Raw genomic sequence first — 288,358 nt, 5'->3', positions numbered from 1 at the left:
TTCTTCAAGTGGGGAGCCCAGAACTGGACACAGTACTCCAGATGAGGCCTCACTAGGGCAGAGTAGAGCGGAAGGAGAACCTCCCTCGACCTACTGGCCACACTCTTCTTAATGCATCCCAGGATCTCATTGGCCTTCTTGGCAACCAGGGCACACTGCTGGCTCATGGTCAACTTGTCATCCACCAGCATGTCTGAGTCCCTACCACATCATTTAGATGGGAAAATAACACGTCTTAACCAACTATGTTAACAGGCAAGTTAAGAAACCGATAGGCAACATTGCAACGAATGCGTTACGCACTTTTTTGTGTGGAAAAAAGAGTGAGAAAGCAGCAACTGCCTGCTTACTTGGAGCAGGGATGCTGCCAGGGGACGTTCCTGCTGTGCAGTGAAGATTCTCCGTGGCTGAAAACTCAATCAGCTTTTAGCACCAGTTCTGCAAACAGCTGTGACACCTCAAAGTGTTTTAACCCTCTTGAGCTAAACTCCAGGCTTCAGAGAATCGTCCTTATCAACAGTCTAGCTGTGCCTGGTCACAAAAACCCTTCAAGAAATTACAGTATTTCATTCAACAAAGGCTTTCTAAAATTGTTTGTGCTCCGGATTTAAAGCAGACGGCGAGGCTGTGGTTCATTTACTTCCTTAGGGCACAGTGGCATCTAGTGGTCCTACACGGAGTGGATGGGGAAGATAAAAAGTACATAAAAATCGGCTTTGTGTGACCATAACTTGATAAAAAATTACTTTTACACAGTTATGCATACATTAAGGTAGAATTTTCAAATCCACGCAAGGCTTGCTTTCAATGAAGAACTTTCAGTGGCGATTAGATACACAAACACCTTTCTGAACCTGGCCTGAGAGACTTGAATTGTACATGTAAGTGAAAATACACCCTGAGATACACTGGGCACTCTGCTCTGTGCTATATTCCTTGCTGTGTGTAAACTCTTTTTTTTTCTTAAACATAATTCTTGCATGGTTTGTGAATACATCTGCAGTCTATTCAAATGCTTTCTTCACTAGTTGTCTGGCTAAGTGCTGCAGGAAAGGAGAGGAATTTGAGCACTTACACTGTTCAGTGACTTCATTTCAACTCCATTAAAATCATGCATTTTTAAGTTGACTAGGAAGGGACTATTATAGCTACACAGATTACTGAGTTTTGCGTTTAGCTAATGCTGGCAACTTCAGTGACTGGAAGTTTAAGTAGTCATATGTTTGAGAAATTTGGCACTTAAACTATATATATTTATTAAAATATCTTCATCTTGTTAAAATTTCACACACCAAAACCTTTCCCATTCTCTTTCCAGTGATTTTTGCCAGCATTTCTCATGATGGTGAGTGATAAAAAGCATTTCTGCTGTTGGAGCTAAGAAAGGGTGGACCAAGGAGGTATTTTGAGATTATTGTTGCACAGATGTTCAGCTAGAGAAATGGTCTGTGACTAAATGTATCTAACCCTCTGAGAAGGAACTATACTCCAAAGCTATCCATTTTGTCTTAATGAGGTGATGCAATGTATCTTTACATAGGTGTTTTTATGCAGCTCACATTAGAGTCTGATCTAACTGAAAAGCAAAACACTTCAGTTGGATTTTGAAGTCAGTGGTTGGTCTGTTCGCTAATTAACATCTTGTTTCTTTTCATTATTATGGTTAACAGCTAGGTGATGTCCATGAGCATCTTTCTGGTTCTGACAGTTTGTTTGATGATGCGTGACAGAAAAATGAAAACAACTGAGATAATGAGATTCACACTGCACACCTGGCAGCTTTAAAATAAACGTTATTGGGAGCCATTAAGAGATCTATTTTCTTCTTGAAGTGTGGATGCAATTCCCATCAGCATTAACAGGAGTTAACTGAGCACAGCCATGAGACAAATCACCTACTAGATTCTACTGTTTACCGCTTTAAACAAAAAAATCAGATAGGAAATAACAAGAAAGCAGTAACAGTGCTTTCATGGCTGTTGGAAGCAATACTGTGGGTCTCATCAGCTTCAGCCACTTTTTCAGTTGGTATATTTATGTTTCTGTATATTAGGCTACTAGTGGATGGGCAAAGAAAAAAAAAAAATCACTACTGTAGGAAATACAACTGATACGGTGCATCCCAGATTTGGAGCCTGCCTTGTAGAACTGTATGATGACTTTAGCTGTCTTATTAAGGTATTTTTTAAAAAAACCCACTGAAACAAGCTAGCAGATTTAGAATAAGGACCTGACAGTGAGCTGAATGCTGTAGGATCTAATGCACTTCCTGAGACAAAATAGAAGCTGGAGAAGGAAGTACACTTAGAGTAGTGAGGAAGAAATTACTATACTTTGAATCTTCTTTCTTTCTCTGAATTACATAGATCTTGAATGCAAGCTAGAGCTGCTTGACAGTAAACACCTATGTCCACAACAAATACTGCTGAAGTTGTGCATTTTCCATGAGTTAAAGACAATCACAAAGTTTTTTTCTTGATCTCTTGCTAGAGACACGAAGTTGTTCAGCTGTGATATGAGCACGTTTGTGGTGCGCTGGGTGAACTGGCTGGAGGGCAAAGCTCAAAGGATTGTAGTGAATGGGGCTACATCTGGCTGGTGACTTGTCACCAGTGGTGTTCCTCAGGGCTCAGTCTTAGGGCCACTTCTGTTCAAAACATTCATCAACTATCTGGATGCAGGAGTTGAATGCACCATTAACAAGTTTGTTGATGACACAAAACTGGAGGTGATGTTCACTCTCTTGATGGACAAGAGGCCTTGCAGAGGAATCTAGATAGATTGGAGCACTGGGCAATGATTAATGGGATGAAATCTAACAAGTCCAAATGCCGGATTCTGCACCTGAGATGGAGTAATGCCAGGCATAGGTGTAAATTGGGAGAGGATTGGGTGGAGAGCAGCCCTGCACAAAGGGATCTGGAGGTGCTGGTGGGAAGCAGGGTCAACAGAAGCCAGCAGCCTGCTCTGGCAGCAAGGAGGGCAAACTCCACCCTGGGGTGCACCAAACAAGGCATGACCAGCTGGGCAAGAGAGGGGATTGTCCCACTATGTTCAGTGTTAGTGTGGCCTCACCTTCAATACTGTGGGTAGTTCTGGGCCTGCTGACAAACATTGTCTTACCCAACACTCAGCTTTATTCCAGCTGTAGGCATTTGCTGAAATAAACCATCCTCACCTTCAACTAGAATTATTGAAAATGTACATAGGTTTGGACACTTTTAGTGAAAAAAAGCCTGGTTTTAAAGTAAACTAGATATGAAGTAAATGAAATCAATAAAACCCACTTCAGCAGAGAGATTTTGGAGAAGAACAGAAAGATGATTATAAGTTACACATAGTATTTTATTCTGACAGCGTATATTTGAGGAAGAAACTGGGATTCTTCTGAAAATAAAATACATATTGCTATACACTATTCCTATCAGGGTATGCACTTGAGTGAAAGACTCAAGAAATCAACCTTTAAGTCCACTGACAAAACTTCCATGAAAATGGTTGTTCAGCTCTAAACAAGAGAGCCGAGTGGCAGTCTGAAAACTTCAATCTTGAGACACCTGCCCAGGCTTTCACAGCCATTTCCAATCCCATGTATATAGCGACAGAACTAAGCAGATGACAGTGTGTCAACCTTCAGCAGTTCTCATGAATACCTAAAAATACAGTAAATATACAGATGAGAAATCATATTTGGTAACAGATTTTGGTAAAGAATTATATGGTAAATGAAACAAAAGAAACAAACTCTTTCCACTCTGTCCTATGGCCATGAGCATTTAACAGTTCTCCAAGCTTTCATTAGGTTGCTCCAACCTCACAGAAAAACACATTACTCATTTGGCAGCCTACTCATGTGGAGGAGGCATGTGAAGATCTAATCAAAATAAATAAGGCTTTCCAAGTTCCCTATCATGTCTAGCTGAAATAAGTAAAAACGGTGTATGACGTTCAGAAACATGATGAAATGAGAGCCAGGGCAGAGAGATTTTTGGATTCCTGCGGGATCCCACACTGGATAGCCCATCTCCCAGCCTTGAAGGAAACCTCTCTGTGTTCACGTAAAGTTCCATCTGAGTTCCAGCTCAAGAAAAACATGACTCATTATCCTTTCTGCTCTCCTAGTGTCTGTGGTACCTGATGGCAACTTGATGACTGCAGTCATCAAATCAATCTCCATGATCTATTAGGCATGTGGAAACGTGATGGGACCAAGAAGTCCAAGTCATAGCTGAAAAGAAGACATTTAATTCTAGTATCTAACAGGGTGTTTTGGAACCAAGCTTCCTCAATCCCTTCATATGCCTCGCATATATATGCATACATACATGTATATGTATAAAAACTATATATGAAGCCCCAGACTGTAGTATACAAATCCTTCATGTGTATTTGTCTTTCCTGGATTCATATGCTGAGCTAACGGTCAGTGAGACTATAAACTGGATTCAGAAAGGCTGTATATTCACTTACAAGCTGGACTGTATTGCAACTCCTGTTCTGCTAATCATCTAGAGAAGTCAGCCATTTGAAAAATTTTATACCTTTTTCTTGGCTTTTCCTCCCATGCAGATGGTGACAAGTTGTGTCCAGGTCTTCTCCCAAGGATAGGATGAACAACAATCAGGATGGCTCGAGCAACAGTTTTCTCTTTCCTAAGTGGTAATAAATCTGGATTTGGTTACCTGTAAGGTATTCTCAAATGCATGTCAATAAAGATACTGCAGAAGATACTTCAGTAAGCTTTCCGGTTAACCTTTTTCTCTTCTTCCTGTAAAGATTTTTTCAAAGATGTTCCCTGTCAAAAAGCAGACATATGTATTCAGAGCAAACTCAGATTAAGGCATGTCACCTCCAAACCTGTTTCTAGACAAAATTTATAAAAAATTAGAGAAAAAAAAGGAAAAATACCCTCTAATATTATGATTACATCACAGGTTTTATAAGTTCCAAGAACCTGCAAAATCTTCAGTTCTTCTACACTTCTTTGTTGATCTTTAACCTTTAGGCAGAACTGGGAACCAAAAACATCCAGTCAATTAGTTAAAGAAAGTTATACAAACATGTGCCTAAACCATTTACACTAAGAATGGTTTTTCCCCAAGAGCAGCAGTGAATCCCCTGCTTTCCCAAACATGAACTCATCCACTTTTAAGAAGAAGCAAAGAAAGAAACAGAAAACATAAACGGATTATATGTTTATGAGGTCTCCAACCTGGCAGGAAAAAAACATCATGTGGGAAACCAGCTCAGACTCCACAGTACCCATTGTGACCGGTACCTCCTACTCCTGACCTCGGTAATGTGGTTGGCATAATTATCTCCATTTTATGAGGCAAGCAGCCATCCTCTGTGACCGAGCGGGTCACTTATCCATTCCCTTCCCCTCATTATCAGGCCCTGAAGGTTCTGTGCACCAAGCAGACAAACCATACACACTTCTTCTTCCCCTCCTTCAAGGTTCCTGGGTGCCAGGCTGGTTACTCCCCTCCTCACCGGCCTTGGAGGTCCCAGGCACCCAGCCATTCCAGTGGTGGTGATGGCCCCGGCACCAGAGAGGGAAGAGTAACGGTACAGAGCACCATGAAATCAGTTTTATTATAAACTCTGTGTTATGCTACTTCTAAGTTTAGCGACATTGATTCTACTTGTAGAAGTCCTGTGCCATTCTAATTTCTGTGCTATACTAATGAAAATATTCTGTTAAGAAAATACAGCTTTAATTATGACTACAATTTCATGACATCATCATTCTTCCAATGATCCCTACAAGAACCTGTCTGTCCTCTCAGCGTCGGGTGACACTCCCATATGGTACAACATTTAGCAGAATGTTTTAAGTAACGATGGATGGATAATTTAGAATTCCTCGCTGCAGTAGATGAGTAATTTCAGGTGAAAATTAAGCTCCTATGTAAATAATTGCTTTCCAGGTATTCTCTCCAGAGCAGGTCTCTGCTGTCCTTCTGTGACCATGAGTTCTCCTCACTCCACAATTACCAGTCACAACAGGCACTTGCGTCAGAGAAATTGGACTAGACCACACCTGGGATCAGGCTTGCTCACAGCAACAAGTGTGCTTCTCCAGCAGCTGGCAAGCACCACACTGAAGGCTGAAGAGTTTATCATTCTTTTTAATCTACTGTCTTGCCCTTCTTCCCAAACTCCACACTCTGCCAAAGTACATTATGGTTTCCTTTGGATAGGAGCTAATTTTCAGAGTAGATCTTTTGCCTAATTTAAGGTTATTCCTTGCAGAGGTACAAAATGCAGCATTTTATGTTTTCCAATGACAAATATATGATATTAAAAAAAGGGGGAAAAGAGAAAAAAACTATGTTATATGATCATTAGCACTCTATACAACAGTAATGTACTGGGAATTTATGAAGACAGAAGAGTTATGTATCTACTAGCAGAAATCAAAATTTTGTGTGGCGGATAATCTACATCTCAGTAGCCGAGCTCTTAACTGAATTATGGCATATCGTATTTTTCCTCGCCGGTAAACAACTATATTTTCAAAAATTGTCAGTGTTACTGAGTATAATTAAAAAACAAAACAGAAAATTAATTAATATTTAGAGCATTCTCGAGAAGAGATCTGAAGATGTGCTCCATAAAATCCGTTATCTTCCAGGATATTTTATTAATGAGATTAATTATTAATCTCTCAGTATCATGTTAAAATAATGTAGCTCATTAATCTGCAAAAAACATTGACTACATGAGCAGTCATCTCTACTCTGTCATGACATGTTAAGTCTCTATGATTGCCAGTACTTGACTGTAATTGATGGTCTTGCTGGACTTGTCAAATGCAAGACAAAAGACAAACTCGGATTGAGGTGTCAAGAGCCCAAGAGATAACCAAGGAAGTAATTAACTGGTGCTTATCAGACAAAAGTAAGGGGGGATTAGCCCATCACTGTAAACTCAGTGACCTGTGGGGTGCCTCGGAGGCTGCACAGCCAGAGATTGCTTCAGAGATTGCTTTGGATAAAGCACAGATGGCCCCCGAATACACATACCAAGATGCTCCCTCCAAAGGCGTGTCACACTGCTGAGTCCCGCTTCTGACGACACGACATTCCATGCCAAGAGCCAATCGATACACCGCAATTGACTTAGTCCCGCCTCACAAAAAGATTTCCAAACATATAAAAATTGGCACTTGAAAACTCTCTTTGGGAGGAGGAGCCAAGCGAGAACTTCACCTGACGGACGGGTCGACGGGCCTGAACCTCTCTTCCCCCCCCAAGAAGGAACACCTTTTTGGGAAGAGTCGCGCCTCTGACTTTGTCAGACGTATCCCCGGGAACACATTGTTAACTAAAGTGCTAAACTATTACTTTGAGCTTGTCCTGGGTTTGGCCAGAACAGGGTTAATTTTCACCGGAATCCAGGAAGGGGCACAGCCGGGGGGTGGGGGCTGACCCCACCTGGCCAAACAGAGCCCGGTATTCCATACCATGTGACGTCACGCTGGGTTCCGGTGGGGGGGGGGCGGCGCGGCGGGAAGGCTCTCACAGCTTGGGGGGGCCCACGTTGGTCCTGTTTCGGGAGAGCGGCTGTCTGTACGGTTCGTGGTTGTGTTTTCTCCCTATTTGTATCGTTGTTGTTCCTGTTTTCCCTCTGTTTGCTGTTCTGTTAAACTGCCCTTATCCCGACCCACCAGTTTCTGCCTCTTTCTTTCCATTCTCCTCCGCACGCCGGCGGGGGGAGGGGCGGCCGCGTGGCGCTTTTGTTGCCGGCGGCAGCCGAAACCAAAACATTAATTGGCGCCCAGACGTGGGGCAGAGATAACGGCAGGGCTGAGCAGCGGGTGTTAAAACTGTTTTCTTAGATTTGCTTAAATTTTGTTATACGCATTTTTCTGTGTTAAGTAGTCGCCGGTAAAAAAGAAAAAAAAATGTTTCTGACTTTGATCAAGTGGCTCTGCTATGTAAATCCGTACTTGCACTATGTGTTCATCGCCATGCTGTTCATCATGGCTGGGAAAAGGATTAAGATGATGATTTTGCTGTACTGTACGATATCGACTTATGATATGATAACATCACTGTGCATGAAATTAGTCTTGTATTTGCATGCGGCACTGCGGTCATTTCCGTACCTCGGATCCTATGTCTTAGATTTTGTTAATAATCAAACCCAGTCTGTGGGGAAAGCCGAAGGGGATACCTTCCCCCACTCTTTCGCCCCCCCTCTCTTCCTCAGGCTGGTCCTAACTGCTTTTGAGAATTTCGAGTACCCGTGGGATGCTCAGGGCAGCACTCTCCTTTTGTTCTGCCTGCTGAACGGTTTCTGGGTTTTGTTTAGGGTTAAGCAAGTCGTTAAGAACATCCTGCAGAGACCTGCCCCGGGGCTGGATAGCTGTGAGTGGCTGGGTGTGTGGGACAGCATGGGCAGATGTCTAGAGCAGTGGGCACCACCGGTGTGTTTTAAACTCACCCCTGAACAAATACAGAATCCGGACAATCTGGTAAAATATCTGAAAAAAGTGTGCTGCCACCCTGGGAACTCCAGAGAGACACAGATCACCACAATGTGCTGGGGTCTGGCCCATGCCTACCGAGCCATGTTCAACACTGTTCAGTGCCTTAAAGGGGAAAGGGGGGGAAGCGAAGCGGCAGGCGCTGCAACTGGCGCTGCCCCCCCAGCCGGCCCTGCAGCCCCTCCAGCCCAGCAGGCAGTCACAGCCCCCCTGACCGGCACCACGGCTGCTGCAGCCATAGCTGCAGGGTCTGCCTCGGTTTCCCCAGCAGCCACAGCAGCTGCTCCAGCCCCAGCTCCAGCTGCAGGCAGCGCGGCTGAGCCCAATGACCAACCTGTGCCAGTAGCAGTTGCCCCCGTAAAACTAAAGAAAGATGCCAAGAGAGCGGATCGCTCCGGAGGGATGATGATGAGCCAGGGTCATCACGGGAGATAGAGACAGAGATCATCACCCGGTCCCTGTCCCTGGGCGAGCTGCGAGACATGCGGAAAGATTTCAGCTGCCACCCAGGCGAGCACATTGCCACCTGGCTGCTGCGGTGCTGGGATAACGGGGCCAGCAGCTTGGAATTAGAGGGCAAGGAAGCCAAGCAGCTGGGATCCCTGGCCAGGGATGGGGGCATTGACAAGGCCATTGGGAAAAAGGAACAAATCCTCAGCCTCTGGAGGAGACTTCTGTCAGGCGTGAGGGAGAGATACCCCTTCAGTGACGATTTTGTATGCTATCCTGGCAAGTGGACCAATATGGAAAGGGGTATTCAGTACTTGAGGGAATTAGCTGTGCGGGAGCTGGTTTACTGTGACACAGACGATGAGCAGGTACCCACAGACCCAGATGAACTCCAGTGCTCACAATCCATGTGGAGGAAGTTTGTGCGGAGCGCACCCTCCTCACATGCCAACTCACTGGCAGTTGTAAACTGGAAAGGTAAAGATGCACCAACAGTGGATGAGGTGGCTGTCAGACTCCGCCAATATGAGGAAAGTCTCTCTTCCTCCCTTGTCTCAGCTGTGGAGAAACTGGTCAAGCGACTAGACAGGAATATGTCCTACTCCCCACCTGTACGGGCCAGTGTCTCAGCTATTAGGGGCAGGCGTTTCTCTGCTCAGGAGAGGGAATACAGAGGCTATACACCCCGGGGCACCCTGTGGTTCTACCTGCGTGACCACGGAGAGGACATGAGGAAGTGGGATGGAAAACCCACCTCAAGTCTAGAGGCACGAGTACGTGAGTTGCGAGGTAAAACAATCACCAAAGGGGATTCTGTTAGGAAAAGTGCTGCTCCAGTTTCCAGAAGCCAGCTCTCCAGACCAGGTAGACAGTTTGACCTTGATTCCGATCCTCTGGAGGGGACCTCCAAGTCATTCTTACAGCAAGTGAGCAGCAAATTCTCTGACGAGGATTAGAGGGGCCCTGCCTCCAGCCAGGTGGAGGAAAGGGACAACCGTGTTTATTGGACGGTGTGGATTCGGTGGCCTGGCACGTCAGATCCACAAGAGTATAAAGCTCTAGTGGACACTGGTGCACAGTGTACTTTAATGCCATCAGAGTTCAAAGGGTCAGAGTCCATTTGCATTTCGGGAGTGACAGGGGGGTCCCAAGAGCTGAGTCTACTGGAGGCTGAAGTGAGCCTCACTGGGCAGGACTGGCAGAAGCACCCCATTGTAACTGGCCCCGAGGCTCCGTGCATCCTTGGGATAGACTATCTTAGGAGAGGCTATTTCAAGGACCCAAGGGGGTATCGGTGGGCTTTTGGCATAGCTGCTGTGGAGACGGAAGAAATTAAACAGCTGTCCATTTTGCCTGGTCTCTCAGAGGATCCTTCCGTTGTGGGGTTGCTGAGGGTTGAAGAACAACAGGTGCCAATCGCGACCACAACGGTGCACCGGCGACAGTATCGTACCAACCAAGACTCCCTTCTCCCCATTCATCAGCTGATCCGCCAGCTGGAGAGTCAAGGAGTGATCAGCAAAACTCGCTCACCCTTTAATAGTCCCATATGGCCAGTGAGAAAATCTACTGGAGAGTGGAGACTGACAATAGACTACCGTGGCCTGAATGAAGTCACACCACCGCTGAGTGCTGCTGTGCCAGACATGCTAGAACTTCAATATCAGCTGGAGTCAAAGGCAGCCAAGTGGTACGCTACAATTGACATCGCTAATGCATTCTTCTCCATCCCTTTGGCAGCAGAGTGCAGGCCACAGTTTGCTTTCACCTGGAGGGGCATCCAGTACACCTGGAATCGACTGCCCCAGGGGTGGAAACACAGTCCCACCATTTGCCATGGACTAATCCAGACTGCACTGGAAAAGGGTGAAGCCCCAGAACATCTGCAGTACATCGACGACATCATTATATGGGGCGACACAGCGGAGGAGGTTTTCGAGAAAGGGGAGAAAATAGTTCAGATCCTTCTGAAAGCCGGTTTCGCCATTAAGCGAAGTAAAGTAAAGGGACCTGCGCAAGAGATCCAGTTTTTGGGAATAAAATGGCAGGATGGGCGCCGTCAAATCCCAATGGATGTCATCAACAAAATAGCAGCTATGTCTCCACCAACCAGCAAAAAGGAAGCACAAGCCTTCCTGGGTGTTGTGGGTTTTTGGAGGATGCACATCCCAAATTACAGCCAAATTGTGAGTCCTCTGTACCACGTGACCCGGAAGAAGAATGATTTTGAATGGGGCCCTGAGCAACGACAGGCATTTGAACAGATTAAACGGGAGATAGTTCATGCCGTAGCCCTTGGTCCAGTCCGGTCAGGGCAAGATGTTAAAAACGTGCTCTACACCGCAGCTGGGGAGAATGGCCCAACCTGGAGTCTCTGGCAGAAAGCACCAGGGGAGACTCGAGGTCGACCCCTGGGGTTCTGGAGCCGGGAATACAAAGGATCCGAGGCCCGCTATACTCCCACTGAAAAAGAGATTCTGGCAGCATATGAAGGCGTTCGAGCTGCTTCAGAAGTGGTCGGCACTGAAGCACAGCTCCTCCTAGCTCCACGATTGCCGGTCCTGGGCTGGATGTTCAAAGAGAGGGTCCCCTCTACGCATCATGCCACCGATGCTACGTGGAGTAAGTGGGTCGCGCTGATCACCCAGCGCGCCCGAATGGGAAACCCCAGTCGCCCAGGAATTCTGGAGGTAATAATGGACTGGCCAGAAGGCAAAGATTTTGGAGCATCGCCAGAGGAGGAGGTGACACGTGCTGAAGAGGCCCCACTGTATAACCAGCTGCCAGAAGATAAGAAACAGTATGCCCTGTTCACGGATGGGTCCTGTCGCATTGTGGGGAAGCAGCGGAGGTGGAAGGCTGCTGTATGGAGCCCTACACGACAAGTCGCGGAAACTGCCGAGGGAGAAGGTGAGTCCAGCCAGTTTGCAGAGGTGAAAGCCATCCAGCTGGCTTTAGACATTGCCAGTCGAGAGAAGTGGCCAGTGCTCTATCTTTACACCGATTCTTGGATGGTGGCCAATGCCTTGTGGGGGTGGCTGCAGCAATGGAAGAAGAACAACTGGCAGCGCAGAGGCAAACCTATCTGGGCTGCCCCATTGTGGCAAGATATTGCTGCCCGGCTAGAGCAGTTGGCTGTAAAAGTCCGTCACATGGACGCCCACGTCCCTAAGAGTCGGGCCACTGAAGAACATCAAAACAACCACCAGGTAGATCAGGCTGCTAAGATTGAAGTGGCTCAGGTGGATCTGGACTGGCAACGTAAGGGTGAACTGTTTATAGCTCGGTGGGCCCATGACACCTCGGGCCACCAAGGAAGAGACGCGACATACAGATGGGCTCGTGACCGAGGGGTGGACTTGACCATGGACACCATCCCACAGGTTATCCATGAATGTGAGACATGCGCTGCAATAAAGCAAGCCAAGCAGGTAAAGCCTCAGTGGTATGGAGGACGATGGCTAAAATATAAATATGGGGAGGCTTGGCAGATTGACTATATCACACTGCCACAAACCCGCCAAGGCAAGCGCTATGTACTCACAATGGTGGAGGCCACCACCGGATGGCTGGAAACCTACCCTGTGCCCCATGCCACTGCCCGGAATACCATCCTGGGCCTGGAAAAACAAGTCCTGTGGCGACATGGCACTCCCGAAAGAATCGAGTCGGACAACGGGACTCACTTTCGCAGCAGCCTCATAGACACCTGGGCCAAAGAACACGGTATTGAGTGGGTGTATCACATCCCCTACCATGCACCAGCCTCTGGAACGATCGAACGTTACAATGGGCTGCTAAAAACCACTTTGAGGGCAATGGGGGGTGGGACTTTCAAAAATTGGGATACCCATTTAGCAAAGGCCACCTGGTTGGTTAACACCAGAGGGTCCACCAACCGGGCTGGTCCTGCCCAGTCAAAACCTCAGCGCCCCGTAGAAGGGGATAAAGTCCCTGTAGTGCACATGCGGAACATGTTAGGGAAGACGGTTTGGGTTAGTCCTGCCTCGGGCAAAGGCAAGCCCGTCCGCGGGATTGCCTTTGCTCAAGGACCTGGGTGTACCTGGTGGGTAATGCGGAAGGATGGGGAAGTCCGATGTGTACCTCATGGGGATTTAATTTTGGGCGAGAATAGTCCATAAATAAATTGTATAAAGTTAGTTGTTAAATAACCCTGTCACTGTCTGTTATCACTGTTATAATTGTTATATTTTGTACCAGTAGTAGCATAGTAAGAATCGTCCAGATTAAAGAAGGATGGACTTTTTCGATGAAAACCTAGCAGAGCACAGCGATGATGGAACTGGACCTGGTTTTCAACAACTGGCATCCAGCAACTTCATCAAGATCAACATCTCCTGCAGACTGTGGGCACGGGCCGCACCAGATACATCAGCCGTGAGCTCCGGATGCAGCAAGTGACCGCCCATCACCACACATCACCTCCCCGCCACGGAAGACCATGACGACAGATGGAGCCTGAAGTCATGGATTAAATGAACTCAATGGACACTTTTAGAGTGATGATCCATAGACTAAAGGAATGATATCTGGAGACAGGAGAAGTGGTGGTGATCAACTGGACAATGGGGGACCTGGGCATGACGTAGATGGTATGGAATAAGGGGTGGATAATGTCCTGGGTTTGGCCAGAACAGGGTTAATTTTCACCGGAATCCAGGAAGGGGCACAGCCGGGGGGTGGGGGCTGACCCCACCTGGCCAAACAGAGCCCGGTATTCCATACCATGTGACATCACGCTGGGTTCCGGTGGGGGAGGGGGGTGCGGCGGGAAGGCTCTCACGGCTTGGGGGGGCGCACGTTGGTCCTGTTTCGGGAGAGCGGCTGTCTGTACGGTTCGTGGTTGTGTTTTCTCCCTATTTGTATCGTTGTTGTTCCTGTTTTCCCTCTGTTTGCTGTTCTGTTAAACTGCCCTTATCCCGACCCACCAGTTTCTGCCTCTTTCTTTCCATTCTCCTCCGCACGCCGGCGGGGGGAGGGGCGGCCGCGTGGCGCTTTTGTTGCCGGCGGCAGCCGAAACCAAAACAGAGCTCAACTTTTGTAGACAGTGAATTTATCAACGGCAATTCCGAATCTGTGATAACTGCTGCTTGAATAAGTTACCCATTGTTTCAACTTTGCAAAACTTTTCAGTGAAAGTCCTTGGAAGGGCTCTGGCAGGCAAGTTGAATATCAGACTCCACTTACCCCCGCCTTTAACGCGACACTTGAGGAGCAGTGCTTAATGTAAGAAAAGCTGAAACAGACCCATCTCCTTCCTGTGTTGTCCATCACCTTTTAGAGTAAAGAGTGAGGCCAATAGCCATTTATCCCTTTCCATACCTCAGCCTGCACACTACATAAAGCTGACAACATCTGAAGTCCTTGGCTTCGGAAATAAACTTCACAGATTTCAAATGATATATTCAGTATAGGTGTGTTTAAGTAAAGTAGGCTGGAAATTGCTTGAGTAAGGTATCTTCTGGTAACACTTTTCCAACTGGTTTCCAACCCAGAAGCACTGAGTAGGACACAAGGACATTTCTGTTACAAGTTGGACTAGAAAGATGTGCCAAACATCTTGAGAGCACACTTTAAACAGGAACAGCATTTGCATTTTCTACGCATGTCATCCAATGGCTCTGCCTATGTCCTACACATCTTTTGTAAAGACCTCAGCCATGCTTTTACTGCCCGAACAGTATGGGTGTTACATGAAGTCAGCTCAATCCTTACGGAGACAAGGCACGGCAGATTGATATTGAAGAAGCCAGTCATGATTGAACTAAATTATTTCAGTTACACGGAAAAAAAATCTGCTGTGCGCCATGAAATTTACACTAGGATAGCCAGTTCCACATAAACCTACCTTTCACTTGAGGCTTTAGCATTCCTGTCATCACTTCCTTGCTGAAACACAGAAAAACAGAAGTGTCCATTCATCTACCTGAGTCAATGCTGACCAATGGCTAAACTCTTGAAAACCTCGAGATTCCCAAGTTATATGCCCTGGAATGTAATGTGTTTCCCTGCCAAACCTTTACTCCTTCAAGTAATCTACAATTTTTGTTTTTCCTACACATAGCTTATGTTTTGCTTGTTGAACTTCAACCTTCTAGGCCTTTTGACATGAGAAATAATTGGCAAAAAAAATATTACCTTCCTCTCTCCTGATGTCTTGTATCTAGTGAACACTACTAAATGTTGTTCTTCCTACAGCCTTCTCTTTTCTAGACTCATGAATCCATTTTTTCCAATATTTTCTTGGTAGGAAAAGGAAATCAGCCAGTTAAACTAACTGAACAATTATATTTTGTTTCCTTATACAATGCATTTTGCATTTTCAGGTATGCAAATTTGATTAAATAATTAATGTGTGTGAATTAGAAATAAAATATGACTTTCCTTTGAAATTGAGAATTACATTTTCTGCTCTTCACAGTTTCAGTTTAGAGTTTCAGTTAAAGTTACATAGGTCTGGAATATTCTATACAGAGGTTTTCAAAAGGTGCTTTAAATATGAGTTGCTTGTCCTGGCTATGAAGACATATATCCTGTTATGAGAGTCACTGAAAAATAATCATAAATCCATCAATCCCATACAGCTTGAAATAGAAGGAGTGCTAAAATGGGATTAGAGTTCATCTGAGAGGGCTTTTCCCTTTTTGATTTAGTATCTCCTTTGCACTAATCTACACTAGATTAGCAGGATAGCCTGACATAACAAAAAAAAAAAAAGAAGATATTTTTTGTGGGGGTCAAAGGCCAAAGAAGATCAAGCTTTTTGTTCTGAGAACCCATTTAAGTACTGATTTTGCTACCTCTGTAGCTGCCACGGTATCCAAGAACACAATTGCCTTTGGGTTGAGCAACAATAAAATATTAATTTATGAGGCTATATGCAGAGAGGGTAACATAAATAGCTTACAACTGGAGTGCATCAAAACCCACTCTTTTCATTAACATTGCAGTTTCAGTTTCTGCCGAATCATGGAGTATTACAGACAAAATATGTTTATGCCCATTCTGCAATTGCATGATGACTATATTTTCAATCAGTGACCAGAATACAAATTCTGATAAGCAGATAGAACTTCCTTGAAAGCAACAAACAGTTTTCTTCTATGGCATTGTTAAATCATGCAGCATGTTCATAAAAACTTCTCTGCTGAAGAAGGTCCATGGCATGAGATAACATTGCTATTTAGAACAATAAGATGCTGCTGCCATCTTGGGAAATGTAAAACACAAAAAAAATAAAGATTTAATTTCTTATACAACAGAGAGAATCTGAATGAACAGACAGTAAAAAGGATAATCTAATTATGAACACTGTAAAACGTAAGTACTCAACATGGTATTTAGCTCTCCTCTAATAAAAGCACAGCGTCCCTTCTAACAGAGGAAATGAAAGGCGTCTATATTAGAAAACATAAGAAATAAAACTGTTCCTCTGAATTGGAAAGCAGGGAAGTGAAGAAGATAGGTGGTTGATATTGATGGTGAAATAGGAAACAATGTTAAAAAGAAACATGAAGACAACTGGAAGAACCAGTGAAATCTCATGTGCTTTCCTTTGGTCCTACTTTGGATCAGATTTATGGTACTTCACTGTTACAGAGGTACCAAATATGGTGGAAACAGATATTTTCAGGGTCGGGCTTTTTTCTGACCAAGTGTTTGCATCTGCTTAAATATTTCTCTTTTTTTCTGTATAAATACATAGTTATGTGTGTGTGTGCGTGTGTCTCTGTGTGTGTGTGTATACACACACACACAAAATACAGACATTTACTATGCTAAATAACAATTTAGGAGTATTCAGGTTTCATTTGCATTTCTCCATTTTTTCATTCATTGTTTTCAAATATACAAAGAACCATTAGAAGAATAGAAAAATTGTTTATTTTTGAAGACAAACAGAATGTTCATAACTGTTTCAAAGATCACCCACTGCTAAAATGCATGCTGATGACTCTCACTGTCATCAGAAGAGAGTGTATTGCAGCCAGCCTACAAGACTGGACACATTCCAGCCTGATATATCCTAAACATAGTAATTCAGCTTTACTTTTATGCCTTCTGCAGCATCTTCATTATAGCCGGTTTTCAAAACTGTACATTATATTTCCTGCTGAGCACTTACACTTCTGTCCTATTACATACTTAATTGGTTTATATGCCAAGTATACTTGACTGTCTGTGTGTGTGCAAGTGTGTATAAATGCATTAAAAGTCATCCTCTGATGAGCTCTTTATTGATTTCCACTTCTATTTCAAATTGCTTTAAGGGCTGAAAAGTGCTTTAGATTGTGCGTGAGGACCTTACAATGATGATACTGATAATGGATATGACTCACCAGCTACAGAATACCATATACAACAAATACTGAATTTTCTATTGGTAGTACACAACAAAAACATATTGAAAACACAATACAGTGACAAAGCTGATGCTGTAACTAGGGTAACAATTCACTGCTGTCTAAGAATCCGTATGTTATAGCAATACATGGTCTGGACTATGGCAAAATCTCTCTGAAAAATGTGAAATAAACAATGGGCTATTGATAATGTTTACAATTCAAGTTCAATAGGGTTTTATAGGCACTTAAACTATAACAATGCTCGTGTTGCCATAGATACAGTCTCATACTGCATATTTCTAGGTAAGTTTTAAAAAGACAGGCACTTTCAAGCAGGAGACAAGGATGAGTTTTATTAGCACGTGTCTTTAGCTTAGATGTATGGCAATCGATTTATTGACCCAGGGCAGACTCCACTGAGATACAGCCTTAGCAATCAGGCTAAACTGTTCAATAAGGTTGGACAGTCATTACCAAAGAGAATAATACGTTAAATAAATTGCACAGTCCACAGTGGTACATGTAGTTAATCCACTGTATTTTAAATCCCAGTGCAAAACATCATCTGGAAAATCAATTACTTTATATTTTCTGAAGCGGTCTCTTTAATTCTAAATTATATTATTTTGTTCAAATATATATATTTGAAAATATTCAGAAAATCATTGTTCTGTGACCAGCCTCTGGTTTTAAATTTACTTCTAGAATTTTCCAGAAGTAGGTATTAAAATTTCTACTTCCACAATATAATAGTTGCAACTGGAAACAAAGTTGAGCATCAGTTTAAAAGGTTACCTTCCAAAACAAGGACCTTATTTATTTAAAATATTTGGAAGAGGAAAGCAAGTAATAACCATTAAGAGAATGTCAGTTTTACTGTCATGGCAGTGTTGCATAGATGACGTGGGTTTATTCACCAGCAGAAGAGTTATGTAGTGCATTTAGGTTATTCCTGTGCATCAAAACAACATGACTACTTAGCTGTCATAGAACATCAATAGATGGCGCTCAAGAATATATAACAACCCAGGTGTCTTCTCCAGCCCAAATAAAATTTTCTGCTGTGTGACCCAAGACACGTGTAGACACGCGTGCTTTATGACCACTCTTCACATCCATTCTCTACACCAGTCTCCCTGTAGCCAGACCCAACCATCTGTGCATACTGGTTGGGCTACTTCTGAGCCCATTACACATACACAGTGACACTGTTGTTCTCCATGGCCTTACCTCCAACATCTCCAGGGGTGACCAAGGCAAGGGTCTGAACCAATTTTGGTGGCATACGTACTTAAAAATGACACAGTTTTTTCCAGTATAACTGTGGTGGGTTCATCTTGGTTGGTGAACTACTGCCCACCCAGCTGCTTTCACTACCCCTCCTCAACAGGACAGGGAGAAAAGAAGGTTACAGATAAAGACAGGGAAATAACTTGCCAATTTTTATCATTGACAAAACAGCCTTGACTTGGGGAAAATTAATTTAATTTACTGCCAATTAAAGTATGTTTGGATAGTGAGAAACAAAGACAAAAACTAAAATACTTCCCCCCATACCGCTCTCTTTCCCAGAGTCAACTTCACTCCTTCATTCCCAGCTCCTCTAACTCCTCAGCACCCAAGTGGCGGTCTGGCAATGGGGAATGGAAGTTGTGGTCAGTTCATAACAGTTCGTAACTTCTGCTCCTTGCTGCTCCACACTTTTCCCCTGCTCCACTGTGGGCCCTTTCCATAAGCTGCAGTCTTTCAAGAAATTGCTCTACCATCAGTTCTCTATGGGTTGTAGTCCTTTAGGATAAACCTGACAATCATCAGCTTGTCTGACAGGCTCAGCTGTAACCTGCAGTGGGTCCATAACAGAGCCAGATGGACCTGGCTCAGTCCAATGTGGGGGCAGCCCATGGCCTCTTCTTACAGAGGTCACACCAGGAAAGACTTAAAAACAAAAGAATGAAAAAGCCGTGCAAAGAAGAGGCTCATTTCCTACACAGAACTTTGAAGACCAAATAATATTATCCTGGATTCAGCCAGGACAGGGTTAATTTTCACCAGAATCCAGGAAGGAACATAGCCGGGCTGGCTGACCCAACCTGGCCAAACAGAACAGGGTATTCCATACCATATGCCGTCATGCTGGGTTCCAGCTGGGGGGAGCTGAGTGGTGGGAGGTCAGTCGCAGCTCGGGAACGCGCAGCAGTGGCGGGAAGTGAGAGCAGCTCTCTCTGTGTTCTGCTGTTTTGTTTTGTTTTATTTTGTGTATTCTCCTTATCTGTATCGTTGTTGTTCCTGTTCCCTTTGTTTGCTGTTCTGTGAAACTGCCCTTGTCCCGATCTACCGGTTTTTGCCTGTTTCTTTCTATTGTCCTCTGCACCCCAGTGGGGGGAGGGGCGGCCACTTGGCCCTTTTGTTGCCAGCCACAGCCAAACCATAACATTAAATTTGGCGCCCAACGTGGGGGGGGGATAATGGCAGGGCTGAGCAGCGTGTGTTATAACAACTTTCTTAGATTTTGTTATACGCATTTACTGTGTTAGTTAAACCCTGTGCCCCATGCCACCACCCGGAATACTATTCTGGGCCTTGAAAAACAAGTCCTGTGGCGACATGGATGGTGAGGGGACTGGAGCATCTCCACTACGAGGAGAGGTTGAGGGAACTGGGCTTGTTCAGCCTGAAGAAGAGAAGGCTGCGAGGGGACCTTATAAATGCCTACAAATATCTGAAGGGTGGGTGTCAGGAGGTGTCAGGAGGATGGAGCCAAGCTCTTTTCAGTGGTGCCCAGTGACAGGACAAGGGGCAATGGGCACAAACTGAGGCACAGGAAGTTCCGTCTGAACATGAGGAGAAACTTCTTCCCTCTGAGGGTGACGGAGCACTGGAACAGGCTGCCCAGGGAGGTTGTGGAGTCTCCTTCTCTGGAGATATTCAAGACCCGCCTGGACAAGATCCTGTGCAGCCTACTGTAGGTGACCCTGCTTCGGCAGGGGGGTTGGACTAGATGACCCACAGAGGTCCCTTCCAACCCCTACTATTCTGTGATTCTGTGATATGGCACTCCCGAAAGAATTGAGTCAGACAATGGGACTCACTTTCGCAACAGCCTCCTAGACACCTGGGCCAAAGAACACGGTATCGAGTGGGTGTATCACATCCCCTACCATGCGCCAGCCTCTGGAAAGATCGAACGGCACAATGGGCTTCCAAAAACCACCTTGAGAGCAATGGAGGGTGGGACTTTCAAAAATTGGGACACTCATTTAGCAAAGGCCACCTGGTTGGTTAACACTAGAGGATCCACCAACCGGGCTGGTCCTGCCCAGTCAAAACCTCAGCGCCCCGTAGAAGGAGATAAAGTCCCTGTAGTGCACATGCGGAACATGTTAGGGAAGACAGTTTGGGTTAGTCCTACCTCGGGCAAAGGCAAGCCTGTCCATGGGATTGCTTTTGCTCAAGGACCTGGGTGCACCTGGTGGGTAACGCGAAAAGATGAGGAAGTCCGATGTGTACCTGATGGGGATTTGATTTTGGGTGAGAATAGTCAATGAATAAATTGTATAAAGTTAATTGTTAAATAACCCTGTCACTGTCTGTTATCACTGTTATAATTGTTATATGTTATACCAGTAGTAGCATAGTAAGAATCGTCCAGACTAAAGAAAGATGGACTTTTTGATGAAGCCTAGCAGAGCACAGCAATGATGGGACTGGACTTGGTTTTCAACAACTGGCACCCAGCAACTTCAAGATCAACATCTGCAACCTGCAGACTGTGGGCACAGGCAGCACCAGGCACATCAGCCATGAGCTCCGGATGCAGCAAGCGACCACCCACCACCACACATCACCTCTCCTGACATGGAAGACCATTACAACAGATGGAGCCCGAAGTCATGGATTAAATGAAGTCAACGGACACTTTAGAGTGATGATCCATAGACTAAGGGAATGATATCTGGAGACAGGAGAAGTGGTGGTGATCAGCTGGAAAATGGGGGACCTAGGCATGATGTACATGGTATAGAATAAGTGGTGGATAATGTCCTGGGTTTGGCCAGGACAGGGTCAATTTTCACCAGAATCCAGGAGGGGACACAGCCGGGCTGGCTGACCCCACCTGGCCAAACAGAGCAGGGTATTCCATACCATGTGCCGTCATGCTGGGTTCTGGCTGTGGGGGGAGCTGGGCAGCGGGAACTCACTCGCGGCTCAGGAGCGCGCGGCAGCAGTGGCCAGTGAGAGCGGCTCTGTGGGTTCTGCTGTTTTGTTTTGTGTATTCTCCTTATCTGTAGCGTTGTTGTTCCTGTTCCCTTTGTTTGCTGTTCTGTTAAACTGCCCTTATCCCGACCCACCGGTTTCTGCCTCTTTCTTTCCATTCTCCTCCGCACCCCTGCGAGGGGAGGGGCAGCCATGTGGCCCTTTTGTTGCTGGCCGCAGCCAAACTATAACAGTGATACTTCTCCAGACAGGGAATTCTCATGTCTACTGCACGTGACGAGGTAGATATGAAGCCTTCCGTTGCCGGAGTGGTCCCTCCTCTCATTCAGGTGGACATTGCTTTTGAAACAGAAATGCTTACACTGTGATCCATGGTGGCCTGCGGAGTCCTGGTTGCCTGCTAAAACATGGCAGCAGACTTCTGAATCGGTCAGCATTGTCTGGCAAATGGCTTGTCAAAACTGTTCTTAGGAGAGGCGCAAGTTAAAAAAGAATTGAAGGATTTGTTTAATTGTGGGATAACTGAGGTTGATATTCCATCAAAAAGATGTTAATTCATACATTAACTTTCAGGGTTTCTTTTGGGTGGAGGCGATATTGTGTAGAAGTAAAAGAATTTAGCCAGGTACTAGTCCAAACTAGTATTTTAAAATCTCGGAGCCTGTTTCGACACAAAAGCTGTGTCCTACCCATAATCGCTGCTCCTACATTTCCTCCTGCCTGCCAGCTAACAGTCTAAAGAATAAATTTAAAAGTGCAGCTACCCCAATTATAATGTGTTATTATGAATGGAGGCTCTTCTACAACATAATGAGTGTACAGGCTTAATTAGACTGTTGATAAAAAACCTACCTGAAGCCTGATCAGTTCCTGAAATTTTTACTCCTGCTGACCTCAGTGGACTTTGAAAAAACTCTGACATGGTATCTGGGGTAAAAAAATCACTGTTTGGCATATCTGGCTTCTGTGATAGCTGACTGATGGAGGGCGGGGACAATCAGCTCTTTTTGGGTGAGCCTTTCCTTGAGGAGATAGAGGGCTACAAAATGTTGTGTCAGATATGCGTAATCAGCTTGCAGCTGTAGCCTCCCTCCTTGCACCCAGACAGCCTATCAGAAAATCTAGCCAGCAGATATCTGAGGTCTACTATACATTTTTTTCATGCGTCAAGTTAAAGTGTGTTACTGTGATTTTGTATGACAGGCTGCTGGATGTCAAACATCATGATTTTGCCAATTCACTTTGCAACAGCTGTGAGGACTATATGAACTCTGTTATAGTCCTTGTACTGTCTGGCCGAACGACTAAGCCAGGGTGATTCATGTTATGTATATTTATTAAGGTGTTTACATAATAACCAGCCAAAGACTACTAATAAGGAGAAAATGGATTTCATCCATATGGCATTTACTCTGCTCCAGTTACCTAATGTGGAAGCATTAACAGGAACTTCAGCAAATAGAATTGCAAACCTTTCTTAAATCTAAAGCCTTGATGAACATAAATTAAGGAATTTTTAGCCTTTGAAAAATGGTAAATTGATAGGCCCAGTGAAAAAAAAAAAATGTACCCTCAAAAAAACATGCTAATGTAAATAGCAGGTCTGGAAAGAATGCCAATCCCAGCTGCATCATGATTTTATTAAAATACCGTTCTTAAGGTGACAGACTAATATTATTTGACCTCTGGGTTCATTGAACTATGGTCTTCTGATGGAACTTCCTATTAAAATTTCAAAGAGCAAGTGAAAAAGTGGGGGAAGACCTAAAGAGCTCTGCATGGCACAAATAAGTGCTTTGGAGTTATAAGATTTAAAGCATAGAGTTTTCAGGGAGAATTTTTATAAAAGCGGAATGCTATGGCAAGAAGTACGGTGAAAATTATATCTTAATACGATGGATTTTCCAAATTTTAAGCTGTTTTTTTTCTTTCTGAGCATTGGTGAAGGGTGCATGCAGTGACAGTTTTATCATCAGATAAAGTGCCGCGTTAAGCATTAAGGTATGTGGGCAAGTGGCTACACTGCGGCCTGAGCATTTCCCTGGTAACTGGGTGAGGGGCTGTGGGGCTGGACATGGACCAGTTTAGAGCCCATGCTGAGGTTTGGAGGATGTGTGAATATGAGTATTGGGTGGGATACATCAATATTCAATACAAGGATCCGTAAGGAAAGAGAAATCTTGTTAAATTTTGAAATTACTGATGTTATTGCAGCTCTTTAAGGGGTCAAAAGGGCAGAGAGGAAAGAAAGACCCATTCACAAACTGCATTAATGAATCAGAGGAGTGCATGCCAGTGGTGGCTATGAAATACAGGCTCGATGCCACCTGCTCTGTGCAGGGCCTGGTTCTCCATAATCCTTTGCTCTGGATTGCCACTTCAACGATAGGAAGACTGTGAGGAGGAGTCTTGGATACTGCCATTCCCAGTCTTGACAACAGGAATGTAACAAGAATGTGAGCTGGAAAAAACACAAATCTCACTGACAAATAATGGCAATTATTTGACCAGATAAAATTAATAAGCAGCAAAGTCTTTTGTACTCATCTTCTGTTTAACAACTTTTAAAAATATGTTTTAACTGGTGATAATCTCAGTTTTGAAGGGGAGGGTTTTTTTCAGACAAACTGGATGCCCAGATTGTCAGAGTCAAAGACTTTCCAAGTTTCTGTTCACAGTGATGCAGAAGCAACTTAAGCAGTACCAGGACACATGAAAGTACTGTTGCGGCAAGCTTGACATTTCTTTGAGTCTTGTAGGAGGCAGAGCAGGTGCTTCAGGCAAGAAATTTTGTTCAAGGAGCCATTCAGTTTCTACAGTGAAAATCCAAAACACCTTTTCTTTTCACTTTTTAACTCAAGCTTTTCATTGTCAAGTCCCTTGCGAAGAACATTTGGCAGGTTTTGATATGAGGGGTGTTTTTTTGAGGGTTCTTACTAACAGTAAAATACATTCTGGGTGAAATGCATTTTCTAGCGCTGCCAGCACTGACTTGAATGTGAATGGACTCTGATCTGAATGAGAGCAGCTGGCAAGGGGGAGTAGCAAACCTCCACCAGTGGCCATACCCAGAGAAGGACACTTCCCCTCCAAGGACAGCAGTTTCCTCTGTGGCCAGAAGGGCCAGCACCATGGCAAACCTCTGTGTGCCAAATCTCAACACAAGGGAATGGTCTTGAAATGTATCTGACAGATAAAACGGAAGGGAATTTGTTGTCAGGCTTGTCTTTCCTTTGAAACTTTCCTTTAAGGATCACAGAACTGTTGGGTTTCTGACAGCAAAGGACGGAGTCCTCCGTGAAATGGATAAGGGAGATAGGAATGCACCTGTCTGCTGCCACCAGTTTGAGAAGGTTTGGCTTCTGTGTGGTGCCAGACCCACCCCACAGCTTCTCTGATCAATAACATCTGTCAAAGGAGATCCAGTGTCGTCCTGCACTGCATCTGGATTCTGTGTTCCCTGTGTTTCTTTTAATGCCTATATCTAGTGAAGTAGTGATCCTTGCATTGTGGTCTGGAAATATACAGTACTGCTGATTTAAAATGGTCCATGAAAGCAAAGAAACGAGACACAAATCTCATAAGGCCACGCAGGCTGTTAAAATCGAACAAGAGTTGCAGCTTCCAGGTACGTCTTTTCTGATCGTTTGGCATCCAAGAGAGAACAGTTCGATTGCAGGTAAATGCTTATTTGAAAAAGGCTTATACCAACGCTTCTGTAATAAACTCACTTGCATATTTCCTTCCCACTGGCCAGAAAGGAGAAAAAAAACCAAACCACCACCAAAGATTCTGGCAGTAGGGTTTGGAATAAGGAGGGATATAATTTTCAGACACCGAGGTTTCAGGTAAGCCTTAACATTCTCATTCATATTCAATCTGTCCTAAAGTCCTGTGTTTAAAGACCACTCTGAATTTGGTTTGGTCATTTTTTACATTACAGTTAGATCAGAAGCTTTTTTAGTTCTGAAAAGTCCAACATCGTTTCCTCACGGATCTTCTGAAGTCTTGCCAGCCATTGCACCAGCTTATCCTGTACGATCCAAGCATACCATCTTTCAGAAAAAAAAAAAAAGTGACAATATTTCTCCCTCAGCATCATTTCTCACGCACTTGAAATAATGAGGTGTCAAAGTTGTCCTGCTGATTTCCTGCAGTTTAGGATTTGACCTTAAGAGTAAGGATGAGGTGCAGCAAGTGAAGCTGTTATAAAAAGAACCAAATAAAATCTGGAGTCATAAGAGCTGGAAAAGTGACTTTGAGCAGTACAGGAAAGGGACTGAGGTGAAATTAGGAGAGAGATGCTTAAAATAGGACTTGCAGAGCAGAAGAAACTCTCACAATGTCTCCCCAGCTTTCTTCTATTTTGAAGTACTACTTAAGACTTCTATCACAAATAAAAAATCATGTTAAAACATGTAATTTACCTTCTCTTTCCTCTCTCTTAATTTTTCATTGTTAATGATTCATGTTTCATAGCTTCTGATATCACCTAGCAATGGGCTATAGCATCTCCAAGCGATAGACTGGGAACAGGTGCCCCTCGCTGCTTATATACGGGAGCTGAACCCCACCCAGCTGACTTGTGCCTGCACTGCAGCTGAGTGTGTTTGTGAGGTCTGGAGTGTTGAGTGAGGGCTTTAGTGCTAGTGGTGTGCTCAGGGGATTGTTTGCTGCAGCTCTCTATGCTCGACCCGAGAGCCATTGAAGGATTTTCCCCTGCCCTGCTAGCTTCAGGCAGCCGGGACACCCAGGAGCCGTGCTCGCAGCAGCAGAGATGAGCTGGGGGGAAACCTCACCCTGGGCAGCTGGGAGGGTTTCCTTCTTGAGGGACCTGGCCACTTCTTCCACCCGTCCCTGGGCCGGCCAGTGACCGTGGTGATGCTGTGAAAATTATATTAATTATAATCACTCTAGTAAGAGGAAATTTTACATTTACAGGTATCAGATCCCTCCTTTTCTTTGGAGGATTCATAGCTAGAAAGCTATGAATCCTCACTATTGTATTTTATAGGTATATTTTCAAATTTCTTCAGTCTTTCATTCCAAGAGTCTGGGAAAAGTGTTTTCCAGTTTCTATTTGGTGCCTAACCTTGTTCCTTTTCCAGTCATTGTATGTCTCAGCTGAATCCTGACAACACCAAAGGAAACATTTGATATGCAAATAAGTGTTTCTAAAGCCATCAGGGTGATTAATCCCATCAATAATTGTTTTAACCATCCTGAATTAGAGAGCCAAGAGGTTACTGTATCCCATAAATCTCGAAACCCCAAGGAAGTATCATCCAAAGCTACTCCATGGAACACTCGTGTTTTCTCCCAGAGCATATTCAGATCTGCTTCTATCTGTCTGTCTTTATTGATATATGCACAGCAACTGGTATTAATGAATATACATACTTCTCTTTTTTTGGCAGTCGATAAATCTAATGCTATTCGATTCTGTAGAACAACTTTACTGAGGGAAGATACTTCTCTCTGTAAATTTTCATAGTACTTATTGTTAGATTTTCAATTTTTTCTAAAACTGTGGAAATATTTATTATGGCTTTCTCTAGTTCACTTACTTCTAGCCAGGGTAAGAATAATCTGACAAAGCTATGAAATTTTGTTCCCCTACTTGTAAGTGGGTTGTCTTCCTGTTCGGCTCCTCTCCATGATGTTCTCAGTAAGCCTTTAGGTATTTGGGACTGGTTATATATTCGGTCCTGGCTGACTAGGTGACCTATGGTACACATTCCCTTCCCACCTGCAGGGAGTTGCTTTCTGCTAATGCCATCGCCGTACAGCCACCCGTCCCCATCGGGTAATTTACAGGGTCTGTCAGTGGCTGTGAGATTAGCTCTGTAAAATGTTACGCGTTTTACACAGCCGACGGACACATTCCTAAAATAATCCCAGTTCGAGGGGCTACAGGTTTCTAATTGGGTTCTGTTACAAAAATCAATATATACCACAATTGTCCCTTTCAAATCCTAAGTTCCCACTTCTGTAGTTTTGTTGATTCAATAATCATTCCACCCATCCCTGCAAGTACAATTTTTGTGTGTGTAGAAGGGGGGTCGGCATGAACAAGTGTTGGATCTTATTTTCCATAGGCAATTATTATTGATGACCAATATCTGGGTGTTGTTATCTAATATTTGTAGGTCAAATCTTGGCCCAGTCATGTAGGTCGAGTTGTCATAATCACAGCATCCTCTATCCTGTCTTTTCCAAAACTTGGGCTAAGTATTATTGTCACAATTCTAGTGACTATTCCAATTCCAATTTTACCCCGTATAAAGGGAGTCTTATGTTACCTTATGGCAAGGCAGTACAAATCCAACAATCTTTAGCTCCTGTGGTGTTCGCTGTCATTTGAATTGCATTGTAATAGAAGTTCTCACTCCAAGTGTTCACTAATAAACCTAGGTTTAACAAAGTTACCGCCATAATCGCAGTTTCAAACCGCCAGCCTTTTCGACCATCCATCCTGGTTTTGGAGCCTTCTTCACTCGAAAATAATGGATCCAGGCTGGTTGTTCTCAAATCTTGATTGTGGTGGAAGTGATCATCAATACCTGATAAGGTCCATTCCACTTGTCTCTCAGTAGGTCACCTGAAAAATTCTTAACATAAACCCAATCTCCAGGACTAAAGGGATCGACTGAGTGATCTAATCCTTTAGCCCTGGTACCCAAGACGTTTTTACTAATCTTTTCTAATTGTTTTCCTAAGGATATAACATATTTCTGTAGACACTGATTTCCCAACTGGTTCAAATCTTCCCCTTGATATTTAGCCTGATGTGGTCTCCCATATAGTATCTCAAAAGGGCTCAGATTTTCTGTGGTCCTAGGTTTTACACATATCCAAAGTAGTGCAATAGCAATGCTTGGTACCACTATAGATTCTCTTCTTGGCATATTTTTGCTATTTGTTGTTTTATCATGTAGTTCATCTTTTCTACTTGCCCACTGGCTTGTGGTCTGTAGGGTGTATGTAACTGCCAATCGATTCCTAACATTCTGATGATCTGTTGCAATACTTCTGCACAGAAATGTATCCCCTTATCTGAGGAGATAATTGTTGGTACTCCAAACTGAGGTATTATTTTGTTTAATAATACCTTAGTTACTCCTCTTGCTTTGTTTCTTCTACAAGGCAATGTTTCTGGCCAACCTGAAAAGGTATCCATAAGTACTGGTAAGTACCTGTACCCTCTTTTTCTTGGAAGTTCAGAGAAATCAATTTGCCAATGGTCTCCCGGTACACTTCCCTTCCCAATACTTCCTAATTGTACCCATTTACCTCTGTTGGGGTTGTTTTTTAAACATATTTTACGCTGTTGGGTTACTTGTCGGACTGTAGTATATTTTCTTGGTCAACTAGTCAATTGGGTTTTTACTTCTATTACCTGGAACTAAGGCTAAAATGTCTTGCATTCTCTCTGCTGCCTGTTTAGCTTCAAAGTCAGCCAACCTGTTGCCTCTTTCCTGGTCAGTGTTACCCTTCATGTGTCCTCGGCAGTGCACGATGGCAACTTCTGTTGGCAGTTGAACAGCTTCTAATAAGCAAAGGATTTCCTCAGCATATTTAATCTGCTTCCCCTGTGCAGTTAGTAGCCCTCGCTCCGTCCAAATTGCCCCATAAGTGTGGACAACTCCAAAAACATATTTGGAATCTGTCCATATATTTATCTTTTTTCCTTTTGCTAACTCCAGAGCCCCAGTTAGGGTGATAATTTCAGCCTTTTGAGCTGATGTTCCAGCAGGTAGTGATTGAGACTCAACTACTTCATCTGTTGCTGTCACTGCGTACCCTGCCTTTCAAATACCTTGTCAGACAAAGCTGCTTCCATTTGTGAACCAGGAGTCCTGTGCATCTTCCAGGGGTTCATCTTTCAAATCTGGTCTGCTGGAGTACACAGTCTCTATAGTTTCTAAGCAATCACATACCAATGGTTCAGAGACTGACCCACTGAGAAAAGAAGCTGGGTTCAAAACATTAGTTACTACAATATTAATATCATCTGATTCAATCAGAATGGCCTGGTGTTGTAGGAATCGGGACGGGGAAAGCCGGTGGTTCCCTTTTTGTTCCAATACAGCTGATACTGTGTGTGAGACCAGTACTGTGATCTTTTGGCCCAAGGTAAATTTTCAGGCTTCTTTAATATTCAAGACTACCACTGCCACAGCTCACAGACATCTTGGCCATCTTTTGCTTACTTTATCTAGCTGTTTAGAAAAATAGGCCACAGTTCTTTTGTAGGGTCTCAGCCATTTAGCTAGGAGCCCCAGAGCTATGCTTTGTGTCTCACAAGAAGTTCTCTGCGGTGCGGTGCAATGACGCAACGCAATGAAATCCTCTGCAACGCGGCATGGTGCAACGACACGAAGAAACCCTCTCCGTCACAACGATGTGACGTAAAGAAATCCTCTGTGGTGTAATGACAGGACGACATCCTCAGCGGCGCAACGACGCGACAAGACGACATCCTCAGAGGCGCAACGATGCGACGCGAAGACATCCTCTGCAGCACAACGATGGGACGCAATGCAATCCTCTGTGGAGCAATGACGTGACACGACGCAAGGAAGTAATTAACTGATGCTTATCAGACAAAAGTGAGAGGGGATAGCCCATCACTGTAAACCCAGTGATCTGTGGGGCGCTGTGGAGGCTGCACAGCCAGAGATTGCTTCAGGGATTGCTTTGGATAAAGCACAGATGGCCCCCGAATGCACATACCAAGATGCCCGCTCCGAACGCGTGTCACACTGCTGAGTCCCGCTTCTGACGACACAACATTCCATGCCAAGAGCCAATCGATACACCGCAATTGACTTAGTCCCGCCTCACAAAAAGATTTCCAAACATATAAAAATTGGCACTTGAAAACTCTCTTTGGGAGGAGGAGCCAAGCGAGAACTTCACCTGACGGACGGGTCGACGGGCCTGAACCTCTCTTCCCCCCCCAAGAAGGGACGCCTTTTTGGTAAGAGTCGCGTCTCTGACTTTGTCAGACGTATCCCCAGGAACACATTGTTAACTAAAGCGCTAAACTATTACTTTGAGCTCAACTTTTGTAGACAGTGAATTTATCAACGGCAATTCCGAATCTGTGATAACTGCCGCTTGAATAAATTACCCATTGCTTCATCTTTGCGAAACTGTTTCAGTGAAAGTCCTTGGGAGGGCTCTGGCAGGCAAGTTGAATCTAAGAAGTGGCTACACACTTAACCCTTTAGACATAAACCGTTGACCAAGTCTGGGACTAGGAGTTCATCCAGCCGCACTCAGACTCTCCTCTGACAGTGAGTTTAGAAAGCAAGGGGGTCTTCTCCAAACCTCGTGACTCAATGGGAGGGCTCTCCTTTTGCCACCTCTCAGACTCCCCTTACCCTTCTTTAACGCGACAGAAGGGCAGCTGAGGAAATGGCTGCACTGCAGTGGCAGCACCATCCTCACTTGTGTGCCCTCCAGGTGCCAAAGATCTTCAGCTGTATCCATGAAAACCTGCAAAGCATCATCATGGAACCAGCCCACACAGCCTCGAATCTCTCATTCTTCTGATGGCTGACAAGACCCCTGAGGAGGTAGTCAGGATGCTGTTGAAAATCGCTCCACGAGAAGACAGGTACTGGTCCTGACAGCCTTGAGGCCTTGCTCCTGCAAATACCGCAGGACCCCCCCGAGGAGTAGGGCACTCCATCTCACTATACTTCCCAGCCCGGGTGGGTCGGCCAGGCCCACAGCAGCCAGAGCTGGCCAAGCCACCCAGAGCCTCGTTACCACGGTCCTCCAGCCCCACGAGGACACCACCTCAGCCCTCTCCTGCTGCCCAGGGCATCCCACCCGAGGGACCAGGTCTGTGTCCTGTGGGGCTGACCCAAGCTGTGCTGCTGTGGCCCAGGCAGCCCTGCTGACAGAGTGCTCTGGCTTGCAGTACTGCCCTGGCCACATGGGAGGTGATGTTCTCTGCACCCCAGACTTTGGAGAATGTCTTGAAGGAGCTGTTCATCCAACTCCAGGACTGGGAGAACAGGCTCTTTCACACATACACGGAGGACACCTGCATCCGTCGCCTGGTTGTGAGTTACCAGAAAAAGCCGCGGTGCCCTTGTACTGCACTGCCCGTGGGAACCATGTTTTTGTGCACTGTGGGGAGCCCCGCCAGCTCTGCCGGTTGCACACTGCTGGGTTTCTTTCAGCTGCTGGCCTCCAGTGATTTGGAAGATGAGAAGTTTGCTCCCATGTACCAAGTCTGGAGGTTTCTGAGGATTCCAAGCGTGGCGATGCTCTCACTGGTGCTCACAGGCCTGATCATGCTGTCGCAGAGAGGCGAGATGGTGAGCAGGGTGCAGTCAAGGGGAGCCATGTTAGCAGCCACAGGCTGGGGCAGTGGGTAAGGTGGCGGCTTGGCCTTGGCTGGAAGTCGGGAGATGGGGTGACTGCTCCAAATGCCCTCCCTGCCATGGTGGGGCCCAGTGGCTGCCTGGGGAGCTTTCCAGGCACGGACCTTTTCATAAAAACGAAGTTCTCTTTTGCATACAGGCAAGAAAAAAGTAAGTCTTCCTGCCAGACCTGATGGAGCTCCTTTCAGAATGACGATGAAGACATCAAGACAAAGGCCCTGACAGTCATCCTTAAACTAATGGGTCACTTGGAGAAGATGGAGGCCAGCCCCATCGCTGTGCAGCTGGCAGAGAAGCTCCTGCCCCTCTTTGACTAGGTGAGGCTGATGGGGGAGCCCGAGCCCTGCAGATGGGCACTGGGCAACGACAGCTTCCCTTCAGCCCAGCCCTGCAAGCAGTGCTTGGAACATGGTCTTCTCCTCTCCTTTCTGCCCCAGGCTCCTGTGGGATGGCTTCCGGGTTCTGCAGCCCAGCCCAGCTTCTCCCTGGCAGCTGCTCCCAGAGCCCTGAGGGCTGCCCAGCAGCACTGCAGGGCAGGAGCAGATGTTCTCCCCAGACCCCGGGGCCAGGGGCTGAGGCTGAGCCAGTGGGACAGGGCCCAGAGGCGTTGCCAAGGAGCAGCCCCCAGTCTGCTCCTCAGCCCACCCATAGGGAGCCCTTCCTCAGCATGGCTGGTGCCGCTGGTGGGGAGTGCTGGGTGGCTGGGAGAGCACTTGGAGGCATGGGCACTGCCTGGAGGAGATCTCTGGAGTGGTCTTTCACAAGCCTGGGGCCATTCAGCCATGGCTGCAGATCTGGCCCACAGCTCCCGTGTGCAGAACCCAACCCTTGAGTATCTGCCCTCCCATCATCCATGCTAATGCTTCTGCTCACTGTGGGAAGAGAGCTGCCATTGCTCAGGTCCTGTTGTGCTTCTCCCTACCAGCAACTCAGCTAGCTGAGACAGGTCTCCATCAGCCTCTTCAGAGACCTGGTGAACACTGTGGTGGGGAACAGCAAGAGGCAGATGAAGAAGAACGTGCAAATGGGCCTGCTCCCGCTGCTCTTTCATATGAGTGACCAAACACAGATCATGGCCAAGGTACAGCTGTCAAAGCTAAGCAGTGGTGCAGGGAAGAGAGCCCCAGATGTGTGGGCCAGGGCACATCCCAGTTGCCTAAGGGTGGGATCACCCCAGGAACAAAGCCAATACGAGGGGGACGCCAAGTCTCCTTCCCCAGGCCATGGTGCCATGTCCCAGCTTCTCCTGTTCTGCAGACCTCTGGGGAAGCCCTCCTGGCTGTGGCAGAGCTCCTCAGGTGGAAACAGTGCAGACATCTGGTGTGGACCCAGCAAACATGGAGGATTGGCAAGTGTTTGGTGAGGACAACCCCCAAGGCCCGGGCCCAGACTGGGTGAGGGCTGTCCCCCGGATCTCAGCAATGGGGGGTGCTGGAGGAGGGCCTGCTCTGGCTGGGGAGGCTCTGCAATGTGCCCATACCCTTGTGCTCTCTGCAGCTGACGCAGGACAGGAGTAGGACTGAAGAACACTTGGATCAGAGCCTGCCGTACCTGCAGGATGTTCAGCCCAGCTTGCAAGACGCGGCCATCAGGTTCATCAGTGAGCCACAGCCCCCGGTCCCTCTTTTGGCAGCCTGGCCCCAGGGCACTGTTCTTCCCAGGGGTCACCCTGCTGGGGGGGGGAGGGTGTGCAGCCAAGCGGGCAGGGCTGGGGGCCGTGCTGCTGGGAGCGTGCTGGGGAGTGCAGGCTCTGACGAGAGCTTTGTGCCCAGGGCTTGCCGTGCGGCACCTGAGGGACCAACATGAGGAGAACTTGTGTGAAGTCTGCGATGGTGAGTAGGGGCAGCACTGGTGGAACTGAGAACAGACTGGGGACGGGTGCTGCCATGCCTTGCCCTGCTCCAGGGAAATGTTTCGGGGACAGCGGAACATCTCTGGGGTGTTTGGAGCAGCAGCTTCCAGCTGATCCTGTGTCCCACCTGCTGCTCCTGGCCAGGGAAAGGGAAGGGTGGGCCTGGTGGTCTCTGCAGACAGTGGGCTTTCATCTCATCTCTTTCCTTCTGTCACAGCCTTCAAGCATTTGGAGAAAGACACCGACCCCTCAGTCCGTTGCCTCCCCTCTCAGTCCATCCACATCCTGCGATCTGCAAGGGAGCAGCCAACATGGCAATGGACCCTGCGAGTGCTGTGCTGCTGGCCCTGCAAAGCCAGGCAGAGGCGAGGCTCTCCTGGGAGAAAAGACAGATCCATGAGCCCTGTCTCCTGGCGTCCTTCACATGGGGAGCACCCTGAGTGTGCTGAGCAGACAAGGCTGCTCCTGGCCTCTCCCACTGCCTGCAGGACATCTCAACCCTCAGCACACCCTGGCCGTCATCTTGTTTGACAAGTTTACCCCTCGGCTAGGCTTTTCCCCAAAAGCAGCTGCGCTTGTTTTCCCCCGGGGAAGTCTCTTCTTTAGCGGGCCAGGCGGCAGAGGGGAAATGGCAGCCCCTGGAGGAAGCAGGGTTGCCCGGAGAGCATCTCGATGCCATCCCTTCCCAGCAGCCCACGGCAGCACAGTACACACTGACCCCGGGTGTCCTTGCAGCAAAGCCCCACCTGACCTGCTAGACAACAAAAACCTGGAGGGGAGGAGGAGAAGAGAAGCTTTAGGCAGCCTGCTCCCTCCTCAGACATCCCCGGGCACAGAAAGGCACCCGCACCCTGCCAAGCTGGTGAGTCTTCACTCGTGCTGCGGTGCAGAGGTGGCCACCTCCTGCGTGCTCTGGGCTGGCACAGCCTTGCCCTGAGCCAGGGGAAGTTTCCCTGTCCCTCAGTCCAGAGTCCTGACCTGGAAAGCCTCATTTTCAGGGCTGAAATCCTCATTTTTGGGGTCCAAACCTGTATTTTATGACCCACAGCCTTGTATTTCCCTGTCCCATCCTGTGGAATTATTAGTAAAATTACGGTTTTACATCTGAAAATTAATGTTTATATGAAAAATGTAGCAATGTTCACCCATTGAGGAAAAGCATAAAATCAAAAGGAGCTCTGAGGATGGGACACAGCTGCAGCAGGCATGCGAGGAATACACTAACACAGCAACTCCCTGCAACATACCATAGAGGATGGAGCAGAGTGGAGACTCTGTGGCCCTGCTCCGTGATGATAAAGCGGGAAGAGATGGTCCTCTAGAACTGATAAGCAGCTCATCTCGCCCCCTGAGCCAACAGGTTTTCAAAACCTTGCCAAAGTGCTATCCTCTCGTGAACTTTGCTCGTTTTAATATCATTTTAATACCAAAACACACCTCCATCCCAAAGGCTACTGGCCTCCAAGGTGCGACCACCCCTCTTCAAGTCTGCGCTCTCGATTTTTCGTAAACTAGACCTTTAAACGTGAAGATAGAGAATTTTACACCAATCATGATAAAAGGTATGTATGACTACAGTCACTCAAACTCCACCTTAAATGCCGAAAGGATATAAAAATAGCCAGGGAAAGAGGGGATTTTTGGAGAAGAAGATAACACCGTGGACTTTCGGAGGAGAAGAAGATAACACCATGAGCAAGTCAAGGGAAACTCCACCTCAGACTGCCTCCGACAACCGGGACTGGCCAATGGGCTGAGCCTTGCTTCTCCCCGCCTTGGGACGCCTGGGGTGACACTTAAACTAAGCGCTTTTCTCGAGAATCTTAAAAATCTCTCTAGAGAGTTACTCCCTAATGTTTATAGCCAGGCTGTATTATTTATAACTTTTTCACGTGTTTTATATTTGCACGTGCTTTCTTGCAGACAGTCGCTATCACCGGCAATTCAAAAAAACCCATATGCCTGTTGCACAAATAAAACTGCACTGTTTAAGTAGCCAGTTGTCACAGTTTCTCACTGAACACGACCAAATGTGGCCATGCTAGTTCACAAGCGCAACTGGACTGAAGGTGCAGACTGCTATTAGTGTATCCAGAATCGTGGCAGTTTAATATACGTATTAAACGCGACTGGACTGGTAGTGGCAAATTGGATATTACCCAGAATTTAAACCTAGCTGCACTTAGCCTCTCACTCCGGTGAGGAGAGTTAGAATGCAAGGAGGTTTATTTTCTGCCAAATTAATGCGACACTCTTCACCTGTCCCTGCTACTCTGCAGGAAGACGTGGCTTTGCCTGTTCCCCCTTTTATCCCGCTAAGGTAAATCAGCACTTTTGTTTCCTCTCAATTTAGACCAGGCTGCGGCCGAAATTCGGTACTTCTGCTTCCATTTATGCGGTGGTTTAAAGCCAAAATCTGTCCTTTTTTTCTTTTTACTCTAAAACCGCAAAGTAATCATGAGGTAACAATTATATTCTAGAGTTCTCCTGTGAAAAGGATGAAGCCTATCCATCGAGGTACTGAGGTGTCTGTATTTTAATTTGCTGTATGGGACTAGTTTTCAAGTATAGTTTATCAAGCATCATGCTCTTTCCTTGACCCTACTCTTCCTGATTCTATTTAGGCCCATGTTTGGTGAGATACCACCTACATTCAAATCTGTTTTACTTGATGGAAGTGGAAAGTGCACAGCCCCCTCACATGATTAAACGTGTGGACATTAAGAATTATGGGCACTCAGGGAGTGATCCTGCTTACATTGAATCTAACAGAGGATGCAAACTGGCTAAAGGAAGCAGAACTGGACTGTAACGTACAACAACTGCTGTTGTCTTGCAGTGAAAGAAATCACACTGTTAATGGAAAATTTCACTTCAGGTTGGGCTTATGCCAAGTACATAATGTCCACCGCATTTGCAGTGGAACAACAATAATCTCATCTGAAAATTAGGAAATATATAATAATGAAGTACCTTTCCCATTGGAATACTTCGATGCAGTTGGTTCTTTTTCCCGAGGTAGTGCCTCGCATCTTTTCTCTTCAACGAGTGTGTTCCTCTGTGCCACAGAACAGTCACCTCCTGTAGAAAAGGAGTCTCACAAAATTATCTGCACTCAAGAGCACCCTGAGAAATGGGAGCAATGCAAAGAATCTGCTCTTTTTCTAATTATGTTACCTTTATTACTGAAATGACTTAAAAAAGGATACAACAGAACCAAGCAGATGATTCGTGGAAGCCCACAAAGGATTAGAGAAACTGTCCATTTCAAAAGCTATAAATTCATATAGGTATGAGCAGAGACTTATTACAGACTTTTTTCTCAGCCATAACTGTTTATTACTGAGGGTAAAGAACATCTAACAGAAGATACATTTTGTACATAAAGGTCATAGGAAAAGAAGTAGCATGAGATCCATTTGTACTGTGCGACCCAGTTCTGGAGCTACAAGATGTGCACCGCTTTGCTCAAAGCTAGAGCAAGCATCCCTAGCGTGGCACTGCATTATTTCTTGTTGACACACTAAGGGCAAAGAGCAACACAAGAGCTACAGCAATTATTATTCATATTTTTACCACTGATAAATATTGATGAAGAAAAAGGAGGAAATACCACCAAGTAGTAAGTAAAATCATGGAGAACAGGGAATTCTTCAACCTCAGTGTTATGATTTTGTACCCAATGGGCCAAAACACTGTGTCTCCATTAAGATCAACTGAGTTAGTGCAGAGGGATCAGCTCCCATTACACAAGAAGCAGGCTTGCACCTTTAATATTTCTCCGTAAGAGGGCTTAAAAATACAAAGCCTGTTCATCTTCTCTAGTGATAAACAGCAGTTTTGATTCCTAAATATAATGGTGCAGCATGAGAAAGACTCTTTCGCACGTCAAGCACAAACAGTAGCTCAAATGCAAAGTGATGGAATTTAATGCATGCATCTTCAGTTATTTGATTTACCACAAGAGGTTTAGCAAGGAAAAGCTGATGCCAAAATATATTACCTCCATTTTCAAAGGAGCTACGGTCTGTTCTGGGAATACTCTCTGTTGGTCCGCTCTTTCTGCAACTCTCTCCTCTTTCTGTACTCTTCAATTTTGTAGAGATTGTACTACCATCACCTGGAAAGGCAACAGTAAGAACGTTTGAGCTGCTTGTGGGTAAGCGCAGTGAATGGCACTGCCATTCTCTTCCTTCCACCTCTCTGAGTGGGTGAGTAGTTGAGTACAATTTCCTTTCACCTCTCACTTTATATTTTCCTTTCCCTTTTGTTAGTTCTTTGGATCCTGCCTAGTGTTAACCAATGTCTAATTCTCATGCTCTCTAAGAAAATACCATAATACACAGGCTCAGGACGACTGTGGCTCCAAAGTGAAGAACCAGCTACAAATTACCTGCTCGTTCTTTAGGTTCTCACTTTCATGAATGACATTTATGAATGTCATTGATTGAATGTTATTGATTGAATTTATCATATTCTCCTGATGCATGTCATCATAGTATCTAATGGCTCAGAGAGCTCTAAAAAGTAATTTAACAACTGTAATTTCCAGTGTAGAAATGAGAAGAAAATAGCTTAGCCCAATTCTGTGGAACAATTTACGCTGGCAATAAAGGTCAGTCAAAAAACCATGACTTTACAGCTCTCTGTTATTCAAAATGGAGGTAATTTTTCCATTCCCATTTTTTTCTTAACATATCATCCTCCTCAAATGTGTTTTACATAAAACAGTATTATCAAGATTTTATCCCTGAAATTTACACAACATAAAAAATAATACCCTTTTTTATCAAATGTACTGATCTGCTGATTACTCTGGTGTCTTCTACTAGAAGAACCTAACTCTCTCTCCTAAAATGGAATTATACAACTACTTATTCAGTAAAATGACTTGCCATGTGGTCAAGGACGAAGGAGAAACATAATAAGGGAGGTAAATATTTATTAGTTATTATTTCTTTGACCTTAATTATGTTGGATAAAGTCCAACATTCAAAACAAAATGGAACACTTTTGTTAATGTCTTTTACTGGACACTGAAAGGGCGTATTTACTTCATCTATGTTTAGTTCTAGAAAAGATTGATGTATTGCTACATCTCATCATCTAGACAGGCGAGACAGCCAGCAGAGAGCACGGAGCTCCTCTGGGAAAGGGATTCATCTCCCCTTTCTTAGGCACTATCTTATGATGCCATAAATAGCCCCGCAAGAGTGCCTGTCTCTCTCCATTTCCTACAGAAAGTCTGGATGAGAAATTCAAACTAGATTCCTAACCTTAGGACAGTTAAAATTAGACTACATATAGGTCTTGATGTCAAAGAAAAATTACATGAAAGACATATGTTGTGTATCTCCAGAGGGTACACATAGGCTTAATAGCCCATTTCTTTCTTTTCCATCTACAATTGATGCAGGTAGTCCCCACCTGTGTGACACCATATATACATTTATGGGGAAAAAAATGAAGAATTTTTATGCCATTTGTAATATGCTACCTTTCATTGTCCTGGAATTAAAAAAGTGGGAAGGAAGAGCAAACTGTGTAATTCTTTCTCCCTGAAACAGTACTTTTAAAAGTGGTAAACATAGTCCAAGAAGAAAAGTACTTGCCTTTCTGCAAGTCTTGCTCGGTAGCTCCCAAGGATACTAGCTCATTTGCCCGCGGTGAAGACACAGCTTTTGTTGATTGCTGGTTGTGAGGGTGCTGAATCCCATAATACTCTCCTAAACATACCCCAAGCGGGGAAAAAAAAAACCCAAAGTTTACTATATTGGCAACACTGGTGTTCAGGAAAGACTGACTAACACCATAGTTACCAGATTTATAGCATACTTCCTTTATTGCTCTTAACTCTTCAATATCTGCAGCAGACCGAGGCACCCAAGCAGAAACATCTGCAGGAAATAGTTTTAAAAGATTACTAGACAGCTACACAAAGACCTTCAACAATTCTCAATAATCAAATACCACAATGAATTTCCTTTTGGTCACGATTTGTTTATTTCTGACTGCACTCCCTCTTTGAGTGAATGTGGCTTACTCAGACTGAAACCAAGGTAGGGAGCACGAACAGGCAGCCCTGCCAGCCAACCTGCAGGGCAGGGAGAAACTGAAAAGCAGCTTGGGGCTGCCTGAGAGCAGTGCAAGCTGCTGCAATCTGATGTTATCTATACAGGGGGGTCTCATCCATACACCGTGCCGTGCTCTATCAACGCATACGGCTACAAGTGGCTCTGCCAGCCTCCTCCCCCCACCACACATGCTACTTTTCATCTCTCTTAAATGATTTCCTGCCTACTAACCATTTTCACTACGAGACAGAGTTAATCTAGCAAACACTCAAGTAAAGCAACATTTTTAATCCCATGGAGTTTAGTAACCCAAGCTGCCCTTTGTGACGGCATCTTTCATGGCACTCCTGGTTAGGAAGATGCATAACATGACAGCTAAAAAAACACATCTGGCAACCCTCTTCAAATGCCAACACAATTCCTTTCTTCGCCTTGGACTTGCTGGGATAGCAGATCATCCCTGACTGGTTTGCCATGCTACCTCTCCTAACCTTCATATACATTACATAAGCACTGGGACTAAGCACTGGAAGGACATTTTTGTGTATTTACTGACTTGAATGAAGCAATCGTTCAGAAAATAGTTTTACTCAGTGTTACTATGAGGCAAAAAGAGTCCGTTAATATTGCAAGGCTTGCTACAATGGAAGGCACAACTGATCCTCAGGCAGCCTGAGCGTTGTGTTTTCCACAAACAGGGGATGTGGCTGTACTTCTGCTGCAGGAGAAAACAGTTCTCAGGTAGTGTAAAGGTAAGAATAAAAATGGACTAAATGGGTTAGGAAACGCTCTACCGCTGTGAACATATGACTAAGATTTCGTGGGACTACATTCTGATATTTTAGAACATATAAAGGTGTCACAGAATCACAGAATGGTAGGGGTTGGAAGGGTCATCTAGTCCAACCCCCCTGCCGAAGCAGGGTCGCCTACCGCAGGCTGCACAGGACTGCATCCAGGCAGGTCTTGAATATCTCCAGAGAAGGAGAATCCACAACCTCCCTGGGCAGCCTGTTCCAGTGCTCTGTCAACCTCAGAGCGAAGAAGTTCTTCCTCATGTTCAGACGGAACTTCCTATACTTCAGTTTGTGCCCGTTGCCCCTTGTCCTGTCGCTGGGCACCACTGAAAAGAGTTTGGCCCCGTCCTCCTGACACCCACCCTTCAGATATTTATAAGCATTTATAAGGTCCCCTCTCAACCTTCTCTTCTTCAGGCTAAACAAGCCCAGCTCGCTCAGTCTTTAAGACAACTTAAAGCCTTTGTCTTTAAAGTTGTCTTAAGCTCCAGATGCCTCTACAGATATTCTGAGTTAGGTCAGGGGAGCTTTCAAGATGTCAAACTGCAGGCATGCTGGGGTCTGGAGCGAAATCCCAACTCCCAGGCATTAACGCCTAAATCACCAGTGCCGGAATGGGTGCAATAACCAAGAGCCCTCCAGCCACCCTTGGATTTTCACCAAGTGCAATCTAAACATTTCTTGGAAGGACAAACCCATTTGGAAGGGATTTGTTCTAAATAACTGATTTCACAAAAATTCAGGTAGTCCCTAGCAGCAGAAATGATAAACATGGTCTATCTATTCTGAATCAATATAATCTTGATTCAATAGGAAACTGATGAGTGATCTTGATGTGCGATTTTAACTCATGTGTTGCTTCAGTATCTGAGCCCAGTTCACAGGAGAAACTGTCCATAGTTTACATGACCGTTAGCTCTCCTCATCTCTTCTGAAAGTCAGATATGAGATCTACAGATGCAGTCATGACCCAGGCAAAGTCACATATCAACTAACTCTACACATTAAACCTCCCTTTCAACACGGATATCTCAAGAGAAGCAAGGATACCGACCACTCTAAAGTCTACAGCACTTACCTGTGCGTAGGGGGAAGGAGAATGGAAATAGCAGTGCTTCCCAACTGCAGCCATTTTCACCCTCTTGGACTTCTCTGCCACTCTTTCAGTACCGGCAGAACAGACGCAAAAACATTAAAGGTATCAACTTTCAGGAAAATGGTAGTCTTCTCCTGAAAGTGGTCATTTTCTTCCAAAATCTGGACCTTCAGAACCCTAGCTCTGCTGCTTTCTTGAAATCAAACCCCAACTGGCAGTCAAATACCCTTAAACCAAGGAAGCGCTACCTGCTCCAGCCCTGTTGCACCGACAAAGGCAGTTGCTAGGCGGTATAGAATGTCACGTTTCCAAAGTTCTCAACCGCTCCTGCAGCTGCTGGCATCAGCATGTTGGTGCTGTGCATTCTGCCCAGCTTGAGCATCTTCCTTTCTCTCCACTGCTTCAAAGTGAATTACGGAAAATTGGACCATTTGGAAGAGTTTCCCATGCCGGTGTTTCTTTAATGTAAAATGGAACAAACCCTTATATAATCCCCAACTTCTTGCCACAGGAACCGCGGTCTTTGAAACAAATCTTTGATATCGCATCTGACTACTTTTTTAAACAAAATCCTTGTGCCCAAGGTGTTTCTTTCTCATGGTACCTGTCTCTCTGGATGGAGAAACTGGCTGCTTCCTGTCAGTACGTCGTTATCTGTTAACTGCTGCTGGGGCTCCCTTGAGGAGCCTGTCAGTCTGTTTGTAACCGAAGGATCAGCAACCGGCTGGGGCACGCAGGGGAAAGAAAGTTCAGGAAAGCAGACGAGGGCCATGAATAACGAACTGTCAGTGGGCAGGAGCAGGCAGAGGAAGAAAATGTGAACTCTGCCCAGAGGTACCCGAACAGGGGCTCTGTGTAGCTGTGTAGTTGTGCCTGAATGTGGCACAGAAGAAGGAAAGGTCAGGAAGAGTTAATTCTGCCTTGGGCTGGCATGGCAAGGTTTTGGTAGCGGTGGGGCTACAGCGGTGGCTTCCGTGAGAACCTGCTAGAACCTTCCACCATGTCCAACAGAGCCAATGCCAGCCGGCTCCAAGACAGACCCGCTGCTGGCCAAGGCTGAGCCCCTCAGCGACGGTGGTAGCACCTCTGTGACAACGTGTTTAAGAAGAAGAAAAAAACTGCTGGGCAACCGCAGCGGGGAGAGGGGAGTGAGAGTATGTGAGAGGGTTGTCCGAAAAGGGACTTTTTCTACCCGGTGTCCAAGAAGCCAATCCTCACACACTCAGCACAGATCTTGTTTTATTTGGCCTGGGTACTTGGTGGACTTTCCACAAATCAAGTGCACCCAAGGCTGGCCTCTTCATTACATTTACACATTAAATTCATGCATATTCTAGCTGTCTAATACATACTCATTCTGAACTGCATGAGCTGTGCAACTCTGTGGCATCATTCTTCCTGCTCCTTTTCAGACCCTTCTTTCTCATGGTACCTCTCTCTTTAGATGGAGAAACTCGCTGCTTCCTGCCAGTACACTGTTAGCTGTTAACTGCTGCCATTGTGTGGGTCCATTGCTTTTTCTTGCTGCCATGATGTCCACTGCCACAGTGAAAGCAGAAAGAACAGTGTACATTGCTGTCCCTAATCAACACTGCTCTTCCATTTCAGGTCCTAGGCTGCCTCTAAATAGAAAAACATATCCGGAGGGGAAATGAAGCTTCAGTCCTCCAAAATGGTAAAGCATACAGTTATCCCCAGGACAGGGGGGTCACATTTACAACATGGAGCAACATCAGTGACTTGGAGATGAACACTTCAGAGCACTGGTAGATCAAAACCTGGGAACTTCGGAGGAACTCATAAAGGGAAGCGCAGAAAGGAAAAGGAGCCGCAACCTCAAAAGAGAAGGATGCCATTGCTTGAAGAGTAAGAAGGATACAGATGAAGCCAAAGAGAAGGGAAGGAGATACAAGGCAGAATTCAAGAAAGAGGACTAGTGGTTTGTAGCACCACCAGAAGCACATGTGACTGGTGGTTACTTGGGAAAAAGAACCACCACCACCACCACTGGACTGGACGGACTCATCACCAGAGCACACCAGTACCGCTTGCCGTTGGTCTGCCAGTGGGAAGGGTGACAGATGTGTACGTGAAAAGCAGGTGCCAGTGGCTCCATGGGCACAAGTGGCACAAGGCTGGCTCCGCGTTGGTTACGCCCGAGCTGGGGAAGAAGTATGAAGACATTGAAATGACTGGAAGTCTTCTTATCTCTCTAGGAGCTGATAAATTTTTTTGTAATTCCAGTACCAGCAGATGGCTGAACACTAACTGCAAAGGGAAACACCGCATGCCTGACCACTGGGACTTTGTCACTGGAAGAAAGTGATTTCTGCGGGAGTGACTTCACCCAAGTACGGAATGAAACTGCTCCTTGGGATCAAGGTGGGCAGTACTGGCAAGAGCTGTGAACAGAGAAGCATTAAGAAAGGGCTCCCACAGTTCCTTGAGTCCTGCAACTGACTGGGGCACACAGGGGAAAGAAAATTCAGGAAAGCTGACAACAACTGTGGATAATCTCAGAGTCATGGAATGCTTTGGGTTGGAAGGGACCTTAAAGCTCATCTGGTTCCAACCCCCCTGCCGTGGGCAGGGACATCTCCCACTAGACCAGGTTGCTCAGAGCTCCATCCAACCTGGCCTTGAACACTGCCAGGGAGGTGGCAGTCACAGCTCCTCTGGGCAACCTGTTCCAATGTTTCACCACCCTCGGAGTGAAGAACTTCTTCTTAATATCTAATCTGAATCTACCCTCTCTCAGTTTAAAGCCATTACCCCTTGTCCTATTGCTACATGCCCTTGTAAAATGTCCCCCTGCAGCTTTCTTGTAGGCCCCTTCGGGTACTGGCAGGCTGCTCTAAGGCCTCCCCAGAGCCTTCTGTTCTCCAGGCTGAATAGCCCCAACTCGCTCAGCCTTTCACAGATTCCCATGCAGCCGGTGGAGAAGACCATGGCGAGGCAGGCTGTGCCCCTGCAGCCCATGAACGTCCGTGGTGGAGCAGATCGCCACCCGCAGCCCGTGGAGGACCCAACACCGGAGCAGGAGGATGTGCCCAAAAGGGGCTGTGACCCTGTGGAGAGCGCACGCTGGAGCAGGCTCCTGGCTGGAGCTGTGGGCCCGTAGAGAGAGATGAGCCCACACCGGAGCAGCTTTGCTGGCAGGGCTGGTGGCCCCCGACCCTGGAGCAGCCCCTTCCTGAAGGACTGCAGCCTGTGGGCGGGACTCACGCTGGGGGACGGGAGAAGTGTGAGGAGGAAGGAGCGGCAGAGACAGCATGGGGTGAGTTGACCGCAGCCCCCACTCCCCTGTGCAGCTCGGGGGGAGGAGGCAGAGGAAGATCAGGAGCGAACTTGAGCCCGGGAGGAAGGCAGGCGTGCGAGGAAGGTGCGTTGGCATTTCTGTTTCCTTTCTCCTCACCCCGGTCGGATTTCACTGGTAATAAACCAATTTCCCCAGGCCCCGTCCGTGCTGCCCGAGAGAGTGAGGGGTGCCTGCTCCCCCCCCAATCTGGGCCCAGGGCCCTGTCGCTGCCGGTTCTCTCCCCTGCCCAGCTGAGGAGCAGAGCGCTCGGGCGGCTCGGGCGGGCACCGGGCCTGCAGCTGGGTGCAGCCCAGCCCCGGTTCCGCGGCCGGACCCCGAGGCGGGGAGCCCGGGCCCCGAGCAGGCAGCTGTCCTGACGGAGGCAGGGCCGGCCGGGCGGGGGCGCGCTGCAGGCGGGCGAGCACCGCCGGGCTCCGTTTCCCGCCGCGCAGGGCGCGGGCGGGGCGGCGCAGGCGCAGTGCCGGCGGGGCGAGGGAGGGGGCAGCGGGGCGAGGGAGGGGGCGGCGGGGCCGTGAGGCGACGGGAGGTGCCCGGGCCGTTCGTGACCGAGGGGAAGGAGGAGCTGGCGGCCCGGCGGGAGCGGCAGGTGGCCGGGGCGGGGGGGGCCAGGCGGGGCCGCAGTCCCAGGGACTGGGAACGGGGGTTCGCTAGGCCTGGGGTGTCAGCGCCGCCCGGCCGGGCGGGAGGGGCCCGGCAGCAGCACGGAGGGCGTCAGCCCCGGGGTTTTCTCCCTTGAGCCCTTCGGCTCCTCTGCCCCGTCCCGGCGGGGGGAGGGAGCGAGAGGCCGTGTGGGGCCGAGCTGCCGGCAGGGGCCGAGCCACGACACTCCCTGAGGTGCAGGGAAAGCCGGCGGAGAGTTGGGTCTGGAGCTGGGATGTGCTGTGTTTTTGTTTTCCAGAGTGCGGGCCGGGGTAGTAGAAGGGGTTCTGAGTGCTGGGGAGGTGGGGGGTGGGGTGGGACAACCAGCGGGTGTGCGTTCTCACTGCCCTGAAAATTTCCTTTTCTGTGTGATCTTCATAAAACCTTCACACACGCTGTACGTTGTGGTTGTGCTGTGCAGAGGTGATTGCTAAAATATAAAAACACCATGTAATGTCAGGAAAGCGTGTCGGAGGTTCTCATCTTATGAGTTACGAACTCTTTTTGAGACTTTTGCAAGACAAGGACTGGCTTTGTGTGTTCTAGCAGAAAGGGACAGTGACCAGCTCACAGGTCCAAACTGGCTATGGAGAGAGGAGGGAGGGATGATGATTATACAGGAAAGTCCTTGAATCCAAACACAATTGATTGCATGTTTGCAGTGAAGCTGTTACAGAGCCCTAGCTATAGAAGTCCACCTAGAAATTGGGACTAGTTGTTGCTGGCTATCTGTGCCAGACCCCCAGATCACTGATTTCTTTGCTCTTTTTGAGCAGAAAAGTGTCTAGCTGACAGCGCTGGTTCTGGGTATTTAACACCAGGATGCTCTTGCCACCTTGCGTTCTGCTGGTCTGTGTAGCCCTGACACGGTGCTATTGACTTTCAGCTCCAAACTGTGAGCTCAGAGCAGCTAGTCGTGAATTTCTACTGCCATCATAGTACAGGAAGGCGCACCTCAAACTTTAGCAGCATGGGGCTGGAACCCTTCCCATGTCCCTGTCATTCTTGGACAAGTTGAGAAGGATGGTCTGTGTCCTGCAGCTTTGCAGAAGGGGCTAACTACTTCCTTCCTCTGTTTTTCAATTACCAGAGCTACAAACTCTGCCTACTCATTACTGCCATGGACTTTGTACTGTCTGACCAGCTAGTTTGGAATTTGGTTTCCTTTGGTAGAAGATCAGGTGTTGTGTTCTTGTAATTAAGATTACCACCTTTGAAGTAGCAGGTACCTGTGCCAAACAGAGTAAAGATGAAGGAGAAACTCTCAGTTTTCAAGTGCGTGCTGGTTTTAGTAGTCAGATTTTTATAGATTGCCTTGTAGCTGTTGTATACTTCCTTGAGATGGCACTGAGTGTATGTGATTAGGAGGAAATCCCGGACTGCTCAGTTGGAGTTGAGTAACAGCTTCATTTCAGAAAAGCTGTCTGTTCCTCTTTTTAATACAATGTGTTCAATGCTCTGCTAATTATCCTATGTCCTTCCAACACCTTTTCGGGTAGGTGTTGATGAATGCAGCAGCATCCAGGAGCTTGTGAAGGCAGCGAATGCTCCAACAGAGTGGGAAGTTATTTCTGCGTCTGCATGCGGAGTTATGTCACATCCGCAGATGGCTCCCGCTGTATTGGCAGGTATTCCACCCTGCAGGCTTTTAGAACTCTCAAGGCTACTAGGGCAATTTATACACAGCAGCAGCAGAACTTCTGTCCCAACCATCTAGCTGTCCCTGCCCCATTGCAGGACCTCACTATGTGCTAAGTCACTCGTGTTCCATAACATCCTCCTCCGATGATGATTGCCAGTGCAGCCATCTTTGTGGAGAGAGGGGATCCCTCTGTGTCAACTGCATTGTAGCCTGAGAACTCCTGCCTGAGATCTGGACCTTGTTAGGAATAAAGCAATTAATACTACCCTGTTGTCTAGGCAAACATGGGAAGTGCGAAGTATATTTGTTTCTCTAACCCGCATCTGATGAAACCAAAAGCTAAGCTCTCTGTGGTTCTAAAGGAGCAAACATTTATCCTTACTTGGTATTTTGAGTTCCATCTCACATAGGTTAATTTGTGCTTTGGAGACCAATGTAAGGCACATATGCAAACTGCGAAGGCACCGAGTAGTGTATGCTGAGGTGCCGCTAGTTTGGCTGGAGCAGATAATAAACCAAACCAAATATTAGATTTCAGTAGATTGCAGCTTTTACAGGACAATTTATTTCAAGCTTGTTTCTATATTATAAAAAGAGATGTATGCTCATTTTCACATGTGGTAATTTCTTTTGTGCAGCGGCACATGCAAAATATATGGCATAAACTATTCTGAGGAATTAAGTAAAAAAACCTGCATACCATGTGTAAAAAACATTGACAGTTGCTAAGAATAGTGTCTTTTCTAGATTTCCTGTGGTGGTTCTTATTTCAGACATCTCGAAGCACTGGGTTGTCATGTTGGGAAGGGGATGGGAATTCTAAAGAGATGTCAGAATTACAGATTGATGATGTAAGCCAGTAGCACCACAAGACCTACAGGTGATTTCACATGGATAATTTTTTGCAGAACGTAGCCAGCTTTTGTTACCCAGGTTCACTGAGGAGTGCCAAACCTGAAATGTGTTGTGGCTATCCTCAGGAGTACTGAGAACCTATCATCTCCAACAGGATCAAAATTTCTATGGATTTTGGGTGTGTTTTAGAGTCTGGTTTCTAAAGTCAGGTCCCCAAACCAATTGCGCACAAATCACATGCCCTAGTTTGCCAAGGCAGGCCCTTATGCCACAGAGTGTCCTTCCTTGAAATGAAGATGTGTCTGAAAGTTCTTGTGCTCTGAGACATTCCTAGTATTGGAGTATAATTTCTGTACTCTGGCAGTATCATGTCTCCTTTACTAGGAAGAAGAGTGAAGAATGTAAACCTTGTATGAATACAAGTTACGTTACTTTTCACAGTTTAAGATAAATATTTGCTTTTAACCAAAATATCAGGATGTGCATAGTCCCATGTCTTTCCAAATTCATTGAGCTGTTCTCCTAGTCAGCTTTCAGGAGTGTGATGATAAAAGATCTAGAATGTGTCCTTGAAGGAACTAGAATGTAATGAACACTGACATATTTATGTAGAGTAGTTTTCATATGGCACTACTAACAATATTGTTGTACATTCAGTCTACCGAGCAGAGCAGGCTGCACAGCATTTCTTCAGTCAGATACATCTACACCAAGGAAGAAACAATTAAATGAATTTACTGATGTTGCAGCTGTTACATGAAATGTCTCAGGTTTTGCGGTAGTAGGCTATTGATAGATTTGTATTTCGTTTCTATTGACATTGCTTTGTATCATCCGTATTTCTTTCCTGTTAGCTTGAGCAGACTTTAAGATTTGGATTGATGCAAGGCTGGTGTCACTGCAAATATGTGATCCTGCAGTAAACCAAATGCAGAATGCGTGGGTGCTGGTCACCTCAGAGAATTAGTGGATGTGTTTTGGGATATTTTGGGGTTTGTTTAGGGGTTTTTTTTACTACAACTTCTTAAACATTTTAGTCGTTACATGAGTTGAACAGGGGAAAGCAATTTTGAGAGTTCGTGTTACTTTTTTTTGTTTTCTTTTTCAATTAACTTCCAGATCAGGTCTGCCTGAGATTAGGAGTGGGAGAGGGAACACATAACATCAAAGAAACGAGGAGCTGGTGTTGTGGGTTTTGTGGCAGACAAAGATCTGTATCTGCCTTACAAGCGGACTCTGAAGGGTTGATTTACATTATGCTTCTCTGTGTGTTCCTGTGTAATAGAAGAACACCACCGACTTTGTGTGGTTGGCACTGCTGCCGGAGGTTGTTCCAGAGGTGGTGGGACAGGAGGAAACGAGTTCCTTCCTGGTGGCAATGGCCATGGCCCAGGAGGAGCAGAATTCATTCCCATCCCTGGAAGCAACAGTTTCTCTCCAGGCATAGGCAGAGCAGGGCTAGGGGCAGGTGGTCAAAGTCCCACTGGAAATGGCCCAGTAATTACAGGGCTAAGTAAGTATTTGCATTGTTGTGAGTTGTTTCTCTCTTTTTGTGTTCCTTTTGTTTTGTCCTTTTTTTCTGCTTAGTTTTTAGTCTGGAAATGATATGGTGTTCCTAACACATAAAAATGGCTGTGTAGTGAAGCACATTTAAGAGAGCTCAGCTGAAACGTTAGGAAGTTCAGGAGCTTTTTTTCTAAGAAGAGTTCAGCTGTAGAGATTTTTTTTTTCCTCCCTTTGGTTACAGAGTCCTTGAGCCTGTGCTATCCCTGCTGACCTGTCTTGGTCAGCACTAATAAAACTCCAAATTTCTAAGTGTTCTCAAAAAACCATCAGGGCTTAAAATAAACTCTTCTCTTTCCTTGTTCCAAATGTACAGCTTTGCTGTTGTGCAGGAACACTGGCTTGACTGAAAGCCCGAGATGAATAATATTCAGAGGGAAGTCTCATGCGTGTAACGTTGCTTGTAACATGTGTAAGCATGTTTCTAGGATCAGAACCATAAAGTTAATAAAATGCAAGGGCTGTTGTTAAGACGGGTACACTGAAATTAGCATATAGGAACAGACTGCTTCGACTTTCACCCAAATTGTGGTTTGTTCATGAGGCCACTGACAATCTCATCAGGCTATACACATAAACGGTACATCATAATTAAGAGTATTTGTCTAATGTGTTTTTTGTTTCTGAGAGCTGCTTGTTTCTGTTAGTGTACTGTCACGTCAACTGATAGTGCTTGGAAAAAATATTTGGTTTGATGGCTATATTTATGCACCTGATAACATACTTTCTGAAGCCAAGTATAATCTTCATATTTACTTCTATTTGAAGATGTGACTATTTGTCTCATGTTCTATATTTTTTTTATTAGCAATACTCAGTCAGACCATAGGCATCTGTAAGCACCATCCCAGCCTTTGTTTAGGTGGATGTTGTCTGCTAACCCTTTCTAGTTACGCGAGTGCGACATGGCGGATGCAGAATTGGTAAGTGCACATTTCTAAAATGCATTAGTCACTTTTAAAATGCTAATATTTTTCCACTTTAAATCTGGGTGTGGTTTTTTTTTGAAGAAAATCACATTCTTTTTCCCCCACAGACTTATGAATTTTGATGATACCGCTTCTGAGAGAGAGTGCAAAGACCGTGATATTACTTACACTAGAATAATTGAAAATCTTCATGAGAGTTATCTGTTTCCTTAAAATAAAAGAAGAAATCTTTATTTGCAAATATTGGTATTGAGTATTCCTGTACGGATGGATATTGTACATTTTTGTCTTCACATTGAATAAAGTTAAGTTCTGTTTTATGTTCCCTATTGCGATGCTCACATAGCTCCATTTTTGCTACGGGACTTAATGTCGAGTTACGTTGAAGATAACGAAAGGTAGAATTTATGTTTTACTTACATGTCAGAATGAATGACAGCTTGAAAGTTGTGAAATCATTAACAAAATGCATGAATTAACTTCTGGTTGTATTTCAGTTTCCTATGAAAACATTGAATGCTAACTTTTTATAACAAGAGCCCAATCTGGGATTCTGCACTTGTATTTAGTTACTGTGGACTTCACTCGTGCGGTGTCAAAGGCTTATCAGGTATTTCAGGGAAAAAACGAATGAAACTACAAAAGAAACACCTTGTGTTTCACTTCATGTGGCTCCCTCATTGACTTTCTGGCCTTCTTAGAATGTTGTTATTTACTGGCCAAGAGCACCAACAGAAGAACTCATGGCTGTTGAGTTCTCCTCAACTAGGACTTGGAAACGCTTGCTAATTTTTCTTTGGCACATGTACAAGCGTGCAAGAAGCACTACAGCTTGAACCAGTAAACTTAGCTCTGGGGAAAGTCTAAATGGCAAAGTTTATAAACTGAACCGATAGACACATAGGCATAAACTTAGGCAAAAATGAGTAAAAGGAATGATGACATAAGACTAGGCTCAGCCCTAGTTTTCTTTTAGGCAAGATCAGAGGTAAAGTCAATAAATAACAGGCTGGTTATAGCATTCTTGTATTACTTCTGTTGCCAAGTGTAGCCATGGTGTGTAAGTGAGAACTCACAGTACAAAAGACTAAAGCAGGCTTCATGAAAGAGTTTTGGTCTTCGGAGTTGTTTCAGGATTAATTTAGGTTCGCCCTTTTCACACTTGAATGTGAAACTTTTTGATTTTCTATTTTGACTAGTGTCCAGTATTCGGTCAGATCCTTTCTGCCTCTGTGTGTCACTCAGAGGAAGGCTGCATGGGTGACGGGAGTGTGTTCACTTTATCCGAGCAGATGTTCTGTTGAGGCTCCGCTCGCGCAGTGTTTCACGGGTGACTGCATGCCTAGACATACAGCTAAAGACTCCTTTCTAAAGGTCTCCTGGGTGTCCCAGGTTTCCTGCTCTGCAGTTCCTCAGCTTCACTGCTCTCTTCTAGCATGTGAGTGAAAGGGAGTCGGATATTGTATCCCGGAACACAGGGTGTTTGCTGACTGTACTGAGAGTTAATTGTTAAAAGAGAAAGAAGTCAGTTACGCTCTGCTAGTTTATATGCCTAAAAGGACCATAAGCAGGAAGACATAGAGTTATACTGAACAGACGGACTAATCTGTTGAAACGACTGTTTCAGTGTAATCGAAGGAGCTCAGTGATGTTTCTGTATACTCCTAAATACAATGCATTCAGTATACAGCAACCATTTCCATAGCATTTATCTCACATTGTCATATATTCTCTGCAGCAGGTACAAAAGCCTTATTAGTCTGATTAACACATTTTTTAAGCGTAGTCATATAATCCTCAGGGGACATTCTTGTTATAGAATGTAAATGCTGGAAAAGGACACTATATGTCACTGGCTGCCTAAGTGGTTGAAGAAATAGGGAAGATTACATGAATACAGGAAGGCAGATACACTGTTGGCTAATAATTTCGATCATATGGACCAAGCCTTTTCCTTCTGACACTCAAAAATGCAAGCTGAACAGCTTTTGGAAACGGTTGCTAAAGACACATGGGTTGGCTGCGTTCCTGTTTCTGTACTTTTTATTTTTTTGTAAGAAATATGTTGTATTTTTGTATGAATGTTTTCTGAAGCATAAATATGGTGTTCAGTTTGTAGTAGTATCTGTAGGGCATTCCTTTTCTCCATACAATTTATTCTTTTGGATAACTAATATCCGACATTATTTAATTAGATTAGATTATTTAAGCTTACAGACTTTGTTCTGTTCACATACTGATTTTTTAATTTTATTTACTCATTTGGAAGATGTAAGCCTGGGCCGGTTGTATGGTGCACTTGCACTTTATGGAAGGATTGGTCTGTGGTCCTGACTGGAGGAAAAGATTGGAGATGCTGTAAAGGAGAGAACATGACTATGGAGTAGGTTGTCTGAAACCACGAATGTGGTCCCTTGGCTCTTCCCCCGTTGGAGATGGTAGAGAAATGAATTGCTTTTGACTATCTTCGAAACTTTTGCAGCAAAAATATCCTACTGAAATATTGCTGGAGTATAGTTTAAAATTACTGACAGCTTGTGGTAAATGTTATGTTAAATATAATGAAAGCTATAACGTACAAGTTGATTTCTCAAGTGAAAAATATATTTTTCCTCAAACTTCTTCGAGTTCGTGGTGAGGAAGAGAACTTAAACTTGTTGGAGCTGAAGAGCAGTGCCTTAAGCTGAATGTTAGAATGACAGAACACTGATGATAAATTCAATATAAACCGTGGCATGGTCACACAGGCCTCTGGAGCCCTGCTACCTGTCGTGTGTACTGGCAGCATGTGCATCTCTTTCTCCGACCGAAAACTTTCCCACATTCCATTAAGCTGTTGGCTGCGGCTTTACGGCGGAACAGGGGCAATAGTGGTGGCCATACCACGTCTGGGAATATGAAGACACAGAGAGCTTCCAGCTGTGCTGGCATCACCGATGATTATGCTGAGACATCTGTCTTTCAGCTGGGACTGTTTGGGTAGGTGCCGTTTTTAAGTACTCCTGTTGTGTTGTTTGCCTAGCTCTGCTACATATGTTTTCGTAGCTTACTGTTCAGATTTTTGTCAAAAGTGAGCAGAAGCTAAAGAAAAAGGCTTGCAGACCTATTCAGCCACTGCATGATTAGAGGGAGGGTCATTTTTTTTGCCAAAGGATTGCCAAGCAATCAGTTTTTAGTGCCGCTTTGTTTTATGAGACTTTTTTCGCATAGCATGATTGTACTTTGAACAAAAAGTAATGAAATGGTGTTTCAGAGATGTTCTTTATGAGGCCGATGTTAATTGGTGCTTTCTTTTTCAGCTAATCTGCCTGTACCTGCTGTTGTTGCAATAGGTGGCAATGCATTAGGTGGTGGCCCAGAACTTGCGTTAGCCTGTGGTAGGAGAGTAGCAGGTAGGTCTGAATCCTGTTCACAGAATGTATGATTGTTAGTGTTGCAGGCAGCTTGCCTAATCCTTGTTTGGGCAACAATCTTACCAGACTTATTTTGTATTTGATGTTGTTTACAAGCAGTTGTTTTAAAGGGATTTAGCAGAAACCTGTCTAGGTACTGGCTAGTGCTTCATTTCGGAGAACTGAGCACTGACAGCTGGATTGTTGTTGTTACATGTTTTATTTTATTGTTATGACCTTCATTTTATCAATATTGCCAGACAGTTTAGCAAGCAAAGTGACAACAGCGCTTAAAAAGAGGAACCTTGACCTGTCCAGCTGTCAGAACTGTAAAGCCATTTGATGGAAAGTAAGTGGAAACTAGGTCCTGAACGGTTGCCAGTAACATATGGTGTATAAAGCTGTTTGACCCTTAGAGGATATTCTGTCAGCTAGAGAATTCATAATAATCAGATACAGAATTCTGATTATTAGAATTCTACCCCGTTTTAAAATGTTAAATAATAACAGTCTTTTTCTGTTAGTATTTCACATTTTTCAAAGAAGTCTCTGTAATTGCTTACTTGGTACAGAGTTGCCTTGATGGGAGTAGTGGGATCTTTTACTAAAGGCAGATCAGTCAAATCTATTTAAAGATTTTCATAAACAAATGTTTTTTAAGTGATTTATTCTTTATAAAGGAAGTGTAATAAATGAACAGTCATGATTATGTATTTTGCAAAGTTTCTTTCTTATAGATTATAGTAAGGACTCGTTTACATTCTGGTTTTTAGCCTCTTTGCTAAAACGGGCCTAGCCGAAAGAAAGTTGGCAGTCGCTCCAGGTGCAGGTATGAATGTTTTGCTTTTGTTACCATGGTTACTTAAATAACATGTGCTCTTGATATTTGATTTTGGCTTCTTGTTTATGAATTTCTGCTTATTTTTACAATTTCTATTAAGGATCGTGGCATGTTTTAAAGCTTATTGCTCATATTACTTACAAAAGTTCATAGAAATGTGTATTTCTCCTTTTTAGGAAGTGGCACTTGTGTATTATGTTTTTAATCAAAGTCTTCATTAACTATGTCAGTATTGAGTGATGCTGTAAACGGCATTTGATATCTTGACCTGAAGGCTGAATAATGTTGCTAAGGATCAGACTAGGAAAAAAGAGAAAGTTAACTATCACTGTACAAAAATGGTAATTTAAATAATGATCCACTTTTACAGAACATGTGGTACTTTCGGATTCAAATTCTGTTGTTGACTGGCTTGTCCTGGTTCGAGGTGAATGAAAGTCATATAATGACTAATGTTGAAGGAGGTCTTTGTGTTATGAAACTTTTTTTTTTTAATTTTATGGATAAATCATCATCACTTGAATTAAGATATCTTTTGTTTTTATTTTATGGATAAATCATCATCACTTGAATTAAGAAATCTGCCTTTTTGGGGAAAAAGCAGTGACTGGAAAGCAAGTGCATACCTCTGACCCCCACCTAGCTTTGGCCTTCATATCTGGAAGTTCTGGGGAACTTTCTACCCTTTCTGACATTTTGGACCGTATTCTATGTTACGTTGTATTCTATTGTCATGTTTTAGCCTGGCTGGAGACCAGGTGCCCACCAAAGCCGCTTTATCACTCTCCCTCCTCAACTGCAGAGGGGAGAGAAAATACAACGAAGGGCTCATGGGCTGAGGTAGGGACAGGGAGAGATCACTCACCAACTACCATCATGGGCAAAACAGAGTCGACTTGGGGAAATTAGTTTAATTTATTACCAATCAAGTCAGAGCAGGGTAATGAGAAATAAAAAACAAATCTTAAAAACACCTTCCCCCCACCCCTCCCTTCTTCCCGGGCTCAGCTTCACTCCTGAATTCTCTCCCTCCCCCCCCTGAGCAGCACAGGGGGATGGGGAATGGGGTTGCGGTCAGTTCATCACACGCTGTCTCTGCCGCTCCTTCCTCCTCAGGGAAGGACTTCTCCCAGTCTGCCCCTGCTCCAGCATGGGGTCCCTCTCATGGGAGACAGTCCTCCACAAGCTTCTCCAACAGGAGTCCTTCCCACAGACCGCAGTTCTTCCCAAACTGCCCCAGCGTGGGTCCTTTGCAGGGGGTGCAGTCCTTCAGGAACAGGCTGCTCCAGCGTGGGTCCCCCACGGGGTCACAAGCCCTGCCAGCAAACCTGCTCCAGCATGGGCTCCTCTCTCTGCATGGGGCCAGAGCTCCTGCCAGGACCCTGCTCCAGCACGGGCTCTCCACATGGTCACAGCCCCCTTTGGGCACATTCACCTGCTCTGGTGTGGGCTGCAGGTGGAGATCTGCTCCACCGTAGACCTCCATGGGCTGCAGGGGGACAGTCTGCCTCACGATGGTTTTCATCACGGGCTGCAGGTGAAAACTCTCTTCTCCAGTGCCTGGAGCAGCTGCTCGCCCTGCATCTTCACTGACCTTGGTGTCTGCAGAGTTGTTGCTCTCACATCATCTCACTCCTCTCTCCTGCTGCATGTTTTGTTTTCCCCCATCTTAAATACATTGTCACAGAGGCGCTAGCACCATCACTGATGTGCTTGGCCTTGGCCAGCAGCAAGTCTGTCATGGAATCTTCCAGTAAGATACAACAAGATGTAATTCGGCGAACTATTTAAGCTCATAGGGCAGTTTGTAAATATCTTTGTTTAAAGAGGAGGTGTTTTTCTTAGGCAACATGAAGTAAAGATGTACAAAAGAGACGGCAGTGATAAGATTAAGATTGTGCTTGGTGTGCTGAGCTGTCAAAATCTTCCATTCCTACAGCTTCAGCCTCTTCAGTCCCTCAGCTCTTCCCCTGCTGGGGATGGATGGTAGAGGAATGCCTCGTGGTACAAGTGTGACCAGGAAGGCCCTCAGCATTTTCCGAAACTGTCCATCCAGTTCAGACATCCTGGTACAGACTCAGCAACTACTGAGAAGAGAGAGACCTGTGCCACACTTCCCACACTGGGGTGGCTCTCAGGAGCTGGAGTAGCAGCTGCTGCGTACAGAGCAGCTGAAAATGCAGCTGTGCTGTTTGAACACCCCGGCGACTTGACAGGCAAAAATCATAGCGTAATGGTTCTGAGTCTTTCCTAGCAGTCCTAGATTTCAGTCCATTGACTTCGTAGCAGAAACTGCACCTGTGCCATCTGTCCTGGTGTGTGTGCTGAGGATGGCTAATAAGTGCCAGCAGAGCAGAATTGTACTACTTTCTTTCTTTCAGGTGGAAAAGAAAGGTCGATGGAATGTGGAAAGAGGGACAGGCCACTTGAGAAGAGTACAGGAATGTGGTCAGAGCATGCAGGGATGCGACAAGGAAGGCCAAAGCCCACCTGGAATTGAAGCTGGCAAGGGATGTCAAAAACAACAAGAAGGGCTTCTTCAACTACATCAGCAGCAAAAAGAAGGCTAGGGACAATGTGGGGCCGCCGCTGAATGAGGCGGGTGTCCTGGTGACGGAGGATGCGGAGAAGGCAGATCTACTGAATGCCTTCTTTGCTTCAGTCTTCAGTGCTAAGACTGGCCCTCAGGAATCCCAGGCCCCGGAGGTAAGAGAAGAAGCCTACAAAGAGGACGACTTTCCTTTGGTCGAGGAGGACTGTGTGAGGGATCGCTTAAGCAATCTGGACGTCCACAAATCCATGGGCCCCGATGGAATGCACCCACGAGTGCTGAGGGAGCTGGCGGATGTCATTGCTGAGCCACTCTCTATCATCTTTGAGAGCTCCTGGAGGACAGGAGAGGTGCCCAAGGACTGGAGAAAGGCCAGTGTCACTCCAATCTTCAAAAAGGGCAAGAAGGAGGACCCAGGGAACTACAGGCCGGTCAGCGTCACCTCCATCCTGGGAAAGGTGGTGGAGCAGCTTATCCTGGAGGTCATCAACAAGCAAGTGGAAGAAAAGAAGGTTATCAGGAGCAGTCAGCATGGATTCACCAAGGGGAAATCATGCCTGACCAATCTGATAGCTTTCTACGAAGGCATGACTGGCTCGGTAGACGAAGGGAGAGCAGTGGATGTTGTCTATCTCAACTTCAGCAAGGCTTTCGACACAGTCTCCCATAATATCCTCCTAGGGAAGCTCAGGAAGTGTGGGCTGGATGAGTGGTCGGTGGGGTGGATTAAGAACTGGCTGCATGGCAGAACTCAGAGGGTTGTCGTCAGCGGCGCTGAGTCTAGTTGGAGGCTGGTAACTAGTGGTGTCCCCCAGGGGTCAGTACTGGGCCCAGTCTTGTTTAACTTCTTCATCAACAACCTGGATGAAGAGTTAGAATGTACCCTCAGCAAGTTTGCTGATGACACCAAACTGGGAGGTGTGGTAGATACACCAGAAGGCTGTGCTGCCATTCAGCGTGACCTCGTCAGGCTGGAGAGTTGGGCAGAGAGGAACCTGATGAGGTGCAACAAGGGCAAGTGCAGGGTCCTGCACCTGGGGAGGAACAACCCCATGCACCAGTACAGGCTTGGGGTGGGCCTGCTGGAGAGCAGCTGTGTGGAGAGGGACCTGGGTGTCCTGGTGGACGACAGGTTAACCATGAGCCAGCAGTGTGCCTTGGCTGCCAAGAAATCTAATGGGATCCTGGGGTGCATTAGGAGGAGTGTGGCCAGCAGGTTGAGGGAGGTTCTCCTTCCTCTCTGCGCTGCCCTAGTGAGGCCTCATCTAGTCTGTCCAGTTCTGGGCTCCCCACTTCAAGAAAGATGGAGAGCTACTGGAGAGAGTCCAGCAGAGGGCTATGAGGATGGTGAGGGGACTGGAACATCTTTCCTATGAGGAGAGCTGAGGGAGCTGGGCTTGTTCGGCCTGAAGAAGAGAAGGCTGCGAGGGGACCTAATAAATTCTTACAAAGATCGAAGGGTGGGTGTCAGGAGGATGGGGCCAGACTCTTTTCAGTGGTGCCCAGTGACAGGACAAGGGGCAATGGGCACAAACTGAAGCAGAGGAAGTTCCGTCTGAACATGAGGAAGAACTTCTTCCCTCTGAGGGTGATGGAGCACTGGAACAGGCTGCCCAGGGAGGTGGTGGAGTCTCCTTCTCTGGAGATATTCAAGACCCGCCTGGACAAGATCCTGTTCAGCCTGCTGTAGGTGACCCTGCTCTGGCAGGAGGGTTGGACTAGATGACCAACAGAGGTCCCTTCCAACCCCTACCATTCTGTGATTCTGTGATTCTTTAATGCAGGGAAAGAAAATGAAGTTATCAGAATGGATTCTATACACAGCTCAAGTACTTTCACAGAGAGTCCCAGGAAGGTTGAGGTTGGAAGGAACCTCGGGATGTCATCCTGTCAGGGCCGCCTGCTGCAGCGAGAGACAGCTAGAGCCGCTGCTGCAGGATCATTTCCAGACTGCTCGTCAGTATCCCTTGTCTTGTCACTGGGCACCACCGGAGAGAGCTTGGCTGCGTCTACTCTGCAGCCTCCCTTCAGGCCTTTTCTTTGTGTTGATGAGATTCCCTCTGAGCCTCCTTGTCCCCAGGCTAAACAGTCCCAGCTCACTCAGCCTTTCCTCAGAGGAGAGATGCTCCAGTGCCCTAATGATCTTAACAGCCATTTGCTGGGCTCTCTCCAGTACGTGCATGTCTCTCCTACTGGGGAACCCAGAAGCGGGCGCAGTGCTCCAGCTGTGGCATCACCAGTGCCAAGTGGAGGGGAAGGCTCACCTTCCTCACCTCACTCCTCCTGATGCAGCCCAGGACAGGGTTAGTGTTCCTTGTGGCAAGGGCACGTTGTTGGCTCCCGGTCAGCTTGGTGCCCACCAGGACCTGTAGGGCTTCTTCTGCCAAGCTCCTTTCAAGCCAGGCAGCCCGCCGCCTGTGCTGGAGCCTGGCATTGTCCCTCCCCAAGTGCAGGACTTTGCACTTCCACTGGCTGAACTTGCTGGGGCTCCTGCCTCGGCAGGGTAGGAGCCTGGGGTGATGCCGAGAGCAGCCCCAAGCCGTGACTCCGTGCAGGAGGAGGGATTTGGGCGCCGCCGTCGTGAGGCTGCAGCCGGCAGCGCAGGCTGGTAGGATAGTAGAGCCCCGGGCCGTGGGGGCAGAGGGTGCGGTGGGGAGGAGAACAGGGTTGGGGAGATGAGCGGTGGGGCACGGGCTGGCCCTGGAGACCCCTTGGCTGGTGACGTGTGCCTGGATCTAGACTAGGAAGAGCCTAGTGATGGACTTGCGGGCCGGCACATGCCCGAGCTGCTGGCCTGGCCCTGGTTTTGACAACCCCTGGGCCTGGCTCTAGTGCTGCCAGTGCGGTGGCCTCTTGGGGGGCCGGGAGGGGTCCTAGGAGCTGCTGGCCCTCCTCTTCGGGGCTTGCTGTGGCCCTGCAGGGCAGCAGTCCCTGCCCCGGCTGGGAGAGGAGGGCCCTGCCACGGCCTCCCCCGGCCCCTCGTGTGGCCCCTCCTTCTCCCCGTGGGTGGGAACGGAGGCATTCGGGGGGCTGCTGGGACCCCCGCGAAGAGCAGCATTGGAGGTGCTGGGGTGCTCCTCTTCGTGGGCTGCTGCTAGGCTGTCAGAGGGGGCCGGGCCGGGGGCAAGAGACCCCCTTCGGGAGGCAGCAGGACAAGGGGCCCGCCATGGGGCTGCCCTCCCGCCCCTCAGCAGTGGGGCCGTCCTCCAGGCCCAGCAGACGATGGGCCTCCCGGCTGCAGTGCTGCATGGCGACATCGATGAGGTGTTGCACGAATGCCACTGCGTGATGCTGCAGGCTGACCTCCAGCAGCCGGACCAGGACCTCTGCATCCAGCCCGAAGAGGCCCAGGACGGACACGATGAGGTCCTCCAGCATGGCTGCTGTTGAAGGCTCCTCCACGAAGATCTGCCCCAGCTGCTGTTGCAGCCAGGGCGGAAAGCGCTGGAGGAGAGCCAGGTGCTCATCGAAGAGGTCCGCCCAGGTGCCAGGCTGGAGGCCGTCCACTGCAGCCCTGGGCACCAACTCCACCGCTGCTGTCTGGGGTCTGACAGGGCGAGGGGGACTCTGGGTGTCTGGGTCCCACGGCGCTCCTCCTGCCTACCGGGTGCCAGCTGATGCCAGTCCAGATGGTCTGACAACGACCTCTTCAAAGTCGTCATCCGCCCGCACCAAATGTAAGATGGACTGGATCCCCCTCTTGCAGAGGGGGCACTCGGGCTTGCTCTCTGCCCACCGCAGGATGCATTGGTAACAGAAGCGGTGGAGGCACAGCATCACATAGGCAGCATCATCCCAGCTGTCCAGACACACTGGGCAGCGGTCCCTCACCTCTGTGGCCATGCTGTCCACCCGCTGCGGTGGGCTGGGGGAGCTGGAGATGACAATGCTCCCTCCCGTGGGCACCGGGCAATGCAGCAGCTGGTGTCATGCTGGAAAAGGAAAAGAGGTCACGGTCACTGGCTGGCCCAGGGAGGGGTGGAAGAAGTGGCCAGGTCCCTCAAGAAGGAAACCCTCCCAGCTGCCCAGGGTGAGGTTTCCCCCTCAGCTCACCTCTGCTGCTGCGAGCGCAGCTCCTGGGTGCCCCAGCTGCCTGAGGCTGGCAGGACGGGAGTAATCTTTGAGGGGTTCTGGTGTCAGGCACGGAAAGCAGAGCTGCCCGAGCAGGACACCAGCACCAAAGCGGTGCTCAACACTCCAGCCTTGTGAACTGCTCGGCTGGAGTGCAGGCACGAGCCAGCCAGGTGGGGCTCGGTGCCGGGGTATAGGCAGCAAGGGGCTCCTGGTCACAATCCATCACTAGGTGACATTGCAGCCCATCCATCGTTGACAACAGAACCCATCCTTCAGGGACCCGGTGATATCGGAACCCGTCACTCAAGGACATCCGAATAGGCCATCGCCACCCCCGACGCGTGTGCTGGGGCCACAGTGATGCCACGGCCCACTCCGTCCTCTCACCTCTTGTCCTGGGCTTGGCATTGGTGTTTCCCGCCAGGCACCGAGGCTTTGGCCATGTCTTCCCGTCAGGTCGCTCTGCCCGGGGCAGATGTCTCCAGGCACATATGGCCAGAGGGTTCACTGGGTAACACCTCATGCCTCCCTGGGGGGCTGCAGGACAAAGTCCCACGGGTCTCCCCACACCCCAGCACTGCTGGCCAGCCCTCGGGGCTCCCCTGCTTCCTCCTGTGGGGCATCAAAGGCAGTGCTTGGCTCACTCTGGCAGGTCTTCTCCCATCTCTCTCCCCTAATCAGAGGTCACAAGGGTGATCCCCTCTGCTCAGCACCCACCAGGCCTCCTCTGGGCACTAGGACCCATTTGGGGTCCTGCAGACAGGCTGACAAACCAGAGGGCTCAGGGGAGGCAAGGAGGCTCTGTGGGGATGGGGCTGGTTCAGCACAGAGCAGAGGAGGGGTCAGGGCACCTCACAGCACAGCCCAGTGCCTGGGGGGGAGGTGTTAAGGGGATGGGGACAGGCTCTTGCCAGCACTGCCTGGAGGGAGGGTGACAGACGGTGGCACCTCCTGAAACGAGAGAAGTTCAGGCTGGAGATAAGGAGTCAAAACCAAAATCCGTGGGAGGATCATGAGGCACTGGAGAGGGTTGCCCAAAGAGGAGGTGGGATCCCTCAGCATGAGGTCAGCCTTCAAGAGCTGAGTGGCCACAGCCCTGAGCAGCCAGGTCTATGTTCACTGTTGACCCTGCCCTGAGCCAGTGGTTGCACAAGAGTCCTCATCCTTCCAGACCTTCTTCTAGTTGGAATGGTTTTGTGGTTCGGTGAGTGGTATGACCAAGCATGAAGGGAAACATCTGAGCATGGAAGACTCGGGACTGGCAGAAAAAGGGCCATGAGAATGGCAGGGGTCGATGGCACCCACAGTGGCGCCTCATCCAGATCGCATTGATGTGCAGCTTCTCAGGACACCCAGGCAGGGACAATCCAGGAGATGTGAAACAGCCTCCAAAGGTTCTGTGTCGTGTCTTCTGTCTCACTTCAGGTTAATTCTCTCCAGACTGGGTGGAAATACACATTTAACTGACTTGCTGATGACTGTGATATCGGGCAGAAAAATTTATATCATAATAATGCTTAGGTCATAGTGACATTGTTTAATTTAGGCCTGACTACTTTGTATAAACAATGCGTGCCTTCCTAACGATTACGGCTTTGAAGAGGAGCTATGGGACGACAGAAGAGGAACATCCATTCCAGAGGGCGCCGAAAGCTGGATGACTGCCGATGAAGCACAAAGTTCACAAAAATCTAGGGTAACTGGAGAAAGGTAAAGGCGGCAGAGGGAGGTCGCGACCACCAACTCCATTCAGAACCAAAAAGGCTGCACCCCCCCAGCGTGTGAGCACGCGCAGTTAAGGAAGGAAGGAGCAAACCTCTAAGATAAGCTGTAAGGTGATGAACCAACGGGAATGTAACAAGCAATTCCGTGGGGGTTTTTTTGTAAGAGCATGTAGTCCTTGTGCCTCTGCTAAGCGGTATGCTGGCTCTGTGGAATGACCACCCAGCACCCAGACCTGCGCCAATGCTCAATAAGGCAAAGCCTCGGCTCGGTGTGTATGCTGGCGTACCGCACAGCAGGTAAACGATCCCGCTTTTGGGACAACAACAGGATTGATGTCAATGGGTGGAATCCATTTTATTTTGAAATAAACATCTCCCTCCCCTCCTTGCTTTGCACCTCCCAACGTTCTTGAGATTTGTTGATACAGTTCACAACTTGATACAGTTCACAACTTGTTGATAGGGTTCTCAACAAAGGGTCTGGGCTGGAATGCCCAGGAGGCCCCCGGAGACCCTCACCAGCTCTGCGTAGAGACCAATGTTGCAACATGATCGAAACAACTGAAGGATAAGATTCTTTATCGTATTTCATGGCCCTTCTCCTCGTTCACGTGGATTTGGGCGGGGGCAGATTGCTGTTCAGGGTTAAAGTCATTCCAGTTACAAGTGAGCACAGTGTGCTGCAGGGAGGCTGAAACAAGAGCGTGGCCTCTAATCATCTGTATGTCCCCAGCTGCTTTATTTTCATCGGATATTCAATATAAGTTGTCTCGTGTCATCAACAACCAGAGAAAAAAGACCCTTGAGTGCATCAGATTATCAGAAACTTCCTCTAATTTGATCATTTAACTTCTTGTGCAACATGGCCACAAAGCAACCAACACAGACAAGAACAAGCAAACAGAGGGGAGGCCAAAGCAGCCCCACGTAACACCAGTGACCGCTCTTTGTCCCCTCCCTGGTACCCAGCAATCTCAGCAAAGCACCCGACAAGGAACGCGTTCCTGCCAACATCACAGGAATGCCTGGGACGGCGGGAGAGAGGAGCAGCTCGGGAAAGGCGGCGATGCCCAGGAGGGGAGATATGAGGGCGCGGTGGCTGCGGGTGCCCTGTGAGCTCACAGGAAAAGGAACTCCGGCCTCTAGGTTTTTCCTTTCTCCGCAATCCACCCAGACTGCCTGGAAGCAGCGCTGTCGCTGGAGCTGGGCTCACACCTTGTTCCCGGCAGAGCCAGGGTCTCCTTTCCCGCTCCTTCGCGACCCTTCAGCTCCACCTTCTCCTTCCTTCGCTCCCTGCCCAGCCCCCCCATTCTCCCCGTCCGTCTGCCGTCCCTCTGCGGCCACCCCATCGCCCTGCCGTGCCCTGCCGTCCCTCTGCCCCTCTCTCCTCCTGTTCCTCCTCCCCGCTCCCCCGGGGCGCCGGGGTCGGGGCCGGGGCAGCCGCGGGGAGGTGGCCATGGATCTGCGGGGGGCGGGGCCGGGCTGGGGACGGTGTCCGGGCAGGGTCAGACAGCAGGAAGGGGCCCCCAGGGCATGCTGGGAGATGTAGGCCTGGGGCCCGGGGCAGTGTGGTGGCCGTATTGGTTCCCGGGGCATGCCGGGAGCTGTAGGCCTGGGGCCCGGGGCTGTGGGGTGGCCATATTTGTTCCCGGGGCATGCTGGGAGCTGTAGGCCCGGGGCTGCCGGGCGGCCATGTTGGTATGTGGAGGTTTTTGTGGTATCTTAACTATTTGCATCTGCTTCAGAGTGTTTTTATCGCAAGGAGTTCTGTAAGTTCAGGGATGACCTGGCCCTAGGATTTACAAGAGCATGATATACATTAATTCGTTCTGGTAGGTTCTAGCTCTTCAGGCGTCACCAAGTTTGCTACTGGTTACCAGATAAAACACAGATAACTGCAGCTGGTCACTTCAGTATTACAGTCCTAGGCAAACTGGGTATTCATGTTTTAATCACATGATTCTTTATTTTAAAGGAAGTTACTAACTGTTCATCTAGGTAAACACTGAGAAAAGACATGGCAGTTTATATTAGTTTATGTTCAGACTCAGTAATCTGCGGTTAGGTTACATTCAGATGCAAAGAAAAGTTATCGTTATCGCTGTTGTAATTTCATTTGGACTGATCGTTAGTAGAGGTAAAACAGAGATGCATGGGAGATGCTTTCTCCCTCGCCCCGTCACGCTCCTGGCTTGCAAGTTCTCTGCATGACTGACCTACTCTGGCACCTTGCAGTCCTCTTCCTTTCCAACAATGACATCCGAGTAGAATATATTTTCAAAAGATGCTTTTAAGAGAAATGCTGTCTTTTCAGAACAGTCAAGTAGTCTGTCTGTATGTCAGCTTTTTTTTAAGAAACTCGACAGTCCCAGGACATGGGTTGGATCACTCTCTTTAGTATCTTCTCTAGAAGTTGTCAGTTGATTTCAGTGAATGTTCCTGATAAGACATCTATTTTTTTACAGATAGAAGTGTTTAGTTCTTAGTCCCTAATTTCTGCCTAGAAAAGTAAGGCTTGCAACTTGTTGGAGGCAGGAATCTGGAAATTACATGCAATTTCAATGTTTTCCAGATTTTTTTTTTTGGAGGGGAGAAACCTCGCCTGTAACTGTTGCATAGCTTTCCAATTTACTCTGCATGTAGCTTCCTGTTTGTTTCGATCAATATGTTTATTCAGGAAATGCTGATGACAGTCTCTTTCTCCTGTTCACCTCAGTGGTTATACCATGATCATATACTCGTCTTCATAGGCTAATCACAATTGAAAAGATACTTTCTATTTTCCACTTTTGAGAATTTGAGAATTTAAGAATTAAAAGAAGAGAGTTTAGATACTTTGTCTGTTAATGCTGTGAAAAAGACTTGATCCTCCTTCAGCAATACAGCTGACAAAATCCTGACCACAGAAACCAACATTTTGTGGGTGGGTTCCTGTAGTACACAGAGTTTGTGATCAGTGTTGGAAGACTTCCTCCATGACAGCTTCTAAAAGTACGTGAAATGTAGCTTGCTCTTTCTGAAGAAATGTCCTAGGTGATTTAACCTCAGCTATGGCAAATGTCTGCTAAGGTACCAGAAATTAAAATCTTGAAATTTTAATACTTCCTGTGAAAAAAACCCTCCTTTAATGTCCATAAATAAGGTCTATAAAACAGTGATATTCAAAAAGAATTCAGGGTAAATTATTTAGGAGATAAATACCATTGGAGTGTCTCACTTATCAGCAAGTATTCAGTAAAAAAAGCCAAATCTGGCTGAAGTGATTGCGAAAGTTGAGAGAAGTCCATCTCCTGGTATACTTCTCATGGAAGAAAAGTGGTTTAATGTAAAGGTGGGAATCTGCTTGTGGGATCTTGCACTAAAGCTGTATTAATTGCTGTTATATTTTGTAATCCAGGTGGCAGGTTTACACAGTGAATTCTTTTTTGGAACCCTAAACAAAAATAGCTACTATCTTTTTCTCATTTTGATAAAATTGCAATTAATAACTGTGAATCTTATGAGCATCTCTTGCTGTAACACTCAATAGAATTGAAGAGGTTAATGAGAAACAATGTACCCAGCTGGCATTTCACTTTTGAAGTGTTGTTTAGTGGCCCAGTAATTTTAAGAAAATGAACTCCAATGAAGATAGTCTTACAAGACTTTTCAAGGAAAGCAGTAATTCCTTAAATCAGGCCCTAATAATGTTTAATTCACTTTTTGTGTCTTCAAAAATGCTTTTCTTAAGATTATAAATGAAGCTGGGGAATATCTAATATTTTATTAATTATTTGTGCTTTCAGTACAAGGAAGACCTTTTGAAGTTAAAGAGATGTTTTTGGAGGATGTTATACGAAGCACGGGATATACAAACAAAGAGATGGTAAAGTACAAAAAAGAGAAGCAGCGAGGTTTGTGGACTTGTTAACTATTAGGATTGGCAGTGGATCTCATTGAGTGAACAGCTAAATATGATGATTCTGTTAGATTTTCAAAGTCAGAATATTAAATGAGACATGATTAGATGACAGCGAGTGTCTTGTAGCTCTCAGTGTTTACATTATTCAAGTAGCTTGTGTAACTTTAAAAAAATATTTTTTCACTTTCTTTCAATGTTTGCATGCTTTTTGCTTATGGCTGATAAATGTTATGTTTTTCCTGATTATTATGGAGTAGAATTGAATGTGACTGGGGGCTTTGCAGAACATACTATGTTGTCCTGGTTTCAGCTGGGATAGAGCTGACTTTTGGGTGCAAATTAAAGTGCAGCCATTAAAGAGGGAGGGATTTTGCACATCTTGCATGGAAGTGGTTCCTATTAGTAACATTTTTGCCAACATTCCATTACTTTGGTCCAATTTGTGACTCATTCTCCAGTTTGCCAAACTGCTTCAACTAATTGTTGAACAGCAGTTTGAGATGCTTGAAGTCCTTCTGTGGTAGTTACATCCCAGCCTGGATTTTGCTCAGGCCATGGATTAAGTCCATTTCCCCTCTGAGCAATTTCCCTATCTTTTTGTAAAAATTTTTCTCTTTCCTCTAGTTGGAATAATTCTCGGAGGAGAGTTCTTACATCACTCCAATTAGGAAAATAATCAGTTATGATGCCAGATATGAACTGAGCACATTTTTCTGCATCATCTCATAGTCTCAGCATTTTTGCTTGCCAAGCTACTAAATCTCCTGGTTTCCAAGGTTCATGTCTTACCACGGCTTGGGTTGCAGGGACCTCTGGCGGGGATCCTGGTCCAGCCCTAGGGTTTGGAATGTAATCCAATTTCATGGGATACATTCCAATCCCTTTTGAGGTAGAATTATCATCGTCTGCCTCCGGAGCAGAGGGAGCAAAGGGAGCAGAGGGTGACAATTGACCTGTTATTATGATTACCTGCAGGTTTCCTTCTTTGTTGGGCCCAATTATACCAAATATACCAATAACCAATGTCTTGAGTTCCTGCATCTTCTAGAATTATTCACAAAAAATTTAACTTATGTATCTTAAAAGTTCCCTTAGGGAGCCACACATCCATAGGTCCCCCTCCTCTAGTTCTGGTGAGAAATGGCCATTCCTCTTGACATAATAATATCAATTTCATTTTCTGCAAAGTCTGAGACAATGGAATCTTACTCCAATTTTTTAAACCTCAGCAAGGGGCGTCCCCCTTTCAATGCTGGGTGTAGTTCTCGTATCAAATAATTCAAGCAAAATTTAAACACTAGAGAAAATCTCAGTAATCAGTCTGAACACACTCAAGACCAAAAGCTCTTGGACTCACCTAGACCTTTTGTTTTGTGCCGGCACTTTGAGCGTTGGTCTCGGGTGTTCCCAGAAAAGATCCTGAGTATCCGTCTCCTGTGTCCTAATGCCCCACCTGGGTCGCCAAATTCTGTTAAAGATTTTATTCTCACACGAGTGTGTAACACTAGGTATTGCTTTATTCACAACTCAGAGTTGGGCCGTCACCTCAGTGAGTGGCAAAGCTTAACTCGCTAGACCAGTTTATATATATTTATTAAACCGATTACATCAAGTCTAGAATCTTCATAAGTTTCTAAGCAACCGTTCCATTCCTTTAAGTACGTCATTTATTAAGTTCTTTCTATTCTTCTGTCTTCATAGAATTCTCCCTCGCTGGTTTCAGGGTCATCTCGGAGTCATTGTCTGTCCTTCATCTTCTTCTGTGATTTCTGTTTGGTACATTCCGTACAGTTGGTTTCTATCCCAACTGCAACAAACCGATTGTATGGTTCCTTAGCACAGCTGTGTTCACACAATTGAATCTATGTTCTAGTTCTACGATTTTATTCTATTCTATAATTGATCTTCTTTATAATCAATCTCTAATAAAAAAAAGCCCAGAACGTACCAGTACAATGCAGCAGTGGCTGAAAATGGAAGACAAAAGTGCCTGTGAAAACTGTTTCATTGAAGCAGGGCGTGCTGATGTCCCTTTAAGTACACACACAGCTATGAAAACCAGAGCTGAATCTGCAGCGTCCTCTGCAAGTCCCAGCACTGCTGTGGGGCAGGACAGAAAAGTCAGTTGTGCTGTTTGCCGGGCTGAGGGTTTGGAGTCTGAAATAAATGAACACCTGGACTCTGGTCTTGCATAAAACCCCTGGGAAGGCTGTCTCGTAAAGATAAACCAGGGCTGAGCACACTGCTTGTAGACGGCTTTGCTCAGGGTGCGCTGAGCTGTGGTTCCCTCCCTGTGTGCCTGCTCTGAACTGGGATTTCAGCTGCTGTCGGCGTGCTGAACGACAAGGTGCGTGGCGCCGCACGTCGGCGCTGACGACGGAGCGAGCTGTGGCTCGTGTTCCGAGGTGTCGAACGCTGCTCTGTCAGCGGGCGGGTGTTCGTGCCAGGGCCTCGTTGCGGAGGCTGGGCGGATGCTTGCCGAGCGGCGTGTTCTCACGGCAGTTTTTAAAATTCAGACATTTTTAATGCTGCGAATTTATCTTTGTTCTTAAGACACCTTTGTGCTGGGTTTTTTTTTTAAGTGTTTTTGGCCATTCTTACAGAGATTCTCCTGTTCCCTGCCGTGTCACTAACTGGCCGGTGTTTTCAGAACAGTAAAAACGTGGCATAAGCCGGCTCCCCAATGCGGGGAGAGGGCGGGGCCGGAGGCGGGGCCGTGAGTTTTGGGTGGGCGGGGCTTGTTCCGGGGCGGGGCCGGGTCGGACACAGTTCTGGGAGGGGTGGGGGCGGGTGCAGAGCTGGGAGGCGCGGGGCCGGGGCGGGGCGTGAGCAGTGCTGGGAGAGGGGCGGGGCCGGGGGCGGGGCCGGGGGCGGGGTACCCGCGGGTCGGAGAATTCTCCGCTGCTTGAGGCAGAGCCCGGCCGGGCCCGCGGCGGGGGACGTGTCAGTGGCTGCGCTGCTCTGCGGGGCCCCTTCTGCTGCCGGCTGCGGGGAACCTCCAGGGAGAGACAGAGATCCAGCCGCGACGGTCCGGGCTCCTCTCTCGCACTCCGGGAAGGGACGATGTGACGAGACAGGGCTGCCTTGTTCTCCTCCAGAATGCCCCTGGTGCTCGCTTGGCTTCGCGTGGCCGCAGTGTGGGGAAACACGGCCAGGCGGAGGACGTTCTCGCAAACAGGCACTTCTGTGTGAGCTGCCAAAAAGGCCCCAAACCCCCCCCCCCCAAAAAAAAAAAGGGCAAAATAATCAAGACCAAACCCCACTGGTTCCTCCCCAAGAGAGCATTCTGACGTCAGAACTCCGGGCTGGCCAGCCGTGCCCTGTGAGCGCCGCGCACCGGCAGCAGACAGCTGCTCTCTCCGGAGCAGAACGAAACGGGGACGCTTCCCCTCCCCGGCGAGGCGGGACCGCGGCTCCCAGCAGAACGGCAGCGCCGCCAGGAGGCCGCTGGGCGCCGCCGGGGAGACGAGAGCCGTGCCCCCCCGCCTCGGCCCGCCCGCTGCCCCCGGCCCCGCCCCGCCCCGCTCACCCACCGCGGCCCCGCCCGGCGAGGGACGGAGGGGCCCAGGGCCGTGGCCAAGGCGCCGAACCGCGGTGGCCGCAGCCGCACCGCCCCCGGCACCCAGCTCTGCTCCCGCCCCGCCCCCGGCCCTGCTCCGCCCCCGGCATCGCGCCCGTCCCGGGCACAGCCCCCGCCCCCGGAACCGCCCCCGGAACCGCCCTCTCCCAGCACTGCCCCTGCCTTGGCCCCGCCCCCGCATCACACCGCCCACGAAACCGCCACCGCCCCTCCCAGCTCTGGCCCGCCCCGCCCCAGGCTCCGCCCCCGCCACGCCCGGTACTGTGCCCGCCCCGCCCCCGACAGCGCCCCGCCCCTGACACCGCCCCCAGTCCCAATCACTGCACCTGCCCCGCCCCCGCCCCTCCTAGGCACCGCCCTCTCCCAGCACTGCCCCCGCCCCGGCCTCAGCCCCGCCCCCGCGCCTGCATCGCCCCTGCCCCGCCCAGCTCCGCCCCCGGCCCCGCCCGCCCGTGCCCGCGGAGCCCCGCAGCCTCTGCCCACCACCGACCGGCCGCCGGCCTGCGCCCGCCGGGGAAGGGCCGTCCCGCCGAGCGCCTTTTGTCTGAGGCAGCCCGGAACTCCCCGCGCCCGGCAGACGCCTCCCGCCGCCGGCAGAAGGGACCCCCTAGAGGGGGCAGCCGGCCCGGCTCAGGCCCGCGTGCAGCTCCCGGCACCCTCGGCCTCCAGCCTCGACGGCCGCCGGGCCCCCGCGGGGCACCCGGGGAGCGGCGGAGCGAGCTCTCCTCTCGCCGCCCGCAGAGCCCCCCGTGGGTGAGCGGGACGCGGTGTGCCGAGCGGGGGGGAGAACGAGCCCGAGGGGCTGCGGAGGCCGCGGCGGCCCTCCCGCCCCGTCACCTCGGTCAGGGGCAAAGCTCCGCTCGCCACCCCAGTCCGTGGACACCCCAAAACCTACTGCATCGAGCCTGGAACCTGCATCACCTTCTGAGCAACCGCTCCGTTTCTGTGAGGACGTCATTTACTGAGCGCTCTCTGCTCCTCTGTCTCCGCAGAGCTCTCCCTCAGTGGTTTCAGGCCCCGCTTGGTTTCGGGGGTGGCTCGGGGTCATCGTCTGTCCTTCATCTTCTTCCGTGACTTCTGTTTAGTACAGTCCTGAGAAGGGCTTTGAGACACTTCAAGAAGTTGTGTTAAACTTACTCCTCTTTCTGAAACTTCACCTACTGACCTATGGCATGGATCGTGCTACACCTTCTCATTCTGATCTTACGCTGGGTCAGCTGGTGTTTAACCCAGCCATGGCAAGGCCTACACAGGGCACAGCTGAGAGCAGCAGTCCAGCACCCTGTGGTTTCCTAACACACCTGTATTCGCACGGTTGAGGCCATGTTCTAGTTCTATGATTTTACTCTCCTCTATAGTCATAATCAATCTTCTCTGTAATCACTCTCTCGCACCCTGCCTTCTGCACTCCCTTCCCAACACCGACACCGGCCGTCAGGGCAGGCGCACCCTTGGCCTCTGCTTCCAGAGGGACACGGGCTCTGCCAAGGGCTGTGCTCCACACAGGAACGCAGGCCCCAGCCTCAGGCTGGGAACAGGGAAACGCTCTCCCTCGGCAAGGGAGTGCACCTAACAGACGCCATTCCAGGGTTCTGGACTTCCCCCAGCCCCTCTCCCACCAGGCCGGACCTTGAGGCACGCCAGGGACGAGACCCGGCTGAGCAACGCTGCCTGGCCGAGGCCAACAGATGGGTCTGGCTGGGTATTTCCACCGCCCGGCGCACCCCCTCCCCGACAGCCACACCAGACTCGGGCTGCAGCGTCGTGCAGAGCTCTGCCCGTCAGCGCGGCCACAGCAACTTTTCACGAGAGCTTTCCTGCTGCTCACCTGGCTCTACAACTCAGCTCAGCGGTGACTGCAGCACACGGGAGACTCCTCCTGTGAAGAAAGCGCAAGGGTTTCCTTTTGGTCTCCAGCCTGGCCAGAGCCACACTCCCTACTTGACTTCTACAGGGCCGCTGCCACGGGGACTGGTCGTGATCCCTCTGCGTGGCCAGAGCCTGCTCCCACCACATCAGATTCTGCTCCCACCTGTCTGGAAGCAGGCACCCTATGCTGGTCAGGGAGAGAAAATCCACACGTGTCTGGCAGCAGCCGACCCCTGTAACACCTCTTCAGCCTCCTCTGCTCACATTACACCTGCGTGTTGGGTGGGAGAAAGGGTCACAGAAACCGGCCACCAGACAAGGAGCAAAGGGGCCTCTGGACATCACAACAAGGAGATGTGTGCTCAGAGCCTGTTAATTGCACCAGACAACACTGGGGGCAAAAAGCACTTGGAGTAGACTATGGAAGAGAAAGAGCAAGAGGAAACAGTTCCTGACCCAGCAGTGCCGAATGTGTATGTGTGTGGGGACACTGGGGCAAGCAGGGCGGTACCGGAGCGAACGAGCGTTTGCGAAGGCAAAGGGGTGCCAGAAGAGAGACAAAATATGAAAGCGTGTGTCCGCAGGGGGATGTGGGAGAGGGAAGGAAACAAGCAGAGGACTCCAAAGCGCTGTCTGTGGAACTGTGCTGTGCTCCAGGGGACCGCGAGGCTGTGCGGAGGAAGCAAAAGCCTGGTTCACCTGCTCAAGAGTCCTCCAGAGCTCAACACTGAGTTGCTTCAGCTCCATCTTTTCATCTTCCAGCCTTGCAACTGCTTGCTGCAGACCTTCCAGCCACTGCAACAGGAGCCCCTTCTCCAAGAGCCACAACAGCCGCTCCCCTTCTGCAAGAGCCTGCTCGGTAGACAGAGAGGAGATTAGGTGAGCTGGTGCCACATAAAGGCGAGAAGGGCCATAACCAACACATCAGGGACAGTGACCCGACTCGGGAACGGACAGCGCCAAGTCTGTTCTTCTCCTCCTGGTCCACAGGCCAAAACAACACTCTCCCTTTTAGGGTCCCTCCTCCAGATCACCTTGGAGAAATCCACACAAATTTGCCTTCGTGCTTTTTGGACTGTGGCACAAGGACATCCCAAATGCCCAACAAAGCCTTTAACCTGATCTGGCAATGGTACCAATTCCGTTATTTTTAACACACTGGAGAAGCTGTACTTCACAAACCTACACCTCTGAGAGCATCCTCTAAGCACCATCAGTGTAGCTGCTGTTCAGCCACCGTTATACAATTCTGCTAAGTTTAGCACATTGGTTCGGTCAGCTGTGCCCTTTCCCTCCCATGCCAAATCCCAACCACGCCATGGTGGCTAAGCTTACCTAGGTAGGAGAGAACCAATGACCCACCCCCGCTTTTTGGACTTGATTTCAACAGCAAGCTCCGTAGTTCTTTCTGTAGTTCTGGGCCTGGCAGAAAACATTCCAGCAGGTGGATGGTCTCTGGCCGGAGCACACAGACAGGCAAGCCTGCTGGCGGCAGTCACAGCTTTAGGGCCAAGCAGGTCAACTATTTGTGGGAAAATACATTCCCATCTCTTGACGGGAACATCACCAGACTCCTTTATAGACCTTTTCGTTGGCTGACGGTCAGTCACGCTGCCTACCTGACACCAGTCCGTGTCCCTCACTGAAACCATACTCTGTGGGATGGCTGTTTCTTCCCTCCGAGTCCCGTGGGCCATTTCACTCTTGGCAAGGGCAAGAGCCAGTGCTTGTGCCTTCTCTCTCCATTTGACTTCTCTGCTTTCAGTCTCCCTCAAAACAACAATCATCACAAGCTCCAATTCTTTCCCCTTTGCTTTGCGCTCATCTTCCAGTTCTTGGGTTAGCTCCTTCTGCCTTTGCAAGGAACGGTCTCTCTCCTGGAAAACTCTCCTCTTCTCTGCTTCCTCTTCCTCCCAGTTCTGGAGTCTCCGGATTTGTTTCTGTAGGGTCTCCTCTCCATCTCTCCATCGCAAAGCTGATGCTAACCGTTTCAGGAGCCCACTCTGCCTCCTCAGCTCTTGTTCTCTCCCTGTCAGTCTCCTCTAAATACCTGACTCTCTCTCTCTGGTACTTGATCTCTTCATTCTTCTTGGTCGGAGTCTGATGGACATGCTGGAGGTCTTCCCAAAGAGTCCTGATTTCCTCTTCTAGCTCTTTTTGCTCACCTTGAGCTTTGGTCTCTCGTTCCCTCTCATCAAGGGCTTCTTCCAGGAGCTTCTCTTGCTCTCTGTGGTGTCTAACCCCCTCTCTCTTCTCGGCTAGCCTAAGCTGGAGATTCTGCAAGGTCTTCAGTTCTGCTTCTTGCGGCTGGAGTTTTTGCATAAGAGTTCTGTTGTCTTTGTCTCTCTTCCGCACCTCTTCCTCAAACAGATTCACTTGCTTCTGGCATGACGTTAGGGCAACTCTCATGCTTTCACCACGAAGCCGGAACACGTTCATTTGCTCTGGCTGCTTGAGCAACTCCAAACGGTTCTCCTTTGCTATTTGGCTCGCTTTGTCTGGATCCTGCTCTAGTCTCTTGGCCTGCTTGCCTTCTAACTCCTTCTGCTCTCAAAGGTTCTGAACATGCTCTTGAAAAGATGCTATCTCTTGATCTCTAGCTTCTAGAGAAGATTCAGTGTATTCAAGCTGTTGCAGTATAGCTTTAGTCTGCATCGCTGCCGCCTCCTTTTGCTGTTGAAGCTTAGAGATAGCCTTCTCCAGAACCCCTATCTTCTTCTGTCTTTCCTTCAGAGTCTGTTTTGTGCTTGGAGATTTCTTTGCTCCGCTTCATGCTTTTCCTCCTTTTCCTTGCCTGCCTCACAGTGCTTTCTGAGGGATAAAATTTCTTGCTCTTTTTCCTTTAGCGCCTTAGATGTTGCAGAATTTTCTTCTGCTGTTCAGAGTCTCGGTCTTGTTTTTGGAAGCTCTCAATCACTTCCTTCTGAGATTCAATCATGAAGTCCTTTTCTTTCAGTATTGCCATAGAGTATTCCAGGTCTTTCTGTAAGACATTCCTCTGTTCTTCTGTTTTCTCCTCATAGCTCCTTGCCTGTTGCTTTTGGAGGTCTATGAGTCTGTCCTTTTCTTTTAAGGTTTCTAGGGTCTGCTCGGGTTGGTGACAGACAGTCCTCACCTGCATTTGCATGACTTCATCAGCTTCCTGGATTTGCTTTTGTTGTGACTCAAGCTCTTGATCTTTTTCAGACAAAGAAAGGGTCATCTTTTCTACTTTACCCTGAAGCTCTTGCAGGTCCCCCTCTTGCTCTTCCTTGTGCTGCTGCAAGAGTCTTAACTGCTCCCTTTGAGAACCACACTCTCGCTCTCTGTCCTTAAGAACTGCCAGCAGGTGTTCAAGGCTTGTGTGCAGAGATTTCACCTGTTCTGTCTCGATTTCCAGTTCTCTTTTCAGATGATCAAGATCCACCCGCAGATTTCTCACCTGTGATGCACTATGTTGTTCTAGCATTATTATTTTCCCCTCATGGAATTTGATCTCCTGGTCTCTCTCCTCCAGCACTTTGCTCATCTTGCTGACAGCAGTCCTATCCATTTCTCGCTGCTGCTCCAGGGCTCGGATCTGTTCTTGCTGGGATCTGATCTCCTGGTCTCTGTCCTCCAGCACTGTGCTCATTTTGCTTACAGCAATCCTTTGTTCTTCTTGCTGCTTCTCCAGGTCCCGGATCTGTTCTTGCTGGGATTCCATCTTCTGTTTTTTCTCTGCTATGTCCTTAATAGCCTAGTTGAGAGTAGATTGATGCATTTCTTTCTGCTTTTCCAGCATTCTCATCTGGTCCTGGTACAACTTCCTCTGTCCCTCCCACTCCGACAGGACGGCATTCAGACGAGGGAGAGTCTCCTGCAGATCTTTTGCCTGTGCTGCCTTTTTCTGGAGCATCTGGATTTTCTCCCACTGCATTTCCACTTCCAAATTTTTAATTTTTATGATAGACACCGTTGTCTGAAGTTCTTGTTCCAGGCAGTGATTCATCTCTTTTGCTGTATTTGCTCAGGTTTCGGAGGCTGTGACCGATTCCTGGAGAAGGTTTATCTCCCATACCAGTTTTTCTTTCACTGCTTCCAGTCTGTCCTGTTCATGCTGCAAAACAGCAAGAAAAAGATTCAGTCATTCCATCTCAACAGGTTTGCTTTTTGTACTAGATTTGACCTCCTGCTTCAGTGCCAGTCAAGGGCTGCCCCTTCTCTCCCTCCCTCTCGGGATGTTGTGGATCTCTCCTGTGCCACTCTTTAGGCTGTGTCTTCCCAGCTTCCTCAGCCCATCCCATCTTCCTTGTTGCCCTTCTCTGAACCTCTTCGAGCTCTGGTGAATTCTTTTGGGGAGCATCCACCAGAACTGCAGCCAGGATTTAAAGTCCAGACTGAGCATGATATAGGCAGTGGCGCGATCATGTTCTCTCCGTTAGCAAGGAAGGCAGGAGAGAACAACCCCAACATTTGATTTCCTGGTTTGGGGTGGGTTTTTTGGACCTCTACTGTGTAGAGTTTTCATGGTACCATCCTCTAGAACCCCACTTGTCCCCTCTTGAGGGAGTAAGGGTCAGACCGTGGTCTGTCATCCTGTCTTCCACTAGTTTCCCCCCTGCAGGCGTACCTATTTATCTGAGTCAGTGCTTTTGTTTCCCAAATTTCTCTATTTTTTCGCCACTGTCTGTGCTCAGATGGGCAATGTTGAACAGCTTTCTATTATCAGCGGACTTTGTCTTCTCAGCCCTTTTTCCACATCCAGACCTTACCTGCCCATGCTCTCGCTGCTCTGCCACCTCCCGCCTGAGCTGCTTTAGCTGCTGGCAGACTTCTGTTACCTCTCCCCGAGTCTGGAGTAGCATCTCTAATAAAGCATTCTTCTCACGCTCCTTTTCTAGCAGGACCTGCACAGGAATAAAGAGAAGACGCATTTAGACTTCCCATACAGCCAATCTGACTTCCCATACAACCAATCTTGGTAAGACTCAAGGACTGACGGGCTCACACGTCCTCCAAGCACTACGCTGATGCTGCTCTCCTAGGGCAGGATCTGCCCACTTGGAGGCACAGTCTCCTAAGTGAGACTGGCAGTATAAACATGATACACCCGTGAGTGAAGCTTCAACAAACTCCTAGTCATCTAACAGGAAAACGTGTGGCATCTCTCAAGGGCCTCGCCTTGCTGGTGAGGGTATCCCATTTCTCCTGCTGTGGCCTGTTTGTCTTTTGATAGTGACTTTAGCACCTGCTGAGCATCCCAGGACCCAGCCTTCTCCCACAGCTCTGTCCTTGCTGTGCAGGTGGCTTCCTTTGTCAGCTCGCTCACCAGGAGACACAGCAATGGTGCTCACGTTCTCTTCAGGCCTGCCACGCGCCTCCTGCCCTTCTTCAGCCTACGCTCTGGCAGCCTCTCGCATTAGCACCCCTGTCCCTCACGGCACAAAGCTCTCCGGGTTGCTAAGGCACTGCTCCTGTTTGCAGAGGGGCATCTGAGAGACACTTCTACCCAGATGGACAGTGTCCAGAGAAGCACTGCCGAGGTGGAGCCCAGAAGAGGAAAGGCACCACACCAGCTCTCCTTTCACAGTCTTTACCTCCTGCTTGGCATTTTCTACTCGAGTTCGTTCCTCTTCTTGCTGAGCTTGCACGGCAGCAACTTCCTGCTTCATCTCAAACAGCTGCTTCTCATGCTCCCTTTCTGCCTCTGCCTTCTCCTTCTCCCATTGCTCCAGCAGCTGCTGCAGCTCTGAACGGTGCCCTTCCCACTCACTTGCCTGAGGAGGGGAGGAAGAGACTTCACGATGGAGTCCCAGCAAGGCTGCTCAAAAAAATGTGAAGCTTCATCCCTTCTGGAAACCCCCATCTCAGCAGTGCCCAGTGGTGCCTTTGTGCCCTCCGTAAGTCAGGTCCTACCAAGGAACTTATAATGAGAGTCAGCAGGTGGAAGAAAAGGAGATGTCATCTTCCCCTGTCTGATGGCTGCCTGTTTCCTAGCACCCCTCGCCTCAGGATTTCTCTGAGTCTCTGCCTGCAAAGCTCAGCTCCATCCTCATCAATTAAAAAATGCAGATGGACTGCAGGGTGAGAAAGAGCCCAGTGCCCTGATGCCCCAGTCACAAGACAGGCCACGAACTGAAGTCCCAGGAACAAGGGGCCTGTTCCATACGCCTCAAGCCCAAAGATAACACCTCTGTCAACCCTGAAAGGACAGAGAGAAAGGAACAAAGTTCCCCTGACTGCAGCTGGCAGGAATGCGAGGAGTCTGCTTCACGGCAGACGGGAGTCTGCTGGGATCCTACCCCTTTGCTGCTGTGCTTTGGGTGGGGACCACCCAACCTCCTGTTGAACTCGTCTTAGGCCCACACCAAATCTGTGGCTGTATTTACTGTCCCAGCACAGCCCATGGGTCTTCATGGCCTGCAAGTACGAGCCGCTGGCTCTGCTGCCTGGCCTGGCAACGTGTGGCCTCTGGCGGGTGACTGCTGTCATTTCACCCGCTCAGGCTGTTCTTCTTCTAAAGCCAGCCCACAAAGCTTGCTTGAAGAATTCAAAAGCACATTGTTTCCTACCAGGTCTTGCAGGAGCATGTTTATTGCCGCTTGATGATTGGTTTTCTGAAGGCTGAGGGCACTGTCATACTGCTGTCTTGTCCGCAAGAGCTGTTGTGCCGTGTCCTCCCGTTCCTGCCTCACAAGAGATCTCTCTGCTTCCAGCTCACACCGAAGGTGCTTCACTTCCCCTGCAAACACGACCAATGCCAACATTCAGAGTCTACACAGACAGTGGTTCCGACTTTACTGACCTCAAGCCATTTTGAATTTCGGTGTAGGAGGGATCTGTCTCCAGCCCCTTCACTCCTCAGAAGCACTGCGGACAGAGAGCTGGTTTTATGCCACCTTGCCTAGGCAGGGGATCACCAGAAACAACGCACATGATGCTCTCACCTTGTATGGCCACCTTGGCCTGCGTGACTGTGCCAAGCTGGATTTCAAGCTGACTCCTGGCCATCTCCAGCTGAGACAGGTGCTGCTGAGCCTCAAACCGGCTGGATTCCAGGGTCTCCTTCACTGAGCTGCAAGTTGCAAATGTGGAGAGAAATAAGTTTCTTGCCTCTCAGACCCACAGGGCGTTATTCCAGTAAGCAGTGGCTCAAGAGCCCTACCCCTGAATACAGAAAATGGTTTGCATGGGAACTCGTATATTCAGAAAGCGCATTTCTGCCACTTCGAATAGCAATGCAGGCCCCTTCGAGGCAATGCCCAGGCTTTCCTTCTCACCTAGCATAACACAGAAAGCCCAGGCAAATTTTACCTCAAGAGCTAATCCTAAATTGCTGTTGTCTGATCTACAACACATGGGTAGCTGTGCCCACAAAGTCTGTGCCAGCAAGCAAATGACCAGCCTCTGCTCACAGCCCTTATCGCATCAGCATTTCCAAGTTGCTCTGCAGGGGGACAGAATAAGAGCATTTCCCTGGCTGACTCGTGACTTTTAAATGCTGCTCATATAGGTAGGGAATTTTCCAGACTCCTGTATTTCAAAGGGACTAAAGAAATGCATCAGATGATATAGTAAAGTCTCATGCTTGTAGCAGCGTCCGTAAGAAATCTGAACTCGACTTCAGCTGAACAAGGACTACCTGAAAACAGAGACAGGCATCCTTCAGTTTAAACTGTTGGAAGTTCAAGAGGAAAAACTTGCTACTTTTCTTCAAGCGTTGGTAACTAAGTAGGCAGTAGCCCAAATGGCTTGTCGCTTCTTAGAATGGAAGCTGTAGTCCTGCAGGGGCAAACTGTTACATCCACAGACATCAAGCAACTGCTGCGTATGTCACATGGGATTTTGGTACCAGGAGCTGCAGTTATCTCCCTACCTCACACAGTGTCTGTGCGCCAGGTTCCTACAGCACACAACACTGCCTCACTGGTACAGGGATGCCGTCAGGACAATGTTCTTCAGGGTAAAGGGGCACCCGAGTGGAACAGCAATCAAACACACAACGGCAGGATTTCACAACCTGGATGGGCAATGGAGGATGTATCTTCAAGAAGGAGATCAAGCACCTATTTCTGATTATGCCGGCCTCTGGCAGGCCAAAGTAAATATGCTCCATTTTAAGGATAAGTCAAAGTCAGGCTCTAAAACCAAACAGAAAAGACAGAGTTCCAAAGTGTGACAACAAAAGGCTTTTGAGAACAATATCCTGCAAGAAGAGTTGCTACAGCCCAGTAAGCGACAAAACATAAATCAGCAAGATTAAATAAGAGAAGCTGGAGCTCAGAAGAAGCAGCAGCTCTCAAGAGACAGAGTCAAAACAGTGGTAAAGCACAGAAGTCAAGAGCACAACAAACAGTCTCTAAAACACCGCTTTTACAGGTCCGCAAGTTCAGGAGTCTTCTAAAAACACATCTAAGAGGAGGACAAATATCTCGACAAGTTAAGTTGTTTCTTGGGGCTTTTTGGAAAAGCAGAACTTGTCGCATTTGATCTTAGAAACCTGATACAGCAGGAGGACAGAATCTTGTTCTTTCACCGTCTAACATCACCACAACATCTGTCTCTAAAGAGCATGTGGTAAGCAGTACAGGACCCCAACACCAGTGATGGGCAAGAAGTCCCAAAGACTGGCGAGAAGTCACAAGACACTTCCCTGCGGCTGGGGTAACCAACTCTAGGTCCAGCACCACAGCTAACAAGAGTTAGCTTAGAAACAGAAGGCCCTCAAGATTTTCAGCAGGAGCCTCAATCTTCACGCAAAATGCCAGTGTCCTACTCACAGTGTCCATATGCGACAGCCTTGAATTCTGAAGATCTCGTGTCAAACTACTTGATAAGGCAAGATCTATGTTCAAATGCACAGAACAAGAAGTGAAAGCCAGAGAGAAGCTTCAGGTTTCAGTACATGTCTGCACGGTTTAGTTATTCCTCAATGCACAGCCAAGGTACCAGATACTGAGGAATTATATTGGCTAGCTCTGGACTTCCAACGGGAATGTGCAAGTGAGCTTAAAGACAAGCCCAAGGCTCAGGAGAGCTCTGATAGCTTTAGCTGTCAGAAAAGTAACAGTATACCAAATCACAGTATACTGGGGGTTTTTTGCTCAAGACTCTTCCATTTTCTCTCCATGGAAGGTACAAACATCTGAAAAGCACTCAGGATGCCATAAATCCTCGTGTAACGATTACCACCTTATCATTACAGACATTAAATCACGTCCTGCCTGGGGTCTCCTCCCTGCCTTTACCTGGCTTCTGCCAGCTGCTCGGAAAGGCCTTGCCTGTCCCGCTCCATGGCTGCCAGTCGCAGCTCTAGGGCAGCCTTCTCCTGCACCAGCATCTCCTTCTCTTTGGACACCTTGGCCAGTGCATGCCCTTGGCGAGAGGACTCCTGGCACAGCTGCTCCCAAGCACTGCCAGCTGACCCTTGTTGGTGGTAAACCTGAAAGCGGGACAAAATGCAATTAGAGCCCTTTCTCTGGAACTCTGGGCAGAGCCACCCAGTGCCGCTTCTCAGTCAGCTGGAAGAGAAAGAGCTCCTGGACTCTGTACAGTAGGTCATGGCAACAATACCGTTTACTTGTCTGGCACAAGGAAGTTGTCTAATATATCTCGCTGGCATTCAAGTTTGAAGATTAACTGTGATTTTTCAGTTTTTTTCTTCAGTGTAACACCTCTGCTGGGTATTTGCTAAACATACCACGTACTCCAAAACTAAGACTGTCGAACAGACCACAGACCATCAGACACAAACGCTTCTCCTCTCAAAGCTATCCCATAATACCCAAGATAGTACATTATGAAACTGACAGTGCAGTGATGGCAAACTCCCTTGTCTCCTCCAGTGATGCGATTCTCCCAAGCTCTTTCTCCACTGTACCAAAATCAGCTAGTCCAGAGGAAACAGTCTTGTGGGATCAGCTATTGCTCATCCTCTTCCTCAAGGCCTAAAGAGGCTCTAGCAAGTCAAAGCTGCTGCGTGTAAGTCTTAAAATACAACTTCAACAATTGCAAGGTGTCATTCCCATTCTTAGCAGTACAAGACAGCAGACTTTGACTTGGAACTTTGTCCCGCTCTCTAGTCTCGAACAAATGGAGTTTTGAAAGTTGCAAGCTTCACCACAAAAAAGCGTAAATAGAAACATGCATCCCCGTTTGTTTTTGTCTCGGAAAAAGGGTGAAGACCTATGCTATTTGCTTCTTTAGCCACATGTCAGAGTAGGACACCAACGTTGTCCCTGCCTTCTGCTGCCAGAAACGGCGTCTGTAGTGGTCCTGCCCTCACGGCTCCCTCTCCCACAAGTGCTGCCTAGGAAGGAGGTGACCATACCTTTTCCAGTGCTGGGGCAAGCTGATGTTTCTCTTGCTTCAGCAGATCGCTCTGGAGGTGCGATCCCTCCAGTGTCTCCCTTGTGACTACCAGCTCAGTCTGGAAGGAGTAATGTTTTCTTTCAAGTGCAGCTAAGTCCTTCAGTCTGTGAGAAGGGGAAAGACAAACAAGGTTTTCATGTAAAAACATTCTCATTTGCAAAACCAAGAGTAGAGAATCATAGACCCCTGAGGTTGAAAAAGACCTTTAGGATCACCGAGTCCAACTGTAAACCTAACACTGCCAAGTCCACCACTCACTCATGTCCCTGAGCACCATGTCTATACGTCTTTTAAACACCTCCAGGCATGGTGCCTCAACCACTTCCCTGGGCAGCCTGTTCCAACACTTGATAACCCTTTTGGGGAAGAAATTTTTCCTAACATCCAACCTAAACCTCCCCTGGCACAACTCAAGGCCATCTCCTCTCATCCTATCACTTGTTACTTGGGAAAAGAGGCCGACACGCACCTTGCTGCAACCTCCCTTCAGGTAGCTAACAGCTTCCTGCCCGTTAGTTCTCTCTCTCCTCTTTCGTGCGCTGGATACAACACTGTCCAAAAGTTCTTCTTTGGCTAAGACAGGCTTTTAAAGTCCACACTGCGATTCCCACAATTTCTTTGGCCTGCAGCAGAGAAACGATGCAAGAGCTTGCAATCTGTTTGGGAGGGAGATGTGTATCAATTTCCAATCCAATAATCATAGGATCACAGGACAATTCAGGTTACTACGAGTGGTGATGTTGCCCCAGAGGCCTTCTGCGCTCACTCTTGCAAGGAAACATCAGCACAGGGGTGCTACTTTGCTTATGATGGTCCTGTGCAAATTTCTCCCAGCTCCTTTAGCACAGCCCTGGGGCTACACAAGAGACAGATCTCTCTTTGTGCTGGTCTCAAGTTCTCACCAAGAATCAGATAACCACAAAAACTCTGTAATATGCAATCTCTTTTCCAGTCTTGTCTTACTCAGAAGAGCTTCTGCCAGTCAGATGGTTCTTTCTACTCATTCTGTTGAAGGCAATAGTTTGACTAGGGACAGAAACAAGGCTGTGGAGAACGGGTGTGTTTTACATGTGGACACAGCTGATCTAGGAATCCAAGAAGCACCCACAAAAGAGAATGTTGGTAATAGCAAAATCTAAAGCACATTTACCTGTGCAGAAACTCTGTCTTCTCCAGGTCCCCCATGACTTGTAAGCACATCATTTCCCAAGTCTTCGGGCTTATGTCCTGCTCCACTTGTGGCTGTGCCTCATCATTCGAGACAGGTCTACGTGCAGTGACGGACTCCCAGAGCTGTATGCCAGAGTTTAGGCGGGAGTAGCTTACAAGCAGAGATCCAGAAAGCCTCATTTGCTCTGCCTTCGGCTCGGACAAATCTCTGCAGAATAATAAAGAACGCGCTAATGTTCACATCATCATCTTTATCAGCTGATTCACTTTTGAAGCACGTAATTGTGCAATGGTAAAAGCTGGCAGGAAAGGTGACATCTTCACTGGGGATGACCATTCGTCTGACACTTTGGGATCGGGACACATCGCGATAGCTGAGCAGTGGGTCTCTTTGATGGCTGAGGAATGAGTCTATGTTCTCCTCTGAGACGAGAAGAATTGTATGCAACAGCCAGAAGGCTTCAAGAATTAACCAGGAGGTCAGGCACACTCTACACATTTAGGAATGCTCAGAATCAAAGAAGGCAAATGGTTGACAGTAACCCAGAGTTTGAAGTTGACACTAGAAGAAGGTACTTTTATGGCCACACTCTTTTTCATTGTATAGAAGGCAGCTGTGAGAAAGGAACCTCAGAGAGCCCAAGAACAAGAAAACAATCACAAAAAGGAGGTATCAAACTAAGCAAGATACATTGGATAAATGCAGCAACAGGGTAGAGAAGCTATTCTTTCTCTCAGCCATGTTGGTAGGGGAATAAGCAGATGCAAACTGACCAGAATAAATGTAAGCTGGAAATGAGAAGGGAAAAAAAATATATACATATACATATATATATAGTCCTGGCTTCAGCTGGGATAGAGTTAGTTTTCACAAGGAGCTGGCTGGACTGACCCAAACAGCCAACCAAATGGGGTATTCTATACAATGCGATGTCATGCGCAGTATTTAAGTGGGGAGCTGGCTCAAGGAGGGGCTTTTGCTACTCAGGAGTGAGCTGAGCACTGGGTGGTGAGAACACTGCATGTCGTACATGCTTTTTATCAGTATTGTTGATTGCTGTTTTCTCCTCCATTTGCCATTCTGTTAAACCGTTCTCATTCCAACCCAACCCAAATTTTTTCCCATCCCACCAGGGAGGGAGGAGAAGTGAGAGAGTAACTGTGTAGGTTCTTTACTGCAAATTGAGGCAAACCCACAACATATATGTATATTCATGAATGATATTTCCATCAAGAGCTGTGGGGAGAGAAACCCAGTGACATTTGAGGCAGATCTTAATCACTCTACAAAAGGGCCCGCTCCACACACAGCATGCATAGCCTTAGTGAGTCTCTTCCAATGTGTGCACGTACGCCTGTGTCTGTGTTAATGTGCCCAAAGATCACCATAGTCAAGTTCATCTGTTCAGGGCCTCTGCACCGCTCACAGACTGAGCCCCTCAGGTTTATGTGAAACCAGCATCAAACAAAAGGATTCTGAAAATAGCCTAAAGCATGCTTAATGGCATTGCTTCAGACTACCGAAGGAGAAATTGGATTTTTAGCCACAACGACCATAACACCAAGGCTCAAAAAGCGGGTGGGAAGGGAAGCTACATTTTTTTCTGCAAGAGATCCAGCCTTCACTTCTACTCACCGGTCAGTGGCAGTCTTCATTTCCAGGCAATGACAGCGCAAGGCTAGCACCTGATGCCAGAGGCTGAGCAAACAGTTATGTTCACCCCTGACGTAGCTGTCATGAAGCTAAACATGCAAAGACAAAAAAAAATGCCAATTTAGCCTTTGCTGTCGCTGTACAAGATAGGAAAGAGCGCAACCACCATCACCAGGTCTCCTTCAACAACTGCCCAGGGGCACCAAGGACAGAACAGGCCCCACAGAAGCACCGTCTGCAGACCTGCCACCTGACTTCAAAGCAGGGGACATCCACGCTTCTCCTGCAGGAGTGGCTATCATCAAAGCAAACTGATCCTGATCCACCATCTCGCCTAGCAGAGGTGTCCTGCACTCTCGGTGGAGGAAGACAAAAAGCAAGCCCCTCCAAGATCAGCGTCAGATTTCCTTGCAACAGGCTGTTGGTGAGGGAGGCCTGTCTTGTTCTCCTGTTGGCTACTCTGAATAGGAAAACACACAGACCTCTCTGGTCTCCACTGCTGTGGAAACAGATTTAGCAGCACTTAAAAAGACAAGCGTTCATGTGTGACTGCCCTGCAGTGCCCAGCAACAGCAAGCACTCGCCTTTAACACTGAGCAGCACGGTCACAGCAGGTAGGCATCTTCCCTCACCACGATTTGCTGACACTCCTCCATCTCACACCCCTCTCTGCTGCTACTCAACACCGACACATCCTCAACAGAGCCACAACTCGCACACGGCAAGCCCTCTATGCCAGAAATACAATGCATTCCCACTCCACTCTAGCATCACGTCTGACGCTGCCGTAGCCTGTCCTTACCTCACGGTCAGTGTGCCATTCACTTTTCTTCAGTTCCAGCTCCTCCTGGGCCCTCATCCAATCTGACACCAGATTCCCAACATCTTCTTGGAGGGCTGAGTTGACCACACTCGCTTGATGGAGGTGCTCCTGCAGAAGAGTGTTCGCTTCTGCCAGATCCTCACACCTTGGAACGGGAGAAGCAGCAAGGAGGTCGCTCAACAACTGCTGCCCACAAGCAGCATCCCTGTGATTTTCCAACTCCTTCAATGCTGACTTGCTTGTCAAACTGAGAGGCAGTAAAAGTGCTTTCTAGGATTAAGCAAGACCACTCTGTCACAGCAAACCCATCTGCTTCTCCTTGCTTTGAGCCTTCCATCTGCATCTACAGTTTTGGTTCCCCCCTCATTTTGAGCTCTGGGGATGCCCACAGCAAATGTCCTGCCTCCCCTTCATGCTGCCTGATCACTGGATGCACCACTTTTCTCTGTCCTTGTCCTGGCCACCCCTCTTCCTCCACTCTCCTCTCTACGTTTCCAGGGCCTTTTCCCTTGCAATGCTGTACCTACCACAGCCCTCACGTTCTTGTTAAGCCTCGCCCTGTCCTTGTCCTACACCCTGTGTAAGACCTGTAGCAAAGACCCCACCTTGCTGATCCAGTAAACCACACTCCACAAAGACAGCCCCATATATGCAGGGGAAACAGCTCTATACGTAACTTTCAGCTGAAAGCTGAACCGTCAAGCACTGTGGGTTAACAGCTTTGGGGCCACAGACTAACATCCCATCCAGGAAACATTTCATCAGCAACATTTCAAGAACTGCTGCCCTGGGAACAAGCACACACCGCAAGTTCCTGGATCAGAACAGGAGTTGTGCTTCTCCCACCTCAGCTTTCAACATATGCAACACAGCACACAGACGCCTTTCACACCACAGGCAACTTCTCTCTCAGGCAGAGGAGAAAAGAGCAGCAGAGCAAGAAAGGTGGCAGAAGGTGCCTGTGGTGCCAAGTGCTCTGCTGGGAGATTCTGACCCAAGCACAGGAGATGTTGTTCAGGTAAAAACAAAGAGCAAAGCGCCTGCGCTGTGTTCGGGATGTCAGGGCTTGATTCTCAACCCAAACTGGGGCTCTGCTGAGTAGCTCACCTACTGAATCGCAGAAGAATTTAGGATGGAAAGGGACCTTTTCAGGTCACTGATTTTAATATGAAATGGGGATAGGTTATGCTTATGTGTAGGCATATTGGTAAATCTAACGCATATGTAATACTTGATTGTATAAGTTGAAGAGCCAAGTTGCTGCTCGGCGCACACGACTTTGGTGGGACTACCCCCCGTGCCACCCGGCGCCGAATAAACATACCTACTTTACAATCTTACAGATTGTGGAGTCTGTTTTCTGCACATCAGCTTTGGCGAGCCAGCCAGGAATTCTCTGCTGGACTGTGGGAGCGACTGCGGAGCAGATGCTCCTAGGCGCGCCCCGGGCACTTTCCTCGGAGGAGCCTCGGCTGCCAGCCGCTCACCCGGGGAGCAGACAACAACCTCCTGAAGCCGTGGATATGAACAGTATGTTTTGTAGGGAAGGGCCTGTAAGTCGTACGCTTGGCCAGGACTGCTGGTAAATCGCACTGAGACATCTGGCGTGCAGCATATTCCGCGTGGGGAAAGGGTGCCCTGGTAAGGAAGGGGGGTTTGCTGACCGATAGAGCGGCCGCTAGCGATCTTGAAGGTAGATCGAGCAAACCCGAGGTTACCGCTGTATCCCAGTGTCAGGAGCCAGGATGGACCTGCTAATGTTTGGTATAGAAGAAGCAGGAGAAGGGTAAGCGGACCTCCGTGAAATTGCGTTCGGATGGTTTTTGTACAAATGGTAACTGTAACTGCGTTCGGGTGGTTTTTGTATGAATGTTAACTGAAGTGATAATGTTATAATTTGAATGCCCGGGGATTTTATGCTAGAAGTTTTGTCTTTGTGCGTGTCTATGTGTGGTTGAGATACAGCATTGCTGTGAAGTGAGTGGGAGTCCTGATCTGCGGTTCCGTAACTCCGCGAGGAGCACGGCCAGAGACGGACAAAGCACCTGGAATGATTATAAAGCTTGTAAATCTTTTAACATGCAAATTGGGCTGCCATCGTGCCTAACCCCTCTCCTAAGTGACAGGGAACAGGAACTGGCTAATTATTAAACTGGCAGAGCAAAGGAGATCACTCCTTAGGTGGTTTGGGCTCGAACCTTGGGAGTATTTAAATGAAGGCGAGGATTGGATACAAAGGGGAGAAGAAAGATTTTATTTGAAAAGGGCGTATGTGACTCCCGCAGGGTGGAAGGTGGCCTTAGATTGGGAACAACCTCCAGAAATCCTTATAAATCCTGGGGTTCGTGGGCAAGCAGAAATAATTCCCTGCTTCACACATAGGCTAGCTCCTAGATTATATAAGAACTGGCCCCAAACTTCGGTCCTGTTGAAGTGTAAATCTTGTGATAAAAAGTGGTGCTGTGTATCTAGTAGGTGAGGAGCCTAGTGTCCTAAGTGCCTTCCCCGTACCCCAAGGTTTTATAGTTGGGAAAGAACTCACCAAGAAATTGAGGTAGTGAAGCTGATGTGCGGAAGGGAAAATTTGATTCTGGAAATTTGGGATGTGTGGGAGAAAGATTGGGAGGAAACTGTAACGAATTGTAAGAAACAATTCGCGTGGAAACTTATTAAAAGAATAGCAAAAGGCGAGTTAAAGGGGCAATAAGTCACGAAATGAGTAACACTCAGAGAGGAATTTTGAAAAAGAGTCCTTTAGGCTGTGTACTTGCTCACAGACATTGTTGGGACTGGAGGCATAGAGAGTAAAAGGACCCTTATCAAATATTGCAATCAATGGTGGCCTCTATATAAATTGGAAGATGGGGCCAAGTGGCCATTAAACGGGTCAATAGACTATAATACCCTTTTGCAGCTAATGCTGTTTTTGAGGAGAGAAGGAAAATGGGATGAGGTCCATATGCAGATATGTTCTTCACCCTCTGAAACCATCCGGAGTGGCAAAGGGACTGCGGAATGATACCACCACAGGACTCCATGGTACTCGCACTTGAGTGAGAAAATAATAAAGAACTCAGAGTAAACTGAAGCGGTGTTGTTCGGCATGTAGCATTGGGCAAAGATGTACTAAAGCTAACAAAATTCACCAGGCGCCAGAACAAGATCTAACTGACTTGTGTAAGCCTCCCCCTCAACCACAGGAACAGGATGTGAGCTCGGATGAAATCCCTACTCCTCCAGACAGCCCTGCATCTTCCCAGACTAGGAAGAAATCCACTACAACGGCCTTACAAGCACCTCTCTGAGAGATGGTACGACCTGATGGTGGAACTATGCTAATCAAAATGCCTTTTTCCACTACCGATTTAGATGCTTGGAAAAAGGTAGCCTGGGAATATCGGGTTGACCCAGTAGGTGTCGCTAAACACTTGAAATTCATAATGAGACAACATAATCCAGATTGGAATGATATACAACTACTATTAGAATATGTAACCGAAACTGAGAAACAGTTAATTCTAAAAACTGCAGGTGATTTGGCTGAAGATCACTATAAGACTGCGGAGGGTGATGTTAAGGATGGATTGAGAACTGGCTGAATGGCAGAACTCAGAGAGTTGTCATCAGCGGCTCCGAGTCTCGTTGGAGGCTGGTAACTAGTGGTGTCCCCCAGGGGTCAGTACTGGGCCCAGTCTTGTTCAACTTCTTCATCAATGACCTGGATGAAGAGTTAGAATGTACCCTCAGCAAGTTTGCTGATGACACCAAACTGGGAGGAGTGGTAGATACACCAGAAGGCTGTGCTGCCATTCAGCATGACCTGGACAGGCTGGAAAGTTGGGCAGAGAGGAACCTGATGAGGTTCAACCAAGGCAAATGCAGGGTCCTGCACCTGGGGAGGAACAACCCCATGCATCAGTACAGGCTTGGGGCGGACCTGCTGGAGAGCAGCTCTGTGGAGAGGGACCTGGGTGTCCTGGTGGACGACAGGTTAACCATGAGCCAGCAGTGTGCCCTGGCTTCCAAGAAGGCCAATGGGATCCTGGGGTGCATTAGGAAGAGTGTGGTCAGTAGGTCGAGGGAGGTTCTCCTTCCCCTTTACACTGCCCTGGGGAGGCCTCATCTAGAGTAGTCTGTCCAGTTCTGGGATCTCCAGTTCAAGAAAGATGAAGAGCTACTGGGGAGAGTCCAGCGGAGGGCTACAAGGATGGTGAGGGCACTGGAACATCTCTCCTACGAGGAGAGGCTGAGGGAGCTGGGCTTGTTCAGCCCGAAGAAGAGAAGGCTGCGAGGGGACCTTATAAATGCTTACAAATATCTGAAGGGTGGGTGTCAGGAGGATGGGGCCAGACTCTTTTCAGTAGTGCCCAGCAACAGGACAAGGGGCAATGGGCACAAACTGAAGCATGGGAAGTTCCGTCTGAACATGAGGAAGAACTTCTTCCCTCTGAGGGTGATGGAGCCCTGGAATGGGCTGCCCAGGGAGGTTGTGGAGTCTCCTTCTCTGGAGATCTTCAAGACCCGCCTGGACAAGGTCCTCTGCGGCCTACTGTAGGTGACCCTGCTTCGGCAGGGGCGTTGGACTAGATGACCCACAGAGGTCCCTTCCAACCCCTACTATTCTGTGATTCTGTGAGAGAAGAGGAAAAGAGAGCAGAGAAGCTTTAGCCCAAGCAGCCCCTGCTGAGACGTTGCACGGCAAGAAAAGGCGCCCGCTCTATGCCAAGCTTGCAGGTTATTGTTCGTCCTGATGTTGAGAGGTGCTGCCTCCAGCATTCTCTGGGCTCGCACATCCTTGTGCATGAGCCAGGGCAGAAGTTCTCCTTTCCTTGAGTCCCAGAGTGCTTCCGCACACATGGCACCTGGGGCTGCAGGGACACTGCTTTGAATGACAGCCTCGGGAAGGCCTTGGGTCGCAGCCACGACTCCTGGCCCTGCAGCGATCCTTCCCCACTCCCACAGCTCAGCCTAGACCCAGGAGAAGAAGCTGGGATGTGCCATAGGGGCCTGCCGTCCCCTCCATGATGCAGTGAGAACAGGGCACAGGAAGGGTGGTCCCAGCTCCAGCCACCCCGCTGGTCTCCAGGCATCCCAGTGAGGCCCCAGCGTCTGCTGTTGCTGCACAGCCACTTCCCCACACTGTGACAGGCTCCGGAGGGTTTCGAAGCAGAGCACAGAGGTGCTAAGGGGGCTGGAGGGCAACCACCAGGCTCCTAGAGGGATGAGAGGACAATCGGAGTGCCTCAGTCACCAGGAATGCCTCCCAGGGGGTCCACAGGGGCCTGGCGCGCTCCTAAGAAGGCTGGACAAGCACCAGAAGGCTCTGGGGCATCACAAACATCTGTGGAGGCATGCTGAGGGGACTGATGCGGTACCACAGAGAGTAGGGGGACGACCACCTGGTGCAGTGGGGTGTCTTAGGGTGCTGAAGTCCTGCAGAAGGGGCTGGGGTGCAATGAAGGCCTGAGGAGGGGTCCTGAGGGGACTAGAGCCATGCTGAGAGAGCCACAGGGCACATGGCGCAGTCCTGGGGTTGGACTGTGCCCAACAGCCCTCCACTGCCCCGCTGAAGGCCAAGGGTGGGCTCTGGTGCACAACGAGAACCAAGGGAGGGGCCCACAGGAGGGCACAAGGAGGGTAAGAGAGGGGTGCATTGGGGACCAGAGGCAAACTCAGGCGCCTGGAGCCCGTCAGAAGGCACACTTGGGGTGCTGAGAGGTTCCGAGGGGGAAAGCGTCTCAGGCTGAGGCAAGCCCAGGGACACAAAGGGGTTCAGAGGCAGCTGGTGGGTATGAGGAGGCCTGAGGGGACTGGAAGGGAAAACGAACAAGTCTGGAGGGGGTCCGATGGCAAAAAGGCAAGAGATCTGCCACAGTAAGCTTTCATACCACATGGTAGAACTTCTGTGTATATGTTCAAATACTCCCTCTCTCCTTCCCCTTGAGCTATGGTCCGTTCAGTGGGAGACTGGCCTCTAAATAATGGAGACCTTGACCGTGAAGGGTATCTTCTGTATGGGGGTGACCTTGGCCTCGAACGCTCATAACTGTGTGACCTTGACCGAGAATCATAGTTCCCTTGGCCTCTTCTTGGATACGGCGGCAATCGCCAGGAGGAACGAGACTGAGAACGACCACATGATCGAGAGCAGGAGCAAGAGCGGGCAGAACCTGATCTCAGCTTGGGGTAGGTCTGTGAACTTCTAGAGTAAGCTGAAGCATTACAGGGACACTTGCACCTTAGAAAAAGCACACAAAAACTCAATGAAGTTCATTCAAAACAGTCACTTTCCCCAATTTTTTTCCTCCCAAATATGGTTTGGGTTTCTTTTCCAACCTATATGCTCATGTCCAAGATTCTTTCGGTTGCTGACATAATGCTACTGCAAACTGAAGTACTTGGTGACATGTGCAAGGTTCCGCTCAGAAGGCAGAACAGCTGCTGCTTCGTTAGTGTAAAAACATGCAAGAAGGGTCAGTCTACTTCCACTCCCTTCTAGCACATGAACTACCACAGCTATTGATTGATTTAGGTGGTGTATACTGTCCCTACTGGTACATGAACACGCACATTTTTGACTACTCCACCACTACTCTCAGTGCAAATCATTTTCGTTGCAGGGAGATGCAAAAAGAGCAAGTCTGAATGGCTACAGTGCAGTATCAAATATCAGGAAAACACCATTTAACCGGGAGACAGTAAAGGTCCGTTTTAAAACGCCAGCTTAGTCTGTTGAACTTCACTACTTCTTTGGCAGCTTGGGCAGGATGCCAAGTACTTGTACTGCAATCTTACAGACAGGCTGTTTAATGAGCACTGCTAGCCAGATGTGCTAGCAAATTGTGGCACTCACCTCTAGCTCTAACCAAGGATAGTGACTACATTTCGAGAAAAATCCTATCAAAAAGCTTCTAAATTCAGCCTTTCGTACCAGGCCTCAATGCCACTGCTCTAGCAAAGAGACTGACAGCATTACTAATAGAGAGCTAGGCAGACTCCTGCCCAAGTGATTTTTGGGGCAAGAAAACATCAGCTATTCTGAGTTTTTTCTTCACAAGGTTTTCTTTGACGATTTTTAAAGAACCCTTTCCCATTATTCTGCATACGTTCTTCAGCATCATTCCTCCTGTCAAACCTCTCCATGTATCCAGATGAGATAAAGAAAAGAAAAAATGAAGACAATTTCTCTCACAGATCTCACCCTGAGTGCTTTGAGGTAACGGTTTCAATCAGCACAGGGAGACGCAGACAGTCCAGCAACTACATCAATTCAGTTGCTACCCTCCTCACAGTGGTCAGGAGGTGAAGGACGTCATTACAGAGAAGCTTGAGGAAGAGAGACTCCTGCTCCTTAACCACTGCTGCCTCGTTATAACTATCTGTCAACTGTAATCGCTGCCGTATTTGAGCTGGTAGCCTGCACAGGAAACTCCCATCACTTCCAATCCCTTGGATCACCCAATCCCTCTAACGATAGAGAGCGGGAGGGGAACTCCTCCTGATTCTCCTAGACAGCCTGCTTCTCCATGACAGACATGCAAAGCACTCACCTGGAAAACCAATGCCTACGCTCCTTTTGAATCCTTCTCTATTCCATCAATTCCTTAGCAAAATCACCTGTAAACTCATCAAGCATGGACTTTTTCTTCTGCCTGTTAAAATAGCTTTGACCTTTACTACAATTACAGTTTGACCTTTATTACAAAAAGACACCACAAAACCAAACATGGCCAATATGAGAAAATGTACACTGCATGCAAATGCAAAAGGTGAACACCCTATTTGAGCAAAAGCATTTTACAATTCCTACAAGTTTTAGGGAAAGTTTTAGAATTACATGTGACTTGTTCTGTCATTTCTGTTTATGTCAGATGCACTGTAGTGTAACTGCCGTCAGCTGTCGAAATACAAAAATGAAAACCAACCCAACTCCATTGAGCCAACACTTTCTCCTGTTTAAGTCTCCCTTGTTCTCGATAAAACTCCTGCCTAGATAAAGGAGGTGCGCATGTCATGTGTTACAGCCTCATTTCACAGCTTACCAGGAGTAATCTAATGAATTTCTGTCGAATACTTCCCGTTCCCACCCTGGTCTGGCGACTGCTGGGCAAATTGCACTTGCTCTCATGGGACAACATTTGGGAGGGGGGAGAAGAAACAGAAAAAAATCCTACTCACTTTATCTGAAGATCATTTTTCAAAAGAAATTCAAAAGTTCTACTGACTTACCAGTGGCGAGGATTGATTGTCTTTGGGGGCCTAGGAGACTCAGTATTGCTGGTTGTCTTAGGACAGGAACCTGACAGCCCTTATGAATAAATGCACCAGGTGGAAAACAAGCTCCACTGCAATACAGGAATCCCTGCGCCTGTGGAAATAAAACTTACCTCCTCTTCCAACAAATGGCTGACTGACAGAGAAGAAGATTCAGAAAGTTCAGCAGCAGTCACCAGAGCAGCAGGAGGTAGAACGATATTGGCATCACTACAACAAACCCAAATTTTCCTTATTCACACAGGTTTTGAAGTGCTACTTGAAGTATAAAGTCCAAAGTGAGAAAAGCCTGACTACTGTAAATGGAATAAAAAAAATCAAAGATCTTTACCAGAATTACAAATGTGAAGCTGGCCAATTCCAAACGAAGCCCTGATGAGAAGTCTAGTTGGACTACTGGCACTGAAAGAGAAAACTCACAGGAAAAGTATTTAATTAAGCCAGGTGCACATGAGAGCATTAGAGTATGTACAACCCCCATGCTGCATCTCAGTTTTGGAAGGTGCCATAATGGGAGTTATCTTCAGAAATGTTTCTGTGCTTGTTCAGAGGCTGCCCTACAGCTTCTTTTGAATTCTAATCCTTTGTATTCCACAGTACAGCTCAGCCTGACAGTCTTTGGGCAGAGCGGCATTTGCATTCCAGGCATTGAGTGGAAAGGATAGAAGACGTAAACAACAGCACAGATGGTTAAAGTATTTAATGTATGACTTCACAGGGTTGCAAACTTAGACTTCCAAGTTTGTAAATACTTCCCATTTACAGTGTTTCAATGTTTATTATCCAAAGGGCTATGAGGATGGTGAGGGGACTGGAGCATCTCTCCTATGAGGAGAGGCTGAGGGAGCTGGGCTTGTTTAGCCTGAAGAAGAGAAGGCTGCGAGGGGACCTAATAAATGCTTACAAATATCTGAAGGGTAGGTGTCAGGAGGATGGGGCCAGACTCTTTTCAGTGGTGCCCAGCGACAGGACAAGGGGCAACAGGCACAAACTGAAGCGCAGGGAGTTCCGTCTGAACATGAGGAAGAACTTCTTCCCTCTGAGGGTGATGGAGCCCTGGAATGGGCTGCCCAGGGAGGTTGTGGAGTCTCCTTCTCTGGACATACTCAAGACCCACCTGGACAAGGTCCTGTGCAGCCTGCTGTAGGTGACCCTCCTTCGGCAGGGGGATTGGACTAGATGACCCACAGAGGTCCCTTCCAACCCCGAACATTCTGTGATTCTATGATTCTGTGATTCTGTATGCATCAGTGGCTACACTGTTTGTTGGTGAGGTTGACTCTGATTTATCATAATATTAATGATAGAAATACTGTAGAAAAAAGTCATGTGAAAACACCAGGTCAGTTTGACCTAGAATTGTGCTTTTACACTTCTCATTAAAATACTATTTCCTCAGTGCTAAAGACAAATGAATGCCCTCAGCGACGTTTGACATAATGAAATGGTTACTTCAGGAACTGCTGGCAACTTAAAATCAAAGGGCTCCTGGGGAAAACAAGTTCCTCTTTCAGGGTAAACCTGTACTGAATGACTGACAAGGGAACCAAACAAGAAATACCACTGAGAAAAAGTTCTTGCATGAGGCACACTTCCAACTAAAGTGTTCTCGTTCAAAGTAGAAACAAAAATCAGAACTTCGAATATTGTCTGGAACTGTCACTAATGATAGAGAATCTGCTAGTGGGGAAGCTCAAGAAGGAGAAGAATCGAACTTCAGCATTTTGGGGTCTTTTATATTCAGGTTGATCTACAGATTTACTTACCAGACAGGTCCAGGAGGTGTAACAGGTGTGAGTGGTGGTGGCAGCTGCTGCTGCTGTTACTGCTTAATATTCTTAGGGAGCCTTTTGGTGTAGTCAGTTCCATTTCTGAAGTTGTTCACAGCCTAGAGGCAGAAGAACATTTACAACAATGTAATAGCAAACTTCAGTAGACATATGAGCAAAAGCCTCCACAGAGCAAAATTACTTGTGTATTCCTGTAAATGCTGTCAATTCTCAAATAAATCAACATACAAGCCTGGTGTCATAGGCAAAACTTGGGGTTCTTTGATCATGGGTCAGTTTACATGGCACCAGGCCTGCTGGCAACACATGGGGTACACCTGTCGCAAAAGGGGAAGAGGATCCTAGCTCAGGAGTTAGCAGGGCTCATTGATAGGGCTTTAAACTAGGTTGGAAGGGGGAAGGGGATAAAACCAGGCTAGCTAGTGAAAAGCCTGGGGGTGGCAACTCAGCTGCTAGTGGACAGTGTGCTAGCGAGGACCTTCGCTCTGCTGAGTCAGTGAGGGTACGGAACAGGGAGCTGTGCGGCAGCAACGGTGCAGATTCACTGGGGGCTCAGCTCAAATGCCTTTATGCAAATGCACGTAGCATGGGGAATAAACAAGAGAAGCTAGAGTTGTGCACATATCTGTGGGGCTATGATGTCATCGGCATCACAGAGATGTGGTGGGACAACTTCTATGACTGGAGTATTGGGATGGAAGGATACAGGCTCTTTAGGAAAGACAGGCAGGGGAGACGAGGTGGAGGTGTTGCCCTCTATGTCAAAGACCAGCTGGAGTGCATGGAGCTCCGCCTGGGAATGGATGAGGAGCCTACGGAGAACTTGTGGGTCAAGATTAAAGGCAGGGCAGGGGCTAGTGACACTACAGTGGGAGTCTGCTACAGGCCACCTGACCAGGATCAGCAAGTGGATGAGGCCCTCTATAGGCAGATAGGAGAAGCCTCACGTTCAAAAGCCCTGGTCCACACGAGGGACTTCAACCACCCCGACATCTGTTGGAGGGACAACACAGCAGGGCACAGGCAAGCCAGGATGTTCCTGGAATGCGTTGAGGACAACTTCCTCCTCCAAGCGATAGAGGAGCCCACGAGGAGAGGTGCAATGTTGAACCTTGTTCTCACCAACAAGGAGGGGTTGGTGGGGAATGTGAAGCTCAAGGGCAGCCTCGGCTGCAGTGACCACGAGATGGTGGAGTTTAAGATCCCTAGGGCAGCGAGGCGGGTACGCAGCAAGCTCGCTACCCTGGACTTCAGGAGAGCAGACTTTGGCCTCCGCAGGGATCTGCTTGGTAGAATACCACGGGATAAAACCCTAGAGGGAAGAGGGGCCCAAGAAAGCTGGTCAGTGTTCAAGGATCACCTCCTCCAATCTCAGGAGCGGTGCATCCCGACCAAGAGGAGATCAGGCAGAAACGCCAGGAGGTCTACGTGGATGAACAAAGAGCTCCTGGCCAAACTCTGGCAGAAAAAGGAGGCCTACAGAGGATGGAATCAAGGACAGGTAGCTTGGGAGGAACACAGAGAAATCGTCTGAGTAGCCAGGGAGCAAGTTAGGAAAGCTAAAGCCCTGATAGAATTAAATCTGGCCAGGGATGTCAAAGGGAACAAGAAAGCCTTTTACAGGTATGTCAGTGACAGAAGGAAGACTAGAGAAAATGTGGGCCCTTTGCGGAAGGAAGCTGGAGACCTGGTTACAAGGGATGTGGAGAAAGATGAAGTGCTGAACGACTTTTTTGCCTCAGTCTTCAACAGAAAATGCTCTAGTCACACCGCCCAAGTTGCAGAAGGCAAAGGCGGGGACTGGGAGAATGAAGAACCACTCACTGTAGGAGAAGACGAGGTTCAAGACTGCTTAAGGAACCTGAAGGTGCACAACTCCATGGAGCTTGATGAGATGCATCTGCGGGTCCTGAAGGAACTGGCGGATGAAGTTGCCAAACCACTCTCCATCGTATTGGAGAGGTTGTGGCGGTCTGGAGAGGTCCCCACTGACTGGAGAAGGGGCAACATCCACCCCCATTTTTAAAAAGGGAAAAAAGAAGACCCAGGGAACTACAGGCCAGTCAGCCTCACCTCTGTGCCTGGCAAGATGACGGAGCAGATCCTCCTCGAAACCACGCTAAGGCACAAGGATAACAATGAGGTGATTGGGGACAGCCAACATGGCTTCACCAAGGGCAAATTGTGCCTGACCAGCTTGGTATCCTTCTATTGGATTACAGCGTTGGTGGACAAAGGGCAGGCAACTGACATCGTCTACCTGGACTTGTGCAAGGCATTCAACACTGTCCCGCATGATGTCCTTGTCTCTAAATTGGAAGGACATGGATTTGACAGATGGACCACTCGCTGGATAAGGAACTGGCTCAATGGATGCACACAAAGAGTTGCAGTCAATGGCTTGATGTCCAGGTGGAGACCAGTGATGAGTGGTGTGCCTCAGGGGTCGGTACTGGGGCCAATGCTGCTCAGTATCTTTGTCGGCAACATGGACAGTGGGACTGAGTGCACCCTCAGCAAGTCTGCCGGTGACACCAAGCTGTGTGGTGTGGTTCACACGCTGGAGGGAAGGGATGCCATTCACAGGGACTTTGACAGGCTGGAAAGGTAGACCTGCGTGAACCGCATGAAGTTCAACAAGGCCAAGTGCAAGGTCCTGCACGTGGGTCAGGGTAATCCGAAACACAAGTTTCTGGGTGGAGAGGGGCTCGAGAGCAGCCCTGAGGAGAAGGACTTGGGGGTACTGGTGCATGAGAAGTTCAACATGAGCTGGCAATGTACGCTTGCAGCCCAGAAAGCCAATTGTATCCTGGGCTGCATCAAGAGAAGTGTGGCCAGCAGGTCGAGGGAGGTGATTCTGCCCCTTTGCTCTCCTGAGACCCCACCTGGAGTCCTGCGCCCAGCTCTGGAGCCCCCAACATAAGAAGGACATGGATGTTTTGGAGCGGGTCCAGACGAGGGTCACGAAGATGATCAGAGGACTGGAGTACCTCTCCTACAATGACAGGCTGAGTGAGTTGGGGCTGTTTAGCCTGGAGAAGAGAAGGCTCCAGGGTGACTTTCTAGCAGCCTTCCAGTACCTAAAGGGGGCCTGCAGGAAGGATGGAGAGGGGCTTTTCACAAAGGTGTGTAGTGATAGGACAAGAGGGGAACGGCTGTAAATTAAAAGAGGGCAGATTTAGATTAGATATTAGGAAGAAATTCTTCACCATGAGGGTGGTGAAACACTGGAACAGGTTGCCCAGAGAAGCTGTGGCTGCCCCCTCCCTGGAAGTGTTCAAGGCCAGGTTGAATGGAACTCTGAGCAACCTGGTCTAATGGGAGATGTCCCTGCTCACAGCAGGGGTGGTGTTGGAACTAGATGATCTTTGAGGTCCCTTCCAACCCTTACCATTCTATGATTCTATGATTCTATGATTTTTTGTCTTCTCCATTCTCTTCCCATTATACATCAGAATTCAGACCTGTGCTCTACTGACATTGATATTAATTATTGCTTAATCACTCATATGGGGGGAAAAAAAGACTATTTCATGCAAGTATCTAACCTGTTCCCATGTGAGTATTTGTATTCACAGTCTCTAAGTGAGATCAAGGCCTCACTTAATTAGCAGTGTGCATGAATTAAAATACACATAGCTATATTAATGCATATACACATTTTAAAATACATATATATATATCACACACATATTTTAATGATATGACATCTGTCCTTTGAGTCTAAATAGTGAAGAGAAATAAAGGTGAGGAGAAAGAAAATATTTTTCCTGAATGAAAACAGGCAGAGAAAGCGTAACTGATTTTGGAAGTATAAATCACACTGAGGAGACAGGATGGTAGTAGTATTCAGCAGGTTCCTGACCCATCATTGAGAGTGTTATTTCATGTCAGCATGTTCTTTCCCTGCTAAAATATTAAGAAACTAAGGATATTTCTTTTTCTTTTAAATTCTCATTGCACTTCCTGTAGAATATTTGAGGGAGAGCGAATATTTAATCTACAATATACATAACATTCTAATACCCAGCTGAAATAAAAAGAAAGTGGCAAAAAAAAAAAGACAATGAAGTCATAAAGCAGAAAATGAAAGTGGTAAGTGTCAAAAGCGTACACAAGGGGAAAACCTTAAAAACCAAAAAATGATGACAGAAAACTTCTCCTACAGAATAATTAAATTTCAAGATTTTGAAGAGACAGGAGCCTATGAATGACCTTCAAAGCATCCCAGCCTGTCTCTCAGAATTTATACACAGGAAAGGAGGAACATAAGAGCTTATCCTTATCATGAACGCTTTTGGCTTGATACAAATTGGCCTCATACTGGTCTGCACCACCACCATCTCCAGTCTTCAGTGTAATCACCTTCCTTTACAGCAAAGAAAAATGATCAAGAACAGCCTGCAACTTTTGGACAAAATGGGCAAAAAGTTTCCTCAACACTGCCTAAGAGAGAAAATGTCCTTCAGATTTCCTGAGCAGGTTCTAAAGCCCAGACAGAAAGACACTGTCAAAGTAGCTGTTGAAGAGATTTTCCAACACATCTTCTATATCTTCAGCAAAAATCTGACTCTAGCTGCTTGGGATGGGAGAGCTTTAGAACAATTCCAAAATGGACTTTATCAGCAAATTGAGCAGTTGGAGGTGTGTGTAATCAAGAAGAAGACTCACTACTTTCAGAGCAAAGAAGTCAACAGGCTGAAACTGAAAAAGTACTTCCAAAAAATAGACTGTTTTCTTAAAGACAAACAACACAATCTGTGCTCCTGGGAGATCAGTCGTGCAGAAATGAGGAGATGTCTTCAATTGATCGATAAAGTCATAAGGAAGCTTAACAACTAAGGTACAAAGATTTTGACCTGGCATAACTTAGCTTTAAAAATATGCATATTTATTATTTGTTCTATGATCGTATCTTGTGGCAATGCTTCTAGTTAATGTTAATTGTATTTAAATAATTATATTGCTGAAATTTATTTTTGCAAATGTAATGCAATATTCAATGTAAGTAAATTTTTCCATTGGTAAGTTGTCTACACTAGCTATAAATTAATCTATATGACTTTCAGTGAGGGTTACTCCATAGGAAGGGATTGTAATCTTACAACAAATAGTGTCATCCTGTGGTGTTTTCTGCTGAGAACATGTGCTGCTACTCTCCATCTCTATTTTACCTACACACACAGAATCATATATCTGTGAATGGACTACACATCCCTCACCTTACAGGAATTGCTAGATGTGTACTCATTCAAACTGCTTAAAAAAGTACTATATTGTTTATTTAAGTGGTCCTGGCTTAGGCTGAGGGGATTCATTATTCTTTCAAAGTTTGTATGCTTTTTTCCAGGAATGTATTTTTTTTTAACATGCGAGTCATTTTAACATTTGCTTTGTTCAAAGATGTAAAGTAATTCTAGAAGGATTTGTCTGCACAGGAGGATATTGTTTGCAGTAGCTATGGTTTCTGAAATTACTTCTCAGTTGGACATTGTTACTTTTAATTGAAGCGTCTTTGGCTTCTCTATCTATCTGGGGGAATTTTTCATTCCTGCTGTGTTTCCAATTCACTTTAACTTCTTTCCCAAGTTTGTTGGAAATATCTTCTCTACATAAAAGTACCCTAAAGTCACATCTGCCTGTGGTACATCCTGCTTTCTCCTGGACGTATTCATCCTGGGTACTGCAACCTCAAACACCACCATTCAGTGCTGCGTTTTGTTGCTGCATGGAATTTTCTGCCTCTTTCCCTTTGCTCACAAAGTGACCCACAGAAACCTCCAGCCCTTGGTATTCCAATGAATTTCCTCTCCAAACCACATAGCCTTGAGTAATAATTGCAATATGATCAAATTCTTTAAAACAACTTGCAACAAACTGTGCAAAAATCTACTGATTTCTGTGAGGTCAAGCCCGGATTTTACCCTTTGGAAATTGTCCCTGGTAACTCCATTCAAATGGTCGTGTCTTCCCTAGTCATCTACTGTATGTTAGTAAGCGGGAAAACAGAGTAATATCCAGGTTCTGTTACCTAATGAATATTGGTAAAAATTTGGTGAAAACCCCAACAACTTCAAAAAAAAAAAAGCTATTTCATGTGTCCAAGGCTGATGTACATTCAGCACAGCCTTCTGGGTCTGGCATAAAGAAGCAGAGGAGAGAGAGCATGGCTGTGGCTCCAAGAGAGGGTGGTGTTAGTCCCAGAGGGCTGAAATTGCTAGGGGTTGGTTTAGACATCAGGTGAGGAGCCAATTTAAAGCTTTCCCTGGTTTCCAGCCATTCAGAAGTGTATCATGCAAAGGGTGATAATAAAAAGGTATATCTAACCAAAGAATTGACTCATAAGAACAACAGCAATGGTACACCACATTTAAAGTACCATATCTATGACACAGGTCTCTTTTGCAGGGTGTACGTACTCTCCTCTCTACCACTCATAGATGCAAGCTAAAGAAGTGATGAGAGTCGTGGGTATGGGGTCTGAAGATGAAATACCAGAAATAAAACCAGCTAACAGCATCACCATGATCCAGAACAACAGCAAAGCCCAAAGAAACAGAGCAAAGTATCAGAGCTATTTTTCCAGCTGGTGACATCCTGCTACAAATGTTACAGCAAAATGTGTATTTCTTGGGCTTTCTAATTAACAACACTTGAAATGGCCCCACTGCAAGACTGTTTCAAATCTTATTTCTGCTGCTTGTTTGGTTTTTGTGCTGCTTCAAGCCTGTACAATAAAACAACATTCGGCCTACTTACCTTTCTGTTTCTGATATCCTAGGTGGCTTCTGCAATGCAGTAAACTGTTATTAAAATGGCCTGATTTTTACTGAAACTTGGAAATAGCATGAAATATTTTCAGCTGCCCTGTCATGAAGGATCCCAGGTTTTATTGCCTCACTTGCCTTCAGTGGGAACATGTTAATTCATGGTCCACTAATTGTCCAGGAGCTTTCTTTTTAGTTCATAACTATCCTTAAAAATCTCATCACCAAATAAAAACAAGTTTTGACGTATTTCAGTCAACAGGCTACTTTGCAGTGCAGGAAAAAAACCAGAATGAGCACTAGAGGGCAAAGTAAGCTTATACACGTGTAAGAATTGTGGGTGAATGTACATGTATTTTGGCAAGACAGTATTTCAGCTCTTTATGAGCATGCTGCTTATCAATAAACTGCTGTTGGGTGCACAGAAGGGAATTGAAAGAGAAATGAACTATTCTTGAAAGAAAGATCTCAGAGATAACGGACAGGAGCTTATAAACCAGCATTTGATTTCAATTACTTTTTAGCCAAGAGTGATGTAATTGAATTTATTTGTACTGTGACACTGTCTAGAAGACCCACTTAAAGATGGGGATGCTGGAACAGACATTTGCTGAACAAATACAAAGGAAAAATAAAATAGCAAACCAACATATCTTGGTTTATTCTTGCTTTTTAAAGAAAGGTAAAGATTCTTTAAGGGAAAGGAAGAAAGTTGAAGAGTCAGAAGATCCTCTCTCTTCTCCTTGCCATTGTAATTTTTTTGAGCAATCTGTGTTTTATCACCATCATGTTACCAGGTCAGGTGTATATTATGGCCCTGGCTATCCAAAATCCTCTGGTATTTCTTCCAATTAGCATTTTTCTAGAAGTTAAACAAATGTAGCAAAATACAGTTTTTAGCATACATTATTGTCAAATGGAAATGAGTGAAACAGTGAATGTGAAATCTCCAATCCAGATCAAAAACTGAACATAGATGAAACAACATCATTCCCAGGTGGGACTGCTTGTAGGCCAAAAAGTTTCATAAATTTTCTTACAAGACTCCTGCACCAGTGCTGTGCAGCACAGGTCCAAGTCACAGTTATGGCTGTTCTCGTGGCTAGTCTCACAGCACCTTGTTCACATGTGCTATGCTGCACTTCATGGGAATCTGCACTAAAAGTCATAGGGTTTCACCTATGCTGAGTCCGTGTTCTGGAGTGGATTCCTGGGACTGGAGTCAAACACCTCGTATCCCACATGAAACTTCAGAATAAATACAGCAGAACTGAAGAATGCTTATTCCAGACTTTACTCTGGAAAAAATTATTCACAAGTCACAGTCAACTACAGCTGTCCAGAGCAATTTTTCCATGGGTTTGGCCTGTTCTTGTCAGCTCTGGCTTTACTTCATTTTTAAATTGGGGGTGGGGGGAGGGGAAGCATACACCAGATGGAGAAAAATCCCAAAGTGAAACAGGACCAAAGCCTATGGAGATAACTCTCCAATTAATCATCCAGCATCAGCCCTTGTTGCTGGGAAGGACAGCGGTGAACTCCTTCAGAACAGCCACAGCGTAGCTGCAGCGGTGGCTGCGGTGGAGCAGGCAGCTCAACGCCAAGGCTGAGGGGAGGGGTGTGGGCTGGAGAAGGGCTCAGCAACTGCTGATGGGGAAACAGTACCCATGGACCCAGCCTGCCCCTTGGCTGGGGCAGCCCTAAACTGTTTTCTCCCTCCTCGTTGTGGAGAAACGCTGGGTCCTTCCAGGGAGTGACCAGAAGGGGGACCAAAAAAATGAGGGTGACAAAGATACAGAATAAATGTTAAAAGAGTCAGTCCTCAGTTTTGACTGGCAGAATGAATTAACTTTGCTTTAGAAATGTAATGCAAAGCAAAAAAAAAGGTGAACAGATCAAGTAAGATTGCATTTGATACTTCCAATAAGTTGACTGTGCTTTTTAATATCCAAAAATCTTCCTGCTAATCATAGAATCATAGAATCATAATAGCAGTGTCAGTAGAGCACAGGTCTGAATTCTGATCTATAATGGGAAGAGAACGGAGAAGACAAAAAATCATAGAAACATAGAATGGTAAGGGTTGGAAGGGACCTTAAAGATCATCTGGTTCCAACTCCCCTACCATGAGCACGAACATCTTCCACCAGACCAGGTTGCTCAGAGCTCCATTCAACCTGGCCTTGAACACTTCCAGGGAGGGGGCAGCCACAGCTTCTCTGGGCAACCTGTTCCAGTGTTTCACCACCCTCATGGTGAAGAATTTCTTCCTAATACCTAATCTAAATCTGCCCTCTCTTAGTTTAGAGCCATCCCCCCTTGTCCTATCAGTACACACCTTTGTGAAAAATCCCTCTCCATCCTTCCTGTAGGCCCCTTCAGGTACTAGAAGGCTGCTCGAAGGTCACCCCAGACCCTTCCCTTCTCCACGCTGAACAGCCCCAACTCACTCAGCCTGTCCTTGTAGGAGAGGTACTCCAGTCCTCTGATCATCTTCATGGCCCTCCTCTGGAGACCTGCTCCAACACATCCATGTCCTTCTTATGTTGGGGGCTCCAGAGCTGGGCGCAGGACTCCAGGTGGGGTCTCAGGAGAGCAAAGGGGCAGAATCACCTCCCTCGACCTGCTGGCCACACTTCTCTTGATGCAGCCCAGGATACAATTGGCTTTCTGGGCTGCAAGCGTACATTGCCAGCTCATGTTGAACTTCTCATGCACCAGTACCCCCAAGTCCTTCTCCTCAGGGCTGCTCTCGAGCCCCTCTCCACCCAGAAACTTGTGTTTCGGATTACCCTGACCCACGTGCAGGACCTTGCACTTGGCCTTGTTGAACTTCATGCGGTTCACGCAGGTCCACCTTTCCAGCCTGTCAAAGTCCCTGTGAATGGCATCCCTTCCCTCCAGCGTGTGAACCACACCACACAGCTTGGTGTCACCGGCAGACTTGCTGAGGGTGCACTCAGTCCCACTGTCCATGTTGCCGACAAAGATACTGAGCAGCATTGGCCCCAGTACCGACCCCTGAGGCACACCACTCATCACTGGTCTCCACCTGGACATCAAGCCATTGACTGCAACTCTTTGTGTGCATCCATTGAGCCAGTTCCTTATCCAGCGAGTGGTCCGTCTGTCAAATCCATGTCCTTCCAATTTAGAGACAAGGACATCATGCGGGACAGTGTCAAATGCCTTGCACAATTAACCCTCATATAGGTGAGAATGAGTGCTTTACATCAGTGTTCTCTAGGCTTCTACTGATACTCAGAAATCCTGGTAAGGTGCAAGGGCTTTTTCAGTGCTGAGGTTTCCTGGAGGAGCAAACTCTGACGAGAAAATGAGGACAATCTTCCTTCTCAGCCAGTGGCTATGCCAGTACCACAGCCTGTTCTGCAAGCTGGAGGGCAGCTGCAGTCCAGCAACACACCGCCAAGTCCACTTTGCTTCCAAACACGGTTCAGGCTCTTCATTAGTCATATCCTGGCTGAATTAGTTTTCTCTCTGTACAACATTAAAATTGAAATCCCCAGCTCATGTGAACTGGCAGTCCTCTGTTTGAATTCCAGGAGGGTTGAGGGTGAAGCAATGGTAAGTGATGAGCAGACGAGCACAGAGAAATTCATGTTCTGCCTCAGTTCTCTCCACAAGAGGCTGCAAGGCGGATTCATTTTCTAAGACCAACCTTGAGTCCAAGTGCTTGGAATTTGCAATGAAGAATTCAAGCTTCTATGCAAATAATACAATCTGCCTTTGGACATGTGGAAGTAAACATAGTTAACACTCACCTCTACAAAATAACTGTTAAAACATGATAATGCATTTGCAAAGTCAAAATGCATTTAAAGAGATTAAATACTGGGATTTCAAGTAGCGTATCTGTCCCCCACACACCAGTTACTACCATGTCTACTCACTGTAACTCTTACTGTCGGCTGTATTCCTCAAGTTCGTTATCTCAGTAGGCCAGAACCTACACAACTTCCTCTGGACTTAGCTGGAGTGCTATGTGTTACAGTCTTTTTTCCCAGAAAGGAAATATCTTGACAAGCATTTTTATATAAAACAGAAAGGTTTTCTTCTACAAAAAAAGGCGTGCCTGTTTGACTTCAAATATTTTTTTGAAAGTTGTTCTCTCTTTCAGCAATTAATATACGTCCCCTTCAGGTCTCTTTGGCTTCAAGATAGATTCAGTTTTGGCCTTCACTTTTTGGGAAAAGCTCATATTGGCTTTAACAATTTTTTAACAGTTAAAAATAAGCTCCTGCTGCTTGTAGTTGAACACACGTTGTTGTCCTCGGGACAAGTGTTAAATCCTGTTGCAGCTACTCACATGCATTTGAAAAGGATTTGTGCTGAATGTGATTACTGGTTACTAGAAGTATTCAAGATACTAAACCCTTCATTTTCTCTCTGTTGTATTTTTTTTTTTTAAGAAATATATCTCCCTCTCCTTCTCAGTTCCCCATAGCAGGGTAACGCTCACAATTCATGCAAACTAACTCCTAGAAAATGTCAGAAGGTATTATTGCAACTTCTGTTATGAGTGACTTGATCATGGCTAAGGCTTAAAAAACCAGGAAATGCCCCAGCCCATCAAGCAGTAATTCCTGCTTATTGTTGTAGTGGCATACTTGATGGGCCCGTGGGTCTTATCCAGCAATGAAACTGAGTGCAGTGAACTGGGAGGCATAGAGACTCTAGGCACATGACTCATTTTAGAACTGGGTACGTCTCTGATACTTAATTAATCCTTTCACTGCCTGCTTAGAAAAACCAGTGTATTTCCCACTCAGATGAAAACAGGCTGGCTGGGAATGAGAAGGAAGGACAGGAACCTCTAGTAAAGGATAAAGGATATTTTTTAAAAAACGTAAAAATGAATGATGCTATTTACAACACTTGTAAGAAAATTAAATTGTAAAAAAATGTTACCCTAAAAAAATAGATTATATTGTCCCTGAATATGCAGATTCAGGTTCTTTAAGAACAGTAGAAAGAGGTTATAATAATCAGCCTAAAAAGATCATGCTTTGCATCATAAAAATAAGTTGCTTCCTTGTAGAAACTGTTTTATGAAAAATGAGATTAAGGTGTATTACAGAAACATAATGGTTTGCATTTTTATCCTGTGCTGAGAGCATAACAAGTGGCTTTGTATTGATGACCTCCGCCTGGGGATTCATCATAGAATCATCATAGAATAGTTTGGGTTGGAAGGGACTTTTAGAGGTCACCTAGCCCAACCCCCGTGCAGCGAGCAGGGACATCGTCAACTAGACCAGGTTGCTCAGAGCCCCGTCCAGCCTGGCCTTGAATGTTTCCACGGATGGGGCCTCCACTACCTCTCTGGGCAGCCCCTTCCAGTGTTTCACTGCTTGCATGGTAAAAAATTTCTTCCTTTTATCTAGTCTAGATCGACCCTCCCTTCGTTTAAAGTCATTACTGGCTTTTGAGATAGTGTCTTGTAGTCTGGGAGATCAATGCTTGAAAATAATGAATCCCCCAAATCAACCTATTTCTACAGAGCTGTAGTGCTGGCTGCGAGTACAAAGCTCTATCTAGAGGCCAGAGGACTGCTCCCTCACAGACTCACAGGAGCTGACAAGCGGGAGGGGGGGTAAGGCTGTCACATTTCCTCCAGGTGACATTCGGGTAGGTCAGGACAGGATGTGCCAGGAGGCTCTTGTCTGGCTTCCCTCATCCTTCCTCGTTCTGCTCCAGCTGCAGGGCAGTGGCAATGAAATGGAACCAGTCTGCTTCTTCTGAAATATCCCTGCCCAAATTGGAGCTGAACTGTCCTGAAAGATGGTAAATACAAAAGGTCACTCACAGATGGCCCAAGCCAAACAGACTGGCTGGGTTTGTTTTTTTTCCCTCCAAAGACATTTCCAAACTTCATCCATTTTTCACCTAATGAAATTGTGAAGCCAAAACTTGGTGGACCCTCGTGGCACAATGCTTGCTCACCCAGTACACCTTTCCTCACCCTACAGCTGCCAGGAGATTTGTCTGGTGTGACCTACTGTGTAAGATGACACCAGCAAGGCAGTTCCAGTGAGGCAGGACCTGTTTGCAAGCCATGGTCTCTGCTGAATTTACAGTTGCCAGGGTGCGACAGGCATGAAGCTGGCGTTGCTGCCGCTTCCTCTGTTGCCCAGTTTGAGAGTGAAGACAAAAACACTGACGCTTTTCCCCACTGCTTGCTTGCAGTGCAGAGATGACTTGGGTTCCTCTGCTGCCTCTGCACCGCCTTCCTTTTCTCACTGGCAGTCTTGGTCACACAACATAAATACCAACCAGCACTGTGCAAATACTCTACCTGCTAGTGAGAAATACGAGTGTCCAGTACTGGACCACATCAGCCCCACGGCCCCTGGAGAGCCCAGGATTTACTCTTTAACGAAGTCCGTAGTGCCGGAGTGTGTGCTTCCAATTGAGCACGTGTTTAAGAGCTGTGATTTACTAGTGCTTACACTAGTGTAATCCATTGGCCAAAACATATACTTGAATTCAGGTAGCCAAAAAGGAGACATAAATTCAACAGTTAGGAACATTGAAAATTAATTTTAAGACATCAGGTTTCTTTTCTTTAAACACATCTGCATATCGCTTTTATAGCAACTATTTGCAAACAAAAGTCATGCATAAAAGGAGCAGATGTTTTATCCTGGTGATGTTTCCTATTTGAAGAGAATGAGATTCTTTGCATGTCACATGAAACATTTCAGGGCTGCTGTTCACTTTACGCATAAAGCACCCCCTTGCAATGGTTCCTGACACAAGGACCGTGTCCAGACAGGACATGTTTTTCCAACCTCATGACACAGGGAAACCAAACGCAGTTACAATCTGTTTAGATTCTGAGAAATCCAGCAGGCTCAAGCTTAACATGTGCTGAACAGTCATGAAGTTTGTTTTAAGAGATGCCAGCAGTTACAAGTAATTTCCTCATGCTGGTTAAGTAGTTTCTAGACAGAAGTTTGTCTGGAAGAGAAGCAGCTGAAGTGGAGAAAAAAGTTTATTTTCCAAAAATAAAAGGTAGATTTTTTCCAGGACTTAGTCTAGTCTTCCCATATCCAGCTAACATGTATTCCAATACTGTCATTTAATATTTGCTTTCACCTGAATGTCTGCAGCTTACAGAATTTTTAAATGTTTTAAGCACAAAAGGCTTTCTCCAAACCCTGTGTGCCTGGAAGCGTTCCCACTTCCATCTAGCCTAATAAAAGCTGTTACCTCTTTGTTACTGATCTTCCCTTCTCATACCTTTAGGCCATCACACTAGAAAAACACCACTGCAAATTGCACAGCAAAAGAGACCTTGTATGCATTTTCAGCTGCAAGCTGTGCACAGAAAAACCCTTGTATTTCAGAGAAGGATTTTTCTTGTGAAAAACAGATCCTAAGGGCTAGCATCAGGTCTGTTTGATTGGCCAAATCTGCTGCAACCCACTGGCTGAATCGTATTCTACATCTCCCAAAGAAGAATTTGCATATCCATGTAATAGTGGATTTATGAGCCCTGCACCCTGGCTCCACTGCTGCAGCACATTGCCACTCAAATGGGTGTATTGATAATAGCATTATAGTTTAGGTCAGAAGTACACGTCTCAAGAAAATTTTCTAGTCGTTGCCCCTTCCAATGCCTTGTTCCTCATCACAGGGCAGGCTTGGAGCGCACCAGCATCACTCTTTTCACATGCCATCACACCAGATTTTTTTTTCCCAGCAAGCAATGGGCATGCACTCCATAGGGCCAAGCTGCTGCCAAATGAAAGCCCTCAAAATGCTCTGGCAGTGGGCACCACCTCCTCAGCACCAGTCGGTTTGCTCTGAAGCCCTGCCTGGGGCAGGGTGTCACTGGCTGGGGCAGGGGCCAGCACCAGCCCAGCTGCCCCCCTGCCTCCTGCCAGGCTGTGCCACGGGGGTGGCCGGCACCCAGAAGGGAATTGGTGTCCAGCTCATGAGCTCCCACAGGTTCCCTTGTCATCTGTGGCAGCTTTAACTTGGCGGCTGCCGACAAGAGGGATTTTGCACATCACAAATCTAGGTGAGCTTTTGTTGCTTGTTTGTATTTGTCTGACAATTGAAAAGAGCTGTTCTTCCTGCTGCTGGATCTTGTTACAGTCGTGAGCTCAGCTCCTGGCAGCATTAGTCACATGAGTTGTCCTTCCAGAGGCACGCAGTGTGGGAGCTGTTTTGCAACAGCTATGGGCTGAGCCTTTCAATAGCCTTTTTTAAAATTGTTTAACTCTTTAATTAACGCTGATTTACTATTTCCTCCTGAGAAAGAAATATATTTTTTTAGCCTAGAAAAAGATGTTGATTCTTGAGCAGTAAAGTGAGCTGCCACACAAGCAGAAAAGCCAGGCACAAATGCATGACCCTTCTGCTAAGGTCCTAGATGGGAGACATGACCAGGAAAAACACGGTGTCCCATCATGTTTGCCAGGACATCAGTCGCTTGCCAGGGAGGCATTTCTCACCTCTCCAGGACACCACAGGGAGTGGAGAAGGTCTTGCCAACAGCTCAGTGCCACTCACAGTAAGGATGGACACAGTAAGGTACATTCCCCAGACTTTTTGTATTTACACATAACTTGGTGTCCTTGGTGACTTCTTCAGTCATAACATTAAATTTCAAATCTCACTGTAGGGTGGGATGTGCTTTCAATATGAGTGCCAGTGGGAAAATCTATTTATTGGCAGAAGGGTGTTTATAAACATGTTATGACATTCTTCTTCATCTGATTTATGCTGAGATATCCCAGACACTTAAGGGCAGAAGTGAACTGGGATGCACACATACGTGGCTTCTGCCAGTAGTGCCTGTATTTCAAAGGGGCATGAATAAATAGACATTCCTAGATAAGAAGTGGAAAATTCTCTCCTCTGTCTGAAATAATTTAAAGTGGTCCTTTTATGCTATGCTCCCAGCCTTCCTTGTCATTTGATAGCACTGTTTGCATTGTTGTAGTGCTGATGATTTAAACGGAAAACAAATTTAAAATTGGGCATTTCTTCTCTCCAATAATCCTTCAAAATACTGCTGTGGGTTAAGAGGCAAAGTTAGTGGGCTTTACAAACTAGCTTGCTGGTACAACAGCAAGAAACCGATTTAGGTTAGGTTAGGCTAGGTTAAGCTAGGCTAAGCTGGGTGAGGATCAGGGCAAACGGAGTAGAGATATTTGGGTTTAGAAACTCCTTTCTCGCTAAGGGCAGTGTTGTTCCTGCTTAGTGCTACACACAGTGACGTCACAGGGTGGGGGAAGAGGAAAGAGGAGGGGTGATCTCCTAACAAACAGCTGTTGCAGCTGTAGAGAGGAAAAAGGCGAAGGATCAGGAGCGGCAGCAGCAAACTGACCCCTGTAACAGGTAATACCTCTTGAGCACAGGTGACCTAGGCTGCTCAAATGCAAAAAAGAAGGGGAAGGAAAAAAAAGTGGGGTGGGATGTGCACATGAGAGAAAAGTACATCTTTTGTACTGGTTCTCAGCAGCTTTCTTCTTCCTGAGCTATAGTGCTTGCAGCTTGTCAGAGGGATGGGAGGGAGATAAGGTGGAAGTTCAGAGTGGTATGACCTAAAAGGAAACCATGTCAACAGAGGGGTTTTTCTAGCAGACCCTTCCTGCAGAAAAAAAAAAAAAAAAAAGAAAAAGACAAAAAACAGGAACATGGCTCTCTGGTTTCAGCGCGAGGGTTGCTTCCTCATGTGTGGCCAGCCAGTATGGGCGTACGGGAAGGCAGCAGAGTGCAGTAGCTCTGAAGGCAAGGAATTGCTCAGTTCGTGCATGCCTGGGTGGGATTCCCCCTGAGAGGGGCCTTCATCCTGGCACCTTGCAAGGGACACCTGGCCAGGCCAAGGGCTGCCCCGAGCTGGGTGCTGCTGCTGCAGTGTCACCTTAGCTCAGGGGACACATGGTCCTGACTGCCCTTCAGGCACTGAGGCCACCTACCTCTGCACTTACCTCAGATGATGGCTACCACAGAGACACACTGAAGACCGTAATGCTAAAAATAATAAAACGCCGTAATTATACTTCTGTGATTTTTCTGCCTTTGGAAATATGTCAGGCTTTGCACGCTTGAACTGTGTCACTTCTAAAATCTCTGCTGGTGAATAAAAGAGAAAAGAGGATGTTTAGGACCATACTGCTCTGTGTGCTAGTTCTGAGTGGTCTGATGTTTCATCTAGTTTCCTAGTTTTGAGCCCAGAGAGAAAGCAGATAATGTTTTCCACTAAGCAACATTGGTACTAAATATGATAAACACATACCTAGCATTTCAATGTATTTAGTATAAAATCAGCCACAGTAAGTAACGTAGAACTGACAACTAAAACAACAGACAGCAAGTCCATCCTTCTGGGTCCCTCTGCTGCAAGATCCATGTCTGTTTCTTTCTCCTGTCATCAGTGCAGGCAGAGTACTGAAGTGTGCTGTGCTCCCCCAATGCCTTCAAGTGAAAGCGACGTGAAAGCATTAAAGCACAATACACTACAAGGAATAAATGAAGCAGCAGGTCCATTGTACGAATCAGGCACCAGGGAAGCTAAGTGAGGTTTGTAAGGTCAGCCAGCAAGTCTGGGGCAGGGTCAGGAACTGAGTAGCTACCTGGTGGATTGCTAGTCAGTGTTTTTGTCTTCAAGGGTGCTGCAGAAGCAGGCTTTGTGAGGTAAACACGGAATGATGCCTGCTGTGAACCAGGAGGAGCGGGAAATCTAATTAAAGCCCATCTCTTCTGCTAGTGACCTTTCAGATAGAAGCAATGGCTGAATTTTGTGGTATGACACAAAACTGTTAGGACAGTGAAATAGGTTATCCTCAGTCTGCTTCTGGTTTTCTAGGTAAAGAGATCAGCCTTTGGACGACAGCAACCTTAGAGAACAGTTAGATTTCAGTTTCCTTTGATTGCACTGAAATCACCTTTCATTCTCTGCAGATTTCTTCACTTCTGTCAAAGGCTTCTGTTAGGTCTTAGGTACCTTTTGTGCGGGGATTATCACAGTAGGATCAAAGCCCACTTGGAGATCAGGGCTGTTGCTTCACACAATAGAGAGCACTACCAAGTGACAGCTGTGCTGCTTGCAGCTCTGGGGCTGGGATCTGTCCTCCAGGCAATACTGGCATGCTGCCTGCCAGCGCATCTCTACACTTCATTGGGAATGTGCGGCACTCTATAAATGGCAACAGCGTGTATGCATTTAAGTAGTCACCAGTACACTTTAAATATGTTGATTTCTAACATGCAATGTCTGCCATATGGCCAAAACACTAGTGTGAGGCTGCATTTGCAAATGTCCTCTTGCTTACACCCCATTTAGCCAACATTAAGCAGATTAACAATTGTAAAGACAACATTTTACTGGCCAGCCAGTGGTGGAAGAGTTCGAAAATAAGCCCAAATCACTGAAAGATAAGTTCTTAGGATGAGAATCAGATGAAGCAAACTAAACTTCAGAAGAAGAGAGAAACCGTAAGCTCAGCTTGCATCCCATGCAAGAGAGGGACCTGGGTGTCCTGGTGGATGACAGGTTAACCATGAGCCAGCAGTGTGCCCTGGCTGCCAAGAAGGCCAATGGCATCCTGGGGTGCATCAAGAAGAGTGTGGCCAGCAGGACGAGGGAGGTTCTCCTTCCCCTCTACACTGCCCTAGTGAGGCCTCATCTGGAGTACTCTGTCCAGTTCTGGGCTCCCCAGTTCGAGAAAGATGAGGAGCTACTGGAGAGAGTCCAGCAGAGGGCTACGAGGATGGTGAGGGGACTGGAACATCTCTCCTATGAGGAGAGGCTGAGGGAACTGGGCTTGTTCAGCCTGAAGAAGAGAAGGCTGCGAGGGGACCTAATATATACTTACTCTGAAGGGTGGGTGTCAGGAGGATGGGGCCAAGCTCTTTTCAGTAGTGCCCAGCAACAGGACAAGGGGCAACAGGCACAAACTGAAGCACAGGAAGTTCCGTCTGAACATGAGGAAGAACTTCTTCCCTCTGAGGGTGATGGAGCACTGGAACAGGCTGCCCAGGGAGGTGGTGGAGTCTCCTTCTCTGGAGATCTTCAAGACCCGCCTGGACAAGGTCCTCTACAGCCTACTGTAGGTGACCCTGCTTCGGCAGGGGGGTTGGACTAGATGACCCACAGAGGTCCCTTCCAAACCCTACCATTCTGTGATTCTGTGATTCTGTAATATCAGGCCAAAGTGACTGGTGGAGGTGCTGACTGGAAAGCCTCAATATTTTTATCATTGTTCCTGTAACTTTCATACCCATTACAGTAATTCCTATCCATCCAGTAATAAGGGCATTTCTTAAATCAGAACTATGTTCTTAATTTTTTGCTTTTTTGTAATGTACAGTGTCACATCTTTTTTTTCCTACCACAAGAGAGAACAAAGTGTCATTCAGTGATAAAGCAGATGGGATTTTTCGTCATTATTTATAGAGCTCACTGGACTTTAGTCCAAGTTGGTTGTATCATACTTTTCCCAAATAGGAGTGTTTATGGAATACATTCCTTTGTCTGGGCCCTCATACGTCTTATTTTCATAGTATCAAAGGGCACTGATGTGTCATGGAGGTGAATTATGCCAACAAATCTTTCTGTGCTTATAGAAGTGATGGTATGAATAGCAACCAACCTGCAGGACAGAAAGGGAGTAAGAAAGGCATTTTCTATGACCTTCCTAGGATATACTTGCATTAAAAACTTAAAAGATCAGTTTATCTAGATCAATTTACAGAGGTGTATATTGTTATTTATGGTCTTGGTCCAATGCTGGGAATGAAGGATATGCATTTATCATATTTACATACTTCAAAACACAGAAATTCACAGTGTTTGTTAATGTACAGATACAAATGAAATAAAGTTTGGTGGCAGAGACATACCACATGAACACAATGGATCAAGGGGCAACTTAAAGAGATCTTGCTACTTATTGGGACAGGAAGTTAATTGCTCAAACACAGGAGATAATTTCTCATACAAAATTAACAAATCCATTTCCCAAAAAGGGAAACAGTTCTTTTCATAGCTGGAAGACAGATAAGCCTCCCTCTGGAATAATACATTTATGGGAAAGAGAAATTAAGTATCTCTAGCGCCTATAAAGTTTTGCAAAAAGTCAGATTATCTATGAAAATTAGGTTAGAATAGCTACAAAAGTTAGCCTGCTCCAGCAGGAGAAGATTCACTTTATTAAATGCAACTTGAAACAAGCTATGCAGACAGAAGAAGACCCTAAATTGTTGTATATTGGGAAAACCTGTAGAGCAAGTTGGTTAAAAAATGGCAAGACAGATGTCCTTCAGACTTCATCAAATAAAAGCAGATTGAAATGTGTCTTTCTTTTCCGTTTCTTCACCTACATTTTTGTAAATACTTACAACTATGCTGTCTGCTGGAGGCACTGCAAATTATTTGTTTTGTACTTTAAGCTATCTTGAGCACATGTGAGAGGAAACACACTTCTGGGAAACACAGGATAAACCTCACCCAGACGCAAAAATCCCAAGGCTGGTGCCTGTGGGAGTCCAAGGCCCTCAGCGGTGCTGCGGTGGGTGCGACCCCAGCAGCCCTTCGTGTCTGGCCTCGTCATCAAGGCAGAGCCAAGCCAAGCGACTCAAGCTTGACTCCAGCACTCAACGGAGCATCTGTGTTTGGTTGCTTTTTCCTCTGGAGGCACAAATTTCACCGTATGGCCACAGATGACCCCTGTCACTGGTGGAAACTCAGAAAGTTTTGCTGGGCATATCCCAGGTGTAGCAACAAAGGGAGCCTTTGAGCCATTAGGGAAAGTATTGTTCTGTGACCACTGACAGACACAGACAGTTTTCACTGATCTGTTTACATTTCAGCTGTTCTTTTTTGATTTCCTAACATGGCCAAAGAGGGTGCAATTTCTACAGGTCAAAAAGCTTGAATGTTGTATTAAGTCACACAGTTTGCTTTATCATTTTCACCTCCAGAGCTTTACCATGAACACCTACCTCTTTGTGTATGACTTCATGCAATTCTGTGGACATTCCTGGATATTTACAAATATGATCATCAGGTTCATGTCATTTGGAAAAGGTAGGATTTCTTCTATATTTTCCTTAAACATTTTAAGAAAGTGACACACAGAAACATCACATTAAAGTTAGGATTATGTATAGGTGTACGTCCAATACCAGGCACTGTAATTTCAATGAAAAAAATGTTGTTTCCTCTATTAAAAAGGACGAACAAATTACTGGTACCTATTTTCTGCATGTATCACATTGGGAATGAAGCTCTTGAGTTGCTAATGAGCTTTAATATTCAGCAGCATGCCAGTAACATTTGACTTTGGCATAGACCTAAGTATGACTAGTTCCATTCATTATAGTGAATATTAATCTTATTGAAGCCACTAGGAGGGAATAACTTTGTGGTTATTGCACATGACTCTCTATCTCCAAAAACATTACAACATATTTATCTTTCCATTGCCTGGGGTTAAGGCACAAAAACAGAAATTTATTTATAATGGTGGGCAGTTGTAGGCACATAAAATACCTGCGTTGTGGACTACTTGTTTTAGGAAGTGCCATGAGTACAGATACAGCTGGGAACTCAACATCTCCTCATGTTTAGATGTTTCCCACACATTTCCTCAACACTTCCTCATGTTCAGAAATATCCTAAAGCATTATCTCCAAACCAGCACATCCTGCACAGTGTTTCCAGTGCATCAAGTGTAGGCAATCCCATTCTTTTTCTCATCTTCATGCCTCTGTGTCAGAGCCACACACACAGAGTGCACTGCCTCCTCCCCTCCATGAAACTTTGCTTCTGCTGCCCAAGTCTGGTGCTGGGTGAACTTTATTTCTTGTTGTCCCTGGTGGTGACAGGGCAAGAGCAAACACAGTAGTTGGTCCAGACTTTTGCTATATAATCACCCTCTAATTTTCCTCTTTGCTTTCTCTGTAGATTCGTTGGCTGATACATTTTACTCCATAGGACTTGTAATGCGCCTTTGCCAGTTGTTATCTATATTGGAGATCCTACACATCCTCATTGGCATTGATAAAAGTCGTCTCTTCCCCAGGTTTTTGCAGGTAAGTCTATTAGTCAGGACCCTCCCTCCACGATCTACACACTTCAGCTGTGGCTGTCCCTGGGGACAAGCCCAGGCTGAACTACCCTGAGTGGTCCACCTGCACCCTTCCTCAGGGAGCTTAGTCTCTAGTGGTTTGCTAACTGCCAGAATTGAGCCCTGAGATCTGGGTTGGGAAAGAGCTGCTCTCTCAACTCTTTTCTTTTTGGGTGAAGTTGAACAGTGAACGCCCCATGCCCAGCCCACAACAGCAGGGACCTGGAAGATGTCCAGAGGAGTGGCCAGCTGCAGAAATGGGACAACCTCCACTTCTAGGGTGCCATAGGTGGCTGAGGATACTACCTCCCCAGTCAACTTGTTTACAGACAGAATACAACATTTCAGAGCCTAAGTTTCAGTAGCTAATTGTTTTCCATGCCATTTTCTCACTGACAAGTACATACTTATTTTGCAGACAAGCATAAGACAAGACTTTGTGGGGTAGCAAAGGGATGGCAGTGAGAAAACCACCAGCACCTCAAGCCTCCTGAAATGAGGTTTGCTGGTGGTCATGGAGTGTGGAAAGAAAGTAATTGATTAAGAAAGAGAAATTAAGGGACTGAAGAAGAGTTAATGCTGGGAAGGGAAAGAAAGGAGAATTGTCATATTCTTGCTGTGACGGTCTCTGTCCTCTCAAACCCAGACATGGGCAAACTGTGGCAGCATTCAGAGGTTCTGATGCTGCTAAGGGGTTTACAGGGCACACGTGTTCAGCTGTAGGCAGAAAACCAGCCAAAAGATCACGCTATAGCAGAAAGTAAGATGAATCTGACATTTTCCTTACCACACTCTTGTTCTCGGTTGGGAGTTAATCTCAGGTTTTGGTATTTTTCTTAATGCATTGGAAAAACTAAAAATGTTGACTTGGGTTTACCTTCAAACCTTCCCAATCCTTAGTATTTGAATAATGGTGAAACTGGTATTGCTCGCAGCAGTCAGAAGGTAGAAGACTAAGACTAATTAGTTATGTTTTTAGTTTTCTGGATAGCCCATTTTTATCAAATGACATACTGCATGGGTAAAGATGTTCCTCTTTTTAAATCTCCATTGGAAATTGATTGACTAATACAGATCTCTGCTCTTTATGCTGCTTACTAAGTATGGTAGCAAACTCATCAAAATGCAGTTAGCTGCTTTTCCCTGCCTAAATCTACATGCCTTTACACTAATCTAGGGGGAGAAAAAAGTATCCTATCTAATGTGTCCTGTAACAAATCTCACATCATCTCTTGGAGAGAAGATCAGCCTGCTAAAGCTACTAGTCATTAAAGCAAGGCTTGTCCTGGCAGAGTTTACACATTCCTCAGCCCTGACATAGTCCATTCCTTTCCTACCCAGCCCTACAGAAGGAAGCCTGCACGAACACTGATCTGTGTCGCCACAGAAGACACTAGGTGTGAAATGGATATTCTGAGCAACAAAACTGTGACCTTTCTTGGGCAGTGCAATCACTGCAGTGCTCTCCAGGGCAGCATGGAGACAGTGGCCAGGAAATGCTACGGCACTGTGACTGCAAACACTTGCCTCACAACAAAGTTAGCTTTGGATCCTTACTTGGTTCTTTCCCCAAGTATTCTCTCACCCAAACACAACTCCCTTGCCTTGACATTAGCAGTAGTCTCATGCTGTCCAAGCAAGGGGTACAAGCTCTTTGGTGTAGACTCTGTTTTCACTTGGGTTGCCCTGCTTTTGCTGTGAGAGTGCAGGTTAAGCAGTTGTGTGCCAACAGCACTCCCTTGTGCTTTGCCTCACTTTCCTCCCTGCCTCTTAGGAAAAAAATAAAAAGATATATTTTCCACAATAAACTGGGGAAGGACAGTTAGAGATGCTTACCTTACTGCAGCCTAATGGACTCCTGCACATAGGGCACTGGTAAAGCTGCAATAATTTGATAGTAGCTGCCCTGTTCTGCATTCCCACCACCAGTTCTAACTGTAAACTTAAAACATACCCCTGCATGCATCCCTGAGGCCAAGCACACACGCATATCCACAGTGAAGTTCATCTCAGGTGGTCTCTAGGATAAGAGAACAGGTGGCTGTGGCAATGTCAGGGAAGAACATAGTTGGAGGTAATGCCACCTTGAATGAAACAAGCTGTGAAAGCACCCCAGTGGTGGCTGGTTGTTTTGTAGGCATTATAGAAGAGACAAGATTTAAGCAGAGTTTGAATGAAGGATTTCTGCCTAGCATCCCTTTTATCGTGATTTAGTAGCATTTACAAGGAACACTTTGAGATACACACTACAGATCGTAGAAAAGGAAACGCAAGAGATGTTTTCTGGAAAAACCTATTCAGCATGGCCTCATTGAGGGACAAAGTCTCAGGCCACCAGGCACCTGAGAAGGTTTAGGTAGGCCAAGGCCAAGTCACACCATGAAAGAAGGATGAGTGCAGTGTGATAGATACGCTGGAGGAAGGGAACACAAGGGAGGGTCACAAAGTTGGCGCAAAGTGATGTCTCTCAGGGCATGTGAAGATTGAACGATTGAGAGGAAGACATGGGAACGTGTCCATGTCATTGCAGTTGCCTAAACAGAGCATAATGAAATTTAGTAGTTTGGCCAGGGAATAAAGGCTAATGGGGCTGGTACTTTAGCAAGGGAGAGAGTAGGAAAGATGTAAGGAAAGACTGGCATTTTTGTGAACAAAACTCCAGTTTTGTTCACAAACTCCACAAACTCCACAAACTCCAGTTTTGTGAACAAAACTTCTTCATCCTGTGCAAACAGAATTGGATTTACCAGACCAAAAGCAATGTATTTTGTTTTTAATTTAATCTAAGTATTTAGTAGTGCTTCTCTTTTTTTTTTAAAACATTCATCAAATCAAAGAGCTACGTAAAGGTTTCAGATACCAAGTACGATACTGCACAGTCATGGTTATTGAAAAATGGAAGTGAATGTGCTGCCTACTCCTGCTCTAACCTCAGCTAGTCTAATTTGCTCTGTTTCACTTACTTGCTTCACATGTCCAGGCTGCCTTGTGGAAATTTATGCCATTCTGCAGAACTTGCTGTATCCTGTGAGAGACCAGTGCTGGGAGAGGAAGGAAATTCCAGTTTGATTTTAACACAAAGAACAAGAAGGAATGAAAAATGAAACCATTGTATTTGTGCTTTGTGAGGTGTCAGCACATACTTCCTTTTTATGAACATGAAAACACAGAACTTCCAGTTTTGCTTTTTTTTTTTTTAAGCAAGAGAATAGCAACAGAGAATACCATATTTTCATTTATGTAAGGACAGATGATCCATACAAGAAATTAGCTGTGGCTGAGCAGCAGCACATGCTTTTTATATATATGTGTGTGTATGTGTGTATACACACATATACACATGCATACATGTATGTGTGTATATTTATATATGTACATGATTCCATATACATATGTATGCAGATGTATGTGTATAGGGGCACAATATCAACTGACATTTACTGGAATCTCTTCTTCTTCAAGTAGCAGCCTGCCTTGTCGCTTGCTGAAAAGGTCCCCAGCCTCTTGACTAACCCCGGCATCTACCTTCAATTTGTGCGGGTGACCCACAGGTATGAGTGCTATGAAAGAGTACAGTATCTTGAAGGGGAATAAGGCAAGCAGGCAGGCAGGCAAGCTCTTGATTTACCTCGAAAAGAGGTAGGATGCCACTGGCTATCCTCATGAGGACATCACAGTTGCCATGAGCAGCCAGGCCCGTGTCGTGCCCTGCAGATGTGCTCCAGAGCAAGGCCACAGATGGCTGAACTGCGGGTCTCCACAGGCACTCTGTCTCCTTGGCCAGTGCTCACCCTTTAGAAACTGGGGATGGTAGCTACCTGTCTACTGCTTATCCTCTTATCTCACTGAAATGAGATTAGCTCCTGATCACCTGACCCATGCTGCTTTCTAGCTCTTTTCCACCCAGCCACATCTTGACGAGCAAGTGACTGTTTGGAAAATCTGCCAGCTCTCACAGCTAAACACATGTCCACCTTTTCATTATCATGATAAAGCTCTGGCCTCTAGGTGAGACAATTCCCTGTAATATCTCTCATATTAACAATACTGCAGAACTCTCTCTCCACATGCCAGTCTGATTTTAGGGTCTGTAACAAAATGCCCACACCACCAATGCTCCCCTCCTTTAACCACCCTTCACTAAAATGATTTTAACTCAGGTTCTCTTTTATTTATTCTCTCCAGCACACAATCCCCTTCAATTCTCACACTGCTTTTACCTGTTTTGATTTCCTCCTTGTCATGGCTGTCCCACCATGCTTCTCCTATCTCTGTTGTATCTGGTTTCAAATCCTGCATCAATACTTCCAGTTCCCCCATTTTCTTGCCAGGTTCCTCAGCATCAGGGTACAAACACAGGACTTACTACCTCTCACTCTCTGTTTCCTGGCCCGTCTATACAGAAGTCTGTCAACATCTGACCTTCTTAGAAGTCAATTCCTCTGCTAGGGACCAATGGGATCAGCAGCAAAAGATGACAGTCGGGGCAGGGTGAGAGGCAGCAAAACCATCTTTATCTGTTGTGGCCCCTGAGTGCTTTTCAAGATGAGGAACCAGATCCCTAGGGGATGAATGTGCTCTCTTTCTGTATGAAAAACTGGTCTCACGTAATTTTGCTGAATAGTGAAGTGATGGCTGCTTTATCTGACAGATGTGGTTTGCAACAAAAGTCTGTAGCCAGAATGTTCCACACAGGAACCGGTAAACACTATGTAGCAAAACTACCACACAGACTTGCTGAGAGGCCAATTTCTTATTTCATTTAAGGCAGGAGTAAGGGGAGAGAGGCAGCTGGTGAAGAATAACTGTGCTTATAAAAACCACCTTGTTAATCCATTTTCATTTCACGACTTTTCACTGAGTAGACATCTCAAACCTTAAAATCATTAAACTTAAGGTACCTTAGGGAAGAGATCGCAGTGGGTATAAAAAAACCCAATGAAGCGATACTGATCCATACCAACTGAATAGATGCAAGTTTTCTTCATCAATAGTTTCAAATAGAGTATAAATCAGAGTGAACCAGTACCGTTCTGGGAGAGTTCCACAAGCAACTGTTGGCAGTACTGAATACTACAGATACACTTATTTTACAGGGCAGGGCATGGATATTGATACAAAACTTGTCCAAGAAAGCTGAAAAAAGACACACTTGTTTTTAATTACTTGAGCTTTAATGTTGCCAAAGTATTTTTCTAAGCTGGAGGCACTGCTATTTGATCCACTTCTGTATCTTTTCATTTGTAAAGGCATACCTTGTGGGTCAGATAAGGTTCAGCTTCAGCCACTAGAAGAATGTTATGACATAAATACTATGGCAATAATTCACATAAATGACAAGCTTAAACCCACTTCTCCTAGCCACAAATAAGAAGGAAAGAAAAATAAGGAATTCTACTTTTCCTCCTACTTTCTGCAAACCTCACAGAATCACAGAATCACAGAATGGTAGGGGTTGCAAGGGACCTCTGTGGGTCATCTAGTCCAACCCCCCTGCCGAAGCAGGGTCACCTACAGTAGGCTGTAGAGGACCTTGTCCAGGCGGGTCTTGAAGATCTCCAGAGAAGGAGACTCCACCACCTCCCTGGGCAGCCTGCTCCAGTGCTCCGTCACCCTCAGAGGGAAGAAGTTCTTCCTCATGTCCAGACGGAACTTCCTGTGCCTCAGTCTGTGCCTGTTGCCCCTTGTCCTGTCACTGGGCACCACTGAACAGAGCTTGGCCCCATCCTCCTGACACCCACCCTTCAGATATTTGTAAGAATTTATTAGGTCCCCTCGCAGCCTTCTCTTCTTCAGGCTGAACAAGCCCAGCTCCCTCAGCCTCTCCTTGTAGGAGAGATGTTCCAGTCCCCTCACCATCCTCGTAGCCCTCTGCTGGACTCTCTCCAGTAGCTCTTCATCTTTCTTGAACTGGGGAGCCCAGAACTGGACAGAGTACTCCAGACGGGGCCTCACTAGGGCAGTGTAGAGGGGAAGGAGAACCTCCCTCGACCTGCTGGCCACTCTTCTTGATGCACCCCAGGATGCCATTGGCCTTCTTGGCAGCCAGGGCACACTGCTGGCTCACGGTTAACCTGTCGTCCACCAGGACACCCAGGTCCCTCTCCACAGAGCTGCTCTCCAGCAGGTCCACCCCAAGCCTGTACTGATGCATGGGGTTATTCCTCCCCAGGTGCAGGACCCTGCATTTGCCTTTGTTAAACCTCATCAGGTTCCCCTCTGCCCAACTCTCCAGCCTATCCAGGTCACGCTGAATGGCAGCACAGCCTTCCAGTGTGTCTACCACACCTCCCAGTTTGGTGTCATCTCACGTGAGAGAGATCCCTTGGGACGCAGATCTCCCAGCTATGGAGAGCGGAGCTGGGACTGTGGGATTAGCACTGTCTGGCACCCTGTCACCCGAGGGCCCTCTGCATCGCACAGCTTCCATGCGGCCGACAAGCAAAGAAGCTCAGCCCTGCCAGCCCTCCAGGCACCGGGGCGCAGTTGGAGAAGCCTTTGCTCCCACGGCCTCACCTAGCTCATCCACAGGTTTCCTGGGCTACAAGCCCAAGCCATCCCCATCGGCAAGCAAACCACTGCCCTTACCGTAGCAGATCTGTGAAGCTGCAGCCAACAGTTTCCAGTTCCCGGAGCTGGGGGCCAATGGGGACTTAAACAAAAGCAGGCCAAGAAGCAAAATGGCCACTGGAGCATTTGTGCAAAGCAAACTAGATTCACCTGTGGCTTCCTATTTTGCCAAAATGGCACAGAAATGAGAGCTATAGGAGGTGCTACTTGAACTCACAACAATTCTTTTTTTCTTTTCAGATCACTGAGAGAATCATTGTTTTATTTGTCGTGATCAACAGTCAGGAAGAAGTTCAAGGGAAATATGTCGTGTGTGTTTTATTTTTCCTTTGGAATTTATTAGATGTGGTCAGGTAAGCAGTCAATGGTGAAACCACAGGGGGAAAATGGGTCATTCTTACGAGCAGAAACCCACCCCCACTGTGCTGCAGGCTTATTTCTCTATTTCAAAATTGGTAGAAAAGCGTATTATCCATTTTAAATAAAAGCTTGGACCTTGCAAGCTACGTACTGATTTCTACAAAAATCTGCATAGTTCAGAGGCAGAGTGACTTATAGAAGTAAATCGTTGCATTAACATTTGTAGTTCAAAAGATTTGACCGTTTTAACAAAAATTTAGAAGGAAATCACAGCTACCTCCCAGGGAACAGCAATTTCCCTGGGAAACTGACTTACAATGCTATTGCTTTATTTTTTATTTTAAAAAACACCTCACTTCGATCCAAGACTGACAGCACAGTAAGGCAGCACTGGCAGAACTTCTTACTAAGACAGAAAGACTATTCGGGGTTAATTGCATTGTGCTTTCCAAAAGACCAGAAGCTCCTGCTGCACAGACTGAGAATTTTGGTGTAGTACGGCATATATCACACCGCAGGGACAACGTGCATCAGGCAAAATGGATAGGAATACAAATCGGGATTTTTATCCCCAAAATTTTCTGTGGTGGAAGGTTATCAGTACCTCCCTGTGGTAAAAGTTTAATGGTGAAAATTCCACATTAATGACTTTTGCATCAGTAACATGAGTAACATTTCTCAAATTTCACTTAAGCCTCTATGGACCTCAGTTTGTAGACTTACATCATGGGAGACGTACAGAATTAAGAAGCATTTTAACAATACATAGCCTTATGGCAACCTCTGTATGGGAGCAAAATTTTTTTCTTTATCTTTTTTCTTTCTGCTATTTTAACTACATTGCTTTGGGCAATGTACAAGCAACTACAGTTGCTTTGGGCACTGACTGGGGAATATGGATTTAGGCAACAAAGAGAATGTATGTTATAAAAGAGATCTGAAAAACCTAAGTGTCATGTAGGATTGATAAGAAAGATCCTAAGTCAGCTTCAGAGTATTTGTACTACATCAAAAGCAGCGTGGCCAGCAGGTTGAGGGAGGTGATTCTGCCCCTCTGCTCTGCTGTGGTGAGACCTCACCTGGAGTCCTACGTCCAGATCTGGAGCCCTCAGCACAGGAAAGACATGGAGCTGTTGGAGCCGGTTCAGGAGGCCACAAAGATGATACGAGGGATGGAGCACCTCTCCTGTGAGGAAAGGCTGAGAGAGTTGGGGTTGTTCAGCCTGGAGAAGAGGAGGCTCTGGGGAGATGTTATTGCGGCCTATCAGTACTTAAAGGGGGCTTATAAGAAGGATGGGACAGACTTTTAGCAGGGTCTATAGACAGAGGACAAGGGGTAATGGTTTTAAACTAAAACAGGGTAGGTTTAGGCTGGATACAAGAAAGAAATTTTTTACAATGAGGGTGTTGAGGCACTAGAACAGGTTGCCCAGGGAAGCTGTGGATGCACCATCCTTGGAAACAGTCAAGCCCAGGTTGGATGGGGATCTCGGCAACCTGGTCTAGCGGGAGGTGCCGCTGCTTATTGCAAGGGTATTGGACTAGATGACCTCTAAAGGTCCCTTCCAACCCAAACTATTCTATAATTCTATGTGTTAATAAACTGCTACTTGTATTAATTATGTGGATTATTGCTCCATCCCATTTCTTTTTGAAGTTTGTAAAGCTAAAATAGCAGAAAATTTCAAATGAAAGGGTTCTGTGCAGCTGGAGAGGCACCAAAAGTGTGAACAATATTGGCTGTAAAGTCCTGTCAGTGCATAATAGCCTATCAACACACTGTTATTTTCTGTCACTGCTAAAGAACACAGTCATAGCAATAACGATGGCCGTTTAATAGGCAAGATACTGTGGTCTACAGCAGCAAATGACCAATTCAAATAATAGCACATAGTACAACTCATACAGATTTAGAATTCTTACCTGTTTTATTTTATAGCATCTGTGCCATGTGCTAGCATCTCAAAGAAGCAGTCATGTCTAAAAGTGCACAAGAATCTATCCCATCCCTTAGCCACCTAGTCTTGAAGTATTAGACGTTCTTTCACATAGTTCTTCAGGGACATAAATATGCTGTGCATTATGGCTAATGATATACTGAGAGCAAATTGTGCAGGTTTTCTATATCTGATCTTTCCTGCTTATACCATAAGCAGCCCAAGAAGGTGTATAGCGAGGGAGTAGATGTTTCCTTTTTGTATTGGGTTGAGATGATGCGTTAAAAGCAGTAATAATAAAAAATTGAGACAATCCTGAGGTTGCAGACAGCAAACATGAGAGAAGATGGTACATTTAGAGCCTATCAAACTCTTCTGCAGTCCAGGAATGATGCAAAATTAGTCTAATGAATTAATAAGAAGGGAATGCAGAAAGTTTATTTAATGCTGGTTCCATCTGTCAAGAGTCCTGGATAACAGTGGCTTAAAAATCCTTATTTTCATATCTCTAGCAAGACCACAGGGCAAAATGCCTTTCAGCCGACCAAAAATGCAATCAGACCTGTTTCTTCTGTGAGTGGAAAGCTGCTGTACCACTTTTAGATCAAACTAGCTAGGATTAGCTCACCTCTGGAGGCTGAAGTCCTAGGCATTTTGGTCTCCCAGTGAGAAACAGTAACAGCCACAGTAAGAATAAAATGCTGCAACACATTGGAGTGCAACCACTTTTTTGTACCTACTACCCCTTCTGAGGTCCAAGGGAGGGGCAGCCATACTACAGATTAAGTACTTGCAATTACCTTGCTGTTTAGCCTCCTCCAGCAGTGGTTTAGCTAGTTCAGCAGTCAGAAATCAGCATTTTCACAATCCCAAGCAACAGCCATATTCTGCCTGCCCATCTCAGTTGTAACATCCCTGTCTGAAATCCATTTTCTGATGGATTAATATGAAATCATGCTGGTTTTTGACAGCCCTCAGGCTGGAGGGCCGTATTGCTGTCTGCCTGCTCTAGAGCAGCCCCACAGACAACCCTTGCAGAACAACGAACCATCTACTTCCAGACATCAGCTAGAGTCTGAGCATAACTGTTGCAGTATCGCTCTGAATAGTATGGCTGCTGATAGGCAGCTCCAAGCTCTTCTGCAGTTCCCTTGGATATCTTTATTTTAAAGACATGATCATTCCCTCTGAGCTTATCTGCTGTTCCTCTTACTGCAGGTACACTTACAACATGTTAGCAAGGACGGGAATATACTACCTGCCACTGACATGGCTCAACTTCTCACTGTGCATCCCTCTCTATCCCCTTTCAGTTCTGGCTAAAGGTAATGAGATGGGAAACGTACCAACGACTTGCTTCCTTAATCTTCTTTACAAAAATTTGACCAGTTCAATTGTCAGTTGTGTTTAAGATATTTCTTTTTGTGTTGCCAAAGCAGCCATAAACGTTTGTGTACTGTCATATTAACTGTATGTCACCTATGTTTTCTTTCCTTTTTCCTTAATAGAGGTTATCTGGGGTTTGTGTGTCTGGTTTTTATTTTAACAGTATGGGAAAATGTACATTTTTCTGGGTAAAGCAGGAAAATACCCCCACAAAAGACACACAAATTCCCCCATTCCCGACTGACCTCATTAGACAGCAAGTCCTAAAGCTGCCTTCTCCCCAGAAGAGGCTGACCTTACTTACTCAGGCCATACTTGGCAGTTTGTCATACTTACACGAGGAAATGTGCCCATTGAGATTATATCGAAAGCAGAGCAACTACAGGAGTGACAGAACTTGTTATTGAATAGGAAATACTTGCTAATGCTAGTATTAAGAGCAATTAGCACCTCAGACCTACAAAACCGAACTCAAGGAGCAAATGTGCATATGCATACAAATAACGTGCTAAATTCAGCATATAATATAGCTATCTGTGCCTGAAAGGTAACTGACTTTGCATGAAGCTTTCTGATGATTTTCCACCTCCTTTTAACTAAAGATTTACCATGTCATTTTACAGCATTTGCAATTTGTGTATCACTGCCTTATTTTGAATCCTTTGGCACATACTCCATCAAGCTACCATTTCCATTCGCCTTCTCAATCTACTTCCCCTACATTCTGAAAATGTACCTGCTAGTGCTGTTCATAGGTAAGTATCTCATCTTCCAGAAAGCTGGGTCTCAACACAATTGGGATGCCTATGGCAAGAAAAAATCAAGTCAGTATAGCTCCTTTCACAAACTTTAACTGTCTCTGCCACATCTCCAGCAGACCACTACAGGAAGCTCATCACCAACTGGTTTCATTTCTAATGTCTTTCAAATACAAATAATTGAATTTGGAAGAGACAGTGTGTGCGAGGCATAAAAATACAAAACAAAAATATAAATTTCTTCAATGATCCTGGCTTTACAGCCACTTAACAGTTTGCTTTCTTCTTTTTTTTTTTAGATCAGTTCCCATTTGATCATACTCTCATTCTGTGCAACCCCTCCTCACTCGATCCTCCTAGCCAGTATGAGAGGTTATATTTGAATTAAGACTCTTACAGCTTGATAATCCTAGGGATAAACAAAAGAGCCCACCCTAAAAACTGCATGTAAATACACTCTCCTTCTCAACAAAATACTTTTGAAAAATTTCATCTGAATTTGGCTGCATTACAGCCATTTTTTCATACTGTCATTAGCTTTAATGCTAATTTGAAGGATACCATCTTTGTGATGCAGTGTTCTGTTCCTAAGTTCATGGAAGGAACTGTGCAAGGCTGCCAGGTGAAGGCTCATACTGTTCCTTCTAAATGAACTGAAGAACACTTTGGACTCTACTCTCTTGTTCTTACACCATTTTGTGTTTTGATTCAGGTATGTGCTTTATCATCCAGAACCTCTTCTCCGAAAGGAAGACACACCTAGGGACGGGCAACATCAAAAAGAAAAGAAGCTAAGTTGGTATTTTGCTTGGAAATAAGAAATATATTTCCAGTGGATTGCTCCATATCATAGCTTAAAAAGAAATTAGACAAATATTTTCAATGCAAAACTCCTGTCTGCATGTACGTTATCTGGCTGCATAGAATATCAGAAAAGGCAGGTCTCCTTAAGGCACCTCAAAAATGGAGCAGCTCAAAATAACTAGTTAATTTTGAAAGTTTTGACTTCAAAGAGCAGGAGTTCTAAAAGTGAATGTATTTTTTCTAACATACAACAGAGAACTCTGAAAAAAAATTGCAGAGTGCTTCCACTCACAATCACAGTAACAACCCTTATTTTGGTGTTAATTCTTGCCTCATTAGCAACAGATATTCTGTAATGACAATATCATTTAATCCATAAGATTATTTTATATTAGGCCAACATGTATGTGCCTCATATACATCAAAATACTAAACTGGAACTGCTATCTCTCAAGGAGCAGAAGCTGGAAACTTTGCAACCTGCAAGATTCACATGCTGATTAGCCACCAGCATTCACAAAGGATCTCTCGCATTCTGGCCCCATCTTCACTTCTCCAAACAAGACTGCGGAAAATTCAGTTAAACCACAAAGGCAAGTGATCAGGACTCACCTACTACATATTCAAGGGGATATTTTAGGTTCAGAAGTAAAAACTTATGTGTCTGGCAGATATTAAGAATCTTTTTCCCCACAATGATTTTCTTCCATGCTGAACAGCAGACAGACAGGCAAAAGAAGTGTGAGGTGGTCAGCCCCAAATATATCTTTTAAGGGAAGTGAATGACTATCAAGAGCCATGTGCAAAATTCTAACCATTTTACTCCAGTGCGTTGCTTCTCATACTTCTGTAGGACTATCTGTGAGAATGCAGCTAGAACATAGTCTCTTCAAAGGCTGGGAATGAAGAATACGGACAGCAACCCAGTGGACTGTACAGGCAAAAATGGACAAGTAACTGCTTAGAGGCTGGCAGGGGCTTTTCTGCTGTTTCATCCATATTGATTATCACTTACATTTGAATTCAAGCTGGTGCAGGAGAAAAGTGAGGCTATTTTTGTGAGCTTGACTGAACACCGGTGGGAGGCAAGAAAGATAACAGAAGAAAGATAACATTTAAAGGGAAAATGAACACTATCACAATATGAAGAGGCTTTTGCCTGTATGACTTTCTAAACTATGCAGCCTAAGAAGCTATATAAGGAAGGAGTGAAGCTGGCCTGTTGTTATGAAAGGTCACCTACTATTATTTTTATTTATTTAATGTATGTGGCAGACAATGCCTGCAGACTATTACCACCACTAGAGTATTTACAAACCATAAGCAACATGGTCATGCATGCAATAGTGTAGGGTCAACCCTGGATTTTTTTTTATTTTTGGAAGCAATGCAAGAGTGATAGAAATTTGGAACTTATTAGAGAAACAGAAGTACTTCCACTTTTGACTTCTGTCTGACCCAAACTGATTCAAGTGTGGACAACATGAAGAAACATATAGAGCAGCCGAACAGGATGACAGCTTTGAAGAAGAGCGGCAGAGTAAGGACACTTCACATCAAACCACTGTATAATGCACTAAAGGTGAAACATGGACATTTTTCCCTGGAAAATTCAATCTAATGTGTTTGTCATCGAACTGCCTGGAGTTAACATACCCTGCAGGAGGAAACATGACATATGATATTGTATTGGGTCTACATGGCAAGGTTTGGCAGTGGGGAAGCTGCAGGGATGGCCTCCAGGAGAAGAAGCCAGGGCCAGACAGAGATGGTTCCAATCAGCTCTGAAACAGAGCCACTATGGGACACTGCTGAGCCAAACAGCAAAACTGATGATGCCTCTGTGAAAACATATTAAAGAAAAGGTAAAAAATGCCATGCAGCAGCTGTGAGAAAGAACAAGAAAAATGTGAGAGAAACACCTCTGCAGACACCAAGGTCAGTGGGGAAGAGAGGAGGAGGTGCTCCAGGCACTGCAGCAGATTCCCGTGTGGCCCATGGAGAAGACCATGGTGGAGCAGGTTGTCCCTCTGCAGCACACGAAGGACCACGCCAGACAAGATATCAACACTGTAGTCTGTGGAGGACTTCACACTGCAGCAGGTGGATGTGCCCTGAAGGAAACTGCAGCCCGTGGAGAGCCCACACAGGAGCAAGTTCTTGGCAGGAACAGCGGCCCTTGAGGACGCACTCTGGAGCAGTCTTCTCCAGATCAACTGTACCCCATGGAAAGGACCCATACTACAGCAGTTCTTGAAGAGCTGCAGTCTGTGAGGAGGAACCATGTTGGAACAGTTCATGAAGGACTGTATCCCATGGGAGGGACCCCAACAGAGATGGTTTATGAACTGACTACAATTCCCATTCCCTACCCACCCTGAACCACTTGGCAGGGGAAGGCACAGAAGAGTCAGGAACAAAGGAGTGAAGCTGAGCCTAGAAGGGAGGGATGGGGGAAGGTGGCTTTAGTTTTGTCATTGTTTCTTACCATCCTACTCTATTCTTAATTAGCAATAAATTACTGTTCCCCAAGTTGAGTCTATTTTTGTGACTGCAGATTATAAATGATCTCCTTGTCTTTATCCCGTGATCTTTCTCCTGTTTTCCCCCTGTCCTGTTGAGGAGGTGGAGTGAGAGGGGCAGCCGAATGGGCATTTGGCAGCCAGCCAAGGTCAAACCTACTGCAGATACACCTATTAGGCCATGTTTATTAGTTTATGTTAAAAAAAAAAATAATCAGGATGTGATGGTCTCCCTTTGTAGTGATTCTTACAGCTGGCTAAAAGGCTGGAATAGGAGAAGGATTCTTTAAAAGTCACCGTGGGGAAGACCCCCAAACCTAAACTGCAAGAAAAAGGCATGAAGGTAATCACAGAAGACCTCCCCACATCTTTCTGGTGCAGAGGTAACCTGAGGCAGGCAATTTGGAGATCCAGTGAATCAGCCTTCCATGTGTGACCACAGCAGGCCACTGTGCTGGGCCCTGGATTGTCAGCATTCAGGATCCCTGGATGATAGGCATGGGGCATATATGCAGAAGGTCCCTTGTAAGCCCACAATAGGTGCTCACAGCAGCCCAGTGCTTCATCAGGGCCAGATGAGGAGGACCAGGGAACATCCCAACAACACTAGCAGGTGCCTTGTCCACAGCACCATGTGCTACTCCCATCCTCGTTTCCTTGCAGTACGCGCAGTGCCTGCACACTCGCAAGTCCAGATGAGTAGGCCAGGCAAAAAGGTGCTTAAAAAGTTGCCGGAGTCTTTACACCTCTGGTAACTTAAATCTTTGTTCAAAGTATCAGTCTCCATTTAGATCATGTGATCTACGCATGTTATCTTGTCACAGAAGGCTATCAGATTAGTTAGACAGGATTTTCCCTTTGTGAACCCATGTTGACTGTGCCTGATGATTGCGTTGCCCTATAAATGCCCTTCAATAGAACCCAGTATGACCTTCTCAATAATTTTTCCCAGGTAATGACGTTAGACGAACAGGTCTGTAGTTCCTTGGGTCCCCCCTCATGCCATTCTGGTAAACTGGGGTAATGTTGGCTAGCTCCCAGTCAGCATGGACCTCCCCAGTCTCCCAAGACCTTTGGTAGATGATTAAGAGGAGTCCTGCTGTAATGTCCGCTAGCTCCTCCAGCACTTTGGGATGAATCCCATCTGGCCCCATGGACTTGGAAAGATTCAGCTAACATAACCAGTGATTTACAATTTCAGTGTCCACAAATGGAAAGTCACTGCTCCCACATGTCCTCCAACTCAGAGGACCAGGCAGCCCAAGGTCTATCAGTACTACTGAAGTCTGAGTCAAAAAAATAGAGCATTAAATGCCTCTGCCTCTTCTTCATCCTTATTTGCCAGATGACAATCTTCATCAAGTATTGGTCCAATATTTTCCTTAGCTCTCCTCTTGCTTTTAACCTACTCAGAAAAGAATTTTTTGTTATCTGACCCAATACTGGTAAGTTTCCTCTCTAGCTGACCTTTGTCCTTTCGTGTTCTCTCCCTACACGTAAGCCACAGCTCTGTAATCTTCCTGCGAAGCCTGACCTCACTTCCAGAGGCCATATAATTTCTTTTCCTCCCGAGTTCCAGGATCAGTTCCCTGTACACCCAAGCTGGTCTTCTGCCCTGCTTGTTTGACTTACAGCACAATGAGATTGCCACCTGCTTTGCTTCTAAAAGGCGGTTCTTAAAAACCTACCAGCTTTTATGGATCTCTAAGACCTCAAAAGCAGTCTTCCAGGCGACACTGCTAACTAGCTCCCTGAGTAGCTTAAAGTTTGCTCTCTTGAAATCCAGCGTAGCAATGCTGCTTTTTCTCATTACATCAAAGAATTTAAAGATCAGGCAGAAGAGAAAGGTCCATGGAACGTGGAAAGAGGGACAGGCCACTTGGGAAGAGTACAGAAACGTGGTGAGAGCATGCAGGGATGCGACGAGGAAGGCCAAGGCTCACCTGGAATTGAAGCTGGCAAGGGATGTCAAAAACAACAAGAAGGGCTTCTTCAACTACATCAGCAGCAAAAGGAAGGCTAGGGACAATGTGGGGCCGCTGCTGAATGAGGCGGGTGTCCTGGTGACGGAGGATGCGGAGAAGGCAGAGCTACTGAATGCTTTCTTTGCTTCAGTCTTCAGTGCTAAGACTGGCCCTCAGGAATCCCAGGCCCCGGAGGTAAGAGAAGAAGCCTACAAAGAGGACGACTTTCCTTTGGTCGAGGAGGACTGTGTGAGGGATCGCTTAAGCGATCTGGATGTCCACAAATCCATGGGCCCCGATGGAATGCACCCACGAGTGCTGAGGGAGCTGACGGATGTCATTGCTGAGCCACTCTCCCATCATCTTTGAGAGGTCCTGGAGGACAGGAGAGGTGCCCGAGGACTGGAGAAAGGCCAATGTCACTCCAATCTTCCAAAAGGGCAAGAAGGAGGACCCAGGGAACTAAAGGCCGGTCAGCCTCACCTCCATCCCGGGAAAGGTGATGGAGCAGCTTATCCTGGAGGCCATCATCAAGCAAGTGGAAGAAAAGAAGGTTATGAGGAGTAGTCAGCATGGATTCACCAAGGGGAAATCATGCCTGACCAATCTAATAGCTTTCTACGATGACATGACTGGCTGGGTAGACGAAGGGAGAGCCGTGGATGTTGTCTACCTTGACTTCAGCAAGGCTTTCGACACAGTCTCCCATGATATCCTCCTAGGGAAGCTGAGGAAGTGTGGGCTGGATGAGTGGTCGGTGAAGTGGATTGAGAACTGGCTGAATGGCAGAACTCAGAGGGTTGTCATCAGCAGCGCTGAGTCTAGTTGGAGGCTGGTAACAAGTGGTGTCCCCCAGGGGTCAGTACTGGGCCCAGTCTTGTTTAACTTCTTCATCGACAACCTGGATGAAGAGTTAGAATGTATCCTCAGCAAGTTTGCTGACGACACCAAACTGGGAGGTGTGGTGGATACACCAGAAGGCTGTGCTGCCATTCAGCGTGACCTGGACAGGCTGGAAAGTTGGGCAGAGAGGAACCTGATGAGGTTCAACAAAGGCAAATGCAGGGTCCTGCACCTGGGGAGGAACAACCCCATGCACCAGTACAGGCTTGGGGTGGACCTGCTGGAGTGCAGCTCTGCAGAGAGGGACCTGGGTGTCCTGGTGGAAAACAGGTTAACCATGAGCCAGCAGTGTGCCCTGGCTGCCAAGAAAGCCAATGGCATCCTGGGGTGCATCAAGAAGAGTGTGGCCAGCAGGACGAGGGAGGTTCTCCTTCCCCTCTACACTGCCCTGGTGAGGCCTCATCTGGAGTACTCTGTCCAGTTCTGGGCTCCCCAGTTCAAGAAAGATGAAGAGCTACTGGAGAGAGTCCAGCGGAGGGCTACGAGGATGGTGAGGGGACTGGAGCATCTCCCCTACGAGGAAAGGTTGAGGGAACTGGGCTTGTTCAGCCTGAAGAAGAGAAGGCTGCGAGGGGACCTTATAAATGCGTACAAATATCTGAAGGGTGGGTGTCAGGAGGATGGGGCCAAGCTCTTTTCAGTAGTGCCCAGTGACAGGACAAGGGGCAATGGGCACAAACTGAGGCACAGGAAGTTCCGTCTGAACATGAGGAAGAACTTCTTCCCTCTGAGGGTGACGGAGCACTGGAACAGTCTGCCCAGGGAGGTTGTGGAGTCTCCTTCTCTGGAGATATTCAAGACCCGCCTGGACAAGGTCCTGTGCAGCCTACTGTAGGTGACCCTGCTTCGGTAGGGGGGTTGGACTAGATGACCCACAGAGGTCCCTTCCAACCCCTACTATTCTGTGATTCTGTGATTCTGTGAAATTTAAACATTTCATGATCACTGTGGCCAAGACGGCCACCTACCATCGCATGTCCCAGTCCTTCTCTATTCACAAACCAGTCTAGGAGGACATCTTTTCTAGTTGGCTCACTGAGTACCTTTGACAAGAAATTATCTTCAACGCACTTCTAGAATTTCCCAGACCTGCTTGTCACAGAAGTATGGTATTCCAGTTGATGTCTGGAAAGTTGAAATCTCCCACAGGGACTAGGGCTTCCAAACCAGAGATTTCTCCTAATTGCCTATGGAATAAATGATCAGTGCTATCATCCAGGCTGAGTGAACAATAGCAGACGCCCACGACGACACCTCCTTTTTTTTCCCATCCCCCTAATCCTCACCCAAAGGCTCTCAACCACATCATCCCTAACTGTAAGGGCTGTACAGTCAAGCCTCTCTGTCCTGGGTTCAGCTGGGATAGGGTAAATTTTCACCAGAAGCCAGGAGGGGACATGGCCTAGCCGGCTGACCGAACTTGGCCAGACAAGTCGGGTATTCCATACCCTTTGAAGTCATGCTCAGGACTTAAGTGGGGGAGTGGGCTGGGGGAGACGAATCGCTGCTGTAGAAGGAGGTGGGCATCAGGCAGTGAGAAAATTGCCCTGTGTATTTTCTTGCTTTATGTATTCTTATCATCAGGGTTGTTGTTGTTATTGTTCTTTTCCTTTGCTGTTCTGTTAAACTATCTTTATCTCAACCCATGAGTTTCGCCTTTTTTTCTTCCCGTTCTCATCCCCTCCCCACTGCACAGGAGGAGCAACAGAGCAACTGCATGGTCCCCTGCTGCCAGCTGGGGCTGAGCCACAACACTTTCCCTTACACGAAGTGCATCTCCTCCACCTTGCCTGCCCTGCCTATCCCTGCTGAACAGCCTGTAGCCCTGCATCCCAACACTCCGGCCATGGGACTCACTCCACCCAGTCTCACCCACACAGACGACATCATAGCTCTGGGAACTGACCAACGCTTCCAGTTCATCCTGTTTGTTTCTCACACTGTGTGTGCTGGCGTACAAGCATTTCAGATATGCTCCTAAATCCTCAGTGCTCCCTGGAGCTGTGTTAGCATTGCCACGCTCAGGCAGTGCTAGGACATCCCCGGCTTACCTTTCCTGCTGTATATCAATATAGTTTGATTCAGATGTTTATATACTGCTCCACTATGCAAACTAAAACACAGCATGTGGGCATTATCCAGAGATTCCCTTTAAAAAGAGGCAAACTTTTCATCTGAATCAAAATGCTAATACACATGCAAACTCAGATGAGTACAGGTGTAAGTTAGTTTGCAACAGTACACTAGAAATGGCACCATTACAACGTGACATATTTGGCTTTGTTAGAAGTTACTCTGAAGTGCGCACAAACAGAAATGTCATGCACTCAGATATTGACTGGGTAACAACTGCTTTCAGCGAGTTCTGTACGTTCACCTTTCAACTGTCTTATCAATACACAGCTGCATACAGGGCAGGAAATTACCATTATTATACACTATTTTGGAAATACAAATGAATATTGCATTAATCCTCCACATACCTAATCAGTGAAGAAATGTCTAATCACTGTGGGAAGCTCACTGCCTCCTCACAGCAACCTTGTTAGGTAAGAAAAGCCCCTAAAGAAGTCAAAGGATGTTGTGGTTTACCCCAGCAGCTGGCAACTAAGCACTAGACAGCCACTTGTTCACCCCTTCCCTTTGTCCCCACAGTGGAATGGGGATGAGAAATGGACAACATGTAAAACTCATGGGTTGAGATAACGACAGTTTAATAAGAAAACAAAGGAACTACTCATACTACGACTACTACTGACAACAATGAACACGCAAAACAAACTATATACTATACAATCTTCTCACCAACCGATGACTAATTCGCACCCAGCCTCTAAGCAGCAATCGCGGAATCCAGAACTCGCCAATTTTGTAAATTTTGCAAAACTTCTGAAAAAGACTGAACTCCTGGGCAAAAGAGGATTCAAACTCACGGAAACAAGGCCAGTTGGCAGACAATCCAGCCCCCCCAGCCAACCCCCATTCACAAAATGAGCATGACACCCGCGGTATGGAATATTTCCACTGGCTAGCCTGGCTGTCTGTCTGTCTGTGCTCCCTCCCTGCTCCTGCATGCCTGCTCCTTAGCCGAATATGAGAAACTGGGAAAAGTCCTTGATTTCATAGCAACAGCTGAAAACATCAGTGTTATCAACATTCTTCTCGTACTAAATCCAAAACATGGCAGCTACTGGGAAGAAAATCAACTCTATCCCAGCTGAAACCAGGACAGAGAGGAATTTATCCCACAGAGGAAATGTCATCTGTCCTGAAATTAAGAGACTTCCTGCAATGGGGTGTAGCTTCTAGATGTAGGTCGATAACATTTCATGCAAGCTTGTCAAAATCAACAATGCTCTCACTAGTACTCCTTTGGAAGACATTAAGGACCAGTGCCCAAGCAATTACATTCAGTTAATTTTTGTCTAGTGAGGAGGACTGCTAAATACAAAACCCCTTTTAAGGTCTGTCTTAGCAAGACTGCAAAGTGGAAAAGTTCTCCATTCCTTCAGAAAGAGAAGAGTATTAAATAAGCAAAATGACAGGGGCTGATCTATTTAAGATGGCAAAGGTGGAAAAGAGTTGCTGCATTATCGCTTTTGCCTAGAGGCAGAGAAAAACTTGCTTATGTGCAAAGGAGGGTAAAGGAGACAAGACTAGTTATAAGTAGGAAGAAAACTGCAGCCGTCCTGGAGCGGGGGATGATCACTGACTTATTTCAGTGATCTTTATAAAGCCGTTGCAATACTGACAAGCATGCTACCCCCTTTCAGAAACCATGCTCACACTATATACCTTCGATGTGTTGTCACTTCTGCGCAAAAGCATCCTGTTATTACTAAACAAGGGTTATCAGTGAAAAAATAATGCTCATTCAGAAGTCTGTTAGAAGTCTATTTACTTTAGTAAATAGGCTGCAACCAAGCGAATTGTACAGTTTGGTGGGTTTTTTTCACCCATTCCTACAAAGCTTCTATGAGTCAAAGGAATATTCCACTCCAGCTTTTGAGGCTTCCAGGTGTCACTGCAACAACTCAATTGAAACAACTGAATGCACGTTTCTTGTTTAGATTCAGCACAGCTCAAACCATGCTAGGTAGTTTGTAAAAGAACAACACCCCATCAGTGAAAAACAAAATACTGTTTATCATCTTCTGAGTCTTTGGGAGGAGGTAAAAGAATGGAAAAAAAAAAATACCCAAAACCTTCTAACAGGAAACCTCTGTGAAATTTGTCTTCTTGGTGCCTGAATACTATTATTACTCTTTCAAGTATGAACAGTTTTCTTCACTGGGTAAGGTGTGACATGCAACTACCACCCGTAAGCTTTAGTCCACACTGCTTTCTTCTTGAACTCTGCAAGGCTTCTCAAGGCCAGAAGCGTAACTGTGAAGACAAGGACAAATGACATTAATTTGTGCAGTCCAGACTGGAAAGGATGCAAAATTTTTCTTCCTTGTCATTTTACTAACATAGGTATAGACTCCATTCTCCTGTTAATGGCTCTGTTCATGACTTTTTCACTGCCGAGCCTGACAGTTTCTGATGCTGCTTCCACAGTTCACAAGATACCCTAGTCTCCACACCCCTCTGAAATGCAGTGATGTACTAGGGCTCTCATCTGCTTTATGGCGTGTCTTCTACTGAAATCGTATCACATCATCTGCTAATTAGACCATCACTTGGAAGTAGCACATAGATCAACCAACCCTGCAAAAAGTTTGAATTCTATGAGCAGTGATGCAAAAGGGGAGAGAGGAGGCACTGAAGCACAACGTACAGTGTCTTAAGTCCTCTGTACAATTCACTGGTTCCTCTATTCAATTTGAAAGGATTGTGCGTTTAGGCAAAATCCAGTAACCAAACCAGTCACATTCTAGTCATCCAGAAGGGAGCTTTGTGCTCTAGTACTTAAAAGCAAAAAAACAAAATACAAAGCTCAAGGGAAACAATGACTTATGTCAGTCAGGGCATACTGACAATATACTGTGTATATAAGAATCCTCTGATGTATAGAGGAGATTCTCCAACAACCCTTAGCATTGTTTCTGGTGGAGATTAGCAGACACAACATGGGAATTTTGAAATTTATCAGAGTGACTAAAGATTGCAGACCCTCAAAACAAGGCTAATGATCCTTGTAATGCAAACAACTTAGAAGCCATGTTTAGGTCCAACAAATCAGGTGATTCAAAGGAGGTGCCGTGTGTTAATGGAAAGCACCACAAGCACACTTACTTCACTTGAGTATTTGTGGTGTCCTCTTAAAACAACTTGCACAGATTGAATTCACAATCCTGCATCTCTAGGTGAGCAATGGGGTGCATGCTAGGGCCACAGGCCGTTACTGTAATTCAAAATATCATGTACATCTTTCTTTTCATATATCTTTTCAGCCACCCTCATTCCTCTATCCTTTCTTCTCAGACCACACTACTAGGCTGTCATTGACTGTCCCCTATCCATTCGCCACAGTTCAGTCTTCAGTTGCACCTGAATAAATTGTTATGTAATTTCTATTCTAGTGCTGGAGGGTTTCCAAAGAGTATGCTGCATTTTATTTTTAAGAGTAACTTCAACAACAATTGACACATCTATCACTGACACACACTTGTAGGACCAGATGTACCTTTAAGTCCTTTGGATCTTCAGTGGTACATCGTAAGAGTCAGCAGATGAGACAGCAAATATAAGAAGGTGTTACAGACAGGAATGTTAACTTACCTGTGAAGGTTTCCTTAAAGACAAAGTTTTTCCCTACATGTGCTAACAGTATACATTCACCTCACTCCTCTTAACAACTGGATTTTAATCTGTACTGATAGTTATGGAAAAATAAGGACCCAATTACAAATATCCTACCTTTCAGCAGGTCCATGGAAGATTTTGATAATGCTTCCTTAGGACTTTCCATCATACTGATCAGCCAGTCAATAAACTAAAGATTGAAATATAAAGGAAAATCTGAATTAAAAGCCCCTGTATCAGAACACCACAAATTCTTTTCAGTTTGACGGGCAATATGTGATTGCTGCTGAACTCACCACTATCTAATCAGAGGCAGCGGCCAATCAAGCTTCTGCCCAAACTATCCAAACACCCTAGAGTACATCTCACTGTCAGTGCAGTTTCTCTCACAGCTAGATCCGAAACTCCCTTTGTTCCTTCTCATTACCTCAGCAATAACTCTTTGAAACAAAGAAGGCACGCTAGTTTCCTTCCATCTTGCCTGTTCATGCCTTTTACCTAGTAATGTGATCCTTTCTCACTGGTCTCTTGTCCAAATGTTTTACTGCAAATCCTTCAGAACTCTTACTATCTTTGTCTCTCTTTTGACCTCTTTCATTTTTCATTGCTTTCCTGGCAGCGCAGGGTGCCTGGAGGACAATGTGGTATTTCAAACTTATCAGGATGATTTTCAGGGCATAGTCTCAAATCCTTCCCTAAAGCCTAATTAGGCACTTGCATATTAACAGCCCACTCCTGCATTCCTCCCACATTCTGAATTCCGACTTCAGTGGTAACTTTGAGAAGAGGAGTGTACAGGAGCCAGTCATTAACCGATTCTGGTTTCCACAAAATAGCTAGCTATTAATCTACAGGTTTATAACAGTATTTCCACGTATCACGTCTACAAGCGATCTATAGTAGGCTTGTCAAATCAGGCACAATTTTCCACACTTATTTTCAACTTCTACTTGAAAATAAATGACAGGCACTACAAACTGCACAGAAGATCTCCAATTGCCCTAAATTACCACTGTGGTGACGTCCTGCAGCAGAGGATCTGTCTTTCAGTGTTTAAAAGACTGACTTGCTACCAGCAGCTGCTAGTTCTCCTCTCCCAGCTTTACCCTCTTAATTAAGAGTTTGCCTCCCAACATTGCAGTGTATTTTGTTCTTTGCAACTCTCAAATTCTATTTGAGAAACTACACTCAATCTTTTGAGACAAGTCATATCTGATTGCAAATAAAGAAAAACAAGATCACAAATCAGATGCAATAGATAGAGAGGAAATAACTGGTCCACCTAAGACTTGAGCTGACTACTAAAAGTAGGGTGCTCTCTGACTCTTGGAAAATGCTTACCACTACATGCAATTTTACCTTCTGTGTTTGTTCTTTCCAAGGCTCTTTAGCCAGCAAAAGGGAAATGCTGCTTGGAAGGAGAGTGAGAGTCTCTTGCACAGCAAGCTTGTCAGTGGGGTGCTTGCCAATGCGATCCTCAGATAATTCCAGTAATATCGTTTGGTGCTTCCACAGTGACCAGTTAGCACTGAGGCCAAGCAGTAGTGGTGCATCATGGTCCGCCCAGGCCACCACAGAAGCTGCAAACAGCCACAGGAGGAAATCTACGCACTAAACAGGAAAAAGGCAAAAATTCTCTTTATTAAATGAATAATACAGAAGTGGGGGAAAAAAACCCCTAATATAAAAAAAAACAAACAACAAACCAAAAATCCGGATGGTGGCTTGCTCTTCAAAACAATCATCTGAAAATTCAGCTAACATTCAAAATGCAAGAACTAGAAAGTTCTTAATATTCTCTTATGCTTTGAAGTGCCATAAGCCTTTTTTTAAACTCTAAATCAAACTAAAATATCTACAGAAAGAAAAACCAAACCACACTCTTCTAAAATCATCCTTTAGATTAAGGCTGATCCATGTTTCATTTAAAATATGAAAATAACTTCTTTACAGCAAGCTGCTGAGGAAATTTAGAGATGGTCACCGTTGCAGTGCTACAAATAGTTGGGAAATATTGCAGCAATGTAATGAACGCCTTTCTGATCTAAGCAGCAGCTTATTTTATGTCCTCAACCAGAAGACTGAAAACAGCTGAACAGATGTAACAGTGAACAATACCAGTTCCCTAAAACTGTCCAAGTCCTCTGAGAAACTGCAGCTGCACAGTTTTGACTTGTGTAGACAGTTCTTCTGGTGAATTAAAATTTTTCCTTAATTGTTCTAAATACAGTAAATTTGAAGCAATTATTATCTTTAGTTGCCTTTAGCTTCTACCATAATTTAAATGTCATGGCTGTTTTAAAGTAAGAGTTTTAAATACACATACATTCACAAAAATTGATAAGAATTTCTCTGTGAAGGTAAGATGACAATCTTCTAAAACATAAAAGCATGAGGAATAATACTTATTGCTGAGGAAGAATGTGAAATACATTAAAGCCTCCTTTTTTTTTGAAAGCTGCAAATTATTTTCATAGCATGTACCTCTTTAAGATCGACATTTTGTAAGGATGTTGACTTGTGTGCTAAATTTCTGATGTAGCCCATCAGGTCTAGCAACCAGTCCATTCGTTTCAGCACTCCTAGAAGAAGAACAAGAACACTGTCTCCATAAATGCTAGAATGCACCATTCTTCATTAAAAAGCAAGCATAGGGAGTCACTACAGCAACAAAGCACTGACTGTGGAAGAACAATAATCACTAATACCACTATGACGATTTACGTTTGCCACTGACAGAAGGCATACGAGCACTTAAAACAGTACAAAAACTTTGCTAATACCGCAGGCAACACACTGAACACACATACAGAATGCTGAGCGAGAATTATTTCACATAATGGCACCCTGCAGGTCCCATTCTGCATATATGACTGCTACAGAATCCTGAAACATCCCTGAAGATTTTGCCCCAGTACTGCATCTAAGTCTAGCACTGATGTCACTCTACACTCGGCAACAATGCGGGGAGTGGTGTGAAAATCCCCCTACAGTGCAGAGAGGATCAGTTAAATACAGTCAAGGCATGCAAATAAAATCAGCCCTCAACCCAAGGATGGAACATATTTCATTGATTCAAATTATGCTGTCCAAAATCCGTTCTACCTCCTACAAACTAATAACCATCTTCACCTTTGAGACTATGTCACTTCATACGCTACTATTTCCTTGTAATTTTACATATGCCCTCTTTCATGTTGCTTCCTTTTTTACCCAAAGAAGCCTCACACTCATTCAAAACTCACTACTGTTTGAAGTTCTTCAACCACAGCTGGCAGCTAAGGCATCTAGCAATGTAATGCCTTGAAGCTGTTCTGTGAACACATGCAGCCAAAGATCCCTCTGCCATGAAAATGAGACCTCATTCTTGCCTCCCTCTGTTCTTGTTTCTTCCTCCTTTATCCTCCTCTGTGATTCTGCGACTTCTCCTGCATCAAATCCAATGCTTTACCAGACCCTTAGCTGAACCAGCCCAACTCCTATGAGGAAAGGCTGAGAGCTGGGGCTGTTCAGCCTGGAGAAGGGAAGGCTCTGTGGAGACCTTCTAGCAGCCCTCCAGTACCTGAAGGAGCCTACAGGAAAGCTGGAGAGAGACTTTTTACAAGGGTACGGAGTGATAGAATCACAGAATGGTAGGGATTGGAAGGGACCTCTGTGGGTCATCTAGTCCAGCACCCCTGCCGAAGCAGGGTCACCTACAGCAGGCTGCACAGGACCTTGTCCAGGTGGGTCTTGAAGATCTCCAGAGAAGGAGACTCCACAACCTCCCTGGGCAACCTGTTCCAGGGCTCCATCACTCTCAGAGGGAAGAAGTTCTTCCTCATGTTCAGACGGAACTTCCTATGCTTCAGTTTGTGCCCGTTGCCCCTTGTCCTGTCGCTGGGCACCACTGAAAAGAGTCTGGCCCCATCCTCCTGACACCCACCCTTGAGATATTTATAAGCATTTATTAGGTCTCCTCTCGGCGATGGCTTTAAACTAACAGAGGTTAGATTTAGATGAGACATAAGAAAGAAATTCTTTACTATGAAGGTGGTGAGGTGCTGGAACAGGTTGCTTGGAGAAGTTGTGGATGCCCTCTCCCTGGAAGTGTTCAAGGCCAGGCTGGCTGGGGCTTTGAAGCAACCTGGTCTAGTGGGAGGTGTCCCTGCCCATGGTAGGGGGGTTTGGAACTAGATGATCTATAAGGTCCCTTCCAAACGAAGCCATTCTATGATTCTATGATTAACCCACCAGATAACTATGTGGTATGGTTACGAAGAGGAGAAGGGTAATTTGTTTCCTGTGTTAACAACAATGCAAGGAGTTCAGAAAAGCAAGATATCTCCTTGGTTCAACCAGGCTGACGGGAACGATCTCCCACCTACTGTGTCACACACAGGTAAGTCCAATATTAGATCTGAAGGTAAGCAAAGTTGCACTGTTACTGGTCTCTGATGCACTATGTATGTTTCTAACACTACCCTTACACTGAAAGTCTGAAAAGACTAGGAGACACAGATCTCGTCAAAACTCTGGTCTGCAAACCACCTGGCTGAGATAAATGACATAGATGATCCACAGAAATATAAAGAATTGGAGAAAAACATACAAGTAATGTTTCATACAAGTATTTGAAGAGCAGAAACACTCTGATGATTGAGTAGTTTTTAATATGGACAAATTTGGAAATCCCTGGGTTGAATCACCTTAAAATTATTTTAAAAGAATCAGTTTAGATCCATCAATATCTGTTGATTTTGTTGTTGATTATTCTTTAAGCCTGACCTTACCTGTGTTTTCATGGCTTACAATACGAGTGTGATAGAAACTATGCAAGAGCATCCATAAAATATTTTCTTTCTGATCATATCCTGCCACAGTATCAATCACAGCACTCAAGTTCATCAGAGGCAGTCTGCCTTGAGAAATTAAATACATTTTCGTGAATGTGGCCTTCTCTATATTGTTCTGCAAATACAATCAAAAAACATGTTAAATTAAAATATACCTTTCTTGTGGGAACAGTAGATGCTGCCTTGCTTTTCACAATAAAAGGGGAGAAATTCTTGATTATCTAGCAGGGTCATTTTTCTTCAAGACAAATTATGAAACAGCAGACTGTACATAATATTGCAATTTTCCACGCTTCTAAACAGTCCAGAAAACTGTAAATCAGTACAGTTTGACTGTTTTCGTACTGCTTTAAATTTCACATTCCTCTTTAAATTGAAATGAGCCAGCTTGACAGTTCTGGAAACTCAAGTCTTCTTGCAAGACAGATTCACTGCAGTAACAAAAAAGGTTTTCTTAAATGGCGTTTTCCAGTGTGGCAGTAAGAACTCAAAGATACAGGGAAATGACAGCTCAGCTTCCCTAACCTATTTAAATGCTTGATTCTCTAGTGAATCTGCCAGTAAACAGAACAACATAGTTTTATGTCACGGATGTTTGTTTATAACAATCTGATCTGAAACCATCAAGTCCTTCCACATAGGTTATTTCCTTAGCGTTTCAGCTGCTAAGAATTTCATTGCTAACTGACACCACTGGTGAGCTAGAAGCAGAAAGCGTTGTCTGTTCCATTGTCATTCTTAGCCATCTCATCCACCAGGAAACACTCTGAGTGTAAATGCAAATATAGCACATTAAGTCAAGAGTGAAAGCTTGTTCAGTCAAAGTATTTCACATTGTTAACAGAAGCCAGAATCCACCAGTTCAAGCACAGCTAGTCACCAGAATGCATTTACAGTCTGTTTCCAGTAGGTAGTTATGTTAACCAAAGAGGACTATGGTCTGCTGTTTCCAGCATTGGTCTGGGATTCAGAAGATCTAACACCATTCCTTTTCTGCTGACAGAGCCCTGCCTGAACCTGACCAAGTTGCTTAGACTCTCCAGTTCAAAGCTCCTAGGTAAAATCAGTAGTATTTCAGTTGCCTTGAGAAAGTTTTGGATATGGGCACTTACCACTTTTGCTTCTCTCTGCTGCCAGCAAATTAGAGCCAGAACACTCTTACTTGCATGGCAGATAAAACAATCAACGCTCCCAAGGAGCTAAAACACTCTGGTGACAAGAAAAATGGTAAGGCATGCTTGTTTCACATGATTTGGTAATAAAAGACCAGGAGTAAAACATCATTACCTTAGAGATCTGGACAATGCGATCAATCTCTGAATCAGCCATTTCTGAGATACATTTTGCTACATCGATATACATCTCCAGATTGCCTCTCTGGAAACAGAAAAGTACATGAATCTTTAGATGTATATTTCCAGATTTCTTCATCATGGAAACTGATGAGTCCAGGAACTTTGTTAATGATCATGATGAATATTTAATCTAGTCTCTAGGCTGGTTTTATTATTCTGTTTTAGAAATTCTGTATTTGCTGGGGACTTCAATGTATCTAATTATTAAGGAATAATGGTACATGAAAACTTTCAAATCGTTTGTTGTTTTGTTTTTTTTATTAACAGAAAAGTGCCCCTTCTTGGAGATATTTTCTGTAGCTAGATAGTTTCTTTAAATCACTGTGAGAAGTTAAATCCTCTGTGGGTGAAACCCTCCCCCTTCTGACTGTTCTCTGCTTTTGTTTCAATAACATTTATTTCAGTACTAATACTGTTTTTTCCATTATCAAATCATTTATGAGGGAAAAGTGTACATGAAATTGGTTTCACAGCTTAGTCATACTCTAAAGAATATCTGAAAGTAACTTACATCTTAATTACTATCACTAAAAATTTTACATCTACTTCATGTTTCAAAACTGGTGGGTCAGTGCAAAAACATGGGACTTGCCGTCAGTAAAAATATCCAGTTATAATGTTCATACACCTCATACTTATTCCTTACCTGAACCTCATTTGGTAGAAGCTCAAATATTTTCTCCACAGCCTGGCACAGAAATCTCCAGCAGTACTGGGGCGGGTTTGGAAGTTTCACTGCCTGCATGAGCCCCTGTAAAACAGACTGGCAGATTTCTGGGTTTTTTGTGGGGTTCTTCACTTCAAACTGTTGCATCAGAAACACCTCTGTAAAAGACTGCAGTTTGTCTTCTGCAACATGTTTCATCCACAGGGGCAGGGACATGAAAAGGTATTTCTGGGTTTTCATCTGAAAAGCAAAAACTTTTCCTCAGTTTCAGATTCTAGCTCTTCACTGACCTTCCACTACTATTACAAAGGATGAAATTATAAAAAAGTGGCTCAAACACCACTTAAAAAAGCACTCAAAGTCATAAACACTTCTCAATTATTCTTCCCTCTTTTGATGAACTGCTTGAATTAAAAGGTGTTCACACATGTCAATATTTTGCATGCCTTAAAAACTGAGGATCTTTCTTTCAGTGAACCCTGGATATCATGTCTCTGTACTGGCAGGACAACTGTGATTTCCTTATATGGTGCCCACTGCATTACTACGTAAAACATACAGACTGACTAGACAGCCAAGGACAGAAGCATGGTACTCCTAGCACCATTAATATTGCTAGCTAGAGAGGAAGAACGAATAATTACCTTGCAGGAATCCAAAGCTTACACACTCAGTGGCTGAGCTCATTTTATGCTTGCAAATCCCCACTGCAGTGAGAAACTGGTGCTCCAAAATAAAATCTTTTTTTGGTACCTTACCAATTGTGTATCTGAAAATTGCCAAGTGTTTAATATATCTGTGAAGACTAATGACTTAAATATTACAAGACAAAAATACCCCTTGAAGAACTGGAAAAGATCACAGAAACCCACAATGGATTTTCTGAGCATTGCCATGAACCTGCTCCTTAACTTGTATAAACTGACAGAACTGCACAGTCAAGTGCACTGTGGGATTCAGGGAGTTTTACATACAGTGTCACGGAGTCCATGTCGTAGCCTGCACTGTAGCAGAGGCTAAGTCCAAATTTGATTATACTATAGGTTAGTCTGTTGAGTATCTATAGAATTACGGCAAGGTTTTCAAGAATTAACATGTTTTACTAGATCAAGAGACTTTGCTGGAAGAAGCAGGCAAGCTTTTGGACAGATAGGTGGCACTTTTTTCTACGACTATCAGCTGGTATAATAAAGGATAACTTTTTCTCCCTACATGTCATGTCTTTTTACATCTCTAGGTTATCAGACCTACAGCATGAAATGAGAGAGAGTAAAAACATCTTTAGCAGTTTAAGTAAAACCAGTGTACCAGATCTTAAGTCTGCCTTGAATTTCAAGGCCCCAGAATAGCCTTTCTCTCATTATTATTATTATCAAGTATTTGCTAAACAGTATTTCTGCAGAATTCTGAACCCAGTAATCTGTTTCTGGTGAGACATCCTGAACGCCATCACTGAAGCATCTTACAGGAAAGAGGTGCTGAGGTCCTATAAATTTTCTGACATACGTACACTGAGACTGTAGACAAGGGGGGGTGCCACCCACATCCCCAAAAGCATCACTGCATTTTGAGATGACTGGGCCTGTGTCACTGCCAGCTGAAGGCAGAGATGTTTTACCTCCTCACCTAAAGCAGAAGAAAAACAACCAGAAGTTAAGAAGAAATTATTTTTACTTTAAATTTGTTCTGAACTCACAAAACAAAGTAGGGTTATTGTTCACATAATATGTCACAGAACAGAGGTTAGTCACTGTTACTGCTATGGGTGCTTGGTTGCAGCATCCTCCAGGTTAACATGCAGGAAGACTTACTGTGCACAGAGATTATGCTGGTTATGGTTATGGTTATATCCTTGTTTCCCTTTAAAGTCCCCTTAATGACTGGTTCAGCCTGTTTTTTAATAGAATAACTAGTCATTGATACGTTGAAGAGCTACTTTGAGCAATGGCATGGCTTCCCTGTAGTTCATGATTGCTACAGCAACATAAGTACAAACAATTTAAGTATTACACTAGCATTTGACCCATTAGACAGAAGGTACATTACTGTTAAATGTCAGCATAAAACTTAAACATGTGCTTTGTAAGTTAAAATGTTCTTTTGGTAATGAAAGTGGCAATCTATATGGCATGACTATATAGCATGATTATATAGCAAGGATTTAAGAGTCTAGTAAAATACCTTACATGAGAAGTTAAGTCATTTGCAGAACTCAGAAGGGGTGAAATTATAAGAGATACTTTGGTAACCAAACAAAAAATTCTCTCTCACTAGCTTGGACAGCTAAGACACAGATTATAATTTGCCTATGACTGCTCACCTCAGAGCACTACTGAATAACAAACAGGTACTACTTCAATCACGCTATATGGTTTCTGCTCAGCAACAACTGCCATAAACTTTGTAAGATGGGAAAACAATCTGTTGTCTTCAGTATGTTCACAGATGAAAAAATCTTCACAGTAGAATTTGTGAAACATTTAAGGTTCACAAAAAGTCATGAATTCTCAAGCATGAATAACAGTGACCTAGAGAACTGAGGATATAGTCTAATTTTCATAAAAATATTCATGATATAGCTGTTCCAGCAAAAGTGTGTTGGAGCGCCACACTTCTAGGTAGACTGTTAGGTCATAATACAATTGTTCTGCATTACGCTTTATAGCACAACATGAATATTGGTCATCAGCACACAGCAAGACCTATTTCTGCATGGATATATAATCTACAGAAGGATGTCCAACTTCCACAATACAACAGAGGTACAGTCAAGAGAAATTATGTATAAAAATGTAGACTATGATGCTGTCTGAAGTCAATAAAAACACAGCCACAAAACCTATGCACTGTCTCCTCTGGAATTCCCCTGATTTACAAAAGTAAGACTTCTAAGTGAAAAATAGGAATAAGAAAATTCCCCATACATTTAACAAGTTTCAGCTATTCATACGGTTGCACACAAATTTGCATCAGCTTATACTGCAGAGGACAGTGTAGGAAATTCTTTCAATTCTTCGTACACAAACCTTTATAAGCAACTGCAAGAATACCAACTAAAACAGAAGTTGCAACTGAAGTATAACCAAAAATGATTAATATGTAGCCAAATTTTTCTGTATCCAGCAAGGAGTTATGCCTCATAGGACAGTTAAATGATTTCTAGTGCTTATACAAGCACTCTGTATAAGTAAAATAAACACCAGAAAGAAGTAAGAACAACCTTCCACATTCTGGGCTCTATGGCACATCAACTTAAACACAACAGCACTTGTCCAAACCAGCTGTAAAACAATACGAAAGGCCAGTAATAAGAGTTACCTAAACCAGGAGAAACAAAACTCAGTGGAATCAAACAAAGGAATACGGAACTTTGCACAGCAGTTTGCTGGGTGTTTTTTAAGGAAATGAGTTTGAAACTCAGACACTTCCATCAATCCAAACAGGCACTGACAGATATCCTGAGTAGAAAAATATCATACAAGCTGTCCAACACAATGCTCCAAGTTCAAAGCTACTCTCCAGCATGAAGAAAAAATGCTCTTAGAAGCACTGACAAAATCAGGATCATGATGGAAAAAGGGATATGATTTCCTCTGTCGCCCAGTGGATTTACTAGAAAGTATATTTCAGACTAGTAATAGCTAGATGAACTACAGAGCAGTTCAAACTTGTGATAAAGCTGCCTGCAGCCTCTGACATAGGCACCAGACCAGCATTTACAGGTACTGAAAATAAGATACAATTAGTTGAGTGTCATGATGGGCTCTTCTTGCTGTAAATACTTCAAATGAAAAATTCGGTCCAATATCACCAGAGTTTTAGGGAACTTCCAATACTGCTCCAAACTTCTCAGCTCCGATCTTTCTAGTCTTTTCTTGAGTTAAACCAAATTCTGTCCACACAGTGACGATAAATATATGCTTGAAAACATTAAAAAGTTGGTCTTTTAATAAACACTTCAATCCTTGCAATAACTTCAAGCCGTGAATTGGGCTCTAAAGTTTGTAAAAGCTGTGTTAGTAAAGAAGTCTGGTGACAAGTACAAAAGACTTAATACAAAACTATTACTCTCACCAAAGTTTAGCCTCATCAAAGGAGAAAGAATGGATGCCCAGTTTACAGGTGGATACTGATGTCTTTCTCCAATTAATGCGATGGGTGCCAGTGCTACTTTCACCAGCTCAGTTGGGACAGATTCAGGGCCTACAAAAGAAGATTCATTCACAGTCTGAATTTCACACACACACACTTGGCTAAACAGCCGAGAAGAAAACATGTGAACACCGCACTGAAGACCGATCTGTAGTGAAGAACTGAAGAGCATTATAAATTTACTGTTATTTCTTTTTGTATCTGACAATTAGCTATCTCTTGTTTGTAATCAACAGTTGTATTTCTAACATTCATGTCCTATCAAAAAACGCTTTTTGTTACTGATAAATAGAAACTTTCTGGTTCCTCCCCCTTGAACCAATTTATGAGTTATTTGCAGATATTCCTCATCTATTAGGGTAGTAATTTTGCATTTTTTACTAGGAGAACAGCAAAATTTTCTGACACTGCTCTCCTTCCTCATCCTGTAGGTGCAGGCCACAAAAACTGTCAGACAGGCGCTAACCTTTGCTACATAATGTTTACTCAGACAGAGGGAGTAACTCTGTGAAAGTCCTCCTGGAGGCAAGGCACGGGCAGTTTTTACCTCCATTGAAAGCACAACCTGCTTCATAGGACAGCAGTGAGCTCACTTAGCTCCACTTAGGAATAATGTCCACTGCTTTGTCTCCCTTAAGGCTGTACTCCAAGTCATCTCTCTCTTACTAGCGCTCCTCATATAAAAGCATACTTTTTTCAGGTTCACAGAATCACAGAATGGTAGGAGTTGGAAGGGACCTCTGTGGGTCATCTAGCCCAACCCCCCTGCCAAAGGAGTCACCCAGAGCAGGCTGCACAGGACCGTGTCCAGGCAGGTTTTAAATATCTCCAGAGAAGGAGACTCCACAACCCCTGTGGGCAGCCCATTCCAGTGCTCCGTCACCCTCACAGTAAAGAAGTATTTCCTCGTGTTCAGATGGAACTTCCTGTGCTTCAGTTTGTGCCCGTTGCCCCTTGTTCTGTCGCTGGGCACCACTGAAAAGCGTTCTGGCCCCATTTGCATTTACCATGCATAGCAGTAACCATTTGAATACCACTCTGTTATAGAGAATCTTAACCCAGGATCACTGAAACCAGATGCAGCATGAAGTTTGCCTGATGATGGAGTATTCCTGAGGATACATGCTAACACTTAAAAGTGATTTAACTTTCATTGCCACAGGGAGGATACATCATCTCACAGACACAGAGGGAAGGGGAAAGCAAAAGGCTTTAAAAAGTCATTAAAATTCGGTGGAGAAAACTAAACCTCTAACTACATCATTCTAGTTCGTCGAGTTTTATTCAATTTTTTGTTTAGAGATTAAATATCTGACATTGACTGTGAAGTTCAAGTTAGTACTTAGAAAAATTCTCTTAGCAAATAAAAGTGGGTTATTAGGGTCACCTTTTATAGTCACAACAAACTTCCTAGATAGATGCTGTAGTCGGATCCCTTCTTACCTTTCTTTCCACTTTCAATAGCAAAGTCAATGGCTGCCCTGATAAAGCTGTTTTCAGGCAAGTAGCTAAAATCTGGAGGAACTGTGAAGACAAAAAGACTGTTTATACACTAAAACATGTCAGCAGAAATAACAGCTTCCAGCTCCCACGTAAATTCAAAGGCCAAACTGAGCTATGTTTGAACTAACCAATTCTGTAGGTGACTCAAAGCATTTAGACTACAAGATTATCGATAGGTGCATTGGCCTTTCCATTTCTAAGGCAAGCCAAACACTTGTGTGGGTGAGAGGTGCCGGGTCTGAAAAGACAAATTCATTCACCAACTGAAAAGCCAGGCATAAGAACTTCCTCAAAACGCATCAGCCACTGCAAGTCAGGAAGGGAGAGCTTCAAAAGCTTGGTAAGTTTAATACAACAGAGACATTCCATACCCATCTAGCCTCAGGCACGTGTGCCATGATTATAAAAAAGCAGAAACTCCAAGAATCTTTTTTTTCCAGTGATGAGGAAGTTTATCTACACTACATATTATTGGTTCCCAACTTAGTTCACACTTAAGTGAACAGCTTCCACTTGATTAGTTCATTCCTGCTACTGCTATTTCATCAATGGTGTAATCCTGCCTTTATTTTACCAATGGATATTGAAACACCACCAGAAGGTAATGAAGTATCAACAGAATAGGAATTTCTGTGATAATTGCTACAGAACGCTAGTTTTTGACTTCAGCTAACCAGAGAAGATCTCTTCCAGAAAAAAATTTTTGAAAAGTCAGCTTGCTCTTGTTATGGACCAGTTTTTAAGTGTCCGCTTTTTTATACAGTGGGAAATACTAAAACAAAGAACAGATTAATCTTTTCTCAGAACATGGAGGGGATAACATAGATGTCAAACGCACATGTCGTATGTAGCGTAAAACTTCTTTACAATTTATTCTATAAAAGAATAAAGACAGAAGCAATACATGAGCTTGACCAGAACAACTTAGAATCTTACTTTGATACTGCAAGTAAAAGCAGATGAGGGGAGTCTTCTTCAGCACAGGATTCCTGCTTCACATTCCAACCTTTAGGTCTGGCACAAAGGACCACAAGGTCTCCGATCAAAGGTTGCCATGTCATTTAAAAGGGCGGCAATGCCTAGCCTGTACTGTCCAATGTGTCCCTTGCTGCCTTTTTAGCTAGATGCTACTTCTGTACGTTCTTTAAGCAGCAATAGTAAAGCATCTTACCGGATGCCCTGTTCTGGGTAGAAGACAAACAGGACATATGAAGGCGTCCCAAAAGTCCTGCTGCATTTGTCTGAAGGCCAATCTGCCCTGAAAAACTAATTATCTGTTGAGACAATAAAACACTAGTAGTTAGACAAAGTTACCTAAGTTGCCTCATTCAAGCTGGACACAGACAATATTCAGTTCCTTTAAACAGATTTAGTCTGTTTGCGCAAGGTGTCACAGTATCCTCGTGCGTTACCTGAAGCAGGAAACAGAGGCTACCTTCTTACCTGTGTAAGGGTTCTGATGACTTCATTCAGCTTACTTTGAAACTGGGAGGACTGAATGCTCTCAGATTTCAGCTGTCAGAGAAAAAGAAAATAAATTATGTGAATTTTTGTAAGGAAAAAAAAAAGAAACAATAAAACAGAGAATGGGTGCTGCAAAGACAGATTACACTCGCACACATGTGTTTTTGTGGGAGAGTGGAGGAGAAAAGGAGAAAGCCTACACAGCTGTAAACTTTTCCCCAAAGGCAGTGCACGTGGACCACATGACAGGAAAATGGAACAGACCCCACTTTACACACTGTAATTCTATACCACTTGATTCATACCCAACATGACTCACTATTGCATAAATGGGATGCCCTGGTATATAACCACTACTGTAAGGATGTAGAAGGTGTCATTCCATCTTGCCTTCTAGGCAAATTTCTAGAAGAGATAAATGCATCATTTGCTTGCATGTTCTCACCCGTATCATGCCTCCTTCAGAGCCCACCAGTGCAACCAGCCCACTGACAGCAGCCAGACGCTGCATTGTTGGAGAACCCTGGAAGCGTAAATCACAATAACTGAGTCAATGCAGTCACACAACACTACCGTGGGACAAAACACTTGTTTCTTACAACTTAAAACCCATGACTGTTACCACTTGTACACCTCTCATCCCAACAACCTTTTCACATCAGACTGGAATCAGCATGCTGGATAATTATTCATCCCTCTCTTGGTGACTGAAAGGCTTTATATGGAGCTTCCCCTCGCTCTCCCCGCAAGCTGAAATCATCATGCATTTTTCCCAGACAAATCACTTCCTTCTAGCACAGTCTGTATGCCACAAAACATGTCTTTGCAATTCAACTCTGAAACACTGTTTCCTTATTGATACTTACATTCAGCTGCAATGTTAATGTGCAAAATTTAGAGTTTGATTTCAAACACGCAATTTTTTTTACAGTGGGATAAATTAAAATTATTGTAACAACCAAGGCACTACAATTACCATTTTGTTAGTCTAATTTTGTTAAGTAGCCCCTAATTTCACACAGCATCTTCATTTTATAACCTAGATTTTATCCTTGGATATTGTTCCAAATTAGTAAAGATGGCCAAATTAAGATTTCACTGAGATAAGCATTTCCCATAAATTATACCAACAGAAGAGAAAGTTTGTTTTTCATTTAGTGAACAGCCCAAAGACATATTCTTGCTTCCAGATCAAACAGCACGTTCAGATAGTCCCGACTCTTCCTAGCATCACCACCCCTCCCTGGAAAAGACAGGATATGAATTCAAACTCCTTTACCTCCGCAAGCACAATTTTTATCCAGGCTGGCATTAGTCTGTTACTCAGGTCTTCGGCTTTCCCGTGGCCACAGGCTGACAAGCCATGTACTATGGCACCTAGAGCTAAAGCAAAACCATGGGTCTGTAAGGTGAAAAACACACATTAAAAACCAGATCTTCCAAAGGATTCTGTATTCTTTTTAGTACTTGTTATTGAAACATTATTTGAATATTTATTATTTCCCAATAATTAGAAGTAATGTCTTTGCCTAAAATACTGGATGCTGTCTTATTTCAAGTAGTTTTCTCATGCCAAGTGACATAAGATTTTCTCATCTTTGGCACACAGATTGCTCTGGAGCCTTTATTTTAGAGCAGACTTTCTGAAACGAAGGTAAAAAGCTGTAGCAAAGGTAAGTTTGTTCTGACTTCCTGTTTTCCAGATAAATATTTTTCTCAACAGTTGGTTAGTGTAACAGCAGATTTTTGAGTCAAATTGGTTGCCCTTCCCCCCCCCCCCTTTTTTTTTTCTGGCAAGCATATAACAAAAAAGAACACACACTGAAATATGGAGATTATTTTTGGCATTTTTAGAGGGTAACCCTTAGACCCTAGGATGAGGCAGACACCTGAAGGAAGTTGTGGCTGTGGTTACGATGCACTGTCTGGAGGCTAAGGGAAAGCAAAAATTTAGAACACAGTAGATGTATTTTCCTACCAAAAAAGGAATCTAAAGAAACACTTTATAAAAAGACATAAAAATTGGTAGGATGCAAGGACTGAAGATATGAAGAACTCAAAAGCACCAACCTCCCTTCTAAATGCAATCAAACATATAAAATATGTTTTTATTTCACTGTTTGGTAATTACTATACACTTGTAGACAATGCATCCATGGATCAAGTGGTAGTCTTGCTAATTGCATGATATGCACAACACGCTCAATGTTAGTTAATGCTGAAAGTAGATCACAGAATCACAGAACCACAGGCTGAAAAAGACCTCTAACATCATCAAGTCCAACCATCCGCCCAACACCACCATGCCTACTAAACCATATCCCGAACTGCCACATCTACACATTTTTTAAACACCTCCAGGGATGGGGACTCCGCCACCTCCCTGGGCAGCCCGTTCCAATGTCTGACCACTCTTTCAGTAAAGAAATTTTTCCCAATATCCAATCTAAACCTCCCCTGACACAGCCTGAGGCCATTGCCTCTCGTCCTGTCGCTAGTTACCTGGGAGAAGAGACCAACCCCTGCCTCACTACAACCTCCTTTCAGGTAGTTGTAGAGAGCAGTAAGGGCCCCCCTCAGCCTCCTCTTCTCCAGACTAAACAGCCCCAGCTCCTTCAGCCGCTCCTCATAAGCCTTGTTCTCTAGACCCCTCACCAGCCTTGTTGCCCTTTTCTGGACACACTCCAGCACCTCAATGTCCTTCTTGTTTTGAGGGGCCCAAAACTGAACACAGTACTCGGGGTGCAGCCTCACCAGTGCCAAGTACAGGGGCACGATCACCTCCCTCCTCCTGCTGGCCACACTATTCCTGATACAAGCCAGGACGCTGCTGGCCTTCTTGGCCACCTGGGCACACTGCTGGCTCATGTTCAGCCAGCTGTCAACCCACACCCCAAGGTCCTTTTCTGCCGGGCAGCTTTCCAGCCACTCCTCCCCAAGCCTGTAGCATTGCATGGGGTTGTTTTGACCAAAGTACACGACCCAGCACTGAGCCGTGTTGAACTTCATACAGTGGGCCTCGGCCCATCGATCCAGTCTGTCCAGATCCCTCTGCAGAGCCTTCCTACCCTCAAGCACATTGATACTCCCGCCCAGTTTGGTGTCATCTGAAAACTTACAGAGCGACTACTCAATTGATACGACAGCATCTAGTATAATTTTCTTGAAGTTACAGTCTGAATAAAGCAATATCCAATATGAAACAGACAAGAGAAAAACAGAACTGAAGCAAAGCCCAAACAGTGAATTATGACCTGCTGATTATTTTCCACCAAGGTCTGCAGCTTGTTCATGGCCTCCTCAGCCTCAGCTGCTTCTATGATTCCAACACTGAAAGCAGAGACACTGGAACAGGCCACAGAATAGGCAAGTACCTGAAAAAAAATGTATTTAATTGTGTTAATCAGTGTCTGATCAAATTCACTGTAGCAATGTGCACATGGAGCAATGTGCCAGCATGACAAAAAAAACATGACTTTTTCAGCTTATACTTTGAGAAGTTTATTCTCTCTCTGAAAGATTCTTCGTTGATGCTAACATTAGACAAACACAACCAAAGCTTGCAACTACTTCTGGTTTTATGTAGGTCAAACTCCTGATCTTCCACATGAACACAGTTACTCTTCTCAACCCAAGTATCTGCTCATTATTTGTGTGAGCATACACAGCATGCTGTGATTCCACCAGGGCTACAAGCAGGTCCAGAGGGCTAGAAGAGGAGCATGTAATAGAACTGTCTCCCATACACAGCGCTTGACACTAGCCTCATGTCCTTGCAGAAGGATTCAAAAGTGACATTGCTTTTCTGTTATTCAGCCTTAGCCGTGGAGAATAAGGAAATAATAAAGTCTGTATTTCCAACAATGCAACTGCGCCAACTGTTTAACCTCCTTTGTACCAAAGCTAAATAACAGAATAACACACGACTATAAGGGAAGTAGAGAGCATCTACCTACTGTGCAGGATTTGCAACAATCTGACTTGAAGCAAGTAACGCTGAGATTGCACCTCTTGCTGCAGCAGGCCAAAGTTACCTCTCAAGTACAGAATTATATCCCAGCCATTTATAGCTCTGAAAGAGATTCCTGTGCATCTCATTAATATAGCAGTATTCATCCTGGAGTGCTGGCCAAATTTTACTCATGTAATTATATGTACAATTCCTGATGGAGATTTTAATTGAGAAGGGTAGGTTTTGCTTGTCATCCCAAACTGTCTCATGACATTAAGCAGCTGCCACCTTTCATCTCAGAAGTTGCTGTATTGGACCCAGTTTAAGTTCAGTAAAGCATTTTGAGATCTCTGGGGAGAGATAAATGATTTCATAGCTGTAAGTCATTTTAATGCATGGACCATAAACTGCAAAAGTCTAATTCCCAACACATATGTACGGCCAAAAAAATTAAACTACATAAAAGAAGACCTTTAATCAAGAGCTTTCAGCGCAGTTCCAGGAGAGGAAACGGAATGATACTACCAATCTCTACTAGCTCCCTTACAAAAAACAGAGGATTATGCAACTCAGCTGTTCGGCTGCTGCAGGCTTAAATACATCAGGTACAGCATTGCTTTTTTTGTGCAAAACACCTGCTTATTCCGATTCTTGTTTTCTGCTGTAAACTCCTCCAGTTCCATCAGTTTTCATTCTCAGGTTTTTACCCCAACAAGGTTATAGATTTAGTGCATGGACCATGTCAAAACGTTCAGGACATATCTTGGCAAAACATATTGCAATGCATGCTCAAACTTAGCAGAGCTCAGTTTAAGCCTTCAAAACGTAACTTCTAAAGAAACACCAAATGGGCCCATTCAGAACTGCAAGATTCACAACAGCTAGAGACAGCAGCTTTCAAAGCAGAAAACGGAAGGCATACGGAGGGAGAAAGTATTAGTGTTAAGGTTCTACCTCTGAGAGTAATTTGCTGTCTGCTTTCTAGCAGATCAGATGAACAGTAAACAACTGCACGAGAGGCCTATATCCACAGTTACTCAGGACCCAACTTTTAATAATTTAATTTGAGATTAAGGAATTAAAGAAGCACTTTAAACAATGATGTCTGTTATCTTTTCAGACAGTTTCTTAATGTTTGTGCAGCACTGCAGGTTATCTTATTATTATTAGCATTCCAGTAATACAGATACAAAGCCTGAGTAAAAACTCTACAGTTATTAAATGGAAGCAATAAAGTAAAAGGAACATTTAAAATTTGCGATAAAATAGGTCATACCTCCTGGACCCATCTGCTTTGGTCCTCACTGCTGTCCAAGTATTTGCAGAGTTTTCGCAACGAAGCAGAAACATGCACTCGTGATTCTGTTTGGCTACTGTGACTCATAAATGAAAGAACAAGTCCTACTCCCAAAATACAACCAGTGCTTAAAGAGAAGACAAAAGAAAAAGGAGTAAGTATGCTTTGGCTGCTCCGACACGCCCCCCGCCCCCCGCCCCCCCCCCCCCCCCCCCCCCCCCCCGCCATGGGCTGCTGAGCAAAAAGACTTTCGTCTGGTAACTAGCCCTGTGGATAATTACTTGTCAATTTTACAGATGGTTTTTATTTCACACACAGGTCATGCTTTTTGAGAGACACAAGAGGAAAGAGCATAAAAAGAAACCGTGCATTTAAAATAACAAATCCTACACATACAGGCTTATTATTATTTCTGCCCCTGAAGAACCAATAGCTCCATCAACAACCACATCAACTAGTATGAAGGAAGTATGGATCCAAACTTCTACATCTGACTTCTGCTGATATCCCAAACTCTGATATCCCAGTTAAACATACTGATTGCAGGTCCACTGGCTGTATTAGGGTCCGTTGCTCTCAGACTCCTGCAAGATGTGTTCCAGTTTGCAAAAATAATGAAATTGGTGATTAAGCCAGAGAGCATGTGCAGATCAAAGTATTCACCTGCATTTCAGAAGACGCGTGTCAGGTATACATTCTAACCCATATGTATTAAAATATGCATATGCAACAGTGGACCAGCTTCAATGGGGCAGATGTACCCAGCACAACTAACAGTTTGATGCTGAGGATACTTAAAACTGCAAGAACACAGCCTCAAAATACATAATTTAATAGGGCAGCTGGCACAAACAGCTTCACAGTCTCTGCCTCTTCTTCAGATTTCACCAGAAATCCCATTCTGGACCAAAGAACTCTCACTAAATTCAGCACCTGTACTCCCACAGCAAGTTTCAGTTTCCATAGGTCATCAGTCGTAATACTGAAGAATTTTGTCAGAATATTCCCAAACAATTCTGGCTGCCATCATGAAATACTAAAAGCATAGCAGATACTCACTGCTCTGAAGGTGATTTCTCACGGGCCCACATACACAATAGCTTAAAAAAGCAGCTTTTATCTGAAGATGAAGCCTTTTTCCCCTTACACATCTCCCTGAGCATGCCAGTGACAGACACTGCATGTAGTGAGCAGTCAAATGAACATGGTGAGGACTGTAACATTCTTCTAAGCTTCTGCTATCCAACTTAAAAATGAGAAGAGTTACTGCTTTTACTCAGCTGAGTAAAAAAAGAAACTTCTGAGAATAACTTCAGTCATATTTACACGCTAATGTTTTCCAGTAACTGGGGATGAAGATGACGAGCATGGCTAGAAGACTTGGAGTGGTGCGCTGGCAGTGGTGTCTTCTTTTTCCAGCAAAGAAGATGAAACAACCCTTTGCAATCAACGTTTTTAAGTAACTGGCATATCTGAATTCATGAACAACCAACAAAATAAGGACATGGCTTATATGCAAGAGTTCTACACACAATTTTACACTATTGCTCATTGACAAAAATACACAGAGAAAATCAAGTTCCTAATTAGAGCTACATTTTTTAATGTTGTTACTCTTTGCAAAGACTCAAAACATAAGTGGGGACTGAAGCAAGAGCAAAACTTAAATCCCCCTACCCCCCCTTTTTGTAATTAGAAATTGTTTTCACTTGGGCACCTTGTCTGTGGTCTACAAAAAATTCGTATTTAAGTGCACTTCTTCCACATGATACCTCATATTTCACAGCATGTTCTAAGTGTTTTACTGCTAGTGTATCAGACACATTGCACTACTGTCATGACTCATCTTTGAATCTACTGTCATTTATCCCAGTAATGTAACTTGGCAGTACAGCCCATCACATCAGAGAATGAAGGACTTCATGAACAAATTATGAAACAAAGTAAGAAATTTGTATTTTATGATGAAGAAGAACTGCTATTTTTTTTAAGGGCCAAATCCTGATAATACTGAGGTCAGTGGAGTTTGACAGGGTTCTGTAAGAACAATACAAAAGTTTGAGGGCAGTTTTGATTGAAAATGCCTTGAAGTCAAATCAAACAGCTACTGACTTCCCAAGAAACTCCATGAAAAGCAAAGCAAGTCAGTTTAATGTTCCACATAGCAATTTAAAGGAAGGCTACTGTGTATTTCAAGTTTCATAACAATATGCTCTTTACCACATCTTTTCTCAAAATGTATCAGCATTTACTATTTGTCCAACATTTACATGCAAGCTAGTTTGGCCATGCAACACCTTTATACAAAAAGCCCCATTTGCAAGGGTCTTGTACAATTCATCCTCCATGTGCGAAACTCAACAACGCAAGCCAGAAAACTCTGCTGCCCATTGGTATTCTCAAAAACTTTTTACACACAAACCTTTCAAAAGGTCAGAGTTAACCCAACCCTCAACACACGTTTTTCTCTGACTGCAGGAAGGCAGTGGGTGGGGAGGGGGGGGAAGCAAAACCTTCCAAAACAGGGACCGTATGTATGGAGATGTTTGTTACCCATACGCTGTACTGTTACAACTGAAACCCTGCCTTTCAAAGAAAAAATTAAAATTGATTATTCATTTATTAAACACCCCCCTCAGTACACTGAGGCTGATCTGACAAAAATCTACGGAATATAACCAACACGAATAATGGGAAAAGTGAACAGCCGTGAACGTGATTGCTTGCTGAACCTATGCTCTATGCAAGTCAGGCTTGGAGAAAAAATGACCTGTTTATATAGCTTCTGTAATCAGTAAGTCTGACAAAACCTAGTAGCATAAGGAACTGTCTAAATTACTTATCATGCACGTTTTCCATACATTTGCACACTGAAAAGTGGTGTATCAGTGTGTTTTAAAAATATACTTATTTCAGTTTCTGTCTAACGTAAGGGCAGATTTGAGGTTCACTCACAGATCTCTTCATAACGTCTGAGTCCATTCCATTTAAAATCAGGAGTAACTGCAAAGCTCCTAAGGCTCTGCAGTCTACGAAAATCTGTTTCAGTTAAAAATTGAAGCAGCATCACAGTAACATGCTTAACTATCTGAAATCTTTTTCCCTCTTTCAAAGACTGCAAGTTTCACATTTTTTCCCCCCTGTGTGGTTATGACAAAGAAAAGAGTACTGATTTGTGAGTATTATTCTCACAGTGACCTTTTCTGAGAGGGAAACTAACTTTAGAGTATTTCATGCAACTTACACAGATGCAGAGATTCTTATGGAACTTAAGCGGACTCTCACCAAGCTCAAGCACTGGCTCAGGGAAGGATTCTCACTGCTTACTGAAAATATCTCTGTTTTTTTCACTCCTCTTAACTCCCCTCCCCCCCCATTTAAAAAAGAGAATTCTCCTAATTAAATGAAGAAAATCATAAAATCAACGTTCCTATCAAGGCTGGCATGACACACGCGTTGATAAAACCACTTTCTCTTCGAGATACTCCAGGCAGAAAACCAAAACAAATCTGAAATTCAGCAAAGCCGAGCCCCGCGTACCCCCCCGTGACATCACTGCAGCTGCAGGGGCGCGCACCGTTACTGCTGGCTCTCGGGAATGAGCGAGGCCCATCCTCCCACCCGTGTGCCAAGAAACCCGCACTGGCGGCTCAGCACGGCTGAGCGCTGACGTCACGGCCAGCGCAACGCTCACGTCCCACATCGTACGGGACGAAACGGCAGGAAAGGCCCCCGTTTTGGAGTGGCGGGTTGCAAGTTGGCAGATGTCAAACCTGGATGAGCCTGCCACATTGACAGCTTTGCAACCCTCCTTCGCCCGCCGAGTGCTCATGCTACGCACCTGACTTACCGTTAACCTTTAAAAAATGCAGCCACGATGCCCAGCATAAAAAAGCCACCCACCCTTCAGCCTTCCCTCCCCTGCTTGCCATTGTTTCATACTCTCCTGGCAACCTCTGGCTGCCCAAGCAGTCTAGTCCGGCCTTTCTGTGAGGCTGCACAAACAAGCAGTGACAGGTATAAGACAGCGATGTGACTGATGCAGCCCCGCCGCGCGCCAGCGGCCTCACCCTGTGCCGCTCAACAGGCAGTCCGAACCCTGACGAAGTCGTACAGGTTCACAGCCCAGTGGTCCCCAACTGTGACCTTTTCAGCAGGTTCACTGGGAAAGCAGAGGGCAGAGGCAAACAGAAACCGTTCCACTGTTTTCTTTGCACAGGGAAGAGCTGAGAAGAAGAATGCTCAAAATCAAATCAAACCCTATGCACCCACACTGAGGCACTCCAGATACTGCAGTTCCTTCCCTGATTTAAAAGGGAAACGACTACTGTGGAAGACATTTACTACTAGGTTATGTTAGTTGCTTAATGGCAACTGACTTGTGTTTTATTGTTCAGTTATTCCAGGTTTGCCAATGCTAGTAATTGTGCAATACCTTTCAATAATTTCTTGCCCTTCCAGTGGGACGCTCCTCTCTTTGGGACACCTGAGGCACAACCTCAGTTGGTTAAATGAGACATGTTTGCTTTACTCAGTATTAAACCTGCCATCCACAGATGTTAAATTAACAGCCTAGCTCTTCACGATAAGTAACCCATGTGAGGAGGCTGCACCTGGACCCCACACTGTATTGTACACACATGCACATTCTAGTAACAGGCTCCAACGAAGAAGGAGCTAGACTTCATTGAACACCTTGCAACCACCCAAGAGCACCAAGGAAGGACATTCAAAAACATCTTTCATTAATGAACACGTACAGGTAAGATAAGCAGCTCTGCCCCTAGAATTTCTGGTATCTTCCTACTGCCTGTGAGCAAGACTGTGGGGTTCTCTACACATGCCCAGGGTTTTTACTTGTGGATTGGCAGGGATTAGCAGTGGTGATCATTGCTTCTTTTCAGCTTGCAGTAGGGACCGTACGTAAAAACTCTGTGTGTTAGATACATGCGCATATGCATACACTTATATATGCTCATATACAAAGTATCATATATATTTGTTGATTTATAGACACACTCACTTCGAAGAGATGGTACACAGAGGAGTAAACTGGGAGGAACATCCTGAAATTCAACAAGCACCAACTCACAGTCCTGTACCTGGCAACAGACAGACTAGGACCAAAGCGGCTGGGATTCAGCTCCTGGGGAGAGCCTTGAACACCGGTGGGCAGCAAGCTGAGGTCAGACATGCACCCAGGCAGCAATCAGGGCCAGCACTGTGCGGACAGCATGAGCAGGACACAGCCATGAGAGCCCAGGCAAGCATCACCCCTCTACTCTGTGGCTCACCAACACACCTGGAATGCTGCTCTGAATGCAGGAAAGACACCAGCAAAACTGGAAAAGATTAATGGGAGGGTACCAAGGGAGTGGGGCTGGAGCCCTTGCCCCAACAGCAGAGGCTGTGGGACTACAGCTGGTTCATCTGTGAGAAGGGATGGCTCTGGGGGCACCCAACAGCATCTCCGGCACTGACAGGACAGGATTGAAGAGATGTAGCTGGGCTCTTCCATGGTGGGACGCTGAGAGGCAGCGGGCACAAGCTGAAACATCAGATGTTCACATGGAGATACAGACAGCACAGAAGGGAGGCACGGCCCTGAGATGTTGTGCTGTCTCCAGTTTTGGAGGTTTCAAACCCTGACTGTAAAGCCTTGGGCAATGTAGTCCAAGACCATGGCTGAGTCTGTTTCGGGGAGGGATGTGGACCTCTGAAGGTCTTGCCAGTCTGCACCAGTTGGTGATTCTATGGAAGTACTCAGAACAGGCTGTCTTCTTATTCTATCCCTATACTTTTCTCTGTAGTATTAAGGAATAAAAACATGAATTAAAAAGGTGGAGCTCAAAATAAAATACTGTCAGTAATGAAGGAAACTCACTTGTACTCCAGACTGGTGTCAAAGCAGCAGTCTTCCAGTGCATCCAGAGACTTCATTAGAACTAAGTTCATCTGTTGACCAGGTACGTCACTGCAAAAACAGAACAGACAACAAAAAAAATCCAAACCAGAGCTCTGCTCTTTAAATCATATAGGATATAAAACTTCCGGCTAAGACTCAATGTACCAGGAAATGCAGTTCTCTTCATGCTGTAACAGGTTCTCATACTAGTCTGTAAGCAATAACTATATGACTGGTCATCTGTGTCATATTCATATAAACATAATCCTATGCAAATAATAAAAAACATACTCAGACCGTAACTGGCAACCATTATTGCTAAAACACTCTGACAGGAGGATACTGATAGAACATGATCCCCGCTACACCTGTAACTACTTATAAGCTGAAAACTCATGACACTTTTAAGGTATTAGTTCCATAAATATCCCTCTCTATCACTTTGCCTAGCTTACTGATAAAAAACGAAGCATTTACATCTCACTCCAAAGACTCCCCTCTTATAAAACACACGGTTTTCATAATGAACAGGACATCTTTAACGCAAACTAACTATGATTTAATATTAGCTATAGCTGCATCCCTACAAGTTTTGCTGTTGTTGCAAGTCAATGCCTGCAAGAATGTGTGAGATTAAGCTTTGAAATTATGCAGGGCAGTGGAAGAGTGAAAACTTAGTCAGTCCGTAAGACATTTTTGGTAAATTTATTAATTTAAACACCCCTTGTCAAACAAATCAACCTCTAAAACCCAAAATAAAGATTCACATATTCCAAAATACCAAGCTGATCTAATTTAAATCTCTTTAAGAGCCTTTTAATGCCTGTGTGTATCTCAGTTGTCACCACTGACTAATCATCCAGAAACAATCCATCCCCAAATTATGTGGCTGAGTCAGAGGCAGCAAGGTATCAAGACACCAAAGCACGAAGATTAGAACAGAGCAATGCTGCACAGTGTCTTAACAAAGGCAAGTGCATTAGAAACATTAGCTTTCTTGAGGAAATTAAAAACTGACATCTAAATCTGTTTGATACTTGTGCTTGTGCACCAATTAAACATTTATTACAGCTATATAAGCAGACAGAATCCCTAGTAGTCAAGAAGCTGGAGGAGTATAAAGCCAAACCTACTTCTCAATTTCTCAGGAATAATTAGAAATTTGCAACTGAGGTCAACCATTCTGTAAAGGAGGCATTTTCTACCAACCTCAGAACACCCCTTTGCTGCCAACATAGCTGTAACAGCACACCTTAATCACAGCCCATGACACTGCTTCTGTTGTAGCTCTATCCCTATATGCATAACTCATACGATTTAAATGGACACTATCCAGTGTCCAGAGCACCACTTAGAAAGAAACCGATGAGAACTGTGAATTATTTCACAATCAGGCCTCCTAGGGCAGCTAGTCCCCTTTAAAGGCATATGCGCGGCTCTTGTAGATGACTGCTTTGCAAGCGTACCTTAGGATATTATGAAAATTAATCATTCACCTTGACAGAAGGGCAAAGTACCCAGGAGAGCAGAGGTGGGGTGGGTGGTGAAAGCTGATAATAAAAGACACCTTTTAAGACACATTGCAAAGCCCCTCAAGAATCATTTGCCATGGCTTGTAAATACTTCAATTCCTCAGCACTTAAGGCCACATGCAGGAAAAAGAAGGAAACTATTTGCACACCTACACTCCATATTGTAATCCTTACCTGACTTTTTCTTCATACAAATGTGAGATAAACATCCCCAAACCAAGGCCCACGTGGATTTGAACAGCTTGAGACTCATCAGCATTTGGTTTCCCAGGTAACCTGTCAGTCAGCATATTCAGGACTTCTTCAACCTTCTCCTTGCACGATACAACGAAAACTGGCACCAGGAGAGACAAAGCCGTGGCCGCACAGGAACGAGCTATAATACTAGCAGTATTTTCACCTGAATAGGATTTCTACAAACATATAGAAAATAATTTTTTATCTTTTCCTCTTGAGGGAGGGAAATAAAAGTTCCTCTCCAGGTAGTTACACTCAGACACACTTTAGGATTTTAAAATAAATACCTATACAGCAGAATAGCAGCACAGATGTATTGCAATCTGGCAATAAAGAATATTTCATGGAATTGCCTATGGTAACTTTTCCATGTGCTTTACCTTGTAAGCAGCTTAAAACTAGGGTAATTCAGAATATATTTTCTAAGTGTAAATAAGATTGTAAAGTATGAAACTGTAAACAAAGAATCATCGAATGCTAAGTGTTGGAAGGGACCTTATATCCCTGTTCATAGTAGGGGGGTTGGAACCAGATGATCTCTAAGGTCCCTTCCAACACTTACCATTCTATGGTGTTCTGATTCTACAATTATAGATCATCTAGTTCCAGCACCCCTGACATGGGCTGGGACACATTTCACTAGACCAAGTTGCTCAAAGCCCCATCCAACCTGGCCTTGGACACTTCCAGGGAGGGGGCAGCCACAGCTTCCCTGGGCAACCTGTTCCAGTGCCTCACAACTCTCATAATAAAGAATTTCTACCTTATATCTACCCTCTTTCAGTTTAAAGCCTTGTCCTATCACTCCACACCCTTGCAAAAAGTCCCTCTCCAGCTTTCCTGTAGGCCCCTTCAGGTACTGGAAGGCTGCTATAAGGTCTCCCTGGAGCCTTCTCTTCTCCAGGCTGAACAGCCCCAACTCCCCCAGCCTTTCCTCACAGGAGAGGTGTTGCATCCCTCTGATCATTTTTGTGGCCTCCTCTGGACCCTCTCCGACAGCTCCATGTCTTTCCTGTGCTGAGGACTCCAGAGCTGGGCGCAGGACTCTCACCAGAGCAGAGGGGCAGAATCACCTCCCTCAACCTGCTGGCCACGCTGCTTTTGATGCAGACCAGGATGTGGTTGGCCTTCTGGGCTGTGAGTGCACATTGGTGACTCATGTTGACCTTCTTGTCAACCAGCACTCCCAAGTCATTCTCCTCAGGGCTGCTCTCGATCCCTTCTCCACACAGCCTCTATTTGTGCTTGGGATTGCCCTGACCCATCTGCAGGACCTTGCACTTGGCCTTGTTGAACTTGATGAGGTTCACACAGGTCCACCTCTCTAGGCTGTCAAGGTCCCTCTGGATGGCATCCCTTCCCTTGGTGTCAACACAGCTAGGTGTTGTTGGCAAACTTGCTGAGAGTGTGCTTAATCCCACTGTCCATGTCGCCAACAAAGATGTTACAGTGCTGATCCTAATACTGATCCCTGAGAAACACCACTCATCACCAGTCTCTACTTGGACATCAAGCCATTGACCGCAACTCTGAGTGCCACCACCCAGCCAAAGGCTAAGACAGGATAGCATGCAACAGAATTCAACAGCTAATCTGTGCGTAAGTACATTGGTCTATTTTAGCTTTCACCTTCCTTGTTAAAATATCCAGCATAATGATAAGAAGGGTAAACAGAAACTAGCCATGATATTATTGTACTTCTGTAATTACAACATGCAAAGAATTCAGTGAGTTGGAAAAAGCACTACCTTAAAAGTATCATACCTAGTATGACAAAATATCATGAGATCTTGCAAGATAACCAGCAAAGACGCTTTCTAGAAGAAACATCTCTTACAGACGTTTTTTATTCCTTTCCATTATGAAAGGTAAAACCCATACAGCTACCTCTACTTATAAAGCAATGGACTGATTGTAAGTAATAACCTAATGTCTGTTTATCCACTTCCATGTGTAGCTCTGAAAAGGAACAGAAAAAATCCCATCAGGATGCAAGACACTCTGTAAGACAGTGATTTGTATTGAGTGCCTTAGAATTTTACAAGCACAAGATGTTTTTACTTTTTTTTTTTTAAACAGAGTAGATTTAGAAATGAAACACTGTCACACTGTTCCACCTCAAAACAACCTTTTTTAAACAGCATCATTTTCAAAGGCAGGAGTTGTAGAACAATGTGGCAAGAACTGCTAGTGCCAACCAAGTAGCTGAATCTCCTTACGTCCAAACAGTCTAGTGTCTGTTTAAGACTACATTGAATTTAATGATCTATGTCCCCTATCATGATGACAGGGGTCACATGCCAGACCTGACTCAGGTCCATCACTAATATTCAGCTTTTTGATGCTAACATCTCATCTACTGGACTAAATGCAGTTCATGAACGCATTTAATGAAGTTCTGGTTAGAAAACATTAGGATACATTAGCAGGCTGGTACTTGGCCTTGTAGGACCGAAGTTCCCTTCTGCATCCACGACACCAAGGTTCTCCAACCTGGTGGTTTTGACCCTAGACAGTCAAGAGTTAGTAATACCTATTCCTTAAGGTCTATACTCAGCTTTCAGTCCATCTCCAGGTCCTACTTAAGAACTGCCTGATACTGGTATGGTTTGAGAATTTCAGGCTGGTTATGACACTGCAAACACGTATGATATAACTTCTGCTGGCCCCCAGGGGTTCAAAAGGTCCTGTAAAATAAGAATCACTGGCTCCACAACTATCAGATTTTGAGAAAGTATGCATTTCAGAGTCCTAAAAAATGGTGTCACAATGACTCAAGACTTTGATAGTGTGGTCTGAGGAGAGTCTGTTCATGTTAGAAGCGGTTTTTTTGCACATACATGTTGAATATTCTAGGTTTGGAAGGGTTTTTTGTGTTTAAAAATGTCCGTCATTCATGTATCACCACATGTCGTTTTTACTATTTTGATAATAAAGGCAAAAACTCGAGACAAACCCAAATATAAGCAGAAAAGACAATGAAAGAGAAAGAACAACAACAAGAAAAGTTTTGATTCTCATGTATTACAACTACTACAGGGCAAACAGAACCAGGAAACTCCACAGTAAGAACTCCAGGTATGAAATACAGAAATACTGTCTTGCATCATAACACATACCTGGTAGAACCATGGGAAGACTTGACCTTTAGGGTGATAGCGGCTGTTCACAATACTAAAGAAGGTCTCTGTGACCATAGAAATCCAGTGTTTTGTGGGAAGAAAATCAGGTTCAATCTGCAAAAATCAAACCCAAATGAGATTGTTCTGTCACTCTTCTGTACAGCACGTAGCATGATTAACTTGCCAGTATTGACCTTCCAGACACTACTTTTGATCAGGTACTATTCAATAAAAGCAAAAAACGATAATTGGAAGAGAAGAGCCTCAAAACAATAGTAGGGAAAAACCTGAACCACATACACAACTCTGAACTCTTGCAGCTCAGTGTAAGCCGTTGTGACTCCTTTCAGCCTGAGGCATAAATTAAACGTAACCACAAAAAAATGAGTATGACTGAGTAGTCATACTGTTTTGGCTTGGTTATAAATATCTAGGCTAAGCATTTTAGTCTCTTGAATTATGTCAGGAACACCTAAATTCTAGTGAGATAGCTACCACATACAGGCAGACAAAAGGCATTTAAAAATCAGGACTCTATCTCCCCACACATTCATTTAAAGGTTTGGCAAAAAAAAAAGATATTAGAAAAATGTGCCATACACAGTTCCTCACACACAAAAACAAAAAACAGCTAGCAATCTCCACTTTCCCTGTCTCAAAAAAATATCCATTCCATAAATAATTCATGTCATAAATAATATATAGTTCAAATGCTGCTACCTAGAAATGATAACTTGTGATCCACTCTGTTGCTAACAAGCTGTGAGTTCCCCATTACACGTACGGCTCAAAAGCCTTTTCACTCTAGCTAGAATTCAAATAAATGTAGGGGCAAGGATGGCAAGACAATGCATTTTTTCTCCGATTTAGGGAGCAGAATATAAGCCAGTCTTAAGAGAAGGAACAAAATAGCAATGAATGACTATCCACACAGTTTGCTGCAAATGTCTCTGTCTCTCAGATGATGAGCAATCATGGATGAATGTATCTTTTCAGCATGGAAATGAGTTATTGACATGTTTTTACACACATGGAAAAAACCTCAACTAGAAAAAGTTATCTCCCTCACTGTTATATTTTACATTTCTACATAAGTTATTAAGCTACCTTCTGTGAGCAACTGTTCATACATTTGTGTGTTTTATCACACTATGATGCTGCTCTACCATTAGCCAGACCAAAAAAAGTTTCATGCTCTTCAAAGAGAGTAGGTAAAAAAACTTGAACAAGTTAGTGCACAATCCCCTCCCTCCCCCCAGATTTTCTTCAGGCCACTAGAAAACACCATAATAATGAAAAGAATAAAAGGGCTCTCAGAGCATCACCTTCCTTTCCTTGCAAGCCTTATGTACCCTAAGCCTTCTGGATCCATTAGGAAAAGTTGTCCATATCAGTGTATGTGTTTAACCCAGCCTACAACAGATGCCCATTGACCTGAGCTTTTCTTTGATTGATTGGTTGATTTTAAGATCTTCTTATCCCTGCATAGTAAACTTGGACCATCACAGTTGGTGAAACATTGTGAGATACTGTGCTAATGCCAGAATAGGAAGTGTGTTGAGCATGCCACCTCAAAACACTCTGTTGTAACTGACTCAGAGATGAGAAAAGAGGCTGGCTGTGTTTCAGTGTGCACTAGACCTGTATCTCATCTGTCAAAATCAACAAATAAATTTGTTAGTCATTGTGTTTCTTGTGAGAAGGCACCTACACACTCTGAGTGCTTTTGTATAGATCACACATCAGCTACCAGATGGCATTCAGTGAAATTTGAACTTCAAAATGTGAAGTGCTTCACACCCACTTATCAGCGCCTCAAACACTTGGTCATATTGCTTCATTATACTCCATTAAGAGTAGAGAATCTCTTTCCCAGATCAACTCACCTCCGGTATCCCTTCAGTGTCCGACGAAAGGCTGCTTTCATACTTGGCTACAGCAACTGCAAGACCAGTTAAGGCAAAAATAGAGTTTCCTTTCACCACTGGGCTGTCTCTGGGCAGAAAAAGGCAAACAGTTCAGAAGTGTAATAGAGATGCAGGAAAAAAACCCATGTATCTCAATGCAGGAAAGTTATGCTACGAGTGGTCCAGGAGGGAAGCCCTTTGCACCTAGCAGCTTTATTGAGTCTTCCAGCTCAACAAAAGTCTATCGCATTTCATCTTCAGGAACTAGAGTAAGAACGGGGGAGAGAAGTGTTTGCTTCTCCCTTGTTTGTCTTTTATATAGAGTCTAGCATACACAAAGTCTGCTTCTATTACAGTGAGGACTGCCACCTTGCAGAGCAAGCAGGACTCACAGAAATGTCCCAGCAGGTCTTAGCTATTGCCATCACTAAACAGAACAACACAAAAAGCTCTTCAAACAGAGAATGCTAGACAGGACAGTGCCACTTCGCTGCAACAGCATCTGTTCAGAAGATTTAGTGGAGCAGCCATCACTGAAATCTCAGCTTAAAAAAAGAAGTTTTTAATAACTCCCCTGTGCTATGAAAACACTAACATCATGGAAAATGACAGGTTTCAAAGAGTACTAACTTCTACCACAGCACAAACCTTTACTTAAGGAACTCAAGAAAAAAAATCTGCCACCTACAAATAAGAGAGAAAAATGTAACTCTGTTCAGTTTCATGAAAAGATAGATGTCAATATCCCAGTTGTTCCCAGAAAAACACATTCCAATGTAATTCTGCAGGAACGCTCTTAGTTTTACAATAGCAGCTGAACAATACAACTGTACTAGACCACTTAACAGTCTTACACTACACCAACACACAGTGTACTACACTTTTTGCATCAGTCTGCCATTTCTAAAAACTTCCTCAACTGTTGCTGTAAAAATACACCTACACTGCAAATTTAGGCATTTGTTCCAGATTCAAAGATCACATATTCACAATAAAAATATTTTCTGGGTTTCTAGTTTGCTTTTCAAAATAAGACACAAATTTAGGCATTTGTTCCAGATTCAAAGATCACATATTCACAATAAAAATATTTTCTGGGTTTCTAGTTTGCTTTTCAAAATGAGACACATAGGTCTTAGCCAAATGTCATTGACCTCTCCTGTTTGGAACACTGAAACTACTTCCTTTTAGGTAAGAGATACCTACAAATAATTACGACTAGATGCTTAGTTAAGTTCTTGGAAACCTCCCTGTATCTCTTGCCTTAAATAATTTCCTAATCTACATACAGAAACTTTGTTGTTGTTATCAGCTTCTAAAAGGTTACATTTCTTCATGTACCGCAAACAGAAAGAAACTTCTAAATCTATACACGCAAGTAAGCTGGATGCTTTAAATTTAATGAAGGTAAAAATCATCATTCTAATAAGCCCCAGGAGGAAAGCGTGGTGTCTTACTCCAAAAATACAGAGAAAAAAAACCCCTTTCTTAAAAGAAAATCAGTAAACCCAAGAAGTTCTAGAGATGTGATCTATGCACAGGAAATCCTTCTGCTGCTAGATAAGTAAAATTCACCACTCCCTCCCAAATTAGGATATGCTTCTACCTCAACTAGTTTTGCTAATGAACTTCTGTCACTAAATTAATAGCTTAAATTCTGAGACAGAGAATATAATATATTTAAAGTTTATTATTTTGTTGCTCCTTTATCTATCTCTTTCTACCATCTTACCTTAACACAGGTATTCTACTGAATAGCTAAAATATCAAACAGATCTTCCAATTTCATCCCTCTAACTGATTTCTTCAAGACGGACTGACATGCAAGGAAATGGAACAGCTGGGAGTATTTTAGATATCTGAACAATGGTAAGTTTAAAAAGCGAAAGTCTTCATCAAAATCTCCAGAACTCTCAACTTGCAAAAGTATTTCAAAACAATTTTTTCTATATTTACAAGAATACCGATGTTGAAACAGTCTGTGAGATTTCACTGTAATTCTTTCAATTATGACATCTTCATGATTCAAGATTTTCTAAGTACTTGTTCTTATGCGGATTCACTATTTCTGATGGTTTTGCTTAACCTTATGCAAGTGGCCGATTTCAGGTTAACCAAGAGCAAAGCATAACAGGAAGCTAAAAGATATTTATTCCTGATTGAAAGACGTGCTAATTCTAATAGCAAATGAACAGGCCTGTCACAATCTGAAAACATGTAATTTCCTATCTTTGGGGTCATCTGGGCACCAGAAAAACACCTTAACAGAAAGTGGGTCAGTTTTGAAGAGCCCATACTCCACTAAAGACCAGACAACTTCTAGATAAATGAAGCTACGTAAGGCAAACTGTCTGCTAGTTGAAACCAGAACAGACTTACAGTGCATATAGCACTACCTAGGCTTTACTCAAAACCCGAGACATCAGCCTTTGTAATAGACACAGTCATTGGTAAAAATCTCAAAGCATAAGGTGGGGAAGAGTTCTTTTGCTGAACAGCAGTCCTGTGAAATCAGAAAACTGGCCGATAACCAATTGCAGAAAATATTATCTTACATTTTCTGCCACAAAAGAGAACTCATTCTCATCTGGAATAAATTAGCAGCTCTTACTTGGAAGCACCTTTGATGACATCGGTCAACATATCTCTGACCCTGCAACAGAAACAGACAGAATTTATATCTCATTCATTATACTACAGTATGAACTCAGCTAATTTCCCTTTATGCCTTACACTGTCCATTCTAGTTTAACAATTATTTCATTTAGCTATCAGAATACTTAGCACAAATCAATAACAAGAATTAAAATTCTGGACGTGCTTACGTACCACCCAACATTTCTTTATGCTCATGTGCTCTACTAATGTTTTATAAAGGGCTCTCATCTGACTTCATATCAATTTTTGTAAAATGCAGGTTCATGCAATAGCCATAAATCTGTTCTTTGAGCTGTTACACATATGTTTCCAGATCACTCTACTGTGTCTTAGCATATTAAAATGGGCATGCTTTACAACAATTTATCCAACACTTACTATACTCCTGGAAAACACTACGGGCATTTATGCTATTAGATAGTATAGTAACCTGAATCCATTTAAATGAAAGCCATAGCAGTAGTCACAATTTCTTACACATTACTGTAGTTGATTTATAATAAGCTACTTGTCTGTATTTGTTTAGTTTTGCATTCATATCAAGACAAAGTAGAGATACAGTGAATCTTCTACATTGCCAGGTCTGGGTGAAGAAAGAGATCTTCTACTACAACACAGTAGTAGTACTCAGTATAACACTGAGCTATACTCAGACTTTAAAAGAAACCCACTCAGGATTTCCTTCATAATCACACTGGTTTTGCACACAGTTTCAAACCCAGCTACACTAGAAACACTTATACCTAGGTAGCAAATACCATTGCAAAACTACACAGTACTCACACAATAAAGCATTAACATCAAAGTTTATATCAAGCTGTCCACATTGGTTAAAGCCAGTAGGCAACACAAATGCTTAACAGGTACTGAAGATAGAGCCCTGAAGCACTGAGCAATTAAGGGGGAACAGGAAAGACACAAAAGCCAATGCTGGGCTCCCAGTTCACGTACTATTTTGATTTCTCTACTGTTAACAGGAATTCCATTCATTTTTTACACAGTTTACATTAACACTACTTAGAAAATACAGAGCAGAAACCAGTTCAGGAGAAATCTACAAAAGCAGCATTGCAATAGGCATTCTCCTCACCCGGAAAATGTTTTCTCTATATACCCTATCAAGAAAGGGATCAGGCAGAGCAACAGCAGAAAATTGTGCCATTACTACATAAAGTACCTCTTCTACAATACTGTATCATTCCAGATTTTACTATGAAAACCTCTGATCTAGACTTAGCTGGAATAAAACAACAGACACAGATTTTGTAATCCTGTTGAGTGTGACTTAGTAACACCATTTTGACTGAAATGGGCAAAGGGCTTTTTGGTTTTGTTTGTACATACTTTGCTCCCAATGCATTTATGAGCAAGCACAGAAACAGGTATTTATACTGTCCACAGATACATAGCTGTTTGTCTCCACGAAGCTTCCCACTTTCCACCTTGTCCCCCGGCCATGCACATACATGGCTAAATCATGACAGACTAAGAGACACTTCAGCTAACTGAAACAGATTTGAGGACACGGATCAGGATGTGCATCGTGTGCTTGGTTATAAACAACATCCTCAATCTCAACATTGCTAATTTACTGTATGAACTGAGGTGTGTCTCCGGTCACAACGATACACATTATGCCATGGCTTACATTTCTTTTACCAAGCCATTTTCAGTAAGACAGCTCACTTAGTCTCAACAAGTAAGTTTTGCTCTCTGCATAATCTTTCTGCTTTAACATAACACAAACCAAACACAGTTTTCCATTCCTTCCTGGTCCTCACCCTACAAAGTTTCAGACACTGTAGAGGGGAAGGTACCTATGAACCTGTGCATATGGGAATCCTTAAACACAGTTACCCAGTAGTCTCTTTCTTCTCACTCCCCCTCCACTGCCTTGGTCATTGTATCTGGGGCTGGTTTTTTTCATTAGTGCTCATACAGTCTTTCAGCTTGCAAAACTAAAGGCTTTGAAGTCTTTCCCTTCTCGGCCCCCTTACTTGCCATTACGAGTGATCAGGAGCAGACAGGCACTTCCTTACCAGAGCCAGGCTGTAAACTGTTTGTACTGCACCTCGTCAGGATCTTCTTTTCCATGTTTTAACTGCATCTCCAGCTCTGCCTGCCTCCCCTGCAAAATTACAGAGTAAGTCAGAAGCGGATATTATATGGTCCATCACTGTAAGATTTCTTCAGAGGACACTTAGGTAACAGATGTAGCCTTTCACTTGAGGGCTACTTCATAACTGAACTTAACTGCCTTTGACATTGGATCTCATTGTAATACACAATATATTTTTAAAGTAAAAAAATTAATAAATTTTTTATTCTCAGTGAGGAAAATAAGCTGCAGATGCACAGTCAGCCACAGATACTGAGATGTCTCTCCTAGTCCATGCAAAGAAACAAGTTTCCTTGGGAAGGGGTAGAACGAGTAGGGAATGATATTTAGAAGCCTGCTAACTAAAATGGATTCTAACAGCAGAACATCGCTTTCTTGATTCACTACTTCAAGCAGAATTCCTCACCCTTTTCCCTTCTATGACCCCAACCTCCTTGTGACCTCCTACAACAGTTATTTCTGTACCTTAAAGAAGATGAAATGGATTCTGGCCTCCAACAATTGTTATCTGAACTTATTAAGCAGCTTTGCTTTATATGTTCAGTGTCCAGCCCTGAGACAATGACATCTCAACTTGTTTAGGTTGTCAGTTACTCCTCCTTAGTATGCTATTAAGACTTACATGAAAAATATAGGCACATAAGATGTGTTTTTCAGGTACTGCACACTTGCAGTTTGGGTGTGCATAAAAACCTGAGAAAACAAGAGAGTCCATCCTGTAAATCCAGATGTCACTCAAATGACGACTCTCCAGAGAGATTAAAGGAGCAGGTACAACACACTGACTAAAGAGAATCACAGAATCACAGAATGGTAGGGGTTGGAAGGGACCTCTGTGGATCATCTAGTCCATGAGAAGGCTGCATAAAAACTGTGCAAAAACCTACTGCAGTTTCCCCAAACACAGAAACATTGCCTTAAGTTCTGTACTCAATCAAGACCTGTAGTGTCATCATGCAGAAGTTGATTTCAGTCTCAAAACATGCTGAATGCACAAACTGTCAGATGTCCTTAAGCATGTGAGAAGACATAGTAAAAGACAAGAGGACTTTCAGATGTTCAAAGGGAAAAAAAGCCTCACTCAAGTGTTTTGGCAAACTGGACTCTATGAATGTCCGCCTCCAAACTGTAGAAATTTTTACTCTACTAGCTGTTCAGATATACTGAATTAGGTACTATCCACATTACTTGTTTTACACTGTAGTCTCTGCGGCCATCTCAGATGAAACATACTACAGAAGCATAAGCAGTAAGTGAAGATAACTTTGTCTCAGCTAAAAAAAAAAAAAAAAAAGTCTCCAGTGAGGGACTTCAGAAACAATAAAAATAGGCTCTATTGCCCTACAAAATGGCATGAAATCCTAGAGAGGCTTTCAGAAACAAGTCTGGTAATGCCAACCTTTTCCTGAAGTCTTGCCTCAGAGAGGAAGCAGAAGAGGAAGGTAATTAAACACAAGGAACAATGGCCCCCTCTGTAGTTACAACCTGAAATTGCAATTGAGCAGCAGCTGCCTGTTTTGCAATGGGGCTGGCTCTGCTTAGAATCTGGTATTTTGCTGATGGTCAAGATAAAATCAGTTTTGAAAACATTAGAGAAGCATATGTTTTGCTGCACAGCAAAACAAGGAACAGTCAAAGCTTCTAGAGTTCACTCAGCAACCCGAACTGCCCACGCTGAAAACAGCTGATGTGGCCTGGAAATAACAAACAAACAAGCCCTTCTAGCAGCACACACAGAACCGTCCAGAAGGCAGCTATTTGTTAAAAGATTTTCAGATAATTTCCCTGTTGAAAAACCAAATGACACTACATTGCTCTAGATACCATGTCAGCTAACCTAATGAAAGAGAGGTTTTAAGATACTTCCTAATTATTAGACAGGGTGGAAAAACCAAACAAGTCCCTTACCGTGTGTGGCATTACATGCTGGTTAAGAGAAGTTCTATTTAACTAATCATTTCTCGACAGCTTCTGTCTCCTTTGTGATACTATTATTACAAAATTCCTACCCAAAATAACAAGTTAGAGCTCTAGCTAAAATTCCACATTCTAAAAATTCTAAGAACTGACATTCTACAACTTGACACAGGAACAAGACTGCAAGAATCTGAACTTTAAGAAGTTACACTTCTTCTACAAAGTATCCCAGACAGTGCTGCCATTAACTAAAGACTCATTTTTATTTCCTTTTCATAAATTTTATTATTAAACACCTCAAGTTTAATTTTTAAATTATTGTAACTTGCATGGATGCTCTTGCTGGTAAAAATAAAACTAACACCACTTGAACGAGCATTAATGTGCACAATATTATGTACTTTGAAATTACCTGCAGAACTGCACTGTAGGTTCGACTCATAAATCCTAACCAGGACTGCGGCAGCAGTATAGAGCGGTGCCATTCAGAAGGTTGAATGTTAACCTGTGCAACACACCAGAAAGGGCAGAAGCGGTTACATTAAGTCCAACATATGCAGAATGTATGTGCTCCAACCCGAGGCATCTGCAGCAACTCCAGTCTTCCCCTTTGTCTCTACGCTGAAGCTATTTCAGACTTGTGCGTTTAGATTTGTTTGGTCTCATGGTGACCTACGAAGCTCACCACATAACCCACACTTCTTCACCAGAGCAAAAGCAGGCCTTCAAAAGACCTCAGGTGCCCATGCAGGAAATACAAAGCTTTAGGTATTCTTGTTGCATTTAAAGCAACGAGGCAACATGGTCTACTCAGGAACATTTTATTAGTACCTTGCACATCTTTTCTAAAATTTGCAGATGTGCTTGATGACCAGCAGAACTGCAGAGAAGCTTTTGATTAACTTTCCTCACGGCAGTAAACATTTTGCAGATATGTGAAATAACACAAAAGGGAATAGAACATCTTCACATAACACTGAAGTAAAACTTGTCTGTGACTGAAAATGATTGGACAAAGTCCTGAAACATATGTACTATCACATAAGCAGTGTTGATACCTGCTATCCCAGTACAGGACACCAGCAGTCTTTACTTCTCTATTACTGGATACACAATGGTAACAACTACTATATTAAGCACTAGTTAACTAACCAGCAGTCTTTTATCAAGCACTAGTTAACTAAGCAGAAGTCTTTACTTCTCCTCTATCACTGGATACATGATGACAGCAACTACTATATTAAGCATTAGTTAACTAATAGTAGCAAGCATAGAAAAAGCTGACAACACGCAAAGTTCAGATTCCTTTGAGCATGCCATTTATGTGTAAGAAATTATTAAGGGGCAGGAGGCACAGGAGAGGAGGTTCGAGGCACTTCTGAACTAACGACAATAGTTGTGAAACATTGCCACGTTGCTCCTGGGATGTTAGGAGATAGCACAGCCAGACCAGGCTGCCAAGTGGTTTTCAAGGAAGAGCCACAGCCTGACATCTGATGAAATGAGAAACAGCATGAGCGAGGAGCTAGTAATCCAAGCCTCTTGATCAATGCTTAAGAAGGACACGTCTTCTTGAAAACACACACAAGAGGCTGTTATGGTCAAAACCCAAGACATGGAACACTGGAAAACCACACTCCTGTACTTCAACACCTCTGAATACACACGGCACCAGTTTTGCACACTTCTACAAGACTGGGAAGTAATTTCAAACAAAATCAGAAGCTCATTTCCCCTCTCCAGTGCACTCCCAATAAAAATCAAACACCACGGCTAGATCTAGATGAGTTTTCTTTCAGCACTGGTGCCTTTATGCTGCCACAGATCTTCGTATATTGCTCATTCGTTTTGTACTGATTCACAGCCAGCAGAGGGCACACAAATTTCGGGAACAGTCAAATTAAGCGTGTTTCTATCACTTCCTTGGGTATCTAATCGAGATAACACTGCTTGAGGATTCTAGAAACTGTGGTATCATGAATATTTATGGCCTATTTTAAAATACACTGTAGAGCAGGGAGATTGGGAATCCCAGTAAGTTCTTTCATGAAGTACAACAGGTGTCCACCTTGATAGCCCAGCCAACTCACATGGCACCTAAATTCAGCTCATCACTAACAAGTATGTGGCTCTGAAAACATATTTGAGACAATACCCCTATGTCAAATGTTTAGGCATGTATTTAAATGCCCTTCTCGCATACGGGACATACAAACTGCAGCCCCAGTGTTTTCATAAATAACTCCAGCATTACATTATCCGTATCAATGGGATAGTGAAGTATTTAATCTCAAATTTTGCTTAGAGGCTCTTTTTAACAAACTTGCATGCATACACTTCCAAACCCTCCTCCCAGTATTCCTTTGTGAGAAAAAAAATTGCCTGTCTTTCTTCAAGGCACATTAGACTGAGGAGGAGACAAGCAAAAATCTGTCAAAAAACTTACTTCCTGAATACTGTTTCCTCACTGGAGAACAGACATTCAGTAAATTTAGCAATTGAAACCAGCACAAAGTAGTTCGTAATCTCAGCTACATCCACTGAAATACCTAGGTACAGAAGAATACACTATAGTGAATTCTGTTCCAGAAAACCCAATTATCATCTCAAGGTGCTGAAGTACAAGGTTTGAATAAGCCCTTGAATCTCTTGATTACGTCCAACTCAAACCAGGAAAGAAATGCTGTCCTGGTTTCAGCTGGGATACGGTTAACTTTCTTCCTGGTAATTGGTGTAGTGCTGTGTTTTGCATTTGTGATGAAATAATGTTGATAACATACTGATGTTTTTAGTTCTTGCTAAGTAAACAAGGACTTTTCAGCTTGACAAACTGGCCTGCCAACGAGAAGGCGTGGACTGCACAAGAAGCTGGGAAGGGACACAGCTGGGACAACTGGCCAAAACTAGCCAAAGGGATATTCCATACTATATGGCGTCATGCTCAGCATATAAAGCTGGGGGAGGAAGAAGGAAGAGGGGGACATTTGTAGTTATGGCATTTGTCTACCCAAGTAGCCATTATGCGTGATGGAGTGCTGCTTCCCTGGAGATGGCTGAACACCCGCCTGCCGATGAGAAGTGGTGAATGAATTCCTTGTTTTGCTTTGCTTGCACATGCCCCTTTTGCTTTACCTGTCCAACTGTCTTTATCTCAGCCCACAAGTTTTCTCACTTTAACTCTTCTGATTCTTTCCCCCATCCCATCAAAGGGGAGTGAGTAAGCAGCTGTATGGCGTTTAGTTGCCAGCTGGGGTTAAACCACAAAGGAAGCACAGAAGGAGCTTTCCACATTACTGCTCAAAGATGCACGTCACCACAGCACATCTAATGAAAGCACTTAAAATAGAAGCAGAGAATGCTTCTTCCTGGAGTATATAGAGTGCCTAACATGATTATTTTATTATCTGTAGAGCATTATTTAATATTGTACAACTCACCACTGACACCCAATTTTGCAATTATGTATGCAAAAATCGCTAATTATTAGCACAAAATAACCGTATTTCCAACACAAAGAAAGCATTTAAATACTGAGAAACAGGCAAAGGTAAGACCGTTCTCCTTTATTTTAAAAACACTGCACCAGTTCAGACTGTCAACGCCACCATTTACCACATCTGTGTGCCAAAAGCAGGTGCCTTTGCGCTTTTTGTACGTACCATGAACTCTTCCTTTCACCTCCACTAAAGAAAGAAAAGACGGGTAGCTAGGTGAAAGCCTAATAACTTCAACCAAAAACATACATTTACAGAACCATCAAAACATACGGTACATGATATGAACATATGTGACTATTAATCCTCATTCATTTTCACAACAGAGGTAAGTGAAGCTGGTAAGAGACTATTCCCATAAACGCCTAGGAAGAATTGCTCCAAAAACAGAAACAGTCACAGGTAATTACTAGCTAATCTAGCCCAGGTGACTGTGATAAACCTCATGGACTTCTTGTACTGTATGATCCAGGCAGCTGTAGAAAAAGAAAAAAAACCCCATGGTGTATGTGAATTCTGACCACTTTGACTACAATAACTTGCATGTCCTCTCAAAGAGAGGTTAACAAGCTCTGTTCAACAATCAATGAAACAGCACATCCCCATTTCTAAGACAAAGATGACCTTCCTCTTTCAAGTCACCAGTGACCAGTAAAGAGGAATGCAGCACTTCAAATGCAGCACTGTTTATTGTACATATGTTCTGCCTCCCGTGAGATACGAGTTCAAATAACATCAAAAAACCCTTCTGCATCTTAATCTGATCCTGCTGACAGGTATTACAGCTGCATCCAATCCCTTCACTAGAACAGCACCTAGAAAATAGTCTAAGTCTGGCCCATTAAGGTTTAACAGTAAATTACCTTTTCACTGTTGTTGTTATTGTTAGATTTGAATGGCAGCTAAACCCAGGTATTTTTGATTTGTATGCTTTATAGACATTTAAACATACAAGAAGAAATTCTTCCCTCTGTATACAAACCTTGTGTAACTCGTTTTTTCGGTAGTAGGATCTCAGGCATCACAATTTTACACATAAAGAATCTCACAAAAATGAAACTGGTTGCCTCAAGCCACTCCCCATGCCCCAGAATTCAAAAAAACTAAGTCTAATAACGGCAACTAAGCATACACAGATCCAGACAGCTATGCAACCTGTAGGTTCATATTCTACAGATATGAGCATAGATCAAATCACTGAAGAAACAGAAACATTATTATCCCAGTATGGCAATTATGCTGATGACTGCTAATCCCTAATTAAGGAAATGCCAACTGCTGGGGATTTTTAGAGGTAAAATAAATGGATGCCTGCTATCTCCCAATTAACTGTAATTCCTTAGTGTTTACATCCACCTCATCATTTTTGTGGAGCTTTATGCTAATTGCAATGCTTCAAAAGCAACTTGAAGTTTTCTTTTTAATGAAATGCTTTTTACTTTACTTAAAAAGTCAGCATAAGAGTTTAAAAAAAAAAAAGGAGTCAAAGCAGTAACAAAGAGGTATCATCCAGTAATTTGAAACCCCTAAAAAAGACTGCTTAATGTGCTGAGTTGAACTCTGAAGCAATGGCTTTGCAAAAACACATTAATTCCTATAGCCACTGCAGGGAAAAGATGAGCCTAGGTCCTACTAACTCAATTTTCTCAGACCAGTACTACTATTTGATAGCTTTATAGCTTAAGCTCCCTGGCTTTAATGTTAAACTCTACTCCCCAGAACACTGAGGACTAAACAAACACTAAGGCATGAAATTCAGCTGGATGAGCCCAGGGACTCGCTTTTCTACCCAAAGGCCCAAATATCTTTTTCCTGACAACCTTAACTCCAACTGTCTTTACATACAAAGGAAAAAAGTCAAGAGAATAATTTTGTCATTTAAAGCAGTATAAGCTGAGACCAGAAATACTGATATATTTTGATCAAAATTTTACAGTTACTGTGATTTTTCACCAAAAGGGTGCAGTTAGGATTGTCTGAAAATGTTTTGTGCGTAAGTTTATATTTCAAACATACTTGCATTTCTTTTTAGTTTTATTACACCTTGAACCGACTTCATAAAATACTCAGATACTTCATATTTCTGCCTCTAGTCATTGGTATGTATTCACTAACTCCATCCAGTTCACCACATTTATTAAAAAAACATGTTTTGTCAAGCCATTTTAAGGCTGTGTTTCCATGATTCAGAAGGTAGCTTGTTAGCACAAGAAATGTCAATTTTTGATGTCCTGCTGGATGTTATAATCACTGCTAGTACAAACAAATAATTTAATTTTTTTACCAGAAATTGTATTTGGTGCTTTAGTAGGGCAACAAGCGAGTGCTTACAACACAGTAGTTTGGAACTGATCTTAATACCACTGTAATTTGGCTTATATGACACTTTAATGCTTTAATAATGCTTTTAATTATAATATATTTAAATACATTTTTCTCCAGAACCTCTGGGACTGAACTCAGGTCCCACTGAACGATGCGACTACATAGAAAGTAGAGGTCTTTTCCTTCTGGATGCTATGTAAGCCCACGCTTCACTCGTAACTCGTTACTCTAAATCTGGTCCTCTGACATATTTTGCAACATCCTCATGGACTTCCCCTGGTGCTGTCCACTGGAGCATCCAAGCATCTAGAAAACATTCACTAATTTAGTTGCACAGTCCTGTGATGATGAGAGGGATTATCTCCAGTTTCTGCTTTCACTCTTTAGCAGTAAAGAGGTCAAGATGGAAAATACCTATCAAATTTACATACATGACTACATACCTTGAGATCTGTGTTTAAGGGCGGTTTTTGTTTTTTATTTTCACTAGTGTGAGAGAAGAACTTGCTATCTGAAGTACTTCACAGCCCTGTTGACACTGCTTTCATAACACAGCACCAGGGAGGGATTTCTATACCCCAGTCCAACGGGTGCAGACTGGCTTTCGTCTTCGTACCACTTGGCCTAACTTCTACTGGGATCCATGTGGTGTCTCTGTGGCCACAAGACCTGATTATTACTTTTGGTGGCTTTTCAGTTCAGAAGGACAAAAAGGATAAGATCTTGTATCATACATATAAGTTCTACGTGTATGCAAGCATGTGGAAATGTGTGAGAGATGGTACAGAGCTGGAAGACTGCACTAGGTAGCAGCAGCCAATTTCAGCATGGTACATACTCACATCACTTGTCTGGAAACTTCAGGCAAACTATGCTGCAGACAGATTTCTGAGAGGGAACTAGCTTGTTTGCTCCAAAGAGACCCAGGGACTGAACCAGCACAAATGCAGTGTGAAGAAGCAGGACCTGAGAGCAAAGCCAGGAGGGAGCCATGCGAATGCATCACACGATCAGAATGCAGCCCCCATGCGCTTTCTACTGCAGATACCTGTGTTCTGCTTCAGGTTTTCAGTCTGTAAACAGAAAACTCTCCAAACCCTGTGCACACAACCTTCCCACTCAAACTCTGTGCTATACTTCTTTCACAACAGTAAGTGCTTAGTGTCAGTGGTTTTATTAGCATCATAAAGGAATTTTGCAGCAGGTAGGCACCAGGTCTCTTGGGTAACAGTCACAAAGCAAAATCAGGATCTAGACATGCTTTCATCTACAACCCATATCTCATTCATTCCACTTTTTCCAACTTCTGCAACAAGTACAATATGAGCGTTAAATACTTATTTTTATTACACAATTCTGGTTCACTGTCAACACAAGATCCACCCTGTGCTCTGAAGAATAGGCTCCTCTGTACAAAATAGCATAAAATCAAATTACCTTCAATAGCACCAAACTGCCTATACACAGGACAGAGAAAGGAAGATTAATAGGACTGTTTAACCTTTTCTATCCTTGAAAAGTAGAACAGAAATTTGTATTGCTGTGGGGTGGGGCAAAAAAACCCACCACATACCTTTAAAACATCCAGATACTCATGTATTGTTTTTGTTTCTGGACATACTGGCTAACACTCATTCCAAATTTTATAGAAGGGGTTTTTATCAACATCTATGCTCTTCTACTCATATCACACAAATAAGAATGTATGAATTATATCAAAGTCCTGTGAGCAGAAACTTCACTCTCAGATGCATGTAATTAATCCCTGCAGCAATACAAAATCGTAATATTAAGAGAATTGTTTTACGAACTTTTAAAGAGATTAATACACTTCCATTTGTGCTTGTAACTGCTCTCACTGGTACAGAAGCTGGGGAAGGAACACTTACTTGCCTAGCTCCTGTTTAAGTACTTATTTTGTTTTACTGCCCTCCAAAATTTTCAAAGATTAACTTTCCTATCAACCATAAAAGCACCTTAATTCTAAACTCTCTGAAAGATTTTTTCACAAGCACTTTATCTTCTGTAATGATTAAGTGGGGGCTTATTTTATGCCCTTTTTTCCAAAACCACACTGCATGATATCAGTGATGTAAGCACAACAGGTCAGAGAGCTGAAGCATTTGAGACAGGATAAAGCAAGGTGTAGCTGTCACTTCCCCACAGAGTCCCATCTTTATTCAGACCCGCTATTCACCTACAACAGGTTAGACATGACAGGTATAAGGCAGGTATAGTGGTCTGCAAGGCAGATAAAGGCAAAAGGTCAGCTTTTGTTTGTTCTACTGATTTTTAGAAGAGGTACTTCAGCAGTGAACTGTTGGGAAAAAAACCCAGTATTTACATGTTCAATTCAAGTTAGTCGTCCCTCACAGCAACTTTATGATACATTCATAGATACCATTGCTAGCTGATACTAATTCCTAATTAGCATAAACAAATGAGGCAGTAAGGCAGGGAAGGAAGCATAATACTTCTGAAAAGAGAAGAAAAGCCAACAACTTACCTCATGAATAAGGGCTACCAACATCTGCTGGAAATTGCGTCCTCTGCTTGCCAGAAATCGATTAATAGGCTTGCCATCTTTGCCCATGTGGACTGGAAGGTCGTAACACAACAACATGCCAGCTTAAAGAGGGAGGGAAGGGGAAAATAAAGGTCAATACTTATGCTGCTAGTTCAGAAGTGTTCGATAGTGCATAAGTCTGTGGAGAACGCAAAGTTAACTTAATAATGCCAACAATTTAAAAGCATATGTAAGCATATGCAAGTTCCATAAGACATCATTGTTTCTTAACCTGGTTTGTCCTCAGGTTCATAGAAATCTTTGTGTCTAAGCACATATACTTATCTAACTTCAAGAAAGCGACAGCTTACCTGCAAGGCCTGGTGTCATGCCCGGTTGTTTATTCCTCTCATACATTTTCAGCAAGAAGTTTGGAACACCTGCCATGGTCTTCCCCCGGTCTGAGCGTGTGGTCCCTCCTCTCAAGGCAGAATGATACACACCACGGGGCATGTTGGTCATCTCCTGTTTCACAAGTGATGCTGTAAACTCTTCAAATGCTAGATTTGAATGAGACAGGAAAGTGAACATCAGAGCCTGATGACTAAGACCCCAAACACACCCTGGAAAACCCAAATTGATAACTGTGTTTTAGAGGTGATATGCTTACATAAACTAGTAATGGCATTTTCAGTTCAAAGCTCAAGGTCAAAGAATCAAGAACTCTTAGCAAGTCTCTCTGACCTCATACTTGCTGCCACTGCAACTTCAAGAGGCTCAAAATCATATCACATAGCCAGGTTGGGAAGAAAATCATCTTAACTATTCCCTGACCTGTTGGATTGCATTCTTTGACTGCTACATCACTAACACTGCACATGCAGACAGAAGGACAATGAGAAATAAAACAGGTGTTTACCACCTAGTGAAAAATAGTCTCTAAAACCAGGTTGTTCTTAAAGAGATTAAGAGAAGCACAACACAAAGAAGCTAAATGGAGAGAGAGCGTGTCTATGCAAACAGGGGACATAAAGAGAAGTATTGCCTTGATTTCTGTTACCACAGCAGTACAAATTGTTTCTGAAGTTCTGTGCTTTCAAGCCATGCATTTTATAGTCTAACCAGTTTTAAAATTATACAGAATTAATATAAAGTTATTGTTCATTTGTGAAGTCAATCTGAAAAAACGCCTTTACAGCCACAGGTGAAGAGAAAAGGCTTGTGTTTTTGTACCACATCTGTACATATATATGACTGCATACCATTTGTTACCACACCACAACTGAAAGCCAACATTGTACCAGCACCTTGCAAACCTGCTATGTTCAAAAGTCTATCAGTGCCTTCTATAACTGAGTTTTAAGGGGATTTATAACAACTGTTTCACACTAAGCTTGAAGCTGGCATACAAGTTCCCAAATCACATGCAATCCTGCTTCAAGTAAGAACTAGAGGACAGAAGAGACAAAGGGCATTCAATTCATCCTTTCTAGGTCCAAGGTATACCTATGGCAGCTTGGAATGAAATAGTTTTATATTGCAACTTCCTCATATTTCCTATTTTCAGCAATGCTCTTTCCCAGTTCAACTTTATAGTGGAGTAGCAGTCTAAATCTGACAGGTTTTTGGAGCACGACAGGAAGGGCACCTGTATCTGTTGATTATTTTTTTTCCCTTCCATTTGTAATACCAACATTGTCCAAACAAAACCCTCAGAATGCAGTTAGCAATTTTAACTAGTGATTCAGACAGAAGCTATAAATCTTTGTCCTCAGAAATACTCAACACTATATATGCTTCCAACAAAACTAAATTTATTGACGTGCAAACACTATCCAGCTACCTGCTCCAGACTTTTATAAGAGCTCTTTTGTTTAGGGTGGCTACAGCAATAGAGAGGAAATTCTCTGAATGAGGACAGCTCTTTCTTCGGTGGTAACCATCCGCATTGACAGATACACCCCAGCACAGGTAATATTCACAGCTGTCATGTTACTGCACTTGCTACTTATGCCAAAGGAGTTAATATTTACAAGCCATTCAAAAGCAATTATTCATTTAAGAGATACAACCCAACGATCTAGGCTGCCAGATATAACTCCAACAAGAAAATCTGGATAAATTTTATGAAACAACTAGATGTGCAGCAAATGTTAGAATACCATACTTTAAAGCTTGCAATCAGTCTGAAGCAAAAAGAGAGGTAACTAACATCACAGGAACTAAATACTCAGCATTCCTCCTGCCAACATATATCTCTGAATAATAACAATAATAAATAAATAGCTGTAGTCTGAAGTTTGTTTTGTTATATGTGATTATTTTTAATTTTTTGACTGCCAGATTTCAAACAGGTTTCAGACACCTAGAATGAAAAAATATTAAAATGAAAAATAATAAGGCTGTCATACCCCTTCCAATACCCTGTGGACAGTAATGCTTTGAAACAATATGGAAGCTGGAACAACAAATCAGTTTCAAAGGAGTTTTAGTGAAAAACGTCACATTCCCATGCTTCATATCACCCGACAGCTATGGCAAATTGGAGCCTTCCTACCCTCGAGCAGATCAACTCTCCCGCCTAACTTGGTGTCAGCTACAAACTTACTGAGGGTGCTCCCGAACCCCTAGTCCAGATCATTGATAAAGATATTAAACAGAATTGGCTCCAATACTGAGCCATGTGGAAAACCACTTGTGACTGTCTACTGACTGGATTTAACTCCAACTCAACTGTTCTGTATTCTGTGTTAAATAACAGTGTTAAAAGATGAAGACTCCTCTGGGGGAGAATCTATTCAGTGAATGTTTGGGTCAGAAAAGCTATTTGCATGTATGTTTTTATACCAGTCTCTTGCCACTGCATCTTTTTACCCCATCTGTTCTCTCTGCAGTCCATTTTGGCTTCCCATCTTCCTGGTAAATTGCTTATCTCAGCATCCAGCATCCATTATGCATTGATTTTTCTGCCCTGATACATCACTCTCTTTCATTGAAGTAGATTATGTCAGTGTTCCCCATAAAGCTTCTAGAACTTACTAATTAGCACATATAGACTCTTTCTCTAGGTGAGAGCACATACTCCGTACTCCAATGCATGGAGTATTTAACGAATAGATCTTTCTAGGAGCCTCCACTGGGGGAATATATTGCAAAATACTACTGCTCTCTTATGGCAATGTTTACAGGTGGGGGTGGAAGGCTGCACTTTAACCTGACACTGCATTATAAAAAAGTCACGTCTGCACAGTCACTGTGATTATAAAACTGCAGAGCAACCTCAAATACTGAATATATTATACCTCCTAAAACAGAAGCTGGTGTTAGAGACAACAGCTTGATATATGAAGAACCTGGAACAAAAAGATCCACCTCCTTCTCCTCCTCTTCATCTTCATTCATGTCTGCCTCCTCCAGTGGGTCAAATTCTGGTCGTGCCTAAAAGATTAAAAAAAAAAAGAAATGTCAGCACAAACATTCCAAATTCTCATTACCTTTCATGATTCCAAGTGTCAAAAATACCAATTAAATATTAAAAGCTCCCCATTTCATTAATTTCACTCCATTTCATTAATATGAAGCTGAAAGAATAAACATTTTTCTTCTACCCAAATGAAAGGCAAGACTGGTTAATAAAAATCAAATGGGTATGTAAATCCTTATCTGCAATAGTAAAACTAATCTTGACACTTACGGACTGAAGTAATACTACTAAACCTTCATTTTTACTCCGATTCTTCTTCAATCATAGAGTAAAACAATGTTTTGTACTGGGACTTTAATATACACAGAGTATTTGCATGTCCAAAGAAGAGCAACAAAGCTGGCGAAGGGTCTAGAGAACAAATCTTCTGAAGAGCAGCTGAGGGAACTGGGGCTGTTTAGCCTGGAGAAGAGGAGGTTGAGGGGTAACCTTATCACTCTCTACTGAGTTGAGTTACATGTTATTTTTCCATCCTCATTTCCAGAATTTGAAAAACTGCAACATATTTACAATGCTTCCAATGAAAACCTATTTACTCATTTTCTAATGAGTGTAAAGTGACAGCACCAGTAATACAGAGCTACATACCACTGTGCAAGTGATTTAGTACTGGGGCAGAGTTTAGAGATTTCCCTCATCCTAACTTTTGCTCTTCTACACAGAACACATTTTTAATTTGTACTGAACTCTTTTCACTGACTTACATAAAGTAGGTATGTTTTTTAATTTTAAAGTTGCTTATTCCAATCTTTTCATAATAGCCAGTTACCACACGCAAATGGAGCCAATCCTGTAATAACACAGGAAATAAAAACTTACAAGTGTTTACTGCGTCATAAAGTACCAATAGGCTAATGATTATTGCCTCGTCTCTTTGACAAGGTTAATGTAAAAACCAAAACATAGATGACTTTATATATTCATCTCCTTGCACCGTTTCACTTTGTAAGATTATTGAGTCAACTGATCAGACTGAAGTTTCAGAGTTTAACAGCCCTCTACATACTTAAAAAGCATTCCAATCAGCAGCTCATTTACTTTCTGGCTGCCTTTACCAACAAAAAAGCAAAATGTTATGCCGTAAAAGTTCAGAACAGAAACACAGGAAAAGTTTTCGGCTTAATTCCAAAACAAGCACCTACTTTTCAAACTGAATTTACTATTTCAGGAACAAAAGCACTCAGCATGAGTGGGACTGCAATCGATGAAGCAGTAATAACAACCACTGCTTAGTGTCAGGACTCAAGTGCAAGCATTAACAGAAGAGCATAAAATGCACATCAAGTGTCAAAAAAATAACATGCTGATTTAACTAATGAAAGAAGAAAAACTACCTTCTGACTACTTAGATCTCATTCAGCCTCCATTTGTGCCCTTCCCCTCCCATAAGTCTTAGTTATGCTAATCATATGTAGTATCATCCCATTTCACCAGCAGGAGTTCATATTCCTTCTATGAGGCTCTGATGGTTGTCTGATAGAGACGGCACAAGGTCTTGTTACCCTTCCAAGAGGGCAGAACCCATGGCACACGGAAGTGTCAGATGTCCTTACTATTTAACATACAATATTGCTACCTGTTCAGGAAGATGAAGAATTGTATGTTCTTCAGAGCCAAATGACGAGAGCGATTTGTAGGCTGAAATGGCTACAACAGCATCCTAGAAAATTAACAGGAAGAAAAAGAAAATCACAAGCACAGCATATGGTATTGCTACCTACTGGAAACTCAACATACAACGAGCCTATCCACTAAACACTGAATGCTGAAAAAGACTTTAAAATAACTATTTTTTCCCAAGGCACGCTCTCAGTTGCTTACTTGGTATATACAACGCCAACCAGCAAGACCAATTATCTAGGTTTGACAGCAAATGTTCTGATTGACACACTCCATTACTGCTGTGAGGGTGGTTTATGTAGAAATATCCAAGCTATATTTCAACTAAAATACTTTGGTTTCACCAGCCCCACAGTAACGGTGGTCCAACATTCCCACTGTGTTACAATACTCCACCAAATAATTTGGTTAGTTGTCACAGCCGCGGCTTTGCCAAGAACGCTCCATCATGTAAAGGCTGAAGTCTACCAGAGGAGTCAAACTAGTTGGTGTTACAATTCTCCATGGAAATGGCAGATGTTAGGACCACCAGTTACCATCTTTCATGTGCATTACATTGCTTCAAAAACAGTGTCAAATGGTCAACGACAAGAAGAAAACCCTATTAGAAAAAGAGATTGCTAACACTAATGACCTTGTCTTGACAGAAGGCTATAAAACTTAATATCCAGTTCCTGACACCAAGAATTAACATTTTCAGTTTTACCACCTACCTTATTTTGTGTGTTGTTCCAAAGAAAGCTGATAATTTGAGCTTTGAATTTCTACAAAAGCAAACAAAACAGGTATTCAGATTTTCTTCAACCAGCCAACCAGCTGAAATAGAAGCAGTTGCCCGAAACAAACTGCTGCCATATCAATATACACTCAGCTAGGAAAGTGGAAGGGGTACAGGTTTGAACTGTAGACACATTCACATGTCCTCATATTCTGGGAGAGGGAAACCTCTGATCAGCCTTCCACTAGAATTTCTCACCTATCTCCTAGGATACTTTAATGAAAGCTAAAATTGTGACACAGTATGGAAATGTGCATTAATATTAACCTGAATTAGGCAGTGGGTGCAACTCAGAGATATTAAAAGCAAGCAGGCACATTTAAAACTTATACACAAAAACATACTAAAAGAAAAGACTCACCTTAGTGCATGAGCACTTACCTCGTATTCATTTGTATTCACTGTTAACGAGGGAACCAGAGCAAACAATTCGTTCAGTGCTTTTAAAATGAGGGGTCTTGTATCACAACCCAGCTTTGGTGACAGAGCATTCCATGTAGAACGGATGCAAACAACCTGAGGGGAAAGTGGAAGGCACCATTACTAACAGCAATCCCAGCTCAACTTGAACAACATTTCTTTCAGCACTTGACTTCTTTCTTACTAATTGCGAACAGGAATTAATATAAGGTTCATAAAAAGAAAAAAAAAAACCAGGCACATTAAACTTTCACTTGAAATAACAGTCTCACAATATATTAATTGACGTAATGCAATAATACCGCACAACACTTCACTAGATAAAGCAGCTACCAGTAGGAATAAATAGGACATTGTAGCAATACACATAAAGCTATAGATGTACCTTCATATAACATTACTGCTCTACTTCACAGAATCACAGAATGGTCGGGGTTGGAAGGGACCTCTGTGGGTCATCTAGTCCAAACCCCCTGCCGAAGCAGGGTCACCTACAGTAGGCTGTAGAGGACCTTGTCCAGGTGGGTCTTGAATATCTCCAGAGAAGGAGACTCCACAACCTCCCTGGGCAGCCTGTTCCAGGGCTCCATCACCCTCAGAGGAAATAAGTCCTTCCTCATGTTCAGATGGAACTTCCTATGCTTCAGGTTGTGCCCGTTGTCCCTTGTCCTGTCGCTGGGCACCACTGAAAAGAGTTTGGCCCCATCCTCCTGACACCCACCCTTCAGATATTTATAAGCATTTATAAGGTCCCCTCACAGCCTTCTCTTCTTCAGGCTGAACAAGCCCAGCTCCCTCAGCCTTTCCTCGTAGGAGAGATGCTCCAGGCCCCTGACCATCCTCGTAGCCCTCTGCTGGACTCTCTCCAGTATCTCCTCATCTTTCTTGAACTGGGGAGCCCAGAACTGGATGCAGTACTCCAGATGGGGCCTCACTAGGGCAGAGTAGAGGGGAAGGTGAACCTCCCTCGACCTGCTGGCCACACTCCTCCTAATGCACCCCAGGATCCTATTAGCTTTCTTGGCAGCCAGGGCACACTGCTGGCTCATGGTCAACCTGTCGTCCACCAGGACACCCAGGTCCCTGTCCACAGAGCTGCACTCTAGCAGGTCCGCCCCAAGCCTGTACTTGTGCATGGGGTTGTTCCTCCCCAGGTACAGGACCCTGCATTTGCCTTCGTTGAATTTCATCAGGTTCCTCTCTGCCCAACTTTCCAGCCTGTCCAGGTCACGCTGAATGGCAGCACAGCCTTCTGGTGTATCCACCACTCCTCCCAGTTTGGTGTCATCAGCAAACTTGCTGAGGGTACATTCTAACTCTTCATCCAGGTCGTTGATGAAGAAGTTAAACAAGACTGGGCCCAGTACTGACCCCTGGGGGACACCACTAGTTACCAGCCTCCAACTAGACTCAGTGCCGCTGATGACAACCCTCTGAGTTCTGCCATTCAGCCAGTTCTCTATCCACTTCACCGACCACTCATCCAGCCCACACTTCCTCAGCTTCCCTAGGAGAATGTTATGGGAGACTGTGTCGAAAGCCTTGCTGAAGTCGAGGTAGACACCATCCACTGCTCTCCTCCCATCTACCCAGCCAGTCATGCCATCGTAGAAAGCTATCAGATTGGTCAGGCATGATTTCCCCTTGGTGAATCCATGCTGACTACTCCTCATAACCTTCTTTTCCTCCACTTGCTTGATGATGGCCTCCAGGATAAGCTGCTCCATCACCTTTCCTGGGACAGAGGTGAGGCTCACTGGCCTGTAGTTCCCTGGGTCCTCCTTCTTGCCCTTTCTGATGATTGGAGTGACACTGGCTTTTCTCCAGTCCTCGGGCACCTCTCCTGTCCTCCAGGACCTTTCAAAGATGATGGAGAGTGGCTCAACAATGACATCCGTCAGCTCCCTCAGCACTCGTGGGTGCATTCCATCGGGGCCCATGGATTTGTGGACGTCCAGATTGCTTAAGTGATCTCTCACAAAATCCTCCTCGATCAAAGGCTTCTTCTCTTACCTCCAGGGCCTGGGATTCCTGAAGGCCTGCCTTGGCACTGAAGACTGAAGAAAGAAGGCATTCAGTAGCTCTGCCTTCTCCGCATCCTCCGTCACCAGGACACCCGCCTCATTCAGCAGCGGCCCCACATTGTCCCTAGCCTTCCTTTTGCTGCTGATGTAGTTGAAGAAGCCTTTCTTGTTGCTTTTGACATCCCTTGCCAGCTTCAATTCCAGGTGGGCCTTGGCCTTCCTCGTCGCATCCCTGCATGCTCTGACCGCATTCCTGTACTCTTCCCAAGTGACCTGTCCGTCTTTCCACATTCCATGGACCTTTCTCTTCCACCTGAGCTCCGCCAGAAGCTCCTTGTTCAACCATGCTGGTCTCCTGCTGCCTCATCTAGATTTCTTTCTCAGGGGGATGCACCGCTCCTGAGCATGGAGGAAGTGAAATTTAAACAGCGACCAGCACTCATGGACCCCCCTGCCTTCAAGAGCCCTGGCCCACGGGATTCCTTGCAGTAGCTCCTTGAAGAGGCCAAAGTTAGCCCTCCTGAAGTCCAAGGTTTTGATCATACTTATCACCCTGCTTCCTCCACGCAGGATCCTGAACTCCACCATTTCATAGTCACACATGCTCAAATTAGCTTAAAAGCAAGCTGTCTTTGGGAGTTTAACTGGATGAAAGCAGAGGAAGCTACGGAGGAAGCTATGTTCCCTGGGAGCCCTCCAAATCAAAATGCACTTAATCTTTAAACACAAACAAACCCAACCAAATGTGTGGAACAGAAGAATAATGTAAAACTTCAGGAATCCAGAAATCGTTGGGACAATGTCAAACTAAAATAAACACTAATATCATGGCTCCACTAGCCCTGTACTAAGCAGGTCAGTTCTAACAACTTACAGTGAGACAAATCACTTCAATGAATGAGAAACATAAAAAAAACAATTCCACAGATGACAGTAACATCATGCTTCCAACTGTTAACTTACAAAAACCGTGAACCGTTTGAAAACCACAGAATTTATTTTTATTCTGTTAATAATGAATGAGTCGTCATTTGCTTTCCAAGTCCTCAGAACATTGTTAACTTTAGCCTTTTAAATCTGCCTCTGCCGTTATACTAGAAGCCAGAAAGTTATTGTGCATTAAAGAGAAGCTGAAATCTATTTAGATAGACTTCTACAATCCCAGCCATTAGGTCCCAAAGAGAGAAGTGGGGGGTGGGTGGGTGGGCAGCAACTGTAACAAAATATTAGCAATGGCAGGTAAACGCAGGAGTATCTGGGGGCTTCCATGCCACAAAGAATCCAGTATAAACAGCAAAAAACATGCTTTTTCTATTTTTTTTTTCAACTCAGAAGGCAAATATATGTTTACAGGACAAACATATCCCCAAAAGCAAAGTAACTTGTCATTACAAATAATAAAATTAAACACTTAGAGCACCGTTGCAGGGTATGGGTCTAAGGTTGGTATTCTTGCACAGACTAGAAATCATTGGGGAAAAAACAACAACAAAAAAAATTAAATCCTCCAACAAAAAGGTAACACTCTGCACAGAAAGATGTCTAACTTGCTCTTTAATACCTATTGAAAGTAATCAAGTTTCAGAATTTAATAGTACTAGATACATGTACCCCAGGGGTTAGTTAGCAAAAAGACTATCAGAAGAGAATTCTCATGCAGATCCAACATACACTGGGAAGCATTACAGCACGGTAAAAAGCGTTAGTCAGCCAGCTCAACAGATCTGAATTTTTTTTTTTTTATTATATACATCAGTAGCAAGAATCCATATACAATTTTGACAGTTGTAAGGGGAAAAAAAAAAGGAGGTATAAAAAATTTTCTACAGCTTGTTTCTCATAATTGAATGGTTTCATTAGCAGCAGACAACAACCCCTCTCCCCACTCATATTCAGTGTTTGATAAGCAACAGCAAATCTCCTGGCTTTTTTTCCCTGGCCAGCTATGACTTCTAGGGCTCACAGCCATTACACTGAATAAAAACAAGAACTAAGTGCATTATAAAACATATTTACAGCAATCTCAGTATTACAGTGCTGCTTCACAGAAAACATGAAAATATTCGCTCTATTTATCAAGTCAGTAGCTAGTTCACTCTCATGGCAAGCTGTCTAGAATAACACTCTGGAGACATGCTTCACTTTTCAAACCTTATTTCAAAATGGCGCTGCACTTCTAGCATGGCTTTAAACACATGAACAGTCCCACTGAATACAAGATCATGTTTTGTACTTAAGCTCATGATTATTCTTAAGCCCTTTACCAAACTATCCTTAATTCCAAGTCACGAGTCTCTGAAATTGTTAAGCAACTTGTCATCATAGTAGTGAGATATTGTGCCTGGAAACTCGGTTTCACAGATAATCAGCAGACAATTTTGCAGCATAGAGAGAAAAGAGTAATCTTTTGGGTCATATGAAATGATGAGCAAGCAGACACTAGGGTCTTCTTTTGTAGAAGCTTTGGAAGGAAGTGAAGGCTTTGATTTCTCCTAGCTGAAAAAGGAGTATTTAGGACAGCTGTACAGCTTAATTGTTACAAAGGCATTTTGATTTCTTCAGACAGAAGGTCCTCCTGAATTAACCGGATTACTGCTGTGCAGCAGAATCAGAGCTGAAACACGAGCTTTTATTTTTCACTTTTTCCTAGTGCTGCAAGTCAGCACAGCACAGCATGAATATTTTAAGTACAGAGGGATTTTCTGAAAGCTGCAAGCAATAACATACAAATTAAAAAACTGGCACTGTTCCGCTTGACCCAGAAGTTCCTGATAAGCTTAATTTCCAAGAAAACATGATTCAAGCTTCAGATGACAACAAAACCTGCTTTATTCAGAGTACTCACACAAAAAAGTCTCCTCATAAATGTCAATATTTCCACTTAGGGATGCTAAAAAAGTCCTTCCTGTCAACTGCTTATGTTCACCACAGTATTTTATGAAGAATAACAGTAACGTACAGGAAAATTTCAAGCTGAGCTGTGGCCTACTCTATAGGTGGTTCTTCACCTCTGAAAGTGATTTGAATAATTTTATACATACTGGAAATTCTTCAGACTGTTCCCCACACCAGTCCAGAACCTTTTAGAAATCTATGATGACTTAAGACAGTCAAAGCAAATGGCCTTTCTCACCTTCCCACCTAATGAAAAGTGTTCAAGAATGAAGCATCACTCTGGTCCTTTTGGAAAGGGAAGGGAATCCCATGAAACAGTTCTTCAACTTCAAATCCATTCACAGATAACACCTCTATTCCCATGATACTCACTTAGTTTCTCCTTCAGTAGAAGGGAACAATTTACACTGCAAAATCAGCTCAAACTACCAGTTTAACTGATCTACCCATTTGATAGTCAAATAAGCATTTTCACATTCCTCCGTGTACTCTTAGATGAGAGTTTATCTCGAAAATTCAGTTATTTCACTATTCGCTTATTGATTCCTCTTTGCCATAAGACCTAACGTAACAGGCAACTAATAAACTGATGATGCAAAAGATCTGTTCATCATGCAAGCCGTCTTTTTTGCATGCTCATGTGTTTGTATCCAGCTTCTAGAGCTCAGATTGAACCCAAAGATCTCCAGTGAAAAGACCAGCTTTTGTTCTGCAGGTAGGGCACAGTGATTTTAAAAGCTGATTTCACCAGCTGCTGCAGTGATTCCCAGCTGAGCAAAATAGGGATACTGCATGTGCTTGTTCCTTCTAGTGTAAGGCTTATCAGTATCTTTTTTTTTGCGTGTTTCACTTTTTAACCATTCATCTGTGCTCTTTATTAGGTATATCAAAGTAACATCAACATTTACCTGTAGGACTAATGCATATTTGAGATGAAAAAGGAGCCTTCTATGTATCAATGAGCCTGTGTTTCAAACTGTCCCTATACTCAGAAAGACATTGTTATATCAAGTCACACTCAGAACATTTGGACTTCGGTGTTTAGAATGTTTCTAAGGGTTAGAAATGATGGCGCTGCCATCAGTAACGTCTTCTGTATTCATCCTACCTACTATAAAGCTGAAAGACTACTAGGCTGTAACTACTATCTAGCTGTTCACCACAACTTAATCAACTTTGTATAGTGAAGAAAATAATGACTACACGTTTACACTATTACTCTAACTACAGCACAGCGGTGAGACATAATTGGTCCTACCTAGCCCTTCCTGGATAAAAATAAGCCTCACCTGTCTGATTCTCACCTTTAAAGATCTGCATGATGGCTCAGTGAGCAGTCAGTAAAACATTCTGCATTTCTAGGCACTGAAAAGAGTCTGTAAGATGCTCAGCCAGTGGTACAGTTCTAGCTGAAGAATTATAAGAAAGTCACAAAAGTAGTAGACATCCACAGGAAGCTTGACTAGACAGTATTACTGGTACTAAAACTTCTGTTGCTACCATTTGTCTTTCATATTTCAGGCTCCACTGCAATAAAAACAGTGAACAAAAGGAAGAGCCACAAAGCAACAAACCCCCAAAACTCACAAAACACCACCTCACCTCCCCTCAACCACAACAAGATGACAAACGAAGAAAAATATCAAACCTGTAACACTACAATTTTAGAACCAAAGCCTAGAAAAAAAAGAAAACACAGCTATGGTAGAGCAAGGTATGAGTAATATACTCAGCCTTTTAAAGGTGAAAACACACCAGAACAGCAAATCAAAACTCTTCTTTAAATAATCTGAGCAAATGCCATGAAAATTTTTTCCAGATCTATGAAATTAAAGCAAAACAACAAAAGACTCAGTCAAAGAAAAATACAAATCCATCTATGTAATGAAATCAAATGAAGGGATGTTTATGAACACATTCCATAAAGGCATTAAGAAAGATAGACTTAGTGTTACTGTGCACTGAAAAAACCAGCATGCTTAGTACCACCGAATTCAGGTAATCACTGAATTAAACAGTCACTTCAGTGACTGCAAAACACACTTTAGAGTGCAGTTCAAAAAACTGAAGATGCCTTTTGAGTGGAATCCATTTCATGAATAGCAAACCCACTAGTAGATTGCTATGGGAACGAACACTAATGGCTAAAAACACCTAAAATTATAACATTCCAAGTGAAAATGATGCCTCCTTTTCCCATCTTTCAAAATACACTGTTTGCAAGAAGAAAATACCTCTTCCAGTATTCAGAAAGACAGATGTATCTATTAGCACTCCAAGTTCTTACTTAACTATCTAGGAATTTTAACTTTGTAATGAGCTAGTTGTCTGGAAACAGAAAATACATCTTTAATTAATATGCAGAGAAACAAATATAGTTCTGTATTCATGGCGTCTCATTTGATATTGCCATTTAGGAAGACTACAAAATGATTAGCTAGCCAAGAACGTTTCACTTAATTCTTTACTATAGTATCATACACTTTCTCCAATTTCAGCTAACAAGCAAGAAAAAGGCCAGAAACAGTAGGCAGCAATCTAACAGAAGTTTCAGATTTAGCAGATATCCATGCTACGCAATGGCAAATTACAGTCTGTGGTAATTGTTTGGAACTACTAGATGTATTAGCATTTTCAGTGTTAAGCCCCATGGCAGATGAAGCTAAGTGAATTGCTATTGGACCACCTATATTTTGTATGCTAAAAACCATTGGCTCTCCATTAAGTCACACGTAAACAATAACAGTATTACAACAATCATATGGTATCTTACACAGTATTCCACCGAGGATTGTTTTCCACACATACTCATGTAAGCATCATATGCAGTAAGTGCAGAATTACTGCCATACAGAATCTAGCACTTAGCATACTGTAAAAAATAAACGCTATTTCAGCAGCTTGGTCAACATCGAAATACTCTGACTATAAAAATCAATTGTAACAATTTTTTTCCTTTGACAAACAGAAAGGATTTACTTTCTTTACCATATGTATAAAACGTTCATACTCATGGCAGAGATTATATTAACATACCACTGATTTGAAATCTATTGACATATGCCTATCTTAAGAAGTGGAAGTCCAGCAGAAATTACATTTTTCTACCGGCATTCACACAGTGCAAAAATAAGCACCAGCCTCTACCAAACTCTTTATTCAATGAAATCACAAAAATGCAAAGACATTATCATAGTTTGAGTAATAATATTTTCAGTTCAGTGGTGTTCAACTAGATAATCACAATTCAGAGCCACTGAGTAAGGTTCCTTCGGCATTTCTGACAAAATTGTAACTCTCCTACTGTATGATGGTTTTGACCTTTCAAGAGCACCTTTAATTTGATGGAAATCCAGAAAGTGATTGACAACACCAAAAATGTTTCTGCTTTTGCAAAGAACACCTGCAACAGAGCTCTCAGTCTAAAGCAGATGGTCCTACAAGATGACATTCTGATACCTGCCAACTCAAACATGAAAACTTCGTTCAATAATCCAACATCCAAATGTTGGATCTAAAAAAGTCACAACCAAATTCTGGTTCTTTGCAGTTAAGGTGGGAATGTCTGAAAAAATCGCACTGTTGCATTCAGACATCATCGAATACTAGCATTTCGGAAACTGCAGGTGTTTAACAAGGCAAAAAGGAAAGTTTTCTAAAAATCAAAAAAACAACTTCGAAATAGTGCAGATATATGTTTGTGTGTCATTTCTCATTGGACGTCTTTAAAACACACACACATCCTTCAAATGTTTATATTCTCTTCTGCCACAATATAATGCACGTTTACTTCGTGTGATTCCCAAACGAAAAAACCACATTGCCCTTGCATGTTCAGTTAATAGCACAGGAGCTTGCCGGAAGTTACTTTTTTCTCATTTTAAAGACTGCTGCTATCAGGAGAGGAAGAAATATTTGTTGTTGTTGTTACAAAAGGACAACAGAATCAATATGTGCTCATTCAGGTTGCTAAACTCTACTTTAATTCTAAATCAGGACAGAAATTCAAAAATTCAAAAAATGCAGCCAAGAACAGATGTGGAAGGAGAGACTTGTTAAGAGGGGCATGTGTATGTGTTTTTTGTCTTCGCTAAAGAAGTGGTGCTGCTTGGAATATACCAGAACCTAAAAACTTTTGCTGCATTCTGAGAATCAGGAGAATTCACAGTATGTCTCACCTGTCCAAACACCACTGACAACTAAATACTTGGTTTTGAAGTAGATCTCACAGAATCATAGAATCATAGAATGCTTTGGGTTGGAAAGGACCTTTAGAGGCCATCTAGCCCAACCCCCCTGCAGTGAGCAGGGACATCTTCCACTAGACCAGGTCGCTCAGAGTGCCATCCAACCTGGCCTTGAATGTTTCCAGGGATGGGGCCTCCACCACCTCTCTGGGCAACCTATGCCAGTGTTTTACCACCCTCATGGTAAAGAATTTCTTCCTTATATCCAGTCTAAATCTACCCTCCCTTAGTTTAAAATTATTACCCCTTGTTCTATTGCAACAAGCCCTGCTGAAAATATTTTCTCTGTCTTTCCTATAGGCCCCCTTCACGTATTGGAAGGCTGCTATAAGGTCTCCCTGCAGCCTTCTCTTCTCCAGGCTGAACAGCCCCAACTTTCTCAGCTTGTCCTCATAGGAGAGGTGCTCCAGATGCTCCTCTGAGCATCTTTGTGGCCCTCCTCTGGACTCACTCCAACACATCCATGTCCTTCTTGCGCTGGGGGCCCCAGAGCTGGACGCAGGACTCCAGGTGGGGTCTCACCAGAGCAGAGCAGAGGGGCAGAATCCCCTCCCTCAACCTGCTGGCCACACTGCTTTTGATGCAGCCCATGATATGGTTGGCCTTCTGGGCTGTGAGCGCACATTATCAGGTCATGTTGAGCTGCTTTTCAATGAGCAGCCCCAAGTCCTTCTTGGCACGGCTGCTCTCAATCCCTTCATCTCCTAGCCTGTATTGATACCAGTGGTTGCCCTGACCCAGGTGCTGCACCTTGCATTTGGCCCTGTTGAACCTCATGAGGTTCATAAAGGCCCACTTCTCAAGCTTGTCCAGGTCCCTCTGGATGGCATACCGATCTTCTGGTGTGTCAACTGCAACACTTATATGACTTCAGACTGTGTAATAACCCAGATAAACTAGGTGAATTGATGTAAACAAGGAGCATGATTTAACCTGGCTAAAGACCATCTAGTACACAATAAATACAGAAGCTAGAGGATATTAAAACCATCACTGAGCATAGCTGTGCATTCTGGCCTGTTATTAATGGACTTCATCCTCAGTTGCTGTAACACTAAATTTTGTTTAAGAAATATTTTTAAACTCTTAAAAGGTTAAGACTGTAGAATTCTTTTGGCTCCTTTCAGAAGGAATTTTCTAGATTTATAATACTAGTTCTACAGAAAACCTCCTACCAAATGAAGTACTGTGAACAAACCAATGGAGCAGGCAGATAGGAACAGTGGGGAAGATAGGAGAGCAGTACTTTACACATATGTTTTTTAAAAGTAAATAAACAAAAAGGTTATAAAAGCAGTAATAAACATGACATAATGTCTTTCTGGAGGACTAGGTGACTGTGATAAACAACTTGTGATGAAATTTCACTGCTAGTCATGAATCCCCAAGGAAAAGCCCTGTGATTCCAGAGTCACTGCTCAGCTGGACAAAGCTGTCCTCTGAAAATAAAATACACTCTAGGAGAGGACCAAGATAAGACAGCTTTACTTCATGACACTGATATGCCAAATACTGCAGAAAAAGAATCAGTGCTGATCAGAAAATGTATGCTTACAGATCTACACACACTAGTGTCATACTCCAAAGTTCCTTTTTTTAAGTCTGTTTTCACCTCCATGTTGTTTGGGTATTTTGTTTTCATTCTGGATTTGTTCAAATTGACATATCATTGTCATCCTGAGACACTAAAACCATGTAACTTGCAAGTTCTCGGTGCTGCTGGTACAGTGCATTTTCTTTAACATTTGTGTTTTCTTGTTATTTTTATAATTTATTTTAAAATAGCAGGCTTACTGCTGGACAAAGCACTGACTGGGAACATATTTGCTAGAGGGGAAGAACTAAAAACTAAGTTTTATTGATGCCAAGGAGAGAAAAAGCACTCTTGCTTCATGTGACTTACTCCCCTAAGGGGGTGGGAAACCATGGGAAAAATTACAGACCAACAACATCTACATCAAATTTCACTTCTGATCTGGGGAGAACAAGTCAGAGAAGCACATCATTTCAACCAGTATTTCCTCTGAGATGAATATCCATTCATACCAAACCTCAGCAAGGTTGGTGCACCAGTCTATGACAGAATCCTTGACTGAGAGAATAACATAGGTTGGAAGGGACCTCCGGAGGTCACCTAGCCCAGCCTAGTCCACAAAGAACGGGCAACCGGATTAGGCTATGCAGGGACTATTTCATTTGCTTTGTAAGTTGTAAAATAACAGGTGCAAAAATTGCTTGTAACATATCTTAGCTTTTTATGATTGTGTGGGTTCACCCTTTGATACCTGCAGGTATCACAACCTCTTCCCATGAAAGGAAGTTACAAGATTCCCCTCTTCTTGGGTGGATCATGGACCGCAACACTTGCAGAACAACAGCTCTCAAGCCTTTTGATTGTGGTTGACATAGCTGATCACTCCCTGTCATCACAGTGCTGCGGCCATCATCTTACTGATATGTTTTCTGTCCTAAAAGAACGCATAAAACGAGAAAATGGTTTTTCTTCTTGATTTCTTGAAGTCAAGACATATTTATACTGCTCAAAACTTCTGGCACTCTGAAAAAATGACTTCAGGAGAACTGGGGTCTTCAAATAACCTACAAAACACAGCTGGGAATCAGTCTCATTTAACAGATTTCTAAACAACTCCATCACCTCTTAGCAACCTTAACATCTCTTGCTAGAGTATGCACACCAGAGAAAAGGGTATCCCAGTAAAACTCCAATTCTTACTAAAAATCCAGTAGGTTAGGCAGAAATACAAAATGGATTCCTCGATCTGTCATTGTCCCAAAATGACCCTCAGGTAGCTACTCTTGATTTGTCTTCCTTTGTAGCTTTTGGTAAAACCTTAAAACCAAACGACTACATCCAGACAGTAAACAAGACAGTAACCAAGTCAACACATGGTATTCATTATTTAACGCAGAGCTGCTCAACATCGTTCATGACCGTTGCCTGAAATTCAGAATTTCCTCTAAACTACAATTAGGATAAAACCTATCAGAATCTTTCCAGGACACATAATTGCAGCAAAACCCATCAGACACATCCTCTACTGTACAGGCTTACTCTTAACAGCCAGCTGCAGAAATATGTGTAACTTGCAAAAAGTAAAGGGCGTACCATTGCTTTGCCTAAGTGCTACACACTGTGACTGACCAGTAAACCCCTACAATGCAAGAAGGCTCAGACGGGCAACGGTGATGTGCCCATGAAGCTCACAGAATAATGCAGGGTGGGACTGATCACAGCTGTTGCAAAAAACTGACTCAACACAAAGATGACCGTTTTAGATACACAGCTATAAACAATTCAGTGGATTAACTGATGGTGTAATGTTTCTCCTCAGTTCATTAAGACAGTGTGAACATTTCTCTGAGTCAGACAAGCATACGGGGGAGTGAATACATGGCTCAGCGAACAAAGAATTCTGAAGAGAGTCAATGGGCTTGAGTTGACTTCGACCCACATATTCCTTCCTGACAATCAGGGATGCTCAGCATCATGGCAGTGACCAGTAATCGGAACCACATTGGTATCGTGATTGCACTGTATACAGCAATTGCTATGTTTTGCTAAGTGTAACTTAGATTTGTACTGTGATTTCAGTACATTTTGTATGACTCTGCTGAACCAGAAATCATGTGTAACAATTATCTTCAAAAATGTAAATGTGATATTACATATTACGTGCCCCACACACGGAATACCTAAAATAACCTGGTCAGAGTGTATCGGACTCTGACATCCACTGTGAAAAAGAAAAATGACCCTTGCTGCCCTCTGACATTGGTGGACAAATATGATCTGGGAATAAACTGGTGTAAATAAAATCATCTCTTCAAAACACATTCTGCCCAATACTCCAAAAAAAGGCTGACTTGACAAAATGATGGTGCCAGCAAGCCAGAAGCACTACTATTAATCCTGAGGATTAACAGCCATTTCCACAGTAAAAAGTTTGACCATGATTGTTCTATAAGCACGATTGTTCTGTCTACTGAGTATGCTGGCATTCAAATTCAAAATGCTTACACTGAAATTTCAGCTACAAAAGGGGAATTCTTTTTGTGGACTACACAAGCAGTTTTCCAGGTTCTGCCAACAGATTGTAAGTACTTGGAGCACAAGTTTCCTTATTTATTTTGTGTCTCCAATGAATGCAACATGAAGTTGAAGACCAAAGGGAGAAGTGACATGCAAGTTAAAAGCTACTCTTAGTGTTTCAAACTACAAAGTTTAAGAAAACATTTATTAAAACTCACACGGTGTGCTCTGAAGAAAATCGGATTTTCCTAAGCTTAGAAAAAGTACTAACTTTTCCACCTAAAATACACTACTGAATGTCGTCTTCTTGAAGCTATTCAGTGCCCCTCAAGCTACTGATATACACCATTTCTTACAAAAAGTGCAAGAGTGCTAGCTGTCTTACTAGCAAAACCAGAAGACAAGGTTAGAATTCTCTTTCAGCCTTGAGAAAAAAAGCAAATGAAGTGTCAAAATACCTAAAATGGAAAAGCTTGGAAAGCAAAAATAGGGAGAGGAAGAGAAGGAAACAACACGGTAACAGACTGCAATAAGGGACAGACTGCAATTACTTAACCCAAATGGTTTCCCAGTTTACCAAACCACAAGAGAACTCTCTATTAAAGTTTCAGTATAACTGGGTGGCAGATCTGGTCTCCCACAACATTACATTGATATGAAATTGGGGAAACAAAGCAAGCTCAGGAGGGCCAGTAAGAATTAGGACAGGAAAAAATGGTACCTGTCCACAAAGCGATTCTTTCCTTTCCTCCTTACACCCTAAGAACCTGGTCATCTCAGCCTTCCACTTCTCAACAGTGGTACAGTACGTTTGTTCTCAAACGAGGTTTTCATAGCAGGATGTGACATTTGTCATAGGCCTAGTTCCTGCTTCTTTGCAGGAAACAAAGTCTAAATATAATCCAGCCTGGGAAAACACTGCTTAAATACTGAGGGCAGCACTGAAAGAATCTGTGACCTTAAGAGGAGCCAAACTCCACACTAAAAGCAAACACAGTAATTACCCTGAATAAGTTGGTTCTTAGTAGCCATTGTCTGAAGCTTTTTCACTATATCGAATACTAATGTCTATTGACTGCTAACCATCTGCTATGTTGTTCTTGAACTGCTGACATGATTTCAGATGTATAACGTGACAATGGCTGGAGACTTTTGCTGGATTGGCCTCACTGCAGTAAACACTGCACTAAAAGTGAAGAAGTGCATAAACTTGAAATTGCTGTTTGGCAGAGAATGGGTAATCAAATATTCCTGCAGTATATCATTAGTTCACGAACTCACATGGCCTGTATAGTCCACAGTTTGTCTATAGGGTGATTCACAGCATGTCTGTGCCTGCATCACTACATCTGGGATGTCACTGTGGAAACAAAGAGCCTTGACTCCTAACTCAGGGATATCGTAGGATCACAGGACAAGTTAGGTTGGAAGGGACCTCAGGATACTTCTAGTCCAACCTCCTGCTCAAAGCCAGGTCACTATGAGATCAGACCCAGTTGCTTAGGGTTTTATCCAAAAGGAATGTGAAAACCTCCAAGGATAGAGACAGCACAACCTCTCCGGGCAGCATGTTCCAATACTTACTTGTCCTCTTCATCTGTAAGTAATGAATGCATTAGAGCAAAACAGAAGCCTCCCCATTACAAGTGATTTCACTCCCTATCAGGTACACTATGTCAATGAGACCAAGCAGGTCAGGCCAGTAAGAAGGTATCAAAACCAAGATTATTTACATACTTTTCAGCCAACCAGAACTGTGTGCTAAACCATCATTCTTTTCAAATCTCAAGAAAAATGCACAAAAGAATGTGTTTGAAAGAAACTGTGAAGCTGACCTAAAATTCCAACCCATGCACTGAAGGGCTGACCTGCTACAGTAGAAGTTCATAGTACAATTTCCCAGGTACAATGAACTGATGTTGGAAGTGAGGAATTAAATTTGTCAGAAGAAAAAAAATAATCTGCAACAATCCAACGTACTCTTAAAAACTAGGAAAAAAGTCCACGATCCATAAGCAAAACATGAAACACAAATAGAAATCAATTTAGTCTTACCTCAGCCTCACAAAGTGCCTGAAGACCCTGTAACACTATGGTAGCAGGGGAAGCTTGATCAGGTTTTGTGCATTCATTTAATACCTGGGAAATTAAAGCCAACATGTCTGCTCCGTGCTGGTATGGCCTACAGCAAAAAACATGAAGATACAAGGTGACATTCATGCATACACACAAGTTCTATACACAAAATTTCATTAAATATTGGTTTTGTGTAAGTGAGAACTAAATTAAGTTCTAAATAAAAGATCATCAAGTGGTTAAGCTACCGAAGATTTTGTCCAAGGACACTGTGTATGCTAAAAGATTACATCATTCAAGAAGTGACCAAGAAGGAAAATGCATGTGTGTTATTGATGACGCTATCCTCTGCTTCTTTGTTGTAGCCTTCTGTAAGTACTCACTACTGGGTTTTGGTGGAGATTCTGGCAGGAAAAGACTTTTGGCCCTCTTACATCAGATAGGAACATTTTTCCAAATTTTTTGCCACTGCAATGTCATTTGTCTCTCCTCCATTGACTGCATGGGTGGCTTGTTTGCTTTCCAGTCTTTTAGTATCCATTCAGTTTTACTGGGCAGTTCTGGGGGAGGTATAACTGCTGATTCAGCAGTTCCTCATGCTGTTTCTGTAAGAACTTGCAGTAACTAGCACCTGGCTACGTGATTTATATTCAGGCTTCCTCTAATTGCTCTCACTTTCTTCCAAATAGTTTCTACATGCACGAAGCACGTGCATACACCTGGACTCTAACTGCATCACTTACAAAAAGAATATTACAGCTGCATTGAGACTTATCTCTTGATTTCTTTTCTTTTTTTTAATATTTCTTGTAAACTATTTTTGCAAAATTAAAGAAGGTTGAAGAGTTAAAGGGTGTTTTCTTCAAGAATTTTCTTGTTTTAGTTGATGATCGAAAGACATGTGAATCTCTGCAGTTGTTAGTAACCGACCTTCAAGAAGAAAAGTAAAAAATGGAACTCAGAAGATAAGTGACAAAGAGAAAAGATGGTATAGTGCACATAAAACCAGAAAGTAATTGATAACATGTTTGAAAAGAATCTTTACAGTAACTATAAAGATTCTCAAGTACTGGTATTCGTGGATTGTTAGAGCTGGAAAGGATCAATATATTACCCACTTAGACTTGTACAACTGTGTTCTGTGGTCAGTATTACACCTGAATAAAGACCAGAAATTCGCATGTGACAAAACACACTTTTCAGAAAAGCTTCCGATTTTCTTCGCATACATTGAAAGACAGACAGATCATTAGCTGTTTCTTCTAATGTTTCAACACTCTCTTTTTATAGGTGGTATGCTTTAAGTTTCTACTCTGGATCAGTATAGGGTGCATGTTTTGTTTTACAATGAAGACATTTTAATTTTCACATTATTTATATGTGCTTTCTATTAGTTATAATATAAAATCCAAAACTTACTAGCTGGTGAGATTAGCAATGTCTGAGTATCTCCTACAACTACAAAAATATTACCCACAATTAATACAACAGAGTAGGTAAAAATAACTATGCAGCTTTTCTGAAAAAAAATTGATTTCCCTTACAAAGACATAAGATGGATAACACTTATGCTTACCTCTGCCTACATATATCCCTTATACACGCAGCTTTGGCAATCAGCTTTTCCCATTGAGCATCTTTGTCAACAGACAAAGAGGGCACATCAAACATCGCCAAGAACTTCTGCAATTCTGGGTAAATTCGATCCTAGAAAAGATTTAATTTAAAAATTATCATCACATCTTCAAAAGCTGGTGACAGGATTTTCAATTGCTAGCACTTTTACATGATTTCTAAATACCACTTCCATTATATTCCATACTTGCTTTTTTTCATTATTGGAATCTAATGCTGCATTGAGATCTAACTGGCTCCTACAGACAAAATCTCTCTTGCTACTTTATATATAAAGAGAGAGGAAAATTATTGTGATGTAACTAAGGTCGTCTTCTTACTGCACATCGTGAAAAGCAGAAAGCTGTCCTTCAAAGGATTTTTTTTCCCTAATTCCAGTGAAACCTGATGAAGTGAAAAGCAGGTTTCATGAAAGACATACTACTGAAACTCTTCACTGTAACAGAATCAATACAGGCACCACTTCTACCATTTACTTTATACTGCTGATAATGAGAAACTAGTGTAAGCAATGTTCCAAAATTAATATCTTTCCCTGGTTAGAGGTAATGAAGTTTTTCCACTGCACTTATCTTCATGACACTACAAGAACTTTCTAACCTGTCTTTCCCACAAGGATGTCATCATCCGCAAAGTAACTGCTCTAAGCTTTGGCGTGCTCCCCAGCATATGTATGGCACGTAGAATCTGAGCAACACAAACCTGAAAGAAATTTTTTAACCAAATGTCACTGTTATTTTTTATGCTCAAGAACAAAGACAAATCTACAAATCATTATTTTACAACCATGTACAACAAGGAGATAACTGTCCAACTGCAATGTCAGAAAGAAAGCAGAAATTGTTTTCTGAAAAGCATTAGTGCATAATGAGTCCAAGAGCATCTTCGTATGAGATATATACATATATAATGATGATACAGCACAGACAATAAAGCACAGAATCATAGAATCATAGGTTGGAAAAGACCTCTAAGATCATAAAGTCCAACCATCCACCCAACACCACCATGCCTACTAAACCATATGCCAATGTGCCACATCTACACGCTTTTTGAACACTTCCAGGGATGGTGACTCAACCACCTCTCTGGGCAGCCTGTTCCAATGTCTGACCAAAATGTATAATGTAATTTCACTCTTTAAAATAAATGTCATATTCCATTCAAAATATTAGAAAGTTATGCTGAAGCTTACAAATCAGTTATTTTAAGCAAGCTATGAATTGCTCAGTCTAAATATTTGTTTTATGAATAAATGACTTTTTATTAGTACAGATTCTGTTTTATGAAAAATTTTTCATTCTGACCTTGTGTACACCCAGTGTAGGCAATGTGTATAATATATCCCTGTAAAGCGCAGGCTCCAAAGGTCTTCCCAATTTAAATATCAGAACTGGGATCAGATTTGGGACCTAAAATAAAACAAAAGCAGGAAAGAAACTTGGGACTAGGTTGCCAACATAGTATGTTATGTCAGACAGGAACTTGACAGAGCATATTAGAAACTCCTACCTTTTTGCATTATTTTTCCTGCTAATAGGAAAGAGAAAGGAACATTCTAAAGTCTGTAATTTCATAGGACTTAGAACTTCTTTCTTTTTAAGTTATCATCTTAAAAGCACCTTGTTATGCGTGTTCAGCTGTAATCACTGCAATCATCTAATTTCCACAATGAATTCATTTTTACTTGAAATTCCAGTACAGACATACTAAAAGGAACATGTAATTGAAAATGGTAGATTACATTATTATATATGAAACCAATGAAGAACCTATTCCAACTCAGTTCTGCCATTAAGAGGAATTCTGATGATGTTACTATCATATCCCACAAATATCTCGTGTAACACGGTATAATTTACTGCATTCTTTAATATATGGTACAATACTTCCAGAGAGCTTCACCTGAAGTGACAACGAAGGAAAGACTTATTCACCCCCATTCCCCTTTTATTTAGATCAGATTTTCAGTATTTTTATACCTGCAGGTCCCTCAGTTTTCTCTTGCGGACATTCATACCACTATGTTGTAAAATTAAATCTAGTCATGACGGGCTTATTCCCCCCTCCCCCCCCACTTCATTTTATGGACACTTAAAAGTAACTACTTAGCACTGGTTTACATTCTGCCTTTACACAGTAGTAATGATTTTCACTTAAGCCACATGGGCTAGTCTTTCATTGATAATAGTTGTGTTAAAAGATAATGTCATTCTCAAGAACAGAAAAGATAATTAAGAAATTTGGTATTTAGCAAGAGTAAGTGGACATAACTATTTTTGAGTCTTCTGGCTTTAAGAAAATTATTTTCCTTATAGGGCATAAATTTCTCCAATTCCCTTTTAGTTACCCCTAGGGTGAGTGACCCTTGGAAGAGGTTTTTTTCCTCTTTAACCTCACATTACTGTAACTTTAAAGAATTGATTCGCTAAGTCCAAGATAGGAGGCTTAAACCAGAAGAACAAATGTGTATTAAATCCCACACATACTGGGCGCAGGTGAAACACTAAGCAGCTCTCAAACACAATGTTTACAAGAGTAGATCCAATCTTTAATCCAATCTATAATTCAGCAATCTTACACCTCTGAAAATATACCCTGGTAAGGCTGATTCTTTGTGTGTGTATATATATATATATACACATATGTGGTTTATACATAAAGTGGATCTAAAAACTTGCTGTGGGAAATTCTGCTACACCATTCTCTCACTATGTGTTTTTACATGAGCAGATGTCTTCGCATGATAAAATTTTTCACTGCACAAAGGTCCATCTCAGTCCACAGAAACTACAGAGCAAGAATAATGAATAAAAATCCAAGAGCTCTGGGATTTTTGCATAATTCCCTCTGTAATTACTTGTTCCAAATTACAGACAAAAAAAAAATACTGTTTGTTCTATAAGATATCACTGTCTTTACAGTTGAGCAATCCAAATCCGCGCTTCCACAAATTTAAAAACTTTGTTCTGGAATCTGTATTTAATACTTAGGGAATTAACTATAATACATTATTTTTTCAGGTTTTCCAAACTCTATTTGGCATTCCTAAATAGAATAAATCCCTTTATAAAGAAAAATATCCCCATATTTTTGACTAATTGACTAGTCTCCCTCCCTCTCTCTGTTTCCCAAGGTTGCTGTCTACCTTCTGCAGAGGTAGTCATCACCCCATCACCTGCCCAAACAGAGGACTGGCTTTACTGTAGATCTTTCAAAGAAAAATTAATAAAAGTGTCTGAGAATATAAGACAGTTTTTATTTAAGCAGACTTTCACACCCAGCATCTCTTTCAATACAAGTTTAACAGTACCTTGTTTTCCCACCTGTTTATTCCAAACGGAAAGCATCTTCTTAGCTAGCACCCTCCCTCACCTTTCTTTCAGACCTTTGAACTGAAGATAAGTTGGTCAGTTTTCCAGCTTTTGGTGTGTGCTGGTTTTGGCTGGGCTAGAGCTAAGTTTCTTCATTGCAGTTTGTATGGGGCTATGTTTCAGATTTGTGACCAAAACAGCGTTCATAACACAGTGATGTTTTAGCTATTGCTGAGCAGCAATCACACAGCGTCAAGAACTTTTCCGCTCCTCACACCGCCCCAGTAGTGAGGAGGCTGGGGGTGTGCAAGAAGCTGGGAGCGGACACAGCTGGGACAGCTGACCCCAACGTACCAAAGGGATGTCCCATGCCATGTAACATTATACTCAGCAATAAAAGCTGGGGGAAGAAGGAAGGATGTTCAGAGTTACAGCATTTGTTCTCTCAAGTGACCATTACACATGATGAAGTCCTGCTTTCCTGGACATAGCTGAACATCTGCCTGCCGATGGGGAACAGCAAATTAATTCCTTATTTTCTTTGCTTGTGTGCATGGCTTTTGCTTCCCCTATTAAACTGCCTTCATCTCAACCCACGCATTTTTTCACTTTCACCCTTCCAGTTCTCCCCTACCCCAGCAGGGGAAGAATGAGCGAGCGGCTGCGTGGGGCTCAGCTGCCTGCCGGGGTTAAACCACAACATGTACAAATTAATTTTTTTCTAAATTATGTGTTACATAAAAACTGAATGGCAGATGAGCAAAATAGAAATAAGGTATCAGAGATACAGATGAGGTAGGATCTGTCAAGATAAGATTTCATATGAAACACAAATATTTCAAAGAGAACATTCAGTCCTCCAATTATATACACATAATGACTAGTTTTCTAAATAAAAGCTGCAGGAGCAAGACTTCTATTAGATGAATTAAAAATTGTACACACAGAAAATGCAAACTGATAATGGGTTAATTCAATATCTTGCCTTACACATATCACAAGACTATTAGATTTATGCAAACAGAAGACTGGAAATCTGTATAGATGCTTTTACAGGAATCTAGGCTGCAACTGTAATTGTGTAATTACTTAACTGTAACTAAGGGGAGCTTTTTTTTATCTAACCACATATAGCATAGATCAGCATACAAGTTGGCAGTAGGACAGCTCCTCTGAATATGCAAAGCTCTAAGTGACAAATTTAGTTTTTCATCTTAAGCATTCCTCTGGCTTTGTTTTTTTGCCGGTTTTTTTGGTTTTGTTGCCTCACTCCCGAAAGCTGAATCTATCATGAAAACTGCTATTACCTTAAAGCTAATAGCAAAACAGATGGACCACAAGAAAGAGTCACCCACCAACATTTGGTTTTATATTATATTCTCCTGTGCCTTGCCCCAGTGTGAAGATTTCCAACCAGCATTCTTAACCAATGATCTCCCAGGCCAACCTAACAGCCTTATCTCTGCAGACTGAAATAGCCTGTCAGTTGTAGGCACTGATAATATTGACGTATTTCTAAACTACCATTTACTGTATAAAGGCACACCAACTTTGCAGCAATTCAGGGTAGGCTGAGATGGACACCACTCCGCCTATCTAAGTGGCCATAAACCTGACTTTCACCAGAACAGTGCCGGTACTTTGTAAGTTGCTCTGAAATTATCAATCTGCTTTTCTCTCATCAAAAACTTAACTCACCCAGAATAAACAGTCCTGTAGAAGAAAGACTAAAATACAATGACAAGTAACATACTTCAGAAAGTAACATACTCCCTGAAAAACAACATACCTCACGGTTCTTAGATTCTCTCAGATTTTTTCCTCACATCACAACAAATTTTAAAGCCCAAAGTCCTTTCAGACCAATCACAGGGGTCTACCCCATGAAAATCAAAGGAGTGAGTCCACATATAACCCACCTCACAGCATCCCCTTGGAACAGGGCTTCAGTGTAACCTGGGGAAGGGAGCTCCTCGATTCAAAACAAGTCTTCCCTGCCATACCCTCCTCCCCCCCCTCAGCTTTATTCTCATCACAGCTCTACTGCTATTTCAGACACACATAGCAATTTGGATCTTTCCACCCCACCCCACTTTCTGAGAGCTTCCCTGAATTTATCCCACCATGTGCCTTAATCAGAACATTACTGCCAGCTTAAAATGTCTTCGACACGCTTGGTCACACTTTCAAGGCCATCATCACAATATTTTATAAATACTGCATCATAAGGAGTATTTCTTGTTATCACTATATCCTTTACAGTACAAAAGCAGGTGGGGAAAGCAAGTCATTCCAAATTCACCAGCACATGGCAGAGTTTGATTAACATCAGTTCTGGTCCCAGTCAAAATTAAGTAATAAGATGCCTGCATTAACACTGAAAAAAAGAAAAATGAAACCTTCACTCAAAACATGAGATTTAATTTGTGCCCTACCTTTCCTTCCCACTCCCCAGCTGTAATCACAGAATGGTCGGGGTTGGAAGGGACCTCTGTGAGTCATCTAGTCCAACCCCCCTGCCGAAGCAGCGTCACCCAGAGCAGGCTGCACAGGACCGCGTCCAGGCAGGTCTTGAATATCTCCAGAGAAGGAGACTCCACAACCTCCCTGGGCAGCCTGTTCCAGGGCTCCATCACCCTCAGAATGAAGTTCTTCCTCATGCTCGGATGGAACTTCCTGTGCTTCAGTTTGTGCCCATTGCCCCTTGTCCTGTCACTGGGCACCACTCAAAAGAGTTTGGCCCCATCCTCCTGACACCCACCCTTCAGATATTTATAGGCATTTATTAGGTCCCCTCGCAGCCTTCTCTTCTTCAGGCTACACAAGCCCAGCTCCCTCAGCCTTTCCACATAGGAGAGATGCTCCAGTCTCCTCACCATCCACATAGTCCTCCGCTGGAGTGTGCAGAACTGGACACAGTACTCCAGATGGGGCCTCACCAGGGCAGAGTAGAGAGGAAGGAGAACCTCCCTCAACCTGCTGGCCACAATCCTAATGCACCCCAGGATGCCAGTGGCCTTCTTGGCAACCAGGACACACTGCTGGCTCATGGTCAACTTGTCATCCACCAGCACACCCACGTCCCTCTCTACAGAGCTGCAGTCCAGCAGGTCAGCACCAAGCCTGTACTGGTGCATGGGGTTGTTCCTCCCCAGGTGCAGGACCCTGCACTTGCCCTTGTTGAATTTCATCAGGTTCCTCTCTGCCCAACTTTCCAGCCTGTCGAGGTCACACTGAATGGCAGCACAGCCTGCTGGTCTATCCACCACTCCTCCCAGTTTGGTGTCATCAGCAAACTTGCTGAGGGTACACTTTGTCCCGTCATCCAGGTGACTGATGAAGAAGCTGAACAAGACTGGGCCCAGTACTGACCCCTGGGGGACACCACTAGTTACAGGCCTCCAACTAGACTCAGCGCTGCTGCTGACAACCCTCTGAGTTCTGTCATTCAGCCAGTTCTCAATCCACTTCACTGACCACTCATGTAGCCCACATTTCCTGAGTTTCCCTGTGAGGATGTTATGGAAGACAGTGTCAAAAGCCTTGCTGAAGTCACAGAATGGTAGCGGTTGGAAGGGACCTCTGTGGGTCATCTAGTCCAACCCCCCTGCCGAAGCAGGGTCACCTACAGCAGGCTGCACAGGACCTTGTCCAGGCGGGTCTTGAATATCTCCAGAGAGGGAGACTCCACAACCTCCCTGGGCAACTTGTTCCAGTCAGACCTGCCTGACCAACCGTGTGGCTTTCTATGACAGAGTGACTACAGTGAACAAGGGAAGAGCTATGGATGTCATCTATCTGGACTTCTTTAAGGCCTTTGACACAGTCCCCCACCACAACATACTTCTCTCTAAATTGGAGAGATACCTCTTTGATGGGTGGACTGTTTGGTGGATGAGGACTTGGCTGGATGGTTGCATCCAGAGGGTAGTCAATGGTCAATATCCAGCTGGAGACTGGTGATAAGTGGTGTCCCTCCAGGGTCCGTACTGCGACAAGTACTGTTTAATATCTTCAGCAATGACACAGACAGCAGGATCAAGTGCATCCTCAGCAAGTTTGAAGATGACACCAAGTGGAGTGGTGCGGTAGACATGCCAGAAGGATAGGATGCTGTCCAGAGGGACCTGGACAAGCTGGAGAGGTGGGTCTGTGTGAATCTCATGGGGTTCAACATGGCCAGGTGCAGCGTCCTGCACCTGAGTCAGGACAACCCCTGATATCAATACAGGCTGGGGGATGAAGGGATCGAGAGCAGCCTGCCAAGAAGGACTCGGGGGTGCTGGCTGACAAGAAGCTCAACATGCGCCAGCAATAAGGGGAGACCTTATAGCAGCCTTTCAGTACTTAAAGGCAGCTTTTAAGAAGGATGGGACAGACTGTTTACAAGGGCCTGTTGCCAGAGGACAAGGGGTAATGGTTTTAAACTAAAAGAGGGTAGATTTAGACTGGATATAAGGAAGAAATTCTTTACTATGAGAGGGATGAAATACTGGCACAGGTTGCCCAGACAGGCGGTAGATGTCCCATCCCTGGAAACATTCAAGGACAGGTTGGATGGGGCTCTGAGCAACCTGATTTAGTTGAAGATGTCCGCACTTACTGGGGGTGGGGGGGTGTGCTGGCCTAGATGACCTCTAAATGTCCCTTGCAAGCCAAACTATTCTGATTCTAAACAGATATGAAAGGAAAGTTCTACAACGCCTTTTACACTAGCATCTAGCAAACACGCTAAGTTCGACTTACAGAATTCTCAGGAAATGACCAAGCATGTGCTCTATAAGGCCAGTTACATATCTTCTTAAAGGTATTGTCCTTTAAAGAGTACTTGTTTAGAATTGTGTATTGAAATCCTAAGATTAGGAAAAAACCCCAAATTGTTCTTGTACAGGAAAGCTGTTCCTCTCTCCACCTCCCTCATGTAATGGATAAACAATGCTGGGACTAATTTTAATATTAAATGTAAATCTTGATGAAGGGCTTAACAGCTCCAAAACACTGATATGACAATTCATTAGCTCCCAGTAGGTAGGAAGTGGCTCCAGAGAGGGAGAGACATGCTGCCTGGCAACACTGCCTTCTGCATCCTCCACACTGCCAGAGGATGTGGCAGTTAAGTCAAGGCAGTCATTAAGAACCTGAAGAAGGTTTTCAAGATTATGTCTTTTGTTTTTAAAAATAATTTGCATCTCAAAAATGATGTTGAGGTATGTCAATAACTCTCCTTTTAAAAGTTAGATTAAACACGCAAGACAGAATGCTTTTATTTGATAAACAGGTCTGAGAACCATTCTCACCCTCTGCAATCTGGTGGTCCAATTTATTTTTTCTAAGCTACAGGACAGTTGTTCTTCTTCAAAAGTACAAGCTAAGGGAGGATAGCAGTGAAGGAAGATAATCCTCCTCTTCTGTTCCTTCACATTTCCTTACATTTTACTGAAGAGAAATTGTCCTCATCCAGCCCTTGTGTCAGAAAAAAGAGACAGCCAGAAAATAGTTGCCCAAGTAAAGTCACGTTCAACAGCAAAAACCCATTTCAGTACAAATACATACTAACATATGCTGTTCCCATTTTAAATTCTAAATGTAGGGTATCACTTCACAGTATTCCTACCACACTTCCTTTGCTTGCATGCCTACCCTGGAGGGTTCTTTTGGGTCATTTTTAAGACTAAGAGATCATTCTAGGCCGCCCCCAAAAAGCCAGCCAAAAGGCAGGAAATAAACATCACTGCTAAGTTCCAGGTTTTATTTCTGGGAAATGTTAGGCTGGAAGAGAGGTAGCATCAATGCAGTTCTGAAGTAGGCAAGGCTGTGAAGAGAGCAGATTGTTGAAAGCCTTCAATACTGTGGCATTTCTAGCTCCAGTGTGCAAGACAAAAGTATGAATAATTCACAAAAAAGAAGGAACCAGTTTTTCAGGTAAGTGCACAAATGAAGATAAATTTGTTCATAAAAGCTACAAAATAAGCTGCTCTCAAAAATCAGAAGCACTTTTTACAGAACATAAGCTAGGTTTTCAAAGTTCCATGTACTTCAGCAGGATCCTAACCAATAAGCTTCAACCACGAAGCGTTAAGAATAACGCGTACACAAGATCTGACTAGAATATTATTTTTTCCCTACAGCTACTCAAAGCCAACATAATCACACAGAACAAAACCATCACGCACCACCTGAGCGAGCCAAATCCAGTTCAACATATCAACACGTTTTCTACCTGAATAAAAATATATTTAACCTTTTTTTTTTTTTTTAAATGCACTCCCAGCCCCCAAAAAACACAAAATAATGCACCTTCAGATAGATTTCCCAGAAGGGTGTCATTTACCACTAAAATATTTCATTCCAGCAGTTGAAAGACCATAGAGAATGGATGTCCTCTAGAGTCTCATAATCCTCTAATAATGGTAATAGATTTTGTGCTACTACTCACCAGCGACCTTTCAGTCACACGATTTAATTTCTTCCCCTTGCAGCACAGCTGGTTTCACACAGAGTGTAGTAACAGCTTTTGCACAACAAGAAAATTCATCCGATTAGAAGGTCTCTATTATGTTTTTCATGAACAGCATGTGTCAGTGCAGCCTCTGCAGTGATTTGATTTAAGACAGCCTAAAACCCCATGTACTGCTCTTCATTCATCAGACTTCTTTTATAAAGATTTCTGGATTTCTTCAACAGCATTTCAGACCATTACTCCAAAATGCCTCAGCTAAAAACAGATCTAACATAATCACTAATCTTGCACCATAAAATGGCTTTTACTCAGTGGGGAAGGAGGTAGTAGATACACAGAAGCCCTTTGTAGGCTCTCTTCATGGAAAAGGTAAGAAAAAACAAAAATAAAGCATAAACAGAACAACGTCTGCACAACCAATTACGGTTATTATTTTTAAACCTAGCAACTCTTTATTTTTCTATGCTCCATTAATTTACTGTCAAGACAACAGAGTCCTTAAAAAAAACAACATTCAGTGTGGAAATGAGAGATCCTATTTGTCAATGCTCCTTGTGGAATTGTACTAAACATGAAAGCAACGAGTATAGCACTGTTGATGCACATTCTCTCTTTCTGACCCTGTTTTGTTTTGAAACACAGTTGTTCAACTCAGATTTTGCATGGCAGTCACCTGTTGCTTTTCAATTCAATTCAATATCCAGTTACAACCACTAATCATCTGAACCACAAAGTAAGACAGTTTCACTAACAGCAGAATTACTGATTATCTTGATCACTTTTGAAAAAAAGAAAAAAAAGACCATCACAATTTTATCTACCCATGTCAGTACTTCCATATATTCTGCTGTCGTACAGGTAGTCCACAGTTTGACTGCAAACTTGCCACTTTTTCATTTTATCCTGTGGACATTTTATTTACCTTTTGCAAGGCTAACCTCTGAGTTCTGCTAAACCAAGTTTACCTTGATTTGAACATAGATCAAAGACTTGGAATTTGGAACGCATCCTTATTTACTTGGTTAGACCTTCTTTCCATTACTAACACTTGGGTTTAAGATGAGTGTTCAAGTGCTGCTAACACCAAAGGTATTTCAAGTTAATGTAAGTGGCTGTTTAAAAACAAGCTTGGGATTAACAGCCATTTTTTGTTCTCATTCCATATCCAACCTTGACTTTCTTCTCTTCTTCAAAACGGCCTTCTAATTACTACGCTGCACACCCCTTTCCACTGTGTCCTTCAGAAAGTGCCCTATGGAACTGAAGACTCAAAATGTTTAACAAGTTTGTTGTGACGAACTTTCCATTTTCTTAACCTAAAGGACATTCCGATCACTGTTTTACTACTTACTTTCCCCTCCTTTTACAAAGCACCATTTATTTACATGGAACTGAGTAAAACACAGAACCAAATAAAGCAACTGCCAAAATATAACTTCGCCATCAACACGTTAGTGGTTGTTGCCATCACACTGCCCATTGAGTTTATTAAAGTAATCAGTTGTTTCCCCCATCCATGAGCTTCAGTGCTTTCTCCCCCTGTGCTAACTAACTGCAAAAGAAAGACCAGACAAGTCCTAGCAAATTCTTCCTGCTTTAAGGGAAAACATTGCACCTACAAGAAACAATATGACAATCTTTCAGTGCAGTGCTGTGTCACACTGTAATCACCTCTGTGGACTCATGAAGCAGACTCAGAACTAAAATCACTTGTCACTGTCAAGACAGATGCCAGGTGATCCCAAGTTCAAATGAGCCAGACAGTAAGTCCCAGCTTTAAAGAGTTAAGATCTTCTTGGAATTAAAAAAATGTAATTTAAAAGATAGCAATACATTAGACATTGCTAATTGGAGAATATTCAGGTGTCCTTTGCTGTACTTAACTAAGAACTGAGAAGGCAAATATGACCCCAATTAAGTACAGTATTCTCACACCAAATTTCCATATATTACCCAACAGAACATCTGCTGTATCACTGATCGCTTAATACTACTAAAAAAACACCTGAATACTTCACATATTTTCCAGAAAAGTATTTTCAAATCCACAGTAATTTAAAAGACTGAAAGCTCACCATTTGCAGACACTGTCAGCAAACGAAATTTGAACCAGTTAGACAATACCAACAAATTATGGTTTGAGTTCTCCATTTTAAACAACATTTTCTGATTTACATAGACTTCCGCTGATCATTAGGGAAACAGAAAATGTGGTGCAGTTCACACCTCTCACTGCATTTGGGCACAGGTTATTTTTCCCAATGCCAGGAAGAACTTCTTCACCAGCCTGAAGGGCTTATTAATTCTGAAGTAGTCAGACCAGCATAGTTAGCTCAAGAGGCTGCATCCATTAATCTTGTTTATTATATTGGTGAACAAAAGTTTTGGCTTAAAGTAAGTAGAACAAGGTAGGTAAACCCACTCATATCATGCTAAACATCAACAACTTTGGGTTAAATTCATCTCCCTGTATCTGTCTAAAGCTGCTGTAACTCTGCTGACTTGCATTTAAACTTCTCTCTAAAACTGTTCATTTGAAGTCAGTGGAGAATTATGCCTTTCCTCTTTCTATATGCCACTGATTCACCATACAACTCAAAGACTTATTGCAGCAAACCAAGTTAGAAGAAACACACAATAAAAAGCCTGGAGTTACCTTGGTGTTTTTAACTGCTAGTCACAAGAAGAAAACTGCCTTACTTGCAGCAGTTTGGGTCAGAACTGAAGAAAAGTTTCCCTGGATAGGGCAGATGTATGTCTATTGCAGGTGTCACAACACATAGCCATAACTTACCTACCCTTTTCCTAGAGGACAACTAATTTACAAAGGCTGTGGCATGTATCCCTGGTTACGGACTATTTAGTGTACCTAACACACTATTCATAGTTGGGGTGTATTACTCATACCAGTTTTGAATGATGACTTACAGAAAGGGATTTTCAAGAAGAAACTAAGTTAAAGAATAGATGCACAGGTGGTTCTACATCAGCTCAGCATCGCTTTTACACAACTATAATTCATTTTGCTTACTCCTGCCCTTTGAACACAGTTAAGTGCTTCCCACTCAAAGTGAGAAAATGAAATCTGGGTCAACAAAGCACCTATAAGCTACCTTAAGCTTTGCGTCTTTCCTGAAAAACCTGGCTCTTGCAGTTACAAGAGAATATACATCTGGAAAACTGATATCTGACTCCTCGCTTAGGATCACATTGTCACGGCTGGATCACAATTTTCATTACCTGTAATCTTTATGTTTTCCCCCTTTTCATTGATTGGCTCCACATCTTTCCTCACAACTAGACCTCTAAATAGCATGTATGAAATAAAAAGTGTTCTTTTCCAGCAATACCATCCTATTCCTAACATGCTTATTAAAGGGCTCCTTTTTGATTCCCAGACACAAGACATCAAGATTGTTTATTTTTACACTACTAGCTTTCCAATTTGTACTTGAATAATATGGTCAGTATTTCATGCACCTAAAGCTTTGTACCCAGCACAGTAAGTAAGCTTTTTAGCATGGGCTAAAATAGCATGCAGTAAGGCCACTTCTGTGCTACAGCTGGTCAAAAAAACCAGTCTTAACTGGCAATGTACTTCATGGAATGCCCCCCTCAATATATATATATATATATATTTGCATATAACCCGAAACCCTAGACCTCTGATGATGATAAACTCATGAATGAAACAATTCTTAACAGAAACCTCAGCATTGTTAGAAACTCAGAAAACCTTTTTCTAGCTGTGACTCGATGATCAAGGTAAGCATATATCCTGAGTTCAGAAGACTAAGCTGCACTTATTGAAACAATTTTCAAACCTATTGTTTCCTTCACCTTCCAGCAAAGACAACGTGGGGTGTTTTGATTTTCTTATATTCTAACTTATAAAAGATAAAGCCACTTGTCAAGAAAGGCTTAAAAAACGCTTAATGCTTCCACTTCTATCAGAACAGCTAAATAACAACTTCCTGAATGAACTCTGCACCATTGCTCATTCCAAAAGTATTAGAACATGCCATCATACCTAGTGACCAGCAGCAATACCACTACCATTTGGTAAATGGCCCTCCTAGGATAGCTTGTCTGGAGTTTTACTATGTTAGGAAAAGTAACCTAGAAACTCCTAGTGCAATATACTTATTTCTTCCTACCACAGACCACCAGAGCCTTTGTGATACACTGCTTTTCACTATAAGGTTTTAAACAACACACAGCATTGTTACCTTAAGTCAAATGGTGTGACGAGAAGCAGGTGACAAATTAAATGGAAGCATAACCTTGCATGCAGCAGAAAAGCAGCTTCAAGTGCCCTCTTGCCACAGCAGTCTGAGAAAGAATATTCTTCTCTGAGAATAGTACTGTGAGGTTCTGACTTGCTCACATGTTTTCTTGTGTTTTTTTCCCCGCTTTTTAGTTCTCCTGTTTTGTGTCATTTAACCATCCTTTACAGGAGGTATAAGGCTATAACAGAATGGAAGAGTTTTAAATACGTAGTTTAAGAGACAGAATTCATCCATGTGCAAGAAAATAACCGCCATTCTAAGAAAATAAGAAAGAACCATTAAGTGCACAAAGTAAGAATGGGAAAAGATATCCTGAAAAGAAGAACAAGCTTTTAATTTTGCACATTTCCACCAGATGCCTACCTTTGAGGAGTCAGTTCTAACTTCTAGCAGCTCAGTATTTCCACTGACGTCGGACCCTCAAGGCAGCTGTTCTACACACAATTCAACAAGGAGTATGCCAAGGACATTGAATAAATACTTCAAAAAGAACTATCTAGGAACTAGATCCTGTTTTTATTTTGAACTGTGAAAAAGCTGTGTACTCTTGCAGGTTCTTCGCAAATTAAGTATCAACATGGCAGTACAGCCTTCATATAAACACTGTCATCCTGAATCTGCAACCACCTGTATGTTCACTAAAATGAAATAGCACACCAACATCAGCAAAAGGATAGCAGCATGCACAGGGCAAAACAAGAACTTCAAAACACAATAAAATGAGCAAAGCACAACACTTCTCTATTTAATTCATATACAGGCATGGATGTACTATAACAGCAAACTGCCCAGTAACTTTTTTCAATTCAACCCATGGCTACTTGCGGTTTGAAGCGTGCTACACATACGCTGCAGACAGCTCAAGCTGGCTGTACCCCTGAGTTTAATTTGCAATTTTCTCTTCACTGTTATACCTCTTGCCAATATACTGCATCCATATCTACTCTGCAAAATTATCAGAGGGCTGGAACACCTCTCCTGTGAGGAAAGGCTGAGAGAATTGGGGTTGTTCAGCCTGGAGAAGAGAAGGCTCCAGAGCGACATTATTGTGGCCTTTCAGTACTCAAAGGGGGCTTGTAAGAAAAATGGGGAGAGAGTTTTTAGCAGAGCCTGTTGTGACAGGAGAAGGGGTAATGGTTTTAAACTAAAAGAGGGTAGATTTAGACTGGATATAAGGAAGAAATTTCTTACAGTGAGGGTGGCGAAACACTGGAACAGGTTGCTGTATGAAGACGTTTTGCAGTATGAAGGCAGGCAACCCACAATAGATGAAGCTGTCATCTGGTTTAAAAACTCCTCTGGCTTAAGAAATACAGTTACCTCCAAAAGCACTGTATAACAGGCTTGGTTTAGCAGAGCATTTCAGTATGTGCTCAAACAGCAAGCACATCCTAGACTGCTTCCCTCAATTCGAGCTACCCTGCTCAGCACCGTAAGTCATGAAGTGCATATCCCATAGGCTGTATCTTTTCCCAACTCCTGTGCTGCAACGTATGATAACTCTTTGAGACAGAAAGCATTTTAAAAAAACCCCGAAGCAAATAAAGCTTGTCTTCATGGCACATATGAAATTGGAAGCAACACTTCTCCCTCCCTACATTTTTTTCATTTTATAAGCAAGCTATGCTTATTTCTACATAACTCATCCTGTATTACTTACTACTGTTTCTAGATACCCCCATTTATCTTTCCAGGTTATGCAGGTAACTGTAAGCATATCACCTAATTCTGTCTTCAATTCAGTACTGAAACAGACTATGCAATTATTTTTAAGAAGCAAGAATACAGATGTCACAGGGGACTTGGCAGTCTTCCAGTAACCACAAAAGAACACAGAGAATAATTTATGAGGTCACCAAAAGCCAGAAATGGTTTAGTAGCCTCTTTTCAACTTCCTTACATTGTATTTTTAAACTTATTAAGTCATAACAAGAAATAAGCCAGTCATTTTTCCTAAGCCTACAAAACTGAAAAACACCCCAAAACAGAGGCATAACACGTATTTTGCTTTAAGCAACACACAAAAGGCGAGTTCCAGCCAGCTTGGGGTATACGCATGCGTGTGCATACGTATGTCTATGGGTGAGACCACAGGAGGGCTGCCTACCTGGGGGCCAGGGGAGACCCAGACAGCAGGGGTGGGATATGTAGGGGTGCGTGTGTGTCTGTCTGTCTGTCTGCAGGATGGGGGGCAGTCTGCACCAGTATCTGCAGTGGAGCTGCAGCCTCAGGGGCTCATACATTCAGATGCCAGCAACTGGTGAGGCTGGGATCCAGAGGCCACCTACTGTGCACACTGACCATCTATGCCCCACTGCTGGAGAGAACCATACTGCACATATCGTATGTATCCATACGTTGTACATTTATTCCCTCTAGTAGACCTCCATCCTGCTCAGTCACTAAGCAGAGCAGGATGGGGCCTCTGGCACTGTTTTGTGTTCTTGTGGGTGCTCTGTGTATCTGTGTTATACACACATAAGCAGAGATACGTGGTGTACACATGTGCTGCATGAGCATATACCTACAGGAATATAGGTACAGTCTTGCCACCGTCAGACCCGGTGTCACAAAGCTGCGGCAGCCTTACCTCTCTCTGGCTGCAGAATCCAGCCCAATTCCTGCAACAAAATCCACTAATGGTTAAGTTTTTACCTGAGAACAATCAGCCTTGGCTATTTCCGAAGTAGTCTGGAGTACATCACGAAGACTGTCTCCATTTTCTTGGATGAGTAGATAAGCCAGCAGGAGAAAAACATGGGCAGGGACTTGATTTGTAACAGGTAGCAGTGATTTCACTGAAGATAACCAGTTAGAAACAGCAGACTTCTCTTTCATGAGCTCTATGATCTTCCATGTTGTATACAGTGAGCTGTAACAGCTGGTTATGGGGAAAAGGAGTTTGCAGGACACCTGAGAACAAGTGAAACAAACAAAATTCTCAATCAAACAAATAAGGTACCATGAAAGAACAAAGAAAAAACATAACTAACCCAGTTCTGTAATCCAAAACAAATTATTTTTTTTAGGGTCCCAATGCAATAAATGTAAAGAATAAATTGCAGTACATTTCTTTACAATTCTTTATATGAATCCTTGCGCTAAGGATGTTGGAACAGGTTACTAATTCCCTATTCAGGAGTTCCCCCTTTATTTGGCATCTATGATTCCTGTTCCTGCTGGTTACTGCAGTGCTACCTCATCACTAAAATGGACAAAATAAAACTGGAGTACACTAAAAGCTTTTGTTCCTGACAGTAACAGGTGCATCACACAAGCCTAAGTATCATGTACATTATTTTAAGGAAATTGTCTTACCTTTTGATAGTACTTAATGAAACACCACAGTTTAACTTCAGTCAACTTTACATTTTTTGTTTAATTGTTTCACTTCTCAGAACAAAGTATTCTATAGATACAGTCACGGAAGGTAATATTTAGAAGCAGGAAAGTTGTAAAATACAAATAAGCAACCGTCCTAACTCAGGTTTTATATATGTAGAAGTATATCTATTTTAAAGCTCCTGCTAATTAATGCATAAAGTCAAAGTTTTTCATCAAAACAAAAAACTTAATCCAAGACAAATACTCTCTTTCCTACTAATTCTTTGTTTCCTTAGAACATGCAATGTTTTCAGAAATGTCTTTCCATTATCAAGATAATAGTTGGCAGGCAGTAATTGGATGAAGAACATTTATATAAAAATCAGGTCACGAAAGGAAAAACTTCTAAAATTGGTAGAGCCTGAAATATGATATTGGTATTTCCCATTCTACATTACCTCCCCAAAGGTTTTGCTACAATTGTACTCACTCCCTTCCCTCTTTAATTCAGCTGCATGAAAAAAAGCTATCACCACATTTTTACTTTAATGCTGGACCCCACTGAGGCAGGTCAGGTAAATAAAATCTCTCAATGGCAAAGCAGAATTGCAGGTCAGCCACATCCTAACATTTTTCAAAATTCTGGGACTACAAGTAGCACAATTCCCCATTACCAGCACTGCCAAAAAAAAGCAATTAAAAAAAAAATATAGCTTTTTTTGTGCGGTTAAATGCAAAAAGAAGCATACCGGCTATGGAAAGGCAGCCACATATGCGCTGAGGACTACAAGAACCTAGCTAGGGCATGCAGAGATGCAGACTGGAAGGTTAAGCCTCGACTGGAAGTGAAATTGGCCAGAGACATCAAGAAGAAATGGTTCATCAGACATGTGAGCAGTTAAGTAGGAGCACAGGGAAGACACAGGCCTATTACTAAACAGGGCATGGAAACGAGTTACAAATAATGCTGACAAGTCAGAGGTTCTCCATATCTCCTTTCCTCCACCTTTACCAGCATTAGCTGGACCCCAGATCATGGAATCATGCAGCTGAGATATTGCATGAGTCAGCCAACCCATAGAGACCCTCTGCAAGGGCTCCACCCACATAAATCGATGGGCCCAGAGGGAATCCACCCCAGGGTGTTAACAGAAGTGACTGACATGGTTGCAAGGCCACTATCTATTATCTTTGAAAAGACAGGGCAATTGGGGGCATCCCTGATGACTGGAAGAGGGCAAATCTCATACCCATATATGAGAATAGCCCAAAAGAGGACTCAAGAAACTACAGGCCCATCAGCCTTACTTCAGTCTCTGGGAGAGTGGTGGAATGACTCCTAGAAACTACTACAAACCAAGTGAAGCAGGTGACTGGGGAAGTCCAGCACAGGTTTACCACAGGCAAATCATGCTAGGCTAACCTGATCACCTTCTACAGCAAAATAACATCTTCTGTTGACATGGAGAGACCAGTGGATGTTGTTTAGCTGGACTTCAGCAGAGCATCTGACACAATTTCTCACAGCCTTCTCCTGGACAAACTGCCAAGCTACAGACTGGATGGGTGGTCTGCGAAATGGGCAGGAAATTGTCTCACAGGCTGCACTCAGAGGGTAGCGATCAACGGTTGTTATTCTGGCTGGCAGCCTGTCACAAATGGTATCCCCCAGGGATCGATACTGGGCCCCATGTTGTTCAGTATCTTCATAAATGGTCTGGACAATGGGACTGAAAGCCCCTTCACCAAGTTTGCTGATGACACCAAGCTGGGTGCTGAGGTGGACACGTCAGAAGGGAGAGCCATCTTACAGAGACCTGGACAGGCTGGAAGAGTGGGCTAACATGAACTGTATGAAGATTACAAAGACAAGTGCAAAGTCCTGCACGTGGGACAACAAAACCAAAGAGCCCAGCACAGGCTACGATCTGTGTGGCTGGCGAGCCACCTTGCTGAGAAGGGCCTGGGGGTCCTGGTGGCCAACAAGCTGAATATGAGTCAGCAATGTGCTGCTGCAGCAACCATGGCAAATTGGATCCTGAGCTGCATCTGCAGGGGCATTACTAATAGAGGTAGAGACATGATTATCCCACTCTGCTCAGTGCTTGTCAGGCTGCACCTGGAGTACTGTGTCCAGTTCTAGGCCCCCACCATTCAAAAAAAGATGGAGACAGACTGGACAGGGACCACAGGAGGGTCATGATGTTAATCAAAGGGCTGGACAACCTGCCCTGTAAGTTACGTCTTTTCACCCTGGAGAAGGGTCATGGGGGCTATTCCCACAATTTTCCAGGACATGAAGGGCAGCTACTAGGAACACAGAAGCTCTCCCTTCACAAGGAGCCACATGGAGAGGACAAGGGGCAATGAGTACAAGTTGCACAGGTAGAGGTTTCATCTTGGTATAAGAAACAAATTTTTTACACTGAAAACAATCATTCACTGGAACAACCTCTCCAGGGACATGGTGGAGTTCCCACCACTGTGGGTTTTCTAGATGTAATGAGACAGGGTGCTAGACAATCTCATCTAGGCTCCCTTTCCCATAAAAGGCTGGACCACATGATCTTTCAAGATTCCTTCCAACTTCGTCCGTTCTGGGATTCTATCAAAAATATACCACAACTTAATTAAGTTTTCTCTTAAATACTCTTATTCAAAGCTTGCTCACTGTGGACCTAACACTTGCTTTCTTTTTCCTATCTCTTTTCTTGCCCATTTCCAGTGTGAGGAAAGTTTAAGTAAGGAGAATTCATTAAAGATTGTATTCTCTTCTGCACTGATCTGATGCTACAACACAAATGGACGGAACCCATGGGAACACTGAACAGAAATTCTACACTTTTTAATCTTTCAGTTGAGAACCAAAGGTTATTGGCATACTTTTTACAAACAAGAATCAGGCCAAATGTGTGTCCATCTCCCCATTCTCATTGCTAAACATATATTATCAAAGATCTGCCATGCTCCTTGCTATGAATTCCACAAGGATGTCTATCATTAAGATAGAAGTGAAGACACTTCCCACCAAAAAGAGCAGTCTTTACAGTTCAACACAGCTAACAGATAAAAAATAAAGCCATCACAAATCATTTAAGCCCTTAACAGAAAAGCTTTCACACGCTCTTTGAAGCAAGGAGAATACCGGAATTAGTACAACAAAGTTCTGTTACAGGAAGCCAGTGTTATACAATGTACTGTAATCTGTGTCCTACAGTAACCCAGTAATCTTGTAAGGCATTAAAATAGCTTCTAAAATGCCACAGAAAACAAAACAGATGGGCCAGTGACACAGAGCACAGAGGACTGAAGTACTTGGAACACCTCTCACTGAAACAAGCCTCCAGTGACATAGGTACAGGCTGCCACCTAGGAAGTGAGCAGCCTTCCATACTTAAGCCATCACACAGACTATTCTTTCAGAGCAGAGTAAGGAGTGCAGGCTTAAGTGAACTTTAGAACAGTTACCTTTTATTAGGAGTACAAATGGCCTTGCCTTTTCAGATTTGTGGAAACGGAAGTTGAAGTTGGAGAGGGATTCCAGGACAAGGAGACATGGCAGAACTCAGAATTGGCATCTTTTTGTGTCTCCAACTTGACACATCACCTCCCTCCCTACACTACATAACGGGGCTGTAAAGCAGAAAGGGAGCTTAGCTTCCACAGTACTTAGCACATCTTGATCAAAGAGACTTGCTGTCACCTGTTCTCAGAACAAATGGGACAAATTGGTGGAGGGTAGCCAAGTGGGACATAAGTAAATAAATAAAACCAAAAGAACAACAGCACAGATAAAAAGATTCAGGATAATGAGCTGAAATTTGGTAAGTGACACTTATGTGCTCCATAACTCTCTGCAGTCAAAGGAGAAAGAATGGTAGCTACCAGTCACACGATGGTAGAGCAAAAGGACATAGATGAGTAGAATAAGCAAGTGTAAAAGAGACAAAGTATACATAACCTTGTTTTCTACTAAGTCTTGTTACTTGATCAATATTGCAGGTGAATACCTTAATCTATATGATCTCTAAAAGTACAAAAATCCCATCTCTTAAGTAAAACAATATCTTGCATACAAACACATTTCCACTTTACCAGTAGTCTAGTTTTAACGACTGCACATATTTTTGAGTGCTTCCAAAAATGTATTACACAAAGACGCTCACACATGTTTCCCAAGCAGCTACGCATAATGCAGCAATACTGTTTAACACATCCCCTACCTGCTCCAAAAGAAGGGAAAAAACCTTATAGCTTTACCAATTCCTTTTTATCCTTCACACCTTCCTCCTGTAATATTCCCAGAAGATTTACAGCCAGCTGCTGCCTGGTAGTTCCAGAATCATCCTCTGACAGGCAGTCTCCAACTGTTGCAGAAGATAAAATCTGTAGCACAGGCATCACCAAAGTAAGGGCTGTGGCTGAGGTGTTCCGGGTTTCTGAACAGGAAAGGAGCTTGTAGGCTATTTAGGACAAGGTGGGGAAAAACAAAGATCATGTAGGGAAAAAAGAACTAACACAGTTTGCACTTTTAGGCATAACATAAACATTTCTAGGAAACACTCTGGTCAAGCAAAGTAACAGTCCCCAGAATTACAGTATGTACATACTAGACAAAGTGCAAAACATTTTTTCGTAGAATTCCAATTCTATTTAAAGACTCATATTTCTCTGTTGCTTGTAGCCAAGTACCTTATAGTAGCAAGAAATATCATAATGGAATGTAGCATGGTCCCTTGCTTTTACTGGAATAACTCCACTAATCAAAACTGCTAAGTCAAACGCTCAGCCAAACATCACCATGACTGTCGGGCCTGCTCTCTCAAGATCTGTCACAAAAACCCATTCACGATGCACGAATCTCAGCAGAGAATATCCTGTTGTTGACTCGAAAATGAAACCGATAAGCTCCAAAATAGCAGGGAGCCTAGAATACAGTCACATCCATGGAAAAAGTCAGAGTAGCAGAAAAATTTATCTTTATTGCCATTAGACAAAAAGTTACTTTTTAAATTCAGGAAAAGTCCTGCTTGTAAAAAAAAAAAAAACCCCAAAACATTTCACTACCCCATCCAACTTCAGGGGAACACAATGCTTATTTTCATAAATATGAAGAAACAAAGACACAGTCTTAAGAGTGTGGACTCCTCCTTCACAAGAAGAGCTTTACCTAGACTCAACACAGACTTTTGCTGACTTTCCGGTGTTTGCAGCAGTAGAAGTGCTAGCCCAATTACGCACTGTTCCACTGGAAATACCTACAACGGAGAAAGAGGTTCAAGTCTACTTTGTTTTTCAGTGGCATTAAACAGTACAAAAGGACAACAACCAAACCTCTGTAAGGAGTTCCTTCAGCAATAATAGTGAGTGCACACACAGCGACACAGTACGTACAGTGAATAGTGCAAAAATAGTATTTTAACTGAATAACATCTTAATTTGTTACTTTATTCACAGCATTTTAGCTCAGTTTAAACCAACTCCCATATTAAAACGTTAACTGATATATGCAGAACCTGTTAAGTTTTTGCCTTCTGAAGGTCTTCAACAAAGAAAAAAAAATTAGCAGCTTTTGAAACAACATTGGTCAATTACAGATGAATGGCTTATATCAATGTCTCTAAATACTCTCCTGAAACATGACATTCTTTAAATGTAATACACCTATTTTATTTTTTTTCCCTATGAACTCTTACCTCTTTTAAGAGCTCAAAGTTGTCCTCTATTAAGGAGATCACAGATGAGCATTCTCCTGTTACCTTTAAGCACACTTCACAGAAGCTCAACAGTTGCAGACAAAACTGAGATAATTCAATTTTCCAAAACACAGGATAGCGCAGTAGACTGAGGAATAGCTCTTGCAGATAACACAAGGCTTCTGTAACTTGTAGTAAGTCTTTAAGCTGTAGAGAGGTTGTCAAAAAACGAAACAAAATCAAAACACATTCTTGTTTATTTCCCCTTCCCTATCTAGGTACAATTGCCTAAGTTTAGAGTTAGTTCTATTACCTCTGCAATGTTCCATTGTAAATATTACTAAGACTTTGAATAAATATTTATAAACTAAACCCAGGAATCTCTTCTCCAGCTTCCCTGAAAAAAACAACAGGTGATCTGCTATTTAATGTTTTGAAGTAAAATTAGAAACATGTGAAAGAATAAAAATATTTCTGCATAGCTGATGAGAAAAATCCCTTTTTCCTCAAAAGCAATAGCAAATTGATTCAGCTCTCAGGCTTCTCTCAGCAACATAAAACAAATTGTGTGGGATTTCATATAGCAGGTAAATATTTTTGTAACAGAAACATCCTGCTCTAGGATATTTCCTCTGTAATGCAATGAAGATTTCAACATGTATCTCCAAAGTGAAAGGCAGTGGTGTTATGTGCTTCCAGAGCACCATGTAATCTACCTACTGCAAAAACGAAAAGCTGAAGTATGATACCAAAAAGCAGTATCTCCACACTTGGAAGCCAAAGAGGTTTCAAGAAGCACGTTGCCTCAAAATCCTAAGGTTAGGCAAGAGCAATTCTGCTCTTGAAAACTCCAGCTCCAGACAAATCCATCTGTTCTGATCCAAACTCTGGAGCCAGAATTAAGGACAACATTCCGATTTTTAGTCCCTTGGAAAAAATTCTATGAATAATCTGCTCTAATCAGAAGCCACATGTACACTGAATTTTTCAGCAGAAAAGTCTGCAGGTGACAAGCTGTACCTCTGACAGCTTGGTTGGTACTGTCAGACAAAATTACTAGGAAGCACTTCAACATTTATACAATACAGAGGACTGAAAAAGGCTAAGCTTAAAGGAGGGATAAGAACCACCTGAGGTTCAGAGCAAGGAGGAGGAGGAATGACAGGTTATAAACCCGTCCATCAGACAGGCTTCTTGAAGAATTTCCCTTTCCACTGTGAAAGCTGTATCTTGGGCAAGACAAAAACACTCAAGTATTAACATGAGTTTTAAAAAATGCAATGGATTTCTAGGTTAAAAAAAAAGTGCCAAAAAGCATGGGGGGAAAAAAGGTTCATAACTAATTTTGTAAGCTTCTTCAGTACCATTTTTATGGCTAAATGTTACGAAGTCAGAAGCTTGGTCTTACATTCATGATACAACATTACACTGAATTTTAGGTAGAATCGAGGCAAAACCAGAAATGTCCCCATGACTAGAATAAGTCAGCACGTAGCTGTCATCACATAGAGTTGACATGAACCAAGATAAATATCTCAGCTGAATATCTAGGAGTACTTAAATCATGCTTCTCATATAGTTTGTTTCATTTTAATGTTATCTACTTCAAGTTAAAAATGGCATGTTTTTGACAAATATCTTACCATTTAACAACATTCTCTCTCTCATGATTATCTCTACAAGTTTACTGTATGTTTACTGAGACAACTAGTAGCGAATAATTATGGTAAATGCATTTCAATTTATACTTTACCAGGTGTATCAGATCTGAACAATTAAAAAGTTTTACCCTCTATCAGAAAGAGCCAGTTTGTTAGATTTCTGTATTACCAACAAATTGGGTCTACAGGAAACGGAAGAGAATGCTATATTTGCACACTTGAGAGGAAATAATAATCGTACTATCATCGCTTTGATTGCATTTATTTGTAAAAGGTGGGGTCAAGCAACAACTGTACCTGAAGGTGTGGAATCAAATCACATAGAAGTTGAAGAATCTGGCATTCCAGCATGGAGGGTGCTTCTTTGTGCTTTGGACCATGAGGCTGAAGTAAAATCTTCAGTAAACCCATTCGCAGTTCAGCATATTCCCGTAACTGAGATGGTTCGCAATACAGGTATCTTAGAAATGGGGCCATTATGCCAATACATGAACTCTGTGCCCTGCAGTTCAAGAAATAAGTTTGCCAAGACTGCTGTCTACTGAAAACTTGAAAAACAACAAGGAAAACACAAGCAACGTGACATTCCCTGCAACAATTTACAGGATGCAATTAACAGAAAGGTGTTATGAAAGGCATTACTAAATCTCACAAAAAACCTTTGACTTGCTAACATGAAGTGCTGTCCTGAGACCTTATATAGTAATCGTATAATGAAGTGCAATTGTGAAAAGACTCAATATTTAAGCATGAATACTATTCAATATGTACTTGTAGATTATGACACTTGAGATTTCATTCTTTTTTTTTCTCACCAATTCAAGAAAGTGACTTTCCTTGCTGAACGTCACGAGAGAATACTGTGTCGTTCTGAAGTAGCATTTGGACAAGACTATTCAGAAAGACCTTTTTAAACCACATAAAACCTAATTTCAATTAAAAAGAGCCATCCATTCTTTGCCAGTTTTTGACTAGTGGTCTTAATTTGATGACACGGGAACTGCTTTAACCATGCTGGCTTCCCAGTAGAAAATTTATCACAGAACAATTCTTTTGGCTTGACCATGTTAGGAACACCAGCTGTTCCTGACATTATTGAAACAATCAAATAAAGCAAATTATCAACACATTAACAAATATACAGTGAATCAAAATTAAAAGTCAGTTTTAAACAAGACTCAGCCCTGCTGCAGAGCTTTTCAAAGAACTCAGTAATGGAATGACAGAATCATATAATGGTTTGGGTTGGAAGGGACCTTATAGATCACCCAATTCCAAGCCTCCTGCCACGGGCAGACACACCTTCCACTAGACCAGGTTGCTCAAAGCCCCATACAACCTGGCCTTGAACACTTCCAGGGAGGGGGCAGCCACAACTTCTCGGGGCAACCTGTTCCAGCATTTCACAACCGTCACAGTAAAGAATATCTTCCTTATACCTAATCTAAATCTACCTTCTTTCAGATTAAAGCCATTACGCCTTGTCCTATTGCTCTGTGTCCTTGTAAAGAGTCGCTCTCCAGCTTTCTTGTAGGGCCCATTCAGGTACCAGAAGGCTGCTGTAAGGTCTTCCCGGAGCCTTCTCCTCTGCAGGCTGAATAGTCCCAACTCTCTCAGCCTTTCCTCACAGCAGAGGTGTTCCAGCCCTCTTATCATTTTAGATCTACATAGATCTACATCAACATGTGGTGCTTCTTGACATCATGCTGAGGGACATGGTTTAGTGGTGGACTTGATAGTGTTAGGTTAATGGTTGGAATCGATGCTCTTAAGCGTCTTTTCCAACCTAAACAATTCTATGATTCCACATTCTCAGTCTGGAACTTTAATCCACAGAAAACTTTGCACAAAAAGCAGCAAAAGCTGTTTAAGATATTTTAATCTACAGCAAGAACAACTCCCATTTTAATAGAAAACAAGCCACCAGCAAAAAATCCACAGTTCATTCCATCATTCAGACATCTGGCAGGACTATTCCCGAGTCCTGGGTTTAGCAGCTGAGGAGAAGAACAAGTCTGCAAACAGTATTTTAAAAATACTCTGATCAATTAAATTGAATAAAACTCATTTTTACTTGAAAGTCTTACTGTTGAAGTCTTACTAGTCTATGCTCACTAGAAATTTAAGAGATTCATAAACCTATTTGTTTACTCAGAGCAACAGAATACAGAATACAGTCAATTCCACTGTACTATTACTCTGATGGATTTGTACAAGTCTTCCAGAAAATAGAAGAGATACTATTTATCTGAAAAGCATACATACAGCTGTAAAATCACTGAAAACATTTGGCTTTAAGGCGACTACAGCATTTGGTATCTTACACTGAAGCTTTATCGGACAAGATCCTTGGAGGTAAGCATGAAGAAATGTTGAAATTGTTGGTAGCTTGGATATTTGTTCATTGTTAAAGATATTTTATAATAAGGCTGACACCGGTGACACTCATATTTTCTATTTTTTTTTTTAATCAAGAAGCACACGTAAATTTTGAAGACCTCATCCTTTGCTGTGAGATATAATCTTCCGTGCTCTCCCTTTATCATACCACCATTTTGTATAGATGGGTTATACCTTCATACTAGTCACCTGTTTTGACTAAGCAGTCAAAATCTTGACACAGGAAATAATAAAAATTGCTTATTTAAAAAAAAAAAATCCAAAGGTGTTATCAGTTTTTCCACATTCATAAAAATTAGATCAACATGAGTTAAAAAAACTATAAAAAACAGTTTTTGATGGATTTTTCTAGTGTTTTATTAATATTCTATTTCTAACCTTTAAACAGTGTCATTACATTTTATAATTATCTTTTTCAAAAGACAGTGTACTTACTGCTCATTGCAGCTGCCTTCAAGAAAAAAGTTACATCAATAAGATTCAGTTATCTACACTTGCTATTTTTTAATTATTCTTTCATTTACCTCTCAGGACACTCATGGAAAAAAACTGTTATCTGCTGCAGTAGAACTGGCCAGCAATCAGGTCTGTTTTCAAGGACACTGATTAATGGATGAGGTATGTTCCTGGAACACAGAGAAATCACATTTGGATCTATAATGCAGAAAGCAAGCGTGCAAAATAACTATCTTCAAAACAAAAGCAGCTGTAGAAACAGACAATTTAACCCTCTGGTATTACCAACTCCTTTTACTAGCTCTGAGAAGACCACCACGCTGTGAAAAGACCATATTTTATAGGAACTTCAGGAAATAAGACTAAATCAAAATCTCTACTTGAAATGTCTTGGTCTGATTTTTCTTTTTTTTTTTTTTTTTTTTTAAGTAAATGTCTAAGGATCACTGTTCAAATGTGTGGCCTGATTTGAGTCACTGGTAGCAGGACTAGGCTTTAGCATGGGGCTCCAAGTAATACCCATGGAAAAACTTGAACCACTTGTCACACATCAGTCTTTCAAGCACAGGTACAAATCTTCAGCACCTGAGACTAACCAAGGTGACCATCATTTCACTTACTACTTTACATCTGCTCCCAACTTACTTATTTTTCCTTTTTTTTTTAGGTGGTAAAAGAAGCAGGAAAGCAGAAAGGCTGACCGTACCACACCACCAGCCCAGAGACCTTCACCTTTACTGCCAGCTCTCTGACAATGACTGCATTTGAGGAGGTCACTGAGGCCTAGCAGTCATCTGTTGTTCTCAGATGAATCTATCACCAACACCTTCCCTGCCTCCAAAGTCAATGACTGAAGGCCATCTACACCACCTAGAAATGCAATGCTCACATCAAACAGTGACTACTCTTGTACAGTAGCAGGTGGAGGAAAAGGTGAGCAGGAGGGGAGCCTGAAGTGTACCATTTGTTCTGTCAGAAGCAAATCCAAAGTTATTTGTCTAGAGTAAGTTAGCACAAGAAAGGGAAACAGAATATGAGAGTCTAAACATTAAATTTCCTAGGGAGGTGGGAAAACTGGTGATGTAAAGCCAAGTCCAGCACTACCTCCATCACCTCCTTCTGGAGTTTACCCACTGTCCTTGCTCTGACTAGCCCCCTTATTCCTATCTGCCTGCTAAGGGTCCTTATTACCCCCCTTCTTTCCCTGCTTCAGCCAGCTACAAGCAGAGTAGTGTAGATTCTTCTCCAGAATACCAACAGCTTAACACCAGACCACCAGATACTTCCATGCTCTCAGAGTAGAAACGAATTTCCTAATAGTAAGAGAGGAAAGTTGGCAGTCTTGCTGGTTCCCACAGCTCTGCTGCACACATGTGAGAGAACAGGGCTATATGAAAAAATGGAAAGGCAACAAATGCACGTACACCACACAAGGCTGGCAGCCACAGAGAGGGGCAGCATAAATCTAGGAACTGCAGATGCTGCAGACCACCACCTTCAGTTTGTTTAACTATCTTTCCCATTCACATGTCAGACAAACCTGTGCCACAGACCAGAGAGACTTTCAGTGTGTTTTACCTATAGATCACTAGATGATCTGAGACCCACCAAATGAAGCAGTACATCTGAAGAGAGACTGCATCAGTTTCAGACACTTAGCATGCCTTTCATATAAAATAGTGAGAAAGAATAAAAAATAAAAGAAGAAAGAGAGAGAAGGCACACACCCGTACCTCTAACTTAACATTAAGGCTCCTTGCATGTGTTTACCAGCCAACTGACTTCCGTGCATTTCAGCTGTCTCACTTAAACAACAGCAGATATGCAACACTGCAGCAGAGAAATATAACAGTTTTTCTGATATACTGTTAATTTTACTACAGTGAGTGATATAGTCAAATAAGCCTTTTAGAAAGGGTTTATAATGGTGTTTGGCTTGTTTGCAAACCTGTGAAGAGCAGAAAGCTCTTGAATAGGGCAAATAACACTAATTTAGCGTCATAATACAGAAATATGAGGACGTAAACATTCTTAGTAAGGTGACCTAAACAGTGAAAATAATTACAAAATCAATAATAAAGCTGAAAAACTACATACAGTGTCTGAGCAATAAAATCTATGAAAGTCACCACCCATCTGGGCTAACGGAACTGAGAGAAATTACAAGGCCATTGTACCCAAAGACAGAAGGAAATTTAGCAATGGAACCTGACATCTTACTGTCTGGCACCTCTTTAATGGAGCTTCAAAGAAGGAAAATTTAACATGGTGTATTTAAATTTTTATAAAAGAATAATTAGTAGCTTTCAGCTTTATCTGTTAAAAAAGCAAGTTAAATATGAATGGAATGTGAATGGAATGTCAGGGCCAGGCAAATGAGGATGTGGGCGAAGGTCCATCCAGGGGGCTGCCTAGGACGAGTCAGTCGGCCCCACGTATTACGACTGCCTCGGCTAAGAAAAAAAGGAGGGTCATTGTCATAGGTGATTCCCTTCTGAGGGGAACAGAGGGCCCGATCTGCCGACCGGACCCATCCCACAGGGAAGTCTGCTGCCTCCCTGGGGCCCGGGTAAGGGATGTTGCGAAGAAACTCCCCGGTCTGGTGCGGCCTTCTGATTACTACCCCCTCTTGGTAAGGCAGGTTGGCAGGGATGAGATTGTGAAGTCCAAAGGCCACCAAAAGGGACTTTAGGGCACTGGGGCGACTGGTTGAAGGACCAGGGGCACAGGGAGTGTTTTCCTCAACCCCATCAGTGGCAGAGAAGAGCACTGAAAGGGGCAGGAAAACTCACCTGGTTAACAGATGGCTCAGAGACTGGTGCCATCAGTGGAATTTTGGTTTCTTTGATCATGGGGAGGTGTACACAGCACCGGGCCTGCTGGCAACACATGGAGTCCAGCTATCTCAAAGGGGAAAAAGGATTCTTGCCCACAAGCTGGCGGGGCTCACTGAGAGGGCTTTAAACTAGGTTCAAAGAGGGAAGGGGATATAACCTGGCTCACTAGAGATGAGCCCAGGCATGGTATGCCAGGGTTGGGGGCAAGATCGACAGCCCAGCTCAAGCGCATCTACACCAACACACGTAGCAAGGGCAATAAACAGGAGGAGCTGGAAGCCATTGTACAGCAGGACAGCTACGACTTGGTCTCCATTACAGCAGCGTGGTGGGATGACTCTCTTGACTGGAGTGCTGCGATGGATGGGTACAAGCTCTTCAGAAGGGATAGGCAACGAAAGAGAGGCAGTGGGGTGGCTCTGTACGTTAGGGACTGCTTTGATTGTACAGAGCTTGACGACTGTGATGAGGTTGAATGCTAACAGATGAGGGGGAAAGCCAACAAGGCAGACGTCCTACTGGGGGTCGGTTATAGACCACTCAACCATGATGAAGAGGTAGATGAAGTTTTCTACAAGATGCTGGCAGAAGTCTCATAATCACTAGCCCTTGTTCTCATGGGGACTTTAACTTACTGGACATCTGCTGGACATACAACACAGCAGACAGGAAACAGCCTAGGAGGTTCCTGAAGTGTGCAGAAGATAACTTCCTGACGCAGCTGGTAAGTGAGCCTACTAGGGAAGGTGCCCCGCTTGACCTGCTGTTTACTAACAGAGAAGGACTGGTGGGAGATTGGTGGTCAGAGGCCATATTGGGCTAGCGACCATGAAATGAAAGAGTTCTTAGTTCGTGGTGAAGTTAAGAGGGGAGCCAGCAAAACCACCATGGACTTTCAGAGGGCAGACTTTGGCGTGTTCAGGACACTGGTTAAGAAGGTCCCTTGGGAGAGTCCTAAAGGGCAAAGCCGTCCAGGGAGGCTGGACACTCTTCAAGGAGGAAGTCTTAAAGGCACAGGAGCAGACTGTCCCCATGTGCCGCGAGAAGAACCAGCGGGGAAGACGACCAGCCTGGCTGAACAGGGAGCTCTTGCTGGGACTCAGGAAAAAAAGGATGGTCTACCACCTATGGAAGAAAGGGAAGATGACTGAAGAAGAGTACAGGGGTCTTGTTAGGTCGTACAGAGAGGAAATTAGAAAGGCAAAAGCCCAGCTAGAACTCAGGCTGGCCACTGTTGTAAGGGACAACAAAAAATGTTTTTACAAATACATCAACACCAAAAAGCGGGCCAAAGAGAATCTCCTTCCCTTACTGGATGCGGCAGGGGGGGGGAATCTTGCCAACTAGGATGAGGAGAAGGCTGAGGTACTTACTGCCTTCTTTGCCTCAGTCTTTAATAGTCAGACTGGTTATTCCCAGAGTAGTCAACCCCCAGTGCTGGAAGATAGGGAAGGAGAGCAGAATATACCTCCCATAATCCAGGAGGAAGCAGTTATCGACCTGCTATGCCACCTGGACACTTACAAGTCTGTGGGGCCAGATGGGATTCACCCAAGAGAGCTGAGGGAACTGGCAGAGGAACTGGCCAAGCTACCCTCCGTCATCTATCAGCAGTCTGGGCTAACAGGGGAGGTCCCAGATGACTGGAGGATTGCCAGTGTGACACCCATCTACAAGAAGGGCCGGAAGTAAGATCCTGGGAATTACAGGCTGTCAGCCTGACCTCGGTGCCGGGCAAAAGTATGGAGTGGTTCATCCTGAGTGCGCTCACCAGGCATGTCAAGGACAACTAGGGGACCAGGCCCAGCCAGCATGGGCTCATGAAAGGCAGGTCCTGCTTGACCGGAACCTGATCTCCTTCTGTGACCAGGTGACCCATCTGGTGGATGATGGAAAGGCTGTGGATATTATCTACCTGGACTTTAGTAAGGCCTTTGACACTGTTCCCCACAGCATCCTCCTGGAGAAACTAGCGGCGCATGGTTTGGATGGGTGTACTCTCTGCTGGATAAAGAACTGGCTGAAAGGCTGGGCTGGGCCCAGAGAGTGGTGGTGAATGGAGTTAAATCCAGCTGGCGGCCGGTCACGAGTGATGTTCCCCAGGGCTCAGTTTTGGGTCTGGTCTTGTTTAACATCTTTATCAATGATCTGGATGAGGGGATTGAGTGCTTCCTCAGAGTGTCGATCTGCTCGAGGGTAGGAAGGCTCTGCAGAGGGATCTGGACAGGCTGGATCAAGGGGCCGACGCCAACTGTACAAAGTTCAACAAGGCCAAATGCCGGGTCCTACACTTTGGTCACAACAACCCCATGCAACGCTGCAGGCTTGGGGAGGAGTGGCTGGAAAGCTGCTTGTCAGAAAAGGATCTTGGGGACGCTGGCTGACAGCCGGCTGAACATGAGCCAGCAGTGTGCCCAGGTGGCCAAGAAGGCCAGCGGCATCCTGGCTTGGATCAGGAATGGTGTGGCCAGCAGGAGGAGGGAGGTGATTGTGCCCCTGTACTCGGCACTGGTGAGGCCGCACCTCGAGTACTGTGTTCAGTTTTGGGCCCCTCACTACAAGAAAGTCACCGAGGGGCTGGAGCGTGTCCAGAGAAAAGCAGTGAAGCTGGTGTGGGGTCTAGAGAACAAGTCTTACAGGAGCAGCTGAGGGAGCTGGGGCTGTTTAGTCTGGAGCAGAGGAGGCTGAGGGGGGGACCTTATTGCTCTCTACAACTACCTGAAAGGAGGTTGTAGGGAGGCAGGGGTTGGTCTCTTCTTCCAACAAACTAGCGATAGGATAAGAGGCAATGGCCTCAAGTTGCATCACGGGAGGTTTAGATTAGATATTAAGAAAAATTTCTTTACTGAAAGAGTGGTCAGACATTGGAATAGGCTGCTGAAGGAGGTGGTTGAGTCACCATCCCTGGAGGTGTTTCAAAAACACGTGTGGATGTGGCACTTTGGGACATGGTTTAGTAGGCATGGTAGTGTTGGGCTGACGGTTAGACTTGATGATCTTGGAGGTCTTTTCCAACCTATGACTCTATGATTTGGAGGTGACCTCATGTCAGATACCGTCTGGTAAGTGCCAAGGAAAAAGCATAATCAATTCTGTCAGTCTACAGGATATGCTTCTATTCTAATGCCCATCTTTCAAATCAGTAAATTAACCTCTCCAGATTTCTAGTTATTCTCATGCCTGTCTCACGAAGGCCTGGAAAAACACATTTCTCAGTGTAAGCACAAGCTAACAAGAATTAGATCAAGGGATAGCGTCATTGCAGCCTAAGTACCTTCACTGCGAACAGAAATTTCATACAGCAAGAAATGTCAAGCTAGCATACAAGAATCAGAGGCTGGGAAATGAAACTGGCAAATTCAGACTGAAAAAGAAAAGGGAAAGTATTTTCACTGAGAAAGAATCAGTCACTGGAACAATTTATCAAGCTCAGAAGATAGTTTTTTTGTGGGAATTTTTTTTGTTTGGCTTTTTGTGGTTTTGGGGTTTTTTTTGTTTGTTTGTGTATTTGTTTTTACACTGGGTTCTCCCTCTGCTCCTCAAACAATTTTTCTTCCACACGTGTGTTCCTGTTCAGGCAAATCATTAGCCTGAAGACACTGGGACTTTCAGAAAGCTGGCTTATTTGGTGGACCACTTGAAGCATGTTCATAAAACGCATACTAACTAACACTACAAAGTATGCACATATTACAGGTATGGCCTTCATATTTTGGGCTAGAAGCCTGGCACTTCCCACAGTCATTTCTCTAAAATTTGTTAACTCACATACATGGTCTTCATATGTCCACCTTCTTTGATTTTGTAAACGTTCTACTGAAGTTACAGAGCCTTTCACATGTACAAAGACTAGAAAGGCTAAGGTTACTGCCTCATTATCACAGAATCATAGAATGGTAAGGGTTGGAAGTGACCTTGAAGATCATCTAGTTCCAACCCCCTGCCATGAGCAGGGACATCTCCCACTAGACCAGGTTGCTCAGAGCTCCATCCAACCTGGCGTTGAACACTTCCAGGGAGCGGGATGCCACAGCTTCTCTGGGCAACCTGTTCCAGTGTTTCACCACCCTCATGGTGAAGAATTTCTTCCTAATCTCTAACCTAAACCTGCCCTCTTTTGATTTACAGCCATTCCCCCTTGTCCTATCACTACCCACCCTTGTGAAAAGTCCTTCTCCATCCTTCCTGTAGGCCCCCTTCAGGTAAAAGCTGGTAAGAAAAATTGCATCTTTCCAAGATGACAGCATGCAAGAGGCAAAAAACTTGTTGCCAGTCTAGCACCTGAATCCAGCAAGATCACAGTCAGGATCATTTATCAGGCAGCAAGATAGAAATACTCTTCACATATCATGCCAGGACCTTGAAAGTGCATAGCCCTGTATACACAGACAGACTTGTAGCACCTGCTTATTTCAATACCTTTGTCATATTTCAAGAATTAGTTTCTTTTTCTAATGAGAAGAATATGTCTCCAGTCATCTAAGTGCTAGTGCTGCTATGACACTAAAGTAAGTGGAACCTTCATAAACGCAGCAGATGCAACACAGCAAGTCTAAAATCAGAATGGCTTACTAGCAGAAAAAAAGCAAGCCTTTTATGACAAAAATTGTGTGTTCTGAAACTAACTTAACTGCACTGAACTGGGTAATGAAAGAAATCAGCTAAGCTCCATAATAAAGAGTGATTAATAATTAAACACCAAAAACTGCAACCAGAAAAAGTTCCATTTCATAATGCTATTCACAGTAGGCAAAATTATGTGTGTAGATGCAACTTATCAATACGACTAACTTAAGAATTGCTAGCACAGCACTGTAAAACACACATCTTTAAATGACATTAGAGTGCTACTACCCTAAATTATTGCCAGTAGATTCAGGATAAAGCAAAATGCACAACCAGACACAGCAGCTATTCACCTGTAAATACTTAAGTGTGTAGGAAAACAAAGATAAATCTTTGTGAAAGGCAACAATAAAAATAAAATTATTTTTACCTTTTAGGTCACCTCAACCTTTTTGTTACATCTCTGAACACAATGGAGCTCCAATCTGATTTAGAGCACAACGAGGAAACAACATTTGCAGTCAACACACTTGTCTGCGTATGCAGCTGTGACCCTGGTCCTTTCAGAAAGATGGAACAGCACTTCAGTCCATCAAACGTGAATTTATAAAGCATTTTTCTACCTGCTCTGAATTTTGATTTCAGAAAATTGGCAGCTCTCAGAATTCTAAGACAATAAAAACCATGTCTGGTGAATCATTAATACTGCAAAATACCAGTTCATTAAAAAATGTTCATAGCTTTCAGCAAAAATTTACAGCGAAAGTTCTGTACATGCATGTCATAACCCACCTGCACTGAGAATGCTGACAAACACTCTTCAAAAACCCCTCTTCCCCGCCCTCCTACTCAATTCAGCTTGAGCTTAGGTTACTGGACAGCTACTTTAATATGCAGAGGAAACTGACAACTTTATGCCAGGCAAGACACAGTAAATCCACTAGGAATGTTCAGTTCTAGTCCACAGCAAGATCAGCTTGCAGACTACTTCTGTCTCTGCTACAGCTGGTCCTAACTTCATAACAAAAAGTGCAGATCATCCCATATATGAATTTAAAAATCACATAACTTTTTCCATACGTCCTTAAAAAAACCCAGTATATTTGTTTTGGTATTTATCCACCATTGGAATACTAGTTATTAAGAAAGAAAAAGAAAACTAGTGGTACTTACACAGCTTATGGAAACACTTAGAATCCCAAAATTCAGTGACATGAGGCAGTTTTCTACCAGCTTGCTAGGGTAAAAGGTAATACCTTCTCTATTTTCCAAGGTTAATTTGCTTGGAGAAGGTGGAGAATCCCAGCATTAAAACTACAAAGGCTTCCCCAGATGAAATCAGAAAACCTATTTGGTGGGTTGACCTTGGCTGGCCACTTGGCATCCACCAAGCCACACTCTCATTCCCTCTCCTCAGCAGGATGGGAAGAAAATAACATGAAATACTTGTGGGTAGAGATAAAGGCAGTTTAATACGGAAAAGCAAAGGCCGTATATGAAAGCAAAGGAAAACAAAAAGATTTATTCTCTATTTCCCAGCAGCAGGCGACGTCCAGCCACTTCCTAGGAAGTAGGGCTTCAGTATGCACAGCGGTTGCTTTGGAAGACAAATGTTTTACTAACAAATGCCCCCTCCTCGGCTCCTTTCTCTTAGATTTTCTTGCTAAGCATGATGTTATACGGTATAAAATACCCCTCCAGTCAGTTTGGGTCAGCTGTCCTGGCTACGTCTTCTCCAAAAGTCTTGCTCACTCCCAGCTTACTGGCCTTTGAAGGGGTGGGAGCAGGCTGGAGAGACCGCACTGCTCAGTAGCAGCCAAAACATGGGTGTGTTATTAACACCATTCTAGCTGCAAATACAAAGCACAGCACTATGATGGCCGCTATGGGGAAAGCTGACTCCATCCCACACAGACCCAATACAGCGTAACCAGACAAAACTCCCAAACTGCAAGACATTATTTTCTCTCATTCCTTTTCAGGAACTGTTCATGATGCTACATCATCACAAGAAGCAGTATTATAAAAGTAATTCTATTGTCCAAAATCAACATTGGTCTAAACCAAATTTATTTATTAGCCTGTAGCACTGATTTTAAAACGTTCCAAGAGACACGACAATAGCAAACTACTTGAAAGCATACTGACACTTTTTGATTCTTCACTGATGATTTCCATATGGAATATTTTTGCGTAGTTGACAGCATAATATATGAGCACTATCATAGGAGGTTACTGTTGGGAGAGTTATCATACATATTCTTTTCTTTCAGAAAACAATTTTAATGGCACTTGATAGAACACAACTACAAAAATTGTTATGCAACAACTCACTGAATAAAGACAGACCTTCTGTACAACAGAAACCAAAACTCGTATCTCAAAATCACAAGGCCTTGACCTACTAGATATTCAAAACTAAGTCAAACAATCTGAGACCTCTGTTCATTGAATTTAATTGGAAGCAAAAGGAAAAACAAAAAAAGTATTGGCTAAGTCTGCTGCTTATTTTCAGTTCTCTATTACTTTAAATTACTTAAAAGGATTCTAAATGATCAAATTTCACCTTCCTTGAATGGTACGGACAATTTTCCTTTAGGTAGGTCGAGAAGGGGGAAGAAATAATCTTTCTTCACCCTACTGGGGAAAGGCTATTTCTTTATTCCAGCCACACCCTACTACCCTCTTTCACGCAGAATCTGGATTTAGTTGCTTTAACTCAGCTTCTTCTACCAGGAGACTTTAAATATGTTTTTCTAGAAACTTTAGTAGTACTCAGAGTTCCATCTTACTATCCTTCATTACCTGCCTTCAATTAAAACTGTTCTATAAGAGTTTGGACGTTGTAGAAAGCACTGATATACTAGGAAAACAAAGACACACATGATTTCAGGAATGCCAGTGCATCTAGCACACCAAAGTCTGTCTCACTTTTCTTCACTATTTCATTTTGCTTAAGTAATGACATGGTACCTGTATTCCACATGGTGCCTTTTATATCCTTAAAGCATTATAACTACAGCCTGATACAATGATACCTCTCAATTGCATAACAAGCAATTTGAAAAATGTTCATGACATCTACCAAGCTGGGACCTTCTTCAGAAAAGACACAATAGCAGCTGTTACTGTCAGCACTGACTCCTGGTTTCTCCAGAGCTGGATGAAGTCACTAAGATGTCCCCTTAGCAAGGCTGTTATTGCATGACAAGCAGCTTCATATCAGTAGCTCTAGATGCATCTTTAAATCATTACTTTTTACAGAGCAACCACTTTAACCGTAAAAGCATTCAGGAACCTTACTTTGACAACAGGAATAAAGCAGCAAAAAACAAGTGAGAGGGAAGTGGTCCACAATCTTAAACTAAAAGACTTACTAAGAGGACTATTATCAATACTCCAGCAACTGTATTTGAACAAGTCCCAGTATTTATTTCTTCTCTCTCACACACAGCCTGCATGTTGCCCCGATAAGCTCAAAGGGACAATGGTAATCTTATCCCTGTACTATAAAACTTCTTAAAAACTTTCAACCGAAACAATCACAGAACTGGAGAATCATTTAGGTTGAAAGGGACCTCCTCACATCATCTAGTCCAACCCATGTGCCCAAGCAGAGTCAGCTAGTGAAGGCCGCCCAGGATCACATGCAGTCAGGTTTGGATATCTCCAAGGATGGAGATTCCACAACCTGTTTGGGCAACCTGTGCCTGATTACCTGCACAGTTTAAAAAAAAAAAAAAAAAAAAAAAAAAAAAAAGAGAGAGACAGACTGAAAGCCAGTATCAACACTTAATGTATGTTTTTTTTCTGGAAATCAGACAAAAGCTATTATGGTATCTAAATAAAACCGATGTGAAACTAACCTGATTCCATACAGATTTCGAACAGCCTCATCTCCTTCGTTTCCCAGATGAAGAGCTTGAATCTGTAGTAACTTCAAAATAGTTTTTACTAAACCATGCACATTCCTGTTGACAAGAAGAAATACATTACTGTCACGTATGTAGTTACATTAGTTGATTCTTCCATAAGAGGAAGAACCCAGGAATAAAACTGACATTCAAGAAGCCCTGAGTTCTCCTCAAGGACCTCCTCTTACCTGTCTACACAATTTTGGGCAAGTTGTGCAACCCCATGTCTTTGTTTCCCTTTTCACATAATAAGCAACACAGCAGAGAGAAAAACGAATGCATCAGTTAAAACTTTTGATGATTTGCTTCTACTGTATCTTACAAGCACATTTGCTGTCTCCAGCTTAATTGAAACTGGTGCTTTTAATACATTAAAAATGGAAAATTAGCTCTTCTCTGAACACAAGTATATAGGTAAACGTCCAGCATGCTACATAAAATTCAATAATGTCACTGTCTAGCAAGAGAAAGCAAGGGAAATCACATTGTCAGGAAGACAGTTGAGACATCTAGTTTGTGATGACTTTTGATCTCAGGAGCCAAGGCCTACATAAAATAGATACATACAGCTATTTTATCTCCCTCCTCTTGTGTTAATTTACCATTAAGGAATATTCCAGAAACAATAGTATTTCTGGAATTTTTATAAGATTTCCTCTACTTTCCTGGAGAGACACAAATGAAATTAATGAAGTCTACCACAAGGGGGGGAAAAAAAGCCCTGTGACCATGGAGTAAAGAGCTCAAGTAGTCTAGAGCTTATTACTGCTTGGCTGAGCTTGCAACCACAACTTTCAAAATTTTGCTCTCCTCTTCATAATCAAGTGTTTTCCACATCTTTCCAACCAGACTACGGCAGATCCAACCCAATCCCTCCTCAAGAAAATAGCCTGGATTCTGTAATGAAACACTCTTTCACAAGGTGAAAATGTAGAAGCAGAAGGAAAAAAAGTCATGATTTATTCTTTGATTTTTTTGTCTAAAATGTGCTATACAGTTGCATTATCATCCCCTAAAAATCTATTAGGCAGGTTACTACTCACATTAATAAACCACAATTACTCCTCATTTTATTCCATTATGAACAGGAAGAGCTAACACAATAGAGAATTACAAGAGATTGTCACCTGATAAAACGCTACTTCTATAACACAGGGCAAGATAAGGGAGGAAAAAGAGAACTGGGTGCTGGTGTTTGTTTGTTTTTCTTTTTTACTGTTCCCCTTTCCTTCCTTCCTAGCAGGAAAAAAATCTGAGCAATTTATTTTATCTGTAATTCCACTTCTCTATCAGTGAAGGGGAAACTCCAGGAACTCCTCAGATGGCGAAGTGGAAACAAGAAACTATGCAGAATTTATGTAACCCTCCCATAGGACAAATAAACCATCATCCTCATTTAACACATAAGCAAACTGAGATACAGTTATGTTAACTGTTTGGCATAGAGTGCAGTATGCTCCAGGAACATCTTCCTAAATTATGAATGGATATACATACATTTAGACTTATAAGCTATACCAAAAAGTCTGAATAACTTTAAGCAATTCCTATCAATGACAAGACAGAAGTTTACACATACAGACTGGACTAACATCAGCACAATGTGTGGTAACACGTAATCACAAAGAACTACCATGGCTTCATATTTACAAAGACTGTACCAAAGATTCAAAAATTGCAAAAGCAAAGGATCATATGATTATAAAACCATAACCTAAAAAACCCTCACATCATCCATAAAAGAAAACTGGAACACACTGGCAAATATAATTTTTAACTGCCAGACCTTTACTATACTTATCACCACCTGCAGGAAGACTCTCTTCTGTAAGCTGGTAAGGCACAGCAGGGAATGTCTAGGGATTCCCACAGTGGATCTCTCCACCAATAAATGCTTAGTTTCATATTCCAGATGCAAGCAAGGTAGCAATTCTCTCATCTGTGCCTTTCATACTTCTGCCAACAGCACTGGAAAACACTGACCCAGACCAAAAATGGCAGAATAGGCTTCTGCTTTCTTTCTTCCTTCCAAAAATGGACCAGTTACAAGACGTGCCTGTAATCTTTAAAATGACTGGCTGTTGTGACACCTGGCTCTTGAACACTCAAATCTGACAGTACAAGAAAACATGAGGTTTGACAGAACTCTGCTGCAAAGCAACCAACAGGAAGGCACATAGCGGGCTTCCAAATCCCAATAAAGCCAACACAACACACAGAGGAAAGACAGCCTTCTGGATAGGTACAGGGGAGAGAGAGAGAGCAGCCACCTTTCACATACCTCAGGGCTAGAAAGAGTCAGTTAAATGGGAATTTGCTAGCATATTCCCTAGCTTCAGCTGGGTAACTATGCAGCACAAGGAAAAACAAACCATGAAACACTCACTAAGAAAACAAACTTCCCTGTTCTGAAACTCCTGTATTGCTAATCCTAAATCCCAGGCAGAAGGTGGGGTAGAAGAGGTGCTTTAGGCTTTGCATTCAGCTCCTGAACACAAGCAGCACAATGGCATGACATATTGCAATGATTTCCCTACCTCCTACAGGCATGGCTGCTCAAGTCATAAAAACATCCTGAAAACATACATACACACAGAAATTCTTCTGACAATTTCTTAAAAGATTACAATAATCCATTGTCCCACAGGTTTTTAATACATTGACTTCATTATTAATGCTCATTCATTATTGAATACAAGCCACAGAGTTTTCCCATCAATATTAAAAATGTGTAAAAATGTGCATGTATGCATTTGAACGTTACATATTTTGTATATATGCATGCACACACAAACACATACATAAGTATGATTTTCCGTGATTAAACTCTTAGGGCATCTGTGTATAGGAGATAGTTACGGTACAATGATGCACCAGAGAGATATTAATACATTCTCCTTTGTATAACGTGCAGGTAGTGTGAACCACATAACAAGTCAACTCAGAGAAGCACTGGATGTTCACCTCTGACAAAGCAAAAGGTTGTTCCTAGTATGCAGAATTTGATACACCTGACAAAATAAAACCCACTAGAGGCACTAAGCCTCTGCTAAATTCATCATAACATAATGAAGAGAAGTAAGAACACAACACAAGTAGTCTTTGCCAATAAAACATTCACATAACTCCATTCAGCACTGAAAGGTGCTCAACAGTTGCAGGTGCCTCTCTGCTGGCCGCCGCTGGCTGCTCGTTTCATATATACTTTATTTTAGAGACACTGTGCACACACCAATGCAAAACCACAGGGCAAACGTGGACGAAAATTTGGCGGGGAACAGGATGACAAACAACAGGTTACAATTCTAAAAGAGTCCAGGCAAAAAAAAGTATCAGCACTGAAATGAACCAATCTGAAAATTAATCAGCTCCTGAAGCTACAGACATTTTAAACCCACAGACTTCTGTGGTTAGGCTACATAAACCCTGCTTTGCAATCCATAGTGGACATGATTTGAAACCGTGGCAGCTTGGGCGGGGTATGGAGCCAAAAATACATTAAAAGTTCCTGCGTAATTTTCCAGCATTTGCTATAGCAATCAGTCATGTGTGTTGCTTTCACACACAGTAAAATCTAAGAATGGTGTAGAAATGGGTTAGATCCAAGCCCTTTTGATACGTAACTCTGATGTTGTTTTTAAGGTTAGCTCAATCCTAATTGTCCCATTCAACACTTTTTATTTTCTGAAGTACATAATTGTATTAACATTTCATTTCCTTGTAAACCAGTGATACTGCGACAAACCCTTAGCTGAACAGGAATTTGACACTTCCTAGTGTGCAAGCCCCAGCTAATGAAACTCTCCCTCCATCTTACCCCACAGGACTCAGGGTCTCAGTCTAAGCACAGGTGCTTTTACTTCTTTGTTAACCATACAGATTCTTCCCTTAATCCCAAACTGACTAGTAAAATTTTGTCATTTGAAGGACTGTGGTTTGCAGAAATTATTCATATTATACAAATATATTTACAAAATCTTTCTTAGGGATCCATAACCACATATTGTAAACTCAGCATAGAATCAGCATCATCACAGCAAGATCCTAGCTGTAAACAAGCAAGTTACAAACAGAGAAACAGTCTTTTTTAAAGTATCCAATTTCTTAAGCATTTGACTAGTTTACTCAAACATAAACTCACCTTTCGCTCAGACTGACTATGAGAAACCTCAGCCTAAAACTGACTATGAGAAGGTTAGAAGGGTGAAAAACATGTCTTGAATATGGTTCTTGCAATCTCTGTGCTAAGCCCACCAGCACAATACATCACAGATGTAGCACCAATTAGCTGTATTGGGTAAAAACAATTCTAGCATTCTCTAGGAAGAGAATGAGAAGGCTTAGCACAGAAATCCAGTTAGCTGCCAAAAATCAGAAGAGAGAAGGATAACCCAAGGAACTTTTTAAGGTTGGTAGGTTTGAATGGAAACAACTTCCCAGTCACAATTTGACTTCCCATTTATAAGTTTATACGCATTGTCTTTTTCCCCCATAACTACAATCTCTCAGTTTGTTGCACAGGCAGTCTAGCTCAAAACACCATTGTGAGATGTAGGCATTATATTTGCGAACTTTGGTAAGAGGAAGTAGCTGCAGAGTTAGGTAAAGTGATTTGTTCCTCAGCAGGCAAGGAAACAAAACCCAGCATTGCTAATCCTCACCCACAGTCTTACAGCGGCTCTATGTGAAGAACCAGGTATTTGGACAGACTGATTAGGAAGCTACTTCCCTCCCCTGTAATGGAAGTTGCTGCCATTTTCCTCCCCCCTCCTCATGACAGAGGCAACAAAACTAGGCAGTGCATTGATTTCTGAGGTTCCACAGTTCAAAGTTCTGCTGCCTCCCTGGGGCCCGGGTTAGGGATGTTGCGAAGAAACTCCCTGGTCTGGTGCGGCCTTCTGATTACTACCCCCTCTTGGTAATGCAGGTTGGCGGGGACGAGGTAGCAGAAAGAAGTCCCAAGGCCATCAAAAGGGACTTCAGGGCACTGGGGCGACTGGTTGAGGGATCAGGGGCGCAGGTGGTGTTTTCCTCCATCCCATCAGTGGCAGGGAACAGCACTGAAAGGGGCAGGAAAACTCACCTGGTTAACAGGTGGCTCAGGGACTGGTGCCATCGGTCAAATTTTGGCTTTTTTGATCATGGGGAGGTGTACACAGCACTGGGCCTGCTGGCAACAAGTGGAGCTCAGCTATCACAAAGGGGGAAAAGAATTCTTGGCCACGAGCTGGCGGGGCTCATTGAGAGGGCTTTAAACTAGGTTCGAAGGGGGAAGGGGATATTGCCCAGCTCACTAGGGATGAGCCTAGGCTTGGAGTGCCAAGGCCAGGGGTGAGATTGACAGCCCAGCTCAAGTGTGTTTACACCAATGCACGTAGTATGGCCAATAAACAGGAGGAGCTGGAAGCCATTATACAGCAGGACGGCTACGACTTGGTCGCCATCACAGAAACGTGGTGGGACAACTCGCATGACTGGCATGCTGTCATAGATGGCTACAGACTCTTTAGGAAAGACAGGTCAACAAGGAGAGGTGGGGGAGTTGCTCTGTATGTGAGGGAGCAACTGGAATGCATTGAGCTTGGCCTGGGGGCAAGTGAAGAAGGAGTTGAAAGCTTGTGGGTTAGAATTAAGGGACAGGCTCACACGGGTGACATTACGGTGGGTGTATACTACAGGCCACCTGACCAGGAGGAGGAGGTTGATGAAGCCTTCTACAGGCAGCTGCAAGCAGCCTCACAGTCACAGGCTCTGGTTCTCATGGGGGACTTCAACCACCCTGACATCAGCTGGGAAGACCATACAGCTAGGCAGGCGCAATCCAGGAGGTTCCTGCAGAGCATTGATGATAACTTTCTGATGCAAGTGGTGGAGGAACCAACAAGGAAAGGCGCGCTGCTGGACCTCGTGTTAACAAACAAGGAGGGACTGGTGGAGGACGTGAAGGTTGGAGGTAGACTCGGCTGCAGTGACCATGAAATGGTCGAGTTCAGGATCCTGCATGGAGGAAGCAGGGCGATAAGCAGGATCAAAACCCTGGACCTCAGGAGGGCTGACTTTGCCCTCTTCAAGGAGCTACTGGGAGGAATCCCGTGGGCCAGGGCTCTCGAAGGCAGGGGGGTCCATGAGTGCTGGTCGCTTTTTAAACAACACTTCTTCCATGCACAGGAGCAATGCATCCCCCTGAGAAAGAAATTTAGCAAAGGAGGCAGGAGACCTGCATGGTTAAACAAGGAGCTTCTAGCGGAGATCAGGCAGAAGAGAAAGGTGCATGGCATGTGGAAAGAGGGACAGGCCACTTGGGAAGAGTACAGAAACATGGTGAGAGCATGCAGGGATGCGACGAGGAAGGCCAAGGCTCACCTGGAATTGAAGCTGGCAAGGGATGTCAAAAACAACAAGAAGGGCTTCTTCAACTACATCAGCAGCAAAAGGAAGGCTAGGGACAACGTGGGGCCGCTGCTGAATGAGGCGGGTGTCCTGGTGACGGAGGATGCGGAGAAGGCAGAGCTACTGAATGCCTTCTTTGCTTCAGTCTTCAGTGCTAAGACTGGCCCTCAGGAATCCCAGGCCCCGGAGGTAAAAGAAGAAGCCTACAGAGAGGATGACTTTCCCTTGGTCGAGGAGGACTGTGTGAGGGATCGCTTAAGCAATCTGGATGTCCACAAATCCATGGGCCCTGATGGAATGCACCCACGAGTGCTGAGGGAGCTGGCGGATGTCATTGCTGAGCCACTCTCCATCATCTTTGAGAGGTCCTGGAGGACTGGAGAGGTGCCCGAGGACTGGAGAAAGGCCAATGTCACTCCAATCTTCAAAAAGGGCAAGAAGGAGGACCCAGGGAACTACAGGCCGGTCAGCCTCACCTCCATCCCGGGAAAGGTGATGGAGCAGCTTATCCTGGAGGCCATCATCAAGCAAGTGGAAGAAAAGAAGGTTATCAGGAGTAGTCAGCATGGATTCACCAAGGGGAAATCATGCCTGACCAATCTGATAGCTTTCTACGATGACATGACTGGCTGGGTAGATGAAGGGAGAGCTGTGGATGTCATCTACCTTGACTTCAGCAAGGCTTTCGACACAGTCTCCCATGATATCCTCCTGGGGAAGCTGAGGAAGTGTGGGCTGGATGAGTGGTCGGTGAAGTGGATAGAGAACTGGCTGAATGGCAGAACTCAGAGGGTTGTCATCAGCGGCGCTGAGTCTAGTTGGAGGCTGGTGACAAGTGGTGTCCCTCGGGGGTCAGTACTGGGCCCAGTCTTGTTTAACTTCTTCATCAACGACCTGGATGAAGAGTTAGAATGTACCCTCAGCAAGTTTGCTGACGACACCAAACTGGGAGGTGTGGTAGATACACCAGAAGGCTGTGCTGCCATTCAGCGTGACCTGGATAGGCTGGAGAGCTGGGCAGAGAGGAACCTGATGAGGTTCAACAAGGGCAAGTGCAGGGTCCTGCACCTGGGGAGGAACAACCTCATGCACCAGTACAGGCTTGGGGTGGACCTGCTGGAGAGCAGCTCTGCGGAGAGGGACCTGGGTGTCCTGGTGGACGACAGGTTAACTATGAGCCAGCAGTGTGCCCTGGCTGCCAAGAAGGCCAATGGGATCCTGGGGTGCATCAAGAAGAGTGTGGCCAGCAGGACAAGGGAGGTTCTCCTTCCCCTCTACACTACCCTGGTGAGGCCTCATCTGGAGTACTGTGTCCAGTTCTGGGCTCCCCAGTTCAAGAAGGATGAAGAGCTACTGGAGAGAGTCCAGCGGAGGGCTACGAGGATGGTGAGGGGACTGGAGCATCTCTCCGATGAGGAGAGGTTGAGGGAACTGGGCTTGTTCAGCCTGAAGAAGAGAAGGCTGCGAGGGGACCTTATAAATGCCTACAAATATCTGAAGGGTGGGTGTCAGGAGGATGGGGCCAAGCTCTTTTCAGTGGTGCCCAGTGACAGGACAAGGGGCAATGGGCACAAACTGAGGCACAGGAAGTTCCGTCTGAACATGAGGAGGAACTTCTTCTCTCTGAGGGTGACGGAGCACTGGAACAGGCTGCCCAGGGAGGTTGTGGAGTCTCCTTCTCTGGAGATATTCAAGACCCGCCTGGACAAGGTCCTGTGCAGCCTGCTGTAGGTGACCCTGCTTCGGCGGGGGGGTTGGACTAGATGACCCACAGAGGTCCCTTCCAACCCCTACTATTCTGTGATTCTGTGAAAGTTCAGAGCATTAATCTAAAATGCTAACATTTTCAAGCTTACAGGCATAGGATACTCTATGAGTTCTTAAGTCAGACTCACTCTGTCACACTGCCAAGATGAAAGCAAGAGTCTTGAGCAGAGTGGCAGGGCAATGCCAGTCCTTAATGTCACAGCTTATCTGAAGTTATTGTTCTCTACAGAACCTCTCCTCTTCCCCTGTATTTACAAGGGAAAAGCAATGACTGATAATCAGCTGAAGAAACACATAAATCGGGCAACCGAACACTACCTTGCCGAGGGAATTAGGTTGAGAGCTCCATGAAGAACATAATCGAGCTCAGCATGTTTCTCTGCAACAAGTGCCACCAAGCCCTCTGAGCAGGCTGTTCGCAAGGTAACATTATCACTGCAGCACTTCTCCCAAAGCAAGTTCAGAGCAGGAGTCTGAAATTAAAAGCATGAGACACAAGCAATGAGAAGGCTGATGCTGATTTCTCTTCATTCATCTCGAAAACACTTTTAAATAGAAATCTGCTGGACAGCTTCTCTTGAAGTCTTCAGGATCACAAGGGAGGAAGCTGGGGTACAGACTCTACACCTAAGAAAGGCCTTTCTCAGGACAGCTCCCACTTTCCTGCCCCCTGCTGCCTATGCCCTCAAGTAGGGAAAAAATTCTCTGAGAAAAGGCTAAGGCAGAAGAATTTTTCAGCTGTGCCCGTGCAGGTAGGCTAGCATCAATTTCACTCTCCTTAAAAAGATCAAGATGTAATTGGAGACAACTCAGGAACTGCTACGTCATGCTATATATACAGTAAGGTGTAGTGCAGACAGCTAGAGGCAGGCACACAAAGAGCTATCGAGACATAAGTCATCTTTACTCACGATATGAAGTGCTCTGTTCTCTACATTTGCTAGTAAGCACAAAGATTTGGCAGTACACATCAGAACTGCTGCTTGTTTTCATGCTAAATTTACATTCACAGGTTTGCCGACTTTGTAGCTTCCAAATGGAGAAACAATGCATGTTTTTAAACAACTGAACACTGCAAAATGCTCTTGAATAAAAAGGGAGCCTGTAATGTCTAAGCATCACAACCTTCTGCTTCTTAGTATTTTAGAAGGTGTTGCTGTATTTCAGTTCAGTAACTTCATGGGGCGGCCAGTGGGAAGAGTCAGCATGTAGCTCAAAACAGAATGTCATTTGGGAACATGATTAGGATCAGGACTGCTGGAAGAGCTTCTGTTAGAGAAACTATACCTCCAACATCCCCTCACATCAAAACTCAGCACTTCTCAGGTTTGGGTTTGCTAGTTTGGGGTGGGGGGGATTAAGACTTCAGACTGGGACAAAAAATCCACAAACTATTTTCTGCTCATTTCTGTACAAGTCAGCTTTTGGGGAGGAAAAAGAGATCAGTAAATCCTAACACCTCTCCTATGTTGCTGTAACACTTGCAAATATCAGCATTTCATATGCCTCTCAGTTAACAATACAGACCTGCGCTTAAGCAAGCCTGACAACTAAAAAGCCAAGTATGCTTTTGCACCATGCTCTCTCAGAGAAACGTGAGCCTTACTTAGCTAACGTGAAATATACACCAATACAGGTATGTGAATCGCCATACGTTTTGAAGTTTTTACAGTGAGGTAAAAGACTTTCTTATTCAAATGATAACGTCTCACCATATGGCACTTCACCTGCAGTAATGTAAATTAACTCAGACAAAACTCTCTTAAACTAAGCATAGCTAAGTGTTGGTATTCTTCAGTATTAAGACTTCTGCCATTAAGACTTCTGATGGAAGTAAAACTGCTCTTCTGATCCCAGAGATTTATCACTTCTACCTGTACGCCCAGACATACACTGCAAACTGCCTTACTTAACTTCCAGGATCTATTAAAATTACACAATAGGGAATGGGAAACCATAGAAAAATGTAAGCACACATGGATGGGAGAGGACACAGAAGCGAAAGAATGCCACAGACCTGGTCAGAGGCCTGTTTGATTTTCTCTGAAGAAACATTTTCTTTCAGTACTGCAGCAATCAGATGACTCACTGCCTAAAAGAGAAAAAGAAATAAAAACCACATGCAGATCAAACATTATTCTTCACTTCTCCATTAGAAAGTATTTACACTGCTGTAGTATACAATCGTTTTATCATGACTTGACATACCAAACACTGGTGTGGAAGCTGAAATATGTTTTAGGGCCAAAAATCTCCATAATGCTGGCATACTACTTTTTACTGTTGTTCTAAGCACAAGAGGAAAAACTTCCATAGAACTCCTCATCGAACCTCTCAGAAGATTAGAATCAGGTACATACTACCGAGGAATTGCAGATATTTTAATACTTCAACTGTAATAGACCTTTACAGCTCCACTACTGTACATATCTCAGTGTACTTAACAGCACTGGTAATTGTTAAATCATTTACTACACAGGGCAGCAGAAGCAAGAGGGGAAGTGGAACACAACAAATCTAAGCAACTTGCCCAAATTTTTGCATCACAAGTTTTGCTAAACACTGATGACAAACATACTATCATACTTTAAGCACTTTATATATCCCGTAGCACACCTACTGCCACAAATGTTTCATCTAATTTAAACAAGGTCTTTGAAGTTAACAGTATTCCTCATAAAGCTATTCTATGGCAGAGATCACGAACAAGATTTAGATTTGCAAGATCCTCAAAAAAATGCATTAGTTCTAAGAAAAAAGACTTCAGTTCTAAAGAACAACATACGGCTGTTCATTTGAGATTTAAGATTCATAGAATCACAGAATGGGTTGGGTTCGAAGTGACATTAGATCATCTAGTTCCAAGCCTCCTGCCATGGACAGGGACACCTCCCACTAGATCAGGTTGCTCAAAGGCCCATCCAGCCTGGCCTTGAACACTGCCAGGGAGGGGGCAGCCACAACTTCTCTGGGCAACCTGGGCCAGTGTCTCACCACCCCCACAGTAAAGAATTTCTTTCTTGTATCTAGTCTAAATCTACCCTCTTTTAATTTAAAACCATTATGCTTTGTCCTATCACTTTGTGCCCTTGTAAAAAGTCCCTCTCCAGCTTTCTGGCAGGCCCCTTCCAGGCAACTGGAAGGCTGCAATAAGGTCTGCCCGCAGCCTTCTCTTCTCCAGGCTGAAAGAGTCCCAACTCTCTCAGCCTTTCCTCATACGACAGGTGTTCCCTCCCTCTGATCATTTTTGTGGCCCTCCTCTGGACCCGCTCCAACAGGTCCATGTTCTTGTGATGCTGGGCACCCTAGAGCTGGACACAGTAATTAAGATTAAGCATCTCATTCTTTTTTAACATAAGAATGTCTCATTTCTTCAAACCGCCTTTAAAAATCTAAACGTGGACTGAAATACTGAAATGCCCTCAAACGCTTCAGGGTGTTTGAGACCAGGCTTTTGTCTTCTGACTCATCTCTAATGCCTTACTCTGTCTTGTTTCATAATCATTGATATTGCTACAAAGAAAATCCCTTCTGTGAGAGACAGGAAGACATCTATTCATGGTAAAAGCACAAAAAATGTTTCAGATTATCAGTGTACCCAGAACAGCAGCTGCATCTACTCCTCTGTGGAAAGGACAGATCCTTACTTTTTGAAAAAGTAAACTAGGAAGCCAGCAAGAAAAAAAATAATAGTAACATTTTCAGGTTTTTAGTGTATAAAAAGACAGGAACAGATTACATAAAATGTTTTCAGGTTCCTTCTCCTTTCAGGATTTATTCACACTTGATTTAGTTACTAGTTGTTAGGCTGACATGACAAACAGTAGCACTCTGAGATAACAGTTTGTATTTCCAGGAAAGATGCCACTTTAAACCTTCTTAGAGTACAAGGATTATGCCTTGGTTTGGACACGTACTTTAATACATCTGACTTCAAAAGACAGTTTATTATTTCAGAATCTTATTATTGTGAAAGCAGAATGAGAAAACGAGTCAAAGTCAGATATTTAGCTCTGCTTCTCTGCAGCTATCACACCTCAAGAGCAACAGTATGCTCCCAGACAGATTAGATTTTTTGTAGTGCACTTACCAAGTAAGCCTTCTATTAATTTTTTATTTTTCCTGCTTATAAGCAACTTCAAAAATTAACTCACACTCACATCCTTAACACACTCTCTTTACAGTGGAAAACAGCCTTATCAATAGAAAGCAGCTTCTGCAGTGAGCTATACAGGAAAGTCAAAATGTGTATTACCTCACTGCATTCCAAGAACTTGATTCACCAGTAAAACTTCTTGACTTACAAAACTATCCTCAAGTTCCCCACTTTGTTGATCCTTGTCTATGTAGGCTACCTGCTCTGCAGAGCAGATGTCTTGGTTGGTCCCAGAAAGAGAAGACATCTGTCATGAAGTTGAATCCTGGCTTGATGACAGTTTGAAGATTACAGTATGCTTTTCAGAGGTCACAGAATGTAAGTGGAAACTAGCGAAACAACCAAAGCACAGCACCAGTAGCCCTTAATGACGCGCAGCGGTAGTGATAAGGTGAGACATTTCAGTAATATTTGTAAGATGGGGACATTCTTCTGCACTAAAGACAAATGAACTGGTTCAAAGATGCCAAGTGCTACTCATCAAGGCTAGTAATGACATGAAGTCATCTAGAGTACAAGATGCTTTGCTTGTACTACAGCACTTCGCATCTTAGACGAACTCTAGCTTTCAGGAACATGACTTCCTCTCCTAAATGCCAAGCTGACCACAAGTGGACTTCTGTGTCCCTCTTTCAAACTTAATTATTGTAAACCAATGTAGACCAAGCTGAACTGAAAAGGCAACAGAGGCACCAGGTTGCACAGACTGCGTTCACATCAACTTATTCCATCAAACAAATGGCTGCATGTTTAATTCTGAATTCAAAACCAGTAGAGGAATAAAACAAGGAAGTTAGCAACAATCTTACAGCTGAAGAGACACATTTTTATTTCTGCAGTGAGACATGGCCAGAGCAAAGAAGGTGTATTTTTTAAACAAAGTCTATTACTTCCTTCCTTCTGTCCATTAAAAACACTATGATAAACACTTTACACACATGAGAAAGTATCAGGTGACTATGATCAGGAGCCAATGCATGGATCTGAAAATAAAGTGGTTTGGTCTGCTGATCACAGTGGAGCTGTGGACGTTTATTCTTTGATGACAGACAAGATTGCAGCAGCAGCTCATCAGCGCTCACACAGTCCCGAAGTTCTACAAAGCATTGTCAAGGATTTCAACCTCATACATGACATCTGGTAACTCCTGGCTTCTCTCAAGATCACAGGGTCACTAAAAACCATTTGGCCCCACTTACACCTTCCAAGCCTGGAAAGCTTCTGAAAGTTTCCTGCGGAGACTCTACAGTGATGAACAATTATGTCCAATGTTTGGATTACACAGAGAGGGCAATTAGCATTTGTTTGCAAACTGAGAATATCCTACTTCTACGGTTTTCTGCCTTTGGAGAAAACAAAAAAAGCGCCACCCAAAACAAGTCTTCCCTATCACCTTTTCACAGTCAGGCAGCAGGCCTTTGAACAAAGGCTTCCACAGACAATTCAATTGTTTAATGCCTTTAAAAAAAAAATTACCTGTGATTGAATAAATGGATTAGGAAATTCAAACCGCTTCTTAATGTCATCCAACATTTTGGCTCTCTCATATGACACTAACTCTCACTCTGCAAGAGAGATTAAAAAAATATACTTAGGACTAGGAAAGTAAGCATGCTACTTGCCAGAAAAAAATACATAAGATTAATGTTGTGCTTAAGAGCAGATGGAGGTATTAAAGCATTTTCTTCACTTTCCTAAGTCCACCATATCACCTTCCTTTATGGGCTTAAACCCAAGAAATCCTGAATACTCACTGGTCTTGCACAAAGAATGGGTGATCAACATTTCTTAAAGCTGGAGCAAATATACAGTTCCATGTGGCACAGCAGATGTGTAGTCTGAGAGCATTTATCCTTCAGAGCATTTTTAAGTATATCTCATTGACTTCAAAATGGGACAGCTCAAAAGGAGCGTTCACAGTTTCTAAAACATGATTTAAAATGCAAAATTCTCCACAAATTTCTCAATTATTTCATGCAGAAACAGAAGGAAAACAAACAAAAGACCCACCTGTGAGACTGTAGATGGTAATCGTAGGTAGGGACTGGAACAGTTGACAAAAAAAACCTTTCTCCAAGTTGGAACACAGAGGTATCCACAAGCACACAGGAACCTACACTGGAGAGAAATCAAACTCAGCTTACCTTGTTGCACACCCGTGAAACTGATGACCAACAGCAAATATTTAAACATTTCAGTCTACTGTTAACACACCTCCAGTCACTTCTTTAAAACAAAAAAAAAAACAGACCTAGCACTTGCTGAAAACCTAAGTATAATCCTTTGCAGTAAGTACTGAGAAAACATATGCATGCACAGCACTTCAATTTCAAGACATGCTACTAGCATGATGCATTCAGAATCTTGCCATTTCTTTTCAAAAAGACAGAACTAAGCCCTGGAAACATGCAAATGCAGTACATGCCACTATAAAATCCATTCAAAGCAGGAAAACTCAAAATTAATAGTTACCACCTCAATGAATATAGGTTTCTGGCAGTTAAACAGCAAAATACTCCCATATACTTGCGAATTACATTTCTGAAAGTTTAAGAGGAAAAAAAAACCCTGTTAACTGCACTCAGAATGATGCCAGTATGGGTTTGCACTGTTTTAGAATAAATTGCATTTTGAGACCACAGGTGTCCATACAATATATGAACACACATTAAACTACAGCTGATGTATTGCATTTTTTTTAGAAAAGAAATATGATCACTACAGCGAACAGTTGCAGACATCCCTAGATCTGTTGAGCACATCTAATAACTCCAGTGGATCTAGATGCATTCAGTCTATTTGTATATACCAACAGTTCCACAAAAAACAACCCCCTCCCGTTCTACCTAACAAGCAGCAAAATGATGGAAGGTTCCTTCTCGGGTAGTTTTGACACAACCATACTGGAATTATATGTTATTTGCCAGCAGGCAGCTTTTATTATTTGTATTAAAAGGAGAAACTACAGTAAACGATCATTAGAAACACAGTACATGCTTTCAACGGAAGCACAAATCAGTTACTCCAAGCAGACTACAAGTCTATTGCCCCCCCATCAGAAACAATTCATCTGTGTCAATCAACCTACACTAAACATCTACAAGATATTTACAATGCAACGGCTACATCATGCAATTTAATGAATTTAAATACCATCTCAACAGCTCTTCAGTCCTCTGCATTCACCCTCAGCAAAGGCACTTGCGTGTGCATAAGGAATGCCAGGAAATTTTACAGGATCACTGGATAATTAAGTCTCGTGGGGATCTAAGGATGCCCCTAGTTCAACCTCCTGGCTCAGGGTTCACCCACGGAGTCAGACCAGGTTGCTTAGGGCTTCGTCCCATCACGGCTTGAAAACTTCCAAGAACAGAGAAGGCACCACGTTACTGAGCTGCCCTGACTGATAAAAGCTTTCTCGTCATCACCAGCCCAAGCATTTTTGCCACAGAGCGCTGTGAAGAGACTGGCTGTGTCTTCTTCATTCCTCTCCCATCACTGCCAGGGCTGCTGTTGGGTACCCCCAAAGGTATCCCTTGTCCCAGCTGAATCAGCCCCAGTCCCAGAGCCTCTTCTCACAGGGCAAGGGCTCCAGCCCCTCTGTCTCACTGGTCTCTCCTAAATCCATTCCTGCTGGTCAGTGTCCTTCCTGTAGTGGGGGATCCACAACTGGACACATTCATACGAGGTCTAATGAGTGCTGAGCAGTGGGGGATAAATCCCACCCTAACCTGGCACAGCTGCTCACACTGCCTGCGGCACTGTCTGCCAAGGTCCACGGCCATCTACAGAGAACTGCTCCCCAGCCACCCCATCCCCAGCCTGTATTGTAACAGCTACGGCAAAACAGGGCATTTGTCATTGCTGAAATTTCTGAGGTTCCCATCAGCCCATTCCTCTAGCCTTTCTACAAAGCAGCCCTGACAGTGGGCAAACATCCTACCTTTGACACAAGAACACTGCAGGAGACAGTGCTGAAAGCCGTACATTGAGGTAAATGACATCTACTGCTCTCCTCTTGTCGACAAATTAAGTTATTTTATCCTTTAGTAAAGGCAAACAGGTTGGTCAGGCATAATTTTTCCTTGGCAAACCCATGCTGATGTTTACTCTTTCCAATAACAATTGGTGAATCAGAGTTTAGTTGGAACAAAGATCTTCAGAGGTCATCTAGTCCAATCCCCTTGTCAAAACTGGTCTGATCAGATCAGCTTGCTCTATGCCACGTCCAGTCAAGTCCTGAAAACCTCCAAGGATGGAGTCTCCACAGACAAGTTGTAACAATATTCAACAACCCTCATGATTAAAAAAACACTTTTCCTAATACCTAATAAGAATTCTGATTTGCATATAATAGCTTATGCCCGTTGCCTCTTGTCCTACTGCTGTGCACCTCTGAGAACAGTCTGTTTCCATCTTTTCTGAATCCTCACACCAGGTAGTTGTAAATGGCAATAATGTCTCTCCTTTGCATTTCCTTCTCCAAGCTGAACAGGCAGAGTGCTCTCAGCCTCCGCTCATACGTTTTGTGCTCCAGAACCTGACCATCTTGGTGGCCCCTACTGGACTTGCTCCAGTCTCGTCCTTGTACTGGAGAGCCCAGATTCTGGGTGCAGCACTCTGGATGCTATCTCACAAGTGCCACACAGAGGGGAATAACCATGATCACAGATGTCACAATTTTACAAATACAGCCCAAGATGCAGCTGGCCTTCCTTGCTGCCACACAGCACTGCTGACTCACATTCAACCTGGTGTCTACTAGCACCTCCTCAGGGCCTTCTCTGTAGAGCTGCTTCCTAGGTAAGTCAACCATCGCCTGTATTGGTGCATAGGATTATTTAATTTCAGACGCAAGACCTTGCATTGCTCCACGTGGAATTGTAAGAGGTTCCCATCAGTCCATTTCTCCTGCCTATCCAGGTCCCACCTGAAGAGCACCCTACTTACCAGTGTTTTGACTGCAATTTGGCAGTGGCCACAAATTCACTCAGCGCACTCCATCTCATCATCCAAGCCATTAACGAAGGCACTATGCAGCGCTGGGCCCACTACTGATGCCTGCAGGACAACACTACTTGCCAGTCTGATCAACTTTGCACCACTCATCACCATCCTTTGAGCCCAACCATCCAGCCAGTTTTCCACTGACCATACTACCCACTTACCCAGGCCATATTTCACCAATGTGGTGACAGGGAGAAAATGGAAAACTGTATCAAAGGTGTTCGTAAAGTACACAACATCCACTGCCCTCCTCTTGTTCACAGCACATGTAACTTCACTATAGAAAGCAATGAGGTTGGTCAGGCGGGCATGATTGTTAAATCCACACTGACTGGTCCTAGTCACACCCTGTTACTCTTGCATTTAAAAATGGCTTTTACAAGGTGATATGTTCCCCGACCTTCCCAGAGACTGAAGTGACACTGCCTGGCTTGCAGTCAGCTGGATCCTCTTCATCCTTTCCCACCCAGAAATGTGCTCCAGGAGGATGCGCTCCATGATCCTCCCACAGACTGAAGCAAGATTGACATGCTCATTGTACTCCATGCTGACCTTTTTGCCTTTTTCAAAAACAGGTCAATGTTTGCCTTTCTGCAGTCACTGCAGATCTCCATGACCTTTTGAAGGTTAACAGAGGACAACCTCACAAGGGCATCGCCCAGCTCCCTCAGCACCATGAAAATGGCCTGCTTCTCTTTGTTCAACACTTTCTTATCCATGTAACAGTAGAAGCTTCTCTTGTTGCCGTTGACTTTCCTTGCAAGCTTCAATCTGCACTGAGCTTTGGCTTTTCTAACATCATCTCTGTATGCCCAAGCAACGTTTCTAAACTGTGCCTCTGTAGACTGCTTCTGCCTCCTGTACGCTACCAGTTTTTCACCGGAGCACACTATTTAGTCTCCCAATACATCTAGCGGTTTCCTGAGCATTAGGATGGTCTTTTCTTGCACTTTATGCTGTGTTTATAGCTCCGGCAGCTTGCCTGAGCTCTTTCACCCTTCAAAGCTACCCCTCACAGGGTTCTACAAAAGTGTCCCCTGAATAAGTCAAAATCTGCTCTCCTGAAGTTCAGGGTCTGTGCTCTGCTACTGGCCTTCTTCATCCCACTCTTTCTGGGCTGTAGCCATGTACAACCAAATGTACCACACAGAAATAAAATCTCACCATAGAAAGAGGGAGAAAGCTCCATGCTCAGATGAGCAGATACCTGCATAGTTTCTGGTCTGAACTCTAGAACTGGGAACCACACAAATCAAAAATAAAGATGCCACCCTGCACATTGCTGCAAAGCTTAAGATGGCAATGCAATTGCAAAATATTGCAAAAAATGCAGGAATCCACTGCATCCAACTCTAACAAGATTTTTTTGAAAAGCACATTAAAAACACAAAGTATTGGAAACCTGACCAGCTAGAAATCCAAGGCCATCACCCTTCCTTACAAAAAAAAAAAAAAAATTCAAGCATCACAATGATATCAACATTCAATGAAGTACTTCTGTCCATACTAAAGGAGTCTGATGAGTGGGCATGAATTTGTCTACATGTTTAATACTCAGCAAAGATGGGTTCTCTTGCTTTGGAAATTACATAAAAGAATTTGAAGCTATAAAATATAGGTAGGCTAAAACATATAATGTTCAAGTATTGTGAAGAGAAAAAAAGAGAATAAAGCTAACTTTTAATAGATTATTTTATTTTCTATTTCCCATATGGATTTTGCAAAGGTATAAAGAGTAGAAAATTTTTTACCTCAAATACATACTTAATAGAATCTCTCTTTGTAATTAGGCTGTTGAATGATATTATTTCACATTAGTAAAACATAAACTTCAAATGCTATTTTCTAGTTCTCCTAATGTATGCCTACGACTTCACTGTTGCTCATCTGTGCAAAAATAAATCTTTATTCTCACTATGCATTATTTGGAATACTTACTTTCCCTCTGCTGACTTTGCACCCCCAGAGAAACAGATCACAGATGACTACTGGCAGCGTTGTCAGAGTACCATTAACACCTCATCCTTCTGAGAAGAGATAAAAAGTTCATAGACAACCTTTAGCAAATTTTGAAATGACCAAAAGGAAAACTTTAAGGAAGTAGTAGCCAGGCAAAGGGTACTGGCTACTGTTCTTAGAAAGCTTTGAAGAGACACGCTTTCATGTAACATTCATATTGGCATCTGGAGGTCAACTGAACTCACCAGTTCAAAACTTCAACGAGAAAATAGTTAGGAATTCCTAAACGCATTCTTGAGCTGGGCATAGCTATTCATTCATTTATATCCCACTTCTCAGAGTGTAACTTCCAGCCTTCCAAATAGCAAATAACCTCCACAGAAACATCATACCATCATTTGTGAACTCTGAGAGCAATGATACAACGAGACAAAGACAGTAAGAACAACATGTTTAGGAGAAGCACACCTGCTGTTGGTAGTAACTACAGAGCCAAAAGATAGTCAAAATCACTGCAGAACGTTCCAAGTATGACTTATAAAACAGAACTTCAGCACTATCAGAGTCTGGAGTTAGGTAAAAAAAAACCAAACTGTTCTTAAACCAGCGTCTTGCTTTTTGGCCCTGACGGCTTGAAAGCTACCAAGATTAGGTCAAGACTTAAGCATTGAAAAGAAATAAATAAAACAAGAGGGTGAGAGTTTCTTCCCTTTCTACAGTTTAGGTAGCTACCTTGATTTGGAGATCACTTTCTAGTAATTAAAAAAAAAAAATTCTGAAGAAGTGCTTTGTCACCTTTAGGAACCATGGTTACCGCCCGTTCTTGTCAACATGTGTAGTGTCTTCTACAAACAGGTATAAGTATCAGTATTTCTTGCAGCCCCTTTCTCTCCTTCCCAGGAATGGCACAATTTCCATCCAATAATCTCAAGAATTGAACAGCAACAGCCAACAGTATTTTCTGTTTTTGACTCTATTACTGCAAAAACAAGGAAGGCCAGGCTCATGATAGCTGGCGAAGCTATCTACAGCCTATCAACAACAGCCTTGAAAACTACTGACAAGCTTTACCTCAGCTTACAACATTTGGGACAGCATTCTGTCTCAAAAAAACACTTAGCAGAATCTTCTTTAACATTAACAACTTTGAGCATTGTGTAATTTACTTCCATGTTGCAGCTGACAGAGATCATTAGTGTTATACTAAACACAACACTTGCAAAGCAAGCAGCACCATCCCTGAAACAAATCCATCCATACCCAAAACAAGCTCCATGCGAGCAGTTCCTTCTCATTTCTCCACCTCCAGATATAAAAATTAATAGAGGAATATTACAACAGGGAATAATTATCTTGCAAATTCTTACAGCAGTCCTCTCCTAACATACTGCAAATGACCCTGCTAAAATAGCTGGTCTCAGCAGGCATACACTGGCTACTGAACACCCCAGTACTTCTCCCATGTACATCAGCAGCCTGCCTTGTTATGTCGTAACTAACTACATCTCACTTCTTCCGACATCTTTTTCTGTTTGTCATAAGCTGTATTTTTACTATTCCTACTGCTGAAGAGGCACTCTACACCACCAACCAAACAGAAAAAAGACAACCCACCCCAAACAAACCCCCAGCACACACACATGCACAAAAGATACAGAAAAAAAGACAAGGTATAGGAAAGGGACCCTTGCTTGTTTTCTTAAGGTAATCAACATGAATGGTAAGCACCTGTGGTGGGTTGAGCTTGGCTGGCTGCCAGGTGCCCACCAAGCCACTCTACCCGTCCCCTCTTCAACTGGACAAGGGGAGAAAATATAATGAAAGGCTCCTAGGTTCTAATAAGGACAGGGAGATCCTGTCACAGGCAAAGCAGATCTGACTTGGGGAAATTAATTTAATTTATTGCTAACCAAATCAGAGTAGGATAATGAGAAAAAGAACAAATCTAAAAATCACCTTCCCCTCACCCCTCCCTTCCTCTTGGGTCAACTTCACTCACTCCCAGCTTCTCTACTTCATTCCCTGCTCCAACTTTGGAGACAGGGAATGAGCGTTGCGGTCACACTCTCCCCCTCCTCCACTGTGAGGTCCCTCCCACGGCAGACAGTCCTCCACAAAGTTCTCCAGTATGAGTCCTTCCCACGGGCTGCAGCTCTTCATGAACTGCCCCAGCATGGGTCCCTTCCATGGGATGCAGCCCTTCAGGAACAGCCTGCTGCAGTGCGGGTCCCACACGGGGTCACAAGCCCTGCCAGAAAACCTGCTCTGGTGTGGGCTCCTCTCTCCATAGGTCCACAGGTCCTGGCAGGAGCCTGTTCCAGCGTGGGCTCCCCATGGGGTCACAGCCTCCTTCATCACAGTCTTCTCCACAGGCTGCAGGGAAATCTCTGCTCTGGTGCCTGGAGAACCTCCTCCCCCACCTTCTCTGCATGGTTGTTTCTCTCATGTTCTCACTCGACTCTCCCAGCTGCTGTTGCACAGCAGCTTTTACCCTTTCTTAAACACGTTATCTCAGAGGCGCTACCGCCGTCACTGATGGGCTCGGCCTTGGCCAGCAGCGAGTCCATCTTGGTAGCCGGCCAGAACTGGCTTTATCGGGCATGGGGGAAGCTTCTGGCATCTTCTCACACAAGCCACCTGCACAGCCCCCACACTATCAAAACCTTGCCAGGTAAACTCAGTACAGTATCCCAGGTAAGAAGGACAAGCATTGCTAATGTAGCTGAACCAGAGACGGGCTGCCACGGCACGACACCGCCAGATCTGGCCCACACCAGCTTAGCAAAAGAAATCAATGATAAGGTAAGCTAAGCTAAACTAAATAACAGAAAATGACGTCTGGGAGCACTGAGATCACATCTCCTACCTTTCAGCTTATTGTTAAGGATCCTTGATTCAGACCGGCGTTCCCACCAAACCGGGGGAGCGCAGGTACCCGCGGACTCACCTCCCACGCCCGCCGGTGTGCCACACGGGCGGCGCTCCACAGCGCCTCAGCGTCGGCCGCTCTAGAAAAAACAAGAGTTAGAACCCCCACGACAGTACTCGCTCCGCTGCCGGCCTGACGCCGCGCCGCTGCCCCGCCGCGGGCCGCCCGCCCCTCTGCCCGGCACGTCCGGACTCCGGCAGCGCCCCCGAGAGCGGCCCCCCGGCCTCGGCGCTAGCGGCGTCCCCGGCGCCGCTCACCCCGCCCCGCGGCGCGGCCCACCCGCTCCCTGCCGGAACCGGACACCGCCGCCGGCGTCAGGCTCGGCCACCCGCCCCCAGCGGCGAAGGCGCCTGCGCGGCGGCTGCGGGGGGCGGGCGGGCGGTGCGGCGCTGGGCGGGCCGGGGCGAGCCCCGGACGGTGGCGGGCAGGCCGCGCCCGCGGTGGCGGGCAGGCCGCGGCGGTGTTTCGGACGGTGCCATCTGAGCGAGGCGGGCGTGAGCCACCGCGGTGGTTTTCGGCGGTGCGAGGGCGCCATGAGGGCAGCACGGCTGCCCTCCGCGCAGGCCGGCGAAGCCTCGGCGCCGCCTGGGCTCGGTGGCGGGGTGCGGCCGGGTTTCGCTGCCCCTGTGCCCGGGCGCTTCGGGCCCAGGCCTGTGCGGGACGCGGATTAGCTTCCTAGTGCTGGGATGGGTTTGGGCTTTTTCCTTACAGCCAGGCTGAAATGCAGACTTAAATCCAAAAGCTTAAACAGAAGAAGCAATAGAACTTGTGTTGAGAAGGACAGGGTAATTAATTCCATGCATTTCTTTGAAGAGGGCTGGATCATTCTGTGATGTGACTCGAGGGTGTGCCCTGTGAGTTGGCTGGAGCTGAAAGTAGTGAAATGCTGACGTGAAGCGAAAGCAAATGTCAGCAAATCCATCTTCATTTTTTGTTAACCATTTCTTGGTTTTAAGTCTAGAGGGTTTCTTACTACCCTAATGGAATGGTTGCAGGCTCACCAACTAAAGCCATGGGCAGTTCATGGCATCCACAGGGTCCTGCCCCTGCCTCCGTTGCGTTAGTGGGCAAGCACACACGGACACTTGGCAAGCCAGAAAAAAGCCTGTCCCTAGGTGACCATAGGTAATAGCACAAATCAAAATGCGGCATTTGGTCTCCTCTTCCCATTCCATCCTTTCTGGTTCGTCTGAGAGCATCCCGTTGTTCACATGCTTTGTGATACTTTGGGTCTGGCATGCTCCGTGTAGCTCTTGAGACACAGCAGGACATGCACTGCTCTCTGAAGTGGCTTGGGCCTGACTTAATGCCGCTTACTGCCCTGTTCTGTCAGTAACCCAAGTGGCAGCTAGACCCAAAACCTGTTGAATTGGTCTGTGAAATCACTGAATCTTAGACATGTTTAAAAATCTTTTGACGGTGTTACATAAATAAGTCATGCCTATACATCTGAATAGTTATGAAATCTTTATATTTTATTATTCAGCCAGACTAGAGAAATAAAAGCTGAATGGAGAGAGGAGAGCCTGTGCAGTAAACCTGTGCAAATAATTTTGGCCTTTGCTAGATTTACTTGGAAACAGGCAAAAAAACACTTTTAGTGGACTTGACCGTCTTTAGGGTTTTGAGGTCTTCACATGCTGACCAGATTAAGGGAAGACAGGGCATTTGTTGTGGGAATTTTAGTGTGGGTTTCCCCATCACAGTGAGTTTGACTTGGTGGAAGAGTTAGACAGCCGTGCATTTTCCTGGTAGTGGAGGCTGTCCGGAGCGAGGTGGCAGAGAGCGGCAGTGCTGGGCTCTTCCTGGATCTCGGTAAGAAATGCCCGCAGCAAATGGCTGAATAAAACAGCTGATAGAACAGGAAGAGGAATGTAGATAGCAAATAAATCTTGTGTCCCTTCAGATAGTGGGAATCCTGCATTCATGCAGCGGTGGATGGACCCTGGATAGATTTTCCCATGGCACGCTGCACATATCCCGTATGTGGAAAGAGTTTCCTCTTTTTTGGTTGTTCGAGCTACTATATAATTTTTTAATAAGAAAGCAACTCTGTTCACAAAGGATGTTTGCATGAGAACTTCATGCATTGCTTTGGATAAGGGCAAGGCCATGCAAGTAGTGTTATCGCTGGTAGCGAGTGGAAGCTGCCTGCAGGCTTCTCAGTTACCATGCGCTGTCTGAGTTTGTCCTGTGCCAGGGGGCCTGTGCAGTGTAACACCGGCCTGAAGGCCACACTAGACGTGCAGCACAGCACAGTCCTGCAGCGGCTCAAGTTAGTTGTGATGTGGGTCTCTTGACTCCTTGATGTACAATGGACTGCTGGTCAGAATCAATACATTCCACCCCTTGATCCACATACACATTACTTTTCCCAAAGGTATAATAAATTACAGATTACATTAATAACATATGGGCTTCTCTGACCCGAAGTGTGAGGCCCAATAGAGCAGATACGGCCTGTTGAAGGTCAGTGACTCCTGGGATGCAATGTCTTGCTCAAGACTCCCAACACAGTTTGTCAGGTCCCTGCCTCACATGTTGCTGGGGCAGAGAGTGAGTCAGTCCCAGCTGCCACCACATCAGCTCTTGCTGTAGGTAGACCTGGGGACCGTGGATGCATTAGGTATGCTTCTTTGCTGTTGTGTTTCTCTTTTTTTCCCCATCTTCCTCCACCAAGAGATGGAGACTCTTTTTGTTCGTTGCCACATAGCATTTTAGCCAACCAGCTTTTCATTTTGAAGCTGCCATGCTGCAGAGCTTGCCTAGACAGGTGAAGTGTGTCTTAGTAGCGCGTCAACCAAGGAAACTTCTCTAGACGTGTGTCAGCTCCATGTTACGCCCAAGGGAGGAGACCGCTGGTCTCTGAGTACAGTGCAAAATCTGCTATAGCCCAAATGAGCATTAGCCAAAACAGCTTTCAGTTAGACGAAAATTGCAGTGAGATCTCTTGAGGAGAAAGCTGCCAGGTAGGCTTACCACCCTCCAGTTCCTGCGACAAGAGTTCTTGCGAAGGTCAGTAAATGCATGAAAACTGTCCTGTTCACTGGCCTGTGAATTCTCTTCCAGGAGAGAAACTAGACAGGAGTCCTTGGCTCCAGTTACACTTTTTATAGGACATTCTGAGTTGTTTTATTGGGGTACAGTCATCCCGTGAGGGGTGATGCGCTGGTAATGTTCTCCAAGAATTGCCAGAAGGTTTTTGTGGCAGCTTTTATAATGCACTATGAGGTGTCCCAGTGAAGGTTATTGTCCAAATGAAAATCATGTAGTAACAGCACTGATAATGGCTTAATCTGCATATCTCATTTCTTAAATGGAGTTTTATCCAAGCCAGAAAGCATTTCTAGCTTTAAAAATGAAGGAAAGGAATAAGGAAAGTCACAGTTCAGAGTACATTGCAGAAGTCAGTAGCCGCAAAGCCTGCCTCTATTAAAATTTATTTCCAATCTCTTAAGCCTGATATTGAAATATAGTTTTAGCAAATGGGCCTAGTCAGCCAAGTCTTTAGCCTTTATTACGAAGATTAAGGCTTATTTAAAATGCATTAAACTTTTAAGTGCAGCTGCTTTTACTGGAAGCAGTAGTCGGCTATGCAAGGCCATCACTCTGCACACACAGAGCTTGCGTGGACATCAACAGAAGTTCAGCATGAGGGTAGAATTGAGCAAAAAGTCCCCGATTTGTATCCTCAGAGCCTGTTGAGATTAATGGCAGTTGAAATTGTTTAACGCTGCCAGAGTGCTCTGCAACTCACAGGATTAGGCTGGACATGCCTTACTGAACCTTATCCTTCAGCAGTTCATAGATAAAAACTCCCTTTGTACTAGTGCAAGCAAGTCCCACAGAATAGCTAGGCTGCCTGTAACAGTACAGCACTTACTTTGCTGAAGAATAGTATAGAAAGTTTGAGACATACCACTGGCGAAGACTAATTTCTGTCACTGTTCGAGCATTTCAATTTCCCATTGACTGTAGCGAGTGGCAGAGAGCACCAAGATAGGTTTAGGGTGTTAAACCCTACATACATCAAATTTTTGTCTAAAAAAAGTACAGCCCACATTGCCTTTTCTTGTCTGTTATTTTGCCTTATTTAGCTTTCTTGGCTTAACCAATATGAGTTAAAGTACATACATTTGTGATTCTTATTTTTAGTTTAGATGTGCCTATGAAGTGAATGCCAAATAACATTTTCATCCCTTCCGTTTGGTTAGTTGCTCCAACAAAATCTAATAAACCCTCAAGGCTGTTATACTTACGTGTAGGAGCAGATTTCAGGGTCTTGTGGGCAAAGGATTGGTATTTCTTAGTTTCCAGTTCCCCTTTCATACTCTCCAGCGTTTTTTCTTCACCTGTCCTGTCCTTATTTGATCTTACTTGGGAGCTGACTGAAAATGACCATCTACACCTGAGCTACTAATAAGGAGTTTTTCCAGGATTTACTATTTTAAAGATCCATTTCTTGTAACTGAAATGAAAATAACCAATTATACTGCAAGTGGAGGCTACTTAGGGATATTAGTACATTTTATGTCAAGCTTGCAACGTTTCAACACACATGATGTCTCCTACACTCCTGGATGAGGTGCTGTTTTACCTCTGGTTTTGTTAAGGGCAGCTGCAAGGTGCTGCTGCATTGACTGGTCGAGCAGAGCTAGAGCTGGTGGAGCTGGTGGGCTTCAGGCCATTAACGAAGCGAATCAGGGACAAATTCAGACGGTACATTTCTTTGTAGATTTGAGTAAAATTAAGTAGCTGTGTCGTATGTTAACGTAGTGATTATTTTACACTGTCCTGGTTTCATCTTGGATGGAGTTAATTTTCTTCCCAGTAGCTACTGTGTTTTGGATTTAGTAGGAGAAGAATGTTGGTAACACTGATGTTTTCAGTTGTTGCTGTGAAATCAAGGTCTATTTCCAGTTTCTCTTATTCAGCTAAGGAGCAGGTGTGCAGGAGCTGGGAGAGAGCACAGACAGACAGCCAAGTTGGCCAATGGAAATATTCCATACCGTAGGCATCATGCTTAGGTTATGAGTGGGGGTTGGTCAGGGGGCAGAAATGCTGTCTAAAATTCTATCTGCTCTTTTCAAATAGTCTCTTATCCAGCAGTTTGAACTTTTCTGGCAGTTTGGTCTTCTTGAGGAGTTTCATGAAATTTTGAATTTTCCAGGTTCCGCAATTGCTGCTCAGAGACTGGCTGCAGTTCGGTCATTGGGTGGTGAGAAAATTGTATTGTATATAGTTTGTTTTGCATACTCATCAGTAGTAGTAGTAGTAGTAGTAGTATTTCATTTGTTGCCTTATTAAACTGTCTTTATCTCAAGCCATGGTTTTACCTTTTGTCCCTTTCTACTCCCTATCCTGGGGCGGGGCGGGGAGAGGAAGGAGAGGGGTGAGCGAGTGGCTGTCAGGTCCTAATTGCTACCTGCCGGGTTAAACCACGACAGACACTGAGGCAGTAGTGCTAAATGTCTGGCTGTGGGGTCCTGGGTTGTATATCCAGATTGAATGACAAGACAGGGAAGCTGGCCTTCAAATGCAGACACTTTGCATGCCGGGTAACATGGGTTTGGGTTTGTAAGAGTTGTGGTATTTGACACTTTAGCTCATGGACACAAGTGGCCAGATGTGAAGTGGTGGGAGGCAGCAGCTTGTTTATCTTGATTTTTCTAGCCCTCTCCAGCTGTGGTGTCTGATGGCTGGCTCATGCACTCACACATCCTGTCCTGCCACAACATCCTATCTCCATTTACTAGATGCTGAGATGTTCTGTACAAATGCAGTTCTGCGTCACTTACTGCGTGCAGACCCTCACCTTTGTCATTGTGGTCAGGGTCTCCGACACCTGGAGCTCCTTCAGTTAACAACAGGAGAAAGAAGCTTATATTCTGCATGGACTGATTTAAATACAAGAAAACCCCAGATAAAGTCCAAACCCTTTTGGAATTTATAATCGTAAATTGAAAAGAATATGCAGATATCCAGTGTTACATAGTTCCTGTTTGCTAGAAGGCCAGAAGCATATCAGTGACCAGGTTTACAGTAAGAAAAAAAATTTTAAACCCCCCTAGAATCTGACCCTGAGATCCTGAGCACTGTTACCTGGAGAGAGCCAAGGGTATTTTGCAGTTCAGAGGGAACAGCTAAATCAGTCGAAAGAAGGCTTTACGTACGAGCGGGGAGCAGCCAGAGCAGAGACCCACAGCACCTGGACAAGAAGAACTGAAGAGGCTGTTGAGGTGGACAGGGTCAGACACCACCCAGCAGACCCTAGCGATAAGGAGTGTCTGGGACCCAGCGAGGAAGCCGAGCCTGTGGGTCAGGGTCTGGACCAGCACGGTACAAGGGCAGGCACAGTCTTGGCTGAGCTGCAGCTCGGGAAGGGCCTGGGTGAGTGCTGTGCTCAAGCGCAGCTCCTGAGCAAATCGGTGAGGCCCCCACCGAGGCCCTTTCTCGAACAGCTTCTTCCCAGCCACTGGACCCCGTAGCAGGGCTTGAGCACAGAGTCTGACCCCTGGGGAGGGAGAAGGACCCAGATCGTTCTGCACAGGTGTCTGCTCCTGTATTCCCGTGATTTGCCCTTAGATTTGAGTGTGCCTGGGCATTGTTAAGTCATCTATCTGTCTGAGTCATCTCCTGGTGTTTATGCATTTGCTAATCTGATTTTGATTTCTAGCACATAAAAATGAAAATTGCAAGCAGATCTGGATTTTTGAGGCGTGATTGTAGCTAAAATAAAGGGATCCCAGGAAGCTTATAATACTGTGCAAGTTCCCTGTAAATATTTCCTTTCTGCATTTTGAGGTCTGTTATTCTTGAAAATCTCTGATTTGCTTCGAGCTTTCCTGTCTGTAAAGCTCTTGTTGGCTTTGGAAGACCACGGTGGCATCTGTGAAGAGTTTGGTCGCAAAGAAATGTACTTGTCATGTTGTAGGCTACATTTTAGATATCCTAAAACTGAATTGCTTTCTGAACCAAACTTGCACAAGTCATCCCACTATTGATTTCAATAAATGTCTTGAAGTAGTTGCTCAGACTTGCTGATGTATAATTACATAAAGCTGTCAAACAGATCTTCAGCTGCTGCAAATAAAGGTACTCCTGAAGTCTGTGGAAAATGTATACCTTTCTCTGTAATCTTAGAAATGCATTTTTGTATTGTGTCATAAGAACTGTTATCGGCAATGTGAGAGAAAAGAGCTGGGACTCTTCCCATGTATTATTTTCTGTTTATATCCAATATGTGAAATCAAAAGCTCAGTTATGGTTTGTAACTAAGATGGGGAACTAATACCTAAATTTGCTAAATTTCTGAGCACTGTTCAGACACTAATTCCAATATGTTTATCCCATTTCACAGGTAGGAAACTCAAAAGAAAGGAGAGAAAAATATTTGCCCATAGCTTTCCAATGATACTACAGCAAGATAAAGTGAAGGTCAGAGATTTGATTTAGTTCCACATATGTTTGATCCTGCCTGTGTGCAGATGGTTATATGAGCTGGAGTTCTGAGCCTCTGTTTATCCCTTAATTTCTGTGTTTCTATGATTAGCAGCATTTTCCTTTTGGGATATTAGGTTGTGGAGAGGGTGCAGAGATATGTGTATTTTTCACCAGGACATAATGCATATACTCAACGCAATTTTCCCTGAAATTCACATTCAAAAATAAAAAATTGGCTTTGCTCCAATGACTAATTTGGCACTTACTGTGTGGCTAAAATGCAGTAGGCAGATTTGCAACTATACTAAGAGTTTCTAGTACATTTTCAGAAAAGGAGACCACTGAGTGGGTGGTTCACACTGACAACAAGAATTTTTAAGTTTGAATGGATATTCTTTTGCATTTTTCCAAAATACAGAAAAAATTTCCAACTTTGCTTACTATTATCTAGACTGTATTCCATTAGCACAGTTTTAATTGATAGGTATGAACACCCTGTGCATATATTGAAGTGTCAGAAACTGATATCCATTGCATTGCACTGCCAGGCTCAAAGGTTTGTGATCTGCAGCACGATGCCTAGTTGGAGACGAGTCACTAGTGGTATACACTAGTGGCTAACACCGGGTCAGTACTGCCTGACATCTTCAAGAGTCATTCAGATAACCTTGGTTACAGTCTCAAAGAGGATTTCTTAGATCATATTTTTAGAAAAAAACATTTAATATCCTTCTAGAGAGCCAGAATTCTACTTCAAAGTAAGAATAGATTTTTCATATACATACTGACTCAAACATGAAGTTAGAATCTCAGTGGTGTTTTCATAACGTGGGATAATCGGTGTAACAAGAAAACATGTCTTCCAGATACTCATTTGTACTCTGTTGTGATTATGAAAAGTCTTTAGCTGAATGTCAGAATCCAAGTGGGAAATTCAAATGCAGTAAGTGACTTTCAAAAACATATTACAGCTTTAAACTGTCAAGTGTTCTGTATATATTTCTGCAAGTCCTTGAGGCCATCTCCCTGTCTTTTATATTCCCATCAGTTTATTAAGTCCTCTAAAGCTGTTATTTTGAAATGGTATTTCATATTATGACAACACCTTAATCACTAATGACCTTCTAGAGTCTGCATTCAAGGTAAAATATTGCCAGCTGCAGTAAAGCAAGCCATGAGGCTGGGATACGGGTAACTGCAAAACACGAACTGCATTCTACTTTCACTTACACAATGCAGCACAGCAAAACCTGAGGAGGATTCTGTGAATGCCATTAAGGATGTGATTTAGATTGTTCTATGCCTCAGCTCCACTTTCAGAACATAAAAGTGCCTATCAGAAAAAAAAATGGTTTTCTACATATCAGGCTACATGATATTAAGATTATTATCCTCATGATCAACTTGCCTAAATGCCTGGTAGTCACCTGGTAATCTTTAGTTCTTGGACAGCTCATCTCAAAGCAATATGCCTGTACAATTCTGCCAATTGCAACTGTATAGGTATGTTAGAGAGGAGGACTGTATTGTGTCTGCCAGCATAGGCATTTAAATTATCGGAATCATGCTGTGTGATTTTTTCCAAGAACAGCAGAATCTAGTCAGCTTCTGTGGCCAAGAGTGAAGTGGTATTGGAGTATTAGGGAAAAAAAGCTTATTTTACAAAATATGTGAAGAAGGGCCTTTGTACTTGTGTGCTTGAAAAGCTCTGTTAGCTGGGTTAGTTTTATGGATAGCTTCTGACTCAGGGTAAAGGACAATAGTCAGAATCCTGTGATGAAGACAAGCCCCTGGGTCAGGTTTTATACCAAAGACAGAAAAGGTATATAGATCTTCAGATGCAGATTTCCTGAGTGCCGTGCCACCGCATTTCTTCCTCTGTACTGTCAGAGCTAGGAAACCATAGTGAAGATGAGCATGTAGGTCATACTTGTCTGGCACAAGCAGGCATGAATCAATGACAGAGATTAAGGTCTCCTTAGTCCTTCCAGTTCATTCATCCTTGCTGACAGACCAGCCTTCTATTTAGGACTAGGACTTTTTTTTTTTTTTTTTTTGGAACAAACACAAGCCTATTAGACTCTACATTTATTTAAGTGGACATTAGTTAATGTCATAAACCTGCGAGAAGACTGCTCAGGAGCAATTTGAAACAGATGAGCATTCCAGTCATTGCCACTAAGGTTAATAAGATTACTAATTTGTTTAGATTTACTCAGTGTGTGTTTGCAAGATAAGGCTTTAATTTTAGTCTTCTCACTGAAGTCCATTGTATTTCACCTGAACCATCAATGTGAAAATTAAAACTAAGAGCTGCTGTGAGCCTTTTTTGGCAAGTTCTGCAAGTACTTCTTTTCACATAGGCAATGCTAGTGATACGAAAGGGACCCACAGTATGAGGGAAAACTAATGACATGAGTGAACTCAGTGTTGAAAAAATGTTCAGTGAAACATACTGGTTTTTCTTGCTGCTTAAGGTGCCTCTGGGTTTCTGTCTTTTGCCTGGCAATTTATTTTGCCTTTTTGCTGTCTTTCCATCTTACATTTTTTTACTGACAGTTACATTCTTCAGGGATCTTTCAGAGCTGTGTTTCCAATGGCTTATGTTTGCTGGGATCACTGGAGTTAAATTTCTTTTGATTCCATTTAAGATTGCATTCTGGAACCCTCGAGATTTTAATATCATCATTAACACAATCACTTGTATTGAAAAGATTTCCAGTGTTTGCAGTAACATGAATTATAGCAGTGTACACACTTCTTTGACCCAAACTTGCCATCTTTTGTTAGCCCTACAAAGTATCTGTGAAACTTACTCCCACTGAAGAGAGGCTTTCAGAACAGCAGATTTTGACCACTCTGCCTCAAGACCTGGACTCTGAAAGCAAATTATTTATGATCCAAGTACTCCCCTAAAAGACTTGCAGGCCTCCTGGCATCCATTTTCTTAGGATGTGGTGCCCCTTTTTACCCTAGTCTCTCAAGGATTTCCTTGAGATAAGGATGCAAGTGCAAAACACTGATGAATGATCCTCTGGAAAACTATTGCTCTCGCTATTTGTGTATATACATATATAGTATGTATGTCTTACACATACGTTTGTATGTATTTGCAATTTGAAGCAGACACATAAAATCAGTAGTTTTGGTCTGTTTAATATGTGCTGTATGGGGAACAGATAAATGAGGAATGGGTAAAAGAGAGGCAGCAGAGCACTGAAAGATGGAAATTGCAGTAGATCAGGACACCATGCTGTTTGCATTTGTATCTTTTGGGCAGTTCTGGAGTTTTATTTGAAATTGTAAATATATAGAAAAGTATCTGGAATTAAAGCCATATGGTGAGGGACAGTATGGTGATAGGAAATTCATTCTGCATTGAGGGATTCCCACCATTAGGAGGAGTGTAGACGGAGTGTAGCTGTGTACAGCTAAATCTATTGAATTCAGTGGACCACACAGAGCTTGTACGGAAGGGCTTCTGAAATCTGCATGGTGAGTCAGAATGTACAGGCTGCAGCTCCACTGGTCCCTCTCCAGCAGCTGGCAAAGCATTTCCACCCATCTTAATTCTGCTTGCTCCCCTCTGTGCCTTCATAAAAATTACCTCCAGTTTCCTTAAAAGGCTGTGATTACTAGCTGGCCCCCCAACATCCGTATGTTGAGCAGTCATGTGTAAAAGCAGCTATTTCTTATCCATATGATTTCTGTTTAGATTTCTGAAATATGTCTATCTAGCCTCTAAGGCCAGACTTCTGCAAGTACGTATGTAATATATTCCTCAAACTTCATAATGTTCTCATTTGTCAAAGCATTTCTTATGAATTGTTAAGCTAGCTGTGAATTTGTGTCTCTCTACTCTCCCACAATGAGTACCTTTGTGTACTCATTTTTTTTCTATTTCTTCATTTTTTCCATTTTTTCCAGGGCCAAGCTTTGTCCTCACTTGGTTTAGCTGCTTGACCCACTTCATGCTTTATTTTGTTGTCCTTGGTCAAGTCATTTAAGCTCTTTTTGTTTCAATTCCTTATGCATAAACTCAGGCTAAAACTACTTTCTGAGTCACAGTGATGGTGTAATCATGAACTTGTTAAAGATGAGGACAACTAAGACCCTGTGGTTGTATGAGTACTGGTCGCTGATAAAGAATTCTGCTTTTCCCAGTGAGTTTCTCACCAAGGCAATGCTAAGCCATTCCAGCTTCTCACTCATGTTCTCGTGATACCAGGAATAAGGAAGGTTTGGCTGGTTCATGGTTCTCACAACAGGAAGTGTGAAGGTAGTGTACTCAGCCTCTCTCATACTCCTGTAACCAAGCTATAGCATAAGACAAGTAGTCCAGCACAAGACACACTGGTCATCTGATGGATAAACTCCTGTATCGGATAATGGTGAACTTACATAACTAACACAGTGGGCAGCACAAGAACCTGACGCAGAGTGCGGACAGTCACGTCATTCCTTTACAATCTTTGGCTGATTTCCAGGAGGGAGATCTCCCGTCAGGCCAAGAACCTGAAGTTACTTCTTAAGCTAGCTCTCTTCTTAAGCTATGATCTCTCTGATCGTATAGGATCAGACTCTGTGCTGGCTATGGTTGCGGAAGCCCAGCACAGGTTCTCTGAACTTGGTTGTTACACAGGCCTAAACTGAGTACAGAATTTGACAGCGTTTCTTTGTCTATTAGGAGTATTTCCTCTAGGGGCTACATCATTGTGAGGAAATAAAAAACTAAATACTTCCTTGTAGGTCTCTCAACAAGACTTTCCACTCTGAACAGATTTCCTTATGCATCCCTAGAGGACTTTAAACGTTTGTTTTTGGTTTTTTACCTTCTATGCTGTAGTATCATGCATAGCCAAGACTCCCTTTTTTGCATTTATCTTTTGGTATTACGACCTCCCTCTGAGGTGGCTGGTGCTGAGTTATAAACTATCTTATATTGTTTTCTAAAACATACAGCCGTTGCTCTTAGAGGTCTCTTCCATTGACTAGAGTTTAATGTGTTACCAGCTAAAATGCTTATCTTCTATTTGATTTGTCATTAGAAATGGACAAGCCAATAAAACCTCAAAACGTGCCTCCACTTGGCCCAGGCTGTTTGGCATTTGTTCAGCCTATGTATCTAACTCAAAAAAAAGCCAGTCCACAGAGAGTATTTTTCCCTTAGTTCCTGGCAGCCAGAGTGCCATTACAAAGCAGCTTATACATATTTGTTGTCATATGTGCAAAATCAACTATAGACTCATTTTAAGTTTTGGCTCCGTTTCAGACCAGCATCTTAACATTGTAATTGAAGTATCTGGAACAGGAATGGGCTGATTTTATGTATTGTCTGCATAAGGAAATTAAAAAATCTCAAATACAGAGAACTTCAGACTGATGATATATTTAAAAGTCATTATGGTTTCCTTTATAGCCAGTAGTATTAGCTGTTTCAGCTTGTTGCTTTTTTGAGACATTTAAAACCAAGGCCTATGTGAAAGTCAGTCCGTGTATTCAGGACACAAAATTCAAACATCAAAAATTTAAAACAGCTGTGTTTGAAACACTGAAGACAATTTGGTGTGTCCAAGTGACTTTGGAAGCAGTCTCCTTTTTTTGTGACATAAGGGATATCTGCCTTGTGTCAGGAAATAATACGGAAAGGCAGAAATTCCTTTCGGCCATGTGTGGAATTCTCACCTCCATCCCGGGAAAGGCGATGGAGCAGCTTATCCTGGAGGCCATCATCAAGCAAGTGGAAGAAAAGAAGGTTATCAGGAGTAGTCAGCATGGATTCACCAAGGGGAAATCATGCCTGACCAATCTAATAGCTTTCTACGATGACATGACTGGCTGGGTAGACGAAGGGAGAGCCGTGGATGTTGTCTACTTAGACTTCAGCAAGGCTTTCGACACAGTCTCCCATGATATCCTCCTAGGGAAGCTCAGGAAGTGTGGGCTGGATGAGTGGTCGGTGAAGTGGATAGAGAACTGGCTGAATGGCAGAACTCAGAGGGTTGTCATCAGCGGCGCCGAGTCTAGTTGGAGACTGGTAACAAGTGGTGTCCCCCAGGGGTCAGTACTGGGCCCAGCCTTGTTCAACTTCTTCATCAACGACCTGGACGAAGAGTTAGAATGTACCCTTAGCAAGTTTACTGATGACACCAATCTGGGAGGTGTGGTAGACACACCGGAAGGCTGTGCTGCCATTCAGCGTCACCTGGATAGGCTGGAAAGTTGGGCAGAGAGGAACCTGATGAGGTTCAACAAAGGCAAATGCAGGGTCCTGCACCTGGGGAGGAACAACCCCATGCACCAGTACAGGCTTGGGGTGGACATGCTGGAGAGCAGCTCTGCGGAGAGGGACCTGGGTGTCCTGGTGGAAAACAGGTTAACCATGAGCCAGCAGTGTGCCCTGGCTGCCAAGAAGGCCAATGGCATCCTGGGGTGCATTAGGAGGAGTGTGGCCAGCAGGACGAGGGAGGTTCTCCTTCCCCTCTACACTGCCCTGGTGAGGCTGCATCTGGAGTACTCTGTCCAGTTCTGGGCTCCCCAGTTCAAGAAAGATGGAGAGCTACTGGGGAGAGTCCAGCGGAGGGCTACGAGGGTGATGAGGGGACTGGAACATCTCTGCTACGAGGAGAGGCTGAGGGAGCTGGGCTTGTTCAGCCTGAAGAAGAGAAGGCTGCGAGGGGACCTAATAAATGCTTATAAATATCTGAAGGGTGGGTGTCAGGAGGATGGGGCCAAGCTCTTTTCAGTGGTGCCCAGTGACAGGACAAGGGGCAACGGGCACAAACTGAGGCACAGGAAGTTCCGTCTGAACATGAGGAAGAACTTCTTCCCTCTGAGGGTGATGGAGCACTGGAACAGGCTGCCCAGGGAGGTTGTGGAGTCTCCTTCTCTGGAGATATTCAAGACCCACCTGGACAAGGTCCTGTGCAGTCTGCTGTAGGTGACCCTGCTTCGGCAGGAGGGTTGAACTAGAAGAGCCACAGAGGTCCCTTGCAACCCCTACCATTCTGTGATTCTGTGATTCTGTGAATTGCCAACAGTATGGCTCTGAAATCCAGCTCTTGTTAGGCCAGGTGCAATGCTACACTAACACAGCTACGCTGCTTCAAGTTAGCTGTACAATGGGCATAAATGTTGACTCATGTTCCATCTAAGTCGGATCTGTGCATCACACTTCACAACATGACCTAGGTATGTCTGAAGCTGTCTGAAGACAGGGACTGGTGTCTACTGGGAAGCCTACAGCTATACTGGTTATTTCAGCAGACATAAAATGTGTAGGCGTTTTTAGCATTGTAGTAGCTGACTACATGAACCTGTAGGTAGTTAAATACCTTTAAGAACATTACCCAAGTGTCACTTTTTTTCCAGCAGCTGTATAATTACTCTGTGGTAAACCCTGTTTTAGCAGTGCTGGATAGTACTGCTAGAAAATTGCCTTCACCTGTATAACTCTGTGGTTCTTTGAGCCAAGGTCTTTGCACTTTCATATGCATGTAATTGCATTCATCTGCCATAATGAGATCAAAGAACGTTTAACTATTAATCCAAAATGAAGAAAATAGTTGCACGAGTTTGCCACTTAACCAGCTCAGCATCATTCTTTCATTCTGCTCTTGTCAACCAAAGATTGTATTCAGAGTTTGTGAAACTGATAGAAAATTTAAAAGACCGTAATTGCATCGCAACACCTTCAGCTTGAATACAAATGCCTTTTTAAATTTCTCTTTGGTTTAAAAATCAACATTACTTCACACCTAACTTATATTAAACCACTCTCTTTTCTCTTCCAAATTTGAGCCTGAATCTGCAGTTGTTTCAAAGTAATCATTACTCAACCAAGTGGTCTCAGTTAAGGAGTTAAAAAAGCTATCATAGTGAATAAAGTTACATTGGTGTGCAATACAGGAAAACAGTTTGTATTGATTGAGTCCTGTTCTAAGTCAAGGGGGAAATATGCTTGTCCAAATATGTAAGAAATGAAAGTCAGCGTAGGAGGACTCCAGAGGATCATCCAGCTCCGTTTCTTCCAGTAGAATCCCAAGTTAGAGAGATGAATATGGAGTGTAAGTCTGTGCCAGAAAACTCATCCGTTTAAGGGATTCTAGAAAATAGAAT

The 288,358-nt window shown here is 44.0% G+C and overlaps 3 protein-coding genes, 1 long non-coding RNA gene and 1 pseudogene across 15 annotated transcripts; 3 read left to right on the top strand and 2 right to left on the bottom strand.

Annotated features, from left to right (window-relative positions):
* Positions 1 to 45,563: 45,563 nt before the first annotated feature.
* Positions 45,564 to 55,422, top strand: LOC142358870 (uncharacterized). 2 transcript variants are annotated; one of them, XR_012761913.1, is made up of 5 exons: positions 45,564 to 45,652; positions 50,574 to 50,688; positions 50,802 to 53,673; positions 53,994 to 54,086; positions 54,860 to 55,422. It is a non-coding gene; the product is annotated as an uncharacterized LOC142358870 (long non-coding RNA). The 2 variants fall into 2 exon arrangements; XR_012761914.1 differs by having other exon boundaries at positions 54,824 to 55,422.
* Positions 55,423 to 72,705: 17,283 nt separating this feature from the next.
* Positions 72,706 to 88,206, bottom strand: LOC104336594 (uncharacterized; annotated as a pseudogene).
* Positions 88,207 to 100,956: 12,750 nt separating this feature from the next.
* LOC104336587 (interferon alpha-7) lies at positions 100,957 to 101,511 on the top strand. Its single transcript, XM_009942430.1, has one exon. The coding sequence runs from the start codon at positions 100,957 to 100,959 to the stop codon at positions 101,509 to 101,511; it is 555 nt and encodes a 184-aa protein (XP_009940732.1).
* An 11,229-nt stretch (positions 101,512 to 112,740) lies between these two features.
* Positions 112,741 to 132,883, top strand: HACD4 (3-hydroxyacyl-CoA dehydratase 4). Of its 2 annotated transcripts, XM_009942429.2 has the most exons (7): positions 112,741 to 112,808; positions 117,396 to 117,501; positions 118,381 to 118,508; positions 125,354 to 125,466; positions 128,629 to 128,735; positions 129,420 to 129,551; positions 130,267 to 132,883. In XM_009942429.2, exons 2-7 carry the CDS (start codon positions 117,405 to 117,407, stop codon positions 130,347 to 130,349), a joined length of 660 nt encoding a protein of 219 aa, XP_009940731.1. In that variant the 5' UTR covers positions 112,741 to 112,808; positions 117,396 to 117,404; the 3' UTR covers positions 130,350 to 132,883. The 2 variants fall into 2 exon arrangements, with proteins under 2 accessions (XP_009940731.1, XP_075267202.1); XM_075411087.1 differs by lacking the exon at positions 130,267 to 132,883 and having other exon boundaries at positions 129,420 to 129,722.
* A 6,749-nt stretch (positions 132,884 to 139,632) lies between these two features.
* On the bottom strand, positions 139,633 to 273,094 carry FOCAD (focadhesin). Of its 10 annotated transcripts, none has more exons than XM_075447116.1 (47): positions 273,077 to 273,094; positions 272,816 to 272,876; positions 269,848 to 269,936; positions 264,913 to 265,020; positions 264,379 to 264,467; positions 260,764 to 260,838; positions 259,065 to 259,219; positions 250,542 to 250,646; positions 239,341 to 239,442; positions 236,714 to 236,918; positions 234,756 to 234,962; positions 234,230 to 234,317; positions 233,320 to 233,522; positions 228,391 to 228,648; positions 212,980 to 213,084; positions 212,273 to 212,374; positions 211,614 to 211,744; positions 210,017 to 210,143; positions 194,706 to 194,840; positions 194,260 to 194,310; positions 193,503 to 193,586; positions 191,745 to 191,880; positions 188,814 to 189,002; positions 188,443 to 188,564; positions 180,530 to 180,622; positions 178,121 to 178,209; positions 176,035 to 176,076; positions 173,403 to 173,511; positions 171,514 to 171,630; positions 168,332 to 168,570; positions 166,605 to 166,694; positions 160,700 to 160,847; positions 158,726 to 158,845; positions 156,751 to 156,873; positions 155,917 to 155,994; positions 155,451 to 155,522; positions 155,179 to 155,281; positions 153,948 to 154,028; positions 152,427 to 152,555; positions 149,863 to 149,978; positions 148,332 to 148,592; positions 147,618 to 147,707; positions 146,268 to 146,445; positions 143,980 to 144,077; positions 142,855 to 143,106; positions 141,610 to 141,685; positions 139,633 to 140,133 (listed from the first exon to the last, which is right to left on the bottom strand). In XM_075447116.1, exons 5-47 carry the CDS (start codon positions 264,433 to 264,435, stop codon positions 140,060 to 140,062), a joined length of 5,415 nt encoding a protein of 1,804 aa, XP_075303231.1. In that variant the 5' UTR covers positions 264,436 to 264,467; positions 264,913 to 265,020; positions 269,848 to 269,936; positions 272,816 to 272,876; positions 273,077 to 273,094; the 3' UTR covers positions 139,633 to 140,059. The 10 variants fall into 10 exon arrangements, with proteins under 10 accessions (XP_075303231.1, XP_075303228.1, XP_075303229.1 ...); XM_075447113.1 differs by lacking the exon at positions 273,077 to 273,094 and adding an exon at positions 265,375 to 265,443 and having other exon boundaries at positions 272,816 to 272,990; XM_075447114.1 differs by lacking the exon at positions 273,077 to 273,094 and adding an exon at positions 265,378 to 265,443 and having other exon boundaries at positions 272,816 to 272,990.
* Between the last annotated feature and the right edge of the window lie 15,264 nt (positions 273,095 to 288,358).

This window comes from Opisthocomus hoazin, chromosome Z (genome assembly GCF_030867145.1).
Source record: "Opisthocomus hoazin isolate bOpiHoa1 chromosome Z, bOpiHoa1.hap1, whole genome shotgun sequence".
NCBI classification, from domain to species: domain Eukaryota; kingdom Metazoa; phylum Chordata; class Aves; order Opisthocomiformes; family Opisthocomidae; genus Opisthocomus; species Opisthocomus hoazin.
This window is presented reverse-complemented; position numbering and strand designations above follow the sequence as displayed.

What these genes read in the sequence shown, in the direction of transcription:
- LOC104336587 (XM_009942430.1), top strand. Translation starts at nt 100,957, where the DNA reads ATGAACGCTTTTGGCTTGATACAAATTGGCCTCATACTGGTCTGCACC.
- HACD4 (XM_075411087.1), top strand. Translation starts at nt 117,405, where the DNA reads ATGAACACCTACCTCTTTGTGTATGACTTCATGCAATTCTGTGGACAT. An exon ending in TCTTCCCCAGGTTTTTGCAG is followed by an intron (nt 118,509 to 125,353) that starts GTAAGTCTATTA and finishes TTTTCTTTTCAG; the next exon opens with ATCACTGAGAGAATCATTGT. An exon ending in CCTTTCAGTTCTGGCTAAAG is followed by an intron (nt 128,736 to 129,419) that starts GTAATGAGATGG and finishes GTCATTTTACAG; the next exon opens with CATTTGCAATTTGTGTATCA.
- FOCAD (XM_075447116.1), bottom strand. Translation starts at nt 264,435, where the DNA reads ATGTTGGATGACATTAAGAAGCGGTTTGAATTTCCTAATCCATTTATT. An exon ending in TTCCATGAGTGTCCTGAGAG is followed by an intron (nt 236,919 to 239,340) that starts GTAAATGAAAGA and finishes CTTGAACTGCAG; the next exon opens with GGCACAGAGTTCATGTATTG. An exon ending in CTACACTGGGTGTACACAAG is followed by an intron (nt 212,375 to 212,979) that starts GTCAGAATGAAA and finishes AATTTCTTTCAG; the next exon opens with GTTTGTGTTGCTCAGATTCT.